At 39.7% G+C, this 226,142-nt stretch overlaps 2 protein-coding genes across 8 annotated transcripts; both read right to left on the bottom strand.

The window, feature by feature from the left end:
- Positions 1-3,639: 3,639 nt before the first annotated feature.
- On the bottom strand, positions 3,640-160,941 carry JAKMIP2 (janus kinase and microtubule interacting protein 2). 7 transcript variants are annotated; one of them, XR_004908870.2, is made up of 23 exons: positions 160,639-160,941; positions 67,748-68,021; positions 55,868-56,365; positions 51,780-51,989; positions 49,883-49,981; positions 46,010-46,156; positions 45,233-45,373; positions 43,117-43,173; positions 41,999-42,118; positions 40,762-40,890; positions 37,754-37,837; positions 36,999-37,061; positions 34,280-34,378; positions 32,561-32,659; positions 30,728-30,781; positions 29,750-29,815; positions 26,853-26,921; positions 24,899-24,976; positions 22,754-22,957; positions 17,197-17,262; positions 13,574-13,644; positions 12,458-12,620; positions 3,640-4,174 (listed from the first exon to the last, which is right to left on the bottom strand). XR_004908870.2 is itself a non-coding variant. In XM_078067326.1 (23 exons), exons 3-22 carry the CDS (start codon positions 67,874-67,876, stop codon positions 13,594-13,596), a joined length of 2,463 nt encoding a protein of 820 aa, XP_077923452.1. In that variant the 5' UTR covers positions 67,877-68,021; positions 148,656-148,723; positions 160,639-160,941; the 3' UTR covers positions 3,640-4,174; positions 13,574-13,593. The 7 variants fall into 7 exon arrangements, 6 of the variants coding, with proteins under 6 accessions (XP_077923452.1, XP_035921617.1, XP_077923451.1 ...); XM_078067326.1 differs by lacking the exon at positions 12,458-12,620 and adding an exon at positions 148,656-148,723; XM_036065724.2 differs by lacking the exon at positions 12,458-12,620.
- Positions 160,942-200,051: 39,110 nt separating this feature from the next.
- Positions 200,052-206,788, bottom strand: SPINK1 (serine peptidase inhibitor Kazal type 1). The gene is made up of 4 exons (XM_036065721.2): positions 206,734-206,788; positions 205,348-205,379; positions 203,760-203,866; positions 200,052-200,097 (listed from the first exon to the last, which is right to left on the bottom strand). The coding sequence occupies exons 1-4, from the start codon at positions 206,786-206,788 to the stop codon at positions 200,052-200,054; spliced, it is 240 nt and encodes a 79-aa protein (XP_035921614.1).
- Between the last annotated feature and the right edge of the window lie 19,354 nt (positions 206,789-226,142).

Here is a 226,142-nt window from a genome sequence, read left to right as displayed (position 1 = left end):
CTTTGACAGATCAAAAAAATCAATTAAGTATTTAGAAAATAAAATGTCTATGCTGTCCATCTACTTTGATGTAACATAACACACGTGATCCAATTATTTAAACATCAACACAAAACTGATAAATATCATTTTTACAGTTCCCATGAAAACCTAGGCAGTTTTTCAAACACTTCATTTTAAAACAATGAATTTATGAATTACATTGAAGACATTAAACATGTGAGTTACACAATGGGTTTACAGAAAAAGTTGACAATAAATAGGCAAAAGGAACAAGTTTATCAAAGATTTATCATAAACAAAAATTTAGTTGAAATAAAATACTGTAGCAAAAATTATTTGGCAAAACTTTATTTCTTCCATACTAGTAGAGAACAAATGTCCCCTTTCTACTCCAGTGATGACCCATGAGCCCTCTACATCATGTCTATCCTACTGAAGAACCAGGCCACCTATGTGAACAGTTATTTGTGAGTGGAAGAAAAATCAAAGCAAAATTTATTCTTCCACCCCTAAAACCTTACTACTGGCAATAATTTCATTTATATGACATGGGTTAAAAGCACATTAAAATGTGCTTATTTTCAGCACATTCTAGTGTTTCCTAAAATAAAATTTAGGTGGCATTAAAGAAAAAGAGTTAGACAGTCAATTTAGTAACAGAGGCTTTCTAGTATGATAGCCAAATATAGTTTTTGATTTTGTTCTTCCTTCCTCATGAAAATTTTCCTGTCTTGAATAAATATCCAAATTGGGGCTTTCATTTTTATGTCAAACTATTCTTTAATATCATGTTATATTTATTTTCCAAGAGATGAATACTTCAATAAGAAAAAATTAAGTAAAGGAACCCTGAAGAATGTTGTTCTGACCACTACTAACTCATTGGCCAAATGTGTCAGGATAGTTCAGATGCAGAAATTAAAGATCAGAGTGGTAAAAATTTTTTACCAAATTGAAGATCACAGTACTCTCTGTAAGAAGTGGGGCCACATTCAGCCTCTCCATTACTCATGAGACACATTTTGCTATTGCTGAACATCATATGCAAGGGAAGCATTCATTTAAAAATGATTCATTTCTGTGGATCCATGAGTGAAACATACCTTTACAATTTTGTTGATGTTTTTATAATTGTTGAAATGAATAATAGAGATGTACTTATCAAAAATACTTAGCCTTGGGGCACCTGGGTGGCTCAGTTAAGCGTCTGCCTTCGGCTCAGGTCATGATCCCAGGGTCCTGGGATAGAGCCCCGCATTGGCTCCCTGCTCAGCGGGAAGCCTGTTTCTCCCTCTCCTGCTCCCCCTGCTTGTGTTCCCTCTCTCACTGTGTCTCTGTCAAATAAATAAAATCTTAAAAAAAAAATATTTAGCCTCATCCAATGGTATGTTAATTTTGAGGATCAGGGGTAAGACTTGGTAAAAATATACCCTTTTAGCCTAATATCTAGAGAACTTTGCTCATGTCCTGAAGGTTAAACAAAAAGTACAAATCCCTCCTTTTTGCATTCGCCCTAAACACATCTAAAGCGGCGTAGATGGTCATCCTACCTGTATTGCTCGTGTGATCTTGTATGTGTGTGATACAATCAGATTTATAGCAGATAAGGTACATGATCAAGCCACACTGTTTTTACAAATGTTTCTAGTCATTTAAATCAAAGTCAGTGTTTGGATATAAAATTTAGCATACAAGTTTCTTGGTGGAAAAAGCAAGATGAAGAGAAGGAAAGCAGGTTTGTTATAGCAGATGGAGTATGAATTTGCTCAGATGGACCCTGGAATGACCAATAAAGAGCAGAAGAGAAAAGTCAGAGGGAAGAGTAATTGGTCCTCTTCCATGTACTCGGAGATTGGAAAGGATCGGGTCACAGACTGCAGTGGCGCCTTCTTTGACATTACCTGCACAATGAATGTGCTCTTCATACTGAGTAAAGAAACGACCCAGTTGAATAAAGAATCCAGCGGGATAATTATTTTGTATATTTCCAGTAGGACCCATTACTGTACATCTCCCCGAAATGAAAGGGGTGATGAGACTAATTATGTGATACTATTCGTAGACTCCACACCTTAATTTCAGAGTTGGCTCTCCTACGATAGAAGTGTTGTTTCATATCATGGCATGCATGCGCAATAAGGAGAGCTAGAAGATGCTTATCAGTGAAATGACGTTCTTCTATCTTGTTCAAAAGCATGAGATGATATATTTACTATAGGTTATTAGAGATCCTGGCTCTGGATCTCCCAACATTTATTGCTAGCAATATTCCAGGTAGTTTGATGGAAAAGCTTCAGTGCTGCGGTGCTGAGATTTAACCAAACTGAAGCACTATTTTATCACATGGGGGACTCTTTCTCAACAATAAAGAAAGTTGAATAATATAGCAGTCATCATTTTACAAAGCACTTTGTGCTACTTTAAGCACCTCTTGTTCCAGAACTGCAAAAGCAAACAAACAAAAAAACCTTTATGAAAAAGCATTTAACCTCATTTTGCAGATGAGGAGACTGAGGCACAGAGAGGTTAAGTGACTGGGCCAAAGACACCTGGGTCAGCAGTAAAGAGGACAAAACGTGAGACCCCAGCATTCCAGGCTTCCTTGCCTATTCTTCAGTTCCTTTTCTGGCTTGGAAAATGCCAGTGCTAAAAACCAAACAATAAGATACGGAACTCACGTATGGAAGGATTTGCGTAGCATTTTGTAGGAGTTTCTGGCTCCCTACACACATTCTTTATGCATGGGAAATCTAGCCCTGTAAATAAAACCTTGACAATTTGAAAAATTGAGGCTGTTTTGTTATCTACAGTAAATGAGGTGTAAAATTTGCTTTTCAGGAACATTTATTGGCTCTCAGAGCTGAATCCAAGGCTCAGTATTACATAACTTAGGAAAAGTATCTGTCTTCTACTCGTCTCTGGTAGAAAACGACCTTATTGGTAATGTATGTTACTTCTATATAAAAAAAGTAGAGCTGTCTTTTTGCTGTCAGCTCTCTGGGGAAAAAAAATGTTATCAGTCTAAACGATAAGAGGTCAGAATGCTCTGGGCATATCAGGATACTTTAAAAAATCATCATAATTGTGTTGAGTATTCACATCTCTGTGGCAAACTCAACTGTTGGTAGAAGTTTACTTTTCACCTCTATTGTGTTTTTATTCAAATCATATAACATATTTATGCAGGCAATTTTAAGCAGCCATTTGAAAACCAGTATTTTGGAAACGGATTCAGAGATGCTCTCGGGCCCATGTTCCCTAGAGATGTTAGCATTCTAAACAGAACCAAGTCAGGGAGCTTGTGATTTAGAGCATCATCTTCTTAATTTTCAGTATGACTGAGATCAGTCTGTTCGTGGAGAAAGACAGATGTGACAGAAGGCCAAGGCAGCATCACGTCTGCTTTTGTTTCTTATGTTACATTCGCCTAGGTCCTCCGCCTTGTTGCCAGTTTCGTCGGGGGTCACTGTGATCCGCTTCTCCTCTGTCATCCGCGGAATGCATCCCACAAACCCCACCTCTTGCAGGAAAACAAACAGGAGGCTGCTTTCCTTCCCATTCACATCGCAGACGTCTCTGTTCCTGAGTTTTAAACAACAATAAAGACAAAAAGCAAATCCCTGTAGTAAGAAACCAGACTTTTCAAAGGAAACATTTTATTGTAAATAGCTCCTCATAGGTATTCCTCGTGCTTCATTCCCCACCCACCCTTGTTTTTTCGTTTGTTTTGATTTTTGAAAATGTTTATTTCAGGACTCCTGTTTCCATGGGGTGTGGTGTTACGTTAAAATGATCCCCCTGCACAGCAGGGGGAGAATGTTTCTTTGTAACTTTGGTTCCATGCCCAAGACACATCTTTCCTTGATCTGCTGAAACTGTTTCCATTGCTGAACTTTTTCTTTACACAATATACGTCTATAGTTCTTTTCTTCTGGTTTGACATATACATGTTTCATTAAATGCAGCATATATTGTAGATTTTCAACAGGGTCATGTGGGAACTGTCAAGTAAGAAACCTTGAATAATGGCTTTAAAATACACAGTTGTAGTCCTGGCTACAGGGTAGTTCTTAGTTTTTGATCTCCCTCTCACTGTTGTAAACATTTCTGCCATCTTTGAAGGTCTAGAAGCATTTGCCTTTCTGGGGTCTTATCCGTGTTTTCGGTTACTCTGTAAAATAGAGGGAAAAATGTTAAATCATCATTTCTGTCATTAGCTGAAACAGGAAAAAATTCTTTTTTTAAAGAAAAAAAATTATTCTTTACCACCTCTTTGGGCTCTACGATCTAATCCAAGTTACATAAATGAAGTCTCAAAGCGTAATTAATTTTAAGTGAGAAAAGAGAATGGTCTATTTCAAGGGTTATATATGCATAAAAAGTGATGAACAGGTCTTATTTCATAATAAGCAGCCTGACGTATTAGCAATTATCACTGTGGCCTTTTCTTCTGGGGCCTTCCAAGACAATACCTTAGAAGCTCAAATGAATGATCATACCCCCAAATATAAATATAAGATTATTTTAAAAGCAGGTCTGTCTATGCCCTTCAGTGACTTACTTTTATGTCATACTTCCTCCTCAACAATTGTATCCAGTGGCAGGCGGTCTCCACCCTGAGGTCCTGACCTGGGGATTCCCTGGGAATTATGCCATACAGGTTTCTTAATTGGCTCCAGACATGTTCTTGAAAAGGTACTTCCCCGGACTATACCAGTTAGGACTCCTAGCCCTATTCCTCTTTAAGTCTCTGTGTCTGAGTTTTCACTTGGTTAGAAGTTAAGGATGTAATACTCTCTTCCCCCAAAAAGCCAGCGATGGCACAAAGGACGAGCTATCATGCGCTGCTCAAAGACATGGCCTTTAGAGCCTGAATAACATGGATGGAGAAAACTGGGATTTCCATTTTCTCACTGTATGTCCAAGGACCAATTATTTCAATTCTCTCAGCCTTCATTTCTCCATCTGTAAAACAAAAATACTAATTCTGTAGCAGGACTTTACTGGTGCCCCAGAAATAGTGATCAAGATCCAAAGTGGTGGGAGGCGATGCAATTAGTACCCCAGGGACGTTTCCAGTCCACCAACCAGAGGCAAATGAAAGATTCAAAAGAATTCCTGCCATAAGCGCCAGTCAGAAATATTTGGAATTCATATTTGCAGAGCCACTTTGCACCTAGAGACTAGATTAGACATGAATGAAAGAGTGATAGGGTCCCAGAGGAGGACCAGTGGGAAGTACAGTGGGTGAGATGTAGGAGGGAGAGACTGTTGGTACCTGCACAAATGAGACTCACATTCTAGTGCTCAAACACAGAGCAATGCTCACCTATTGCGCATCTTCCTCTGTCTATTGGGGCAGAGACCTGGAGAGGGATGGCGGGGCAGAGACAGGGGCAGGAGCTTCCTTCCCAGCAAGATGCTGTGGCTGGGAGCACCAGTGCTGAGATCCAGAGTCACAGTGGAAGAGCTCGGGTCTCAGCCAGTCAGGGAATACTGCTGTGGGCATACCCTGCACAGCTTTTGAAGAACTCACATATATGTTCCCCCAAATGGCCAGTCTTTCATCAGCTCTCATAGAAAGGACATCAAGAACTGGTAACAGCCAGAGAAACAGCATCAGCCACCAGGGAGAGAGTCACAACCACTGTCAGTGCAGTTGAGAGGCATGTACCCTTTTCCCTCTACCTCTTCCCTGCCCTCCAGGAGAACCGAGCTTTGAAGAGCGAAGAGGGAGAGATCTCTTAGAGCCAGATCATGAACCTGCCCTATACCTGGAGTAGGGAAGAAATGAGATTAGACAGAATCTGAGGTTGAATTTTAAAACTGAGCTAGACTTTCAAGAACTGAAAAACTGGGGAACCAGCTTAAGATTTATTGAAGAAGAGGAGAGGAAAATTAGAACCTGAGTGAAAGCCATGTTTTGAGAAAAACAGATTGTGTTCATATTAGCATCCCACTGAGATGAGAGCCCCAAACAACTAGTTACAACGGTAATACTCCCATATTCCCTGGTAGAGAAGAGAATTTATCGTAATCTATGTAAAAGATACTTTAAGGTGTGTGTGTATATATATACACATATAAATACATACAGTGTATGTGTGCTTGTATGGATAAAATAAATAAGTAAACACAGAAAGTCTGTTGCTTGCAAACTTTCAATTTACACATTGTCAGAGATAAATCTTAAATTCTGTTTCAAAGCACATATGCATCATTTCTGCCTGTCACAACTGAGATAAAGCCCATCATTTGAGTAAAACAACATTGGTTTAAAAAAAAACAAATGGATGTATAGGCAGTCTCCCAGAATATTAAATTTCTGTACATTGAGTATCTGTAAAGGAACTTGGGGCAGAGCCACATCTATTCAAACGGGCATTCTGAATAACTGAAGCCCCATCCAATGGGCCACCATCGATGACCAATTTTCAGTGAATCAAAGGTCAGTACACTGTAACTAAAACTGTAGAGAATATACATTCATCTTTGATTGACAAGGCCCTTGGGATAGGACAGAACCTCAGGGATTCCTATGAGTGGGTTGCTTAATGTCACTGAGTTTTAGTTTCCTCCTCTGTCAAATAGCGATTGCAGCTACCATTTCTGAGTTTACGACATGTCACCAGACCGAAAGCGAATGAGCACAGTGATGTCACTTCTGACTTGTGACTCTAGTATCCAAGTACCCGCCACATTGCCTGGTTCATGGATGACACTTAGCTAATATGAGTTGGGTTCAATGGACAGGCTACTTATGTTCACTATTCTTTAGGGTTTTCTAACTGCTAGAAGTTAGTTTAGATCCTTTATGGGCCACATATTTAGAGGCATATTGATTCACAAACTGTAGCTACCTCCTAATCCCTAGTTATCATAAATAACCCTGTAAAGGGTACCATGACCCAACCAACTGTACCATCCAGACCCCTAGGGGCCTTCCTGACACCTTTCGTTTCGTCAACCCTCATATACAATTTATCATATAGTAAAATATTCAATGAAGTGTAGCTCTTATTATTACCTCCATCTTACAGATGAGGAAACCGACCCTGTTAGGTAGTCGGCCTATGAGAATCCTAGTGGGAAAGATAGATAATAGTGAATGAAACATAACTGAAGTCAGAGGATCAGAGGAGGCTTCCCTGAGTCCCTGATTTTACACTGAAATGGGTAAGACAAATGGGTATTAACTAGTTGATGGTTGTGTGGGAAATGTGGTCAAAGTAGATAGCAGCACATCTCATAAAATGCATGATCCAAGACAGAATGCTTAGTATGTCCTAGGAACTCGGCTTTTAATGAGTCTTTCTACATGCCAGGTACTATACTGGTTGCTTTACTTATAGGATGTCACTTAATCCCTAGAAAAATAGTAGATGCTATTACTTGCTAATTTTTTTATATTAAGATATTAATATTTATAGAGGTATAACAGTATCTATTTTGTAGGATCTCTCTAACTATTAAATAAAATAATAGATAGGAAATGCACTCGTTCAACCACAAAACAGATGTCTTCTTTCTCTTCTTTACCATAAATCATAACTATCATTAAGAAGTATTTATGGATTGTCAAGTACAAGCTGGGCACTATCTGGGTATTTGGGTTACAGGATGAAGAAAACATGTATGGTCCTGGCCCTTGTGAACCTATACACAATGAGGAATACAGGCATTAATTAACAAAAACAACAACAACAACAATCAAAACAACCCAAATGCATGTAAAATTTGGCCGGGAGTGAAATCAAGGAAGACTTGCCTGCGGGAGTCATACGTGAGCTGGGATCTGAAGGATGAGTGAGTAGGTGTTTGCTAGATAAAGTAGGGCTAAAAGCACTGTGTGCACAAGGACTGCGTGGGCAAACCCCTGCGGTAGGCAGAAGGGACTAAGGCTCATCAAAGGAGCTTCTAGAGCAAGAGAAAGCCCGAGAGATTGCAGTTAGACCACACCAGGTCTGTTTGGCCACATTAAGGGAATGGGATTTCACTCTAATGATGATGCTTTCCCAGGCAGGGGGCATGGTTAGATTTGTGTTTCCTAAAACTCACTCAGCGGCTGTGTGAAGAGTCAATTATGAGCGTCTAGAGGAGAAGCACTGAGCCAGGTGAGTAGGACAATACTACCAAGGAGTTGGGGGAGAATGTATTTGTTCATGTATTCTTTCCTTTGTTCACTCATTCTTAAAGTTATTCCCCAATGACACATAAAAAACAAATGAAAATAGCCATCATGGTATTACAGTCCCATGCTATCCAGGGCTCTGATCTAACATGTCACAAATCTGCTTTCTCAGTCATTTACCCAACCATTTACTCATTTGTCTACCCTTCAGTCCATCTGTCAACTTAAAATGTATTCAAGATTTTATTTATTTATGTGACAGAGAGAGACACAGTGAGAGAGGGAACACAAGCAGGGGGAGTGGGAGAGGGAGAAGCAGGCTTCCTGCCGAGCAGGGAGCCCGATGCAGGGCTCGATCCCAGGACCCTAGGACCATGACCTGAGCCGAAGGCAGACGCTTAACGACTGAGCCACCCAGGCGCCCAACTTAAAATGTATTCAGCACCTAGTATATATAAGGCACTGTTGTAGACCTTGAAGATACAAAGTTATATAAAGCATAAGCCCTACTCTATGCTTTCTTAATAGTCTAATGTATAAGACATGGAGGGAAACAATCTCAATATGACTAGATGAAGACTAATAAATGTATCTACATAAAGAAAGACTGATTAGGGGTGCCTGGGTGGCTCAGTCGGTTAAGCGTCTGCCTTGGGCTCAGGTCATGATCCCGGGGTCCTGGGATCGAGCCCCACACTGGGCTCCCTGCTCAGTGAGAAGTCTGCTTCTCCCTCTCTCTCTGCCCTTCCCCCTGCTTGTACTCTCTCTCTCTCTCTCTCTCAAACAAATAAATAAAATCTTAAAAAAAAAAGGAAAGAAAAACTGATTAACTGACATATTATGATTCATCTTATCTATTTCTCTTACCAATATAAAAGAATAAGGAACAAAAATCTTCATTTTAAACAATAAATATAGTAGAGTCATATTACCATTTGTTTTCCACAGGCCTTGGCAGGAGGGATTGAAAAAATATAAATGTAATAAGAAATAAACATTTGCATATTTTAATGGAGATTTTGTAACTAATCAACTGTAGCTGGTTTTTTTTTTTTAAGATTTTATTTATTTATTTGAGAGAGAGAGAGAGAACGAGCAGTGTGGAGGGGCAGAGTGAGAGAGAGAAAGAAAAGCAGACTCCCTACTGAGCAGAGAGCCTGATGTGGGGCTCGATCCCAGGAACCAGAGATCACAACCCCAGCCAAAGGCAGACACTTAACTGACTGAGCCACCCAGGCACCCCTGTGGCTGTTTTTATAATACAGTATATATTTTTTAAGTTTTTCTTTTTTTTTTAATTTTATTTATTTTTTGAAGGATTTTATTCATTTGACAGAGAGACAGTGAGAGAGGGAACACAAGCAGGGGGAGCGGGAGAGGGAGAAGCAGGCTCTCCTCTGAGCAGGGAGCCCTAAGTTGTTTTTTTTAACAGAACAATACAGTATTATGTGCCTTTTAACCATGTTTTATGTTACTAGACAGGAAGTGAAAATACTGAACTCTCAAGTTCAGGGGTTCATGGTTGACACTGGGATCATTAAAAACGAACAACAGTACGTAGATGAAAAATCATGATCACCTGTTCTCTGTCTGTTCCAAACTTCTGTTCTAATGAACAGAGCTGGTTCCGATATGTTCTTCATTAACATGTCCCTCTTCAGAAGAAGAGGATTTTCAATGGGTCATTATAACCAGATGTAACAATAACCTGGTGATAGCTATTTCTGTACTCTTCTCATTTTCTTCTTTCCTTTGTCTCCCTGCATAACTGACATGGAAGAGTTTGTGGTGCACTATTTATTTAGAATAAATCTCCAGAATGCATGGGCAGATGATATCTCCTGAAACTACCTGTTGTTCCCCTGCTTAAGATAAAAGTCCCGATAGAATCTGTGGAGCTGCATTACTTAGCAACCACTTAAAACAGTAAGGGTGCCTTCTTGAGAGCCTTCCGAAGCTTCTAGATCACTGACAAAATGACTTAGGTAATTATAATTGCTAAAGGAGAAAAAAAGCACACGTGGCTCCACTTTAGGGAGGGTATCTTTACATATAATTTAAGTGAGTCTTGGGTTTAAGAGGAGAATATAAATACTTAACTTAGTAGGAAAAATATTTTTGTGGTTATGGGCAGTACGCCTTAACTACCTGCCAATAAGCCAAACATTTTCTCCCTTACTTCTTCCTATCTCTCCCTCATCTGCTTTGGACATAAAAGTGGCATTGATCAATTTCCAGTCATGTCTTATTTAAATTTAGATTACTCCCTGAAAAGAGGAGACAAAAACGCAATTACTTGTTCTGGTTTAGGTGGTAAACCACTTGGTAATGCTCGAGGTTATAATTTCTTTTTTTTTAAAGACTTCTTTGTTTTTTTTTAAAAGATTTTATTTATTTATTTATTTATTTGAGAGAGAGAGAGAGAGAGAGCGCCCGAGTAGGGAGGAGGAGTAGAGGGGGAGGGAGAAGCAGACTCCCCGCTGATCAGGGAGCCTGACGTGGGGCTCGATCTCAGGAACCCAGGATCATGACCAGAGCCAAAAGAAGATGCAGAGGGCTAGAGAGAGGCAGAGAAGCAGAGTCCCCACTGAATGTAGAGCCTGATGCAGGTCTCGATCACAGAACCATGAGATCATGACCTGAGCCAAAACCAAGAGTCACAGGCTTAACTGACTCAGCCACCCAGGTGCCCCTACAAGTTATAATTTCAAACTTATAAACTGACAGATTCAGTAAATGTGATAGCTAACTTTTTTTATAATAACAGCTAAGAGTTGCTGATTGTGAACTATGTTCCAAGCAATGTGATAAAAGCCCTTTATATGTTTAATCTCATTTAGTCTCTCAACATAATGCCATGTTGTAGTTAATATAACCATTTTACAGAATAGGAAGCCTCATCTCAGGTGGATTAAAGTTACCATGACATAGCCTGTAAATGGCAGGATCCAAACTTAACAGTTAGTATCTAACTTCAAAGCTGTAACTCTAAACCACTCAGCCATTTTCCTATACATGGAAACTCCCCAGATTCATTGTCACATTAATTCACTATATTATTATTAGTTATGATCATGACTTTTCATTCAACAGACAATTACTAAGTGTCAGTTATGTGCTACTCTGGAAGAAAAGCAAATCAAATCCTGTACAACCCTCAAAGAGTCACAAAAAGTGGAAAAAGGTATAGAGATGAGCACACTGTAATTTCAAAACCTACTAGCCAAGCAGTAGTACCCACATTGCAGAAGACACCCCTGACTGCGGATATCCATGAACACAGACGGTGCTCGCAATGAGAAGAAATGCCCCCTCTCCTCTGTGCGGCAGTGCGGTGGTTTGTAAGTGCCTAAATCCTCTAGAGTGAGGCTATCTGCATACAAATGCCAGTCCTGCCAACTGGAGCTCTACAGCCTTGGGAGAGTCCTGTGTTGGTGTGTCTCCAGCTGTGAAGAAAGGAATAAAAGCAGCACCGACTTGATCTGGCAGGCGCCAGGGTGGCTCAGTTGGTTAAGAGTCCGCCTTCGGCTCAGGTCATGATCCCAGGGTCTTGGGATCGAGCCCCCCATCGTGCTCCCTGCTCTGTGGGGAGCCTGCTTCTCCCTCTCCCTCTGCCCCTCCTCCCTGCTTGTGCTCTCTCTTAAATGAATAAATAAAATCTAAAAAAAAAAAAAAAAAAAAAAGCAGCACCGACTTTACAGGGGGTGTTGTGAGGGTTATTATATCTATTGCTTAGACTAGCCCCTGGCATGTAAGTGTTAGCCATTATTGATGTGAATGTTCAAACCTACTCCTTTTCTAACTGGTATTTATGAGTTTTAATTCTTCCCTCAACTACCACATAGTACTTGGGTCTCACTAAACTTTGTCCTGTTTATTTGTTATTCTTGGTTGGGGAGGGCTATTCATTTTCTGATGCTCTAGCCATTCCTACCCTTTCCTAGAAAATCTTACCCATTTCGCCTTATATATTCTCATTCAAATTTTTTTTTTTTAGAGAAAGAGCAAGCAAGCAGGAAGGGGGAGGGGCAGAGGGAGAGGGAGCGAGGAGAAAGAATCTTAAGCAGCTTCCATGTGAGGCTTGATCTCATGACCCTGAGATCATGACCTGAGCCAAAATCAAGAGTCGGACTCTTAACTGACTGAGCCACCCAGGCGCCCCTATTCTTATTCAATTTAAGAGTCTCAGTCCTCTTCCTTAGGTTCTACAAGCCTACCATCCTGATTGCCAAAGGATGGCCGTAGTCGGAACAGAAACTCTTTTGGAAGACAGAATAAGGCCAGAGGGTTGGTTATATGAGGACATAAACTTCCTGGGCATACTTGCTTAACTCCTTCCTTGTATCAGATCATGCTAAAACACTTTTGCTTGTCGGTTCCACAACTAGGTAACAGAGTTGATACCCGTGGAGAGAGAAAGTGTCTCTTCTCTTTTTTTCAACTTGCTATAGAAAATGTTGAAGAACATGAGGTCCAGGAAAGATCCCTGTGTAATACAATAGGAAAACCAAAGTTGTCACAGACCATGATACGTGGATTTAGAAGAGCACCTGGCCCTTCCTCATTTTTAAATACTGATAATATGAGTTGTGGTTTCTGTACCTGGGTAGACATCAGAATTACCTGGTATGCTTGCTAAAGACATAGAGTATTCCTTGCTCTCCACCTCTCCTACCCTCCTTTCTCACCTCTACTTCCAATAACCTGATCCATTAAGTCGGAGGTAAGAACTTGGAATCTGTATTTTTCATAACACTGGGAATCAGTGCCTAAGATGATTTATACATGTATTTGTGAGACATGGACTTGATAATTTAGTAATAATAAAACTCTTATTTTTCTAAGTTGACATTGAAAATGATCTTATTTGAAAAGAAGATCCAATTTCACTTAATAGCCTGCTTTCCTGAGTTCTGTTGAAGTCAGATGGGGAGAAAGGGTTAAGAGTAATCAGTCATTTTTAGCTTGTTAGACTTAAAGAATCAGAATTTTCAAGCTGGAAGAGATACTAAACATATACTCAGATTTCTTCATTTTGCAGATAGGGAAGCAACTCCTTCCACATAATGAAAGACTGGTGAGAACACTGAGCTCCACAGACATCATGACCTCCCAAAGCAATACTGTTAACTAGAACAAAATTCTCAATTTCCACAATACTTGATGGTTCCTTTATTTCTTGAATAATCACCCAAGTGGTTTGGAGCTGCTTCTCACTTTTTTTATTTTAATTTTTTTAATTGAAGCACAGTCAACACACAATGTTACCTTAGTTTCAAGTGACTTTTTCCTCATTTTATGGCATTTAAGCTAACCAAACTAAGTGGATTTGTTTTTTTAACAAACAAACAAACAAACATGGGCATAGTAACTGTATGCAGCATCCTGCTCATCACATACCTCTTAGAACCACATTTTGAGAATTAAATGAAATCTTACCTTTAAGAGGCACCTTGACATCAAGGCCATAGAATAAAGGCAAGAGAGAAGAACAAGAATAGAAACAGAAACTGCAGAAGAAAAAGAAGAAGATTATGTAAATCTGAATTTCTGTACTGTCATTCATGTCGTACAAAACCTCAAGCTTTTCCACTTTGCTCAAGTCTGACCACTTGTCACATACACACCAAGTACCTTCTGTTTAAAAAAAACTGTATATTTTACTTATCTATTGGCAAAGTAATGTGATGAAAAACCGGTGTCAACTAACATCAGCTCATACATTTTGGAATTCTGAGGGGGCCTAATAGATAATGGATTTAAGCCTGTAACTTTATAAATGAAAAAAATAAGCACCGAACAGTTAGTCAATAGTCTAATTGCCTGTAATTTTATGGCATAATAAAGCCTGGAGGTTAGCCCTCCCGAGTCCTACTTCAGCCCATATTATTGTCGCCTTTTTAATGTGTGGCAGGGCCTACCAAAAATACAAAAATATGATCAGAGCATACACTTAATCACGTAAGGCTATCACTGTTTGGTTAATGTGACAGGTTTTAGGAGTAAGGCAGAGCAGGAAGAATATTAATATGTAAGGTAAAGATACGATAAATCATCCACCGTGGGATACTTCTGAAGTAGAAATGGGGGCACTATTAGTAATTACATCAGGGTAGCAGGCATAACCTGGGTCTGCCCTGGATGAGTGAGGATCTATAGTATAAAACGTGCTTGCACATCAGAGGACACTTTGGAAAATGAATGCATGATGCTGTTCAAATCTCCATGCTTCTCAGAGAGTTCTCTCCTTTTTGACTCATAGGAAGTTAAACGGACACTGATTTGTCTCTCTTCTCTGAGAACCTTCAACAAGACGCAGATACTGGGGGGACAGACATGCTTATGTAGCAATGGTATATAACCAACTGCCTACTAATAATTAAAAGTCACAAGTCAGATCGTTTTGTTTTGTTTTTTCCCAAATATCAATTTCCTTGGTGACTGACTCTTACAGAGTCCGTCTTTAACCTTGTTATCACACTTCGGGAGCATTCTGTTGGCCACGACATCTTTGAATAAGGGTTGTCTACGGTATTCTCATGTTGAGCACATTATCTGCATGTGTCCTGTAATGCCATTGTTTCTAGGACTCTTGCTTCACTGTAGCAAAATTGCACGGTCAAGTTCTAAACATGGTGCCAGGAGCCACGTATTGGTGACTGTTCTATTAGTCTGGAAAGCAGAAACTCTGTCCTTTTTTTCCCACTCCTTGAAGATGGAGAGTGGTAAAATGACGCCCGTAGCCGGAGAAGATGGAGGGGATGGGAGGCTTCCGCTACTCCTCCGAGGAGGTCAGCTACCGGCGCTACCTCTCGGGGCATCGGGAGACGCCCATCACCTCATTGGCAATGAGATTCTTTGTCCGGGCAGTGTGGTGGGCCAAGTGTAGCACCTAGCGTCAGACGCCCTGACCTCTGGGCTGGATTTGCCACGGACTGGTTCTACGGTCCTGGGCAAGTTGTTTAATCTCTCTGGACTGTTGTTTATTATCTGCATAAAAGGGGATCCGAGTGTCTGCCGTGCCCGACTCGCAGAGTAACACTGCGTGGGAGCCCATGAAGCCAATGACCGTGGGAGTGCTCGGGATGAGGCACCACTGCACGGCTGGGCAGTGCTGTCTGCGGTTGTCGTGTGACGTGCACTGTGTGAGTGGGGGTTAGGGACACAGAAGGTATCTCAGGTCCCCTCAGTAGGTGTTCAAGTACCCCAGGAAAAGAAAGAGGAGTATTTCTGACATAGGTGATCTTTAGCATTTTTTCTAGGCTTGTGTGTGAGAATCAAGGTCAAGGGAATAGAAGGTGTGTCACAAATCTCATCTCTCATTCAAATCTCCAGTCAGAAACCAACCGGTTGTTTTGAAGTGGCTTAATTTACAATTATATGTGGAATATGCTGCTTTGATAGCTGAAGAATCCTTGTTTGCCATTACGTACATTACCCCATCATCATAAATGTTTAAGAAGTTCAGATCTGTGACATGACAAATTCAGGAAATTCTGACAGGGAACATAGTCTTAATCTCCCTCCTCCTAAAATTTCCATGAGGTTTATTAAGAAAATGCCTAGGGGAGTGACATTAATAGATAATTTTAAAAATCCACCCCCTTTTCAGTTTGTTTTTCCTTAGATGAATGGGGACTGAACCAAACTAAAGTTTCTGGTTTTAATTCTGACTTCCTCCTTTAGTCAGTACAGAAAATGACTAGAACCAAGAGTTAGCCATTCAAAAATGTGTAAAATGGAAGATATCAGGCATGTGCTTTGACAAGCAGGGAAGCTGGGAACAATCCTGGCCTCCTGTGGGTCTTCCTGCCAAACCCTGGGAAGTCAGACTCAGTCCGTGGCACTTTACCTTTGCCTCATTCAGTCCCATAGCGCTAAATAGCACACTTCGGAAATGAGAACTGTTCAAATTTAAAATTTTGAAGAGGATGTGTACTTTCTGTTTGGAAATTTTAAAAAGTACACTTTTTAATCGAACACCTCAGAGTTTTGTCATTTTCACATAAGTGACTTCATTGGCTCTTCATGGAACCCATGAGAGGAGATAAGGGCAAGCTTTATCATCCCTATTTTATCGGTAAGGCTTAGACACAAGTCTAAGTCACATACCAAGGTCAAATAGATATGGAAAGACCCAGCCTACAGAAGAATCCAGGTGCTGATGGTCTGGCTACTGGCCCCTACCGACTCCCTGTGATCTCACACTTAGGGAGAACTAAGAAGCAACCGGGATGAATAAAATCCTAACCATGTCTCAGAAACGGCAGATGGTTTGCTGTTTTCATCTTGGGTACCCACGGGAGATGCTAGAAAATAGCTATACTCTTCTGCAGCACAGGAATTCAGACTGGAACTCTAGAGAAGCCTCTTGCCATCCTTGCTGTGTTCCTAGCACTGGTGCTCCGGGCATCACGGGTGGGAGAATTCTTTGTTGTGTGAGACTGCAGCTTGTTCGGCACCCCTGTGTGAGCCCTCTCCCTTCTCCTGCCATGCACATTCCCAAACGCCCTCTTTGAGAACTACTATGCTTTACCCCCGAAAGTGTTGCTTGACTTGGAGGACTCTCTCCGGCCACTGGGGGAAGTGACATGAGGGCATAATTACCACGTGTCAACCTAAGTTTCTGGACTTACTGTTGAAGGGACATTGCAGCTCAAGGAAAAAAGGGCTTTTTGTGAAGAATAACCAGAATGATTTTTTTTTCAAAAAGGTACCAAAAAGATTTTTAAAAGAAAGAGCAAAGTAGAGTCACAAAACTCAAAAGAAACTTTTAGAAAGGAAGCGAAGGTAAGAAAGGGGAAACTGAGGAAAGAAAACACAGGTAGAAAAGAACAGAAAGCAACACAAAAGGTAAACATGTCCCGGCGAGGCTGCTGAAGGCAGAACCTTTGCTGGAACGCGGGTGCCTGCCTGGTGGTGAAGGTCATGTTGACTCTCACTACACCTGCCTGTGCACGACACAGTGTAACTGAGAAGAAATGAAACGCAGTGAGTGAAACTCCTATTATTTTCTGATCTAAAACTTAAAGACTGAAATTCATATTGAATTGAACACGTACCTTTTCTTCTAAATCCTTTATCTGTCGTTTCTGGATGTCTGTTTTATCTTCTAAGTCACGAATTCTCTGAAGAAAGAAAAAAAAAACCCAAAGAATTAGTGGGTGTTAACAAGAAGACTGTTCACCAGCCTAAAACACAGAACTTGCCATGAAAACGCTAACATTAGTACTTGCAGCTGGAAATATCACAAATACGTTTTTCCATATCCGGGAGATTGTTTGGATGTTTCAAGAATCACCCTCACTTGCGGTGCAAAAGCACTGCGCTAATTATACATATATTTTAAAATCTGCTGCCCCTGTCTATTGCGCCCATCCCCCCAGACTCTATCCCTGTGAGCGATGGGTAGGTCTCACCCCACTGCCCTTGGGCTTGGCCATGAAACCTGTTTGACCAGTGGAATGTGAGCAGGAGTGAGAAGTGGGAATGCCACTTCCTCGTAGAGACAGCAGTATGTCCCAGAACTAGTGAGCAAGAAACCAACTTCGTCATAGCCATTTGGATTAGGATTTTTGGTTGTTTATTACCATAGTAAAAAATGGCTGAAGGTGACACAGAAATGTAAACAATCCCGTTGTTTTTTGCTACCCTTTCTTTCCAACCTTATTTCAACTCTGCTTCGGGGTGGAATTTCATCACAAAACAGGATTTGCCAGTTCTCATAAAACCAAACACTTCACCAAACATTCCAAGGAGGGAAGTGATTAAATTAGAGGAAAACTAAACATAGCAAAAATAGCACAAGTAAGCCTAAAGACAAAAATGTTAGTTCCGGAACTGTCTCTGAACTTCCCTGTCAACTATATAACAAAATTCCAGCAATTTAAATAGCACAGATTTAAAACCAACATTACATAGACAATTATTTGCAAGAGAAAAATAGTCTTCCAATTTTGATCTGGCAATCTAAAGGCCTTTTAGGTTCACGGCACATGGGTATACAATGTAGGCTGGTTATTTTAACACCTCTTTTGGGAATAATCAGAAAATGGGGAATTGGAGTCTGAGAAGAAAACAGTGGAAGCTAAACGGGGTGATAATACAGAAAGAGAGGTTTTTATAATGCAATGTAGGGAGAAAAAGGGAAAGCTAGAACAAAGAATACCTGAACTTGAAAATCCTATCTCCCTTTTCTCTGAAACATTGGTTCTCAGCTGAGGATGACTCTGCCCCTCAGGGGACATTTGGCAATGTCTGAACATCTTTTCAAGTTAGTTAATTTAATCTGAAGTATACAATTCAGTGGTTTTAAAATATTCACAAGATGGTGCAACCATCATCACTGTCTGATTGTCTGGACATTTTTGAATCACATCTGGGACAGTAATGGTCAGTAATCACATCTGGGACGGGGGTTGCAACTAGCATCTAATGGGCAGAGCCCAGGACGATACACAGGACAGCCCCCGACCACAATTATCTGACCAAATGCAGGGAGTGAAGAGACTGAGGAGTCTGCTTTAAAGGGAAGGGATAGATGTGTGTGCAGGAGAGGATGAGGAGTTTTGGTCAGAGAGATGATCGAGGCTGACCTTGAAATTAGAGGACAATGAATGCTGGGTAAGAGAATGGGCCTGGAAGCTAATGGTGTGGGTACATGGGAGTGATGTGTGTGCTTGTGTATATTTCCAGGTGCCAAAGCTACACAATGAAAGAATAAATTTGCTAGACATTTCCACCTTGAGTGTGCACATAATTCCTTGATATGTCTACTGAATGTGGAGGCAAGTATTATATCAATAAAATCATGGACCTGTAAGATTACTGCAGGGTCTCTTCAGCCATCAAGTGTCTGTTTGTTGGGCAACTTCCTACAGAGGACAGGACTTTGCTGAATGTAATGGAGGGTCCAGACACCAGTGAGTTCTTGATCTCAAAGAACCATTCCGATCAGATGGGGAGACAAAGTTTGAAACACAGGGAAACCCAGCTCAAGTAGAAAAGGTAAACGATGGCAAAACCATGTTTAACTTCATCACCAATCTCTAGTAACTAGGGCAGTGTTGAGTACAAAGAAGCTGCCTCTACGTGTTGATTATGAGTTACTTCAGCTAATGTGTGCCGCATGTTCTATTTCTTTTTCCTTCCCATCTGCTTGCCATCCAATCCAAGGGGGATCCCTGTCAGATCCAAATCAGATCCCTTTTCTGCCTGGCTTATCTGTACTGCTAGTAACTCCACCAAGTCACTGTTGTTGGCATCAGTACTGGTGTGACGGCTTACAGCCAGCCCTCCCTGTTTCTAATTTAGTACATCCGTCTACAGCAGCTGTGTGCACTCCCAACACATGAAATCACCAGGGCAGTCCCTGAGTTTAAGGGGGAGAGGAGGAGGGGTAAGAATAAGGAAGATGCAGCTAAGCCGCACTCAGAATATAAGCCCAACTCCTTCAAGGTCCAACATGATTTAGGCCTTGTCTTACTGCTCCAACTTCACCTCATGTCCACTTCCTCTTGGCTCTCTCTGCTCCATTTTTATGGCCTTCTCTCTTGTTTCTTGAATATTCCAAATGTTCCCACAGTAGAGACTTAGACTCTGTTGTCCCTATCTTCGGGGACACTTTGCCAGGATCTTTGTGTGGCTGGTCCCTGGGATTTTAGACATCTTCGGAGAGGCCTGGTCTGACTAGCCAGTCTAAAGAGGTGAATCCTCTATTCCCAGATTCACACACACATTGTATACTTTTCTTCATAGTACTCATGGACACTCTCTACATTGCCTTGGTCATTGTTTTTTGTGTTGTTGCTTTGACCCCTTTCATCTGTAGTATAGATGAGAACAGTGACCTTTACGTCTTTGTCCACCATCACATTCCTAGTCTCTGGCACAAGCAGGCCCTCAATATGGGTGTGAAAGAGTGTGTAACAGGGTATGCAGTATAGATTTTTTTTTTCAATAGTCTGTACTCCATTATTATCAGGGAGAACATCCTAAGGGAAACAGATCTTAAACTGGGACTGGAAAAAATGAGAACATTTGGATAAATGAAGCAGACACGGAAGGGCATTTTAGGGTGAGTGATCAGGCAAACAAAGGCTTAGAGGTGGGAGTCATGGCCCAAGTGGTACCAGGAAGAGGTCTGCATGAGTAGTGAGGAAGGTATGCTCTGCAGACTGTCTCAGGTCAGCTTTCCAGGGAAGGGGTAAGCCAGCTAATGAAGGACCTGGAGAGACCTGCATAGGACCAGACTCAATTGGAAATTGGGATCATGGAGGCTTCTGAGGAAGAATGTACCATCGGAAAAGGTGAAAGACTCTGCAGTGATTTGCACGATGAACAAAGGAGAGGAGAGCTGGAAGTCTTCCCCACAAGTGGGTCCCCAAGGCACACTGCTTATGATTTTTTATACCCCTTGTCAAAAGATATCAGTTAGAGTTATTTTTCTTTGAATTAGTCTCCTGTGACTCCATCAGTAGGTCCTAAGCTTTGTAAAGGCAGGGTCTATGTGAATTCTCTATGGCATGGTGTTCAAAGTCTAGGAGGTGCATTTAAACATCTGACAGAACAAATGCATAGAGGATGGAGCCGGGTTACATCAGAGGACATTTGGCAGAAGCTGGGCCTGCTGCAGTATTGAGAGGTCCTGTGTATGCCTGAGGTTACAAGTGTGGAAAAAATGCAACAGTTTCAAAAACATTTCAGGGGAAATGCTCAGATGGATGTAGTGCTATATTAACTCCTGGAGATAAAAGACCAAGAAGACTCCAGGGTTTCCAGCCTGAGTGCTTTGGGATATGGTAATTCTACTGACCAAGGCAGGCAGCCGGGGAAAGACAGGAGAAGTAAGGATAAGAATGAATATTTAGATCTGTTTCGTATGTGAAACATTCAAACAGAAATGTCCCATGAATAGTTAGTGATATGCTGCTCTACGATTTACCTGGATCATATACTGATATATGACAAATTCTGGCCAAGACCTTCTGGAATAATTCTCTCAAATCAGAACTACTGATTACAATGGCAGGCAAAGAGTAAGAAATAATAACTAGAAAAGGCATTTTCTAGTGAACATTTGTTTGAGAGATAGAGAATTTCAGTGGGAATCTCTGAGGCTTAGAAATATAACATAACCATCCGTTCAGACTGATAACTTAAAGCAAACAAAATCATGTCTTTCGGGAGTGAATCACCTTAGCTGGTTAAAGACTCAAAAGAGATGACAGCTTTTAATCTAAATAAATTCAGATAATTATTTGTACATCTTAGAAATAAACACTGCTGTGGTTCCATGGTACAACTCCTGATTTGTTGAAATTAATTAAATGCTACTGTAGCATAAGAAATTTATGCAGAGGACACTTTCATTCCCCAACTAATGATGCCAGGGAGTCTATTATTAAAGGATTTAAAAACCCTTTCCAGGGTCAAAACCCTGAACTTTATGATGGAATCTGAAGGGCCACTGAAACAAACATGCATGCGTTCACCATCTCCAGGACAAATGGCTTCAGAGTTCCCCTGCTGACTTGAATAATCTGTCCGACTATAAAGATTCACAGAACTCCTGGCTACATAGAGGGTATGCTAAGTGTCATATTCCCCATAAACCGTTCTTATTGGTGTCATAAAATAACCTGTTCCTTTTCCACTCACCTTGAACTCTGAAGACCACATGATTCTTACTTCTTCTATAGTCAGCTTCTATACTCAGCTTCTGAGTACCAACACGACAGCCTGGCACTACCAATTTTGGAATTCTTTTGGAATCTGCTTTTTGACCAGGGCCCTAGTCCTCACCTGTCAAGCTAAGACATGAACTAAGAGTTGGAATTAAGAATTTGGGCTATAAATTGAGTGTCTCTTGAGCCTTGCTGGTCTAGATGAGTCCCGTCAATCATAGTTAACTCAAGCTGTGTATGACAGCGTAGTGCCATGGTTAGATGCACCGGCCTTGAGTCATGCCCACCTGAGTGGTAATCTGGCTCTGGAGCTCGCTATCTGGGTCATCTTGGGCAAACTGAAGCACTCTTGTCATCAGTATCATTATCTCCTCAATTGGGATCATAAGAATACTTACCTCAGTGGGCTATTGTGAAGATTAAATGCAATGATGTAAATTTAGTTCCTGACATAGCAAATGCCAGTAAGTAAGCGGCAGCTTCCAGGCTTTGTTGGTGTTGCTGTTTGTTCTGGGAATAAAGAAAAAGGCCCTTGTTCTCCTTTACCCTATTCAGATTATTGGATCAGGTTAGGTATTGGACTGGGGTGAGTAACAGGATGGAGGCATTATTTCTGTTCTGGGGAGAGTCTTGCTTCCCTGCATAAGGGAGCTAATCAGGATCCAGGAGATTCAAAGGGTATTTCATGACAAAATAGTTCCCAAAATGGCAGCAGTATGCAATGCTTCCGAAATGCCAATTTTCTTAAGACTGAATCATTTCAAAACTGTCCTCCTGTCTCTGAGTCTAGGTGGAAAACAATAGTTATTTTGCTCTCTGAAAATAGTTTATAGCTCCTGGGCTTCTCCACACCCATACTCAGTACAATGTACTTAGTACTAAGTCCCATTTGCTTAGTACCAACCCTACACAGATGCAGTGACTCAGTCCTCACCTGATGGGCTTGCTGTAAGAGCTCCATTCTCTCCTGAAGAATCTGACAGTCATACTCTCTGCTCTTCCTCAGCATCTGCCGCCGTAACTTTTCTACTGCTGTCCTCAGCTCCTCTTGCTGTTTTTCACTTAACAATTCACCAAACTTGATAACAGTTTCTTGCTGCAGAGCATTGTACAAAGTAGCTTCTAGTTCCTGGATTCTCTGGCAAACAGAATTAGAAAAGTCTAACTTTGGAACTTAGCATTGATGTGTGGAATGTGAACAGAGACACTTGCGTGTATGGGGGGGGTCACGCACCACTGTAATCTTACAGGATCATAGCAATATGATAAACTTCAAAGCTTGTCCAGTCTAACTACCATTTTGTTAATCCCCTTTGTAAGATTCCCTAAATGTCATCGAGCTAACAATATGTGAACTTCTCTGGTGATGGGGAATTTATTCTTTTTCTTGGGATCCTGTCCATTTCATTTTGAGGAAGTCCTTACTTTGTTATAAGAACTGTATATCCTTCTATTCCCAAATGTAGCTGAGAATAAATTTGGACTCTCTTTCATTTGACAGCCCTTCAGACATTTAGACATCTATCATGGTGGCTGTACTTTTAGAAATAAGCATTGAAAAGTGGCCTGAGTTGGAATACTTGAAACTAGAGATATATTTCATGTACAAAAGGCCACCTCTTCCACAGGACACACCTATGAACTTGAAGATGGCTGTGCAGTCTCCACATCTTAAAATACAGATTGGGAGATATGATCTAAAAATGGCCTAGAGTCCTCAGAATTGGATTGTTTTTTAATACTCTGAGATTTACAGCTGCTTTAGCTATAAAATGCCTCCTTGGTCTTCTCTGTTTTAGATGAAGAGTCTACTGCTCCTTATATCCCAGTTATTTTTTTTTTAACATGCTTCAGAGATAGCAGCCCAAACCTACAGTCTTACCCCCTGTGACTCTGACAGAGGTGGATGGTCATGCCTGGGTAAGGGGTGTTTTCCTAGCTCTTGCGCTGGACTAAGCAGATCTCTTCTTTTTAACATTAAATGTGGTTGTCTGAACAAGTACGCAGTCATGGTTCACACGAACACACAGATGAACCCTATCATGTGTAGGTGGAGGAGGCAAGGATAAAAGGGTAGGAAGGGGGGGGAGAGTGCTTCCTTCTTGATTCTCCAGGGACCAACTCTCATTTTCTCCTTTCCCCATCAAGTGGTGCTCAGAATCTCTTACTCATTTTGGAAGGGAAGACTAATTCATCTTTGTTACAAGCAGGGGCTAAGTGCTTCACTCTTATCCCCAAAGTGACTCAGGCTGCTTCCAGGAAAGCATTATAAAAACCTCTACTAACAACTCAAAATATTCCTCTTTTAAGTTTGGTCTTTTTCTCTTAAGTTATTACTGTGAATTAATGGGGCGGGGAGGGTGCAGCATATGGAAAGAAGACAGGCAAGCCATAGTCCAATATTAGGAATTATGTATTATGAGTTTGGTGTGGGGAATGAATCAAATGTGCTCCTCAGTCAGCACAATGTTCTGTGGGAGAGAAAAAGGCACAGCCCATTTACCGAAGAGCCTTCCTTACTGTGGCTGGATTACGGCAGTGAAGGCCACAGGGTTTGGAGTCAGACCTGAGCACTACCTGCTTGCTTTGTCAGGCAGAGTTCTTTCTCTCCAAGCCTTCATTCTCTCCTATACAATATAGGAATAGTCAGATTACCTATACCTCTCAGGGTTGTTGGGAGAAATACGTGAAGTAAAAATGTACATAACAGACATTTTAAAGGCTCTATCATTCTACCACTACATTAGGCTCCCAAACCATTGGATTTTATTTAATAAAATTTCTCTTTAATCCACAGTACCATCCAATCTGTCCTTCATTAAAGCATTTTATAATAACATACACTTAATTTTTTTAAATGAAGCATAATTAAATAGTTATTAAGTATTGTAAGATTATTATAACAGGAAAGAGGTAGGGATGCATTTGTTCTAAAACCGGAACTAGAAACCACTGAACAAATGAGCTTTATGTCGTGGTCTATTCAAGCACTTGGCATGACAAACGAACCAGGATGCTTTACTCTGCAGTATAGAGAATTGTGAACTCTCTGGGTGTCTTTAGTGCTTGCTGTACCTACCATATATGCTTGGTCGAGAGCTTGTTTTCTGTAGTCTAGTTCTTCCTCTAGATAGCCTTTTATTTTGCAGAATTGTTCCTATAAGAAGGGGGCCATAATGATAAATAGAAAGAGTCAATTGAGTTTACTAGGAAGTGATATATAAATTGTACTGATTAATGTTTTCTCGAATTCCACTGCAAGATGAGTCACTAGCATTTGTAGGGTCATAGATTTTGTCTGTTAGGGAAATAGTTCAACTTTAATAGCCTCACACAGGGAATGTGAAAATCAATGGAAAGAAGTATAAAAGATATAATGACCAATCCACATGGAATGCTTTAAAGGATTTTTATGCCAATCCAAAAGTACATGGTTAAGGACAGATTCGATTTTGACAAGGTAAGTTAGTAACTAGTAAGTATATCTGTGCCAATATATTGGGAGAGTCTATTTTTGTAAGAATGTTTAGGAATGCACAGTGGTATAATAAAACAATTATTCAAAATTATCTGTGTACAACTAGCAAACACAAAGATGGATAATGATTTAGAGAATGGGGGTGTCACTTAATGAGAGCGCTTTGCTCCTGCCACAAAACCCGGACGAGCTGGGACTTCAACCTAAAGTTCCCACGCTTTTTTCAAGTTTTGTTTTTGTTTTTGTTTTCTTTTAAGGTAAACAGTTCTTGTCACATGCTTTGACTTTAGAGTCTAACCTTTTGGCAAAATAGAAACTCCGTGTAAAATATAAGCAAATGATGTGTGAGCTGTCACATACTATGTAAATACAAGTTATTCTTATTATAGGATTCCCTAACCTGATAGGAATCACTACCTGGTTTTTAGTAGTAATAATACTAATGACAGTACAGTTATAAAATTCTACATATTCCCGTAAATTATAATCAACAATTCCTATGCTTGGGGATTTAAAAAAATTTTTAATTGCGGTAAAACACATACAACATAAATTTTACGCTCTTAACCGTTTTTAAGTGTACAGTTCAGTAGTGTTAAGGATATTTACATGGTTAAGCAGCTAATCTCCGAAATGCTTTTCATTTCGCAAAGCTGAAACTATACCCCTTAAACAACAACACCCCAATTTCTCTTCCTTTTAGACCCTGACAGCCGTCGTCCCTACTTTCTAGGAGCTTGACTACTCTGGATCCTTACGTAAGTGGAATCATCCAGTATTTGTCTTTTTGTGACTGGCTTATTTCACTTAGCATTGTGCCCATGTTATATATGTTACAATTTCCTTCCTTTTAAAAACTTGGATAATATTCATTGTATGTATAGACCACATTTTGCTATCCATTCATCCACTGACAGACATCTGGGTTGCTTCCACATTTAAGCTATGTGAATAATGCTGCTTTGAACATGGGTGTACAAATATCTTTTTGAGACCCTACCTTCAGTTATTTTGGGCATATACCCAAACGTGGTATTCCTGGATTGGATGGTAATTCTATTTTGAATTTTTTCAGCAACCACCATAGTATTTTCCTTAGCAGCCACACACCATTTCACATTCCTACCAGCAGTGCACAGGTTCCAATTTCTCCACATCCCCACCAACATCTAACTTCTGTTTTTTTGATAGTGGCCATCCTAATGAGCATGAGGTGGTTTGGAGATTTTTAAAATCAGAGTTTCATTCATCATTTCTGTACTTTTTACTATGACTATATATGGTGGAAAAATTGTTTAGCCTAAGGAAAAAAACACCTAATTGAATTCTCTTCAGCATTAGTTTTAGAAATATTATAAAAAATACAACATATTTTTGAAGAATATAACTTGAACTTGTGGGATACTTCCAGGAATTTTGTTCCATAGTCTGTACACAAAATAATGGGAAGCTGCAAACTTCCATCAGTGCCAGATAAAAGTGGTAGAAAATGGTTGTTTTCCATTTGCCTTGTCAAGTTTTCTTCATTTTTATGATACCTCTTCTTTGTACTCACCATGTCACTTTCCAGTTCCATCATTTTCTGGTGTAGGGCAGCCTCAGCTCCTTCAATTTGCTGGATCCACTAAGGAGTAAACAAGACAAAACAGTCTACATGATTGCTTGAGATGGCGTACACCGTGCAGTCTACTGAGTTGTTTTGTCTCTTCCTCTTCTATCTTAGGAAGCAGATGAGGACTGAAGTGAAAACTTGGTGCATTTTATCTCTTAGCTCAGGAAATATCATTTTTCATTCACTCATTCATTCATTCATTCATTCATTCAGCAAATGCATTTCTTGACGTCAACCACGTGTCAGGCCCTGCACTAGATACTAGAGCTTTGATGGTTGAGTAAGACCCACATGTTTTTTTGCCCTCATTACACAACACCAGAGGAGGCTTTCCTGGAAGTGACAACTGCAACTGAGTCTGATGAATTCGAGTCAGAGATGATTAGGCAAAAATGACGGGAAGATTCCAAGCAGAAGAGACATCCAGTTCTCCATGGTTGGGGGAAACATGATGAAAGAAAGAAGGCCAGGTGAGACCGGAGAAATGGCAGTTTTTCAGTGTTTGAAACTGCCCACAGCTAAGTGTTGAAGAATCATTTTTGTTGAGTGGAGACATTTTAATCACATTAAAAAAACCTACCTTTCCTAACACTTAGAATATATCATCCTGTTACATGGCACTGAGGTTAACATTGATCAGCACCCTGAGTAAAATTAGATTTTGAATAATATGGCATGAGCTTACCACATATTTGGTTTAATAGAACAAATTATTATAATGGGTCTCTCCCAAGTTAAACATAAGCTTATCCCTTAGGGAGGCAGACACTCTGGCTTTTGCTGCCAAATGACTGTAGCAGACCTGGGAATACAGACTGTGTTTTCTTCATCCAACTGGATGTCACTGGAACACTGTCCTGTGGACATTCACGGTCACTTGTTCACTCCTTCAGTAAACATTTGTTGACCACCTGTTAGATGTGCTGGGCTATTGTGAAAAGCTAGGCAAACAAAGTGGAGTAAACAGATACCATATTTGCCCTCATGGAGCTTAAATCTAGCGGTAGGTGGTTGGGGGCGTATAACAACAGCAAAAAATGAGCAGCCTGTTATAGTTGTTAAAAGCCATAGTAGCAGATGCATAAGTCACTGTGGAAACACAGAGAAAAAACCACCTAACTGGCCTTGGGTGAATAAGAAGGCTTCCCCACACAGGGGCATGTCTAATGGTTCAGATTTAGCCAGACCAAGGTAGAAAAGGAAAAAGGGAATATCTTCTAAGCAAAGAGAACAGTGTAAAGGACCAAGGGATGAAAACAGTGATAGAGATGGAGAGAGAGACAGAGACAGAAGATCGGGGCCCCAGAAGGATTTGTGTATGGCTGGACCTTTGCTATGGACCAAAGAAACAAGTGGGATCCTGGAGAAGCAGGTAAGGGCCAGATCCTCAGGGCCCTCATGGCAAGTTCTGGATTCTGGACGTTATGTTAGAGATAATGTGGTGCTATTAATTTGTTGTGGAGAGGGAGAGTGATACATCTGTAATTAAAGCATAAAGTAAGTTTTTTATTTTATTTTTTATTTTTTTTAATTTTAATTTTAATTTATTTTTTAAAGATTTTATTTATTTGACAGAGAGAGACACAGCGAAAGAGGGAACACAAGCAGGGGGAGTGGGAGAGGGAGAAGCAGGCTTCCTGCCAAGCAGGAGCCCGATGCGGGGCTAGATCCCAGGACCCTGGGATCATGACCTGAGCCGAAGGCAGACGCTTAACGACTGAGCCACCCAGGCGCCCTGTAAGTAAGTTTTTTACAAAGCAAATCCCAGATATCATTTCACATGTAAATACCTCAGTATATATCCCTAACAGAAAAGGCCTTTAAAAAAAAAATCCTTAACTCAAAGACCATTTTTATACCTTGCAAAATGAACATGAACTCCTTTTGTTATATCATTCCTGATCCATATTAAAATCTCCCCAGCTGTCAGCAAAGTGTCCTTTCTTCCACACTTGGTGTCCTTGAATCCGATCCAAAAAAGGATCATTTTACTATTTCTTAAGTAACTTTTTATTTTATAGCAGCCCTTGCCTCTCCCTACATTGTTTTCCCTTTATGTCATGGTATTGTTCGAGTAACTCAATAAATCATTTGACCTGGAGGATTCCCTTACTTCAGACTGGAGAAAGCAGATCACTTGCTTGTTTATGGTTTCATTTAATTTATAACAAACTCTTTATGCATTTAGGAATTAAGAAAGCATTTCAAGGAATTTATACAGTTGTCATTTTATCCAACCATGTACACGAGCCTCTCAAGTAAGTGCTGATTCTCGCGACACCCTGAACATAGCCAGTCATCAAGCTTCTCCACTTGGCTCTTTCCTTTGTCTCTCTCCCTACCATTTACCAGGTTTCGACACAAGGGGGCCAGAACACACTCAGTGTTGCTCTTCTGCCAGTCCCCAGGTTGGGCTTTCTGAATGTGACTGCAGTGAGCCACCACTGAATTACACAATCAGTTCGGGACAACTGGTGTGTACGCAGCCAGGGAAGAGCGCATAAAAAGAGCCAGGCGCCATTTTACCACCTCTCAACGAAACCCTTCTTTACAGCTGTCCCAGCTTGGGCGGGATTGTTTGGATAATGTAATCCAGAAAGTGTTCCATTTTTTAACAGACTACAAAGCAAGAATTATCCACCCACCCCAGATCAGTGTGTAGACTTTTCTTTTGTGTGTTCTCATTCTGTAGGGGTTGTAGCACCCTGAAAAAAAAAGATACTTACTAGGTATTCAGTAACACAAAGTCATGTGCAAAGAGAATGTCCTTCAACCCTACCCGGGTCTTTAGGTGTGAAGTCAGACATTGAGATGGTTTGAATGTTAGTTTGATATATTACCTTTTCTGCCAGGGACAGCACAGTGCTGGCCTGAATTATGGCCACTTGTTCTTCATTTCTTAAGTTCTGCCAAAAGAGAGGGAGGGAGAGAGAGAGAGAGAAAGAAAATAAGCTGAAGACAGTTACGATATTTGCACTATCTGCCTAACAGCCTGCCATAGATATTACCGCAGGTGCATGTATGTAACGTAACAGATGTTCTATTCTACTTAGTTCAGATGTTCTATTCTACAATTCTGAACAAAAAGTTCATTCGAAACATGTAAAAGGACATTAAATGTGATTTTTTTTTTATATCTCTAATACTGACTTGCTTTTGTGTTTCACTGTGAGCATACTTAGCTAATAGTCAGGTTACGAGAAAAGCAGAAACCAAAATGAAATAACAAGTAATCTTTTCATAGTGGTTTGATGTGATTTAATTGATTCTCTTCTCTCCTTTGATGATTTTTCAAGGCAAAAAATGGGTGACTCCTCCAACTTATATGCATCATTCCCATAGTATCTCAATGAATGTTCCTCCCACTGAATTAGTATGCCTTGACCCTGCCTGGAAGGTGTTTTTAGAAAGAAAAGAGATTATAGTTTCCTGGTCCATTTTTATGGGGCTGCCACCAACCCTACTATTTAGCAGCAGTTGCAACTGCATGACTGATTAATTTCATGCTAGATGGCTCCAGGCAACAGAGAGAAGGTAATTAGCTTTAATCACTGCAGATGTGGTCGGCATTCAAACGTGAAACCAGCCCATGAAAAGCACTTCACCAGTTCCCGTTTCTGCCACTGCCTTCTAGAGATCCTTACAACCCCTCAACCAACTTGTTTGACAAATGATTGATTCTCTTCAACGAGCTACATCCTTAAGTGAACGTGGCTTCTCACTTGCTATTATTTTACACATGATGCCCTGGCAAGTATTTCTTGCCCCTCTTTGGGCAAGTTCATATATTTACTGCCCTTAATCAGTTCATTACTTACCCCATTATCACCCAGGATATCAAGCTGCTTTATGAGATCAGGGATGTTCACATCCTGCAACATCAAGGAGACACATTCAAATCAAAGACACAAAGGCGGCTTACTATTCTATCACTGCTTGACCCGTAACTTTGAGAAGACATTTTAAGACCCATACTTCCTTGGGTTGTTTTCAATCAGGCACACGTGGTTTTATGTTTTCACCCTGCTTCTTCCAAGTCGCGTGAACCTGGGCAAACTACTTAACAGTTCATTCTCAATTTCACCAGTTGCAAAATACCTCCTTCATAGGCTGCTCTTAAGGATAAAGGGATGGTATGTGAAAGAGTCTAGGATATAGTAAGGACTTGGAATTCTTTCATTAAAGTTTTTTCTTACTAATTGCCAATTTTTTTGAATTATGATAAATTGTAGGTATAAAGAAAAGTAACAAGTAATAAATATAATCAACTAATTTCATTCTAATTAATGGAATTCTGACCTGGCTGAGATTTTGATTGCCACATAGAAAACTAGAGTACCTTCCATTTTTTAGCATTAATTTCATGCTATGGAAAATAGCTCATTTTAACTATATTTCTTGAGTCAGTTTGAAGCAGCTGAACTCCATTTGAAAAAGTTCCCCTGCATATAAATTTCATCCACCAGAGTAGGTTGTTTGTGATTTATCTAAGAAAAGTATCTAAGGAAAAGACAAAGTAGAAGTCCTTTTCATTTAATTAGAGCTGAATTAAAAAAAAACCCAACAAACTGCTCTGGTTTACAAATTTTTGGGCAGCCCAGGAAGGACAGAAGTTTAAACCTGAAAGAGGTTTAGGATGGAAAACAAGGAAGCGCAATTTTACTACCTAATTTTCCTCCCACTTTTTACTTCATTAGTACACCTCTCTCCTCTTACTCACAACCAGACCCCTACCACCGGGAAGGGGGAGGTCTAGCTCAGTTTCACAGGTAGAGAGAAGGCAACGAAAGCAGGTATTATCTGGCAGCTCAGAGTGGGAGCAGGGAGGGCCATGCACAAGGTCAAGGAGAGACCAGGAACAGCAGGAGGCTTCCCAGCTTTCCCTTCGGGATAGAGACCCACCATGTGATTGCATTACGTTGAAGGACAATATATTTTCCAGGAGATGGGGCCACCTCCATTCAACCTTAACGTTTAAAATGGATCCCAATATCCCTAAAGACAGAATTACATTTTATCTAAATGAACAACATGTTAGAAATCATAAGTCCTTCCAAAAGAGAAATCTTCCCTAAATTAAACGTAATCAAAAGAGATGGTGGGCTAGATGATTTTAAGGTCTCTTCCACCGCCAAAATTCCAAGATTATGAATCCCACAGCACTTAAGACAGCATAACAAAGGGACTCGACAAATATTTTTTTATCTGCTATACTTGAAATGTGCTTCTCAAAGTACTGATATTTTATTATTTAATATTTCCCCTAGATAATTAAGGGTAATTATCTTAATATTTTGAATCTGTATCTTCTTTACCCTACTCTATTCTAAATAATCATGATTTCCTGTGTTCTCTGCTGTTACCATTCATACATCTGTCACACATCTTTTTTTTAATTTTTAAAAAAAAATTATGTTAAGTAGGCTCCAACGCCCAACATGGGGCTCAAACTCACGACCCTGAGATCAAGAATGGCATGCCCTACTAACTGAGCCAGCCTGGCACCTAGATGCGACTCTTTTCAGTTGCTACATAGTTGGTATCAAAATAACATCCAGTGACTGAAAAACAAAAGTGATCAATAACCTCCCCTTTTCCAATTCCCAGTTTCTCTACTTTTTACAAACATAAAAAATTGAGTATCTGCCTACCTTGACACCTTCTTTCATACAGTAGATCTGTAGAGCACTCACACCATCAGAGAATGGGTGAATTTGTAGATTAAATGGAGGGGATCGTCTCTCTCTTTCCTTGAAATACAGTGAAGAATATATGGGAATTAAAAAAAAGAAAAGCAACAACTGATTAAACACTAAACCAGTTGTCTGTGCTCTCTCTTTATGCTATTGCAGTAGTTTATCAATGTCATGTGGCCAAAAAAAAAAACACAAGATGTTCATGCTTAAATTTAATGGAAAAGAACTGACTGATCAACTAAGAGGTATGGTAGAAGAATTTATAGATGGTGTCATTCAGTCTTGCAAATTTTTTGGTCAGAGAAATGTTGGAAGTGAAGTTCCCATTTAAACTATATGAATATTTAGAGCTTTCAGGTGTCACAGAGAATGGTCTTTTGACCATGAAGTCTTATGGCTGCTAACGGCCTTTTGCATATTCAATCCACTCAAGTTTTACGATGAAGATATGTGAGCTACTAAAGAGGACTTCGCTCTTCCTCACTGAGGAACACCAACTGCTAACTCTATCCAGATCTAATTTGAAAAAACCTCAAAAAGAAACCCCTGGCAAAATAACAGAGCTATCAAATGGGAAATTTTCATATCTTTCATATCCATATACATTCAGTCAGATTCTAAGCCAGATTCTTTTTTAAAAAAATATTTATTAGAGTAATCTCTACCCCCAATGTGGGGCTAGAACTCATGATCCACCGATCAAGAGTTGCACACTCTTCTGACTGAGCCACCCAGGCGCCCCAAAGAAGTCAGGCTTTTTCATTTTTATTTTTCTTAGAGAAGGAAAGGGAGTGGGGAGAGTCAGAGAGACAGAGAATCTTAAGCAGGCTCCACCCCCAGTGTGAAGCCCAACATGGGGCTCGATGTCAAACCTGAGATCATGACCTGAGCCGAAATCAAGAGTAGGACTCTTAACTGACTGAGCCATCAGGCACCCCTGTTTTTTTTTTAATTATTTTTTTAAGTAATCTCTACACCCAACATGGGGTTTGGACTCATGACCCTGAGATCAAGAGTCACATGCTCTACTGACCGAGCCAGCCAGGTGCCCCACCCCCCGCCAGATTCCGTGTGATACAATTAAAATCTGATTTGACTGATATGTTTTACTTAAAAAAAAAAAAAAAAAAGACTGAAATTTGGTCAGGTTAACCAAGGTATTTCCTAAAACAAGTTACCTTGCTTCTTAGCCTTTTGCGTAAGTGCACTATAGATTAAAAAAGTTTACTCATGAATTCAAGTGTATAACAAAATATTTTTGTATATAGCACAATTTGAAATATAATTCTTGAGGTAACATTTTTATGAGTCAGAATTCAATGAAGGATGGAAATGATTATTTTAAAGCTATGAAATATTGATGAAGTTTGAAATCTATTATGTAAATTATTTAAAAATTATTCATTCTTGTTCTTAAAGGCAATGGTGTCGAAAAGTACAGTATCTGAGCAGACAATTCTGACTTGCATCAGTGCTTTATCACTTACGGTCCCAGGTATTGGGCAAGTTATTCAAGCTCAGTTGCCTCATCTCTAAAATCTCGATTATGGTTGTGAGGGTGAATGAGAGTAGGCATCTGAAATGCTTAATTTAGCACCTCACACATAGGATGTGTTCAGTGCATGTTAATTGTTACAATTATTTTTATTATCATTAGTATCATCATTTCCTTACTTCTAGCTCTAGGTTTCGAAACTCCAGCAGCTCATTCTGGTCTCGGGCATCCTGTAGTTCCTGTTGTAACCGGTGATTTTCTGCCTCCTGTTTTTCTATCTAATAAAGTAAATCCTCAAGTTAGGTGAACATTGCAAAAACCGTCTACAATTTAGCAAAGCAAGCATGGAGAGCACTCATTTAGTTGGTGAATAAATCATCCAGGCCGTGAAAAAAAAAATCCCAAGTAGATGTGAATAAAATAAGTCTTAGGCTTTCTTTCTAGTTATCCTTTGGTTGACTTTTTCGTGTCATAGAGGAAAATGCTATAAGACGCCTGCATTCATTGCGATAACACCTGGGGAGCCTCTGCGTAGTGAATCTGAGAGTACTGTGGGTCAGGGACGGTGTCCTGGCACTGCCTTCATGGTGCTCATAGTGGAGACCGACACCTCTTGTTTCTGGAGTTACAAATGGTCAGAAAAATTTTATACAGATAGCTCTGATCATATACGAAACTTTACTGCGTTCCAGTTACCCACAGAATAAAGCCCAACTCGTCAATATGGAATTCAAAAACCTTCATACTCTGGTCAGCACCTAGCTTTCTGGCCTTGAATATTCTCACGGTCGTCTCTGCACACGCACACACTCACGTGTGATCACACGCACACAAGAATCTAGAACGCCCCATCTACCCTGTGGACTGACTGCCAGGAGCTGTGTCTTTGTTCATCTTTCTGCCTAAAAGGGGTTCCCTCCATTTCCTTTTCTATATGAGGAACTGCTACTCTTCCTTGAACACAGAACTCTAACATTCCCTACCAAAACAGGCTTCCTTTGTCTACCCGTTTAGAAGTGACACCTTTTCCCTGTATTTTCCTGTAAGATTTCTCCTATAACCTGATAAAGCGTGGAATTAAGTTAGTTGTGTAAAACATGCCTCACCCTATAAGACAGGCCCATGTCTACAAGGGATCAAAACATTTTCATGATCTGTAATAGGTTTGGGGCCGCCTTGGGATTTTAGCTGTGTGGGTGGGCCTCACACACAGGAACTATTTAAAATCTTGAATTTAGAAACAAAAACCCAGGGGCTTTTTATCATAGGATGACTCTTACTTTCCCAAGTATACCCACTTGAAGTAGGATGTTTAGCTTTATTGTCACTGTGGTTTTCTTTTAATCATAGAAGCTTGAGCCCCTTAATTCCCCATTTATTCCAAAGAAATCAAGACTGAAAGAAAGCAGACAGAAGATGTAACGGGAATTAGTTTTTAGGTGTAAAGAAATGTAATAACACTTAATACTGGGCATCTCTAAGACTACTAAAAACCTCTTTTTCTCATAGCCTCAGGATATAGAAAAATTATAGGAAAATAAAGATGGGGAAATAGTGAAATATTAGTGACATTAATCAATGCAGTCAAATTTTTTTACACATAGATTTAGATTTACATTCAGATATTTGTGGTCACGTGAACTTTCAAAAGTTTTAAGAAATTGACTTAGATCCCAAAGAGATTCTACCTAGAATCTTGAATCTGGATCCAAGATGGGATATTTGGGGAGATTTCTGGTTTTGGCAGTTAACACTGGCCATTAGGTCAGTGGCTCACAGGTTGCAATTCACAGACCAGGACCAATGTGTGATGAAGTTTCTTTATAGGGACCCCCCACCTCTCTGAGAGTACCAGGTCTCAATCCTGGAATACCCACCCGCCCTCTATACATATGCACTGTCTCTTGTCATTCAGAAAGCGAGGTAGGCTAAGGACTTTGCTAGACCAGAGGGGAGGGAGGATAAAGCATCTTCTTTCCCCTCTCATGCTTCCAAAAGTGTTGTGGTTAATTTTTGACTTGCCAAGGCTACTGAATATTGGTAGAAATAATCCTAAAATAATTTCTACATAACAACTGGATGAACCTACAGAATTATTTCCCTTATTCAAATGGGCTTTCAAAGTCTGTTTTTTTCCCAAGCATGATTTATTTTGTAATCTTTTCACTAGATTTATGGAAGGTAAACACTAAAGACAAAACCACCTTAAACTTAAAATGATCTCTGTTGTATTTCATTGCCCCAATCAAAAGCCTATGTTCAGATAACCAAATTAATTATATCTATTGAGCCTACACCATGCTTTTGCATTCTTGATTTGTTGAGCAACCTCCGGGACATGCTGTTTTGTGCCTTGGATGCATCTTTTAAAATGTTCTCCCCTTAAAAAAAAAGTATACATATATATATATATCTGTATATAAATAGCCAAGATTAGCAAAACGATTAAAAGTGAGAACAGTCTATGCTAGGTTGCGGCGTGGTCTTGGAGTCGTAGTCTGTCACTGCCTTGCACAAAATAACAAGTCCTATTCGTAGTGTGCTTTTAGTAGATGGCCAACCACATAGGATGTGTGCACGTGTGGGTGTGTGTGTGTATATATATATGTACAGCACACAGACAGTATATATATATATGCGGTAAACAAATCAGTAGGCGTCAGGGATCACAACCTCTCAAGTCCGCACAACACCAGCACAGAGCCATGCACACGGGCCACTAACTGATGGTGATGGCGGTGACAGGGATGCAGTTGAGCACGCAGCAGGGGAGAGCGCAGCGCCGGAAAAGCCTCCCCTTCCCCGAGCCCCTGTGCCACTCCTGAGGGGACCCCCTGCTGCTCCTGGATCTCTCATCATTTTCTCCTCTGCCCCACTAGGGTGTTGCGCCCAACATACCTTTTCTAAAAGCTCCTGGTTTCTCTTAATGAAAAGTTGTTTATCTTCTACCCAGTGTGAGTCCTGTTTGACAAAGAATATTGCGCAGTCAGCATTTCGGAGTGGCACGGGAGAGCCTGTGTCGACAAACCACTTGGCCAGAGCTGTCTCCTCTCACCCAGGTTGTTGGCCGGCCGATGGCTGGTAAATGACACCCACCCCTTGTTATCCGCTCCTTCTTCAAAAGACATCGGGGCCAAAGTTGCCAGGAAAATTTCACCCCCTTCTCATTGACACTCACTAAGCTCTAACTTTTTCAGTCTGAATAATCCAGGACCAGCCTTCCGGGGACTCAGAAGTGACCACACAGGCAAAAAGTGAAAAGGGTCAGAATGCACACAGGCTAGATACATATGGATGGAAAACATTAAAATGCAGAACCATAAATGTAGCATAGAGGCAAAGAATGCAGCTTGAGGGGCGGGTCTTTGTCTCAGCAGCTTGTGACCACTCTAGGCTATTTGTACAGGGCTCCTCTTCATCTGCCATTCTCTCTCTTGCCCAACCTCATTCGTGTTGTAGCGGGGGGTTCACGCTCTGGCCAGAAAAACACCAGGGACAGAAACATCGAGTTGAACATTCTGACAGAGTTTGAGAAAGGTCACTGTGGAGAGCCAAGCTGTGTCCCGGGTGCGGCCCATGCACAGGGGCTGGAGGACAATCCGACCGGACGGGATTGTGTGCATCTGCAGAAGAGCCAGCAACCCGATGCCTACCTGCCCTTTCTGAGCCAGAGTCGCTTCCAGATCTTCAATTTTGGCTTTATACCTTAGCACCTCTGCTTGGAGCTGTTCTTGAGCCTAGTGAAATCAAAATTCCAGAACTCAGTAAGTAAAATGGTAACTCGGTATTTTTCCTTCCCTTATGTTCCTTGATCAGAACTCAACAAGGGAGAAAAAAAATTTTTTTTTCTATGATCAAAGGACCTTTTAAAACTCTTTTTAGGATCGAAATTCTTGCCTAAAACTTTCCATGGTTCCCTTTACCATCAGGTTAAAATTCAAAGTCTTTAGGTGAGATGTGAGAACTCCCATTATATTTGCAATCTTTTCCGCACTACTCATCAACAAAGTTCACCCCTGATCTGCTGGTGATCTCCTTATTTCCTAAATATGCCTTGTAACCCTCCACTTCTCTCTTATTTGAATAAATTCCTCTTCTGGAAAGCCTTCTCCCATTTTGTCTCTCCAAAACTTGCCATTCTTTCAGAGCCAACTTTGCCCTAAATCTAAATCTAGATCCAGATGTATGTATGTATGTATGTATGTATGTATGTATGAATGATGTGTATGCGTGTCGGGGGGTGAGTGTGTGTATCAGCATTTTTGGACGCTGATCTTCTATGGAGCAACCTTACTTCATTTGTTTTCAGATTCTCTTGTATTCTCCCTACATAGGACCTTATTTTCTGTGAAAAATTAGTGGGTTTTTTGCTTTTTGCCCATACACATATTTTTTACTTATCTTAAGATCTCGATAGGTTCTTTAGTGTAATGTGGAATAAAGTCAGCAATGGCAGCTATCCTTTTTTTTTCTTCTTTCCTTCCTTCCTTCCTTTTTCTTTTTTTAGAGGGAGACAGGGTGGGGAGGGGCAAAGGGAGAGGGAGAGAGAGAACCTCAAACAGACTCCCTACTGAGAAGCCCAATGCGGGGCTCAATTTTACAACCCTGACAACATGACCTGAGCCGAAATCAAGAGTTGGATGCTTAACTGACTGAGCCACCCAGGCACCCCCCCGACCCCAGTTCTTCCTTTCTTAAAAGTAATCTCTACACCCAACGTGGGGCTCAAACTCACAACCCTGAGATCAAGAATTGCATGCTCTGACTGAGCCAGCCAGGTGCTCCTCCTTTTCTTATTCTTCATTGGGAGGAGAATATGTCTTTGGACTGTGGAAGATTATATTTACCTTTATTAGATTAAAAAAAAAAAACCCAAGCTTAATTTCACTGAGAATTATTTTAACTTTAAATGAGCATTGAGTACAATCTATTTTTTTCTTGTATCAAAATGATTACATCTTTTGTTTTCATGATACTCATTCATCTATATTATCTATTTTTGCATTTCTTTTTTTAAAAAATATTTTACTTATTTATTTAGAGAGATAGTGAGCATGCAAGCGAGAGTGGGTGAGGGCAGAGGAAGAGAGAGAATCTCAAGCAGACTCAGTGCTGAGCGCAGAGCCCGATGCAGGGCTTGATCTCATGACCCTGAGATCATGACCTGAGCCGAAATGAGAGTTGGATGCTTAACCAACTGAACCACCCAGGCGCCCCTATTTTTGCATTTCTACTTTCTCTCAATTTACTCTATTGCCCTTTTTCTAACATCTTGATTTGTTTCAGACTATTTTGCTGAGAATGGTTAAGGTTTTTTGACTTTCATAGCCAGAGATAACGCTAAACCTTTATTTAGAGGTGAGGGTGAAATGAGAGAAAGAACTGGTTTCTACATCATCACCTCTTCAAAAAACAAGATGTATGCCATTATCTTAATTAACCAATCCTATGTTTCATGAGAATGCTTAGTACATGCTAATCATGAAAACCACAACTATGACGTATTAAGGCATAAACACAAAGGGACACACATACATCCCTTTCTAATGACTGCCTGCCTATCTATTCCAAATCACAGTGGTTTTTTTTTTTAATGTTTATTCATTTATGTATAAACATGTGCATGTATGTATGTTACAATTTAAAAATACACAACTATAATATCTATCCTGTCCCACTGAACAACTAAAAGTAGTTCTTACGACACTGCTCAGCATACTACAGACCCTCTAAACTGGAAGTAGGATAAAATCACTGGGTCGGCACACTCCTTCTTGCCCCATGTAAATTTTAAATCTATGAAGCAAACTCAGAAACACTAGGTTCATATCCTAGCTTTCATCTAACTGAGCTGTATATCCTGGTTTCAACCTAGCCAATCTACATTTAACTCCTACAAAGCTATTATCTCCTCTCCTATAAAAAGGACATAGCTAAGAATAGCATCTAACTCATAAGGTTGTTTTAGGATTGCATGAGATGATATATGTAAAGCGCTTACAATGATGTCTGCAACACAGCAAGGACTCACTAAATTTTAAGTATTAGTATTGTATGTGTGTAGCTTTTTTTTTTTTTAATGAGCTTATGACAGGCAATTGTGACGTAATGGAAAGAACATGTGACCCAGTAAGATTTTAGGTGGAATCCAAGTTTTCCATGAATTAGCTATGTGATCTTGGGCAATTCAATTAACCTCTCAGAGCCTTGAACTCTTTTATAAAATACCTGCCTTAGGGTGCTGTCATAAAAATTAAATGAGATATTGTCAGTGAAAATTCTTTGGAAGCTGTCAATGTAATGTTGTGCACTTATAACTAAGAAAAGAAAGTGGCTAACCACAAAAGTATTTTTTCCAAGCAAGAAGCTAAAAAAACAATGGATTATCAAGATTCAATATTGTCTAGCTTTGAAAAACATAAGTTTTCAAATAGCCAGAATAAGAACTACTACCTTTAAAGGAACAAAAGCATCGATCTAAGTTGGTTCTAATGTCTCTAGATCCAAGGTTTGTTGACATAAAAGATAAAACAGTTCAAAAGCCACAGTGGAGAGAAGGATACAGGGGAAGCTATCCTACTGATATTTTTATGTCCGTGGTACTTTTATGTTGTGACTGCTGCAGGCCAATTCAGAGCACTCTCCCCAGATGTGTACCGACCTTGGCTTCCCTTTCAGCATCGATGATACCTCCAGTCTGCTCCTGCAGGAGGGCATATGCTCTTTGGAGGGCCTGATATTCTTTTGTTAATTGTCGAAATCGTAGCTCAGATTCTTCAGCTGCTAAACTCTTGAGGTTACAAAAAAGGCCAAAAAATAATTAGGTTATGTTCGGATCCTGTGTTCAACATGAAATACTAACATTTGTCCACTTTATAAAGAGAAGTAAATATTTGTTTGATACTGGATTGGGAGTGATTTTATTCTTTTTGTGGGGAGAGGGGTAGAGGGAGACGGAGAGAGAGAATCCCAAGCAGGCTCCATGCCCAGTGCAGAGCCTGAGATGGGGCTTGATCTCACGACCCTGAGATCATGACCTGAGCCGAAATCAAGAGGCAGACACTTAACCAACTGAGCCACCCAGGCACCCCGTGATTTTATTCTTAATTTTAAAGTATGTACATAGACACAAATACTGTAGTACTTTCAAGATCGACATTGCAGAAATACTTAATGTTTATTAATAAGAGGCATTTGCTTATTTATACATTTCTGATGATGGCTCTTTTGGCTTAGATTACAGTCAATTTTGGGTCCAGATGAGAACTTACAGCTAGCTTTTGGATTCAAATGGGAGGAAATGATAGTTTTATTCTCAATTCTTTTCAACACATTCATATGCAACAATTTCTTCCAGAGATAAACTATAAAAATATAGTTTTACAGCTTTAGGTCTCAAACTTCAGAGCATAATATAATCACCAGGGAGCTTTGTGAAAAATGCAGATTTGGGGGTTCTACCCACAGGATCCTGACTCAGGAATTGTGTAGTAGAGTCCAGGAATTTTCACTGTGATTGAACCCCCCTAGATGATTCTGACAATGGTAGTCTACAGAGCACACTTTGCTAAACCCTGTCCTCAACTGTATCTAGAAGCTTGTTCTTCTAAGCTTGTTTCTTGGTTCCCACCTTCCCTAGATGAAGAATTGGGGAGAGTGACTTTTAGTTTGAAAAAAGTCTTCAAGTTACAGAACAGGATTTTAGACAAGTTGTTAAAAGGGTTACATGACACTGGCGAAGCTGTTTTCCAAGAGGTAACAAAGTCAAAATGGATCACTATTATGTGATCATTTTGGGCAGTTCAGAAAGGATATAAGAAGTACAACGCTTTCTCTCCACTTTAAAGCAAAGGTTTGGTGACAATATCACAAAAGACTAGAGAAGTGGAAAAGCTTACTTCGTCCAAGTCATCATCAGGAGTAGCTGGTGTTCGGTCTGTTCTAAATGAGGCCATGGATGATGTCTCTGAATCCATGGAGTCCTCATCATAGCCAATAAATGGGTCCAAAACAGGCCTCTAGGGGTGGGAAAGTACATATTTACTGACACAACTAAGAGTGGGGAAAGTCAACATATTACCAAGGTACCATCAACTGGCATATGTGCAAATGGACACAGAAGACAGGGGTCCTTTAGTGCTTCTTGGAGGAAATAAAAACTTCGGGCATGAACACAATAATTCCAATAAAAGTGTGTCCCACTTTTCACTTCTGATGTTGCTGAGGAATCACTAACTAATTAACTAATCAAAATCACTAACATTTGGCTCTCTTCATAGAAACACTGGAGCCTCTTAATATATTACATTTTATACCATGACGAGTTTATGTGACTTACTCTTTCCAGTATTTAAAATACAATCAAGACAGACTTAAAGTCCATGCACCTATCTGGGATTATCAAATTGTAAGTCTTATCCTCCAATCCCACATCCAAATCAAATAATGTACTTGATAAAAGCAAAATCAAACAAATAGACAAATTAACAAAACTTCATGGATTATAAGAGGCTATACTGATATGGGTGGACTGAGAGTACCATTATTAATAATCATTATCAGTAATAGTATCCAAGTATATAATGGAATAATAAAATCAAACTACTACCAATAATACTGTCCAGGAGAATAATAAAAATACACGGATAATTATAGGGTGGGTATGAGACACTAATACTATTCACTGGGAGGCATTAAATCATGTGTATCTCTTGCATGTTCTTAGAGTTTGACTCTCCAGCTTGTCAGATAATGCTCTCCACCTCAAACCTAGTGCCTATTCACGCAGATAAAGTCATATTAAAGCAAACCTTAAAGGTTAAAATCCATAACGCAATCATTTTTGGACTTCTAAGAACTACCAAGAGAAGAGATTTTCTTCTAGCAAATAAAGCCCATGGTTTGCTGCAGTTTAGGAACATCTGATTTATCACATCTTTGCAGGAAGATTCCTTGGCAGCCTCATTTCTCTCACAGGGTTTGTGGCAAAAGCCTGATAACCTAGTTTTCCCATTACCTTAATTGGCTTGGAACTTCTTCTGTGTTTTCTCCTACGGATGAGCTTTTCTCGGTCCTGGAAAACAGACGAAGAACCTTTCAGATGTTGAGTTGGTACATGTTTTCCTCTAGGTTTTGTGTTGTGTTTTTTTTTTTTCTCAATGACAGAGTTGGTTTTCACCTGAGGCATTACGTATTTCTATTTAAAATAAGATTGTGTTTTGTAATTTTGGTAATTTTTAGGTTTGCTACTTACATATCTTTTTAAAGATTTTATTTATTTATTTGAGAGAGAGAGAGAGCATGAGCAGGGGGAGGAGCAGAAGGGGAGGAAGACGGAGTGGAAAGAATCTCAAACAGACTTCACACTGGGTGTGCGGGGCTTGATCTCATGACGCTGAGATCATGAACTGAGTGGAAACCAAGAGTTGGATGCTTAACCAATTGAGCCACCCAGGTGCCATTACATATTTTTAAAGTAAAAATACACTACAACTTTTCCTGATAATCTATGTGGATCTGAGAGCCTCCCAATCAGGAAGTACACCGTCTTCCTCATCAGAATCCTTTATTATACTTGAAGATCAAGTAGCTCTGAAAATACTCATATTTTCCCAAAGCACAATTTTTCAGTTTTCTCAAACCCAAAATTACTTTATATTTAAGTATTGAAAAAATACTACTTCGCATAAGCCTTATTCTTTTCATTTAATCACTTGAAAGTCATAGCAAGCTGTCTTCTGACTATTCTTAGACCCTTGTTCTCACCTGCAGCCTCTGAAGATGGGAACAGAGTGTCTACTGGGTTGGAATCATCTATTGGGCTTTTTTGGGGGGGAGGGGAATCAATTTCTTGATTCTTTTTTTTTGTGGATGGAGATATCCTGGGAATTTGGTGTTCATCAACTAAGTATTCCACGTATTTACTGTACAAATTCAAAGGTAGATTAAATAAGTGGCACTTAGTTTCCCTGAAAGTCTGGATGATATGTCTCAACATGTCAAATTCTTATAAGAAACTTTTATCTTAAGTTCAGATACTCAAAGTCAAGAAAAGTCTTGGCCGAGTGAATCTGGGATTTACTAGTAATTAAGGTTGTGGACGTGAAGTAAGAGGCACACTGCACCAGAAGGCCATGTTTAATACGTTGTCTGGTTTATGCCAGTGATGTTAACCTTTAGGATTTCTCACCTTGTAAAAATATTTTGATCATATAACCTCAATATATCTGAAACTTTGAAAATTTATACTTAGATTACCCTCCTAATACAGTATATGCATTATAACATATACTCAACGTAGACAATTTTAAAAGGATAAACCACAAATAGTTATAACCAGACGTTATCATCTTTTCTCCCCTCAATAGCACTAAATCATCTTGCTCACCCTTCCCTGGAGACACTTGCCTAACCCCCCACCCCCACCCCTCCCATTGCTAGTTCCTCAACTCTCCAGCCCTTGGCTTGCTCCTCAAGTGAGAGTGACCAGAGATAACAATCATGGAATAAAGACAGTGAGGCAAAGAGGAAACCCAAAGGCATGTGAAGGTCTTAGGCCACTGCTGTTGGTAAAACAAGCCTTGACCAGATGCAAATGGAAGTAATAACTGCTCTAAGGCACTGAGGTCATGGTCAGAAGATCGGGACTGAAATTTCCACTCTGTCATGTAATTACGATGTCACTGTTCATTCAACAAATATTTATTAAACTGCACTATGTGCTAGATACTGAATTAAATGTTGGGAAATAAGAGGCATATGGTCTTGTTATTGTTGGCCAAATATTTAATCTCTGAGCCTCAGAATCTTGATACCGGAAGGCAATTATAAGGTACACCCAGACTACATACCTACTCACATAATGATGCATTTGGAGGTTCTTTTAGGGTGTTTTGCAGCCACTATTTGTGTTATCAAATTAGTTAAGAGGATTCTAATTGAAAATGTATAAAACAGTTTAATAATATGAAGTATTTTTGGAATAGAGTCTCTTCAACTTACTTATATATTGAATATATAAACTCGGGCTTTGGGGGCTAATCTGAAATTATTAAGTGCTTCCAGTGCATGTTGATTTCTCAGTGACTTGCCCTTGGGAACAGCTCAGAGTTTATAGATTGATCAAGACCTACCCTTGTGAGCTCATCAATAATGTTCTGCTGCTCAATGACTTGAAGTTTTAAAAACTCTGTCTCTTGTTCTTCATTAGCTTGATCGAGGTCATTCAGAGATTTTAATTTCTTTAAGGGTGGGTGGGATGTTATTTTTTCTCTCTGGATTGGAAAAGAAGAAAGTATAGGTAGAGATTTTAAAAATCCTAAACTTTAGCAGTTCACATAGAAACTTTATGAGGCTCCAACTAAATTTGAAAATTGCTCAGCTTCATAGATGCACCAACCAAAACCCTCAAGTTTATTTTATCTTCTACAAGTCAAAATCACTGGGGATGTCTGAAGATCTCGACAGCTGTGTTGTAAGTCTGTTAAGGAGTGCAAGAGCTTATCACTGTCCATACATAATACAAGTGGTGGCATCTATTTCTCAACTATTATGCAATGTCTCAGAAGATAAGAGGTACCCATTGTACAGTTCTATGAAGAGCGTGTTAGTGAAATTCTTGGAAGGAAGTTTCTGTGACTGAGTTTGCTTCTCTACTGGGGAGATTTTGGAAAGTGTGCAGATTCCTGGAAGCAGTCCTACCGTTCTGCAAATTTAGAAACCCCTTAAAATTCAGAGCCATCAATTTTCTCTTGCTTTCTTCCTTTAAGGTTCCTTGCTTCCACAGGGAAAAAACCCCAATTTTCATGAATAGCATTGTATTTTAAAAATGAACTGAGAAAGAGTAGTAAGTCAGGTTAGTGGAGTTGGAAGGACGGAAGCTGCAGCTTTGCAGAGTCTGTGATACACACCATTTCTGAATTTTCCTTGGTAACGGCTTTTAGCTTCTCTTCCATGCGCTGCAAAGACACCATCAGCTCATCGTTCCTCTTGGTGAGGCACTTGTTCCTTTCCAGAAGAGGTTTACATTGTTTCTCGGTTTCCCGCACCCGTTTTAACTGGGAAGACAGAAGTTACAATTTGTCTCTTGTGCTGGAGTGGATGTGGGAGCAGAGGGAGTGAATGGGCAGGGGTGAAACCCATCCGGGGCCGCCTTGGTTGGCCTCACTGTGTGTCCCGGAACTGACCATGTCCATCCTTCATTTAATAGCCCGACTGCTTTGTTTTCAGTTTCCTCGAACGGTTTGCCATCATCATAGTATTCACAACTCTGTATCAAGTGTTACCTTCAAGGAGGTGCTGCCAAGGTTCTGATTTTGGAAATGCTCGGCAAGAGCAATTGCACGCCTTGCTTGCCCCTTGATTTCCTCCAGCCCGGGTACCCTGCTACACTGAGCCCCAACCTCATGCTGCTCATACCTCTCCCTGGGCCTGCAATGACCCCTCACTGGCTCAGAGAGATAAAGCCGCTCATATGAATCACCAGTCACTAAGGAGTGCAACCAGGACCCAAACCCAAGCCTGATTGTCGGCAAAGCCTGTTCTTCTGTAAGAGATGTTGCTAAGATTCCTGAAACCACACTAAGACTGTTATTTTTATTTATTCATTTTTTTTTTACATTTATTTTTTGGTAATCTCCACACCCAATGTGGGGCTCAAACTCACAACCCTGAGATCAAGAGTCTCATGCTCTTCTGACTAAGCCAGCCAGGTGCCCCAAGGATGTTTATTTTTAAGAAAATGTTATTGAGAAAAAAAACATACTCTCAAAACTCTATTGATATTTGTGTTTAAGAACATTTAATTCTCACCGAGCTTAGGAAAAGTATGATTATATTCTTACCTGCCCATAATTAAGAGTGATCATATTCTGGTTTGCTAGTTAGTCTAAGGCAAGGTTTCTCAACCCCAGCACTCTAGACATTTTGGGCTAGATACTTTTTGTCATGAGGAGATGTCCTGCATTGTAGAATGTTTAACAGCATCCCTGGCCTCTGCCCAATAGATGCTGGTAACATCCTCCCAGTTGTGACAATCAAAAACATCTCCAGATACTGCCAAAATTGCTTCTAGCTGAGAAACACTGGTCTAATTTTATGAATGCTATCTTGGGGTAATTGTTAATAATCCCCCCTTTTGCTCTCAAAACTCCCATTTGGATGACATATTTTATGGTCCCTCTAAACATAACGGATTTCCATGTTAAAGTTCCCATGCTTAGTTCAGTGACTTTATACTAATGTTTCTGAATGAGTATGTATTGGGGGAGGGGTATTGAAGCAAGGAAAGTGGTGGAGTCTATCAGAACCATCTGACAAGATAAAGTACTCACTCCTATTTTTGAGAATCTAACGCTTTAGGAAGTGCTGGGGTAGGAGACTTAGCCACCTATAAATATTTGAAACAGCTGCTTGTGGGATTCTAAAACAGTACTCCCCAACTGTATCCTAACTGCCATTTGAAAACTCATTTTATATCAAAGGCCAAAATTTTTCATAACCTTATTTAATCCTCAGATTTGAGTTTCAGTGTCTGAAGAAATCATATTAAATATGAAGCACATACAAGGACAAATAAGTTATTCCACTAGGTTCACTATTTTAAACTTCGTCTCTTTTCTGAAGGTCAATGACAAGGGTTTTAAACAGTTAAATTTACCTAGTAGATGCTATTTATGGAAGATGCAGAAAAACACAAGTAAAAGGAGATATCAGTAATTCTACCATACCATACATTAGTAACCTTAGATGTAAAGTACCTAAAAAAAACTGTTCCTTTTAAAAGATATAGCTTAAGTATTATAAAGGAAGTGTGAAAGTCAATATAGATATTCATGAAACCACCGAAAGAAAAAATCTGACATAGTGTAACTAACATCAGACCAAGACTTTAAATCAAGAAGTATTACTAAAGATAAAAAAATTCATGATGCAAACATTTAACAAATCTTAATTTATATGTACCTAGTAACATAACTTCAAATATATATAAAGCAAACTTGATAAAACTAAGAATAGATATGGACAAATCTGTTGGGAGATTATACAAAACAGTATAAAGATATAGGAGATTTTAAACAAGACTATTAATGAACTTGATTCAAAACACATGCAATGATTGCACAACATACCTTCTTTTTATGAGAACATGGAATGTTTCTAAAATTGACAGTATGCTACCATCATAAAGTAAATTTCAACAAATTTTAAAGAATGAAATGATACAAAGTATTCCTGACTAACGTAACACTGTGTGTCAACTGTACTTCAACTTAAAAAAAAAAAAGAATACGAAGTATATTCTCTGACTATAATGGAATTAAGGTAGAAATCAATAGCAGAGAGATAACTCAAAAATCCCCAAATGTTTAGAAGTTAAGCCTTATGGTGCTAAGTAACCCATTGGTCAAAGAAGAAATCATATATTAGAAAAGATTTTGAAATAACAATACATTATGACGTAAAAGAATGTATGGGATGAAGCTAGTCATGCTTAGAGATATTTATGACCTAAAATGTATATATTTGGAAAAAAACAAAATGCTGAAAATAACTTCTTTGTACCAAGAGCCACCATTAAGAATGTAAAATGTAAGGCACAGAGCAAGATTTTTTTTTTAAGATTTATTTATTTGAGAGAGAGCATGTGCGAAAAAGCGTGGGGGAAGGGCAGAGGGAGAAGGAGAGAGAAAATCCCAGACAGACTCCATGCTGAGCATGGAGCCTGATACAGGGCTCAATCTCATGACCCTGAGATCACGACCTGAGCCGAGACAAAGAGTCAGTCACTTAACCAACTGTGCCACCCAGGTGACCCCAGAGCAGGATATTTTAAATACAAATATCCAAAAATGATGCAAAGAATTCCTAATATTAATAAGAAAATAAAGGCAGCACAAAAGAAAATTTTACAAAAGACCTATGTCTTTCGTAGGTCAGATCCCACAAGGACACCCAAAAGGCCAAAAGATTTTTGAAAATTCATTCAATCTCATTATTAAGGAAAGTAAAAATCAAAATCCTACAATCAGAATATCGCTCACACCCACCATACTGACTAATATGATCAACGATCTGTGCATGTTGGCAAAGCTGTGGAGAAACTGCAAGTCTCCCATGTTGGCGGTGGGAATGCAATTGTTCTAACAACTGTGGAAACCCAGCAACCAGTACTGAGGCTGATCACACACACACGCCCTACGACCCAGTCATTCTGCTCCTTGGTATGTTCTCAGCAGAAATGAACACATTTTCTCACCAAAGACATGTAGCAGCACCACTAACATTAAAACTGTTAAGAAACACTATAAATGCCCATTAACAATTGAAGAAGAAATATACTGTGGTGTATTAATTGAATAAAATAGAGTAAGAAAATGAAAGAATGATACATGTTATACAGTGAGTAACTTCCACAAATGTAATGCTGGGCAAAAAAGCCAGACACAGAAGAGTGATTACTATAGGATGCCATTTACAAAACATTTAAAAAATGGTGACACACATCTACGGTGACAGAATTCAGTAGAGTGATTAACTTTAGAAGGATGTGACTGGCAGAGGTCCCAAGAGAGGGAGGCTCGGAGGTGCTGGTAATCTTCCAGGTACTCATCTGGGTGGTGGTTATATGGTTCTATCACTTTGGGCGTATTTATTAAACTGGACCTTTATTATCTGTGCACTTATCTTTATTATGTTATACTTCTACAACATCATATATACTTTCTTAAACAAAATGCTTAACAAAATCACCAGATAAATAAATAATTCTGGGCAGAACTCACCAGTTCGTTTCGTTCATCTCCAAGCAGGGTGTTCCTGTCTTCTAATTTTCTTATAGTGGCATTCAATTCCGCTATTCTCTTCTGATTTCTTCTCAAATCCTAGGCAGGAAAATTAAAATGGGTATTTCTTCAAGAACACTTTTCACAAAGTTTGGGAATTCTACTCATAAAAGTAAGAGGCTTGGTTCCTTTCATCTGGCTTATGAGGTGAGAGTAAAATGTTCTGTAATCAGAGAAGAGTAAATATTTACCCTCTTCTAACCCTTGATATTCACTGCTTGGGTTGAAGACCAGGCCTGGTTGAAACTGCAAATGAATTCCATGTGGCAGATACCCTCTGGAGCCCTGACTCCTGGCAGGGGGAGTGGTAGATGGTTGGATGAGCCTATCAGATCTGTGAGTTCTGAGACCAAGGTCATGTCGTGATTACATGAGGTTCAAGAAGCGTCTCTTAAGTCATGGCTGCACATTGCTTTCCACAGCTAAGACAGATGTCCTATCACACTTAGCCAAAGAATAGAAGATAGGGCTGGGCTTTGAAAATTCCTGCATACTCCTGGAGAAAAAGGTCAGTGTGAGAAGGCTGGTGCATTACCTTCACGTATAAAACGCAGTAGATTATAAGATAGCCTTTGCTGGTACATTTTGCCCAGAGCTCTTGGCTTCCCCACTGTCATAATTGCCATGGATCACTTTACACATGGCTCTCATGGATTAATTCCATGCTCTAGTGTCCATAGGACCATTACAGACTTGCAATTCCATTATCATCTTACATTTTTGATAGTGCTGCACTGTTGACAAAGCAGTTTCCCACACATTTTATCTCCAGATTCATAAAATCCTAGAGGATTTCTTCCTGAAGATTCAGGAAGGTCATAACTCGTTCAAGGTCTTGTGGCTACTATCAATAGATCAATAATTAATATTTATTGAATGCTAATTATGAACCGGACACTGTGCTCAACATTTTACAGACCATTTCTTCTAGACCTCCGACCAGCCTTACGGAGTCCCATTATTGCCTCTCTTTTACAGATGAGGAAACTCTGAGCAGGAAAATGATTTGCCTGAGGTCATGCAGTAAGTGGCAGATCCAGAATTTGAACTAAAGAGTCTGACCCTAGAGCCCATTCTCTTGACAGTTTTGCTGCACTGCAGGTAAATGTCAGGGACAGAACTGAAACTTGCATCTGCTAAATCCTGATTCCGCCACCTACTGGGATATATATATCCTGAATACCAATTCATAAATTATTCATTACTTGGTTCTAAGTACTACTTTGGAACCTATCTCTGTTCCTAAATAATACATTTTCATCTTTTTAGCAGCTAAGTTATGAAAGCCAACGATACACAAGCTGATTTCTATGCCTGCAGTTCTGAAAATAATTTCTCCTATAAAATGATGAAAATCCAGGGTAATGAGTAGCAAGTTCGATCGGACTAGAAACTTTTAGATGATGATTTAAGCGGTTCAGTTTTTTATATAGTCATACATTTTGACCCCTCTAGATGACAACCGTCTTCACCAATTTCCAACCCAACGGTTCACACAAGGGAAAATTACCAGTCTTGGCAAGAGGCAAAGTAGTTTCATCTACTTTATGACTCTTATAATAGGCTAAAGTTTGGATAGGTATTGCGTGGGTAGAAAAATTCTATGAAAGATTTAAAAAGACCTGTAATTCTCTTGTGATCTGCTAATGCAGGGCAGACCACTTTGGTGCCTGTGAGTTTAGAAAACCCTGTTCCCAAGATACTAGCTGGTTTTATAGGAGGAGGTAGAATTGATTTCTTTGCAGTAAACAGGAAAAGAGCTTAAGTGAAAAGTACAACTTGGAAGCTAAATAAAAGATGACTCCTGAGTTCTTCGCTTCAGCTCGGACAGACTTACAGGACTGCCGCAGTGCTCGGAGCCGTCTCCCGCTCTTCCTGGAATCTCTCGTTTCGGACTGCTCATGTTACACTCGGCCTCCTTGACCAGAAAGAGCTGTTCGTCCAACGCCTCTTTCTGCAGCTGCAGTTTCTGGACGTAGCCAGTTTGGGTCTCCAGTTCCTTTTCCAGGGAGAAGATGATCCTGTCCTTGGCTTTAATCTCATCCATCTGAATTAAATGACACCCAGGACATTTTATTTAACAATGCTGTAAAAAAAAAATGCATTTTTACAATGGTAGGAGTTTAACTTCTTTCCGCTGATTGTTATGGGGAAAAATTATGACTGTGACAGGTATACCGAATTTAGGAACAAGACAAGGCAACACTGTGTAATGAAAGGCTATCCTTGGATAATTAGGTATCAAGGAAAGTAACTTTTTCTCTCTGGTATATCCTGGGTAGATGCTTTAGTTCAGTATATTGTTTATTTATTTTTTTTTTTTTAAAGATTTTATTTATTTATTTGACAGAGAGAGAGACAGCGAGAGAGGGAACACAAGCAGGGGGAGTGGGAGAGGGAGAAGCAGGCTTCCCGCCGAGCAGGGAGCCCGATGCGGGGCTCGATCCCAGCACCCTGGGATCATGACCTGAGCCGAAGGCAGACGCTTAACGACTGAGCCACCCAGGTGCCCCCAGTATATTGTTTAAAATAGTCTAGGCTGGTTGGATTTAGAGAGGTTAACTTTAAAATGGGTCATTGGTAAAAAAAATAATAATAAAATAAAATGGGTCATTTGTGTTAATAAAGACGGATATTCAGTATTCCATTACAGTGTTTCCCAGGACAATTTCTGATCTTCCCTCCTGTTTGGAGGAAGAGACTTTAGGTTCACTTTAACTAGGAGGAGGCACTATGAATTGGTCATTTTTTGCTGACGAAGCTGCGGACTTTCCAGGAGCCTAGTCAGTTCCTAAGGCCAGTATGTTTGCATTCAGGTGGCGAATGTGGAGTGAATTCAGGTGTGAGTTTGGAGCATGGTTCACGTTATGTGGATCTTTCCATTCCTTTCCACATTTCAGAGCAAACAGCTAAGGCAACTATTTTACCATTACTGTCAGAAAACCAGAGTCGGGACAAGAAGAGGATTGGGAAACACCTGGTAATATCAGCCACTGTTTCCCCTCCTACAACTGTGGGACATATTTATGGATCCCAGCACTCACTTCTATTAAGTCTCAGCATGGTCTCAGAATTATTTGTCAACTAAAGGCCATAAGCATTTGATATCAACTGATCAAGAGTTTCATTGGACTGAAAAATTTGTGCCATTCCTGGTGAGGGCTAGGGACGTTAACGCCTGTAAACAATTTCTGAAGAGAGCATAACCATCAGGCAAAATCTTTCTTCTCATTTCATTATATTTCATAAGAATATTCAAAATGGAGATAGGATAGAGACATTTAATATAAATGATATTATACTGTTCTCTTTATAAAAATATCTCCTTATTTATAACAAATCACTTTGTGTAGATCATTCTTTGCTGTGTTCCTCATATAAATCTGCCTATGTATATATTTGGAACAAAAAGTGATGCATGGTCCCATTTTTCCACATTTAAGTTTCTGCGAGCCAATGCCTCCCAGTCACAGGATTACATTTTAGATCAATTTTGGAAGGCCATGGGGGCTAAATTCTGCATGGTTCTGTGATATTATCTGATAAGTTGGTGAGTAGTCAAACATTGTCCTGTTAATTCTGGAATGAAAGCACTGTCTTTAGTTTCTACCTTCTTCTAGAAGATTTGAATCCAGTGTTATTCTTAACTAGGTAGTATATTTATTTGTTAGACCTGTCATCTCCGATGTCATTTACAGTTTACCGTGGCTCCACACCTCTGTGCTCCTAGTTGGTTCTGATGTACCCTACCTAAATGAACTTGCTGGAAATTACTCCATTACTGCCCATATAGTCATCCTCATCATCGCCATCATCATAACTAAAATTTATTAATTTTTTACTACATGCAAGACACTATCTTCAGAGCTTTACATATCTTACCTCCTTTTATAACAATCCTACTACACAAGTTCTGTTATCACCATTTTATAGATGATAACCAAGGACTTCTGACTCCAGAGCCCATTTTAATAGGCTATGCAGTAATGATCCCCACATTATCCTTATACTTCCAGCACTTTCCAAGGTAGTTTTCTGTAGAATATCCAGTAATCAGTATTGATGAGTCTCTATTGCATAGTGGTTGTAAGCATAGACCCTGGCTTCAGAATACTGAAAATCTTCCGAAGTTCTAGTTCTTAGATGGGAAGGGGTGCCTACCAGAATTCCCTGGAGAAATTTTCTAAACAGAATGGCTCTCATTTCTCTCCCTTCCAGTTCCAAAAATGGAGCTGGGTGTGGGGGTAGTGACAGAACAAGATAAAACTGAAGACAAGGGCATCTGTACTACTGAAAAACTTCTCATGTTATTCTGTTTGCATCCAGTTTTTTAACCACTCTTGAGGTACCTTAGATTTTACATTGTTACTAAGAAAGACTGCATTGTCTTCTTGATCATTATGCTGGTAAAAGCAATTTCACAGAAAGAAACTACAGATCAACAAGCGGATATACTTGCAGACTTTATATCGAAAACCATCAACAAACACAAATATTTGATGTACAACATCTTTTTCATTTACCCACCTGCTGACTCCAGAGTTCATAGTCCTGGTTCTTTCTTCATCAGCTGTTGTCTTTTCAAAAACCAAAGACAGGGCAGAGACCAATATTTCTGCACTGTGTTTGGTCTTTATTGTCAACCAGGGCAATAGAATGAATTGCAGACAAAGAATTTGGAAAGTGTGGCAAAGGCAACATTTTACGGTCACACTATATTGCAGTACAAAGAAAATTACACATTTAGTTTTTTAAAATGTTCTACGGTAACCACTTTTACTTAAAATCGAAATCCTAGAGATATGGTCCAAGGAACATAATTGGAGTTCTTACAAAATAATTGCTTAGAATTGGCAGACACAAAAGGAAAGTGTAGTTTTCTTAAGAAAATATTATTATTATTTTTAAGGATTTTATTTTTAAGTACTCTCTACCCCCAGCATGGGGCTCGAACTCACAACCCTGAGATCAAGAGTCGCATGCTCCACTGACTGAGCCAGCCAGGTGGCCAGAAAATATTACTGTTAGAGAAGCATAAAGTGCATTCTAACAGGTGAGGGGTAATTTGACAAGACAGAACTAAGATATAACTAATGCTAAACATTCTGAATATAGATGCATGTAAATGTTTCTTCTAAAATAATTAGACGTGGTCAACTTAGGACTATGGCTTTCATGCAATAATTATATTTGTTTTGTTTTTAGGTATAGTGAGAGATCAATGTGGTTTTTGGTCATACGTATTAAAAAGAAAGATCCAACCCTATAGCTTGAAGTAAGTCTTGGAAATTGACAATAGCAAATAAACTACTTAGGAATAGTTTAAAAATTATAATGGCCACTGTTTTGAATGGCCCTTGTTTATTTTGAGAAAGAAAATCTATTTTAAAAATGACTAGGGTTCTTATAGTTCTATTCCTTGCTTTCAGACACAGTTCCTGGAAAGAAGACAGGTGAATCATTCAGGATGCTCTCAGTGGCTGCCATTTCAGATACCTTGAAAGCCACAGAAACTTTCCCCATCCCTGTAAAAACCCAGTGACATTTTATAAATAGAAAGCCCATAAAACATGTTGATTTTAGAAGAGTTCATAATTTAGAATATTTTTATAGACATTCAAGAAAACAGGAGTCATTGAATAGATACTCTCCATATATGTGAGGCTGGAAGAATCCAGTTTTTATGAGAAAGGTGATTCCAATATCTTCTACACTTTACAATTCCAATTTTGGCTTGGGCGTATCTATCTATTTATCTACCTACCTACCTATGGACCTATCTTGCATTTTGGACAGAGTGCTAGACAGGAGGTGAGCACTGTTTATAATCCACTCATGAGAAACACCAGTAGAAGCATACCCATGGCACTCTAAAACCTGGAAAGAGAATGATCGTACACTGACGTACTGCCCTGGGTTACTAACCAGCCTCCGAATATCCCGTTCTGACTCCCACTTGATCTTCGAGATGGCTTCCTGGTGGGACTGATGCTCACTCCTAAGGTCCCCAGCCTTGATTTTATCCGCTTGGATCATATTGCTGAGAGCCTCGTCCACCTGCTTCTTGGCAGTTTTCAGGTCCGCGATTTCCTGTAAGAGCTTAAGGCGCTCTGCATCAAACAGTTTCCGGGCCTCCTCCCGGGCCTCAATGGTGAGCGCTGTCCTTACTTTGTCACTGCTGCCGTCCCGGAGAGCGCACAGAGCCGACTTGAGCCTCTGGATCTCTCCATCCCGCAGCTTCACCGTCCTTGACATTTCTTGCTCGTGCTGTTTGATGAGATTCTCCCTCACGGCCTGCAGCTCCTTCATCTTCTCCTCATGGAGCTTGGCTTTGAGTTCTGTCACCAGGACCGTGTGCTTGCGCTGCTCCAGCTCACGAATCCTCTTTGCTTCTTGAGTCTTCTCTCTTTCAAGCTTAGACACCTACAGGCAGAGAGGCGAAAGGACGAAACGAGGTGAGCCTCAAAGGAAAGGTGCTCCCAAGCAGGGTCTGTAGCTCAGATCCCTGGGCTCTCCCAATTCCTCACCTCTCTGTGCTCTGAGGGGACGGACCCACAGGCCCCAAAGCTGGGAATATAGTGTGGGAAAGGCGGAGATACCTGGGGATGCTTGTATTATTTGGTGCAGACAATATCTGATGTTTGGGGGCCTTACTATTCCATCGGTGGTCTGCAGACAACCAACACAGGAATCGCCCAGAAGCTTGTCAGAAATGCAGAATCCAAGGCTCCTTTCCAGACCTATAATCAGGACGTGCATTTTAACAAGTCCCCAGGTGATTGTATGCACATTAAAATTAGGACATAGTGCTATAACGGTTTTCACCTCGGTGGGGAGAAGTCCAAAACAGATCACCTGCAGAGCTTTTTAGACCACATATCCCTGGCTAGGTGCAAGCTGATAAACGTGGGTGTCTTAGGACTGTTCAGAGTTGAATATTATGATCAGACTAATAAAATGGTGCCCAAAGTGATATTATAAAATATTTCTCCTGTTTCCCCCTTCTTTTTTGGCTGCTGTAATGGGGGAAATGAAGCCAGCTGATATATCCTCAACCTCACCTTTTTTTCCTATGGCAACTTAGTTCTACCTCCAAACATTATGCAGACACACACACACCAGCCCCAAACACTGCAGTTCATTGGGCCATCTCTCTGTTCAAGGGGTCTGGTGGCTGTTACTTCTGCGTGCTCCACGGACGTCCCTTTGTGTCCTTCCCTGCCCCACTCAGCAACCTCTCCCGCTACCCCCACCAACTAACCCTCCAAGCAGTTTAATAAAGTATTCCTTCTAACCCTTAGACCTTTCTGGTATTTTGGTTAAACAAAATCTCCTGTGTTTTGCTTTATTTCTGATGATAATATGGGTCTCCTTAGAGATTAGCCATGGCACTACCTTAATCTGGTTGTGAGTCTGGCTCTGAGTCAGTAGATCAGGGTGGGGCCCTGGCATGTGTAGCTTGGAGAAGCCTCTTAGCAAATGGTCTTTACTACTGTCCTCCTCCCCGCTCCTCGTCTCAGCTGCCTGTCTTTGTTTCTCTGCCTCTGTCATGTACCGTAGAATCACACACTCACTCTCTCTCTCTCTCTCTCTCTCTCACACACACACACACACACACACACAGTCACCTGGAAAAAGGGAAGAATTAGGCAACCCCGGGAGTAATATTCGGTTCAGTGAAACTGGGTCTCTGCCATTTGTAAAATCGGAAAGCTTCATGAAATAATTGTGAAGAGCCTCTCTGGCTGAAAAATGTTAAGAGGCTCTTGTAATTATCATGTAAAGCGTGTGAGATTCTACTTACCTTAACGGTACCTACCTTTGGCTAGAACAGGATTTTCTAAGTCCACATGGCAATTTAATGAATATTTTATTTTAAAGGCACAGCAATTATTACCGCGTTGGTTATTCTAAAAGAACTTAGGGCACAAGGAGACTTGGGAGAATAAATGGGCATCCTTAAATGACTGTCTTTGATCTTGCCTCCAGCGTCGGCCAGGGTCCCTTCCTGGATGCTTATTATTACATATGCTCTAGAGCTGTGCTGTCTAATACGGTGGCCACTTGCTACAATGAGCATTTGGAATATCCCAAGTCTGAACTGAGACTTGCTCTAAATGAAAATACACACCAGATTTTGAGGTCTTAGTGTAAGGTAAAGAATGTAAAAACCTCAGCAATAATTTTTATACTGATCCTGAGATCACTACCTGAGCCGAAACCAAGAGTCAGATGCTTAACCAACAGTACCACCCAGGTGCTCCAGTAAAGCCCAGTTCTGATCCAATTTATGTACTTGCTCAAAAATCACCCAGGGCTCCTTTATGTTGTGGAATAAAACCCCAACACCTGAGCTTCGCCTTTCCGGCTCCCAGAAGATTTGGTTGGACTCCCAGCTCCCATTTCTGTCTCTCCCTGTACCTCTCCTCACCTGTCCCGCACTGCAGGCCCCGGGGCTTGTGCTTTTCCCCGCACACGCCCTGAGTCTCTGTACCTATATGCCTACGGTTTCCTCTTCCTGGCCTGCCCTTCCCTCAGCTTCCTTTGAGATCCTCTCATCCCTCACGGCCAGCTAGATGTCGCCCTCTCCACTCATGCCACCCCTGACCACCAAATGAGAACAAACCTCATTTCTCCTGCCTATGCCTTTTCAGGGCACTTTGCTAAAACCTCCTTACTGCTCCTTTCCACATCTTTCTTTATGCCATGCTTATGGTTTTTTGTATGCTTGTCTGTCCTCACCACCTCTTCTCCTGCTCCTACTCCACACTGCAAACTGCTAGAGAGCTGCCGATGATCCTTGTTCATCTTTGTCCACCCAGTGGTTGCCAGCACAGCACATGATAAGGAGCCCGAGAGTGTGTGTGCAATTAAAGAAGGTATGCCAGTATGTTTCCCTAGCTAGCCCTCTAACCAGAGGCAAGACTAATATATCCTGTCATATAGCTTAGAGAACACAGATCTGTAGGGTTTTCTAGAGCAACCCCTTTTCCTAGAGCATCCATCCCTTCCCAGGGTACACCACGCACATATAAGAATGCCTGTCCTCTACTCGATATTTCTCTCAGTGCTTCCGTAAGGACAACATAAATCTTACTCCCCATTTTTCTAGATTAAACTCAAGTGAGTATCTTCTACCATGGGTGGGCAAACCATAACCCATGGAACAAATACTTTCCCGCCTCCATTTTTGTGAATAAAGTTTTATTGGAACACAGCCATGCTCTTCTATTTACATATTGCCTACAGCTGCTTTTATGCAACAATGGAGTTAAGCAGTCTCGGAGAGCCTGGCCCACAAAGTCAAAAATATGCACTATTTTGCCCTCTACAGAAGAAGTTTGCTGATTTCTCTTCTAATAATACAGTTTTTTGTGAAAAAAGAGGCCTTATTTTTCACTGATTTAGGAACTCTGATAATTTACTTTGCATCCACACCTTGGGAAAGTTAACTCTAACTCAAGTAATAGGAAATTAGCCATCATCAATTTCAGCAGCATGTATTTACATTAGGCATTTGCAACAGTATCATGACTACAGGGCTGTCAGGTAGCAAATTACTAAGGGAAATTTTATCAGTTCTTCTGGGAACGATAAAAAACTGGTAAAAACGGACAACGGATAAGGAATTCTGGGTTTGCATTTTGATTTCACAGTCTGCTATATCTAAGAAAGTTGCTTTATCCTTCTGAGGCTCTTTGATTACACTTAAAAACTACCCATAATGGGATTATTCTTAGGGTTAAATTAGCTAATGCATGGAAAAGAACCTTGAGCTGTAAAGTACTATGAAATGCAAGGTAATATTATTACTGGATATAAGAGGAGATATTCATGACCCAAAATTATTTATGTCCAATTCTTGACAGGCACGTTAGACTGTTTCACTCTGTGATCCTGTCATTTCTCTCAAATTATAAACACTGATCTTTTGCGTGTACACTGGAGATGAATGAAAAAGAAAAAAAATGAAAATACAGGTGTATGGAAAATATATCCCAGCCTGAAGATAAAAACAAATACAAACAAACACTGGCCTTCTTGTCCATCACTTAAAGGAATCCACAGAACCCAAAGAAAATTCAAAGGCACTGATTGATTACATTTGGCATTTTTCATGTCTGCTTTTTTTGGTTGCCATGGAAACTGGCATTTTTGCAGGATTTCTAGGTATGACTTCTTTTTTAAGCTTGGGAGAAGTGTTTCACTACGAAGGAGACACAAAGGATGTGACTGACATTTGGGAAGGAAAAAAGCCAATTAAAATTTTTGTAGTAAAACTGTTTTCTGAAAATTATTTGCAGCTCAGATTATACCAGTAAGAAAATAGAATTTACTATCTTAATGTAAATCGTACACAAAAATAGAAAGAACTGCTCCTGACTAACAATGAAAAATATAAAGATAATACCTGAAGTGGAAAAAAATACTTAGTAGAAGAAAGAATCAATTTTGATAAGTGGAAATGTTTCTCTGAAACATTTCCGCTGGATCACATAGTAGCGTTTATTGAGGGCTTACTGTGAGTTACACAGCTTCCTAAAGGCTTCACAAACATCACCGCATTTACCCTTGGCAGCTCTGTGATGTAGGTAGTATCTGTGCATCCGAATCTCAGATGAGAAAGGTGAGGACAAGTCTCTGCCCAAGCACAGCGTGAAGAAGGCTGCTTAGCGCCCAGCATGGGCCAGGAGCCAAGTTTGGGTCAGGTCCCAGACCTCCCTGTGCACTTTTTTAAAAAATTTATTAATTATTTTATTTTATTTTATTTTATTTATTTATTTATTGGGAGAGAGAGAGCGCGCAAGCATGCACACTAGCTGGGGGAGGGGCAGAGGGAAAGGGAGAAGCAGACTCCCTGATGAGTGCGGAGCCCGACTCGGAGCTCTTGAGGTGTTCGATCTCACACCCTGAGATCATGACCTGAGCCAAAACCAAGAGTCGGGCTCAACCAGCTGAGCCACCCAGGTGCCCCCTCCCTGTTCATTCTGAAACCTCTGGCAAGCTGTTCACGTCCCCCAGCCTCCATTTTCTTATGTGTAAACTGGGATTGGGGGTCTCATTCTCATATGGTCATGGTGAGGGCTGACTTAGATAATGTATCCAAAGTCCTTCGGAAAGGCTGGAACACCTAGGAGATTAATAATTATTAATACATGGTTAAATAGTACAGTATCAATTTTGATGAATATTGACGACATATTGATATTTTTATATCATGCAATGCTATATTAATGCCAAGGACGTAAGTGTAAGAACCCATATTATCAGGATAAGACTAACATGACTATTACTATATTATTAAGACCATAATAACTATTTTCCTAACAAAAACCTTGAAAACAAAGGTAAAATTGGGTCTCCTGGGGATATCTTGAGTTCCCTGGCATTGGTGGCATCTAATCTTAACTTGGAAGAAACTCAGATTATGTGTGTGCAGGAGTGGGGAGGGACAGGGTAAGGGGATGAACCCTAAACAGGGCTTCGAAAGATACAGATCCCAAATCCCTTCTCCCCTGTAGGTTTCACAGAAGAAAAAAATCACTAGGAAAATTTAATCCTACTGGGGAGGGCTTACACTGTGTCAGGAGGAACATTCATGACTATTACCCCACGAGGGCCTCACGTGATATTTTCCTTTCTAGTCTGGCCTTTGAAAGCCAGTGTAAATTCTGCCAAGATAAAGATGGTGATGTTTGAGCTTTAATGTGACCTTAGAAATCTAGGATGACAAATTGGATGGCCTTGTCCAAGGTGAGGAAGTTGAGAGGTTATCTAGGCAAGACAAGCTAACATATAAGCTTTGGTGTGGATTATGTGCACCGGACGTTCCGGGAGATCTAAACTCATAGTAGGCACGCAGGGAGTCTCATGGGCACTAAGTAACTCGCAATCAGGAGATATGAAGCTGCCACCATATGAAGGTTGTGTATAGGGGAAATTTTATACAATCTGCAGAGGTACCAAGGCTTCTATTTTCTCATTTCTTACTTTTAGACACAACGCTTCCTGAAAACAAAACCAAAGGTGCATAAAGCAAGAAATACTGCATCCTAAATTGGGGCGCTGAAAATGGAGGCTCTGGAGCAGTCACTTGAGGACAAGGGTTGGCTGATTTTCTGGGAGTTCTAGAGGCAACAAGATACTCAGCATTACCCAGGTCATTTGGGAATTCCCATTTTGGCTCCTCTACTCGCTGTGTCACTGGGAGCATATCAGTTAAACGGTTAGAACTCATTTTCTTTCTCAGTGAAATTGGAATATAATTTGGAATACACAGTAGGCTCGCTGGGAGGAGTAAAAGTGCTCTGCAGTCTGAGGGCTGTTCTAGGAGCGCAAACTCCTGTCTGGAGCTGACTCCTCCAGACCCTGCCACTCAGGCCTGCTGCTTTGCTGCCCCCAGCCTGGAGCCCTGTTGTCTGCTCCTCGGCCTCCAAGCCCTCTGCACTGTGCCTGTGGGGTTCACCAAGACTGCAGGCTGCCTCTGCGGGAAAGTAGGAAGCCCTAGGGAATCAGTGGGTGGATTCCACATCTCACAGCAATCCCTAGTGAGTTCACACACCCCTGGGCAGCAGATCATGGCCTCACGCTGTCCATAGGAGAGACAAACAGAGGAAAATACCAAAGCCTAATGGCTACAGCGCCGGTCCAAAAAAAAAGACAGACCTGGGTGGAAATCCTTTCTTTGCCCAAGCCCGGGGTTTTCCATCAAAATAAATACTGTAACAGTATTTATGCCATGGGGTTGTTGGGAAAGTTTTTAAACGGGAACATGAAAATGTATTCCACAAGTATTACTGAGTGTCTCCGGCATGCCAGGCAGCATTCAAAGCACGGAGGACGCCTTCCTTAGGGGATCCCTTAGGAAGACATGGTCTCTTACGCATAAGAAGCTTATATTTTACTGGGGACAGGGAGGGGGCAGTTAGGCAGTGGGCAATGCACAAGCAAATGAACAAAATCACTTCAGGCAGTACAGAGTTCTATGCCGAAGATAAGAGCAGGGTGATGTGATAGAGTAAATGGATGTCAGAGCGTTACCTGGACCAGGTGGTCAGAATGGAGCTGACACCTGCGGGTCCTGAGAGCTGTCTCAGTGCCAGAAGAGCTAGAGCACACGGTTGCCTTCCCTGACCGATCCCTACCATTTTGGAAGGACCATAGCACCTCCTTACTGCCCACAATCTATTCATTTTATAGATGGGAAAATGCAGGCTCAGAAATGACGAGTACACACGGCACTGAGGCCCCACTGTGTGTTCTCTCCTCTCCGCACCCTGGTTCCACCTTCTTGGGCGTTAAGCTTGGAGTTCAGTTAGAATGACCTACTTACCTGCTTATTCCTATCACTGCTTGGCAAATCTTTTAGACAAATTTCTATTCATTAGATGTTGATTATGTCTAGTCTTTTTGTTTCATTTCCCTGCAGTGGAAATGCAGACATTTAGGAGAGAAGGATTCAGGTATGTTCGTACCCCCACTCCCAACACTTTGTTTCTTCATTTGAAATTTGCTTAATAGTGGAGAGTAAACTTCTGATATGCTCTCTTCCTTTGCCTAAGGCTTCCAGTTTTTTCAAGACCTGCACATTTTTTTTTTAAGATTTTATTTATTTATTTGACAGAGAGAGACATAGTGAGAGAGGGAACACAAGCAGGGGGAGTGGGGGAGGGAGAAGCAGGCTTCCCACGGAGCAGGGAGCCCGATGTGGGGCTCGATCCCAGGACCCTGAGATCATGACCTGAGCCGAAGGCAAGCGCTTAACGACTGAGCCACCCAGGTGCCCCGACCTTCACATTTTTTAAGACCATAGGTAGTGTAAGACCTAGAAACAACCTAAGTCCATCAGTGGATGAATGGATAAAGAAAAAGTGTACATATTACATACATATACATGTTATATAATATGTATATACTATGTACACACACACACACACACAATGGAATATCATTAAGCCATTAGAAAGAAGGAAATCCTGCCACTAGCAACAACACAGATGGACCTTGAGAGTATTTTGCTAGGTGAAGTAAGTCAGAGACAGAAAAACAAATACCATGTGATCTCACTTATATGTGGAATCTAAAAAACTTGAACCCACAGATAGAGAGAAGAGATGGGTGGTCGTCAGAGGCAGAGGCAGGGGGCTAGGGGTAGGAGAAATGGGTGAAGGGGTCGAAAGGGACAAACTTCCGGTTATAAGATGAATAAGTTCTGGGTATGTAATGTACAGCATGGTGACTAGAGTTAACAACACTGTATTGTATATTTGGAAGTTGTGAGGAGAGATCTAACAAGCTCTCATCAAAAGAAAAAAATTTATTAACTGTGAGAAATGGGTGTTGAGTCAACTTACTGTTGTAACCATTTTACAATATATACATGTGTCAAATCATTACATTGTACACCTAAAATGAATACAATATTATATATCAATTGTATCTCAATAAGACTAGGGAAAATATATCAAAAAAGAAAACAAGAACATAGACTCTGAAGGAGAGGCAAAGGGATTTGAAGAACTAGCTCTGCTACCTCCTAACATGTGACTCTGGGTGAATTACTTTACTTCACTGAATCTTAGTTTCCTCATCTGTAAAATGGGGATAACAATGCCCACCTATAATTAAATCATATTTTTTAAAAATAGATTTTATTTATTTCTTTGAGAGAGAGAGAAAGAGCTTGAGTGGCGGAAGGGGCAAAGGGGGAAGGATAGGGACAAGCAGTCTCCACAGTGAGCACAGATCCTGCCATGGGGCTCGATCCCAGGACCCTGAGATCAGGACCTGAGCCGAAACCAAGAATTGGATGTTTAACCAACTGAGCCATCCAGGTGCCCCTTGAATCATAATACTTAACATGCCTGACACAAACTAACCGCTCAAGACCAACACACACACATACATCCATATGAAGTAGACACTGCTATTCTCCCATTTGACGGATGAGGAAAGGAAAACACCGAGGGATTTTTGTAACCTGCTCAGGGTCACTCAGGTGGTATGTGAAAGAGGTGAGATTATGTCAGGATGAAATGTGCTTATGATAGCATGTGACAGATAGTAAACATTCAATAAAGTGTAGCTATTTATATAATCAGTTTAAAGCATTTATGCCTCTGCTCTGTCGGCAGTGTGTTCTGTAAATGTCAAGGGGTGATGTGTCTTTCTGGAAAAATGAGTAATGCTCCATGGCTTCAAAGGTCTCCACTCTTTAACTAGCCCATTTCCCAATAGCTGAATTGTCATTTTATCATCATAGCCTAGGAGCCAAACTGAGAATATGAATTAACATCTTGGCATTGTTTATATTCTCTCTCTGAAAGCCTGGGCCTTTGGAAACACAATCATATTTATTTTAATAAAACTGCTTTATGACTTGCTTGCCCTCTAAATTCCCTTTGCTCTTTGGGGAAGGCTGCTGACAGGCAATGGGGCTTTGTTTTAGTCCCTGTGCAGGGATCATAATTAACTGCCACAGAGAGGGAGACCGGGGATAGTCAGCAGAGAGAAGGTTAAGGACAGTGCTTTTATGCATGAGACTGACTTTCAGGCTCTTGTCTGAGGAAGGGGAGATTATGCTTGACCTGCCACCTTAGAGACCAGGCCCTGGATAAACAGGCAGCCCAGTCCAGGCTCAAGAGTTACTTACCCCTTTTAAAAGGCTTGAATGTGTGGAAAATTGGCAGTGGTAGGGTCTGCAGGACCTCTGCCCTTCTGAAACCTCATGAGTCTGCTCTCTGTAAATCAGTGTCAGTTTATAGTTACCAGTCTCTAGACTGACAGGCTTCTCCCTATGAATGTAGTTTGTCATCCTGTCGTTACTACAGTTAAAGGAGTCTGCCTCCCTGGAAATGTGACGTTGCCCCAGGGAAAGTTAAAACCAATGAAATGTTCTTAGACCGTCAGACCTGGAAGGAATCTTAAGAGTGCTGTGTTTGCCAACACAGAACTACGTCCGTGGGGACTGCCTGGACCGTCTGCTAGAATTCCAAGTCCTGGTCCTCACTACGCCTGCCTTATCAAAATCCGCGGACTGTGGGCCCAAAGGTCTCAATTTTAATAAGTTCCCCCAGGTTGTTCTAATGCACAGTGAGGCTTGAGAGCTACAGATATGGAGAAACAGATTCAGTCATCTGAATTACAGATCAAGATACTGAGACACTTCAATTTGTCCCCGAGGAGGGATAAACACAATGCCCTGGTCTTCGGACTCTCAAACAAATGTTTTTGTTTTGTTTTGTTTGTTTGCTTTTATGATATCATATTCCTTTTAGCTTCATGGAAAAAGACTTCCTCCACAAATTTTACACTGGGGTCTGGTTATCCAAGGTTTATAAGGCTTAGCTGAGATAGGAGGCAAGGGGCACTGGGCGATCCAAGCTTTATTATTGCTGAAACCAGGAGGAATAGATTTTTGGGAAAATAAATGATTAAAATTTAATAGTAATGTCAAGGAAGAAGAGATAGATTAAAAAAAGAATAAGGATATTGGTTTTTGATTGACAGCTTCATCAGGAACATTTATTTTTGTTACTATACAAAGAGTTATCTAAATAGGGCAACTTGGTGCTGACACGGCTGTCTCTGATTTGCAGGGAGCAAAAATGTCTTATGTGTGTCGGGTATTTGAAAATGCTTTCCTATCCATGACCCTATTTGATCCACATCACTCTGGAGAGGTAAGTGTTAGCATATCCAACTATGAGATGAGATTCAGAGAAGAAAAGAGACTGCCCTAAGTCTAGTTAGTAACGACTAACATGCATATTAGGAAGCGTATTAGGAAGACTATTACTATGACTGTTTAGGAGTGTACCATGTGCCAGGAATCTCTCTGAGCACTTGATAGGAATTTTCTCATTTAATCATCACGACTGCTTTATATACTTGTCTAATTTGACCCTCATCACAGCTCTATGAGATAGTAACATGTTACTGATGAAGAAGCTAAGGTATAAGGGAATGAATCACCTTTCATTCGTTCCTCTACTCATTCAACAAACCCATGCTAAGCTTCTCAGTTCTAGACATTTATTTAAGCTCTAGGGATACTCTGCTTTCGTGGAGTTGACACTGGAGGGTAGAAAAAAGCACTAAACAAGGAAATGGATAAATACATAAATCGCTATGAAATGAATCAAAATAGACTGTGGGAGTAACTGGACATGGCAGGTGTTGTGTCTTGGACACTGTGGCAGATGAAAGGTACTGGAGCTGACACCTGAAACAGGTATACAGCTGCCTGGGGGAAGAGGGGCAAAGGCCCTAAATGTGATCAGCGTATCTCTTGATCCAGCAAAGAGGATGGAACGGAGTCATGGGGGGGCTGGGGAAGCAGTGGGAGAGGAGTCAAAGACAGGAGGAAGAAACATCCTGTAGTGGTAGGGAAAATCCTTTGACTTTGAGAAAGGTAGGAAGCCACGGAGGGTTTGAGCAGGGCAGTGACCTGATGTGATGTACTTTAGAAAGCTTGCTCTGTACCAAAGCGGGGAGATCCCATAGAGGGCAGAGTGGAACTTGCCCAGGGTCATACAAGTGATGGGAGGTAGTGGGGGTGCAGGTCGTCTCAATGTTTAGCTCTGGCTTCCTGAGGAGGCACGCATCAGTCTCACCAGCATGTTATCCTCACCTTCCGCGAATCCTGTGCTCGAGTCCCTCCTGCCACACACAAGAGACTCTCCCTAAGGACAGGGGTTGTTGCTCTCCACGGCAACTGGCAGAGAGGAGCCACTGGGGCAGGCCAGCAGGCAGAGCTGGGCCAGAGCCGTTCTCAAGGCTGTGGCCCCAGGTGGCCTCACTCACCTTGGACTTCTCTTGATGCAGCTCTATCTGGATGTCTGTGAGCTTGGTCCTGAGGTCTTCATTGGCAGCTTGAAGGGCGACGATGAGCGCTTCGGGCTTCTCGCCCTTATTTCGCCCTTTCTTGGACATTGTTCCTTTCTAAAGGGAGTCTTGTTTTTGAATGCCTTTCAAACAGGTGCTGCCATGTTACTGCTTCTTATCGTGGGTGCAATATCTCAGCATCTACTGTGTGGTGCTCCTTGGTAAGGTCTCCTCAGCCGCTGCCCTGGAAGCCCTGGGGAGAGGCAGAGACGGCGATTACGGCTGTGGCAGGGACCTGGGCCAAGGGCCAGGCAGGGTCTCTCAGCCTGAGCTACCTGTATGAGCCTGCTCCCGAGGGCTCCTGCCCCCAGATCCTCCCATCCACTTGGCACATGAATTTAGAGCCATCTTTCGAAAGACGTGGTCTGGTCCTCCAATGCCCTGCTCAAAATCCTCCAAAGACCTATGAGTATTTGAGTGTATTTTTCACATCTCAGAGTGCTTTTTATGTCTGAAACTGCCCATTCCCCTATCTTATCTCCTCCATTTCACTCACTCTCCAGCCCTAAGAAATCCCCTTTTTGGGGTGCCTGGGGTGGCTCAGTCAGTTAAGCGTGTGACTCTTGATTTCCACTCAGGTTATGATCTCAGAGTTGTGAGATTGAGCCCCGCCGCTGCATCGGGCTCCACGCTGGGCATGGAGCCTGCTTAGGATTCTATTTCTCCCTCTCCCTCTGCTCCCTTCCCCCCCTTTAGCTCTCTCTAAAAACAAACAAAAAAAATGCTTTTTATTTTTTTTTAAGCAGGCTCCATGCCCAGTGTGGGGCTTGAACTCACAGCCCTGAGATCAAGACCAGAGCTGAGATCAAGGGTCAGTGGCTTAACTGACTGAGCCACCCAGGCACTCCAGAAATGCCCTTTAATTTTCTGATTCTTGCTCTCTTCCCATAAAGACTTTCCCTACCCCGTTCATTTCTCTCCATGCTCTGCCCAGCCTCCTCACGAGTCCTCCCTTGTGTTCTCATCCTCACAGCCTCACACACATACAGCTTAGTTTGGCTAACTTTTATGCTTCCTTCAGGTCTCAGCTTCCATATCAGTTCTTCCTGGAAGCACCTCTAGATTATTACGTGCCCTCATTATTTAATGGTGGTCACACCTCCATGAATCTGTAAACTTTGTGAGGGCAGGAATGCATTAATCCTATTTAAAACTTGCTTCTCAGAATCCATCATAAGACCTGCCACATACCAGGTAGTCAATTGGTATTTGTGAAAGGAAGTCAACTATGTAATGACTTCATGTCGCCCCATAGAGAGCCCCCAGTTTAAGAAAATTCTATATACAAAGACCTAGAATCATACAATGGATAAACTAATAGAGGGGGGGATTAATTATACTGGGTTAATTGAGTGACTCATTTATTCATTCAGTCAATATTGTTAGAGTTCCTTCTTTATGCTGTGGTAGGTACACCATGTTGAAATTGAAAGTAAGAGTTCCAAGACAAACAATAAAACTTTTATATCTATCTATCTATCTATCTATCTATCATCTATCTTCATCATTATCATAATCATCACCATCACCTATCTGATAACTGCCTTTAAAAAAATAAACACTAGTTGTTTCAGAAGTATAGACAAGGACTCCTCCCTCCAATAAGGTGACTAAGGAATCTCCTTGAGGAAGGCGGCATTGCCTGGAACTTAAGGAGGAGGATGTTAACAGATGTAGAAACAGATGAGACATCCTAAGTGAATGAAATGGCAGGTGCTGAGATACAGAAAAAAAAGAAAATCACAGCAAGTATTTTGTGGGGAAAAGGAGGGCCTGATCAATTAACCCAGAGTATGGTTGATGGGCAGTATGCTGGAGAGGTTGCCTGGAAATGATAGACTGTGGAGGACCTGGAACACCAACCTTAAGATTTTGGAATCTTTTTTTTTTTTTTTTTTTCAGTAAGCAATGGGTAAACTGCTGAAGTTCTTGGCAGGTGGATACCCTAATGGGAAATGCTTTGGTGTGGTTATTCTGGTGGCAGAGTGGGGAGAAACTGGGAGTGGGGAGACTGGATAGAAGGCTACTGAATTTGCCAAGGTGAAAGATGATGCAGCCCTAAACAGAACAGTATCAACGAGAGAGGGGAAAAAAAGGGATGTGTCTTGATTTACAAATTCTTAAATGCGTCACAGGAATGAGGAGATCAGAAAAATATGGATACTAAATTGTGAAAGTCAATGGGAAAAACATAACAAGATACTAGAGAAAGTTTCTCACACAACCTTTCAGAAAATTGGGTATTGTGTACATGGAGGTGCTTCGGTCCAAAACTAAGGGGAATTCCTACTGGTCACCCATATGTTCCCGCAGCTGCTGTTCTCTCAAGCCCCCTGGTATTCAGCCTGGAGGACCATGCTGGGATCCTGGGCTTTCTGCCATCCCCACATGAGCACTGGGGCCATGCCCTTTGCAGTGTGACCCTAGGGAAAGGGATAGGAAGAGGTTAGGAGGTAGCGAGGACCAGTCTGTCTCTAGAAGTCATGGAACTGTCCACCATATTCTACCCTAAGCTGGATGTTGGAGTCCTTCTTCATGCTTATTTTGCAAATGTCGCCAAATCATTGAAGTGTATAGCTGGGAGATGTTAAAGGGGCTACCATTCTTTGCTTTTAGAATTGAAATGAATTAACAAGCATTTATTGGATTTTTATGACGAATACTACTAGGCACAAAGATAAATAAGACAGTATTTAATTTCAAGCAGGTGTTAGGGGAGTGAACTCACATGTTTTTGTTTAACAGGTTTCTCTTCCTCTAGCTGAGCTCTAAACATTGCTGGTCCCCTGGGTTCCCCAAAGTTATCACCAATGACCCCAACAATAGGGTTATGACTCCCCATTTTATATCCATAGCCCTGACCACTCCCCAAACCCCGACTCACATATTCAACATCTTACTTACCAAATCTACTTGGATATCTGACTGGTGGATCAAACCTAACCTAACTAACATGGATGTCTTTATTACTAGCCCCTCAGAGCTTCATTCTCTCCAGGTTTTCCCATATCAATAAATGCACCACCATGGGCCCAGTTGTTCCAGATCTAAGCTTAGAAGCCCTCTTTTCTTCTTGTATCCATCATTCCTCTTCTCTAGTCCACCAGGGGTCCTGTTTGTTTTTCCTATAAAATATAATTCCCTTTGGTCAACTTCTCTGAACCCCCTACAGTGTTCTCAGAACATGGAGAAAGGAGGAATTTGAGAAAAACTTCAGTCACTTCATAGCCTTATGGTCTTCCTTTCTGACTAGAGATACAGGAATGACAGAGAAAGAGCTTGAGAAGTACTGGGAGTCATAAATTTGCCGGACGCATTTAGAGAAGGTTGTGAACAGGGAGAAGACAAACTGGGTTAGATTGCACAGGTTCCTGCATGACTGATGGTTAGATTTCATTGATAATGATTCCATTTCATTATGTAGAAACAAAGCATTTGAATATAAGTGTAATAATAAGAGCTCAGAGTGACTGACTGCTTTGAGCTAGACATTGGACTAAGCACTTGACATACTGCTCTCATTTCGTCCTCCCTAAAAATAGGGGGAAACGATTCACAGAAAGATGAATTAACTTATCTAAAATGACTGAGTCATAGGGAATGAGGCCTTCATGCAAGACTGGGACCCAGGCTGCGATGCCCTGGGTTGCACTGCCTCATGTCTGCATTTTAGAGAGGTAGCTCAGGCAGTGTGATAGATGGTGAGTTCCCAGGGAAGGTCACACAGGAAGCAGGAAATCAGGCTGCTCACTGGTCCAGGTGAGTGGAAGACAGCCCTGAATCTACCCATGGCCATGGGGATGAAAAAGGACATAGTAACTCTGACACATGGAGACTCTGATGGAATCATGTCTTCCTTTTAAACATTATTACTGGCTTGAACATTCTTCTCCGCCATGGTAAATAATGAGTACCAGCTTTCTGGTAATGCTTGCAGCAGAAATGTGCACTGCCATAGTCATATTTTACATTTTAATCTATAATCCTTTCCCAAAAAATATAATACTATGTGTCTGACTTCATGCATTTTTTTTGTCCGGGAATTATTTTTAACTTAGTCCCATAAGGGCTAGGGAAAAGAAGAGGGCTAAAAAACTAGAAACAGGGGCGCCTGGGTGGCTCAGTCGTTGAGCATCTGCCTTCAGATCAGGTCACGATCCCAGGGTCCTGGGATCAAGCCCCATATCGAGCTGCCTGCTCAGCAGGGAGCCTGCTTCTCCCTCTCCCGCTCCCCCTGCTTGTGTTCCTTCTCTCTCTGTGTCTCTGTCAAATAAATAAATAAATAAATAAATAAAATCTTAAAAAAAAAAAAAAAAAAAAAAAACTAGAAACATGTCCAAGACAGAAAAAAGCATCACAGAAAGTTACTGATAGAGTCAGCTTATGGATACGGTAAGGTGAGCATCAGTTCATAAGGATGATCCTGTACATCCTCCTGGTGAAGGGGAACTTTGTGAAGCCTTTTCCGGTCGTGATGGGTATCTGGCAATCTCATGATTCTCGTGTATAATTTTACTACAGTGCTTCTGTCGCCCTGTGCTGCCTCCCCCCAACCCCACTTTTTGGATAGCTTTACTGAGATATAATTCACATATAAAATCTACCCTTTAAAAGTGTATTAATTCAGTGGCGCTAGCATATTCTCAATAGTGACCAATCATCACCACAATGAATTTCAGAACTTTTTATCACCCCAAAAAGAAACCCTATACCTGTTAGCAGTCATTCCCTATTCCTCACCAAACTCTCTCAGCCCTAGGCAACCACTAATCTATGGATTTGCTTATCCTGAACATTTTCTATCAAATGGAATCATACAATATATAACTGGCTTCTTCCACTATAGCATAACATTGTCAAGGTTCATTCATATTATAGCATATACAGATACTTCATTTCTTTTCACTGCTGCATAATATTCCACTGTATGGCTAAAACTGCATTTCATTTATCCAGCCATCAGCTGAAGGACAAGTGCTGCCTCTGCTTAAGTAGCCTGAGGCGAGCCTTTCAAAGAAGCTGCCAGCCAGACCAAAGACCTCTATGCAGGCAAAAGGTCTCACTGTGCATTCGTGAACCTGACACAGCAAAAAAAAAAAAAAAAAAAAAAAAGCCTTTTTTTGAGAGACAGAGAAAGCACAGAGGAGGGCATGAAGATATAACTGCAAGCAGGGGGAATGTCTCTGGACCGCCTTAGGAGCCTGTGTCAGTGATAACGTCTGACCCAGTACATGATCTGGATCCAGGAGGAATAGAAGCCTTGTTCAACTAAGGGCCAATCCTTGAGGTTAAGAGATAACCTCTTGGGAATCCTTGCCTTTTAAAACATGGATCATTGTTTGAGAGTAAACCTTAATGCAGAAGTGGATTATCAAAGGGAGAATTACAGTCATCATTCATTCATTCACTCACTCATTCAAATAGACATTTAGAAGAAATATAATGTGGTATTTGGGAGTAGAGCTTACCAAATCTTTGGTCTGGTTGTGCTAAAATCTCCTGGAAAGTTTTAGTGATTCTAGAGCTCCATCTCTTTAGATTTTGATGTAGTAGTTGCCAGGTGATTTTGATGCCAGACCATTTTTGAGAATTTCTGGTTAAGAGTATGGGCTATGGGTCAGAGAGACTTGAGTTTAAGTCCCACCTCTGTAGTAGATCATGTGGATCATGGATAAATTGCTTAATTCTCTAGGCCTCAATATTCCTCATCTCTGAAATGGGGAAGAGGGGAGGGGAGACATATAGGACTATGGCATTGGACTATTTGACAATTAAATGAAAATGTGTAAGTGATAGTCTCATATAGTTCATGACAAACAGTTACCTCTTATTAAGAGCTCTCTATTTCTACTATTGGCTAAGGTGGTGGAAACAAAATAGCCTCTAAGTGCTGTCCTCAAGATGCTTAAATTGAGTAAGAATGATGGCAGATATGCAAAAAATAATAATTCAAGAGTCACACTATGGAAGTCCTCAAATATGAACAAAGCGATTCTTATTCTTGGTTCTCTATAGACTCATTTACACATTGACACAAAACCCGAGAGAGGGAAACCACACAATTCTTTGCCAGAAGTATGGCCATATATTTGGCTAAGAATGTGGCCACTATTTATTGAGCTCTGTTCTTGGCTTTTCATAGACGTAAAAAAAATCTAAGCATCATTCCTACCCTCCAGTGGCTTCCAGCCTATAAAAGGAGACAGGTGTGTATAAAGAGAAAACAAATTCTAGAAAGCTGTGAATGATACAGTCAGTAAATGCTGGGGTAGTGCCTTAGTTTGGACTAAGGAAGACAAAGACTTGTTAGAGAAGGTGTCATGTGAGCTGAGCCTGAATGAGGCTGGGTACCTTACTGGGTTCTTACTCTGTGCCAGGCACTGTGCTAAGGTACACTAACGTTAGGTCCATTAACTCACTGAACTGTTTCAATTCACCCTTTCAGATATTTACTCTTACTATTTCTTAGGGAACTGAGGATCAGAAAGGTTAATTAACTTGACAAAAATTACACAGCTAAGAAATGGCAGAGCTGCAACTCAAATACACATCTGTCAGTCTCTAAAGTTGCTTCTTCTTCTTCTTCTTCTTTTTGAGAGAGAGAGAGCATGCACATGCATGGGCGTGGGGGAGGGGTTGAGGGAGAGGGAGAAAGAGAACCCAAGCAGGCTCCACACCCAGCATGAGCCAACGTGGGGGCTGGATCTCACAACCCTGAGATCATGACCCAAGCGGAAATCAAATAGGACGCCCCTTTCCAAAGCTTCTTAACACTTACATTAACACTTTCTTGAAAGACAGGCAGGTTCAGCTCTGGTTGTAAGTAGGCTAAAGAGATGGCAAATGTGTTGTGCAAATGTCAGCTGGGGGCTTACAAAATAGAATGGTAGAATGCAGTGGTTAAAAGATTGGACTCTGAAATCAGAGAAACTGGCTTTGAATCAACCTTCCTAGCTGTAGATTCTTAAGAAATTAAACTCTCTAAGGTTCTGTTTCTTTACTATAATATAGAGAAAGGAATATATTTATTGCAGTGAACTCTTCCAAGGAATAAATGAGCTAAAGTGTGTCAAATGATTAGTAAGTTATTATTATCATCATCATTACCATGGTTATTATTTTTCTATTTTTCTACCTATCCACAAAAAGCCAGCTTTGATTTTAAGAGAAGAAGAAACGCATTTATCACCTATTTATGTTAAAAAGACAGGCCAGGAAAAGCCCAGAGATCCCTCGGAAGACTAATGTAATTCATGTTTATGCTTTTGGGACAATGGGACTTGTGTTGACAGGATCAGTATGCCCAGGAGTCTTGGCTTTGTCGTTGGTTCTGCCCTAAGCTATAAACTGAATAAAATCATTATTAATCTTGGAGGTTCCAATAAGGCTATTGCTTGGAGTCATGATTTGCAAAGCAACTGTAATACAAAAGGGCTAAAGTTCATATGTGTGAAGCTAAAAGCTTCACCACTTCTCTGTGATTAATATTTGGGTATGTCCACTCTACCAAAGCCTTGGGAGTTTGTTTTGGCCATTTCCCCCTTTTTTTTCTAAAGACAATGCTTTGAGTCAAACGTTGTTAGTCTGTAAAATGAACGAATTAAACTGCTTGCTTGATTCCCGGTGATCACTTCTTAAACCTTTCTCTATGCAGGCAGAAAGTCTCACTGTGCACCCATCAACCGGACACAGCAATCCGATATAAAGCATGGGGGCTGATGTTTAAGCCACTCCAACCCAGGAGTCCTAGTTTCCCTAGATAAAGGGAATGTGGTGCTGTGGCTACAGGGCGGGTCAGAAGACTTTTTACCCATTACACATCTCTTAGAAGAAAATGGATCTGAAAGGCTGACATTCTGCATGGTACCGATTATGCATCTTCAGGATTGTAGGGTGCCAGGCGTATATGTCTTCCTATGTTTGTTTTTCTCTCTCTCCCTCGTCTTCCACTGAAATGCCCTTTTTATCACCTAATAATAGTAGCAATTATTACTATTATTATTATTATTATTATAAATTATTTAAAGTTTTGTTAAGTTTTTCATATGAAAGAATGCTAAATAAAACCCTAAACCTGGGCCTCCTGGATGGCTCAGTCGGTTAAGCGTCTGCCTTCGGCTTCGATCATGATCCTAGAGTCCTGAGATCGAGCCCCAAGCTGGGCTCCCTGCTCGGCGGAGAGTCTGCTTCTCCCTCTCCCTCTGCTCTTCCCTCCACCACCGTCCCTGCTCGTACTCTCTCTCTCAAAAAAACAAAACCAAAAAACCCCAAACTTATTACTCCCAATGAATGTGTTTTTTTGATCTCAGGTTTAAAATTTCACATCAGAAATATACTTCATAACGTGTAGAATAAGAGACTGCTCTCAACACACATACAAGAGACATCTAACCTCTTTAAGGGGGCTTCTTAGGAAGGCTTGGTAGAAGTGATGTCAAATTTGGGATCCAATGCAAGTAGGATTCATGCAGAGCCGCTCTATTCTGCAAACCCTTGGCTTTGCTCATGCATGCCTTTCCCTCTGTCAACATCCTGGTGAACTCCCTCCCATGCATCCTTTTTTTTCTTTTTCTTTTTTAAAGATTTATTTATCTGTGGCGGGGAGGGAGAGAGAGTCTCAAGCAGACTCTGCTGAGCACAGAGCCTGACACGGGGCTACATCTCATGACCCAGAGAACACAACCTGAGCAGAAACCAAGAGTAGGTGGCTTGACTGCGCCCCCCAGAGGCCCCCCCCCCAACGCATCCTTCAGGGCCCAGGTCCAGTGGAATCAGTTATTCCCTCATCTGGATTTCCATTTTTACTCTGAAGGTACTTCTTAAAGTATTCATCACTCATTCCTCAATTCATTTACTCATCAATTCACATATATTGATGAAGCATCTTGAGCGGGGGATGTCGGTGCTAAACTTAAGAGGCAGGGCCCTTGTCCTTCCCAAAGGAGGAATCAGCAGTTTTGTACAGTGTGGTAGTTGCATACATGATAGGAGATAGGAATCACAGGAGTCTTGGTGGGCCGGGAAGGACTGCTCAGGGAAAGTGCTTTAAAGAAAAAAAAAAAAAAAAAGACGTGTAACATGAAGAGGAATCAGCCAGCAAAGGGTTGGAGGGGGAAAGAAGAACATTCCTCGCGGACAGAGCACTGAATATGAAGGTCTACAGGTAAAAGAGAATACGAATGATGCTGTGGAGAAACAGACAGGCAAGAGCTTGGAGGGGAAAAGGTCAGAGAGGAGCTCAGAGAGGCAGGCAGACAGCGGCTGGTGGAGAGCGTTTTGGGAAGATGGACTTCAAGCCCCTAGCATGTGTAGTCACCAAGAGGTTCATACAGGGAAGTGGCTTGATCACATTTTGAATTTGGTAACAATCCCCTGGCAACTGAGGATGGAACAGAAATGCAGAAAGAAAGTGTGGAGGCTGTGGCCATAATTCATTTACACTGTAGTTAATTTTTAGGCGAGTGAGTCCCACTTAAGGGTAAAACTGTGTTTTATTCATCTTTGTGCTTATAGTACCTGTCACAGTGGCCACTACGAAGTTCAACTGAATTAATATTGATCCGAATCCAAGGAAAATACTGAGATGGAGGGATGTATTTCACAATTTCTACAAAGATCATTTATAATAAGGTCTACTATGGGAAATTTCTTTTACTTTGCAGGACCCCTTGAATGACTGTTTTGATTTCAGGCAAAAGTTAAAGCTTGGTGTAAGAGTTAAATAAACAAAAAAATTAAATGAATTTTTATTTAAGCCATGTGTTGAGATTTCATAATCCTTGCTGCTATCCATCATACTCCTGAGCCTAATCTCACTCCTCAGTACCGAGTAAGTCATCTTGTACCACGCTCTCTTGTCTGGGTTTAGAAGGCTTTCATAAGGACTAGTTAAGCGAAGTAACTCTCTCAGTGCTATATTGTCTTATTTGCATTGTCTTTTCTTTCTGCATTCAAAGTATTTCACAGCTGTTAGAATGAGAAGTACCAACTTCATTGGACATGGGGGAGAAATCTCAAACACAGAAGGAAACTATTATGAATTCAAGGTCAGACAGCAAGAAACATGCCTCAAAGCCCCTTCCCAAGGCAGGCATTCACTCTGTATGTACACTTTTATTAAAAACAAACTGTACATTAAGTTAAAGAAAAATACCCAAATCACTGAAGGAAGTGGTCTTCAGATAATTATATTTATAAGTGATAGCAAGCTTTCCTATTTTAGGTGTAACTGAAACAAGTATAACCTATTCTGTTGTTTTCAAAGACCTTGAATTAAAAAAAAAACAAACCTATCATAAAGGCACTTGCAAAGTGTCACACATGAGCAGAAATTTCTATATATAGGAGGTGAATCAGGGGTGTATCTGCTATTAAAAGAGGGGGAGCAGAACAATATCTGTATTAAGATTTACAGTGGAGTGCCTGGGTGGCTCAGTCGGTTAAGTGTCTGCCTTGGGCTCAGGTCATGATCTGGGGTTCTGGGATTCAGCCCCTGTTAGACTCCCTGCTGAGCTATTCTCCCTCTGCCCACCACCACCCCCCCATGTGCTCTCTCACTCTTGAGCTGTCTCTCTCTCAAATAAATAAAATCTTAAAAAAAAAATTTACGTTGATTAATATGACTTAAGTAGAAGCACATCAAGTTTGAGTAAAATAACTTCTGGATATACTGTGTGGTTCGATTAGAACTGCATTTAATTTTCCACATTCTACTGAAGAGAATCTGGCTATCACTATTTCCCCTATGTTATAATATGGTATGATATAGTATAATATTACAGAGCAATATAGATTATTCCTTTTTTAACATTTAGGATTCTGTTTTGGATTTTGTCCCAGAGGCCAATGTATAACTACATTTTTTTTTTTCATTTGATGGGATCTTGGAAGCAAGACCGTACCTAAGGAGGACTAAAGGAAGGTTGTCAACCTACCCCCAATGTAAGTTACATGCTATAGGAAAATAATTTTAAAAAACAGATCAACAGGGGTGCCTGGGTGGCTCAGTCGTTAAGCGTCTGCCTTCGGCTCAGGTCATGATCCCAGGGTCCTGGGATTGAACCCCGCATGGGGCTCCCTGCTCAGCGGAAGCCTGCTTCTCCCTCTCCCACCCCCCCGCTTGTGTTCCCTCTCTCGCTGTGTCTCTCTCTCAAATAAATAAATAAAATTTTTAAAAAATAAAAATAAAAAAATAGAAAACAGATCAACAACTCTCTCTTGAACCAGTTACTATGTTAGAGTTGAAGATGATGCACGATGTAGGTACCAAACAAAGCTGTGTATCCTTTGTGCCAAAGGAGTGGGGATAACACACACACACACACACACACACACACACACACACACACACACATACACACACACACGTACGCATACACACCAACAGGAGGAAGTGCAGCAGGAAGGCAAGGGCCATCTCTGTCTGGCTCCTTGTGAATTTCAGTGCCTAGCACAGTGCCAGGCACAAAGTAGATGCTGAATAAAAATTTCTGAATAATTAAATGACTTCACCAAAAGAGAAGCCTTTACGGTTAAGGCTGGAACATGAAGGATGAACAGGAGGAATCAAGGAAAGACAGGAAGGTAGGACAAGTGGAAGGTAAGTGTGAGGAATAAGTTATAGAACACAATGTTTGATGTGCGAAGTTCATCGTGGGGAACTGGTGAATGGACAATTGGAAAAATAAAGAGAGAGTAAATTATGCATGTGTTGACGGCCTAGATACTGAATTTATGTTTTGTTTAATAATTACTGAGAATCTGATAAACATTTTTAAGAGGAGAGACATGATCCAATTTTATTTATTTATTTATTTATTTTAAAGATTTTATTTATTTATTTGACAGAGAGAAAGACAGCAGGGGGAGTGGGAGAGGGAGAAACAGGCTTCCCGCGAGCAGGGAGCCTGATGCAGGACTCAATCCTAGGACTCTGGGATCATGACCTGAGCCGAAGGCAGACGCCCAACCGGCTGAGCACCCAGGCGCCCCGATCCAATTTTTTTAAAGGAAGATTAATCTTGAAGTTGAGTGCAGGCAGAATGGAACAGAAAGGAACCAGAGGTTAGAGGTCTGGAAAGGAGTCCACTGTCAGTGTTCAGAGAGAGAGAGGACGTTTGGATTAGGGTAGGAGGGTAGAAGGGCTTTCTCTTCCTTAAGCTAAAAGAACTCTTACTCATCTCACCACCATCATGTTCTTCATCCTCACTCAACACCTTTTCTCTTTATTGAGCACTCCGTATGTGCTGAGCACTGCACAATGCAGGGCCTGTGTGTATCCGCCCGTTTCAGACTTACAGCAAGGCTATGAGATGCATGAGGTCACTATTCTCCATTTATTAATGAGAGAACTGAGTTGATAGGAGACCCATTCCCTCACTTAAGAGTCACAGAGTAAGGTAAATGGTGTAGTAAAGGTGTGTGTAAGCCTGAAGCTTCTTACAGACGTGAGTCCCTATACTCCTCTCCATCTGGTGTGTGGTGTTTGAAGACTCCACATAATGTGCTGATTTGGGGAAGTAATGCCAGAAAGAAGGAAAGATCAAAGATGACAACCAATGCTTGCACATGGGACATTAGAAGAATGTGGATACCATCACAAATTTGCAAAGATGAAAGGAGTCACACACGTGCTTAGAAATAACAAGACCTACGGGTGCCTGGGTGGCTCAGTGGTTAAGCATCTGCCTTCAGCTCAGGTTATGATCCCAGGGTCCTGGGATCGAGGCCCGAATAGGGCTCCCTGCTCTGCGGGAAGCCTGCTTCTCCCTCTCCTACTCCCCCTGCTCGTGTTCCCTCTCTTGCTGTGTCTCTGTCAAATAAATAAATAAAATCTTAAAAAAAAGAAATAACAAGACCTAAATAGTAGTATACTAAATAACATATATTCATTTTCTCATTTAATCCACATTATAAATATTACAGATAAGGGGGGGAAAGCCCAAAAAAGAAATATGGATTGTGCAAACGTGTGTTGCTGGTCAATAGCAAAGTCAAGACATAACATGGACAGCCTCACTCCAGAGCCTGTTTGCCCAGGGACTACGCTGTACCAGAAACACTCCAGTTTGTTTTGAGAAAAATCATGTTTCAGGGTACGCAATAGTGTCTTTTAATTATTTATTATTTATCTACTTTTCAAATTTTTCTCCACACCTATTTGAAAACAATTCCCAAGGCCTCAATCAGATAAATGTACTTCAACATAATGAGATTTAAGACATTTATGAAGTAGACAGTACATGTGTACACACATCTAGAGATAGGTGTTTAAATTGCAATAGTTTTCTTTAGTAGTAGATGACGGGAGATCTTAATTTAAAACTTCTTAAGGCTTTTCTTCTCCCTCTCCAAGATTTCTATAATAATTGTTATATAACTTCTATAATCTGAATGAAATAATGTTTCTGGGAGGAAAATGAAGAAGAATTCAGTGAGGAAAGAGGAGCAAACAGAAAGTAAGCGTAGACAACCAGCTGGAGCTGGGAGTGAGGCTGGAATAAACAGGCAGGCTTTCAACATCACATTATGAAGAGCTGGAATTAACGCAAGCATAGAGATTTTTGTTCCTAAATCTGAAATGCTTTGGACTCTAAAATGCCCCTTCTCTCTGCTGAAGAGTGAACCAGCCATTAGGCAAAGCAAGTCAGAGCACACTTGTTCACTCCGTAAAATTGACCGCTGAAATCAACAAGATCAGAACAGTCTCCTTCTCAATGGATGCCGGGCCCCTTCTCAGGAAGGGACTATACAGTCAGTTAGATTGCACCTTGAATAAATCATTTATTGGAAATCACTGGGAACACTGTTTTTTTTTATCAAACCTACCTTTCTCTTTCTTCACTGCCCACCAGCCTCTCCCATGTATATCTCACAGACTCAGGAATACAGATCACTCAGGGCAATAAACTGTTTTGCCTATGAAATTAACTTTCCTTCCTTCAATGTCTCTATCCTTTTTTGCGTCATAGAGGCAGAGATTTTCCTGGGCCTGTTCACCACTTTTAACCCCACTGCTTAGCATAGAGCCTGACAGTAGGTACTCAGATATGAAAACATTTATTGAGTTCGGTAAATGAAGCTAAAATGGAATTTTCAATGGCAAGAGTAAAGAACTCTTTCAACCCACAAAATATTAATGTTGTCCTCCCAAATAAGGACTATTACAGAAGGAAGTGTTATTCACAATTGACTTAATGATAATGTTATTTCACCCCATGTTAAACTCTGGAGTATATTAATAGTGCTAACTACTTAGAAATGTAAGCAATACACTTACAAATGTGTAAGCAATTTACTTCTACGAAACACATTTTTTCCCCTAGTACTTTTTTTTTTTTTTTTTTTTTTTTTAGTTTTTATTTGCTAGCATTTATTGCTAGGTTAATTTAATCCCCTAGTACTTTTTTGACTTATTACTTCCTGACACAGAAAGTAGGAATTACAATTTCTCCTTTATGATTTGAAACCACTTCTATAGACAGTCTTACTAGGAAAAGCAGTTTTTTTCCACATGGACCTTACAGGAAGATTCTGAGAGCCAAATTTCCTCTTTGTACAGTAAGCAATCTTTGATATTTCCAAAACTCTGGGGCCTTGGCCTCTGGCATTCTAGATCATAATAGCATTTGTATAGATAATTATTAAACTTCATCTGCTTACTCACCTCATACTGTGACAGATGAATGCTACTGCTACTGCTAATCATCATCATCATCATTATTATTGGCTATTTACTACTGCTGGCCACTGTGCTAAGCTATTTAAAAGCATTATCTTTTCAGTGCTCTGAGGTGGGTGTTAAAAGTCATCTAGTCCAGCATTAACTGTATGATTTATGAATCCTCTGTACAACTCCCCACTGGGAGACACCGACATTCAAATAATGAACTGCAGGACTGAAGATGTGATGAGTTTTGAAACAGAGAAGCAAAGCAGACCAAAGCACAGAGGAGATGCAATTCCCTGGGGAGGACTCAGGCTGCTTCTAACAGAAGGCACGGTTAGCTGAGTCTTGAAAGATGAGAGAGTACTTGTCATATGGTTGAAGGAATAAAGAAGAATTGAATAAATATAAGATTTGGTAAGAATCACAGATGTACCGCGACTATTAATTAACCAGAGTTGTGAGGATGGGGAAGGAGAAGGAATTTGGAAAGGGCTTCTTTTTATATCTGATGCTAAGATCATCTGAATTCTTACTTTTCAAGTAAAACTTTCAATTTTGGGTGAAGGGTTCCACATTCTGATCTGTACAGTGAAAAATTGTTTAATAATAACTACTAAACTCTTTCTGTATGTCAAGCACAGTACTTACCATTGCACATTTATTATTTCATAAAAACAAATTCATGAGATAGATATCATTTTCCCACTATACAAGAGAAGAAATTAAAATTTAAAATTTGCCCAGCATTACACAGCTTGTATGTCTATGAGGCACTCATTCATTCAACTGTTCCTCGAGAGTCTGTGATGTGTCTGTCAAAATCTGAAAGCGGGTCAGCCTGATTTGAAAACATTTGTTTTAACCACTACACAGCACCTGTCCCTCCCTTAGCATCAGAAAGAGATTCTATATTTTTTCTTTTTCACATTTATTATTTTTTTAAAGATTTTTTTAAAAATTTGAGCGGGGGGCGCCCGGGTGGCTCAGTCGGTTACCTTCAGCTCAGATCATGATCCCGGGGTCCTGGGATTGAGCCCCATGTCGGGCTCTCTGCTCAGCGGGGAAGCCTGCTTCTCCCTCTCCCACTCCCCCTGCTTGTGTTCCCTCTCTTGCTGTCTCTCTCTGTCAAATAAATAAATAAAATCTTTAAAAATTAAAAATAAAATTTGAGAGGGGGTAGAGAGAGAGAACAAGCGGGGAGAGGGGTGGAGGGAGAGGGAAAAGCAGACTCCCTGCTGATCAGGGAGCCTGATGCGGGACTCGATCCCAGGACCCTGAAATCATGACCTGAGCCAAAGGCAGATGTTAACCGACTGGGCCACCTAGGCGCCCCTCACATTTATTATTATCTTTAAAATTCTCAGATGACTCAAGAACGAGTCGTATTCTATAGAAGTCAAAGTGTGAGGCTACTAAACACATTTCTCATCTGGAGCATGACAGAGATTTAACACAAAGCTGTGCATCATTATTTTAGCAATGCTCTGAATGCTGAGTTCATGGCTTAGGCCATTTCACTGATAAATCCCATTTTTCAGGGCACTTATAATCTAGCAGTTAATATTTTTCCTGTGTGAAATAGGCTAAGACAAGGGAGTATTTTACTCTGGCAAAACAGTACACACAAAATAGCTATTAAGTTTTAAATGATCACATGAGAGAGATAACTAGGTAAGACAGGATTTGAAGCCTAAATCTAGGGCTGTGGTGGAAAAATCTAGGGCTTCGTACAGAGACTGACAAAATACAACCGATTGGGATAAATAGGAATCATTAATATTTCCTTTGTATTCATTCAGATGGGGTAACGAAGACTTAGTGAAGACACGCAATTGGCTTGCGGCCCAGAGCTGGTAAGCAATGGGGTGAGGCTGTCCTCCAAGCTGTTTGCCTGGAGAGCCCATTGTCTTCGCTCTATCTCTATCGTACCTCCCCCATAGGGAGCGGGTGAAAATGACATGCAATAATGCAGGTGAAGGGTTTAGCAGAGCATGCGTCAAATAAGCACTCTCTTTAAAATCAGTTTGACAAATACGTATGAACATTTAAGTGCTGCCAATCACTGTTCTTGGCCCTGAATAAATACAATAAAATATATAACATACATGTCTGGCTCATGGAGCTAATGTGTTAGGTGGGAGAGACCCACAATAAACATGATAAATAAAGACAGAAGTACTACGCCGGATGACAACAAAGTGCTATAGGAAAAAATAATAGTAATAAAGCGCAGAAGTGATAGGAAGCGTCCAGGTGGGATTTTTTTAACTTTAGATATGGAAAAGTCTAACCAAATAGGTTCTATTTGGCTGAAGGCTGGAAGGGAGGGAGTCATGCGGTGGCGTGGCGTGGCGGGACGGGGGACGGGGGGGGTGCGGGGGAGGAGCATTCCAGGCGGGGTGCGGGGCAAGTGCGGGAGCTCCGCAGCGGGCACGGACATCCCAGTTCCAGGAACCGCAGGCAGCTAGCGAGCCTGAGGGCAATGAGCGAGCGAGGACAGCAGTCTGAGGGCAGACGCGAACGGGAGGGCAGTGTGTCCTGACCATGCTATGCTTTTTAGGCTACTTGACATCAGCTTAGGCTTTTACTGGGCGTGAGGCCCCACTGCAGGGTTTGACAGGAGGAGGCCCTGACCTGACTCGGGTTTTAGCGTTTCACTGACTGCAACAGGAAGAGAAGAATTGGCATGCGTGCAAGTACAGAGATAGGTTTGGAGGCCGCGGCAAAAATCCAGCTTCGAGATGGTGGTGGTTGCTTAGGCTGTGGAGGCAGAGAGAAGGATCAGATATAAGCTAGGGTGGAGCCTTCTTAAATTGGCATCTGGCCAAAATTACGATCCGTTGGTTGTTGAGCTGAGATGCAAAGCCACATAGGCCTGACTGAAGTTTTACACAATGTGCTAGGGGCGCCTGGGTGGCTTACTCGTTAAGCGTCTGCCTTCAGCTCAGGTCATGATCCCAGGGTCCTGGGATCGAGCCCTACATCAGGCTCCTTGCTCCACGGGAAACCTGCTTCACCCTCTCCCACTCCCCCTGCTTCTGTTCCTGCTCTCGCTCTCTCTCTCTGTCAAATAAATAAATAAAATCTTAAAAAAAAAAACAGAACAATGTGCTATACTCTTTGTCTCTGAAATGTATTAAAAGCTCCCAGTCTAAGAAAGGCATTAGGCCAAGCACTGCAGATGAAAGAGATGAGGGTGACTATCCCTGCCCCTTTAAAAACTTAACTCTATCAAGAGGACAGTATACGTGACTATAAGCAGCGGCACACTGTGGCCATATGCGTTCCTCCAATAAATATATTGGGTGCAGTTTTAGGTGCTGGAGATAGATCGATAGAATAGACAAAAATCCCTGCTCTCATGGGGCTTATATTCTAGTAGAGTGAGACAAAAAATTAGCAAGTAATATAAATTATACAGCATTCTAAAAGGTAATAATGAGGGACTTCAACAAGATCAAGCCCATACCTGTGCAACACTCTTAGTACTGAAAAATTATGACCGATGTAATGTCCATGTAAAAGAAATTGGCTTAATAAGGTGGTATGTCCAGTCTACAAATTAGTATGCAACAGTTTAAAAATACAGAAGTAAATCTAATGAATCAATGAGATTTTTACTTTAAGACAGATAATAAAGAGCAAGATAATGAGTGAAGGGAAAAGCCTGATGTTATACACACACACACCTCTATGTACACATGTATGTATATAATGCCACAGTATATTCTGGAATGACAGATGATAGGGTGAAAGGTACCACCTTGTTTAGGAATCAAGGCTTCCTAGATTTGAATCCTGTGGGGAATATAGTTCCAACCCTTGCTTTCCCAACCACGGGCCAGTCCACAGGCAGCCGTCCACAGCTCTGTGGCTTTATGGCCGGGGCACGATACACTGGTAGTCCTCTGCCCCACCTTGGCAACAGCTCTGACAATTACATACTTTGATCTACTCTGGAAAAGCTGAGACCCTTAAAGAGGACAGGGTTGGTCCTGGGTGAGGACAGGAGTTCTTCAGTTTTTCTCCTGTCTCCCAAGGCCTTCTTGGAGGCTTGGGGGTGACCAGGGCCCCTCCTGGCCTCCTTTCTCCGGCTCTGCCACCATCTCCTCGAGCAGTGCTTTGCTCCGTTCTGTCTCCCCCGGATCACTACGTGTGATAAACCACTTCTGCCAATGTGCTAGCAGATAAGGCTTGTGTTCACAAACTCTCCCATCCCCCCAGTGCATGAGCTTTATTTTAAAAAGGGATTTAGGAGGCACAAGCATTGCATGAGATTGTGTATGAGGAAACTAGCTGTTACCCATAAACCACTGTACTTAAACTGAGTTATTAAAATGATTATTAACTCTCCCACCCTCGCTACGGTACACACATTAAATGTTATGATTATTAATAACCTTCTCACCTCCTCCGCAGTATACACATTGGGAAATGCTATTACTAAACTCCCTCTCCCAGCCCTGCTCCTTCTGTCACTGGGAAGGCATTCACAGAAACTGTGCTAGGCTTAAAGGCCAAGGATTTTAGTCTTCCCTATTCCTAGCGCTGCCTAATAATCTTTTTCCTTATTTATTTATTTATTTTATTTAAATTCAATTAGCCAACATATGGTACATCATTAGTTTTTGATGTAGTGTTCAATGATTCATCAGTTGCGTGTAACACCCAGTGCTCATCACATCACATGCCCTCCTTATGGCCCATCACTGAGTTACCCCATCCCCCCACCCACCTCCCTTTCCACAACCCTCAGTTTGTTTCCTGGAGTCAAGAGTCTCATATGGTGTGTCTCTCTGACTTCTTCCCCTTCAGTTTTCTCTCCTTTCCCCTATTGTCCTCTGCACTATTCCTTATGTTCCACATATGAGTGAAACCACTCTGGAAAACAGTAGGGAGGTTCCTCAAGACGTTAAAAATAGAGCTTTCTCCTTATTTATAAGCTTACAAGGTATTTGAACATGCTTTATCTCATCAATATTCACAATGAGACTGAGGTAGACTCCAGTGTTCCCATGTTATAGATGAGGAAACAGGCTCAGAGCATGCAGTCACTCACCAGCGTTGTTACAAGGCTGGGAATTAACCTAACTTGTCTTCTTCCAAACACATGTTCATGTACCACAACCCAAGCTTGGTCCCTGAAGGAGCCTTGCCCAGAACAGGGGAGTGTTTCCCCTCCTTCTACTCAAGAACACATGAGGGTGCTGGTGGATTAGGAGGATGCAGAAGAAGGAGCCCAGGAACCAGAGTGAAGACTACATGGTTTGCAACTGTCCACACCTTGTGTGAGGACATCTGTATGGGAGCCCACAGGCCACACCTGCAGGTGCACACTCTTGAGTCTCTTGGCTCCTGTGTTTCCCTGCACAGGTATCTGTTTCTGGATCCTCTTTCAAGTCATCAAATAGAATGCTCCCTAACACACTGCACTTCCCTTGCAGGGTCCTCTCTCCTTTAAATTCTAATGATCTCAACTTAAATGTAATTGACTCAAGGAGACTGTTGTAGGTTGAGCTGTGCTCCCTAAAAAATTATGGCCAAGTCCAAAGTCCTGATACCTTTGCATGTGACCTTATTTGAAAATAAGGTCTTTGCAAATGTAATCAATTAAGAGGAGGTCTTATGGATTAGGGTAGGCCTTAATCCAGTGAATAGTGTGCTTTTAAGGAAAGGAAAATTTGCACAGAAACACACACAGAGACACATACAGGGAAAAACGCCTGGATGAAGGAGGCAGAGACTGGAGTCATGCGTGGACAAGCCAAGGAACACCAGGGATTGGCAGCAACTACCAGAAGCTTGGAGAAAGGCCCAGAAGAGATCCCTGAGCCTCCAGAAAGAACCAACTCTGCTGACACCTGGGTTTCAGATTTCTGGCCTCCAGAACTGAGAGAGAATACATCTCTGTTGTTTTCATCACCCAGTTTTTGGTAATTTGTTACAGCAGCCCCAGGAAGTCTTCCTGTTTTTTCCAGATCAGGCCAGGTTCTTCTCCTGTACATTTTCACAGCATTGGCTATTTTTTTCTAAATAGTGTTGTGTCGCAGCATGTGGTTATATATTTGTTTGATTTTTTTATCAATATTTATTGCCCCACTAAAAAGGAAGCCCCGTGAAAACAGATGATGTGGGGTTTTGCTCACTATAGTGACTACCATAAAAACAGTACAGTCTGCAATAAACTATTTTTTAAATAAAAGAAAGAGTGAATGAATGATTAGATTGATGAACGCAAGAAGAGAGCAGAGCGCTTGCAACTATGGCCTGAGGGTGTGGGAGAAGCGTTCACCTGAAAGCAAAACAAAGATCTCTCTCTCCATCTCTCTCTGTCACAGACCTCTGTCTCTCTTCCCTCTCTCAATCTCTCTCTGTCTCTCTCTCTCTTGCTTGTGCCAAGTTAGATTCAGAAGATTTGTCTTTTTAAAAATCTGTGGCGAATGATAAGATTGACAAGACAGTTAAGAATATCAGGGAAAACTGTCAACTCTAACAGTGATGATAAACACTGTAAAAGTGTAAAAAATGAAAACAAACGATTTCTTTCTACAAGTTAGAGAAAGTGGATACTCTTTATCATTTTGTCTTATCAAATGGCGCAACAGTAATTATTTGTACCATTAATTTTGTATACATTCTAAAACGGCAGACTATTTTTATTTGATGAAAACAGTAAAAATCATACATATTTTTTCTATCTTTAGAGTTAGCTATTTAAAATTTAGTCACATACCCATATATCTTAAAAATTACAGAAAAATGATGTTGCACAATGGTTAAGGGTCAGAGCTCTGGAGTCAGACCCCAGGGCGAAAAGACCAGCTTTAACCAACTACAGTGGTTACATTGGACTTGGACACATTATTTAACTTGTCTCTGCCCAGCTTTTAATTTCTGCCTCATAGGGTCATGATTTGGATGAAAAAAGCTAATATATGCAAATACATACAAGAGTAATTGGCACACAGTAAAACTCAATACATTTTAGCATTATTATTACTATTAGACATCTGACGTTTGATGAGACCTTGGTGAAGAGTCATTGAGATAATCTCATCCATTTATGTCATAACTATAAATTACAAATCATTTTCTTTTTTCATCTTTCAGAATTAAAAAGTGATGAACGAAATAGACTGGTGAGCGACGCGTGGGGTTACGGATGGCAAAGAGATTTTGCAAAGACTTTTCTTTGTAATAAAAAATGCTGAAAGCTTAATTAATCTTTTGGGGGGGTGACAGAGAGTGGGGGGCATAAAATAAAATGTCCCAAAATATGGAATTATAATACCTTATTTCCATTCTAGTTAAGGCATTAACTTATTTTTATGGTAATTTTTTAAGTTCAAGTTTTTGTCCTTTAGTGTCAGTCTTGCCAAGTCCCAATTTCAAAGGATTTTTAAAAACTCAGGTTTAATGGCTTAAGTGGTTTAAAGATTCAGAATTCCAATTAATTTTGGGGTTGAACTTCTGATTAGACATGTCAGATTTCAGTATAAAGTCAAATCTATTTAGTATATCTGTGGTGTTTCCTCCTTCCCAAAGAAATACTTTTTTCTACTGACATTTTCAGTAACTTGCTTAACGAGTTTTAGGGACAATTATTTAATATATTTAAACTTAGCTCTTGGTGTCAAATAGGATCATTTTCATCCAATCTGAGATTTAATGTTGACCAGTCAGCTGGCAGGTGCTACTGCCTACACTGGAAAACTGCTGAGGTTTAAAAAATTCCTTTAAGGTTCTATTTTGGCTAGAGAAGATAAAGTTCATTTTCCAGAGGGATGCCGGCAGCTCCTTATCTTTTTGGGTGTTTCCAATCTTGTCTCTGTGGCTAATTTGGGGATCACAATCATATGATGGGCAGCGAAAATAGAAACAGGACTCCTCAGTGGGCTGTCTACACCACAAGCAGTCATTACCCCAGGCCAGAACTTCCTGATAGATGGAGAGGCCATGCAGGAAAATGAGCCACCCCAATGATCCCTACAGGTCCTATAATTGTCTAGTGAAATTGATAGGCTATGCTTGTCAAAGCTGCTATTTGTCATTCTCCCGGACTCCCTCCATCTTTGTGGCTGGCAATTTCCATCTGCAGCTTTCACAGTCTGATGTATAATTTGGCCACTCGTGCCTCTCTGAATTTTGCCTCCATGTTACTTCTCCTTTTGAGACTGCATATTTCTCAAACTTTTCTTATCTCTTAGTATTGTTTGGATTCATTCTTTGCTGTTGGAAGAATCAGAGTTCATCTTTGCAAAAAATACAGTAAAGATGGAAACCACTGTCAAATGAAGAAAATAAAACACAGAAAACAAAAGTTGTTTTTAAAGACATAGGAATCCAATTTTAGGTCTCTTGTCCTTTTTTAAAAATTTATTTATTTGAGAGAGACCAAGTGGGGGTGTGGGAGGGGCAGTCGGAGAAAGAGAGAAAGTCTTAAGCAGACTCGCACTCGGACCCCAACATGGGGCTCAATCCCACAAACCTTGAGATCATGACCTGGGCCAAAATCAAGAGTCGGATGCTTAACCGATTGCGCCACCAAGGCGCCCCTTATGCCTCGTCCTTTTGACCAAAGTAATAAATATATGTGGCTCAAAGCTTATAAAATTGTGACAAATTTTGTGTTAGAGGTTCTAAATTAGAGGCTGAATAAACTGAAGGCACAGAATAATAGAAGCACAGGCAAGCAAGTCAATCTGTTTTGTATGTGACCATTTTTGGACATAGGACCAGAAGGATTTTCTCCCCTCATTCTCAAAGTTAAGACTATAGATGAGTATTCACAATCAAGTTAGAGTCAAACCAAATTGAAGACATGATAAGTATTAACACTCAGGACTCTTATGGAGTGATTTTTGTACCAAATTTGGCAGTTTATAGGTAGTTACCAATTGAACTAAATTAAGGGCTCTTTAGCACAAGCTTAAACAAAGAAAAGCCTATTCATTGGTTGACAGGATAAAAAGGAAAAGAAAATGGCACGAATTGCTGGGTTTCCTTCCACACCCATTTTAGAAGGCAGAAGACCCTCAGGATCCAGGCTTTCTTTCCTTAAGACTCAACATAGGTAAAATTTATGATGGCTTCTCTTAGTCTGCAGCTTGGCTATACCAGTTCCCATATTTCCTCTCTAGGGAGAGCCAGAATTCCTTCTTATGGCATTACTAACAGGGATAGCAGTGCTCCAACTGAAGCAGGCCTCACTTGTGCCCTTGGCCCAGACATTTCTATTCTTCCTTAGCTTCTGACCAGCAAAGCAGGGCTTGCTTTTCTCTTTTCTTCTCCTACTGTTATGGAAGCGAAGGTGTATCTGTGTGTGTGTGTGTGTGTGTGTGTGAAAGAGACAGAGAGAGAGAATGTCAGAGAGCTAGCTAGTTCAGGGATTTTTCTCCCTCATTTATACTCATTTATTATATAATGATTTATAGGAGTTGAGAACTAATGTTTGGCATACCTGCTTGACTTAGATATAAGTTAAATAAATCAAAATATTTTTTTTCTGGTAAGGTTATGCAGAATAATACATATTTCTATTATGCATTTGAAAGCCACAGCACATCCAGTATCTAAAATCTGTGAATATAATATTAGAATATTGCTTCCGTTTCAAAGAAGAGACAAAAACAAAACAATATTCTGTGGAGATCTTCTCAATATTACAGATCATTACCTGTCTTAACTCTCCTCAATCCAACAAGGTTAGGTAAATACAAAAATAATGTTAAGACATATCCCAGTGGAGACTGGACAAAATTTAGTAAGCAGGAACCAAACGCTAGTCATGCTTAAGATTTTTTTTTATTTGGTATAAGCTTTACTGAGACTAACCCACTGCACAATTTTGGGAGATGTCATTCATGTATGCTCCCTAGAATTGTGCAAAGTGGTGATACAAAAACAAATACAATATGGTCTTTCATTCATGCCCTCTGGTGCACAGAATAAAGACAACCTCTCTGGCATTGAAAGCTCTACAATCTGACCCAAATCTCATTTATCACAATCTATGTAGCCTAACATTTGGCTATAAAGAATCTATTTGCTACCCACCTTTTCCTATAATTGGCCTATACTGTTCCACCCCTTCTTGTTTTGCTCATGTTGTGACCCCAATCATATAAAGCAGATTATAGATGTAGATAGATAGATAGATAGATAGATATTGGTGTGCAGATAATACATATATGTGTGTGTGTGTGTGTGTGTGTGCGTGTTTTATTATTATATGCTGTAGGTAAAGGAAACTGAGAGAAAATAGAGCTGGAAAGGTAATTTAGGCCAGCTAAAAGACTTATTCAGTAGGCCAAATGGATTGCTGATGGTTTGAATAGGTGTGTGACATGAACAAAGTTGTGCATTAGTAAGTCAAAATGGGTTACAGTAAGAAAATTACTGCAATTGTTAAACAAGATAGAATTAGGCTTTAACCTTGGTGGGTATAGAGAAGATAGATGTAGAAAGATTTCCAGGGTAAGAGAAGGTAATTGACAAACAGATCCTGAAAGTTATCTACATTGGTAAGAAAATTAGAGAAGGAGTGTTTTATACGAGTAAGACCATGAAGAAAGAAGGTAGGAAGACAGGCAAGTGAGGTGGGAATAGGGCTGAGTGGCTTGGGAAATCGAGATGAATTAAAAAGAATTTCTTTTCCAGCAATATACTGATCTAGTTTTCTTGAACATTTTGCCCACTTACACACCTAAATTTACAGTTAACAACAATAGCAACAACCAATAATGGACCAAAAATAGGATTCCAGGAATGTAAACAAACACCACAGATGATTCAATCCTAGGGGTATCATCAAAATGTGATGATTCTTGGACACTAGGGACAGGAAATAAACCCTAGTGTCTATCAAGAATATGGCCTTTTATTTTAGGAAGGAGCCTGCACATAATTGGGTTACCAAAAAGAACTAAGTATCAGCCAACTCTACCAGAAGAATACCAAGGCAAATTGCCACAAGTCATCCATCCTTTATGATGGTGTGTGACCTGAAAATATACTACCTATGTTAGTTGAAAACATGTTGGATGAAAAACCAGTGATCTAAGTGAACAGACAGAAGCAAACTGAAAACTTATTTGGAGAAGCATACCATCAAAATAGATCTCAAAAAATTCTCCCAGATAAAGTTCCAAGGTAGAAAATTTTACTGGGAAAGAGGAGCAGACAATAAAATCAGAGTTACAAAGGTCCAAATATTGAAATCATCAGGCACAGAATATAAGTTATATATGCTAAAAATACTAAAAAATAAAGTAAGATTTTAAATACAAGCACTAATTATAAAATATACAATTTTTATAAAAATGATGAAAATAATCACACAAATAGAATTTCTAAAATAACCAAAATTGAATCTATATAAGTGTAACAATAATTGAACATTTAGGAAGGAAAAAAATAAGTATAGTTGAAAATTAAATGGATGGTGACTATCACGTTAGATACAGATGGGAGTTTCACAAGGCATAAAAAAAGCCAATCTTAGAATTTCAAAACAAAAGAACTTCAGAGATAAAGAGTATGTTTTGACTTGCTTCAAGTCCCAGAGCTAGTTAATGGTAGATCTAGTGATAACATCCAGATCTCTCATACTTTCTGCTCTCAAGAAGAGATGGTGTTGTGCTCTCCCTTTGTCTCCTTGCCTTCCCCTACTGGGGCCTCTAGTGCTAAAGAGAATGAGAGGAGGGATCTCCAACATTGGAGGTGGGGCAACGTAAGAAGAGAGCGAACAGGGGAGTCGGGGGGGATGATGCACTCTCCTGTAGGACTAAATTATCTACTAAATTTCAATCAGCTTCTCCATGGAAAATCAATGGATCCTCTTTGATAATCAATCAGCACGACCATTACTCAACAGTGAAGTCTGACAGGTTTTGCTTCCTTAACTTGTACAGATCTTCAGCTGTCAGTAATTTTTGTAGTTGATAAGGCTGATTATTCTGACTTTGAAGAAAGGATCTGAGGTGGAGTTAGGAAGCTTCTCAGAAGCAGAAATGCTGCAGCGTGGCTGTGTGTAAGGGCAGCCTGAGGCCCAATGGAGCTGTGTTTGTTCACTTTTCTGATGGATGCAGCATTTACTGGATGAAGCCAGAGAGAGAAAAATAGCACTCACAGCATAGCAGAGTGTGAATAACAAGGTACAGGCAAACATCTGCACACAAATCAGCCGGGATAATTTTATCTCATCATCTGCTATAGCCAGGATGCGTGAGAGAAATCTCTTTTTGGAATCTGCTCATTGGTGCTTCAAGACAGACTATTCCTTGCTCTTAAGGATAATTATCCTCTGATTACTCGATTCCTTGGAATGCCTTTTGAATCAGACAAGCCCATCGTGAATGTGTGGAAAAACTTGTCTTGCTCAAGCTGGGTTTGAACCCCAGAGTTCTAATACAGTCACTTATCTTTTCTGCACCTTAAGCAGTAGATTATCGGAGCCAGAAGGGAATTCGAAGAGCATTTAACTCAGAGACAGTAAATGGTCACTTGTTAAGTAAAAGATATGTTTGAGATACTATGCGACTCTTGGCAAAACTCTCTCCACTTTGGGCTTCAACTTTCAGACCAGCAAAGTGAGAGTTGGGCTAAGTGAAATCTAAGGTCAATTTCAGGGCAGAAATGCTCTGACCATCTATTTTCAGGATAAAGTGGCTGGAAGGTTGGTCATTTAGTTTAACACAAAGCATTGAAAGAGAGCAGTTCAATCTTCTGCATAACTAAGGACTTGCAATTTAAAGCTATAATTCTGTTTTTTATGTATCAGAAAAAAAAATTTTTTTAAGTGCCGTTTTGGCATGGATGTGGGGAAATTCTCCTATACTGTAGTGGAAGAGTAAACTAGCACAATCTTCCTGTACAGCTATGTGGCAACATATTTGACAATTGAAAATGCATGCACCCTTGACTTACACATTCTACTTCTAGGAATTTCTACTATAGGTAGAGTTGCACATGTGTGAAAGACTTTTGTGTAAGGCTAGTCACTATAGCATTGTTTGTAGTAGCAAGAGACTGGGAACAATTTAAATATCCGTATCTACAATGGAATACCTGTGCAGTGGAATATCATGCAGCTGTGATAAAGAGTAGAACGGAGAGAAAAGTCTTAAAATGTGTTAATAAGAAAACACTTTTGCAGAAATGAATCACCTTAGCTACCTGATTAAAGAAAGGCTTAAAAGGGATGCCTGCTCTTTTCGTCTTCCCCAAGTCTTGAGTATCAGGAATGGGTTCAAGGCCAGTAAGTACATTCTAACAAAGAACTGACCAGTAACTCTTTGCAGTCAGCACTTGTAAGGATGGGGATGGGGACTCTGGCTGAGGTATTCTATTCATGATCTCTTCCTCTGTCTTGTCCCTCTTCCCAATGATGCCTATGTGTTAACATCTTCTGTCATAAATACTCACAATTCTCTTTCTTAACACCTTTAATGGCCACCTGATATAATGGACATCTCTTTAAAAAAAAAGAATAACAGTTATAGTATTGAATACCCACAATGTGCCATGCAGTATGACTAGAAATTTATGTAAATTCGGCCATTTATCCTAAAAACTACGATCTACCTAAATATTACCTCCATCTGTCAGATGGGAAAACACAGATGCTGAGAAGCTTAATAATCTACTCAGAGAATGACAGTCAGTGAAGGGTTCTTTCTGCTGTCAAAGCTTATGTGTGTTTATCTTTGTGTTGTCCTCCTAGGACATGTGACCATTTTTTCTTTGAGGACATGTGAACATTTTTTTATACAGGAAGTTGAACAGTTTCAACAGACATTGTGACTTAATACATAGTTATTAATCCTACGCGCCAGGCATTGTGCTGAGTGCCTGGCAAGTGCAGCCAAGCTGTAAAGTCCCAGAAAGGACAGAAATGAACACGTGCTCCTAGGGATGCTGGATGCCCATGATGGATGTACAGCCAATATTGATAAATACACTGCTTCCCAAATGTCAGACATTTTCATACGACCCTCACAATTTTCACTATAGTTACATGCTACCTATAATATTATTTAATTAATTTTTCTTTAAATCAACTCATTTTTTCCTTAAAGTCCATCTATTTTAGCCTTCATCTAAGCAGGCATACCTGTAAACCCGAAGTTCTGGTGTGTTAGTAATATTTTTCTACTAAATGCTATAATAAATATATAATTATAGGGAGAAAAAATCCATCCATGTCCCATTTAACATCACACTTTAGGAAATACTGGATTACTGCCAAATTGTGGTAGAGTGATAGGGTCCCCTTTCACGATCCATGACATTCTCTCATTCAACTTTTAACAATGCTATTCCTCACAGAAATGCAATGTGTAGCCACCAGTTTTGCTAACATTGGTACATCCTCCCTGGTGACATATCCCACTCCAAATTTGACAGACATATACATTTTCTGTCATGCATTCTCCTTCCAAATGTTTGACTAAGACTGTTGATGTGATATGTAACAGCGGGTTTGTGACACTGAATTCGGTGAGTCAATGTTTGCTACATAAATCAGGTTCAAAATAGCAAGAGTCTTCCTAGCAAAAAGGAATTGAAACAAGAGGTGGGAAAGAAGCCATGATCTGAATTGATGTTTCCATAGAACTTGGGCTGTTTTGATGTAGGCGAAACATTGACTAGTCTGAGAAAAATCAGTTACAAAAAAGCTTAAGCTGGGGATGATTTTTTTTAAAGATTTTATTTATTTATTTGACAGAGAGAGAGAGAGGGAGAGTGCACAAGCAGAGGGAGAGGGGGAGTGGCAGACAGAGGGAGAGGGAGAAGCAGGCTCTCTGTTGAGTAGGGAGCCTGATGCAGGGCTCGATCCAAGGACCCCGGGATCATGACCTAAGCCAAAGGCTGACGCTTAACCGACTGAGCCACCCAGGTGCCCCAGCTGAGGATGATTTCTGAGTACTTTCTTCTAAGAGTACAAGTCAGAAAGAAGGGGGATTTAAATTTATATTATATACTACCAACAAATACTTACTTTCTAAAAGATTTTCTTAAGAGATATTCTTGGAAGTGTTAAATTATTGAGTATGAAAATATTCTACACATTTAGATACATATGATGAAATTCTAACGAACTAAGGTTCAAGTGACAATGGAAGCATAGTATCAATTTCAAAAAAAAAAAAGACAAATGAAAATCAAAATAAAATTTAAAAAAGGAAAGTGGGCCAAAGAAAGATCCACACTTCTCTCAGCAATGGGTTTCAGACATTGACTCTCAAACTTTGAAGAGATTTAGTGTCACCTGAGGAGTCAGTTAAAACTATCGAAGTTAGGCTCCGTCTCTACACATTCTGAATCAGCTCTGAGGTGAGGACTTGGAATCTCCATTTTTAGCAAGCTCCCAGGTGATTCTGACGTTCTGCACACTTCAAGACTTAACTGGCAGCTGGTCAGGTGGGAGGAGGAGCAAGTTGGAATTATGATTACCAACACATAGTTTAATTATGATTAATCATCAATCTACAGACTAAACATCCTTTAAACTTGTTCTTTTTCATCCACAATTTTAACTTCTGTTGCTTCCATTCTAATATGACCCCCATACACTTCAATATTCTGGAAACTGAGACACTGCTTACAATCGAAGTATTTTCTTTTCCTGAAAAGATGTTAGTAAATCAGTGTTACAAAATACAGTGAACTGTATCTTAATCAAAGAAATACAACATTTGTGAGTGACCTCCAAGGTCCATGGCATGAGGCCATGGTGTAATAGTGTGGATTCCTAGGTTTGAACTGTGGGCACTCTGAAACCAGCGTGTAGCCTGGGTTACTGCTGGTGAGTGAGCATAGGCAACTGCCCACATCCCAAAGCAGCCTTACTCTTTAGAAATGCAGTGATTTTCCTAAAGTATATGTGCTGCTGAAGCCAGCCGTGACTTTCCTTAAAGTGAAGCAACCATCACCACCTCACCAACAGCACATTTTGTTTCTTGGTGAAAATCATGACCCAGATTTAGCCAGTGGTTGGCTCTCGTGTGGGTATGGAAAGACCTAAGAGTGATCTTTGTATCTAAAAAGAGGTCTTTTGAAAAAAATCAAGAAGTTGAGCTGTGGCAGCAAGTAAGGTGTTTTAAATGAATCATACACGTAGTTTAGATTTGTGGAGCTGTCTTACGTTTAAATGATATTTTATAACCGTGTTAGGAAAACTTCATTACATTAGGGGAATTGCGAAGATCTCAGACATCTGCTGAGAATGTTAAGGGTCTACATTATGCAACTATTATATAAACTTGCATGTATTTGTGTATGAAGAGATACACACACAAGTAAAAGAAGTCAGAGAAACACAAATACTGTATGATCTCACTTACATGTGGAATATAAAAAAACCAAACTCATAGAAACAGATCAGATTTGTGGTTGGCAGAGGTGCGGATTTAGAGGATAAGGGAAATGGGCGAAGGTGGTCAAAAGGTACAAATTTCCAGGTATAAGATAATTTTTAGGGCTGTAAATGACTACAGTTAACAATACTGTATTGCATATTTGATAGTTGCTAAGAGAGTAGATCTTAAAAGTTTTCATCAAAATAAAAAAAATTGGGCGCCTGGGTGGCTCAGTTGGTTAAGCGACTGCCTTCGGCTCAGGTCATGATCCTGGAGTCCCGGGATCGAGTCCCGCATCAGGCTCCCTGCTCAGCGGGGAGTCTGCTTCTCCCTCTGACCCTCCCCCCTCTCATGCTCTCTGTCTCCCATTCTCTCTCTCAAATAAATAAATAAATAAATCTTTAAAAAAAAAAAAATAAATAAATAAAAAAATAAAAAAAATTGTCACTATGTATGGTGACAAATGTTAACTAAACTTATTGTGGTAATCATTTTGCTATATATATATATATATATCAAATCATTATGTTGTACATGTAAAACTAATACAATGTCATATGTCAATTATATTTCAATAAAACTGGAAAAAATTTAATTATATAGAAAAAAAGGAAATATACATGCACACATTCCCTTAAAATGTTTATGTAAACATCTATAATTATTTATGTATGCACCCATGCCTAAAATTACATATTTGTAATTATTTCTATGCATTTGCACATGGATCTATAAGCATCTTTATTTAAATAAGTACATATATACTAATGTACCCAGTATGCCCTTTAAATTATGTAAAAAATGCAATTAAATAGTTTCTGTGGTCTATCCTACTAACAGCAAGTCACATATTAATTATTCTGAAATCAATATGAAGTAAATGAGAGGGGAAAAAATTAATCTTTCTTTTCTTGCTTTGCTTGTATTTTTTTAAAAGATTTATTTATTTTGAGAGAGAGTGAGAGCATGAGTGGAGGGAGGGGAAAAGGGAGAAGCAGACTCCCCACTGAGCAGGGAGCCCCATGCATGGCTCCATCCCACGACCCTAACATCATGACCTGGGCCAAAATCAAGAGTTAAATGCTTAACCAACTGAGCCACCCAGGTGCCCCCCTAAAAATTTTTCAAAAAATATTGCCACTGCTTTATAATATTACAGAGATACATACATTCTGCGGTGACACACAATTTTATCATCTCTTCCATCAAATATATTAGCTATCAAAAAAGAAAAGTCAAATAAAATATCTGAAACCAACAGGTATGCATTGCATGTACAGCAAAGTGTCAAGAAGTGAAAAACACAACATACAATTTTTTGCAACGGGCTTATTTCACTTAGAAGTCAAAAATCGTAGAATCTAGTCTGAGCTTCGCCACCTACTAGCCGGGTGACCTTCAGAAACAAGTCATTTACCTTTTGAGACCCCATTTCCTGGTCTGTAAAATAAAGATTATAATACTTGCTTTATCTCCTTTCAGAGTTGTTGTGAGGTCCACTATGATAATATATGTGAAAGCAGTTTATATAGTGCTGTACAAATGATGGTTGTAGTTCTATCCTTCAATACCAATGTTTTAATGGTATTCAACTCTATATTATTATGGCACAATGAATTCAAAACGCACCAAGGTTTTGCTGAAGAGAAATGTAAAATAAAATGATAGATGTGATGGGGTACAGCTCTGAAAACTTAATTACATTATGCAAATGCAAGGTACTACTATTCTTTTATATCTTGATGCAGATTTCTGAATCAGTTATAGGGACACATTCCAAGGAGTGAAATGTCTAGGTAACAAATGACTGTTTCTGAACAGAGAGGAATAAAAACATTTACATTATTTTGTAAAGCCAAAATCTCAGGCTCTTACATTTTTCTGAAAATTACTCACTTTGTTGAAAAGGTAACACGTTAAATGACAGCATTTTACAACGATAGAGACATGAACGGATCCACCTTAAAAAAAAAAAAAACTGTCCTTATTTTCATGTTCATAGGGATTTTGAGAACATGGGCTTGAAGGAAAAGACAATAGGACCATGACTGCCAAGAAATAGATGCTTGTGCCTAATAGCAGGGGAAACATGCCATCAAACTCAGAGCCTGTGGTTTTCTAGAATCATGATGAGGTGGTTGCTGGTCCACAGGAGTGATGACAAAATGGTATATTCTATTCATTTATTCCTTTATTAGTTTATTCAACAGGTATTTCTTTTGCATTGGGTACTATGCTTGGAGGTGGAGACTCAGTAGTGAGTAAAAGGGATGGTTTCTTTCCTTCCCGGACTTTTCAATCAGGCAGCGGAAACGAATGTTAAGGAACATGGAAACAGGGTGACATACTGGTGACAATGCAGACAGCTTAGAGACAGATGCTGTAGGAATTGGGGACAACCTGATTTTATTAAGCCCAGTTTCCTCTTGGATAAAAGTGGAATAGTACTATCACTGACCTCGCAAGTATTTTAGAAAATTAAATGAAACAATGAATGTAAATTATAGTGTGTAACACACAGTAAATTCTTATGAGATGGTAGACTTTAAGGTGTTGATAAAGAGATCTTTACCAGCTATACAACTTAAAACTAGTTGTGCAGACTTTACGCCATTTAGAACATTCTACAAGGAACCTTGATTTTTCCATAATTTAGATTTCAAAAATGTATGCCATGTTTTCACTTTGAACTTTGTCTTCTGATTCAAATCCTCTCTGTTCTGATCTTTGGCTTTGTCTCAGTTCTTCAACTGCACACCTACTATCAGCCCCATGTCTGAAACTCTCCTCCTGTTCTGGGCTGACCTTTTTGGCTACACTCCACACTCATCTGCAGAAGTCATGCTTTGCAGCTACTCCAGGAAATAACTAGAAGGCCCATAGGACCAAGATTCCCACTGGGTTTCCCCCAGCCCAGGGAAGGGATTTGGTCAAGTTTATTTGTGATAAAGCAATTTATGTTCCCTAGGTCTCAGTTTCTGCATCTGTTAAATGACAAGATTTGATTAAATAGTGCCTTTTTATCCATCATTTTATAAAGTCCTGTTTCTCTTTCATTTTAATTTTGGTATGAAAAAGATCATGTTTTGCATATAGTCCCTTGTGAAATCATATGACTGTTGAAGCAATAGGAACATGCAGGATGGGAAACAAATTTTAAAGTCTTTCCACTAATAATACCTACACAAGGCTTCACGCACATTTCTTTGTGTGGCTTTCTCGCATCAAAAAACTGCTTTGCCAATATCAGTTAGTGGAGGGGGGAGGAGACATTTTAAAACTAGGAATTGGATGTTTCACTCGGTTGCTCCCTCATCCATCTTAATCTAGACACCATAACCACACAGCACCTAGCACCCACCCCTCCCACTTGATGGAAATAATGGCCATGTCTATGAATGTTTAAAAGCAAAAACGGAAGGGCACACATTTCAGCTTCAAATGTAGACACTTTCCATTTTCTTTCTCAAGTAAAAAGTTAAGCAGTAACTCTTTTGAGAATTCTGAATGTTGAAATAAATACTCTTTGTTATGCTGAGATCACAAACCCAAGTAGTGCTAGGTAGACAGGGCTTCTCTGAGTAATATGGTTAACAATTCAGAAATATGTGTAAAAGGAGGGCAGGAAAGTGAGAGTATAGGGAACTATCAAAACTGGTCATCTCCAAAAATAAACCACACCATCCCGAATATTGATAATATGTTGTATAAATTTGTGACATTTTATATTTAAAATATTTCTAGCCAAGAGTGATATAATGCAGCTGGTTCAGCTCTGTTTTCATTTTAAGGATGGTAGAATTAGCATATCTTTATTATACTAATACCAAATTGCTTAACATTTGTTTAACTTTTTTGATAGTTCACAAACTAAGCCTTTTTGCAAGTGTGAACCTTCATTAACATCAAGGTTCCATTTTTTAGGAGGTATTTTTTTTCACCATTTTAAAGATTTATTTATTTGAGAGGGAGAGAGAGCACACAAGTGGGGGAGGGGCAGAGGGAGAGGGAGAGAGAGAATCTCAAGCAGACTCCCCGCAGGGCGGAGCCCAAAGAGTGGGGGTGGGGGGCTCGATCTCAGGACCTTGAGATCATGACCTAAGCTGAAATCAAGAGTTGGACGCTTAACCGATTAAGGCACCAAGGAACCCCATTTTTTAGGAGGTATTTTTAACAAACAGCAATAATGTTAGGAAAAACAGTATTTATATTTATATTGAACATTCAGTAAGTACCAGATACTATTCTCCGGGCTCTGCATGCATCAATTTGCTTAAAACAGTCTGAAGAAGTAGGTAATCCCATTTTAGTTATAAAGAAATTAATAGTAGGAAAAACAGTAAATGTTTAAGTACACTGAGGATTCTCATTAATTAATGGGAGACCAGATAATTCTGACTAACCCTCAATCAATAAAGACAACTTAAAAGTCTGGGAAAAAAATCCGACTTTTAAAAAGCACTAAAGAACAAACAAGATTTGTAAAGAATTCCTAGGCTGAGATTTGGGGAGAAATAGGAACCCAGAGTCAAGAACACAGAGCAGTCAGGGGCTTTTGGTTTGATGGTATTTGCTAATCCAGAAGCAATGGCCAAGAGGCTGAAATGAGTTTTTGATAGACTAATGAGACTAGAGAGGAAAAAGCTGGGATCCAGGTAAACTGTCCTTGCTTTGGGCTGTGACCTCAGATGCTGCATACTTAAAGAAAAGATGAAGTAAAAGTAAAAGAATATTCATAAAGACTCCAGCCTGGCTGTGAGTCATCTACACGACCCAGAAAATCTCAAACTCCAAACTTAGATTAAGGTAATCCCAGATTGCTATTACTCACAGAAGACTGGGAAAAGCAAAAGAAAATTGCCATGGACCGCTCAAATGATTTCTACTAACGATTATTGAAATACCATGCTCAGCACACATTCAAAGGTGACATGAGGAGACAAGATAGCATTTGTGAGAAACCAGCAGAATCAAGAGACAACAGAAACATAAAGTCTTTAAGTATTGTAATCACCAGAAAGGTCCCATAAAACAGCTATGGTTACCTTAATTCAAGGAGATAAAAATTTAGCTTGAAAGTTTTGAAAGGCAACCTTAAAATATAAAGAGTGACATAGAAGAGAAATTATAGAACTGAGAAGGAATAGCAACCAAAATTAAGAAATCAATAGATGAGCTCACTGGCAGTCTAGGTGCAATAGAAGAATCAGTGAATGAAAGACAGGTCAACCATGGAGAGATCAAGAGATGGAAAATGAGGCAAGATGCAGGAGAAGACATCAAGGATTCTGCATTAAAGTCTGGTCTATATTCAGTGGAGCCACAGAAGGATCCAAGAGACAGAATGGGGCAGAGGCAGTGTTTAAAGAGATAATTGCTAAATTTTTCCCGGAATTGACAAAGCATACCAATCCATAGACTCAAGAAGTCCAGTAAGTACCAGCAAGAATCAAAGATAAAGAGAAAAATCTTAAGAGCTGTCAGCAGAATAGATGGGCAGCCTACAGAAGAACAGCAGTTATACTGATGGCAGACTTCTCAACAGAGACATGAGGAGCAGAAGACAGTGGAATGATACTTTCAGTCTGTCAAAAGAAAGTAACTGTCAAATAAGAATCCTGTATCTACTGAAAATATCCTTTAAGAATGAAGGTAAAATAAAGACATTTCAGATGGATATTAAAGACAATTCTGAAGAGTATTTTTCAAGCAGAAGGAAAATGATACAAGGGAGAAATAAGAACAGGAAAGTGATAAAAATCTGGGCAAATCTAAATGAACACAGACTACTTTAAAATTTGAATATTTCTTGGGAATATTTATGTAGTCTGTGTGAGCCATCATTACACATTACAGGAAAAAACAACACATGGCTTAAAAAGTCCCTATTCTGTTGTATCTATTAGCTGTCACTACATAGTTTGTCTTTTCATAGTAGTCTAGGGATAATAATCCCCAACACAGTAACTCTTTAAAAAAAAAAATACAATGAATGGACCAAAATTTTTTCATATAATTATTCACAAAAATAATAGCACATAGGTCTAGAATTCCAAAGGGGTAAATATGGTTTTAAGGAGTAGGAGGAAGATAGATGGATTAAAGTCAGGTTTTGATAACCCAAGACTATGTTACAATGACTAGGTTAGCACTAAAAGAATAGTTTGTAACTGCTAAATTAACAGAGAGAAGAAATTAAATGATTTTAAAAATTTCGTATTGGGGTGCCTGGGTAGCTCAGTCAGTTGAATCCAACTCTTGAGTTTGGGTGAGGTCATGATCTCAGGGTCCTGGGATGGAGCCCCACGTCAGGGTCCCCCTGACTCGGTGGGGAGTCTGCTGGTCTACCTCTCATCCTGCCCCTCCCCCCTCTCCCCACTCGTGCTCTTTCTCTCTCTAAAATAAATAAATAAATCTATTTTTAAAATTTTTTAAAGATTTTATTTATTTATTTGAGAGAATGTGAGAGAGCATGAGTGGGGGGGTGGGGAGAAGCAGACTCCCTGCTGAGCAGGGAGCCCGATGTGGGACTTGATCCCAGGACCTAAGATCATGACCTGAGCTGTAGGCAGATGCTTAACCTACTGAGCCACCCAGGTGCCCAATAAATAAATCTTTAAAAATAATAATAATAAAAATTCCCATTAATCCAAAAGAAATTAAGGAAGGAGAAGAAAATAAACTAATACAGAACTCTTGGGGCAAACAGAAAATATATAATGAAGTAGTAGATATAAATTCAAATATCAGTAATTACATTATATTTCATCAAATTACATTAACTTAAATTAAATACATCAGTTAAAAGATAAAATTGGCACACTGGGAAAAAACAAGCAAAAAATCCAAAATTACATGTTCTTTAAAGAGCTCTATCTATAGTACAAAGACATAAAATAGTTAAAAATATATAAATGCATATTTATGTTATATATTGTATAAACATAAAAACATAACTGAAAAAAGTGTTGGCTGCACTAATAACAAAAATAAATTTTACAGGAATAAATAGATTAAATTCATAATGATAAAATTCAATTTCCCCAGAAAGATATAAAAATTCTAAACGTGTATGTATCTACTAACATAGCCTCAAAGAACACAAAGCAAGTTGACCAAATTATAAATTAAAGTGGAAAAATCCATAATCATAGTGGGAGTTTTTTGTTTTTTTAAACTCTCCTCTCTGAGTAAAAGATGGCCATTTCAAGGGGTGCCTGACTGGCTCAGTCGGTGGAGATTGCAACTCTTGATCTCGGGGCCATGAGTTCAAGCCCCATGCTGGGTATAGAAATTACTTAAAAAAATAAAATCCTTTAAAAAAAAAAAAAGATGGCCCCTTCAAGCCATCTAATGACATTATTGTTTTTCAATCCTATTTCTTCCATACTTGGGTGTAGGAGAGAATGGGTGTTACCTTCCTTATTTTTCCCAAGGCTAGGACCTCTTAGGAAGGTTTAACCTTAGAAACAAGCGTTTAAGATCACCATGAGAGACTATGGACTCTGAGAAACAAACTGAGGGTTCTAGAGGGGAGGGGGGTGGGGGGATGGGTTAGCCTGGTGATGGGTATTAAAGAGGGCACGTTCTGCATGGAGCACTGGGTATTATACACAAACAATGAATCATGGAACACTACATCAAAAACTAATGATGTAATGTATGGTGATTAACATAACAATAAAATAAAAATAAAAATAAAAAGATCAATTATGGAACACTATACTACCTGTCAACAGGTATTAGTCCTCGTTATCCTGGGTATTCATAAATAGTTTACAATACAGAAAGTACTTGAAGGTACAACATTTTAAAACCAGTGAACTGAATGATTTCTAAAGGGTCCTCCACATCCGTAACATTTTAAAGATCAACTCATTGCTCTTTGCACTCTCTACCCAACTTTGCTGCAAATGACTAATCTAAGTATTTTGCTTCTGGTTGCAATTCTCACCCTTGCGGTTTTATAAATACCTGTGCACTTTTTCAGGGATGCTGTTATAAGTTGCTATCACAGATTTCAGGTCTGTGTCCTTGCTCTTTTTAGTTATTCCCTTCTTCCTTTCCCTACCCTTCCTTACTCTTCACTTCACTTCTCTCTCCCAGCTCTATCCCTTTAATTTTTTCTTTGTTTTTGATTATGCATTTTGCACATGGGAGGTTCCTTGTGTAAGGAGTGGCTGTTTCCTGAAAATTCCTCTTCATGATTTCCCCAAATTCCTAAATCTTTGAGAATTCGCACCAGCAGCCTCCAGAATATCATAAACTGAAATTTCTTATTTCTTTTTTTCCTATAGAATAAAGGGTATTTGACCTGAGACTTTTAAAGTACAAGACCAGCCCCAGAGAAGTACAGCCAACAAAAGGATAACGTGGGGCAATGTTACTCATGGAAGGATGGTGACAATATTTGGTTTACATCAGAAGTGTAACTGAAACCTCTTAAAAGCATAAAGTTGAACAAGAATCAAAATGACCTGCACTAATGCTTCAGCCAAGCTTGATTTTATTTATTTCTTATTGTTTTTTTAAAGATTATTTATTTATTTATTTGACAGAGAGAGAGACAGCGAGAGAGGGAACACAAGCAGGGGAGTGGGAGAGGGAGAAGCAGGCTCCCACCCCCCAGCAGGGAGCCCGATGCGGGTCTCCATCCCAGGACCCTGGGATCATGACCTGAGCTGAAGGCAGACGCTTAGCGACTGAGCCACACAGGCGCCCCCAAGCTCAATTTTAAACTAAGTATCCTTTCTCCTCTCTTCTGCAAACCTCCCCTCCCCCCTTCTTAGCCTTTTGTTCCAGGAACCCGTACCACCCCAAACACAGGACAGCCCAGGCTGACAGCACATACACAATTCCTGTCAAAACCGGCTGGATCCTGTACTTCCCTCCAAAGCCCTCCAGCCCCTTCCAGGGGGAGCGGGGAGACTTGCAGGTTTTGAAAGCCTGAGCCTGCTGCAGCTTCCTTGGCCCCACCAAGCAATAAAGCTATTGTTCCTCTTTATTCCCAAACTCTTCTTTGCATTACATATTTCAGCTCCGGGGCCCAGAGGTCAGTTTTTGACAGCAAAATGAAGAAACTAACTCATCTGATGTTAAAGATGTCAAGCGTGGTGTTCTGACAGATAAAAGAAAACTAATTTGCTGTTCTCCTGATACCGCAATACCTAATGTTCTCAAAGAATCGTCTGCTTTTAACAAATTAAAGGTAGAAGATCGCTACGGTTCCTCTCACTCCCATCCTCTTTCTGTCCGCCTGCAGCCCCTTTCACGTTGTACTGCAGGAGAGACGCTCGACTTTCATGATGCTTACAGTTACCCAGCAGGAGCAAAGCACTTCTGGGACAGGAAGAACAGTGTGTCAGTAATTACATTTTGCAGTTTGAAAAATGCAGCCACAAATTATTAGTATGGTATTGAATATAAAGGAAATAGTGGGAATTCCATTTTATTTAAGAGCGGAAATTTTGCAATTTAATCCATAACTTTTGCATTTCAGTAAGGTTGGACTTTCTAAGCTACTTGGCCTTTTAGGCCTTGTTACTCTCAATTTAATACTAAACCTAGAGAAAAGCACTATCATATGTCCCATGTAATCAGACACAACAAAACCCAGATATATGTGTATTTTGTAAACACGTTGATTTACATGGTATTTAGTATGCTAGCTAAACATTTTATAAACTAGCATAAGATACAGTGATTTAATACCCACTCTCTGGCTTACATAAATCTTTTAGAAAACAAAAGAGTTCTATTTCGGCACTATGCGAGACGATTTCATCTTTAGAGAATGAAATTAATTAAAGTCAACAAATTCACAAGCCTCCCACATATGTTAACTAAAATATGGAGACCGTGTAGAATAAAAAAAATAAGAAACGTTTGTGCGATTAAATTTATTATTATTCAAACGGGGTAGGGGAAGAGTTGAATACAACGACTTTGTACATTCTAGGTGGGACATTCTATTATAGTGCCCCGTTTGGGTTATTAACATTAATTGTGGGCAATGCCATGGGATGAGGTGTGGCCACTGTTTTCAAAAAAAGAACACTTCTCTTACTGCTGGGTGTTTGGTCACAGACAATTTTTTTTTTTTTAAAGATTTTATTTATTTATTTGAGAGAGAGAATGAGAGAGAGAGAGCACATGAGAGGGGGGAGAGTAGAGGGAGAAGCAGACTCCCTGCCGAGCAGGGAGCCCGATGCGGGACTCGATCCCGGGACTCCAGGATCATGACCTGAGCCGAAGGCAGTCGCCCAACCAACTGAGCCACCCAGGCGCCCGGGTCACAGACAATTTTTAAAAACAGGTAATCACTGATCCAAATATAGTAAAAAGTTAATATCCCTCCTTAATATTCACAAGATGATTCTCTCTTACTCTTCTATGCCTTTTGACAGTTATTTTTAGTAATTATAGCTCTGCCTATGTCTCATTCATTATGCAGTCTGTATAAGCCATCATTACATCATTACACATTACAGGAAAGAACAGCACCTGCCTTAAAAAGTACTCATTCTGTTGTATCTATTAGCTGTCACTACATGGTTGTCTCTTCATAGTAGCCTGGGGATAATAATCCCAAACACAGTAACTCTTTAAAAAAAATACAACGAATGGACCAAAACCTGAAAAAAGAGATACATAACGTATCTGGGAGATACTGTGGTAAAATGATCTTATAATTTCCCACTACCTGTGGGAAGGCCTTTTCACACCTCCAAAGGAGTTTTAATCAAATGCAATTCAATGTCTAGAAAATGCTATTTGTTATAAAGAAGAACAATTCACTTCACCAGATACCTAATTGAGGACTTATTTTGTGGCAGGCACACTGCAAGATAATAGGGTTACAAAAACAAATGAGAAGTTAATTAAATAAACTATTCCTTTATGCATAATTCTACCCTTTTTTTGAACCCTCACTATTACCAAGCACTGAAATATGTCCTGAGGATACATGACACCTGACCTTAACTCAGTTTTTTATTCTAGAGAACTTACAACACAAGGCAGTTTTCTTTTACCAGCTAATGTGGCACATGCTTATAAATGAAGGCTCAGGTAAACACGCCAAACATACATTTTCTAACACCATTATTTATGTCACCTTCCTCTTACTTGTTATCACACCTGCAGCTTCATGTAATGAGACAAAGTGTTCTACAGCAATATGTTTTTATTTCTTGCTCTTCAATAACAATAACAAAAAAAAAAAGAAAGAAAGAAAAACAAAAACATCAATGTATCATGCACTTATTGTGTGCCAAGCATTGGACTAAGTGCTTTATAGGCTTTGAATTTAAAAACTCTATCAGGTAAGAACTATTATCATTTTAATGTAATGAGAAGAAATTGAGGTTCAGAGTGATTTACTAAATCCCTTGAGCTAACCAGGATAGTAAGGGGCTCAGCCCAAACTCAAACTCAGGTCCATTATATGGGATGGTGATACAAGGGGAAGATCTTCCCATACTCACCCTTCTGTAATAAGTCTTCCCAAGTTGGGGCACTTTGAACTGATTTTTAAAAGAGTTGGATCAGTAGTTTTCTTTTCCTTTTTAATCACTGTCCAGATGGATGGATGGATAGATGACAGATAGATAGATAGATAGATAGATAATAGATAGATAGACAGATAGATAGATATTGCACTCCCACATAATAAGTCAGGATGTCCCTGAATTAAGAATTGGCCAACATCAATTTTAGGCACAGATGCAGGACCCTGTCCAACACATTTAACCCCTCCATGTTGGTTTTCCCATCTATAAAGTCTTAATTCCATCCTTGCCTAATTCACCTACTCACTTTCAAGAGAATAAAATGAAGCCACTTGAGCCAGCACTCTGGTAACTGGATGAAGATGCTCCAGCATCATCAATAAAAACTAGGTAGAGTGGGGAAAATGAAGGACAGAAAAATTGCCAAGCCTGATATCTCTAAAGTGTTATAATTTCAAAAGCCTAAGGCAAGGTTAGATGATGTCAAATAAAAAGTTTTGTTCTGTGAAATATTTATTCCCTGAAAACCTTTCCCAGCAGAGCAAATGCAAGATTTTGTCTTTAAAGAGGAAGCAATGGAGTATGGTGGTTAGGGAAGCAGACTTCAAGGTCAGCTGTGCCTGGCTTGAAATGGGCTTGGCCATTTCATTACCTGCAAGACTGCAGAAGTTGTATATGTTCTCTAAGCCTCACTATCCCATCTGTGAAACAGGAATAATAATAACCTGAAAATACAGTTGCAAAAACTAAATAAAAATAATGCTTGGTATTGTGTTTGGCACTGTGTCTGGCACATAGAAAATGCTCAATAAATGGTCTCGGCAGAACCATACACTGGATGATTTCCTACCCATACACTCATATTGTTTTTGTTTTTTTTTAACTGAGTGATTTCAGGCCATTTTAGGTTCATCAAGAATGCAAGTGGACAGAGGGGCTAAAAGAATTGTGGCAAGTTTGTTAGACTGGAATAAAGTCAGTGACCAGGGAATGAGGGTAATGTCCCAGGCCAGATGTACAGAGGCCACGTGACAGAGAAACAAGAATCATTTAGTTCCACTTTGAATGGACTAGGCGGGAGAGGTCAATGAGGACAACGAAGACCTAGTATGACAATAAAAGACCCTGCTTAGAATTTTTAGGAAAAGAAATCATTAAGCTGAAAGAGATCCTTGGGGGGTGTAAGGCAACCTAGGCTTCTGAGCAGAGCAATGGTAAGATTCCATTTTGCTCAGGACAGACCTGATTAAACCTGCTCTCCTAGGGTCACTAGTCCCAGTGCTCTCCAAGTGTCCAGGGCTGGACAATTACACATAGTCTCCTACTTCTGAAACCTGACAACAAAGGGGGCCTCGTTGGAGGGATTCTGGATGAGGTTTCCACGGGAGTGAAAGCAACAGCTCCTCCAGTCATGGGCTGAATGCTGCAAAGGTTCTGCACTGCCTCTTAAATTCATGGCTATGTTTACCAGGAAAAAGCCTCGGTTCAGAGTCCCACAGAACATAGCAATGCTCACCTCTTCCTTTTATCTAGATTAGTTTCCTCCAAGATAATCGCAACAATAGTTTGGAAAAATAGGTCACCTAGATTTCAAAACTATTTTGTTTCAAGCCATCTGGGGCTGAGGATGATTTTGAAATGAGCTGTTCTCGGCAGCGCGGCAGAAATGCGACAGAGCACATTTATTTGCACATCTGCCAGGGCGGCAGCATTGTTCTGGGTATTTGATATGCAGAAGATGTATCAAGAATTGGAACCTTGGAGAAACAAACTACTCAGCATTTCAATTAGGATCAGTGCGTTGTGCATACAAAGCATCACTACAGAAAATCTCGTAACATGTAACACATAGGCTTTTAAAACTAAATATTGCCGAGCTTTGCAAGTGAAATTTTATTCTGCAAGGGTGGTGATCTCTTCCTCTGTCCCTGAATAGCTGTTCTAAGAAAGATGGTTAATATAGACTCCTCATTTACATCTCCGAATTCCTACCATCACAGGTTTCCAGCCCGTGTTTAGTGAATTATTCTCAGCCCATAATTGACTCTATATAAAGATTTGATTAAATGGCATCTAAGAAAGCAGGTCATGTGACTCCATGTATTTCCAATAACACCCAACATAACTATAAAAAAGATTAGTAGCTTCATTTGGAATTGCTGCTGTTGGGGGGGCCTTCCCCCCACCTTGCTGAAATATTTCTTAATGTTCTTCTCTTTTGCCATGTGTTTGGGGGGCCTCCAGTGTTCTATTCACAGCTGCTATTATCAAAACAGAAAAAAGAGATGGCTCCATCTCTTGTAAGAAGTGGAGTGTGCTGGAATTTAAACATGGCAATTTCTCCCCATCTGCCTTGATAGTGGATACTGGAAAAAACAGAGGGCTTATTGTGATCCTTCAGATAATAATGAGGGATACTACTACAATAATAACAAATGTATAGGGAACACTTTTTAGGTGCTGCAGTTCTTACCTGCATCATGTCACTAATTCTTACAAACCTGATGCAGTTAAGTACTGTAAGGTCTATTGTTTGATTCAGGAAATAGGCTTACAGAGATTTAACAGCTTTCCCAGTGTCATATAATTGGTACTTTTTCAGGAGATCAGGATTTTAGCCCAGATCTGTCTGACCTTTGAATTTGCTCTTAATCTCATGCTATGATACTTCTTTTTCACAGTAGGACATTCTGAATGCCCACCACCATCCTGCCATATGATCCTACAGTGTTATATTAAAATTCTTCTGTCTTCCCAGCACCCACAAGGAAATACCTAAAATTAAAATCTTTATGATGCTTATAGAATCTAAAATTGACAGAGATTACCTGTACAAAACCATTACTCATAATTAAATCATGGTCTAGGTGAGGATATTTTTAATCCATTAAACTCTGAGGTTCTTAAGGGGAGATAGTATCAATCATTTTATCCCCATTGATGAGCACGATGGTCGACAGGTAGTTGTCACCAAGAGATGTTTAGTGAATGCATGTGTATAAAAAGGAAAAAAAAAAAAACTTCATTCATGATAACATCATTCACTTTAGTTGTGAGAGCAGTTCAGACATAGAAAACCTGAAATGGGCAGTGTCAGCCCAAGCCAGGCTCTATGTTTGCAAAGTTCAGTAAAGGAGGAAGGAACAAAGGAGAAGGTGTGTTTTTATAGTTGTGCTGTTACTGCACTACCTCATTTTTGGCTTTTCTAATTATTACATTTTTGTGCTGGTATTTTTCATGTTGCCCCCGACGTCCTTTGTTTTCCTGCTTATTCGTGATAGAACTTTCCATCCTTGCATTTGCCGCTGCTGTTTCAGCATCTTTGTAAGGTAAGGTTATTGACAAAACAGATTGCTTTCCAAGAAGAACAACAGAAATTGATTTGGGGGCAAGATTTACAAACTACATGCAGATCATAACAAACTGCTAATAAACTGCTTTCTGTATATAATGAGTGTGAACACAGAGCATGATTTATTCTCTGTGTAAAGAGAGGAGGTGTAAGGGGGCACCCTGAGGGCCCTTGCAGACGTCTCATATGAGAAGGAAATGTTCTGCTATGAGAGAGAGCTGACTCCCTCCTTCCAGGCAGATTTTCTACCAGTTTTGCAAGGTTCTATGCAGAGGGTAAGAGTGGAAATCCCCTGAAAATAGATTCTTGTGGATCTGCATATGCCAGGGTCAGCACCCAGAAAGATCCTTGCTATTCAGGTGTCCCTGTTTCAATGTGTTTCTCTCCTGCCAGACCTCAGTTTGAGTCCTGCCTCTGTCAACCATGTCACCTCGACCAAATTACTTTAACTGTCTTAGTTCCCTTGTCTGAAAAAAAGTGCCTAGTGCAAAACTCAAATCAACAACTTTCAGAATATGAAAGTGATTTTCAAATTATAAAGCCCACTTCAAATGTTGCATGTTATTATTATAGGCATCATCTTCCAAATGTTTCCACCAACTGAATTCTCATATTTCCTAATGATTAGCCTTAGTCAATCTTTGGCCATCTCGAAACTGTTTATTAGTCATGGTACTAAATGTTTTTAGCTGTTGTACTTTCTAGCAAACGTTGCTATTAGTAAATCACTTAAGTACCACTTCCATGAAATAATGAAATCAGCACAGTGGGTTAGAATGAGCACTGGTTTAGAAGTCGGGAGTTGATAGTTCTGGTCTCAGTTTGGAGTCCAATTTACTACACTCTGGGTAAGTCATTCTCCTCTCTGAGCCTCCGGGCAGATTAAACAAGGCAATTCCTATAAACAAAGGTCCTTTCCCATCACTCATTCTATAACTTGGCTTAAGAAAGGAATATAGTAAACTGTTTCTCACCTACAATTCTCAAGACATACAGATCAATGGATCAGAACAGAGACCCCAGAAAAATTGGACAGCCACATGCAGAAGAATGAAACTGGACCATTTCCTTACACCACACACAAAAATAGACTCCAAATGGTTGAAAGACCTCAATGTGAGACAGGAGTCCATCAAAATCCTAAAGGAGAACACAGGCAGCAACCTCTTCGACCTCAGCCACAGCAACTTCTTCCTAGAAACATCGCCAAAGGCAAGGGAAGCAAGGGCAAAAATGAACTATTGGGACTTCATCAAGATAAAAAGCTTTTGCAAAGCAAAGGAAACAGTCAGCAAAACCAAAAGACAACTGACAGAATGGGAGAAGATATTTGCAAATGACATATCAGATAAAGGGCTAGTATCCAAAAATCTATAAAGAACTCATCAAACTCAACACCAAAAGAACAAAGAATCCAATCAAGAAATGGGCAGAAGACATGAACAGACATTTTTCCAAAGAAGACATCCAAACGGCCAACAGACACATGAAAAAGTGTTCAATATCACTCGGCATCAGGGAAATCCAAATCAAAACCTCAATGAGATACCACCTCACACCAGTCAGAATGGCTAAAATTAACAAGTCAGGAAATGACAGATGTTGGTGGGGATGCGGAGAAAGGGGAACCCTCCTACACTGTTGGTGGGAATGCAAGCTGGTACAGCCACTCTGGAAAACAGTATGGAGGTTCCTCAAAAAGTTGAAAATAGAGCTACCATATGATCCAGCAATTGCACTCCTGGGTATTTACCCCAAAGATACAAAAGTAGGGACCCGAAAGGCTACGTGCACCCCGATGTTTATAGCAGCAATGTCCACAATAGCCAAACTGTGGAAAGAGCCAAGATGTCCATCAACAGATGAATGGATAAAGAAGATGTGGTATATATATACAATGGAATATTATGCAGCCATCAAAAGGAATGAGATCTTGCCATTTGCAACGACGTGGATGGAACTGGAGGGTATTATGCTGAGCGAAATAAGTCAAACAGAGAAAGACATGTATCATATGACCTCACTGATATGAGGAATTCTTAATCTCAGGAAACAAACTGAGGGTTGCTGGAGTGGGGGGTGGGGTGGGAGGTGTGGGGTGACTGGGTGATGGACACTGGGGAGGGTATGTGTTCTGGTAAGCGCTGTGAATTGTGCAAGACTGTTGAATCTCAGATCTGTACCTCTGAAACAAATAATGCAATATATGTTAAGAAAGAAAAAAAGAAGAAGAAGAATGTAGCAGGAGGGGAAGAATGAAGGGGGGGAAATCAGAGGGGGAGAAGAACCATGAGAGACGATGGACTCTGAAAAACAAACTGAGGGTTCTAGAGGGGAGGGGGGTGGGAGGATGGGTTAGCCTGGTGATGGGTATTGAGGAGGGCACGTTCTGCATGGAGCACTGGGTGTTATGCACAAACAATGAATCATGGAACACTATATCTAAAACTAATGATGTAATGTATGGGGATTAACATAACAATAAAAAAATTAAAAAAAAAAAAAAAAGAACAGAGACCCCAGAAATAAACCCACATTTATATGGTCAATTAATTCGTGACAAAAGAGGGAAGAATATAAAATAGGGAAAAGACAGTGTTTTTAATAAATGGTGCAGGGAAAACTGGACAGCTACATGTAAAAGAATGAAACTCGACTGCTTTCTAACACCAGACACAAAAATCAACTCAAAATGGATAAAAGACCTGAAATGTGAGACCTGAAAGCATAAAAATCCTAGAAAAGAACACAGGCAGTAATTTCTCTGACATCAGCCATAGCAACATTTTTCTCGTTATGTCTTCTAAGGCAAGAGAAACAAAAGCAAAAATGAACTATTCAGAATACATCAAAATAAAAAGCTTTTGCTCAGTGAAGAAAACCAAACCAAAAAAACACAAAAGGTAACCCACTGAATGGGAGAAAATATCTGTAAATGATATATCTGATAATGGGTTAATATCCAAAATACATAAAGAAATTATACAACTCAACACCAAAAAAAACCCAAACAATCCAATTAAAAAATGGGCAGAAGACCTGAATAGACATTTTTCCAAAGAAGACATACAGATTATCAACAGACACATGAAGATGCTTAACATCACTAATCATCAGGGAAATGCAAATCAAAACCACAATGAGGTATCACCTCATACCTGTCAGATTGGCTAAAATCAAGAAGACAGGAAACAACAAATATTGGTGAGGATGTGGAAAAAAAGGAACCCTTGTGCACTGTTAATGAGAATGTGGAAAACACCTCCACTGTGGAAAACAGTATGGCGGTTTCCCAAAAAATTAAAAATAGAAATACCATATCATCCAATAATTCCACTATTGGGTATATACCCAGGGAAAATGAAAACACTAACTCGAAAAGATATATGGGCCCCCCATGTTTACTGCAGCATTATTTACAATAGCCAAGACATGCAAGCAACCTAATTATCCATCAATAGACAAATGGATAAGGAAGATGTGGCATATATCTGTATCTCCACTCATAAATGGGATCTAAAAAAGAAAATAAACAAAAAGCAGAATCAGAACTATAAATACAGAGAACAAACTGGTGGTTGCCAGAGGGGAGGCCATGGAGTTTGGGCAAAATGGGAGAAGGGGAAGGGAAATACAGCGCTCCAGTTATACAATGAGTAAGTCATGGGAATAAAAAGCTGAACATAAGGAAAAGAGTCAATGATAATGTAATATAGATGTAATGGGATAGATAGCAGCTATACTTCTGGTGAACATAGAATAATGTACAAACTTGTCAAATCACTAAGTTGAAACTAATGTAACATTGTGTGTCAACTATACTCAAAAATAATAATAAAAAAAATAAAATAATCTGAGAAGAAAAAGAGTTGGGTTTTCTAGTTCATTTAATTTCCTGATTAATTAAAAGTAAATTTTATTTCAGTCATTGCCAAGAACATTCTAGGAAGATTAATCTACTTCTTTTATAAAATATTAGCTACAAAGGGGTATTTTAGAGTTCATTTATCAAAACCCTGGATTTTAAAGATTTCTGATGTTGAGTATTTATCGGTATCTTTCACATATATTTTATGTGAATCTTATATTGTTTCAATGTTAAAATACTGGAAATACTCAGGTAATTGGTAGCAATTTAGGAAATTTAAGGTCAATACTTCACACATACTCAATATTGAGTATTACTATTTCCCAAGTGAGTTCCCAAGGGAAGAGAAAGTTTACTAGGAGACACTGCACCTGATAGGGAGAGATTTGTGGTGTTCCTAGTCACTATTATTGCATGAGAGAACTGATTTTTAAGACTGTCTAAGGGTTCATTTATCTCTCTTACTACAGGGATGAGCCTTTGTCTTTTTAGGTAAGGTATTAGCTGACTATCTATCTGATATCAGGCCCAGTAATCTGCACTAAAGGACATAAATTTAGAGAAAAAAAGCCAGAATATTTCTAGAAATATTTATTGTAATGGAAACTTTGGATGCTGTATTTAATTTTAATTTCTTATGTTTAAGTATTGCCTGATCTTTCAGAATGAAAATACTTCCCACTTTACTGTCAAAACATCTCCTAATGAAATTAATTATGGAGCTGAAGCATATGATTATCACTAAGTTTTTTTGTGTGCCCTGTTCTAGCCTTGCTGTAACTCTGCTCTTGCAGTGTTATAAATCAGAACTATAAATAAAGAAGGATGTAACTTTTTGTTTTGTCATTTTTAGACCAAGACATTCAAGTTCTTTTTTCTAGAGACAGGGAGAAATTAAGAAGAAAGAATTCACTAACAAATAGCACTGAGAATTTAATTTCCCTTAACTGAGATGGTAATGATACAAATTTAGAATTGAGGTCCTCAAAGGTGGGAAATGTTACACTGAGGAGGATATTCCCACAATTCTCTTACTTTTGTAAGGGGTGTGTGTTGTGACCAAGAATGCATTCAAGCTGTGACAGACTTTCAGATTTTGCTATTTAAAATATTATACAGGAATTGTTTCCAACAGCTGCTGATTGATTTTAAGATTCTGCTCATAAAACATGTTCATTCTTCTATTGGAAAATAACATTCTCATTAAAGGGAGCCAGAATTCTTGATTAATTAATGTAAGTGACTTACATGTCTCAGTTAATACAAGTGTCTTATTGAGCACATACATATAAGCATACTTTTTCCTCCCAAAAACGTTAATATAATGGGTTTAAGCAGCAATGCCTTGAAGACAAGTTAAATTTAAGCTGTGCATTTTATAAGAAAATTCAAGGTATGGAAATTCAATGTATAGTTCAGGCAATTCCTTAGTACTGAGGGCTAGTTTTGAATTTCCTTTATAGAAGTGTTAGAACTGTTAGGTTAATAACGGTAAGTGTGTTAGTAAATATGAAGTTGATGACTAAGAGCTTGGGTATTGGAGTAAGAAAGACTTTGGATCAGATCCTGGCTCTGCCACTTACCAGATGTGTGACCTTGAGCTAGTTACTTTTCTAAGTTTTAATCTTCACATCAGAAAAAGAATGTTAGCTACCTTCCATGACTGTTACTAGGATTGAATGAGATCATGAGATGATCGTAAGTAGAAGAATGTTAATGTTAATCTTTTCACTAAGGCCAAAGATAGAATAGATGCTACAAACCAAAGAGAAATTCCAGATCAAAATATAAGTGCTCAGTGTGTGTCCTGAGAACCAGTTTTATGACCCTTAGGTCTTCACCCAAGGATGTTAAAACAAGAGGTAGGATATAAAATGTCTGAAGGTGGAGAAAAGGGGGCTTTTGTTTAGCTGATTTTGGAAAACAGGCTTCAGAGGATGGTATGTCACACCTGTTCCTTAACCCTCCCCAAGGAGAAGGCATGAAGGAGTGCCTTTCCTCTCCATTGAAGCTCATCAGGGGCTTTAACATAACCATGGGAAAGCTTAATATCAGTCTCCCAGAACTCTTGAGGCAATGGACTTGAGTCTGACTCCCACCAAGGAAATTTGGAGGGAAGCAAAGCCTGGTGAGCTGCTTTTCTGGAACAGGGGAGAGAGTTCCTTCTGTAACAGCTTTCCCTCTAACAGCAGATCAAAGAACATGTGAGTTTACATTCAAGTTTAAGTCACATGGGAGGAAAAGTTGGCCACAGGTTGTTTTTACTTATACCCAGGAGCACCATCTGGAAGGAGCAATGGGATTCCAACTCTGAGGGTCCATATGGAGGGTCTTCCCAGACAACCAGTAGTGGAGTGACTGGGTGGTTCATGAGAGTACAGTTCCAGGGGCCACAGAAGAGCCTCTGAAGAAAACTCAAAAATGTCTACAAGGCAAGCGTCAGCTTTGAACTCTCTTCTCTTGTGGAAAAAAGAGAAACAGTCCGTAAGAGAACAGAGCATGAAACCATTTTGAAACAGTATCAGTTCAAGTGAAATCAATTTCTATATCCTCCTTTGCCCTTCCATTTTCCAAAGCTCCAACCACAGAGGAGGTGGTGGGTGAGAAAAAGACAGGAACACCCCTACACACACACACACACACACACTCTCTCTCTCTCTCTCTCTCTCTGCAAATGCTAGGATTCACTGTGGGTGGGAGAAAAGCCAACATTAAATCAACTTCAGAGTCTTAATCATCCTCTGGGACTAGACAGCCTAATTCCTAAAATGAGATTATCTGTGATTTTAAAAGATTATTGGACTTTCTATCAACTGAAACTGACCAGAAAAACCATTTGCTGTCCAGGGTCATAGAAAGACTATGTCTACTAGGCAAATTTTAAAGAAATAAAAAATTAAAGTGTTTTGATTATGTTCTACGAGCTATCCTTGTTCAAAGTACAATTGATTATAGGTATAAATTTTTTTAATTTTTTAAATCTTTTAATACACTGGGAAACCTTATTTATTGCACACTAGACTCTTAGCCATACAATTACATGGTTGTTTTTCATGAGCCTCACTCAAGATGCCACCACGGAGAAGGTGTGCTTATACACACAGTCAGCGCAATGTTATGTAAGGTAAATAATATGTAGAGTGTGAATGTACGTAGCACTAAGACCTGATGCTTAATTATAGATTCAGAATGCAAGAAACACATTAATCTCTCAGATATAAAGAAAAAAATTAAGGACTGATTGGCATTACACACATAAAAAATACACTTTTATTGTCAGTGCACCCTGAAGCCTGACTGGACATTGCTGGGGGCAGATAGGGGTTAGGGAGCTAGCAACCATGGCAGATAATAAGCAGGTCTCATCACACACTTGTTTCTAAGGAATAAGCCAGTTTCATGAGATTTCTTTTTTCTGCCGGTTGACTTTGAGCTTTTCCCATGCTGGAACCTAGTAGTTGTCTCAATAAACCTTCTCTGCAATGCCAAGTCTTTCTCCACTGATGCTCGGCATGCCTGCATTTGCGAAAACATCTGGACATCTTAGAAGCAATATGGGATGCTCATAAAAATCCTGAAATTGTTGTCTTGCAGGTTCTTCTCTCATCTTCCAGGAACCCCTAGCATAAGAAACAGGCTAAAGCTAAAGCTCCAGTATCAGGTTCTGCCTCTACTACCAGAACTTAGAACAGTGATTGGCACTATGTATGTGCTCTATAATAAATGATGGCTTGGAAGGAGGGGAGTGTGTCATTATCATTACTGCAATCCCTCTCAAAGAGCAAACCTCACCTATAGGGTTGGTGAAGAACACTGTCTCTAAAATGAGCTGTGGGTTCCTTTTATGTGGGAAGCAGTGTAATATAATCATAAATCACTAGAGCTGGAAGGCCCAAGGAGGTGCTTTGTTGCAACACCTTACTATATCCTACACAGCTAACTCTTCATATGGGCCGCACTTCTTAGGATGGTGTTGATCAGTACACAGTGCCCTGTCCATTCAGGCCTGGAAGTACATTACAGATAAATCCTGCTGCAAAAACAAAACAAAAAACAAAACCCAATTAACTAAAATACAAACATGTTGAGCTAAATTAGATGTAGGGATATCACTACATGAAAATTTTTTTACCTTACCTAAATACTAAAATGATTTCAGTACTTCTCCAAATGTAAATTAAAAACATTTGCACAGAGTATATTTTAAATAATTCTGATGATAACTACAGGGCAAAAAACTTAGAGACATAATTTTCAAAAAATACACTTTTTCAAGCTTTTGAATGTGAATGTCAAAAATGTTGTCTTAGACAACAGAATTGTGGGTGGCATTTATTACGTATCTCTTCCTTGGAATTTTATTACCTTACTTTCTACGTTTTCTAAAATGAACCCATATAACTTGTTTAATATATAAGAAGGTCAAAGGCATAAATATAAGTATACACTTTTTCCTAGAAGCAAGGAAGTTTGCACACCTCCTTAATTAATCCACCAGAAAATTAAGAAATCTTTGCTTTATTTTGTAATTATGCATAAAATTTGGTAACATATTTGTTATTTGGTGAAAGAAAATACTTATAAAGAAAACTGATAGAGATGAGCAAATTCATTTAAGATTTTAACATAAAGAAAAATAATTTTTCTTCCACAATACACAAGAAAGTGTTTTCTTTCTAGCTTCCGGGAAAGCTTGTGAGCTATAATTAAGTACTGAACTAACACTACTAGATTAGAATTAATAGTACAATCAATACCTGAGCTTGAATGAAATGTGAGTATGGGCATCAGCAAAACTGCTGAAAAGTTATAGCACTCAAGATAAATTCCATTTGCTGTTCCATATCACCTAACCTTAACAATCAAGGTGACAACAGTATTAATGTTGACCAAGAAAAGGTTCAGCTCAAGATTTCATTTGAACACACATGTGCATACACACACACACACACACACACACAACATTAAAAGACAACAGCTTTGCCATTATCAAACCATACTGCCAAACAGTATATTGTTACTTTAATATAGCATTATCTGTAACCTTGTCTCTTCCCCACAAGCCATGTGGATCATATATATGTACATTACTGTATTGTATTTTTTGGTAATTTTTTTGTAGACCTTTGGTGGGATTACAGCATGTTTATTAAGATAAATAAAGACATCCTGAGCTGTCACAAAAAGAGGGCTAGCATATACTGACCTACTGGCTTAAATGTGTGTATTATACCCTGATGCTTGTTTATTTGATGCAACCAAGATGCAGAGCAGCTCCCTCTCAACCCTGGCCTCCCAGGATCATGCCCTCTGAGATCCTGCCCTCTTCTTAAGTCAATTCATTCTTGAGCTCTTCTGTGGCAAGGAGCAAGCTTATTTTCATTCATTCATTCCTTCACTTATTCAAGGAATATTTATTAAAACGCCAAAACTTATATGGCATCACAAAAGACCCCACATAACCAAAGCAATTTGGAGAAAAAAAGAACAAAGCTGGAGGTATCACACTCTTTGATTTCAAATACACCACAAAGCTGTAGTAATCAAAACAGTATGGTACTGGCACAAAAACAGCACAGATCAATGGAACAGAACAGAGAGCCCAGAAATAAACCCACACATCTATGGTCAATTAATCTATAACAAATGAGGCATGAATATACAAAGGGAAAACGACAGTCTCCTCAATAAATGGTGTTGGGAAAAATTGGACAGCCACATGGCAAAAGAATGAAACTGGACCACTATCTTATACCATGCACACAAACTCAAAATGGATTAAAGGCTTAAATGTGAAATGGAAACCATAAAACTCCTAGAAGAAAACAAAGGCAGTAAAATCTTTGACATCAGTCTCAGCAAATATATATATATTTTTTTGGATCTGCCTCTTCAGACAAGGACAACAAAAGCAAAAATAAACAAATAGGACTACAGCAAACTACAGAGCTTTTGCAGTGAAGGAAACCATCAAAGACATGAAAAGGCAACAGACCAAATGGGAGAAAATATTTGCAAATGATATATCTGATAAGGGGTTAATATCCAAAATACATAAAGAACTCATACAACTCAATTAAAAAAAAAAACACCACAAACAATCCAATTAAAAAAATGGGCAGAGGACTTGAATAGACATTTCTCCAAAGATATACAGATGGCCCGACAGACATGCAAAAAGGCTCCTCAATACTAATCACCAGGGAAATGCAAATCAAAACTACAATGAGCTATCTCACCTCACATGTGTCAAAATGAGTATTATCAAAAAAATAAGAAATAGCAAGTATTGGAAAGGAAGTAGAGAAAGGGGAATCTGCAATTACTGTTGGTGGGAATGAAAACTGGTGCAACCACTATGGGAAACAGTGTGGAGTTTCATCAAAAAATTAAAAATAGAACTACCGTACAGTCCACCAATTCCACTGCTGGGTGTTTATTCAAAGAAAATGAAAACACTAATTTGAAAAGATATAATGTAGCCCTGTGTTCACTGCAGCATTATGCACAATAGCCAAGATATGTTAGAAACCTAAGTGTCCCATCAATAGATGAATGGATAAAAAAGATATGGTATATATATATACAATGGAATATTACTCAGTCATAAAAAAGAATGAGATCGTACCATTTGCCACCAAATGGGATGGAAGTAAAATAAGTAAAGCTAAATAAAATGCTAAGTAAAATAAGTCAGACGGAGAAAGACAAACACCATATGATTTCACTTACATGTGGAATCTGAAAAACAAAACAGATGAACAAACAAAATAAAACAGAAACAGACTCATAGATACAGAGAACAATCTAGTGACTGCCAGAGCGGAGAGAGGCAGGAGGATGGGTGAAATAGATGAGAGGGATTAAAAGGTACAAACTTCCAGTTATAAAATAAATAAATAATGGGGATATAATGTACAGCATAGGGAATGCTGTCAATAACATTCTAACAACTGTGTATGGAGATAGATGGTAGCTAGACTTATTGTGGTGATCACCCAGTAATGTACATAAATGTTGAATCATTATGTTGTAGACCAGAAACTAATATACTATTATATGTCAGCTACACTCCAATAAGAAAAAAAAAAAAAGAAGTATTTATTGCATATTTACTATGTGCCAGGAAACAACAAGTGAAGCAGGGCTTGCATGGAATTTTCAGTCTTGTGAGGGCAGACACATAGTTACAACACAAAACTATGTATGCAGTGGTGATAAGTGCTAAGTAGAAAAAGTAAAGCAGGGTGAGGGAGGGAGAGATGGGGGTTTATTTATGCAGCATGGGGAAGAACGTGTGTTGCTGGTGCTCAATAAATGCCTATTGCATAAGTGAATGAGTGCAACTATACACAGTCTCACATTTGTTCAGTTCGTCAGTCCTTCAAGAAATGATGTCCTGTGCTTAACTCTGTTATCCTCTCTCCCAGGTGTTCACATCTTAACTTTTTGAATTATCATCCCTACACTATTTTTATGTTAGGAGCAAATTAACTGTGGAAACATAAATATTAATGGCTTAGAAAAATGTCTAGCACAATGCTTGGCATATAGTAGGTATATTACAAGGCTGGTTGACTTACAGCACTGAAAACCTGAAATGGAACTGAATTTTCACTCTCCCTCTAGAATTCCATACACTATCCCAATCCTCTCTCTGAGAAACTTTCCAGATAATAACTGTAAGCATAATCGACCTTATTGAGTTCTTACTGTGATAAATAAATGAGTTGCTATGTTAACTCTTTAGATTATCATCATATGAATCCTCATACCAATACTATGAAGGAAGCACTCATCGATCCTCTTTTTCTATGGATAAGGAAACATTCTCAGAGAGGTTAGGTGACTGCTCTGTATCACACAGCTTGTATGAGGTCTGAAAGGTTAGGAGACAAGGCTATCTGATTTGACCCGAGCTAGCATTCTTCATCACTCACTTGCATTGTCTAAATAAACTTTATGTTATCCATTCAGTTTTTTTTTTAAAGATTTTATTTATTTGACAGAGAGAGACACAGCGAGAGAGGGAACACAAGCAGGGGGAGTGGGAGAGGGAGAAGCAGGCTTCCCGCGGAGCAGGAGAGCCCGACGCGGGGCTCGATCCCAGAACCCCGGGACCACGACCCAAGCCGAAGGCAGACACCCAACGACTGAGCCACCCAGGCGCCCCTATCCATTCAATTTGAAATAGCTTTTATGTAGAAGGCTGTTTAACCTGTTAAAGGCACAAAAATTACTCATGGTACTTGAATAACAGTACTTGAGCGGGTGTGTATATGGAGGAGAAATGCTCTCTTCTACTTGGAATCTGTGTATTCCTCATGATAAAATGCAAACATTAGACTTTGATCTCAAAGGAAACTAACAGCCCAGATATTTTAAAAATCTCTGTCTGTTCACTAATAAGATGAAGTTGAAGTTGGGCAAGACAGAAACCCAGATTAGTACATTATTCTTATTGTCTCTCCATTATCCTAGAAAATAACCCATGCATGAACTACCTGATTGGAGAGTCTAGTGCTATTCAGTTTTTATTTGAGAATATTCCATAGAACCTAATGGATGCAGGGAATCTGTCTAGGGGATTGGTCTACCTTCTCTTGTTTTTGGTCTAGGATATTACATTCTAGTTGGCTCTCGTTTCCTTGTGAACTCTCTAGAGCTACCAGAAGACCCCTGAAGTGCTTAACCACGTAGTAATGTTCTTCTCCAAAAGGCTCAGTGTTGAAAAACAGAACTGAAAGTCATGCTCCTCTGATGAGGCTTTTTCCAAGGTTAATCAAAGCCTGAATTCAATATCCCTTCCCTGCAGCACCCAGCTGTTTCCCTCTTTCTCTATCTCTCTCTTTTTCCCTTCCTACCTAGCTGCCTCACTTGTTTCTCAAAGAAAAAAGACAAACAAATGAGCCAACACAGAGAGTTGTCCTATCTCCAAAGGGTAGCTGGAGATATCAAGAAGACTCAGGATGGCTAATGAAATTTTTTTCCCATTACTCTTGGCAAAGCAAACCAAGTCATCCCCAGCCTGTCATGCCATATTTTGTGATGACAGGGGACGCTATGCCTATGATAAGGAGCCACCAGTTTCCAACTTGACCCTTGGTGTGACATTATTAAGAACATGCTCAGATTCTTAAACACTCACTGAAGAAACATTCTATGACATTTATAAATAAACTCTTAAAGGCCAGTTGTATTAAAAAATGAATAAAAGTCCAAAACAGTTGTCCAAAATTTATTATATACTTTAAACCTATTAAACCATAAATACCGTTTCAAAGCAAAAGATGCAAAGCAAACTAACTGTGCTGCTTACAAAAATAATTACAGTATTTATTTTATAAAATGAATCATTGTTCACTAAAGATCTTAAGGTTTTGCAATGGGACAAAACTTTTAGATTTTATGATGGATGTATTTCCATCCTGTCAAGGTATTATTCTGACTGTACATAGATCCTCACTTGGACATCTCAAAGTTTAAATGGGAGACTCTCATTGGAAACGAGATCTGCCTTCAGCACCTATTAGAGGCCTATTGGGCACTCCCCAAACAACAGGTCTGTTGGGAAAACACAGACAAACCTTGAGGGGTGAAACTTGGATGTATACTAATAAACACCAATGACCTGAGAATAGCACATTAGCAAAAATATTTGCCAGTGCAGGAAAATGAAGACTAAAACTGTCTTGAAATGACTTGGACCACTCAAGATCTCTTCTTTTAGACCCCCAGACTTTTGCGTTTGTTACATTCTGCCTGATTGACTATTCTTTGCTTTATTAAGCAGAAATTACCAAGAGTAGCAGTTTTGGCTTGCGGTCTCTGCATCATCTCTGTAATGACTAGTGATTGACTGTCTTTGCTGTGGCCTTAGAGTCCACCCAAGAGGATAAGAATGTCCATCCTTCCTTCATCACTACAGACTGACATAGAGGTTTCAGCTCTCATGTCTGATTTTTATGGCCTTTTGTACTCTCCCCTTTACTGTTAACAATTATATTTCTCACATCTGCTATTGAACCTGCAAATAATAGACTCTCCTCTGACCTGTCCCTTTGTTTTTCTCCTGAGAGCTTAAAGACTAAAGAGCCAACTTTGATGGCTGAGTTTAAAAACAAAAATAAAAAACACAGTTCTGGAGTAATGTTATTATGAATTCCAAATACAGGACATTAACTTTAGTTCCTGAACTTTTGTGAATTTATTTTTGTTCTTTTGCCTATGCAGAAGCTCTCTGAGCTTCAGATTCATCATCCGTAAAACTGTGCACACAATTTAGGTAAGTATTAATATGTCATATAGTATAATAGAGATAGATGATATGTCCTTATAGTAATACAGATAGGCATTTATAGTTATTAATGTTTCTGATTATTAGTTGTGTTAAAGATAGATGAGGTTTCCAGAGAGCTGAATTCTGGGGAAGTGATATCAGATTTTGAACTTCTGAGGGTATACAATCCAAGTTGAGAAAATCCAAAATAAATATATGGTTAGAAAGAAGTGGACGTTTGCATTTATCAGACTCAGCCACAGGAAATAGATACACTTTCTCAGGATTCTTTGGAGCATCCAAGCTATCCTAACATAGCAGGGCTTCAACAAACTTCAAACACTGCTTAATGGCCTTTCATTCAGATGTGTCTGATAGAGGTATTTTCTCATCTAATTCTCCCTAGAAAACCCTGATGACCTAAGTTGTACCTATGGATTAAAAATAGCAACAGAATTAATCAGAAATAGACCTCGAATCTGTCAGAAGAATCATTTTATGAAGCCAATTGCTCATCCGAGACTTTAGATATTCTTATGCTTTAAGAACTATTTATTTACATATAAATATATGTAAATATAATATATAGAAAACAATAAATGTATGAAATGAAAATATATAATTTATAAATGTATATGCAAAGCATTTGTCATGGAGCCTGAAACATGTAAAGTATTCATGAAAAATTAGCTAGTCCCATTACTGCAGAATTATCTGCCAAAATATCAACCAATTATACAACTGTATTTTTGTACATGCATCTTTATTCACTCATTCACTAGTATAAAGATATACACTTTTTGTTTTTGTAAAAATGATATTACTCAGAAATTCTCACTTACATACATTTGAGGCATTACTGCTGTTCACATATTTGACTTTATAACGGGTAACTCAGTAGTCCGTTGGTTTGCTTCAGCATAGCTTATTTTGTGATTTCTATGTCTTTAAACATTTATAAGCCAATTATTCTAATAAAAAAATAAAGTCACTGAATGGGCCAGGGCCCATAAATTAGTGCTTTAAGGCAGAAGATTGAATTTTTCTCGTAATAGCTTTTCCCAGGACCAACCCTCCATGCAGAAAAAGCTGTCTTACGTGTTCAATGTTCATTAACAATGAGGCAGCGTTAGGATTCCAAGGACGTGAAAAAGACTCCAGGTAAGTACAAATGCCCTTCTCCTTGCCCACATGCCATAGAGCTGGCATTTCTGTACCCAGCAGAGTCATTCCGAGTTCTTTTAAAAAACAAGGTCCTTATCAATTTCAGTGGTGCCATGGCGCAACCAGAGAAGGCTGTGTAACCAAGCGCAGGAAAATGAAATCCTCCCCATTTCCCGGCTGGGGATAAAGGCCGAGAATCACGACATATATAAACATCACTGTCAGAGAAATTACTTCAAATATCACTTCTATCTAGCCACCAACAGGTTCTGTTATACGGGCAAATTAAACAAGTTGAAAAACAAAAATTGCAACAATGAACACAGCTGGCCTGAAAACATGAGGATGCTAGCAATAAAAACTAGTCATTACCAATGATGTAAATAAACAGAGGCTGACTTTTGTTCTGATGCGGTCTCATGGCCACTTGGTCTACCGTATCATATGTCCCGTGGACTAATTCGGGAGACTTCCCCTTGTCTTCTCTCTTCCTGCCTCTGCTTCCTGCAACCCATCTTCAAAGGGCCATGGAGTTATTGCCTGACTTTGTCTCTTTCTACTCAAAATCAGAAGTGACTTCCCCTTATCAGATCACTTGGTTTTATTTAAACTGCTCCAAAGTTCAACTCCAGATGATCTTTTTCAGGCTTATTGTCCCAGACTCTTCCCTCATCCTTTGTTCCAACCAAATTGAGCTCTCGTTATTCTCCATATACGCCCTGCCTTTATATCTTTGCACGAGCTATTCACCCTGTCTAGAATGTCTAAATGCAAAAATCTCCTCAAAGCCTGGGTTTGTTTAACTGTTTACTTGCTGACATATATTCTTCAAAGTGTATCTTATATATGCTACCTCCTGGGAGGAGCCATTTTCCCATACATTATTATTTATAACAAAAACTGGAAACATTTACTGATTGTTTTCACTGTGCTAGGCACTCTACTAAACGTTTCATAGACTTAAGTAACAAATGAGAAAAGTGTAACAGTGTGAAAGAGTGCAGAATGCCAGGGTTCAAATCTTGGCTCTACAGATTGTTTGCTGATGAACTTGGGAATTTCTTTACTTTCTGTGTATACAGCGTTGCCATGTATAAAAAGGAGAGAGTTATAATAGAGCTAATACTAATAAAGTTATTATAGAGATTATGTGAAATGACACATAGAAAGCCCTTGGAACAATTCCTAGCACACTGTAATTACAGTATAAATATCTGAGCCTGCTATTATTATACCTCACAATATGCTATGAGGTAGATGTTGTCATTATTCCCATTTAAGAGATAAAGAAACTGAGGTTCACTCATGCTGAAAACATGTCCCGAGTAACATAGATAACAGGTGACAGATCCAGAACGTACACACACAAATCTGTCAACGGTAAACCTTGATCTTTTCTGCGAGGCAGGCAGACTAGCTGTCTTTGGTTTCAATCTAGTGGTTTTCCTGAGTGGAAGTTAAACAATAACAACAACCACGTTTGCTGACATTTACTGAATTCTCACTATGGAGTATGTGTCAGGCGCCGGTACTCAACGCGTCATGCATTAGCTCATTAACTTTCACAGCTGACTTCACTGGAAACCATCTCTATCCAAGTTTTACAGAGGAGGAAACTGCTTTAGAGAAACTTATTCAGTCACACAGCTTATAAGTGACAGAGCTAGGACTCAAACTTAGACTCTTATTGAAATGATACTCTGCCTTACTTTTAGCTGCATTATTCCTTTCCTTCTCTGTCCTTCCAGTTCTCTTAGCAGAAACTATTTTCTCTGTCACTGGGCACTTGGTTAGTTGTGCTCACACCTGACACCACTGCCAACCTGTCAATCACCTGAAAAGCTAGACCCTGTCCCATTCACATTACCTGCAGAACAAGATCTTCCAAGCAGTAGAAGCCTAAGAAATCTTGGACTGAATTGACCTTCATGTTGGAACTTGGATCATAAAGAATCAAATGTTGCATAGAAAATATTTTGCATATATGCTGACACTTTAAATTATAATGACAAAGGGTTTGAATCCAGTTCCTCTAAGAATGACTAATGAATGACGGACAACTTTCACATTAGTTGAAAGGCTCCGCCTTGAAATTGGATTGAGCTGGAATCAAGACCCAAGCTTATGATATTTTTGCTTGTTTTACTTATCCATTCCAAACCTCAGTTTCCTTATCTTTGAACAGAAGAATAATACGTCCTTCTTAGGGTTTTTGATATGATTAAATGAAAATATTCATGAAAGCTACTTAGCATGGTGACTCATACACGGTAAGCACTCAGCAAGGTTCGTATGATAACTAAAAATTGTTTTAAAAGTCAAATAATTAAAGAATAGCTCCTTGATCACTCAAGCAAATTGCTCTTGCTCAGATCTAAAATCTTCCTGAAGGAAGATCACAAATATTATGAAATAAACTTGAGTGAAGGTGTGAGAAGAGAAAATAAATAACTCTCCAAGAAAAGGTGCCCTGAAAGGGCCAAGCATGTGAGAAATGGCAGGAAAGCAGGCCATTTGGTGGTAAACAGCTTCATTCTTAACCCAAGGGACACAGTCTCCAGAGGATACCTTGTGTTGTTAAGATGTGTCATGAAGGCCCCACGGTGAGGGTTTCCCTTTGTTCTCTAGTCTCACTGAAAGAGTGAATTTCACTGTAGTACCCATTTATTTGTAAATTCCGATCTCTAATTTACTAAGAGTTGCAAGACTGAGACTGGCTGAAAAGTGTTAGAGCCAATAAGAAAAAAAGAGTAAGCACAGATTTCCCAAGGAAGATATCACTCATATTGCCAGCAAATACAAATATAGATACAGATATATTCCTTTAAGCAACAAGGAAGTCTGTATTACATGAAATTACAGTTTTAAAGATTCCTGACTGTTATGGACTGAACTGTGTTTTCCCAAAAGTCATATGTTAAAGTCCTAACCCGCAATGTGACTGTATTTGGAGATAGGGCCTTTAAAGAGGTAATGAAGGTTAAAATGAAGTCAAAAGGATGGGACCTTAATCTGATAGGACTGGTGTCCTTACATGAAAAGGAAGACACCAGAGGTCTTTCTCCATATAACAGGGGAAAGAACATGTGGGACAAAGTGAGAGACAGCCTTTTATAAATCGGGAAGAAAGGTCTCACCAGGGACCAACTTTGCTGGCACCTTGATCTTAGGGCCTCCAGAATTGGGAGAAAGTGAATTTTCTGTTGAAGCTACCCAGTCTGTAGTATTCCATTATGATAGCACAAGCAGACTCATATACTAATATTTGTATTAAACGATTTCCTGTCGTCCTATAAAAATAATGGTTATATTTTTCCAATGATGAGGCAAGATGGCTTACTGGATAAAGGACTTTTGTGTCTCTTTCAAGTCAAGGAGTCCATTTGGGAGATGTAGTTTGGATCTTCTAGCTTTCACACTTCAGACAAAAAGAAAAAAATATTAACACCCCACACATAACACTTGTTTTATAAAGTATCTCTTTATTAGGAATCTCTTCCCTAAGTACCTCCCTCCAGACATGAAGCACAGGCAAAGTTCCACAGGGAAACAAAGACCAGTCACACAGCAGAAATCAGCATAAACTTAGCTGATACAGGCTCTTTGTTACATAGATTTTACCCTTTGTCCTTCTGAAATTTAAATTCTTTCTGGTTGGAAGAAATTTTACAATTCTGTCTTTTTAGGCTAGCCACACTTGGTAATTTTTGGTCAAAGAGGGCAGAATAAAGCCAGGGCCTGCAGAGACTGATGAGGCTTTGCTGACCTTCTAGAACTGCAGGCTTAAAGAGGTGCTGTGGTTTATACTGATTTGAGAGCAGTCATTCATTCATTCATTCATTCTTCCAAAAAATACCTTTTGAGGCCTTCTCTGTGTCTGGTACTGGACAAGGCTCTGGGGATACATACAGCCCTAGTCTGCCACCAGCTTACAAACTAGTATGTAAATACAGACTACCATATGAAATTAACCAAATGAATAAATAAGGCATTTACCGATGACAGAAAGTGCTTAAAAGATCATAAAAAAGAGTAATGAATGACTTTAAGTTGTCATATGGAGTGAGTCTGAACTGCAATCCACTAAGATGGGGGGAGGAAAATCCAGGACAACCGGTACCAAGGCTCTGGGGAAAGAAGCAGCTCTGTGTGTCTGAAAATCAAAAACAAGGATGGCATGGCTGGGGTCAAAAGGGGCACTAGATCCAAAGAGCCAGGCAGAACTTGATCAGGAGCATTGAGGAGGTATTCTTCTGCTTTGAGAAAACACAGCAGGAGTTTAAGGTAAGTGAGTCTAACTACAAACAATGGCCCATAGGCCAAATGGAGCCTCCAGCCTGTTTTGGTGAATCAAGTTTGTCTGGGGCAGAGCCAGGCCCAGTGGCTTAAGTATTGTCTATGCTTGCTTTTGTGTACAAGTGCAGAACTCAGTGGTTGTAACAAAGACTGTATGGCCCACAACACCTAAAATCAATTTACTATCTAGCCCTTTACAGAAAAAGTTTGGTCTAGTGGAAGCAGGGAGAGCTCTCGAGAGCCTGTGCATCATCCACTGGAGAGTTGATGACAGCTCGGACCAGACTGATTGGTAGCAGTACAGAGGTAGGGAGGTAAACAGATCTAGGGCATGCTTTGCAAGAAGAGCTGACTGAATCTGTTAAAGGATGAAACATGGTGGGGTAGAGAGGAGAGGATAGAGAGGAATCAAAATATTCTTAGCTTTTTGGCATGAGCAACGGAGTGGATAAGAAGGTCATATGCTGCGTTAGGGGGTTTTGGATGGGGGGAGGGGGGGTAGCTTTGTGGGGCAGGTGAGAATAAAGAGCTACTGGAGAATGTTTAGTTCAAAAAGGGAAATGCCTTTTTATAAGGCCTGAGTGTTGCTTTTGCTTTTTCAACCCAGTGCAGGGATTCTCAAAATAACCCAATGACTTCTTCTCCTTCTGTGTTCTATAACACAAACAAAAGCCACATGGCCAGGAGAATAATAACTGACATTTCCTCGATGCTAAGCTATAAACATTCTGCAGGCAGGGACCATGCCTGTATTCCTCACCACTGTATCTCCATGCCTAGCCCAGGAGCTGCCACATAGTAGGAGCTCAATAAATACAAGTTTTGAAAGTGAACTGAAGAAATAATCAGCAACCATTTACTATAACATCAGGAACTTGATGGAAGTACTTCACAAAAATTACATTATGTAATCTTTACAAAAATCCCTCAAGCTAGGGGCGCTTGGGTGGCTCCATCGGTTAAGCATCTGACTTCGGCTCAGGTCATGATCTCAGGGTCCTGGGATAGAGCCTCACGTCACACTCCCTACTCAGCAGGCAGTCTGCTTCTCCTTCTCCCTCTGCCTCTCCCCACTGCTCGTGTTCTCTCTCTAATAAATAAAATCTTTTAAAAAATCCCACCAGCTAGTTGCTGATACACCAATTCTACCGAATTAGGAACTGAGACTTAAGCAAGGGATCACAAATATGAATGCCTGCCCTACAGAGTTGAGTTAGGAGGCAAAAATGGGTGAAAGGAACCATATATTGATTAATGGGAACTGGTACAATGACATCTTTCCTTATGCCATCCATCCAACTGCTTCTTAGCTTCCACCAAGAATTGTTCTTTGAAAAAACAGCCACCCAATATTGCCAGGTCTGATCTTCCAAGAGAAGCTGGAAATCCAGTTTACTTCATAAATGTAAACTCTCTCAGTTAAAGGAAAAAAAAAAAGACAATGTCCTGGAGCAAGCATGAAAAAGTCCAGTCCTACCAGGCATCCCTTACACTTTCCTTTATGCACCGTCTCTCTGGTGGGGAGAAATAAAAGCTCACCTACTCCTTAGTAAATATTATTGGTAAATCTGGTATAACACACTGTCCCTGTGTGCTCAGCCAAATGTATTTTTTGTTGAAGATGTTTCTTATACTAGCTAAGGGTTGCACTAGGCACTTGCTTTTTGTGTCTGGAACACTGTAGCCATTCTCTGGTGTTTGAACATCTGCCTGATGACTAGAGTGAAAGCCCAAATCATACTGTGCAAGTGGCTAATGAATTCACGTAGTCTTCCTGACACAATGTTGCAACAATGCTGACCTCGCTGTGCCAACAAGCCCTGCAATCTTAGAACTAAAGACACCAAATGCTTCCTTTTTTTTTAAGATTCCTTTCTTGTTACTAAGTCTGGTTTTTGGACACCGGGTATCATGTTGATGGTTCCAACTTAATTAAATTTCATAAAATAAGAGATTAAAAAATGCCATCACTGGCTTCTCCTTTCAATTTTAGCACAACCACCTCCACATAGTGTTAACAAGGAGGGAAATAAGGCATTTAAAATATCTAACAAATTCTGTTTGGTGAACAATTACTGACTGCCAAATATATGCCAGGATCTGTGCTAGGTCCCAGGATATGAAATGACCAAGCCATTGCCCCTGCCCACGAGTACTCATGTTCCAGTGGGGGAAACAGACTCATAAATAATAGATTGAGACACATGCTATCATAGAAGGATTACAAAATGCTCTGGGAACTTAAATAAAAGGATGATTAATAATGACTTCATGGGGGCAGAACTGGGAGAAGTCTAGGTCAAGGGAAGCTACATAGGAAAGGTTACAACTTAGCTCTAACTTTAAGGATGGCTGGCAGTTCATAGGTGCATTCTGGGTAATACAAGCAAGAGCTATCAAAGATTTACCATGAGTAAGGTACTGTGCTGAGCACTTACACCTCATTCTTCACAGCTATCCAATAAATTAAACTTGTTTTACATTCCCATTTTTCAGGTTAAGAAACTGAGTCCCAGAAAGGTAAAATCACGTAGCCAGGCCTCACAGCTAGTTATTGACAAAACTTGCAGACTATTTCATGTCCGTATGACTTGAAAGCCTGGGCTTTTAGACATTATATTCTATCACCAAGCAGGATAAGCAGCATGTAGACAAAAAATAGAATTGTGTGAGGATTAGCAATTAGCCCATTGTAAGTAGAAGATAGCTTGCATTCGTGTGTGTTGGGGTGGGAGGTACAGGTAAGGAGCAGCTGGGAAAATTTCAATATAAGACTTATAAACTGGGTCCAGACTTTAAGACTACAGAGTTGGAGCTTTACTCCACAGGCAAGCAAGGACTCTGGATGCTTGAAAGGACCAGAATAATGTGATCAAGAATGAGCTCATCAGATAAACCCAGGAGCTCTGGAGCAGCTTTGGAGAAGCCAAATGCTAGAAGTTATTTAAAGTTTATTGAAATAGTCCAGACAAAAGATGATGATGGTCTAAACTCAGGTACTGGCAGTGATGACAAAGAAAAAGACAAGGATGTATAAAGATGCTGTGGAGGGAGAATCAACATGATTTCAGAATGACTGATTGGAGGGATGAAGGAGAGGTACCATGGATGACACTAGGGAATCTGGCTTGAATAACTGGTTAGGTATTGACGTGAAATTTGGGATATAAGGGGCAGGTCCATGGACGTTCAAGTTGATAAGTCAAAGAAATAATTGGTAATATAAAATCTTTTCTTGAAAACATAGATTTAGGAGCCATAAAAAGGGAGAGATCCCCTGCACCCAGGCAAAGTGTGACAATGAGAGGAAAAGGAGGACGTTAAGACACAGTAGCAATGCCAGCCGTTATACTCATACATGGATGTTCCCGGTAAGGTTTAACCTGACAATAAACATGATTCTTCCCAGTGCCTCTGTAATCTGTTTTTGCTAATTGTTTGAAATTAACCAAGCCTGAGTAACTTTTCTTTTTACGACTAGTCCATGTACAAGCGTTTAATGGCTGGCGGATCTGAGCATGACTGATACCCCAGTATCAGTGTATTGAACCTATTCCAATTCTAATCTACAATGAGAACTTAGCTCATTTAATGAATCTACATATGTGTATATACTATATACTACTTTAACAAAGAAGAACACAGGTTACCTACAAACGTCCATATGAAAGTATCATAAACAGGTAAGTGTATCACTGCAAAGGGAAGGGTCCATTATGAATATTTAAATGTTTTTTAAAAAGGAACAGTCACTGTGATCACTAATATTTCAACTAGAGTGAATTAAATGGAAGTACAATGCTTTGAAAGAATTACTTTTTAAAGCATGTTATAGAAGAATTTTATCAAAGACAATTTGCATTTGTGTTGTCTTTACAGGAAAAATCATTTGTCAGTAAAGGTCAATAAAAAACAACAGGGAGGCTCTTGCCCTCACCCCTTACCCTGGTACGTGCAGAGATTAGAACATTCTAACCACTTAGCTTTAGAATTACTGCACACTTTACTTTCTGAGCTATTCAGAAAGGCTCTGTTCATGAAAAGTTCCCATGGTTATAAAACATGAAACAAAAAAACTTGTCCAACATGTTATGTTGTATTTATTTTTCTTTTTGTTTGAGGATTTGAAAAAGCTTTGCAAACAAGACCTAATAAATCTCTTTAAGGTAGTTGCTTCTGGGAACTCTTCGCCCCTGAATGGAGGCTGGGGACAGGTAAAGGGAGAACAGAGACGGAGAGGAGACAAGGAGGGTGGAAAGGCACCTGCTGTCATCTAAAGTCTCCAAAGAAGCCCAGGGCTGCACACATTTGTCCTGCAATAGGACTTGTCAACATAAACAATGAGTGCTCTACCCTTCTCCTGTGACGGCTGCTACTTCTAGATTTTGCCATCTGTTAACACAGGTGAGCAACAGTGAACAAAACACCAGAAATGCACAGGGTAGGGAAGCAGAACAAGGAAGACAAGAAAGAATAATGACAGTGCTTCATGTGTTCAGCAAACTGTGCTAGAGACTGTCCATTTATAGTAGGTACTCAGTAAATACTTAGTCTCATCCCTAATTTATGCTATGTTCAATGAACATGAGGAAGAGACTAGCAGAATTTGACATAAATGCTCTAATTTATTCTTTTTGATTAAGGAAACTGGTTTTTATAGAGAAAAAGAAGAGAGTTTCTGTGAATTACAACTGCTGATCATGACAAAGCTAATTTATTTATCGGTACTTGGAGGCATGAAGGAAAGAGGGGGCACAGTGCTGGGTCAAGGTTGGCTTATATGCTGTGTAAAGTGATTACACCCAGGTAAGACACATTCCATTCATAGAAAATATTACTACCAAAAATGAAGAACCTAAGGGATAAGGGACAGAAGTAGCCACTGGGACGAAGAATACCAATTATATACAAATCTCTTCTGGGGCACCTGGGTGGCTCAGTTGGTTAAGCGACTGCCTTCGGCTCAGGTCATGATCCTGGAGTCCCGGGATCGAGTCCCGCATCGGGCTCCCTGCTCGGCAGGGAGTCTGCTTCTCCCTCTGACCCTTCCCCCCTCTCATATGCTCTCTCTCTCTCATAAATAAATAAAATTAAAAAAAAAAAAGTTTCTATATACAAATCTCTTCTCTAGTGGAGTGGACTATTCAGGGTAGGGAAAGTCTTCAGAAATGAAGTCATTGCCTTAGTTCCTGATTTTGAAAGCAGAGCAGAGACTGTGATGTGGCATTAGGGAGACATCTTACTCTCTCTACCTACAAGATTAAACTTGTTCTTAGATCTTCATAAAAATCTGAAGACGACCTTTGAAAAATTATAGCTTTCACAAGACAAGAGAACTACTGAAATCAGCCAAGTCAGGTATAGTACCCCAGTGGCTCTGCTGTCAGATAGGACAACATACCCATGGGATGAATCCAGCCCTTGCCACTTAACCTGGGCCTAGTTCTGTAATCTAGTTATGTACTCTCTACGCCCAGTTTCCTTTTTTATGACATGAGTAATAATAATAATAATATCTATAATATCTACCTCCCAGGGCAACATAATGAAATGAAATAAGGCATGTGGACACTTAGCAAAGCGTCTACCAAGTAGTAAGAATTCAACATATATTAGTTTATGCTGGTAGCAATTTTTAAAAATCCTGGGATAATAATGCACTTACTGCGAGGCTTAGTATCCATCCATACCATTCTGAAAAGCATTCTCATGATTTTTGATAAAATAGATGTGATTTTGACATAAATATATTTGATTTATATATATATATCAATTAATGCAAAAGTTTATATATACTTATCAACCCATAACCCGCAGGATCTGCTTTTACTTTTTCTTTTCTGGAATGTATCAAATACTAATAGTGATTAACTTGTTTTTCTTTTCAAAATATAAGCCATGTTTTTTTTTTTTTTTTTTTTAAACTCATGCATAAGCTATATCATGTGTTACTTAACTTCTAAGGACAAATTTACCTATTAAAATGTTATTCGGGGCCGCCTGGGTGAGATGGTATATCAATGAAATTAATGATTAAAGATAGACCATACAGGGCGCCTGGGTGGCTCAGTTGGTTAAGCAACTGCCTTCGGCTCAGGTCATGATCCTGGAGTCCCTGGATCGAGTCCCGCATCGGGCTCCCTGCTCAGCAGGGAGCCTGCTTCACCCTCTGACCCTCCCCCCTCTCATGTGCTCTCTCTCTCTCTCATTCTCTCTGTCTTAAATAAATAAATAAAATCTTTGAAAAAAAAAAAAAAAAAAAAAAAAAAAAAAGATAGACCATACAGTCACATGGGGAAATGCTTCTGTGAACCCTAGTCTAGGGCATTCATCCAGCATATATTTTTAACCCCTCTTTAAATTAAGAGAGAAGAGCATTCCAAGAGCGTGTTTAAGAAACAGAAAGGGGAGCACATGAGTAAAAGACTAGTAGAATTTGACAATTAAGAGGTGTGTGAGGTCAATTTGTAGGACTATATAAACTTTGACAAGGAGGCTGTCTTTATTCGATGGCTCTAAAGTGAAAATTGTGATCTGGTTTATGTTTAAAAAGATTGCTCTGCTTTCTGTGAGGAGGGGAGAGAGGCAGGCAATCCCACCAGTGGGTTAGCAAGGTGGTTCCAGTAGGAAGCTGGTGGCTTCAACTAGGAAGAAATAGAGATGGAAAAGTAAGCCAATTTAGGGAATGTTTGGAGGTAAAATTATACAAATGTTAATAGATTGGATGCGTGGTATCAGAGAAAGAAAGAAACCAAAAGCAGCTCCATAAACTGGCTTTAGAAATTTAGAGCATATTAATGCCATTTACTACAACAGAGACTGGGGAAGGATGAGCTTGTCCTCAGTGTGACAGGCACATAAGTCAAGAGTTCTACTTTGTCCCTGTTAAATACGAAAAACTAGTAAACACATTAGTGGAGATGTTAAATAGGTGACTGAATCTGGACTTCCAGGAAGTAGGACCGGAAATGGTGTTGTCATCCTCGAGATGAGAATTTGTGAAACGACCCCGGGGGAATGTAGCTAGACAGCTGGAGGAGATCTGGGATGGAGCCTGAACTCCAATATTTAGAGGTGAGAAGTAGAAAAGGGACCAGCCACAAGAACAGAGGGAGCCAGGGAAACAGGAGAAATAATCAGTGAGTGTGTAGTAATAGAAACCACAAAGGGAAAACCCATAAGGGACTGGAGAATCTAATCGGAGAGGTCAAAAGCCTTACCTGAGACATCAAGATATAAAAAGGTCAGGATAAGAAAAGGACTAAATGACTAGAATTTGGCATCTCAGTGGTCACTGGAATTTAAATGCAGTCCCAGGGCAGTGACGGGATTGGAAGCCCCTCTAGAGCTGGTTAAGGAGAAGGTGTGTAATGAGTAGGTGTAGGCAGCACTGAGAAACAGCTCAACAGGTATTGCTGGGAAGGGCAGAATATAAATGAGGCAGTGATTAAGGGAGATGTTGAAGTCAAAAGAGATGTAAGAGAGTATCGTATGCTGATGTGAGTAGTATAGTTGAGAGGAAGAAATGGATGATTCAGGAAAAAGAGAACACGACTGCAGGGGCCAAGACCTTGAGAAGGGGAGAGGAGCTCCACTCTGGCCTCCACAGGCACAGGCACCCTTCGACTGTGAAAGGTAGGAGGCCCATACATATGGTAGAACTATGACCTCGTGTAAGTATTAGGCAGGCGGGAAGGAAATAGGAGTAATTAAAGAGTTAAATAAGGGCACTGGGGAGAATCTTCTTCTTTTAGTGTCCCTTAGTATCTGTATTTATAGTAAACAGAATTTTATAAAGTAAGAGGTTCTCAGAGCACCTGGGTGTGTCAGTCAGTTAAGCATCTGCCTTCAGCTCAGGTCATGATCCCAGGGTCCTGGGATTGAGCCCCACATCAGGCTCCCTGCTCAGGGGGGAGCCTGCTTCTCCCTCTCCCTGTGCCCCTCCCCCTGCTCCTGCTCTCTCTCTCTCATGCACGCTCTCTCTCAACTAAATAAATAAAATCTTAAAAAAAATTCATGTAAGAGGTTCTCAAAAAAGCTCCTAAATCAAGGCGTTCTTACTAGTTACACAGCAAGAAAAGAGTTGACAAATATACAGTTGTTTCCAATATATACAAAATACCTGGACTACTATATGTTGACAGTGTGGTGCTCTTGATGAAAAACACTATACACCAGCCACTGTATTAATTCTTCTTAGAGTTAATAAATGCCTATACGGTCTTGTTATGTACCAGTACTGTTCTAAGAATTTTATAAATATTAACACATTTAACTCCCAAAATAAGATTGATTATGCAGGCAGCATCATTCCCATTTCACATATGAGGACTCTGAGGCACAGAGAGGTTAAGTAACTTATCTAGAGCCACACAGCTAATTCAGAGAGCTAAGACTCAAACCAAGGCACTTTGATGCCAGAATCCTCGCCTTCTGACTGTGTCCTCACATCGCCTTTCCTCTTTGTCCCTTTTTCTAATAAGACACCACTCATATTGGATTAGGGTCCCACTCTAATGACTTTAATTCTAATTAATCCTAATGGGCTTAACTCCAAATATGTCACGTTATATGTCACATTAGGGGTTAAGGCTTCAACATATGGATATGAGGCAAACACAATCCAGTCCATACCAGGTTGTTTCCAATTTTTTGGTAGTATAAGTCATGCTGATGACAAATGATAAAGTGATCTTAATAGCATAATTGCTAGGTCAAAGGGTATGTCATTTAAGGCTTTTGATATTAATTGCCAAGTTGTCTTCTAGAAATGTGTTCCCCTGGAAACTCTTGCCAGTAGAGTATCAGGATGAAAACACAACCATTTTAAAGAGTAATATATGTGTGTAAAAATCTCTAGCCCTGAACTAAATCTTAGCTCTACCATGTCTTGACTATCTGTGACAAGAGGCAAGTGACCGCAGACTATTACTGGCAGCCATTTGTTTGCTCCTGCTATTCCATCTGAATTCTGGGAAGCGAAGGAGAACTTTGTGAAAACAAAGAGACAGAATAGCCTGGATTGATGCATTCAGACAGCTTCCTTTAGGATCTTTGTTGCTTGCTTTAAATTACTCCCTTTCAGTTCTTCACATTGCATTAATGGGAAGAGGAAACCCAATTTATCTCGCTGAAAAAGAGGAACACAGCAGGGCAGAAGAGGTGTGGGAATGTGCTGGTTAATTTGGGATGGGCTCTGAGGCTGTCTTGTCTAGCTTCCTGCTAAGCTAACACAGTTGAAGGGGAGCCTTTTCCTACTCAGCATTCTCTCCATAAATACTCTGTTCTGCTGTCTCCTGCTGGGGTCAGGTTACCACAGGCTTCTGAAGATCCGAGAGGCACTGCAGGGAAGTAAGTTTGGAATCACTGCTTCCTCTTCAGTGCCTTTTGTCTCTGAAGCCTGATGCCTCCACAGCTGGGAGAATATTTTTAATTTAGAGGCAGAAAGGAATCTCAAAATGAACTAGAGAGAAGGTCATTCTTACACGCAGGGAATAGAGAGAGCTTATCCATGTATCCATGTCTTTAACATGGTTCCTGGGCTACAGGAACAGTTAATGAATTGGGCACTTTTAGGTTGAATGTAGTTTTGGTGAGTCAAAAAATATCATGGAAGAGGGAAAGAAAAATTTGGTAGGAAGAGGGAACGCTATTTAAAAGCAAATAACTGAAAGTTGACTATATTTAATGTTTCTATCATTACATTTTCCCTCACTTATGTCAAACAAATCAAGAGTATGGAAAAGTAGAAAATTAAATAAAATTATAAGTGACCTATCACATAAAGTGACTTGTTATCCGTCAGACAATATGGTGGTATGCAAAATGTTTAGAGATGCAGAGGCAGACAGCTGTAACCAGCTGTGTGGCCTCAGCAAAGTAAACCTCTCTCAGGTTCACTCTCATCCCATGACATAGGAGGATATTTATACCCACTTAACAGAGTAGTTATCAGGCATTAATGATAAAACATGCAAAACACCCAGGATGCCATGGTATATGCCATACAGGATTCACTCATAAAACAGAGGTTTCCCTCCACTTCTGACAGAAGGAGGAGGACTGTAAATTCTTCAACAGCCTTTCAATTTAGACGTGGAGACAAAATGAGAACATCTGAAACAAGGAGAACAATTATGTGCTAAACAGTGTGGTAGTGATCGCAAATAGGATAGGAATTGAGACTAGGGGAGATCTGAGTGCTCCAGATTACTCTGCTGGTGAAAGATTGGCCTAATTATTGGATCTTACATACTGGGTGTCTAGGATAAGTCACAGAAACAAAGTGAGGAAAGAAGACATTGAAAGGGGGTGGGAGGGATGGGGAATGCGGAAGCAAAGACACAAATAAATGGTAGAGAAGTTGAATAAAATTAAGCAAAAATGACAAATGAAACTAAGCAACTGATCTATAATTTATGGAAAGAGCAATGCTCATAGGGGATACATTTAAAAAAGAAGCAGAATGACTAAGAAGAATCACAGTATGAGTATGTACTGAATAAATACTAATAGATGACAATAATGGTTTATCAGAATTCATTTTTTAAATTAAGGAAACGATCTGTGAATATAAACCAATTGGTCATATTTTCAAAAAAAGAAATGACCCCAATATTAATTTGCATAACTACTAGTACAAAGAACATTAAGAAAACTCTTTTTAATTGTTGATGATGACATAATCACTTTGCTTTGCTTGACATGATCTTGGGGCTGTTCCTTCAGTATCACTCCACTTTAATACTGACAGGACCCTGCTGTTGGTCTTCATTTGGTTCGTCTAATTCCTAGGGTTTTCATTCCCTGCATTTACTTATGGTTGACAGTTATTTTTTTTAAGATTTTATTTATTTATCCTAGAGAGAGCGCGCGCTCGCGCAAGAGCAGGCATGGGAGGGAGGGGCAGAGAATCTCAAGCAGACTCAGAGCTAAGCACACCACAGCCCTACTTGGGGCTCAATCTCACAATCCTAACATCATGACCTCAGCAGAAACCTAGAGTCGGTCACTTAATCGACTGAGCCACCCAGGCACCCCAGTTGATAATTATTTTAATTCACATTTTAAAAAAAGTAACAATGAAATCATTTGCCCTAATATGAAAGAATATGAGCTCTGCCTTTTCACCTACCTAATATCCATCAGGAACTTACCAAAAGTGTTCAGGTAAAGGCAACTTCAAAAAGTCTTTTTGGTTTGCTTCCTTTCTTTTTAACCAAGTAATAAATGTTCATTGGGAAAAACTTAGGAAGCCTTGATCAATAGAAAATTAAAATTAAAAATTAAATTCACCTATATTTCTATCACTTAACACTTTTTATATTTTATTTCCTGCAGGACTTTTTTCTCCATGCACATATGAACACATTTTTAACAGACACAGTGCTGTTAGGTCTATGTTTTTACTAAATGTACTCTAGACATCTTTCCATGTCATTAAAAAAATTGTTTAATCTGTAATGTTTAAAACGTTGATAACACATGCCATCTGCAATGTTCATTCACCAGACTTTCACTATATTCCAACCAGTGAAGGCAATTTTACATTTTGTAGTCAGATATTACAAACTCAAAGGTTAAGCTGTGTTTTCGTGCCATCTGCAATTCCGTCACCCCTTCCTGAATTCTGATTTACTCCTTAGGATTCTGTGTCCCCCTTCTTTTCTCACTCTCTCTCCTCCCCTACTGCCCTCATCAAGGCGATTGTTGGCTAGTGGGGGAAATAAGTCAGGTCCATAAATACTCACTACTAGAGGCAAATAAAAGGGCAAATAGAAGGACTTCCAAATTCAGAAGAAGATTCCTTCAGTCAGTCTGCAAATACACTGACACACCTGAATGCAAAGGAATTAAGAAAACCCTTCTATTCCTTACTTATTTTTTCTCCTTTCAAGGGTAGCAACAGGGAAAAAAAAAAAAGGAGGTGATATCCTTTCTCTCTCTTTTTACAATTGGAAAAACCAAAAACGCTAATGGACAGGATACGTGTTCACGTCACCCAGCTAGTTGTTAGCTAAGCAGAGATTAGACTTGTGATTTCTGAATCCCAGGTTTGTGCTTTCACAGCGGCACAATGGTTCATCCTAAAAAAATACCTAAACAATACTCCCATACAAAACTGTGGGAAAAGAATCCTTGTCAAGTCAAGGGATTCTCTAATTTTTTTACAACAGCAAAACATGTCCTGAAAAATGGAAGGGAATAAAAAAGATAATCCTGTATCCTTTCATTTGATTTTTTCTTTCAAGTACAGCTATATTTATACCTTGATTAAAATATCACACAAATGTTGGGCAACCCTCTTGGGTCCCCTCCCTCCTCAGGAGCTTTGTATTATCACTTTGCTATCGTACAATAAACCTTGCTTTGCTGCCCACAAAAAACAAACAAACAAATAAATAAAGATAAAAAATAAATACCACACAAATGCAAACTGGGCTTCCAACATGATCTCTAAAAAGAAAAATCTAGAAAGTGACTTTCCGAATGTGTGAGAGCAAATATTTTATGTGCCAGAGAATGTTCCTGCCTGAGGGGTCTATTTACCACACATTCATAATGTCAAATGGAAAGAGACTTTAAATATAATCAAATATAACCCTTTAAATAACCTAGAAACCCTCTTAATAACATCTCTGTCAATCAATCATTTACCTTGTGCTTGAACATTGGCAATTATTAGATGAAGCATCTGGGTTGAAATCAAGAAAAAGTAAACACAGTATCTTTATGCACTGGACTGACTAATTAGTCCAGCAGCATACCAAATTATATGTCTTTTAAGCTGTATGGCTTGGATTTAATGAGTTGTTTCCTGAGTTGAATGTCAACATCTCTCTCTCTCTCTCTCTCTCTTTCACACACACACACACACATGTACACAGTGAAGGAGGAAAATGATCAAAAGCCAATACTGCTATATTATCTTGGGAAGTATTTATTATGACACAAGACCGACAGAAAACATGATGGGCAGTCACAGACTCCTAAACCTCTAGGTTTCCGGCTGACTTTCCTTTTACTTACAGGGAAATAAGGAGTTTAAGAGATTTGCCAGGGTTTTATAGGTTTCTGCCTGAGTGGCATTTGACTACGCACAGAAAGGGAGAAAATTTACAGATTATTTAATACAGAGGTTGGAGTAGTAATAATCACAGCTCAAAAAAGGGAAAACAATGTGAAGGCAGGCGAATCAGAATCAATACTCTCATCAAATACTCAATGACCTTTCCCCTCTGGATTTATATTTTTCCTCATTTTCTGGGATGCTTTTTATGCATTAAATACAGAAAAAAATAATAATGAAAAGAGTCCCTTGACTGTGTAACTGGAATCAATGTATCTAACATGTTTCCCAGTACTTACTGTGCACATCGCCTCATTAGATTGACTGCCACGAAGGGTTCAAACAGGAAAAAAAAACTTTAGAAAGCCATTCATGATTTTCTCTTCGGGATTTAACGGTCATTCCATACTTGTCTTATGGTCTCTTTCCTAATACATCCCAAGTGAAAAAGTTTCAGGTATGCTGGAATTCTGAGTCCAGCAAGAAAATATTTGCTGCAAAGTGCTTGGTTTATGTGGTTTTGTTTTGCTTCATTTTGAAAATCCATATTCTGCATTATTCTCTGATAAAGGCCAGTAGTGGCTTGATTCCCTGTCGCTGTAACATTCTTTTTTAACTTCAAGGAAAAGGCAGAGTACAATGCCCCTCCCACACTTCCAGGTCCATAAACTCAATCTTCGTGAATTTGCTGTCTTTCTTCATTTGTGCTCCTTGATTGATGTTCTTAACCAAGTTTTCTTGGTTAGATGTTCACGTTTGATACCCAATTTGCAAATGTTCTTACGTTCTGATAAAGTCGCTGTGTCTCTTGGCATGATTTTAGTGTCTAAGTGCTTACTGCTTTACTATATACTTTTAAGAATGAGTCTTACTCATCTTTGTAGATTTCCCACTCTCTACTCCTCCACATATACACCTGAGAGAATACATCATAGGTGTTAGAATTATTTTTAAATTTAAGTATTTCTTTGTATTAAAAGCCTGACCACAAATCTAAAGAACACTCATTTGCATTCAGTTTGAAGAAAATATTCAAGTTCCATTTTAATTCAAAATATTCAAATATATCCCTAGTTTTTAATTGAACAGGTTTACCAGGTGATGTCATGAAGAAAAATAGGTAACCATTACTTAGTAATTCACATAAGAAACAAGATATTTGAGTTACCTTAAGATTCATCACTGAGATAGGTTTGCTCACATAATATTAAAATACACAATCTAGGGGCACCTAGGTGGCTCAGTCGGTTGACTGTCCCACTCTTGATTTCAGCTCAGATCATGATCTCAGGGTCCTCGGATGGAGCCCAGCGTTGGGCTCCGCACTCAGGGGGTAGTCTGTTTGAGGATTCTCTCTCTCCTTCTGCCCCTCACCCAGCTCACATTCTCACTCACTCTCTCTCTCTCTCTCTCTCTCTCCCTAAAATAAATAAATAAATCTTAAAAAAAAAGAATGCTATAATAATCCTTGTTTAAGGTTTCCAATAAAAATGAATTATGACTGAATCACATGGAGTTAAGCTTGGAGTTCTGTCCTATTAATACTGAGTCTAATAAACTACTGTGAACTAAAACCACTCAAGACTATGACAATAAGATGAATATCCAAGTGAAAATTGAAAAATTTAGCTTTTAAAGAAATTAGGTATTTGGCACATAGAATATCAACTTTATCAATTATATCATTGAGTTTTCAAACTATTTTGTGACACGATTTTGTTCTCAAAACTTTAGGAGGAGGACATCCAGTGGGTATTCTGTGTAGAGAGCCTGTATCCTGTTCTCTTAGCCATTCCCTTCTCTCTGCGGCTCACCAGAACACTGTTGTTGTATGTAGACACCAGTTTGGAACCTCTGATCCAGAGAGAGCAAATCTTCCATGTTCCAGAAGCCCTGCAGAGTCACTTCAGATAGTTAAATATTTGGGTTTATGGATGTTTTACCGATTTTGATGACAAAATCTGTCATTTAAAAAATTTACATTTTGCTAATTAAATAAGTAAAATACATTTTAGTAAATTTGGAAATCATAAAAAACTCAATGAAGAAATTTTTCATAAAGTCACCACCCAGAATTAATTCTTGTTAATATTTTGATGTACACTATTTTAGTCTTTTAAAAAACATATATGTGTTCGCATATTTTTTTCTCTTTTCATAAAATTGGGATCAAATTCCCTCTTTTGATTTTTGAGCTTTTAACTTAAAAGACATATCTTACATATTGTTCTATGTTACTAAACCTTTTTCTACAACATACTGTTTGAAGGGCCTCTTTGTATTCCACAGCTGGGGTAGGTCACAGTTCCTTTGTCATATATATTGGATCTATACAGAGACAGATAAATCAAGGTTTCAGTGTTTTGTCACCCAAACCTATTCTTGTCAAAACTCCTGCTATTCACTATAAGCAAAAATTGAAAAAAAAAAGTCTTATGTTGCATGAATTTTAGCACCATGAACTATAAGAGCACAGAAACTGTATTGTTCATAGCATTAAGTTCTGGGATTTGTGCTGCTCAGTCTATTTTGCACTTGGGGATTTTTTTTTCCAGAGATAAATTCCTGTAAAACTGCTCTCTGAATCTCTTTAGAGGAAAAGAAAATGTTCATAGTTTACAGAACTGTGGAAACACAGCACAAAATGTTTTCTTGCTCCTTTGTTACTTGAAAAAAGTAGGAAGGAAAACTAGGTAATTTTCTTTTATTAAAATACATTTAATGCCTATTTAAAATTTTGCTTTAAAAAGAGAATCCCAGACTATATTGTACAAATACACACAACTCATGCATGATCAAATAGTTACTTAAACACAAAATCTCTACATGGTTTATAATAGGACTGGGATTCATTCCATCCCTCCCTTGTTTTCTTTCTTCACTGAGGAAATTGGTTATATGGACTTTGTTCTTGAATATATTTTTGCAGAGTGTTGCTATCCTTTACTTAGCAAGAATTGGGTCTTGATTAATATTTAACAACAACAATAACATTAAAATATATTTGCCTTTCTCTTCGCTTTAATTTTCAGGAGCAGAATCAAATTTTCATTACAAAAGGGAACTAATTAGCATATCAGTTAAGAGCGACCTGGGATAGGAATCTGACATACTTGGGTTCAGAGTCCGCTTCCAGCAGTCACTAGTTAGATAATCTTGAGAAAGTATTACGTTGCTTTATCTCAATAAACCTTAGTTTCATTTTGTATAAAATAGGAATACTATTACTTTCCTGAAAGCATGTTGGTGCGGGGTATGGGATGACTTTAGTGCAATGCTTGGCATCTAGGCAAAGTAGTAAAACAAAAAACAACACAGTAACCACTGACATTAATGTCAAAATATGTTTTGAAAGTAATTTTTTTAGACATTTTTAAATCCAAATTCAGTCTAAAAAGTAGATCAATATGCCTCAATAATTTTTATTTGTTAATGGGAACATTATTGCATTTGGCTCATCAAATGAAAGATATACCTTGGGAGAGAAAGGTAGGATTAAATATTGATTCAAAACCATCCTCATCAGCATGTGCATCCAGAGTTCAGGCTTATTAGCTAGAAGCTATAGTGGTCACTTCACAAAAACAGAGCAGACTTCTGCTGGCAACGGTGGGGCTAGTTACACATTCTGTGTGTTAACAGGTGCTAACGTTCTATTAAATTTGACCCTTTTTCCTTATAAAAATATAAGTTCCTTTTGGACAGGGACCGGAGTCTCTGAATGCTATTTTGAGGAACTTCACTTAAGCTCTTGTAGTGTTAGTGATGATGATGATGATGATGATGATGATGATGATGATACACACGTGGGAACTATTTATTCATACCCCCGCCCAAAGCTCTTGATTTATCTAGTTGTTTCCAGATACAGACACACACACCTAGATTATATGTGAAAAGAAGAACCTGGGAGGAAGAACCAAAGACCTTAAGTTACTTAGCACCTGAATTAGGGCTTAGAGGCCAAGTCAGATCATGTCATAATTCTTTGGCCCTGATTCATGTGACTGATATATCATTTGGTTGTTTGGGGCTGGATCTTAACAGAAAAAAATTTCTGAAGTAAAGAAATCTGGATTTGAGTTCCATACTTTTCAATTAGTCATTAGGTGATGCTAACTAAGCACAAGTAGACACTTTGAACTTTACTCTTAGGATGATTATAAATAATATAATGTAATATCAAATAATGTAACATAATATACAACATCTTCTCTACTTGTATGTCTGTGAGAATTTGAAGTATCAAAAGTTCTTTGTAACTTATAAAATAAAGTTTTAAACACATATTGTGAAAAAATGTCTTAGCTTACTAATTATAAAAAAGTTGAATAATTGTTGGAGCATAAAAGGAAACACTTGAAGTTGCAAATTATCATTGTGTCATTGTGATTGCCCAAAAACCAGATCAACAGCATTAAAGTTCACAGAGATAGTTTATTTTTATCAAATGCTTATCTGCTGGGTCATTTTTTACATTTTCAGCTTCTATATTCATGAAATCTGGATATTTCCCTGAAGAACAAAAACCATGTTTTACTGGAAATAACATGGTGTAGTGAAATGAAAATGGGCTAAATAAGAGTTAAGACCCCAATTGCCTCAAGTGCCAAAGAGTTAAAGTGAATCAAATGAAGGGGCAGGAGGCTTGGGGGTCAATGAAGCACACACTGTAGAGCACAAGACTCACCAGGAAGAACACCCATTACCCAACTCCAGATGTGTTTGTCATGAAGAGATGTGGGCCTAGTGATGCCACATTTTCTTTCTTTCTTTTTTTTTTTTTTAAAGATTTATTTACTCATTTGAGAGATAGAGAGGCAGAGAGAGAGGGAGAGAAATCCTCAAGCAGACTCCCCACTGAGTGTGGAGCCCCATATAGGGCTCAGTCCCAACACCCCGAGATCATGACCTGAGCCAAAATCAAGAAGAGTCAGCTACCTGGCCGACTGAGCCACCCAGGTGCCCCAGATTTTCTTACTTTCTAAGAGGAGGCAGATACTCAGGTGTTTTTTTAAAATGTTAAAATAATATAATCTGGGGATAAAAGTGTGTTTTTAAAAATACTGGGCTGGAAGCATAGATTGTTGTTTACAAGCACTTTACACATGTTTACAAACACTTCCCTGAGCTGGGTCCAGACCACAGGCTCCAGCTTTGAACTACTGTGCTATAAAATCAGATAGATCTTACTTCAATCTCAACTCTAAACTCACTAACTGAATGACTCTGGCTAAGAAATTTAACCTATCCAAGCTTCATTTTCCTCTTGCAAAGTGGGAAGAACAATGCCTCTGTTGTGAGGATTGCAAAAATGGACATGGATGAAAACAGTCTAATAGACACAGAATAGGTACTCAATACAGCTCTTTTTCTCTTTTTGTGGATGACTTAGAAAAAGTAAGTTGTTCTGTTTTCTCCTTTTCATTCTTGTTATACTCGGAGCACGTCAGATATGCGTGTTATTAAGAGGGTCAGGGTTATCTCATTCATTGTTGGAATAAACTGTTTTACTTGAATTATAAAGAAAATTTTAAATGATGGATGTCCCCAATTCTAAAGAATAGAGACGAGTCAGCATCAAGTCTGAAATTTTTTTCAGATTGACTCAGGCTTCTTTGCAAAACGACAGTCTCCTGAACAAAATGCTTTTCCACAATTTTATCTGCTCCTTCTCTGTCATAAAGATCCTTTTGTTAGTCAAACAGCATTTAAGGACATCAAGAATGTGGTAAGTGATGGCACCATATGAACTAAGAATGAATCAATTCTGCTTAGATTACAGTTAACTATACAGCCAAAGATCGATGTTTCAAAGCAAGACGATTACATAAAATAAATTTAGACAGTTAATGTGTTCCAACTATACAAATGTTAGTGAAAGTTCAGTAAGCAAATGACCAGTGACTGACTAGCAATATTAATCTTGCCTCTTTCCTACCTTCCAGAGCCATTTAGGTCTGATTTCAAAAAATGTAAATAAAGTGAAAGGAGAAAAATATAAAATCATATATTATAGTTAAAAGAGATTAGACAGTATGTGCAGTCAAACTTGTCCAAACAAAAGCACTGGTATGAATCAGGCATGTTTAAGCATGCATTTAGAGACTGGGCTCATTTAAATCTATAGGGATAAAAACCTAATGGTCACAAAATGGTGGAAGAATCAATTTCCCTTATACCAGGCTATTTTCCTGGTGTCAGAGTGTAGCACTGCACCTGTGGATCCCCAAATGTGCACAGTCTAGCTAAGAAGAGAGCAAGGTGACTAAAATGTTCCTTCTATGTAAAACTAACTAGGGTGAGGGGTTCCTTGTTCCATCATTTTTTAAAAGCTAGGGTTTATTTTTAATGATTGCTGATGTTTTAGGCATCTGGCTCAAAACACTACAAATTCTACACTTTGTAGCTGCTTTTATTCAATGAAGTGTTTTAAAAATAAAAGTAAATCATAATTTAAATGTTTTCCTTAAGAAATCAAAATCATATATTTTCTAAAATGTAAAATTCATTTTATGGTTAACTAATTGCCACTTAAATTCCTCCTTAACAGATGTAGGAGACAGAGACTGAACCAGGGGAGTGGGAGTAATTCTAGGTCTAGGTAACCAGAGAGCAGAGCAGATGATGGAGAAACCCCAGTAATTCCAGAGTCTACATCTTCATAATCTGAATTAGCTAGGAAATTCATAAGAAAGCAAATATGGGATCTATAATATCTTCAAAACACTTAGATCCTTCTCTCTGTCTTATCAGTACCAATTAGCAGAATTTCGAGAATTCTCATGAGAATTCAGAGTGTTGATTTTTTGTACACCTCCAGGTTGGGAACTGTCATATAAAAAATTATTGTCAATTGTCTTGCTATTCTTTTAATGGCTCCTTCGTAGAATGGTACCCATGAGTACAGAATGGTACTCATTTAATAAGTATTCTGACTAGTTGTTTTCATCAGCATCCTTGCATTAAAAAAAGTGGCTTTTGTTCTGGAAAATATGTTTAAAGTACGTATATCTGACCTAAGAATAGTTTATGGGACACAATATGGATCAGTAATGACCACAGAGTATGAACTCAGCTTATTTTTGGAAGGTACCTCTCTCCATGAAATGCTGCACAAGAAAGGACCAGATAAGGAATGTGGGTAAGAAACATTTGCTTGGTTTACATTTTCCATTGTTGTGATACTGGTAGCATTTTCCAGGGGCATATTTCCAGTTTGGAACAGAAGCCATGAGGGAAAATATCACCCTTTTTTCTTGAGCACATGCTCACAAAGCTTTTTTAGAGTCCCAATGATCTCAGCAAATTTCCTTCTTGAAAATAACCAGCGAATTGTTTTCTGACCAAATAGTGTCAACTAAACTTAGTCAGACTTGGTTTTCTATGTATATTTTTGCTGCAGTTAGACTCCAGAATTTCAAGCATTGCAGTAAATGATCTTGATTTAGATTTAAACAAAGAAAGGGAACAAAGACTTCTACCTCATACTTAAGTTTCTGAACTTCCATGAAAGCAAAATGCTGTCTTAATTTATCTTTTGAGTAAGATTATTACTTCCATTTCTGTTTAGTCTTAATTTCTGGATACAGATATGAAGGGATGATTTATTTACAATTAGTGAATTTACTAGAGTGGATTTCCAGAATAGCAAAAGAACTGTGAGTGTGGATCATGTAATTTGATGTTAATAATAATTAAATTACTAATTTACTTTAAGAAATTCAGTGAATCCAAAGGTATTTCCTTACTGGTGGTGTCATTATTTCTGACTTGCAATTTAGTTTTGAAAGGGAATAAAAGGAGCCACAGAAATGTTCCCAGCTTTTCTTATTTATGTCATAGCACGTAGTGAACAAGTTTTAATTAGGGATTTTTAAAGTGTTGTGATTTATTGCCTTTAAGAATTTGATTTCCCTTTATCAGAATCTTAGAATCCTGAGAATGTCACAGATATGAATACAATCCACTTTGTTTTTACAGCCAAAATAAAAAGATGAATAATCACTGTCCAAAGAACTACCAGTGGAAAGCCATAGGGCAGAGGTCCTTCAGGAGACCATCCATCCATCCATCCATCCAGTCAGTCAACCAACGTTAATTAAGCACATATGTTGTGCTATGAGATTTGTCATTAGTGGTTTCATTTTCTGCCCACTTAGAGCTTACAATCTACTGAAGGGTAAGGAAAATCAAGTAAGCAAATAAATAGCTCTATAATTACGACTTTGATAAATGCTATGAAGGAAACCCACAGGGTGCAGAGGATAATAATGGAGATACACTTAAGGAAACCTCTCCAAAGAGTTATATTTAAAGCTCAAACTTAAAGTATAAGGAGATTCCAACCATTCATATATTAAAAGGGGAAGAGTCAGATGACTGGCCTTTTATTTTATTTTCTTTTTTCGAGAGAGATTGCCAAGATGTGTGAGCTGGGGAGGGGTTGTGAGACAGAGCCCCACCTTGGGCTTCCACTCAGTGTGGAATCTGCTTGGGATTCTCTATCTCTCCTTTTCCCTCTGCCCCTCCACTTGTGCGCTCATTCTATCTCTAAAAAAAAATAAAAAATAAAATAAATAAAATAAATAAATATGCTTTCATAGAGAATTTGACTTGGACACAGAGATTAAGACTGTAGGATGCCACTACCATACTGAGGAAAAATGACAAAATTCTGGAAGAAATTTATTTTTGTTTTTTTGCTTGTTTGTGTGCTTATGCATGCATCTGATGACATTTTCTGTGATTCAGACAAAGATTTCATTGACTTGGGCTTAAAACTCACTCATTATGAGCACACAAGAGATAACCAAGGTTAATTTAATACCCATTGTGAGATGTAGTGGCAGGTCAGGGTAACAGATGCCAGATTTCCTGAAAATAATGCTTGACTCACAGCTGCTGTAAACCAAGCAGGATCTACCTGTGTCATGACAAGTATTTAAAACAAAGTATAAAGACCCCCAAGTGGGGAAAAAACATCTTGAATCATCATGGAAAAATGCATATAGAGATTAAAAATTTAGTAGAGACATATTTCGTTGACATGGAATGACAGTCACCTTATAAAAAGTAAAAGAACTACAAAACAATGCTTAGAGTATGCTCCCATTAATGAAATTGTATGTCTGAGTGTGCTTATATTCACATGTAAAAAAAATCTAGAAGGAAAATTTCCAAAATGCTAACAGTAATTATTTCTTGATGGTAGGCTCATGCGTGATTTCCTTTTTAATTTTTTTCTTTTCTTTTTATACATTTCTGTATAACCTTTTTTTTTGTTTATCACAATGATGTATTTTTTAAATGTGGAAAAAAAAAAACCTTTAAAAGATAAAATTTAATTGTATTGGTGAATATTGATTTAAAGCAGACTGTCTTTAGTGTGACAGATCTCACTTGTACTGCAAGCTAATTAATTTTAAAGGACACTTCCCAAATGTGGAATGATAGTTCAGATGGCATAATTTGCTCTTTGGCCAGTGTTGAATGCCAAATAGTCAGACACAGAGTATGTGCCTAGCGCATTAGCAAAAAAAGAAAGACACACACACAAAAAATATATTTTTAGAGAAAAGTATTAAACTTTTGAAATTTCAGAAAAGTGTAAAAGCATTTGCCTAGGGAAAATATTAGAAAGTTGATGAACTGATGTACAACTTTTTTATTTTTATAGATTTATTTATTTATTTGAGAGAGAGAGAGTGAGTATGGGCCGTGCAAGCGGGGGGAGGGGCAAAAGGAGAGGGAGAGAAGCAGACTCCCCAGTAAGCATAGAACCTGAGGAGGGGCTCGATTTCAGAACCCTGAGATCATGACCTGAGTGGAAACCAAGAGGTTTCCGGCACCCCATGATGTACACTATTTAATGATTTAATATCATTTTTAATTTTAAGAATATGTAGGTGAAAAGATGCTTAGGACATATAGGTGGGAGGTATGGCTGAGTTTTTTTCAAGATCCAGGATCTATAGGAATCTTAATTTGGTCCTAAGCACAGAAAAAAATTATGTTACCTCCTAACCTGGATGTCACTAAAAATAAAGACAATACTTAGCCGTAAAATAAGGGCACCTCAATCCAATGAAGTTCTGATTCTTCCCAGACAAATGCTTCTATGCTTTTCTAAAATATCAAGAATCCCAGCTTTTCTCCAAAATTTTTGTGTGCACCATTTTTGGGTGGGGGGGCGGAGGTTGATACCCTAAGCATACATTTAGTCACTAGCAATTCAATATGATCAAAAAGCAAATCATGACACCTGACATATTCAAATAAAAATTCAAATAAAATGAGTCACATTTAATGCAGATTTACCATGTTTGATATTTTTAAATTCTAATTAGCAAGATAATATGTTAAATGTTCTAACATGGCAGATTTGGGCTCATGGGATTTGGAATCCAGGTCCAATTAGACCATTTACCAAACCCAAACCTGGACAAGTCTAACTTCTCTGAGCCTGTTTCCACTTATTTAAAATAGTTATGATGACACAGTTTTACTGGCACGATAGAATTTGGGGGAATATTAGATGAGAAATAAAGAATGTAAAATGACTTTGAGAACTACAAAAGATTATATTAATAATATAAGGTATAATGGTGGTACTTATTACAACTGTATTGTTTTCACCTCTGTATATCTTATATACCCCAAGGAATCCTATGTCGCTAGGATATGCAAATTGTTCTAGTCATATAAGAGCTCTACAAATAGTTTGATTATATGATTGATTGCTCTTGTGTAAAAACACATTTTTAACTGATAGAGTAATACTTGGGATATAAAACAGGAGGAATTGTAACTGACCTCTCATAGTAACACTCAAGTATAAATCTGGTTTATTTATTTCAGAAAAAACAGAATGTTGAGTTATGTTGAAACTTCCATGATAAATTCGGTTTTCTTTTAGGTTACAATCATGGAAAACAAAGAATTAATCCTTTTATGAACCTATGAGAAATGTAAAAAATGGTTTTGTCTCTTCTAAGTCATCCTGATGGAGAGTAGAGCATGTACATAAAATTGAAATATGTTCTGAGGTCACTTGAAGAAATAAGGAACATCCTATCACAAAGTGAGGAATTAGATAATGTATGTTTTACTCCAATTAAAACAAGTTTTACTAAAGTTTAAATGCCAGTCAAAATATTTAATATTCCAATAAGAATGGCATTTCCAAAACAGTGTTTGAGAAATCGGGAATTAATTAAATTAGAATATTGCTAAACAATACATTTAAACAATAACTCACAGGTATCCTTCATATACTTTGTTCTTTCCAACATCACCTTATGGCTCTTGAATTATTTTGGATCTAGACCCCACTCAACCCCATTTTAGTTTTCAAAATTAGCAATACAAAAGGGAATAATTTTAATATGGCTGTTAAATATCACATTCCAAAAGTTGCTGAAAAAGGACTCTTATGAAGAGGCCAGTGTTCAGTTCCCTGCATCGTGACAAGATAACATATATTTTCCAAGCAGATGGTCAATCAACTTCTTTAAAAATATCCAAATTCTGTAACTTAGAAGCCCATTGCAAAATAGAGCCTTACTGTTATAGATCTAGAAGTACCAGATATTAAACAACCAAAGCACTCTAAAATGGGAAATTTACACTAGAAAAAGCCAGAGAAGTTTTTGAGAAAGAATCTAGCCTACTCCATCCCAAATAAATGCATGTCTAGGTCATACTCTCAGAGGTTTTGGTGAAAGAAGAATGCACTGCTTTATCTGGTTGCTCAGTTGACAACTCAACTTTGCTATCAGGAAGTTCCACATCCTCTATTTCTAATCCTCATTTTTCCTAATGAAGTTGAAGCTCACTGACTATATTTTAGGTTCCAAACAACCCCCAGCTCTTCTGAAACAAATGATTGTCATCTCTTAATTTTCTCTTCTCCTAATGAAATAATCCTAGTCTCCTTATCCTTTGTTAGAGAATACAACTTGTAGTCCTTTAAACACACTTCACTTTTGTGTGGCCCCTTAGTAAAGGCCATAAAATTGTCTTAAGCTGTGGGATCAAACACTAGGTCTAAGATTCCCATCAGGGTCTGACCACATAGGTAAAACATGCTACTACTGATAGTTCTGTGCTGACAGCCTACAGTCATTGGCCTCTGCCTAAACTGTACCAACTTCACCTATAAAACCACAACCCAATGAAAACTCAACACAAAGGAAATAAAACAAAGCCCCAAGATAGCTGTTTTCATTGCATGAAACAGGGTCAACTAAATGTGTCTTTATTTTTTAAAGCTTATTATAGATATATCTGAAATTTTAATTTTTGGAAGTCAAAAGTTATCATTAAAAGATTTAGGATGCAGTGTGTCATAAAAATTTTATGTGACATATAAGCCCAGTACTTCTTTCCTTGCTCTACTTTATTTAGTTATAATTAGGCACACGATAGCATGACTTTACAGAGTTGTGAATCTATATAATATACAAGATGCCGTGAGCATATTAAATCCATTCTTCCCATTAAGTCTTCCTATATATAAACCAAATAGAACATTTATTCTCTGAGAAATTAAAACTATAAACTTCATTCAAATACATGTAAAAATTTAAAATGAAGAAGGGGCAGCAGTGTGTAAAATAAAATGCAAGATTAAGATAAAAAATGTTACTTAACATTATAAAAAATGTTTGCACTGACAATGATGTTTGAGAAGAGATCGATGGATAAAACTAGTCCATATGATGAATGTAATAAATACACTTTTACCTGCAAGGATTTTTCTGGCTTTAATTTAATTAAATCCATTCTCCTGGGTAGTAATGGAGTCCTGTACGCTACTCATCTCAGGCATCTTCAGTCTCCTAAGCTGCCTTAAAGCCTTGACATAATAAAAGGTCAAGCAGATCCTAGTAAGCATTTGTAAACTACAACAGCCCCCCATTTCGGGCTCACTCTCTTGTTTCATTTCATTGTATAAGTAGGCTAATTTGGGAATAGCTAGGGTACTTGGGAACACCTAGATTTTCAAAAAAATCCCACTTTCCTACTTAACCACCTAAAGAAGTGACCCATAATACAACATTTGAGAGAACTGTAAAATGGTGCCTGGATACTGAAGGAATGAAGACCAAATAGCAAGCAGCACTATCACATAAAATGAATGCATTTCACCTTCCAGCTCATGTGTGCTTCCTGGGACACAAGGCACAAACATGAAAGGGATGGAGCAGAATTTCGAGAAAACTGATTTGTTTCAACATTGACTTGGCAAGATGCTGAACACAAAATAACACCTCAAGGCACCTCCCTTTCCCATCATTGTAAATTCAGGGCTCTCAAGTCACCCCCCCCCACACCCCAGCAAAACCAATTAAAAATAAAGAAAAGAGGGAGGCTATGAATTTACATCTGGTACTAAGATACAGATTAAATGATAGGCATCTGTCCTAATTGGTCACAATGAAACTAAGGGACAATAACAAGAATAAATCTCACATTAATCCAAATGAAGCCAATGAATAATACAAACCAGAAGCACAGTTTCAAAAATATGCAATTACCTCCAAGCATGCAAGGGCATTTATAACCCATAAATATGATTGCAGAGCACAGTATGCATATAAATATATTTCATAAATGCACTACTTATGCTAAGAAACGTGTATATATGATATGCAAATCCATAGGATATACATTTGTATGTTTACAATCACATCTACCTACTAAAAATCAAACTCCATCCAGCAAATGGTTTCTCAACAAGAGTACATTAGAATATGAAATAGAATGCTAAATTCTGAGGCCACCTTTTCTTAGTGATAAAGGAAATAAGCAAAATCACCTCATAATTAGGCCGGGAAGCTTAAGAGGCACCAAATGGGTTTCTGAGGAAGGCCCAACCCTGTATGTGAGAGCTGCAAATTAAACGAGTCCTTTCAATAACACCCATTTCTTGTTAGCTCTTTTTCCACCCCCTAATTCTGCTGCTAAGCTTGGAAGGAAAGGAACCAAGTGGCTCAGTCTGCATTCTGAGCCAGTTCAAGATAAAATCAGAACACCATTTTTTCTTTTTTAAACACCGCGGATGTTTTCTTACTTCTCTCTTCCTGGCAACCTTCCTCTCTCTCCATCCCCATCTCTGTCTCCACATCTTCCTCTCCTACTCCGAGGGAGTCATTGTTCAAGTGCTGGCCACAAATGTACACTCAGGTCCTTTAACCGGCAGCTAAACCAAGAAGATAGCCCCACAGTCTCCTACTCACCATGCTGAGACCCGGAGAAGCTGCTGAAAGGAGGGAAAGATGCAAACTGAATCCATTTTCCTTGTGACCGAGTCGGATGCAGCCTCCGAACCCAACATCGGCAGCTGCTGCTGGGATTTTGTTCCCTCGCTCTCTGGTTGGCGATGGTGCGAACAGGAACCACCCTTCCAGCCTCACTAGAGCATCAGCAGTCGAGGCGGCGGGAGCAGCGGCATCACCACCTGCCTCCTCCCTCTTGGAGGATGGGGTGAGCTCAGAAGCAGCCAGGAACTTGCAGCAGACACCTCCTCTGGCTCCTCCTCTCCTGCCCCCTCCCCCAAAGCCCCACCCCTGCTGCGGTAGAGGCTGCCGGTCCCGGCCGCTGCTGGTTGTCATGGCAACGACCAATGGTGAGCCACCAGACTAAGGGGGAGGGGAGATGGGTGAAATGAGCTGCAGGGGCTGGAGGGGAGTGAATTTTGTGCTGCTGCCCTCTGGGATGCTTTTGGTCTCTCCTACCGGGACTCTGGGTCTTTAAAAATGGGGCAAAGGTGTATAGGCACAGGAAGAGAATCATTTAAATGTAGTCCAAATCAAGACTGAAACATACAAAATAACTTAGCTATTTGTTGCACTTACTATGGTTTTCCAACAAAACCTATTAAAATTTGCCATCAGAAAAAAATAATAACAAATGGGGAAAATCATATCGTGTACTGGGAGATTATAATTACTCCAAACATGTTTGTCCTTGATGGTATCTTTTATTCAATGTCACTCAAGACTTAAAAAGCAAAGTAAGTGGCTGGACTTTACAATAAAGTAAGAGTCTGATTCCTTAGCATTACCCTCTGCTTGTTCTTCTCAAGTGAGTCACTTGGTCTCACTGTTTCTCCAGTTCTATCCCTGAACAGGACTTGGAGGTATATGGCACTCCCCTGTGGAAAAGGAAGTTGGAACAGAGGGAACAGAAATTTCTTGAGCAACCACATGGTTCTCAGGAACACCAACCAGTTGGTGGATAGTTCCAAACCTTTGGAATGTCAAACTCCTGGAGTGTTGTTTCCTGCAGAAAATTCTAAGCCATTTTCATGGATGCCATTTTCATGGATGCCTTGGAGTTCCCAAGCCAGCTGGTAGTCAGGATGGTAGGTAGAAAAAAGAAAGTGAAATCAGCAGTGTTCTGAGTTCTTTGTGAGTTCTGTTTAGTTCTGTTTCTAACTATAAATTATAGATGACACTAGTATTTATCTCATGCAGTAGTTGTAAAGAGTAAATGAAATAATGCATTAATAGCCCTTGGCATGTAGTAAGTGTGTAAATAAATGTTTACTAGTAGTAGTAGTAGTATACTGTAACTGCCTCTTAATTCAAGGGCTCGAGGGAATAGCATGGCAAATTCAGACAAGGCGAGAAAACAATACACGATAGATGTGTTGGTGATGATGATGGCAAAGACAGAGAGATCCTGAAAGAAGAAAAATTCTCTAAAATGTGACAGTCGAGGATATTCTAAGTCTTAAAGGACTTAGATAAATTTCCCAAATTGACACAGCTAATTAATGATACGGCCACAATGAAAACTCTGACCCTTCTAATACTAACATTTGCTCCCCCCCTAATGATCACAATTTTCTGCCACTACTCCATGGAATGGAGATACCCTTTGTTCTTAACCTATAGGGTTATTTATAAGTTCAAATAGGATTAAGGTAATTTTCAGAGTCAGACAGCCTGGGATCCATTTCTGGTGCCAGTATTTACTATAGATATGACTTGACACACAATAATTAACTTCCCTGAACCGATGTTTTTGGAAATAATCATAGAACCTCATGGAGTCATCATGAGAACTGAACAGAATGATGTATGTAGAGCATTAACACAGTGTCTAGCACATAGTAACTGTTCAATAAATGGTAGCTATGATTATTTGTTACTCGTTCTTAAGTAACTAATATTAAAATGTAAGATTTTTTTTTCCTAGATGGGGTCACTCTTGATGCCAGGGCCTTATTCTAACAAAACTAACTTGAAGATAATTAGGTGGTCAAGGAAAGGGCTGCAGTCATCCTCATTACCATCCTTGGCCTTACCTCTTGGTCCTCTCCCAAGGGAAGCCTGCATCCTACTCTGTGCAGTGGTGGCTCCTGCCTCCCCTCAGAGACTGAGCCACTACGCAGTCTGCACATACTTCCACACGAGCATCACGTAAGTGTAGTCATGCAACAGAAAGGAATGGGTTGTTTTGCTTTTTTGTGTGTGTTCTTCTCTGTATTTCACCTTCTGTTGTCTCCACAGAGATGGTCCTGTAAGTAAGCAGAAAGGAAGGCTGCAGGTTATAGAAGCTCAGGCATGTCTGAGAGACACAACCCTCCCACCAGCCTTGTGAGGGAGCATTTCATCTTTCACGCCAAGAGCTGACTTGGTTGGGGTGAGCCATTCCAGTTTTCTCTCCTCCCATTAACAAAGGCAGAATCAACTGGGGGAGAAAACAGTGTTTGGTGTTCAAACAATTTAGTCATTCAAATGCTCTCCCACCTTTTACCATATCCATGAAGCACTGTATTTATTATTTTATAATAGTTTTTAAAAAATACTTAATTATTTACTATTTTATCTACTTTATTTGTTATTTTAAAATGAAATTTATCTCTGCCTTCAGTAGAATATAAATAAAAATAAGCATGGTAAAGAGAGTGTCCTCAGAGAAAGGAACTTAAAGCGAAATCATACATTTTGGGGGGCTGAAACAGACACTAACTTTTTTTGTAATATTTTTTTATAATTTTAAAATCTCATTCCTTCTCTCCATTGCCATCTCCTCTCTAATCATGCTCTATTTTTCCATGGTATTTGTCATCTTCTATTATACTATATTATTTATTTGTGCTTCTACATATTTTGTTATCTGTTTCTCTCCACTAGAATGTAAGCTACGAAAGGGCAGGGATTTTTGATTGCTTATGTTTTTGAACAGTCCCTGACCTTTATTAGGTGCTCTGTAAATATTTGTTGAATGAATAAAGCAGTAAATAAATAAAATACCAACAACTTCTGCATTGAATCATGGCTATATAAGCTATTGTTAGAATATTATTTGTCCAGTTACATATTTTTGATATTTCTCAAAATTAAAACTAAGATAATTACACAAATTATCTTATTAGCATAATGCATATTAGCATAATGTCTATCTGATACATATTTTAAATATACATAGTTATGAAAATGGAAACGTTTGCTCATGCATATTCAAAGTCATCTAGCATATCGCCGGTAGTATGCATGGTGTTGAGAAATACTGATTTTGTTCTAAGAATGTCTTCTCCAGTAGTACTAACAATGAGCAGACTGTCTACCTCTCCTGGGACCTTTCCAATTTTGACTTCTGGATTCTATGAGATGTCTGAAAAAGTACAGGGTGTGGGTCTTGGCTCCAAAGTGGCATTAAATTTTCAGGAGAAACCACAGCATAATGGGAGGAAGCTGCAAAGTGTAGGCTCTGAAGACAGACTTTTTGGAATGAGTTCATGCTTCACCATTTGTTTTCTGAATGACCTTGGGCAAGCTGCTTAATTTCTGTATGCCTCAGTTCCTTCGTTATATGACATGCTAGGAGTACCTACTTCATTGGGTTGTTCTGAAGATCCAAGTTATTGTTGCAAAAAGCTAACAAGTACCTGGCATATAATAAACAATAGATAATATGTAGCTCACACCATTATAAATATCATTTTAAATAACTATGGTTATGCAAAGCATATTATTCTGGATGTTTCCAAAACACTCAGATCACTCAAGGTTATTCTAAGAACTTGTTATGACTGCAGACCTGCTTTCAGCAGACCATGAGGATTTCTACAGATGTTTATCTCAGAGATAGGCCAATGTCTTGATTTCCCCAAAAAGGGGACAAAAAGGGAGAAGTCACAGTCAGAAGTGAATGTTTATTCTTTGTCTACTCTGTAAGAGGTTATTAACATATTATGTATTTATAGAGAACATTAAATATAAGCTGTCAGGATCTTTCTGAGTTCGTTAAGAAAAAAACACATCATTTGGACCTCACTGCATATCCTTTATCAATACTACCAGTAATGGGGCACCTGGCTAGCTCAGTCGGTAGAGCATATGACTCTTGATCTCGGGGTTGTAAGTCTGGGTGTAGAGATTACTTAAAAGAAAATAAAATCTTAAAAAAAAATGCTACCAGTAAGCAAAAATATTAGAACTCTCCCATGAACTCCATACTCCCAAAGCCAACCATCTTATGAATGACTGCCTGCATAGTAGGTGGACACATCGGCCTTTGCTCACCCTGTTCCCTGCCCCAATTCTTCAATCTTAATGATTTCTCCATCACCTCCTTTGGGTAGTCTTCAACAACGATACCAGGATTAGGATTAGAAGTGACGTTCCCATTGTCCCCTGTCACATCTTTATTGCTGCCCTCATGATGTTGAATGGCAAATAGTTTTTTCTTTGTCTTTCTTTCCTATTTGACTGTAAGCACTTTGAGGTCAGGAGTATACTGTTCATTCATTCATTTATTGCTGTGCCAACCTAACAAATATTTATTGCCAGCTGCTACTGTGTGCGGTCCTAGGTGCTACAGATACAGCTGTGACTAAGACAGCATGAACACGCTCTCCATGGAGCTAATAATCTAAAAGGAATGTCAGACTACGTAATTAAACGTAATTAAATTACGTTGAGGGTTAAACAGAGAACCATCAGAAGTTCTGATAGCATATAAAGGGAAGATATAACTGAGTTTAGGAGCCCAAGGAAGATATTACCGGAGGGATAATAGGGTAGGGTAGGGGCAGTTGGTTTTGGAAGAAGGGAAGGAGATGTACACAGGCGCTGAAATGTGCAAGAACTTGCAAGTTCCTCACGTTTTATTTAATGTTGGTACCTAGCACAGTATCTGTGCATAGTATGGGCACTTAGGTGTTTGTTGAAAGAATTTGCCTCCTTCCCCCCCAACCACTCACACACATAAGCACACAACTTCTTTCCATCATGTTTTTTTTCTGTTAATTTATTTGAAGAGTTAGAGTTTGTCAATAGCTAAGGAGCCGACAGGCTGTGTGGGATGAGAAGGAATGATGGGAGGCCGAAGGATTAACTGTTTCTACTGTAGAAAAAGAGGTGTAATGCTAATAGTGACCACTGTTCCAGTACAGATTTATTAAGTAAGATTTACATGATAATACAAACCTTTGCTCTGATATTGAAACGTGAGATAGTTTTTCCCTTTCAGGTCCAGGGCAGTTGTATATTACCCAGTGGCAGACAACACATGGACTTAGGTTACCAGCAAATCAGGGACACCAAAGAAATGAGAAAAGTTCCATTTCAGTGGCCTTTTCCAAGATTTTGCAATCAGAAAATTTACAAATAAGCTGGTTTGATTTCAGAATATATGCAAGTTTCATTTTAATTTTAGCATAGTTTTTACTTTTAGTTGTCTATGGGAGGCACCATAATTTCTGTAATTCTTACAGTGCCTAGTAACTCAAAACATCTTATTACACACAGCACTAAGAGTGGAGAACATGAGCTACGTAACACAAAAAGCACATGCATCCCAGAGTGAACTGTCATGATGGAGCTTACAGTCTAGTGGGTGGGGCAGCCAAAGAACAAGAAAACAAACCACTAAAATAATAGGAAATTTTCATGGGGTTCCTGGGTGGCTCAGGCGATTAAGCATCCAGCTTTTGATTTTGCTCAGGTCATGATCTCAGGGTCCTGGTTTCAACTCCCACCTCAGGCTCTGCACTCAGTGTGGAGTCTACTTGAGATTCTCTCTCTCCCTCTGCCCCTCCCCCCACTCATGGGCACACACTCTCTCTCTCTCAAAATAAATAAATAAAATCTTTTTAAAAAATAGCAAATTTTCACAAGTGCTATGAAGCAATGAACCAGAGAAGAAGATAAGGAATGGGGGTGGGGAGAATGGGCATGACTCACTATGGAGGCGGCATTTAAACTGAGAAATGAAGTATGGATTATGGCAGTTATGTAGGAGCTGAGAAAAGAGAGGTTCACATGGAAGGATGAGCTCTGAGGAGAGAGAAAGTCAGGAATAAGAAATACTTTTGAAGGTCAGTATAGCTGGAAATGGTGAGCGTGATAGAAAGTGGCAAGAAGGGAAGTTGGGAAGGTGGACAGGAACCAAATTATGCAGCACCTTGTAGCCCACTGTCAGGTAATTGGAGTTTTTTTGTAAATGTAGTGAAGAGCCATTGAAGATTTTAAATTCGGTTTAAAGTATTGTGGGGAAGGAATTGGTAGTGGGTAAAAGTGGATGCCATTAGGGTGCTGTGGACATCTAGGCTGGAGGTGATATTGGTTATATGAGGTAGTATCAGTGGATATAGAAAAAATTAAACTATTTTGAATGAATACATTTGAGAGGTGGCACTGTGAGGACTTGCTGGTGGACTGGATGCTGGAGCTGAAGGAGAGGGAGATAGCAAGATCGTTTCTAAGTAGACAGCCAACTCTTCCATTTCAGAGGTCACGCTGGTCCCTTCTATAGGGAGGAAAGGCCTCAGCATTCTCACTCTGGGAAACTGTGGGGAAACATGAAGGGTTCTAAGTGCCCCACTTTCAGGGGCCTTTCCTCCCTTCCTCCCCAGGCCTAGCGCTCTGGAGAATTAGGCATTAACCACCAGTCCATGCGCTGGACAAGTCACTAATGAGCTCATGGCAATGGAAGCAACTTGGCTGAGAAGGGTAGATGAGGCCTGGAAGAATACCATAATTTTGATTCAGAAAATCCCCAGATCTGGAGAAGTGGATTGCCATCAAGAAATGGCCTTCCTCGGGCGCCTGGGTGGCTCAGTCATTAAGTGCCTGCCTTCGGCTCAGGTCATGATCCCAGGGTCCTGGGATCGAGCCCCGCATCGGGCTCCCTGCTCTGCCAGAAGCCTGCTTCTCCCTCTCCCACTCCCCCTGCTTGTGTTCTCGCTGTGTCTCTCTCTGTCAAATAAATAAATAAAATCTTTAAAAAATAATAAAAAAAAAAGAAAAAGAAAAAGAAACAGCCTTCCTGGGGAACCCTCCTACACTGTTGATGGGAATGCAAGCTGGTGCAGCCACTCTGGAACAGTATGGAGGTTCCTCAAAAAGCTGAAAACAGAGCTACCCTACAACCCAGCAATTGCACTACTGGGTATTTACCCCAAAGATACAAATGTAGGGATCCGAAGGGGCATCTGCACCCCAGTGTTTATAGCAGCAATGTCCACCACAATGGCCAAACTCTGGAAAGAGCCTGGATGTCCATCAACAGATGAATGGATAAAGAAGATGTGGTATATATATACAATGGAATACTACTCAGCCATCAAAAAATTTGAAATCTTGCCATTTGCAACAATGTGGATGGAACTAGAGGGTATTATGCTAAGCAAAATAAGTCAATCAGAGAAAGACAATTATCATATGATCTCACTGATATGAGGAATTTGAAAAACAAGACAGAGGATCATAGGGGAAGGGAGGAGAAAATGAAACAAGACAAAACCAGAGAGGGAAACAAACCATAAGAGACTCTTAATCTCAGGAAACAAACTAAGGGTTGCTGGAGGGGAGGAGGGGTGGGAAGGATGGGGTGGCTGGGTGATGGACACTGGGGAGGGTATGTGCTATGGTGAGCACTGTGAATTGTGTAAGAGTGATGAATCACAAACCTGTACCCCTGATACAAATAATACATTATATGTTAATTAAAAAAAAAGAAATCTGAATTAAAAAAAAAAAAAGAAAGAAAGAAAGAAATGGCCTTCCTCTGATGCCTGGGTGGCTCAGTCGGTTAAACGTTTAAACATCTGCCTTTGGCTCAGGGATCAAGTCCTGCATCTGGCTCCCTGCTGAGCAGGGAGCCCGCTTCTCCCTCTACCTGCCACTCCCCCTGCTTGTGCATGCCCACATTCTCTCTCTCTCTGATAAAAAAATAAATAAAAACTTAAAAAAAAAAAGAAAAGAAATGGCCTTCCTCTACTCTGAGCCTCCTGAACATCTAAACCATATTCTCTACCACAACTAGTTTGGCTTCTTCCTGGGTTACAGTCCCAAGCCTGCCACCTTCTAACCGTGAGACCCTGTAACCATATCCTCCCTCAGCCTCAATGTCCTCCTCTACGAAGCCAGGGTAGAAATCGCCTTTGCCTACTAAATGAAGATCTAAATGAATTATGTTTATAAAAACCTTAGCACATGACTGGCATGTAGACAGGTCTCTGTGAGTTCTAGCTGTTCTGTTATACCCAACCCCATATCTGAACCTTTCTTATGAAAGCCTTCATAGCCCCAAACATTTGCCTACAGATCTCAAATTTTAGAAAATGTTTCCTCCCACCTCCAACCCCCCCAAATTATCTTTTAGATACCTCAAACAGAACTTACTTTCATCTGGCAGGTATGCTAGGGGCAGAGGCACTGAAAAGAGAAAAGGGTTGTCTATAAGTGGAGTTTACAGACTGCCTGGTCTGTCTCATATTTATGAGCCAACTTTCTTTAAATATTTACATTTTATTACTATTCGATTTGTTTCTTACAGTTGATCTGAAGTGTGAAATTGGGAGCCTGGAGCTTGCTAACACTTCCATGTTAGAAAAATGCACAGGGAAGGAATTTGAGTTCTGTGGGTTTCCCGCACTCCCACACCGAGGACAACAAAACCTTGTGAGGAAATCTTCGAGATGTCTGTGTCTGCCCACTGCTTCCTCCTGAGGCACTCTTGCTTAACAGGCCCCTAGTTCTAGCCCATGGTACAAGCTAAGGGGCTTCAAAGCTGAAGAGCCAAAGACTCCCATTATGGACCAAGTGGGCTTGATTCTAGAATAGGGATGTTGGACGGGAGGCTAGGTCAAACCCAGAGAGGGGGAGCTCAATTTTGGGAAAGCCACTTTCCTACTTTTAACTCTTTTAAGCCTCTTTTCTTTTATCTTAATTCCAAATTCCTTCACTTTTCTCAGCATCTGTTTCTCCTTATAATAAACTTTTGTCTTTAACAAAACCCAAACCATCTCTCAAATAAATCTGTAAATCGCTTAACTCTTGTTGATGTCTAGTTTTAAAATGATAAAATTGGGACCCTCAGGCAAATGTAAAATGTACACATCAATGATTTTATTTTAATTAGCTAATTAATCAGAGGGCCTATAAGATGCTAAAACTGGCCCAAAGAGCATTTGAAAAGCTAGATATTTATAGGTAAAACAGAAATGAGAGGACAAGAGTGGTTTTACTTATGCAGTCTCATGTGAACTTTAAGCCTTGAGATACAAATTTATCCACAGGATTAATCTTTATGACCCTGAATAAACTATGCTTCTGGTCAATCTTTTGTAGGTCATACTAGCCAGCCGTGTACCACCTGAATCAACAGATGAAATGAATATTAATCTCTTGTCCCGGGGAGAGACTTCACACAGGATGTTAAGGGCACAGTGGTCTGATACTAAAGTCAAAGAAATGGAATGTCATACCCTTTCCCCTAACCTTTCTAGGTCTTATCAGATGATTTTTTAACTTCATCAACTGGATCACAACATGCCAAGGACAACAAAGCCTTTTAAGGAAATCTTCGAGATGTCTTGTGTCTGCCCACTGCCTCCTCCTGGCAAAGTTAAATTTGGGGGTTCTCATTTCATGCAATGTCTTCATCTCTCACAAAATCCTCCCATTTTATAACCATATTTATGGCAGAGAGATAAATAACAGAAAGTATAGGATGAAAAAGGAGAATGGGTGAAAACAATGTTTCCAGGTGGAACATAGCCCTGGGCCTTACATCAGCCTGGACCTCACCACAATGGGGGTTAGGGGTGCGTTAGGGTTGGAGGGGGGTGGTGTCAGCTCTTCTGTATTTTGTGTGGAAACTGGAAGATCCATCCTACTCAACACTTCCGCACACTGGGGCCCAACTAGTCTTGCTTTGCTAACTCTTCTAAAGGAGGCAGAGAAAATTGTTCTAACCTCACTGAAAGAGCTTTACATGGAGAGAAAAGAGCTTTCCCCTTCCCTAAAAGAGCATAAGGCAGAGGTGCGAGTGAACCCTCCCTACTTTGAAAGGAACTGCTAAGCATGTCTGCCTGACAAGGACGGTGGGCATCAGTGGGCAGGGTGAACTGGTCCACTACCACTCCATGGAGGAGACGTGGCCTTGTGCAGAGCAGTGGGAAGCATAGCAGACCACATGCTAGAAGCATCTAGAAGCAGCAGGGTCTGTGTGTTTAGTGACACCAAGGAAGACCTAGTTGTGAGAAGGGAAGACCAGAAGCTGCTTGATTCTTAAGCTCACATACTAATCCTTTTGGTGACTTAGAGAGAAATATTGAAACAGAAGATGTGGAGGGCTTAGGGAGTGTATTTGGCAGGAATGTGACCTACCTTTCAGTGTGAGTATGTCAGGGCTCATTCATTCACCCAGGCAAGTCAGGGTTCAGGATCTCTTGGTTATACAACAAGCAGCTATTTTTAGGTTTCATTTCCAACCCCTCATATCCTCCTTGCAGTCAGGTAAACTGAGAGTGAGCTACAGACATGCAGTGCAGCATCATGCTATGTCCCCATCATTTGTCTGATTTTTCATGCTTCCTCACCTCCATAATACAGTGCGGTAGGACAAGGGTAGAAAAACACAGATTTTTACTCAGAGAAGTTGCTCATGCCCAAACCACCTATTAATTTCACTGTTTGTCTTCATAAAAAAGAATTTCTTGAAGGCACAGGAAGAAGAGAAGGATTTTTGCTTCATGAGTTTCCCTTGATTTGTCTAGTGTGGTCTGGCAGAGGCCTTCATAGCCCAGAGTCAATGTGAGAAACCAAGCCAAGAGAAAGGACATCACGCCTCTCCTGTTCCATAGAACTGTAAGTTCTGTGGCCCCTACTTCTCCAGCGCCCCTTCCAATGGAAGGTCCTCTTAGGAAGCCTGCCACAAATGCAACCCCAGTTCCCTACAGAGTTCTGATAGCCACGCTTGGGGGCATTACAGACAGTCCATGGGTTTTACACCTCAGAGAACCCCTGAGGGTCACTTACATCATCCCAATTCTAGGTAGATTTAGATTTTACATTAATATTATGGAAAATTGGGCCAGACCCTTTTCCCAAGTTTCGGGTGTTTGGCCTTCAATATGAGAGCAGAGGATCAGTGGTAGAATCAAGACTGTATTACTGTTAGACCATCCTCATATCTTGTGAAAGGGTTATGCATTAGAATGCCATGAATAGTGAATTTCAGGCTACTGTATCGTCTGAGATGAGGCTTTAAAAGTCATTATAGAAGGAGAAAATTAAAACTGAGTGAGAAAAATGTCCCTCTTTCTACATCTCCAAACAGCTCAATTTCCAAGCCTTCTTTATTTTATCCATAGTCACTGAGTAACAGTGGAGACCCGGACAGGAGGAATAGATCACACTGCTTCATGATTATTTTTGCTAGATTCCCAGCAAGCTTTAATCTGCCTTTGTAACATGGGACAATTTTTAAATACAAGAGCAAAAGGAGATGTGGCATATTGAACTTCATACAAATTCCACTGTAACTTTTTTTTTAAGATTTTATTTATTTATTTGAGAGAGAGAGGGCGCACAAGCAGGGGGCACAGCAGAGGGAGAGGGAGAAGCAGACTCCCCACTGAGCAGGGAGCCCAATGTAGGACTCGATCCCAGGACCCCAGGATCATGACCTAAGCTGAAGACAGTTGCTTAGCCAACTGAGCCACGCAGGAGTCCTCCTCTGTAATTCTTAAGATTTGTCTAGCCTTCATAATTGAGAGTAGAACTTTATACTTTCTTTTGATACAGTGGAATGACTAGTGACTATCTGGTTTTAATACTTAATTACTTCGGATTAAAACACCTACTGTGAATCAGAGGTGATGAAGCTCCTAATATTTTCTCCACTTTCCAACCACTTTTACTTTGGCCCTAAGACATAATAGCATGAAGAAGTCAAAGAGGAAGAGCAAAGTGTTTTATGTCATGTAATGCCCTAATTTCCCAGAATTTTCTGGAAAATGACCTGGGTCTGACTTATGCAGAGATCTGTACAGAGATATTGTAGAACAAGTGTAGGTTTGTTTCCTATATCTTCCCTGAAGGAGAAGTCTTCATTTCCCAGACCTCAGTATGGGATATAATGCCAGAAAGAATATTTTATGTCTAACTGTGGCCCCTGTGACCTAAATTAGACTAAGTCAAAGGCCTGGCCTTTTGTAGGTCATCATGACAATCTTTGTTATCTCTTGAGCCAAAGGTTGGAATGAGTATTAGTTTGTGAGCCTCAGTTCCTCAGATCAACCTGGGTGAGTCTCTATAATCAGGATTTTAGGAGCAAGTGATATGAGACCAAGAAAAAAGAGCTTCATACTTGGCTACAAACATCTCCTGGGCTCCCCAGATTTCTTTAATCTAAGCTTTAGCTAACAGAGCACCAAATAACTGTTTCATCCATTGTCCTCAATTCTCTTCCATCCCTTCTTCCATTCTGCTCCCTATTCTCAGGTCAGACAGATTCATGTATAAAATGGCAGATGAGAAAATGGTTGAGACTGAAAACTCCAAGTACATGATGGCAATTTTTTAGTCCAGAGCTTGGTCTGGGAGACCAAACTTGGAGAGGATTCCTGATGCTGTTTCTCTTCTTTTCTTCCAAGACATATTGGAGTGAAGAGCCACCAGCATTCCTAGTGTCCTGTAGTAGGGCATCTCCCCTCCACCTTCACTGCTCAATAGAGAAGTGACTCCATAGCTGTTATCAAGGTCCCTGCAAGACCCTTAGTCTTTCTGGCTGTGCATGGCAGCTGCAGTTGGAAACCAGAAATGTACCTTTCCTTCTCCAGTGAAAAGCCTTCTTCACTGAAACACATCTTGCTTAACTCTTCCTCCAGTCTTGGCTTGATTAGAAATTCATCAATAAAATATTGAATCTCACCCTGCCCCAGGATGATCTCCAGAACTTGTTCAGTCTAACCATAAAGACCAGGATCTTTTCAGTCATGCCTTCTGGCAGGACCTCATATGAACTATGGAGCAGTCATGGATCTATCCTGTGTCCTACGCCACTAAACAGCCTGGGATTGGTTTTCACACATACACTCTGGTGAACAAATTTGCCATGGCAGAATCAAGTGGAATATAGCTTCATGCTGTCTTTTTTAAAAGATTTTATTTTATTTTATTTTATTTATTTACTTGAGAGAGGTGGGGAAGGGATAGAGCACAAGCAGGGGGAGCAGCTGAGGGAGAAGCAGGCTCCCCACTGAGCAGGGAGCCCAATGCTGGGCTCGATCCCAAGACCATGGGATCATGACCTGAGCTGGAGGCAAATGCTTAACTGACTGAGCCACCCAGGCATCCCTCGTGCTAACTGTCTTACCCTATTTCTCCTTTCAGTCACCGTACTCTGGCCAAGAATCTTAGCATTGAGGGCAGACAAAGAGGAGTAATACAACCCTTTGCTTTATGTCAAATACTCATCTTCCCAATATTCCTTTCTACTCTCAATTGTCTTTGTTTTTATGTGCTGCCTTTAAAGCCAAAAGAGAGGATTTTTTTTTCACTGAGGTATTCCTGAGGACTCCAGAATCAGCAGAAGTCTTAATAATCCAAGTCTAATATCAGGGAAAGCCTTTCAGACAGGGCTTCATAAACCTCCTGTTATTTGTGCTCTGATTTACATTGGCCCTTCTTATGTCTCCCATATACAAGGGGATATAGGTAGACAGAGATTACTGGGAAAGAGATTACCTAGCCTGTCTTGTCCTAAAAGCTGCAAGCAGAACTTCAGTCATAGACAGCTACAACAAGGGGAGTCCTTTGGAGACATGTAGCCACCCTGTGCCTCCAGGCTGGGACAGAGCATGCACTTTTTTTTTTTTTAAGATTTTTATTTTTAAGTAATCTCTACACCCAACGTGGGGTTCGAATTCATAACCCCAAGATCAAGAGGCACATGCTCCACAAATCAGGACAGCCAGGTGTCCCCAAGGCATACACTTTTAAGTGGCATAATGACCATTTCCCCTTCTTAGATCTTTGTGAGTCTGGTCTTTATGACCAGAACACACCACTGGAAACTATCTTATGAAATCAGATTATTATAAAAACAACTTCTGTTGATGAGGTTGTGGTGAAACAGACACTCATAGATTGCTTGTGTGAATGCAAATTGATAGTGAGATGTGGGGGGGGGTGGGGGGTGGAGAGGGCCTAGCAGTAATGACACACCAGTATCCAAATCATGATTTCTAAATATCATTAAAAGAAAAAAAGCCAGGGATCCTTGGGGAAGTGGCTGATTCTGGGGCTGGGGCGGTAAAGTACAAAATGAGCTGGAATATCTTGCCATCCCAGAAAATAAAGAAGTACTCAAAGAATGATGGGACACTTCAAAAGTCAAAGGAGACAATTTGAAAGGGCTGCCATTAGCACAATATGGGAAAGTTGGAGCATAAAAGTGAATAATAGTAATAATGGAATACAATCCATACAATAAAATTAGAATCCATGACTCCATACTATTATAAACATATAAATAAAGTGGAATAATAGGGAAGTAGGGAAAGCTCTTTCTTACAGTAGAATGCCAACTGATAACTATACAGAGAATGATTGAACCATCATTTGGCAAATTGCCATTTAGCAAACATCATAACAATATGTTTAGGCATGAACCATCAATGGATCCTAAAATTAATAAGTGCAAGTTTGATGAGGAAGAGGATATTTACAGAGTCTCCAACTATCTCCCCACAAGATCCCTATTAATTACAAAAGGCAAAATAGTAACTTTACAGTGAAGAAAGCTAAGCTGGTTCACATCTCTTTAATCAAGTGATTACAGTTAAAAGTCCCACGAGGAGGACAAACAGAAATCACGTGCCTCTTTAACATGACTCACTGAAAAGAATGCAGCATCACTTTATGATGGTATTTCTGCTCAAATACATTATGTAGCAATTCTAATCCATTAAGAAACAGCAGACAAACCCAAACTGAGAGATATTCCACAAAATAACTGACTTGCACTCTTCAAAAATGTCAAGGTAATAGACAAGGTAATAGAACTGAGAAAATCTTCTAGATTAAAGAAGACCAGAGACATGATAATTATTAAATGCTGTGGAATCTTGGACTGGATCCTGGGGAACCAAAACAAAATAAAACAATTGCCATAAAAGACATTAATGGAATAATTGGCAATATCTGAATGAGGTATATAGATTAGAAAGAATTCTATTAATGTTAATTTCCTGATTTTGATAATTGAACTCTTGTTATGAAAGAAATTGTCCTTATTTTTAGAAAATATGCACAGAAGTATTTAGGGGAAAGAACATGATGTTTGGAACTTATCTCTGTAAGTTTTCTTTTTCCTCCCCCTCTTTCTCCTCTGATTCTTTCTACCCTTCTCCTCCCCCCCCCTTCCTCTTCTCTTCCTCCCAGTGTTGCTGGAGTGATGCTCACAAGAACCTCAAGTACACAGGATGCAAATGGAAAAGAACAAGTCCCTTCTCTCTCCTACAATCTCCTAGTCTCCCTCTAGCACTTTCCAGTTGGCAGAATTGGCAGAATTGGCTGATTGGTCAAGCAGCAATGGGATTTGCATAGTCCCAGCCCTAATATCACAAATCAAAAGTATTGAAGGGTGAAGACAAGGTGTGAGAGACAGTGCTTCCTTGTCTCTTAAGCTTTCAGAGCTTTGTGGGAGGTGTCTTCATGATTTATACTTCAGTATGAGAGACAGTCTTGGAGGGGGACCTTCATGTTGCTGCTTAAGTAGGCAGAACTCTCACTTATAAGCCCTCAAAATTCCTAGTGTCCTTTCTTAGAAGGGACACTTTCATCCCATAGGAAGTGAGCTATATGCTTTATTCTTGTGGTGAGAAGTTTCTATAAAATTCTCAAGTTTTTCACAGCACTAGTGTTGGGACTTTACTTGAGAATCAAGTATCATAAGCTCCTTCTCCAGGGAAGACTGTTTAGAAATCATCTACTTCTTTTCTCCAGACTGTATTAGATGTAAGATCCTTCCATTGCATATTGAGTGTCTCTCCCTCCCAATAGCATAACCAAGTCTCTCCAAATTTGACCTTCAAGGCTGAGATGTTTATTTATTATTTTTTAAATAAATGATGCCTTCTGGAAGAATATCATCAAGTTATAAATCAGCAAACTGTGTGGTGTGCTCTGTTTAATACCAAATAATTGAGGTGGGCTTTTATAGGTACAGTTTGACAGCAAATTCAGCAATGCAGAATTGAGAGGGATAAAGCTTCATATTGCATCTTCTATTGTGCTCCCTTATTTCCCAAGGATTTTCCCCATTGTCTCAAGCCCTGATGTGTAGAGAAGAGTGGCAAGAAAGAATAGGATTCTGTGCCTCAGGTAATGTCCTTATTCCTTGAGATTCTCACCTACTTTATAGCCATGCTTAATGGCAGAGAAATGCAGTCAGGAGACATCAGGGGAAGGGATTGCTTCTTGCAACCTCTGCTAAGTCTGTCAGATCTGTCTAGGAGGGGTCTTCATGCCCCAGTTATTAGCATGAGAGACCCAGTCTGTGAATACTTTAAGAAGGTATACATGTCCAGGTTTTCTGTTGCTCAATTAAAAGAAAGCAAATTATCCTGTCAGAGCCTGATACCCCATTATTGTGGTTGCCGTTGTCTGCCAGGTTTTCATTCAGGTTTCGTCACTGCACCATGGGTAGCCATGACAAGTCGGAGTCCCCAAAGTTAGACAGGGACACTTAGAGATTGTCTAATTCTACCCCTTCCTCCTGGGATGGGCTAAATTTAACGCCTTAGAATGAACACAAAGTCTTTTACGATGAAACCTTGGAAATGCTTTAACAGTCAGAATGATGGGAAGGGATTAACTGAATGTCGGAGAAATGAAGATTCATACTCTATATCCTAAACTATTCTGCATTCTCCCAGACTACTTCACTCTGGCTATAGTGCTGCATCTTAGTGAACAAGAAGGGGCAAGGGAAGGATCATTTTCATTTCCCAGAATTTCCTGTACTTTGGCTTCATGGACTGAGAGGATGTCAAACAAGGATGGTTTCATGCAGCTTTTTCTTATTCCTCAATGGCTGTCTAAGAAGGGTCTTTATAGGCCAGTAAAAAAAAAAAAAATTATTCTGGAAAGGGACTTTATCTTCTGTCACCCACAAATAAGTGAACTCTCCAGGGTCTCTGCTCTATTGTCCCTTCGAAGGGCCTCAACTCCTGGAGGTTCCTGTAGGTCATAGCCTTGTGTGGGCAACAAATCAACTCAAGTGAAAGTAGCAGGAATGAAGTTTTCTGTGTACTCCCAGTGTATACTCTCCATTCTCCCTCGGCTCTTAGTTTCAGCATGGATGGAATCAGAGAAGTATAATAGAAGGCTGGGTTTTATGTCAGACCCCTTTACTCTGTTATTTCTGTCCTTCCTTTGTGGTGGGGATCTGGTATAGGTAGGCCTAGGAGAACAAGGAAAGGAGAAGCCTCATAAAGCCACTTAGGAGCTCTCCAGCACTGTTGGGTGTTGTCTGTGGGGCCCAGAGCATATCTGAGAAACCAGGATGGAGGGTGAGACTTGAGTCCAGTGGGACACTCATTTCTATGCCCCTCTCACTTATGTCCCTGGTATTCCTTCAAGAAATGAGTCTTCTAGTCCTTCCTCTCTCCCTCTCTCCCTCCCTCCCTCTCTCCTTCCTTCTTTCCTTCCTTCCCTCCTTTCTTTCTTTTTTTTTTTTTAAAGATTTTATTTATTTATTTGACAGAGAGAGACACAGCGAGAGAAGGAACACAAGCAGGGGGAGTGGGAGAGGGAGAAGCAGGCTTCCCACGGAGCAGGGAGCCCGATGTGGGGCTCGATCCCAGGACCCTGGGGTTATGACCTGAGCCGAAGGCAGACGCTTAACGACTGAGCCACCCAGGCGCCCCCCCTCCTTTCTTTCTTAAGAAAGCTCTACACCCACTGTGGGGCTTGAACTCATGACCCTGACATCAAGAGTCTCATGCTTCACCGATTGAGCCAGCCAGGTGCCCCCTTCTAGTTATTTCTTCATTAATTTAGGGAGGGCTACTATTTGTCAGGAAAGTGAGATGTAAAACAAATCAATCAATATACACCGAAAATTCAAGCTGAATCCCTAAAATCAGTTGCTGTTATTGGTTATCTTTTTTCCTCTCAGTCTTCACAGCTAAACCACTTGAAGCATCACTTGCACTAGAGGCTGGAGTTCAGGGTTCTCCGGGGAGGTAATCTATAACAGTGCCCTGGGCCCCTCCTCCCAGCAGTCCTTCTGGGCCAATCAAATGTCCCCTTTATAGACCCGCCCTGAATAGCCTCCCTGCATCAAGGAGAAATCCTGAGAAGCTGACACTGAAAACATGTTTACGCTTCATTTCCTTCTGTTCTTCCTCTCTTAGAAAACTAACATTTCACAATATGTCTCTGAATCCAGACATTTATAATTCATTTAATTTCTATCATGACATGACAATGTATTCCTTGTCCTTTCTCTCCTCTTCTCTGGACCCTTGTAGTCTAGCTCATGTTTTCTTAAGCTTTGAAATGCATTGTAAACCCTATTCCCATGTCAATGCCTAGTGGAATATTTAGATTTAATGCTGTGCCCCGAGTTGAGTTCCTATTTCCCCAAGAATTTCTACCAGACCTCTTGGTTGCACTCAGGGATATACTCTAACTACACTGAAATCACAAAATGTTTAATCAGGAGGTGCCTTTATAGGCATTTATTATCCCCTCCTCTGCCCAAAGACTGGACTAATATTAAATATGGGGACGCCTGAAAGCTTTATGTGTAACTATTTATCTTGCTTAAATCAGCCCAGGGTTTGGTATCATCAGGAGAAATTTCTTTAATTCGCTTTCTAAGGCTCTGGAATAAACAGGGCCCTAAATATTATGGAAAAGCCCCTTCTCCTTCAGAGTTTCTTTCCTCTTATGTGTTGACTCTCCCGAAATGATAAAGCCAGCCAGTAAAAGACTGAATAAAGAAAATGCACATTTAGTTTACAGGAAATGAGTAAAGCAGGAGCTAGAAGAGGTAGGAAATGAAATACTGTCTCCTCCGCTGGACTCCTGAGGTCCTGCTCCATGGCTCTCGCATGACACAAGGGCTCAGTTGAGCTGAATGGCTGGGGGATTTTCTTAGCCCTGTACCCAGTCCAGTACCAATTTTCATTGTTGATAAATTTTATGATGTAGTTATTCTTCAAGGAAGTACATTTCAAATGCCCTATAGAGATTGCTTACGTAGGGGAGTTTAGAAACAGACCAGACCCTGCCTTTTCCATCCCCGCCTCTCACAAATCTGACTGCTTGGGCACTGATGTGATTCTCTGCCCATCCTTGCTAAAAGGAAATACCTCAAGTATGGTACACTAAAGAGCATCAGGAATACGTTCTCTGGAATGGGAGAGAGTTCCCTGAAATTAGTCATTTAGGAAAGTAGCCTCCATAAAAAGGACAGTGAGAAGACTAATCGGATAGTCAAGGTAAGCAAACGTGGCAAAAACAAGTTTACCACTAGGGCAGGTTTACTGCAGGATCCAGATAATCGTATAGAACATGCTACACTAATCTGTAGAAAGAAGTCTTTTAGTCGGAAACTCCTATTCATTTTTATAATAGTCTTTTAGGCCTGAGAGTCAGTATTTCTGATTTTTAAAATTCTCATATGCTTCAATATATGGATCATCCTTGCTGTAAGTGCTGAAAGTTAGTGATTTTGTATTTACCTAATGACTTTTAAAAATATCAGTTTTCATATTGAAAATTGATTCATTTGTGGTCTAGTATTAATACTAAAAGAGGCCACTTAAATAGCTCTTTTTTATTTCAACCAAATATATTTTCCAAAAGAAAAAGCTGGAAAAAAATATTTTCCATTGACTACATACTGAAAGACACAGTACACACTGAGTATAGACTCCTTTGGTTACATATGGTGAAATGCAAACCTTGGCTCATCAATTATTCTTTCCCAGGGGCTTTGAGTAAAGAAATGCAGCACTCTATCTTAGGGGAAGTGACTCCATTCCAGTTTTCCTGAAACATCAATAAAAAAACCCTCTTGTTCACAGCAAGAGGATGTACCCACTTAAATTAAGTTGATCTGGGGAGACAGATGGACATGTCTAAAACCTGGCCTGCCTGGGGCAAAAGATACATGCAGCCAGAAATGTTGAGAAAACAGCAGGTTAAACGGTAAGATAAGATTTACAAGCTGGGTCAGGTGAGTGCCTAGGTTAACCAAAGACTTGGCAAAGAGAATTGGAGAGTTAGTTGGGATGGAGGGAGGGGAACACTGAAAGTGGTCCATCATGTGGGTATAATATTGGTATGATCTGAGCCCTGGGAAATCCTACCCTAGCCAGTCTCGTCCTCAACACCCCTTACACCTGTGGTTTTCCTTTTCTCACACTTAAAGTGTTCTTTCCCAGTTCAGGGGAACCAACTCATCCTAGCAAAACTTGCCCACTTGAAGCTAATTTCAAATGATTATCTTGAAGTATGCTTAACTGGTTTCTGGGATGTAGAGGCAATCAGGGGGAGAAACTAAAGTATACACACCTCTCTACTCCTTCATTTCCAAGGGGGAATTAGACAGGTGGTAATTTTGTGACTGTCAAAGGGGAGAAATCAGAAGTCCAGGAAGATACAGGCAGATATTTCTTTCTTCCTTTTTTTTTTTAAAAAGATTTTATTTATTTATTTGACAGAGAGAGACACAGCGAGAGAGGGAAACAAGCAGGGGGAGTGGGGGAGGGAGAAGCAGGCTTCCCGCCGAGCAGGAGCCCGATGCAGGGGCCCGATGCGGGGCGATCCCAGGACACTGGGATCATGACCTGAGCCAAAAGGAAGATGCTTACCGACTGAGCCACCCAGGTGCCCCACAGGCAGATATTTCTATCTGTCGCCCAACTCTTGGTTTTCCTTTCCAGGGAATGAAAAATAAGTGAGCTCTGAAATTTACTTTATCCTGAAAGGATGGGTGGATAATTACACGTAACCTCAGTGGCTGGTGTCAGGGCTGTGCCAGGCATCATAAAGAGCATCAAGTCTTCCCACGTGGCTTTTCTGGGTTCTAAGAGAAACTTCATGTCAGACAATATAGGACTCTCAAGGGTGCATAGGTCAGATTGGAAAGGTCTACTCCTGCTTTCTCTTTCCATCCATTCTAGGGAAGTTCACAATTTCTTCTCCTAGGACCAAAGCACAGACCTTCTCATTGCTGAAAGGATACTGTTATAGTGCCGAAATTTTCCTTACTTCCTTGCCTAGCACCTGAAAATGACCTCCAGACAGTGTTGTCATGAAAAAGCAGATGCTGAGTGTTAGGGAGCCTTGTTCTCTGTCCCAGCCTTGGTCTCTGCCTGCTCCAGTGACAGAGTATTTCACACAAATTCCTTAAAATAGGCCAAATTTTACCTCTTCTCTCTTTTAAAACTTACATCATTGATACCAGCCTCTCTGTTATGCTTGGTTGAAAGTATTTTGTAGCAGGTAAGTAACCTCTGGCCATTAACTATTTGAATGTCTGAAAGGAAAACTCTGTCTAGCTTTCTGAAATCATAATTATTAACAAGCCTCCTTCCTTGTTAGGTGGGCAAAATACCCCTTTTGGTTCTCAAAGATACAATTGGTAGAGATGATATGCTTCACTGTCTTGCAAGAGAACTCTAGCTACACATGATAAAAACAAAGGCAAGATCAGAGGAAGGTAGAAATGAGAGAAGTAAGGGCATCCGTTACACTGGGGTAGGATTTGGTAGTAGGGGCATGAAGCAGGTGAGAAATCTATCACAGGGATATCTGAGAACAGTGATAATCTTTTCCTTGCAGACAACTTGCCCTGATGCCTAGGTATGTTTCCCCAGGCCGTACATGTTTCTCTCCTCTGACCTCTAAGAAGCCTTGTTCTCACTGCTGTCTACACAGAAGGCAGGGGGCTAATTGGCATCAATCCTCCATCCCTAGACCTTGTCTCCTTTGATGGCTGTGCTTTCTTTTTCCACGGACAGTGACCTTTTCTCCTATCCTAGGGTGTTGAGAATTTTATCTATCGGACATAAGGAGTAGCTCATCCAGGAATCCTCCAGACTCAGGACATTTTGCTTGATTACGCCTGTGATCAGCAGCAGTCCATGGAGGAGCCTTGGGAGGTTGAGTGTCTGGGCACTTTCACCTTTGGACTCACAAGAGGCTTCCCATTAGCAGTAGCTGTCAGGGGAACAGGTAGGGGTAGGAGTAGGGGTAGGGGCTCTTTGGATGAGGAGAAGGGAGCATCTCCTGCATACTTCTTCCTTCTCCAGATTGATATCTCCTCTTTGTATTGGCTCACAGACCCAGCATATTTTTTGACTTTTTACCCCTTTGCTGTTTCCTTCTTTCCATTAGCAGAGAAAAGAAGGAGAGCAAGTGGTAGTTCTATTCTAGGATCCAACAACATAGCAGCTTCATCTCTGGATAGGATCCTGATCCTTCACCCTCAGCATGGACCAATATCTTGCTTAGCCATCCTCTTCAGCCATGCCATGCTTTTCCCCTGGCTGAGACGATCAGCCGAATTTCCCAAACGATATTCCAACTTAGGGTAGGAAATAGTGGCTAGAAAGAGCAGACACCTTTGGAAAATAGTTTTCTCACAAATTTTACAAACTGGAGGTTCATATCTGTATCAGTCAGTGTCATGCCCAGACGCCAGAGACTACTCTAAATATTTAAGAGAGGTATTTAATGCAGGGAATTGGTTGCAATGCTCTCAAAAGGGTTGAAGGAACAGAAGAGAGAAGAGGGTTACCTAGAAACTAGAAGTTGCTATTGAACCTGGCCTGGAGCCTAGCTTGCTCTTGCAGCACGAGCCAGAGGTGCTGCCCCCGATGCTGAAACTGGCCCCCGCAGTTGAGCAGTAATGCAAAAGCTTATAATCCTCCTGCTGCTGTTGCTGAATGCACGGCTCCTGCTTCCATTTGCCTACACACCTCCGAGCTAAGCAGGAACTCAGATTACACTCCTACTGATGTTGCAGACACTTCTTGATGTGCCATCAGTAACAGAAAATAAAATGGCTTTCCTCTTACCTCCTTTTGTGTCAAGGGAACCTGGGAAATATAGTTTGGGGGCTGCCATTTTTTCCAGTTTTATAGAAAAGAGCACTGAAGAGTGGGGATAGAGCTGACAATTAGTAGACAAAGAATCACCATGGGCTACCCCTACCCCTTGGTTATTCAGTGTTCATTCACTTCTCTTCCACCCTCACACTTCACTCAACAACAATCACAACAATATGGTACTCTTACCTAACACAGTTAGCTACTTTGTATACAAACAGGAATGTTCTCACCCTGGATATCCTGTAATCTAAATACTAAACTATGTAGAAAGAAAGAATGTAAGAAAGAAACAGTATGTAACTGCCACAAGTCATCATTTCTATAAATGGTTGTCAGCTGGTCTTGAGTCTATGGTAATAATTGTAATTCACTCTTCTCCTCACTCCAGGTTCCCTTTGACCTCAAGCAGCACTTCAGCTGGTTAAGATTCTCTACCTGGTGGGGTAATTCAAACTTCCGTACTTCAAGTTCTTAGTCATCCTTTTTGTTGGGTTGCTTTAGTTTTCCATTAGCTGTGTTACTGAACTTAGAAGAAATAAGAGGTACCCTGGAGAATCCACTGGGGTCTAGACATAATCCACCCTGTCCCCAGTGTGGAGTAGCATCCTGCTTTCCCTTAATAATAGAAATCAAGGCCCCTGCTTTGCTTGTTGTCTCAGTGGCATGAGGATCCTCAAATGGCCAAGTGACAGTGTAATCTTCCAGTTCAATGAAACCATTATGTCATGTGATGGAAACAATGTCCCTTGGGAATTAAAACCTTTTTAAAAAATCACAGTTTAAATTTATAGGGACAGAAAAACCAAAAAAATTTTTTGAAGATTTTATTTATTTATCTGAGAGAGAGAGACAGAGAGAGAGAGTGCACAAGAGTGGGGGGAAGGGCAAAGGGCAAGGGAAAAGCAGACTCCCTGATGAACAGGGAGCCCAAAGCAGGACTAGATCCTAGGGCCCTGAGATCATGACCTGAGCCAAAGGCAGACACTTAACCAACTGAGCCACCCAGGCGCCCCCAGAAAAACCAAAATTAGTTAAGTTGGTCATTAACATACTTTTGTCCCTTGCTTTCCAAAGGTGTCTATTCTTGTTATGATTGAAGCAACATATTTTGACTGCTGGTTCAAAGTATATGTCACATCCTTAATATTATCTGCTAGGAAGTACTGTAACTAAGTCTTCAGAAGGTCATCTAATGATCTATAGGACTGTTTCTAGGTGATGAAGTGTATCAGAATATCAATGAATTCCATCAGTGTGGCCCCAATGACTTTGTTTCCTGTGGCATAAATTCACTAGTAGTTGTAGTAGGCTGAATAATGGCACCCCAAGATGTGTACCTACTAATCCCTGGAATTTATTAATGTGTTATGTTATATGGCTAAAGGAATTTTACTCATGTGACTAAGTTACAGATCTTGCGGTAGGGTGCTTATCTTAGATTTTCTGGGTGGTCCCAATGATGTGACCACAAGTGTCCTTATAAGGGGGACATACTGGTATAGGAGAGAAGAGGTAATGTAATGATGGAAGAAAAGATTGGAGTGGTATACTTCAAAGATGGAAAAAGAAGCCATAAGGCAAACAATGCAGACAGGCCATTAAATGTTGGCTCCTAAGGCAAAGTTAACAGAGATTCCAGAAGGGACCAGTCCAGCTGACACCTCCAGAATAGTAAGAGAATAAATTTGTGTTGCTTTAAGCCTTTAGTGGGTGGTAATGTGTTATAGCAATAAAAGGAAACAAATACAGCAGCAATGTTATGTGGAATATTAAGATGTCAAATAAAGCATTCACAACGATACCTATAGAAGCACTACATACAGGAGTGAGAAATCCACTCTCAAAATACCTATCTCTTCTAATGAGGACGAATCACTTACCCTTCTATATTAGGGAAAGAGTCCAATGAAACCAACCTGCCACCAAGTAGCAGTCTGGTTCCCCCTGGAATAATGTTATTACAGGGACTCAGCATCAACTTCTACAGTAAAGTGGATTCTCAGCAGAGGAATTAGCCAGATCATGCCCTGTGGAATCTATGATGTTGAGCCAAAGTGTAATTTTCACTCCTACAGCCAGAGGCAGCTTTAACCTGACCACATTGAGTTACTGTCAACTAAAAATAACTTCACATCATTTTAAGAAGGAACCGAGAAAATATACAAAAATTATTTTCAATTAATAAATTTTATTTTCAATTAATAAATTTTATTATTTATTAATTGAAAATAAATTTTATTTTATGTACATATTTTATCACCATAATATATCTGGAATAACAGAATCCATCTATCCCTTGCATTTAACTGGAATTTGTTTTCAGTCTGAAAAAGTAAGATTTCATTTAATTTATGGATGTGTAGTTTTGGGGAGACTCTAATAGTAAGAGTTATTTGGGAAAGTTCAGGTTAATAAGCATTTACTGAGCCTCCTGAAGACAAAGATATGGATAAGACATGTCCTCTGCTCTTACGGAACTTTAATGAGAAATACAAATCACACAAACGGGTAACTAGAACATTGTGCATGCAGTGCATGCTGAGTGGTATGCACACAGGGCCACCAGAGCGCAAAAGAAGGGTACTGACCCACTTCCTCCACCCATACAAGAATAAAGTAGTGGCAGAGGGGTAGTGAATGAACCGAAGAAAAATGTTTTCCAAGTAAATAGAAGTAGATTTAATGTGTGAGGGAGAAAGGGCAAGGTAACTGCAGTTTAAGCTAGCACCTAGGCAAAGGCTGAATCCCAGCAGGTATATGAGGAAGTAAAAGCTCTTCTTCTATCCTGAAGGCCACAGGTTCCTATCATCTTTGCATTTAAGGGAATTCTTTTTAATGTCAAAAACTGGAATGCTTATTATCTGTTAACTGAGAAAACACTCAGACAAAAACTTTGTTTTTAAAGTTAAAAAATATAATAGTGCTTTTAAGTTATTTTTTAAGAATCAAAACCTCAGATAAATACATACGAACACTTTTGCTACTACTTTGTGGGAGCTGTTTCCTTTGTCTACCAAATGCATGGTACATGTAGAGATTAACTGATCTCTTTTATTGTCATTCACATTGAGAGACAATATTTAATGTATGGAGGAAGCAGCATGGTGTCACGGGAGTCAAATAGTTAGGCATTCTCATCCTGCTCTTCTTTGGCAGTAGGCAATTATTGAACTTCTTGAAGTTCAATATCCTCACCTGGAAAATGGACTAAAAGGTCTTACCTAGATTGATTTTTAAAGGAGTAGATATAAATGACCTTGTGATATAAGGGGAAGGGAGAGATTAGGAAGAAAGAGTGTCCTTATAAGAGAGACAGGAGAAGGCAGTGTGAATCCCAGGTTACAGGATGATGACTAAGGGGATGGTTGAGTCACTGGGAGAGAATGAAAGAAAGGTCTAGTCCCTGAGGGGTCAGAAGGATTGGGTTGCTTATTTGATGATAGTGAATACCCACTCCCTATCAAAAGCGAACTTCACTTACTTAGCAAGTTAGAGCATAATAGGAGTAGAGATAGGAGTACGGGAGCCTATTTTCTAAGTTCCAGAAGAGGAAGGATGAAGGAAGACAGACAATGTAAAAATAGTGCCTGAGCATTACTGTCATGTTTATCATATACTTTATCAACAACAACAAAAAAACCCTGACAAATTAGAGCATTTTGACAATATATTAAAATATTGGTAGTTTTATTGGCATTACAGGTCACGTGTCATAATAGGAGGCAAATAAATGGGCTCCATTTTAAGTTCCAGTTTCTCATCAACAACTACCAGGTGTTATGGAGGTTAAGAAAGGTCCTTCTACAAAATACTCCAATCTCTTCAGCTACTAACTACCCTTTGCCTTTTTCCTCTCCTTTCTTCCACTGAGAACAGAGGCAAAAACACATACATTATTCACCTAAGGCTAATGAAGGTAAGAGGTGTTGGAAGGACAGTACCAGAGTCCCATTCAGTTTAAGGAAGTAGACTGGAGAAAATTTTACATTTTCCCCTAATCATAATATTATAGTGATTAATATCCTTTATTCCACATGTAACAATTCAGAAAAAATTTCTAATTGGTCTTCATTCCTGGAAATACCTAAGAAATAACTCCATGAACAGATAATTCCTGGCAAACTCAGCCCAACTCCTTCCTTCCCCCAACCCCTGACAACCATCAGTCTGTTCTCTGTATCTATAAGCTTGTGTTTTGTTTTGTTTTTTAGATTCCACATATAAGTGAGATCATATAGTATTTGTCCTTCTCTGTCTGACTTATTTCACTTAGCATAATGCCCTCAAGGTCCATACATGTTGTCACAAATGGCAAAATTTCATTTTTTATGGCTACATAATATTTGTGTGTGTGTGTGTTCCACATTTTCTTTATCCATTCATCCATCAGTGGACAGAAGTTATTTCCATATCATGACTATTGTAGATAATACTGCATTGGACATGATGGTGTGGAGAGGGGTGCTAGGGGTTTTTTTTAGGGTCCTTTGGATTATGGCAAGGAAAGATTCTGATGCCCTGATAGCGGGAGTATCTTTCAATGAAAGCAAAACAAATAGTTCATTAATTATTGTAGCACAGTAAAACTGTAGTTGTAACTGCAGAATCAATGTTGGATATTATATATGTAATTTAAAACAAAACCTAAATTGGGTTTTGAAGGTCACAAAAATATAAATATACAATATTCAATCAAGTAGAAAATAAAAAGTTAACCACCTAATTAATGAAGGCATTATTTTTCCTATAAGGATGTCTTATTTCTTTTTAGGTTTTTGCTTTGATCTCCAACCAGCCTTATTTGCTTGTTGTTCAGAACTTTTCAGTGGATACTGATTTGCTGAAAAGCAGATTTATGTTATTCCTTTTTCCTGAACATTATTTTATTATCTATATATTCCATAGTTTTAGCTCAAAGTTAGCTACCACTTAAACAATGAAAAAAAAAGCAAAGGAAATTGTTGGCAGTGCTAAGGCTTTGAAAGGTAAGAGCTTTGTATCTTTTTATGTAATTACTTCCTGTATTATGCAAATCAATTGCATTTTTACTTAGTTGGATTAAACTAGGGCCTATAGGGCATAAATTGGGTCAAAGAAAGGGAAATAAAATTACAGTATCAGTCATGTCCCTATTTCTCAGGAGGTCTGTACAGTTTTTTTTAAAATGTTTCATTTGAAACACATGTACTTCTCCAATGAGACAAAAATCTTTTTTATATACTATTCCCCTCTGATAGCTTCACATTTCAAATACTCTGAAACTAGTAAAGGAAACTACAAAAATCTATTGGCCCTGTGACCATGTCTTCTTGGAGTTTAGCTGTAATTGTGTTTTTGCATTTAAAGAGGGCTACAGTTCTTAGGTTTACCCCAAGATGGAGACCTAACAAAGGGACCACAAAACCCAGAAATAAAACTCCATCCATAATACTTGTTGTCAGTCACGTTCGTATTTGGAGGGGTGTGGTTTATAATTCTAAAATTTTTTTAGAGTTAAAAGCAGAGAGATTTTAGTGTGATCTTGTACCCAGCTGAGGAATCTCTTCCACAAAACCACTAATAATTCAATAATGCAATGAATTAGTACCTGAAGAAGCAAAATTCCTCCTATCAGGGAAATGTTAATGCACCAGGAGACCTTTTTAGTGGGTTCAAATTGTTACAAGATGAAAAATAATAGTAGTAACAATAATAAACAGCTGATAATTCTGAGCACTTACTGTATGGCAGACATGGTGCTAATTGTTGGGAAACTGTTATTATTCATCCCATATTAGAGATGAGGGAAAAAAAAAAAGAGATGAGGAAATTCTCTGGGTTCTCCAAGGTCATGTGGTTAGATGGTAGGAAAGCTGGATTCCGGCCCAAGTGCTAGAAACCAGAGTCTCTGATCTTAACCATCCTAGTGCATGCTTTCCTACTGAGCCCAAATCAGCCTTCTTAAATCCCCAGCCAATTAGTCTAAATTCTCCCTTTGTGGCCAACCAGAACATGTTCACACCTTTTCCCCATTCATTGAGGTAACAAAAAGAATATTAATCGAGAACCTCCTAGATGTTACTGTCCTCCAGTTTATAATACAGCAATCAAAAAAGGAAGGAAGTCTCTGCTTTCATGGTGTTAACACTCTCTTAAATGGTTTGAAAAGACCTACCAGATACCTAAGGGTTTTCCTTTCTTCAGACCAAATTTTCCTACTTTCTTCAACCATTTATCATAGGACAAAGTTTCAAATTCTTATTAATCCCAGCAGTCTCTCTCTTCTAAACACATTTCCGCTTGCAAACATGTCTTTTAAAATGTAACCATCAGACGTAAACACAGTAATCCACATGCTTTCTGATAGGTCTGTTAAAAGCAAGGCAACGGGGGGGGGGGGGGGGGGGGGGCGGAGCAAGATGGCGGAGGAGTAGGAGACCTGGATTTCGTCTCCTCTCAGGAATTCAGCTGGATAGGGATCAAACCATTCTGAACACCTACAAACTCAACAGGAGATCGAAGAAAAGAATAGCAACAACTCTCTGAACAGAAAAGTGACCACTTTCTGGAAGGTAGGACGTGCAGAGAAGTGAATCCGAGGCGATATTCGGGAGGATAGACGGCGGGGGAGGGGCCTCCGTCAGCCGCTTCTGGCAAGTGATAGAGCCACGGAGCACAAAATCGGAACTTTTAGAAGTCAGCTCCGCTGAGGGACGTCACTCTGGTGGCGAAGTGGGGGGTGGAACCCTCGCAGGACAGTGTGGTCTCAGGACCCTCGGGGTCACAGAAAGACCGGGGGTGCCGGAGTGCGGCAGAGCTCCCAGGTATCGGAGCAGGGAAGCCGGCTGCAGAGACGGAGCCCAGGCGCGGGCTCTCACCCTGGGGTTGCCATAAACCGTGATCCGCGGCACAGTCGGGCCACTGCTCCTCCAGCAGGGACCCAACAAGCGGCAGATCCGGGGAGACTCACCTTCTTCCCCCGGGAGGAGAGGTGCGGGAGCGCACCGCGGGGATCTGCTGGGTTTGGAGACTCCACACGGGGTCGGGTGCCAGATAGAAAGGCGCGGTCACAGGCCGGGTGAGCACGGAGTGTGGCCAGAGACCGGGGAGACGGGAGTGACTGCTTTTCTCTGGGGGCTCACTGAGGAGCGGGACCCCGGGTTCTCGGCTCCGCCGGGGCGGAGACTGGGAGGCTGCCATTTTCACTCTCCGCCTCCAAAGCTGTACGGAAAGCTTGCAGGGAACAAAAGCTCCGGAGAGCAAACCGAGCAGATTACTTAGCCCGGACCGGCAAGGGCGGGGCAATTTTGCCTCCGGCAAAGACATTTGGGAACCACGGCAACAGGCCCCTCCCCCAGAAGATCAGCGAGAACAGCCAGCCAAGACCAAGTTTACCGATCAATGAAACGGCAGAACTGCAGCGCTAGGGGAATACTGCACATAGAATTCATGGCTTTTTTACCATGATTCTTTAGTCTTTCAAAGTTAATTATTTTTTTTAACTGTCTTTTTTTCTTTTTTCTTTTTTTCTTTTTTTTTGAATTTTTCTTTTTCCCTTTTTCAACCAACATCTTATCAATCCCTTTTTTAAAAAAAAACATTTTTATTTTTCATTTTTAAAGTCATATTCTATCCCTTCATAGTAGTTACCCGTATTTTTGGCATATATATATAAGTTGTTCTCTCTTTAAAATCTTGAGATAGTTTCTTCTAACAGATCAAAATATACTCTAAATCTCTAGTGTATGGTTTTTTTCTACTCCCCTGCCTGATCACATTCTCTCCCTTTTTTCTTTCTTTCTTTCTTTTTTTTTAATCCTATTCTTTCTTTTTTCAAACAACTTATCAAATCCTTTTTTAAAATTTTTTATAATTTCCATCTTTACAGTCATATTCCATCCCTTCATCATATCAACCCTTATTTTTGTACATATATAAGTTTTTCTTTCTTTAAAATTTTGGGAGGGACTTTCTTTTAACAGACCAAAATACACCCAAAATCTAGTGTGTGGCACTGATCTATAATCCAGCCTGATCATATTTGATCACATTCTGTTTTTGTTTTGTTTTGTTTTGTCCTGCTTTTGTTTGTTTTTATCTTTATCTTTTTCTTTTTTCTTTTTTTCTTTCTTTTTCTTTTTTCTCTCTTTCCCTTTCTTTTCCCACTGCTTCAGGTCTTTTCTGATTTGTTTAGAGTATATTTTCTGGGGACGTTGTTACCCTGCTAGCATTTTGTTCTCTCATTAATCTATTCTCCTCTGCACAAAATGACAAGACGGAAAAAATCACCTCAACAAAAAGAACAAGAGGTAGTACCGACTGCCAGGGACCTACTCAATACGGACATTAGTACGATGTCAGATCTAGAGTTCAGAATCATCACTTTAAAGATACTAGCTGGGCTTGAAAAAAACATGGAAGTTATTAGAGAAACCCTTTCTGGAGAAGTAAAAGAACTAAAATCTAACCAAGTAGAAATCAAAAAGGCTATCAATGAGGTGCAATCAAATATGGGGGCGCTAACTGCTAGGATAAATGAGGCAGAAGAAAGAATCAGTGAGATAGAAGACCAAATGATGGAAAATAAAGAAGCTGAGAAAAAGAGAGATAAACAACTACTGGATCACGAGGGCAGAATTCGAGAGATAAACGATACCATAAGACGAAACAACATTAGAATAATTGGGATCCCAGAAGAAGAAGAAAGAGAGAGAGGGGCAGAAGGTATAATGGAGCAAATTATAGCAGAGAACTTCCCTAATTTGGGGAAGGAAACAGGCATCAAAATCCAGGAAGCACAGAGAACCCCTCTCAAAATCAATAAAAATAGGTCAACACCCCGACATCTAATAGTAAAACTTACGAGTCTCAGAGACAAAGAGAAAATCCTGAAAGCAGCTCGGGAGAAGAGATATGTAACCTACAATGGTAGAAACATTAGATTGGCAACAGACTTATCCACAGAGACCTGGCAGGCCAGAAAGGACTGGCAGGACATATTCAGAGCACTAAATGAGAAAAATATGCAGCCAAGAATACTATATCCAGCTAGGCTGTCATTGAAAATTGAAGGAGAGATAAAAAGCTTCCAGGACAAACAAAAACTAAAGGAATTTGCAAACACGAAACCAGCCCTACAACAAATATTAAAAGGGGTCCTCTAAGCAAAGAGAGAGCCTAAAAGCAACATAGACCAGAAAGGAACACAAACAATATACAGTAACAGTCACTTTACAAGCAATACAATGGCACTAAATTCATATCTTTCAATAGTTACCCTGAATGTAAATGGGCTAAATGCCCCAATCAAAAGACACAGGCTATCAGATTGGATTAAAAAACAAGACCCATCGATATGCTGTCTGCAAGAGACTCATTTTAGACCCAAAGACACCCCCAGATTGAAAGTGAGGGGGTGGAAAACCATTTACCATGCTAATGGACACCAAAAGAAAGCTGGGGTGGCAATCCTTATATCAGACAAATTAGATTTTAAACCAAAGACTGTAATAAGAGATGAGGAAGGACACTATATCATACTTAAAGGGTCTATCCAACAAGAAGATCTAACAATTGTAAATATCTATGCCCCTAACATGGGAGCAGCCAATTATATAAGCCAATTAATAACAAAAGCAAAGAAACACATCGACAACAATACAATAATAGTGGGGGACTTTAACACCCCTCTCACTGAAATGGACAGATCGTCTAAGCAAAAGATCAACAAGGAAATAAAGACTTTAAATGACACACTGGACCAAATGGACTTCACAGACATATTCAGAACATTCCATCCCAAAGCAACGGAATACACATTCTTCTCTAGTGCCCATGGAACATTCTCCAGAATAGATCACATCCTAGGTCATAAATCAGGTCTCAACTGGTACCAGAAGATTGGGATCATCCCCTGCATATTTTCAGACCACAATGCTTTGAAACTAGAACTCAATCACAAGAGGAAAGTCGGAAAGAACTCAAATACATGGAGGCTAAAGAGCATCCTACTGAAGAATGAATGGGTCAACCAGGAAATTAAAGAAGAATTAAAAAAATTCATGGAAACCAATGAAAATGAAAACACAACTATTCAAAATCTTTGGGATACAGCAAAGGCAGTCCTAAGAGGAAAGTATATAGCAATACAAGCCTTTCTCAAGAAACAAGAAAGGTCTCAAGTACACAACCTAACCCTACACCTAAAGGAGCTGGAGAAAGAACAGCAAATAAAGCCTAAACCCAGCAGGAGAAGAGAAATAATAAAGATCAGAGCAGAAATCAATGAAATAGAAACCAAAAGAACAGTAGAACAGATCAACAAAACTAGGAGCTGGTTCTTTGAAAGAATTAACAAGATTGATAAGCCCCTGGCCAGACTTATCAAAAAGAAAAGAGAAATGACCCAAATCAACAAAATCATGAATGAAAGAGGAGAAATCACAACCAACACCAAAGAAATACAAACAATTATAAGAACATATTATGAGCAACTCTATGCCAGCAAATTAGATAACCTGGAAGTAATGGATGCATTCCTAGAGATGTATCAACTACCAAAACTGAACCAGGAAGAAGTAGAACACCTGAACAGACCTATAACCACTAAGGAAATAGAAGCAGTCATCAAAAATCTCCCAAAACACAAAAGCCCAGGGCCAGATGGCTTCCCAGGGGAATTCTACCAAACATTTCAAGAAGAATTAATACCTATCCTTCTGAAACTGTTCCAAAAAATAGAAATGGAAGGAAAACTTCCAAACTCATTTTATGAGGCCAGCATTACCTTGATCCCAAAACCAGACAAAGACCCCATCAAAAAGGAGAATTACAGACCAATATCCCTGATGAACATGGATGCAAAAATTCTCACCAAAATACTAGCCAATAGGATCCAACAGTACATTCAAAGGATTATTCACCACGACCAAGTGGGATTTATCCCTGGGCTGCAAGGTTGGTTCAACATCCGCAAATCAATCAACGTGATACAATACATTAACAAAAGAAAGAACAAGAATCATATGATCCTCTCAATAGATGCAGAAAAAGCATTTGACAAAGTACAGCATCCTTTCTTGATCAAAACTCTTCAGAGTATAGGCATAGAGGGTACATACCTCAATATCATAAAAGCCATCTATGAAAAACCTACAGCGAATATCATTCTCAATGGGGAAAAACTGAGAGCTTTCCCCCTAAGGTCAGGAACGCGGCAGGGATGTCCACTATCGCCACTGCTATTCAACATAGTATTGGAAGTCCTAGCCACAGCAATCAGACAACAAAAAGAAATCAAAGGCATCCAAATTGGCAAAGAAGAAGTCAAACTCTCACTCTTTGCAGATGATATGATACTTTATGTGGAAAATCCCAAAGACTCCACCCCAAAACTGCTAGAACTCATACAGGAATTCAGTCAAGTGGCAGGATATAAAATCAATGCACAGAAGTCAGTGGCATTCCTATACACCAACAACAAGTCAGAAGAAAGAGAAATTAAGGAGTCAATCCCATTTACAATTGCACCCAAAACCATAAGATACCTAGGAATAAATCTAACCAAAGAGGCAAAGGATCTGTACTCAGAAAACTATAGAATACTCATGAAAGAAATTGAGGAAGACACAAAGAAATGGAAAAACGTTCCATGCTCATGGATTGGAAGAACAAATATTGTGAAGATGTCAATCCTACCTAGAGCAATCTACACATTCAATGCAATCCCCATCAAAATACCATCCACTTTCTTCAAAGAAATGGAACAAATAATCCTCAAATTTGTATGGAACCAGAAAAGACCCCGCATAGCCAGAGGAATGTTGAAAAAGAAAAGCAAAGCTGGCGGCATCACAATTCCGGACTTCCAGCTCTACTACAAAGCTGTCATCATCAAGACAGTATGGTACTGGCACAAAAACAGACACATAGATCAATGGAACAGAATAGAGAGCCCAGAAATGGACCCTCAACTCTAGGGTCAACTAATCTTTGACAAAGCAGGAAAGAATGTCCAATGGAAAAAAGACAGTCTCTTCAACAAATGGTGTTGGGAAAATTGGACAGCCACATGCAGAAGAATGAAACTGGACCATTTCCTTACACCACACACAAAAATAGACTCCAAATGGTTGAAAGACCTCAATGTGAGACAGGAGTCCATCAAAATCCTAAAGGAGAACACAGGCAGCAACCTCTTCGACCTCAGCCGCAGCAACTTCTTCCTAGAAACATCGCCAAAGGCAAGGGAAGCAAGGGCAAAAATGAACTATTGGGACTTCATCAAGATAAAAAGCTTTTGCAAAGCAAAGGAAACAGTCAGCAAAACCAAAAGACAACTGACAGAATGGGAGAAGATATTTGCAAATGACATATCAGATAAAGGGCTAGTATCCAAAATCTATAAAGAACTCATCAAACTCAACACCAAAAGAACAAAGAATCCAATCAAGAAATGGGCAGAAGACATGAACAGACATTTTTCCAAAGAAGACATCCAAACGGCCAACAGACACATGAAAAAGTGTTCAATATCGCTCGGCATCAGGGAAATCCAAATCAAAACCTCAATGAGATACCACCTCACACCAGTCAGAATGGCTACAATTAACAAGTCAGGAAATGACAGATGTTGGCGGGGATGCGGAGAAAGGGGAACCCTCCTACACTGTTGGTGGGAATGCAAGCTGGTGCAGCCACTCTGGAAAACAGTGTGGAGGTTCCTCAAAAAGTTGAAAATAGAGCTACCATATGATCCAGCAATTGCACTACTGGGTATTTACCCCAAAGATACAAAAGTAGGGACCCGAAAGGCTATGTGCACCGCGATGTTTATAGCAGCAATGTCCACAATAGCCAAACTGTGGAAAGAGCCAAGATGTCCATCAACAGATGAATGGATAAAGAAGAGGTGGTATATATATACAATGGAATATTATGCAGCCATCAAAAGGAATGAGATCTTGCCATTTGCAACGACGTGGATGGAACTGGAGGGTATTATGCTGAGCGAAATAAGTCAAACAGAGAAAGACATGTATCATATGACCTCACTGATATGAGGAATTCTTAATCTCAGGAAACAAACTGAGGGTTGCTGGAGTGGGGGGTGGGGTGGGAGGGATGGGGTGACTGGGTGATGGACACTGGGGAGGGTATGTGTTCTGGTAAGCGCTGTGAATTGTGCAAGACTGTTGAATCTCAGATCTGTACCTCTGAAACAAATAATGCAATATATGTTAAGAAAGAAAAAAAGAAGAAGAAGAATGTAGTAGGAGGGGAAGAATGAAGGGGGGGAAATCGGAGGGGGAGAAGAACCATGAGAGACAATGGACTCTGAAAAACAAACTGAGGGTTCTAGAGGGGAGGGGGGTGAGGGGATGGGTTAGCCTGGTGATGGGTATTGAGGAGGGCACGTTCTGCATGGAGCACTGGGTGTTATGCACAAACAATGAATCATGGAACACTATATCTAAAACTAATGATGCAATGTATGGGGATTAACATAACAATAAAAAAATTAAAAAAAAAAAAAGATAAAAGCAAGGCAACAGGCCCAGAATGGAGTCTGTTAGGCTAAGCCCCACACCACCAAACCAAGACTTAAGTGCAGTTTCTGCTCTCCCAGAAATGGAATCTTAAATCAGTCAGTCAGGAATCCCCTGATCAGCACTAGTTACGTCATCTGCCTGACAGACCTCTGCTGTGCCCTAAAGGAAAGCGACCTTGAAATAACCAACCAGCTTTTTTGCTTGTAAAGTAACGTCTTTGTGCCCCTCGGAGCTCCTTTCTGTCTGCTAGATTGGAGGTTGCTCCATTCGATTCAATTTTTGTCCACATAAACTCTTGAAACTGTAATATGCCTCAAGTTTATCTTTTCATGGTTATGGAGACAGAAGAGGGAACCCAAGGAGCCCAGGAGCGACGAGCAACCAGACGCAGGTACCTGTGGAGGCCCTCCAGCTCGCGGCTTCTCGCGGCTTCTCGCGGCCTCTGGAGGTCGGGGTACATCCCTGTGGGATCCCAGCCCTGCAGCTTTTACCTTAAAGCTCTCAGCTTTACCCGCGCACTTCTTTCTCCCAACTCAATCTGGAAACTGGCCGCAGTCCGACTGGGTACGACTTCAAAACCGGACGAAGTTCGGGGTCACACTGGTTCCTATTTGGAAACCTGACTGGGTCCCACGTCAGACCCGGTCCGACTTGGAAACTGAGCTGGGTCCAGGGAAGGACTGGGTCCAGCTTGGAAAGGGGACGCAGTTCGGCGTGGGACTGGGTCCGACTTGGAGACCGGACTGAATTCAGGGTGGGACTGTGTCAGCTTTCAAAACCCTCTGGTTCCAGGGCCGGAATGGGTCCCGTGTGAGGCCTCCGGTGAGAATTTTTGTTTGAAGGCTGAACGAGCAGGTGAACCTCACCAAAGATAATCTTGAGTTACAGTGGCCACAGTAAACTTTCATCGTAGATAAGCCTATCCATTTATGAGGTGCCCTACAGAAAAAGGCGTCTCAGCCACGCACTCACCGTTGAGGGTGGAGGGAAAATTATTTTTTCCTCCTCTAAAGTACCTGGTGACCAGGACGAGAACGCTGGGGCGTCGCGCTCACTCCGGAGCCTGCAGAAGGGATCCCGGGGAAACTGGCCAAAGCGGACAAAGGGTAAGAATTCTTACCAAAGAAGCTCTTCCATCTCTGTCTGTGGCGCCTGGTCCATAGAGCAAGGTAAAATTTCTCTTTGTCCCTTCCTTTCCAAGTACAGATTGGCAGGCAAACAAACAACTCCCCCCCCCAAACAAAAAAACCAACATTAGATCTTCGAATTGTGACTCGTGAATTTGCTTTTAAATACCATTAGTTGTTGATCCTTTCCCTTCTTGTTTGTCTTGTTTTGTGTCTTGAGAACTTGGCCTGGCATCTGTCAGGTTGGCAGCTCCAAAAAATATGGCCAGGTGGAGATGTGGGTTGCCTCTGTTTACCTTTTAACAGGTCAGAGAGAGGGAGCAGAACCATTGAAGGTAAACAATCTGGGTTTATGTATTCCTTCTACCTATAACTTTCAAACCTCTTCTCTCCAGACCTGTAAAATGGTCCAATTAGACGTGACAATTTCTAACATTCAATTATTTAAATTCCGTTTACTGTGGCAAAGTTGTTTACTATTAAGGGTGCCCTTCAAGTGTCCTCTAGCATCACAGACGAGATGCAGGAAGCCATCTTGCATCCATAACTTCTGTTAGCATGGTATCTGGCGAGCTTTAGGCTCTGGTTTGGCTGTCACGCGGGAGACCACAGCATCCTCTAGTGGTCAGATTTAAGCTTCAAGACGTGAATATTCTGAACATGACAAGAAATTATCCTAAACCTTAAGAGTGTCAGGCAACTGTGTTGGGAAAGATTTTGATGCACCTGATACATCTCAGGTTTTTTTAGGCCTCCATCCGCTTCTCCCTTCTCGGCTAGTTCTTCATAAGGGCTCAAGAATTCAAGCTACTTTTCCATCTCTTTTTTAGTGATTATAGATACTTTTTCTTTTGAGGTACTTCTTATTTCTACCTTATTTGCTGTCCCTACGCACATAGGTCTTTTAATATGAGGAAGCTACCTAAAGTTCCTATAGAAGAAATAGGCAAGGAATAATCCACCTGGGGTGATTGTGGTTTAGACGAAGCATTCGATTTTTGAGTCCACCCTGGATTAAAAACCTAACTCTGCTACCTTATTTGCCGGTGCTATTAGTCAGGTTACTTAACTTTTCTACATTGACTCACAAGATAAGGATAACCTTACAGGGTTATTGTGGCTCACATATAAAGCCAAGTCAGCTACACAGAGTCCTCGTACAATAGATGCTCTATTAAATCCCAAGGAAACCTAAAGAAATTATTTCAGTCACGAAAGCTAACAGATAACATGTTTCTGGACTGAAAGTTTTCCAAGTGTTCCTTCTGAAGCTAGTTTAATTCTCTGTGGGATTATTGTCCTCAGGATCAACTGGGTCCTGTCAGTTAATAACTGTAATCACATTTTCCTGAGACAGTAGTCAGTATGTGAGGAAGGGAATGGAGAAGGAAAAAGCATCATGATGGAAACCTTGTCCAAGATTTCAGAATTGCTGTATTTTGTAAAATCTGGTCTATTCTGAGTTTGTCTCAGTCCCCTGACCCCAGTGTAATCAAACATGCCTTTGAGGAAAAAGCATGCAGGAACAACAGGAAGTATTTAGATGCATTTTATTCAACAGTCAGGTCCGCTAGGCATTGTGGGGACCACAGGAGATTTTAGAACCTTGGTTCTCAGCAAGGTCCAGATTTTTGAATGAGGACAGGGATCTGGCGCTTCCTGTAGAAGAGAATGAAAAAAAAAATCAGCTTGAACTTTGCTGACAAAAAAGTGACTATGGGAGAAAAACAATGAAAAAACATCAGCTTTATTTAAAATAGAAAGGTTTCAAATTTTTATTCCCATTTCCCTGCCTTTCATTCATGTATTCATTCACTTATTCATTAATCCATCAAATATTGACACTCTTTCTTATATCCACTAGGGATACAACAGAAAGGAAAAATGTCCTTACACAGTTTACAGATCTACTGTGGCATTACAGTAAACCTCTGAAATCAATCTCTAATTCATCGTTGCTTCTTTTTCTCCTAATATCATTGTTCTAGCCACAAGGTATCCAGCTTAGCTGGTGCCTGGGCTACTACAGGATGTTCTAATTGACTGATCTTTTGCCTTAGAACTCTGGGGTTTAATACCTGTGAGATCTCACAGAAGGAAATCATATCTATATCCTATCTGATACCTGCCAGGTCTGAGCATCCTCCCCTCCAGATAAAAACCTCTCTGCTCCCCAGGACACTACCTTTCCCAAACCAGTTTTCTTTTCTGTCAGCTAAATATTCCTAAATCCTGTAATTGTGCCTCATGAGGTTGTTTTCAGAGCTCTCTCTCTCTCTCTTTTTTAACCATTCTTTCTTTGAATATACTACTGGTTTATAAAAATTCTTCTATTTCTCTGTTACTTGAGGACATCTGACTTCCATATATCTATGCATGTATTTATCTGGACCTTGATGATTCTTCATTTTAAGAGTTTTTATTGTTTTCTTGTTCCATGAATATTATCCATGCATAATACTTGTCTGAGTTGTTTAGCATACATAGCACAAACATCTAAACACAGTACACAGGTTGACTTCCCTTCTATAGCTGTGTTGTCCAATATAGAAGACACCATCCCTATTTAGCTATTTAAATTCACATCAGTTAAAGTTATGTAATATTAAAAATTCAGTTTCTCAGTTGTACGAGCCACATTTTAAGTACTGGTGGCAAGGCTAGTGGCTTCCATACTGGACAACACAGTTACAGAACATTTCCGTCTTTGCAGACAGTTCTACTAGAGAGTGCTGGTCTCTAGAACAGAATTTGCCAGTACAAATTCCCTGAGAAGACAGAGAAAAAAGTCCTTACCGATTATATCTGACAAGCACGTAATGATCAAGGAGATGCAAGCCTTTGTCTACCCATCTCAAAACCCAACAACTAGGGTCAGAGCCTGGTTCTAGTTAACTCAACAAAGTATTTTTGGGGGGCTTTTAACGGGCAGTAGAGAGAAAGGTGGTATGGTACATTGTAAGTATTTTACACTAGGAAAAGCCACATTTTCTCTCTAGACCTGTTTTCTTTTTCTTTTTTAAATCAATTAATTTATTTGAGAGAGAGTGAGAAGAGGCAGAGGGAGAGGATCTTCAAGCAGACCGACTTGGGCTCAGTCCCATGACTCACGAGATCATGACCTGAGCCAAAACCAAGAGCTGGACACTCAACTCACTGAGGCACCCAAGCACCCCTAGACCTGTTTTCTTATCTGAGAAATACAGGAAGAGAAGTTACATTTTCTGGCATTCAAATGTTCTTCCCATATTTAAATATTTTTGAGAAAATAGAATGAGTAAGCAGTACAGGTAAGTTTTAAAGGCTAAGGGAGTGGGGTGTCTCAGCTGTATGCTCATATTTTTGCAATATTTCATTCTAAACATTGGGCATTTTGGTCTTGGCACTTGGGAGTTTTCTAAATCTCAAGGCTGTTATGTTGCTTTCTCCTCCCCTTGGATGGAAATATGATGTTTGACCTTTATGTCAACAGCCTAGGTCATGAGAAAATTAACAAGTGTTTTCCAGTCCTTTTACAAATCTTTAGTGTGGAAATAAATTCACCACAAAGCAGAACACCTAATATTTTGGTTCTAAAACTTGAGGATATTAGATCTCTCTCCCTGGGGCCCTATTTCAACAATCCTTGCTAACACTGAGGATTTTCTGAAGTGATTTAAAGCAGACCAAGAAGAGAGGTCATGTTATTGGGAATTTATACTACGGAATAATGGAAATGCATGCAGTCATTTGAGTCTAAGTCAAAGTTGTTAATGCTAAATCAGTTCTAAGAATAACAGTTTTCTGGGCTACTTGTGGAATCTCTTTTATTTGTTTTGCTCATTCTACACCTTTATTTAACCTGGAATGCCTTTGCGGTGCTGCCAAAATTCAGAGCCCTGTTTAAATGACATCCTTTTCATGAATCCTTTCTTGACCCTTTTGGTACTAAGGAATCTGTGTCTCTCCTTCACTCCTGTGGTACTTTCCTCACACCTCATTTGATGGCACTTGTCCCAAGTTACCAGAAGCTTTCTTATTTGCACTTAAGACCTATTTTCTTTCACTCATAAGCACAAGGAAAGTAGAGGAAACCGGCACAATGCTGGGCACATGTTAGGTGTTCAGGAGCTGAGTAAAATAGAAAATTTGTGGCAGATCTGCTTCTCTCAGGGCCAGGTTTGATTCCCAGCACCTACCTATGATCACTTCAGAAAATGAGATTCACTGAGGCTGGCTCTCATCTCCATAAAAGAATGTTACAAAAGTATGTTTTTGGTCACCTGATCCATATAATTCATATTTGCATTTTTGAGGGCTTTCATAAACACAATCATTACCATCACCAAGTATGATTTTTTTTCAAGATTTTATTTTTAAGTAGTCTCTACACCTGACATGGGGCTCAAACTCACAACCGCAAGATCAAGAGTCACATGTTCTAGAAACTGAGCCAGCCAGACGCCCCTGTGATCTTTTAAACTTAAAGGTATTTTGGGTGTATTAGCTTTTTAAAAATCTAGACTATCTGTTGATTTGCTGTAAAGCATGGGTTTTTGTTATACAAGTGATTTTTGAAAAATTAATTCAGAGAACCATTCAAACACTTTCCTCTATTCCACTATCCTTTCCTTAACACATTTATCTTGTACCATGTTATTAATACCTTCCTCCCTTTTGTTCAGATTTTTCTTCTTATTGGAGTGCCTCTCTCTCCTTTATGGCCTAAACAAAGCCTCCAAACTTTTCCGAATTGTAGCAGGCATAATTAGTTGTTTTTAATATTGTGCTCTCAGAGTACTTTGCTCTTATTTCCACTGACTACACTGTATTAGCATTGAGTGTAACCAAACTGAGACTTGAAACATGTTGGACTTCCTTCTGTATCTCACAAATACTTAGTCTGGTACCTGACTTTAAAGCATAGTTGAAAGAGCAAGGATTTGGACCCACGTCTGTCACTTACTGCTGGTTGATCTTGAGCAAGTTACTTAAGCTCAGTCTCAATTTCTTCATGTGTATAATGGGTTTAGTATTCTCTGCCTCATAGATTTGTGAGTATTCAGTGCCTTGCCCAATGCCTGACACAATAAGTATTGTTTTGTATAACAACACACACACACACATAAACACATGCACATCTCTGTAGATAATCATACCAGATATGTAATGAGAAAAAGGGATTGGGAATTATTTTTGGAAAGTCAAGATGTTTTGTTTCTCTCATGGTAAGATTAATGTTATTGGTATATTGATTGGAACTTAGAGGGATAAGATATATGAAAATTTGAAGACAACTAGCTTAAAAATATGTTTTAAAAGACATTCAAGTTTGTACTCACTTATTTTGAACACATAACACACATTCATTAGAATAAGTTTCTCCATCAGTCCCACAGACAGGATTATAGATCTTGGTACATGCAGTCGTTTCAGTGTTACATTTAGCCTAAAAATGGAATTAAACAGAATTATTTTCCATCATTTAGCGTTCTTTGAGTTTATAGCAAAATCTCTAAAAGGGTTTTCACTTCCTTAAGTCGGTTAGCTTAAAGATGGAAGCCCGGCGGTGATGGGGGGAGTGATACTGAGTGTCTGAGAGGAAGAATCCAAGGTTTCGAATCAGAATACCTGATTGCATGTAATACCTCTGCTGTTTACAAGCTATACTATGTGGCAAATCTTCTGGTGGCTCCGAGCCTCAGTCACTTCATCTGCACGATGGGAAGGATATTATCGCTTCCACACCTATCTCATGGTGGCGTTGTGAGGTTTGAATAAGGTGAGTGAGATCATGTTCCAGTTTGCAATGATGGCTGGTGCTGGTTCCTGTCAGGTCAGCCACACCGTGGGCATGTCTTCCTTGCCCACTGTGATCCAGTCACACTGCCCTTCTCTTAGTCATGTGACGACTTCAGGTGCTTTCTGCCCTGGGAGCCCTTGCACAGTCTGTTTCCTGGACATCAGTAAGAATGCGTAGTTATGGGATGGCTGTCATAGGCATGTGCTTTCATGTATTACTCTATTTAAATCTTACAACTATCCTATGACTTTTTTATTACACTCTTCTTCCAGTGAAGACAGTGAAGCACAAAGAGATTAAATCACCCAAGGCTACGCAGCTGGTAATTCCAGATCCAGGATTCAAACCCAGTTGGTCTAGGTCCTGAGCTTTGGCTCTTCACCACTTCAGTCTACTACTTTTACCCATCAGTTATATTTTGCTAACATTCTCTTATCCTTCATGGCTCAAAATATATCTCACTTAGGGGCACATTCTGTGATCTAACCAGGCTAGGTTCCAGATGGTACCTGAATTTCTTTAAACCCTTATCATTAGTGTAATAATTTATTTACTCATGCCCTTTTGGTTTGCCGTCTATCTCCTCACTAGATATAAATGAAAAGGGACACTTCTCTTCCCTGGTCTTCAAATTTACTGCAGTTAATAAATTTATAAACTCAGAACAAAAAAAGAAAAGTTAGGTGTAGAATATTTTTCTAGAGGAAGAACCTAGTTTATTATTTTCTTTTGCTCATTATAAATTAGAGCTTCACCTTGGGGATTGGGAGAACTTTATGCCAACATGGTCAAACTGGCTGTAAGGAGGAAGGCTGCTTGGGGGGAAGTTAAGAAGAATGCCCCCCCCCAAATCCTTGCCGTACCAGATAACCTCAAAACGTTCAGAATGCCTTCACAGCAAGCATTACATGACAACATGGAAACTGCCTGTGTGTCGGTGCATTTGTCCTTCAGCATAAGACCCTGTGGGGCACTGCTGTCACGATCCACACTTAGCAGGTGAAGCCTCACTAGTACCACACACCCATCCTGACTTCAGGGGAACTGAAATGTCACAGCTTGGCAGTGAGTTGAGTGGAGTAAATAGTTCTAGCCTGAGAGATAAAAAAGTACAAAATTGTCTTTACCTCTCTTCCCATCAAGCCAGCTCTAGTGGTACCTAGAAAACATAAATGAGACATGTGAGGTCAGGTACTAAATGGGAGAAGCCAGATCTGCTCTTATTTGCAATCTTCCACTTCCATTGAAGACTTCTCTGCTCGCCTCTTCTGCTCCCCACCTTTCTTCTTCTCCTTCTTCTTCTTCTTCTTCTCCTTCTTCTTCTTCTTCCTCTTCTTCTTCTTCTTCTTCTTCTTCTTCTTCTTCTTCTTCTTCTTCTTCTTCTTCTTCTTCTTCTTCTTCTTTTTTTAAGATTTATTTATTTGAGAGAGAAGGAGAGAGCGCATGAACGCATGAACAGGGGGAAGGACAAAGGGAGATGGAGAGAATCCTCAAGTACACTCCCTGCTGAGCACTGAGCCTGATGCAGGGCAAGATTATGACCTGAGCCAAAATCAAGAGTCGGATGTTCAACCGACTGAGCCACCCAGGTGCCCCACCCAACCCTTTCTTATTTCTGCCTTCTCTCAAGGACATCTGACTGGTGCCCCATCACTCCCTGCCTAATGAAGCTTTAAGAAAATGAAGCAGAAGTTTGATTATGACCAAAGTATCTCAATTGGGCATTTCATGAAAGTTGACCCATGTCTTTTGAAAATAGAAGTGATTTACTTACTGCTTGAAATGTGTCAGGTGCAGAGCAAATATCTTCTGAATCTTCACTGCCTTCTCACAACTGGTTACTAGACCTTTGATCTTATAATTAGTGATGTAAGAAGTGTCAGTGTATAAACGAAGATGTGGAGAGTTTATATGAAAATTTGTGAAACAGTTACCACTAGCACCAGCCAGATCTTGTGACACAAAACTAACTTGCAATTACATGTAAGTCTTCTTTAGTAAGTAATGTTAAAAATAGAACTCTTTTGACATCTCACCATCAGTCCCCAAAGAGCTCTTTCCCTCTATTACATTACACTGTTTATTAGTCTAATTCACATTTCTTGAATTTACAGATAGGTACTTAAAATTGCCATGCTGCATTCCCTAGAAAATAACAGGTTTGTTGACATTATGTAGGGGTTGGTGATCTTGAATGAGCTTATTGAAGGGAAGAGGAAGTAGCTTGATAGTATCCAAAGGAAGAAATGTTGGTGAGATTTGATTTTGATATTGACAATTTCTGAGGTGATCTAGGTAAGGAGGTAGCTCCTCCTAGCTAAATTTTATGAGAAGCAGCAAGGCATCTCTGGGTTTGAAGAAGCCCCCTGGAATAGGTCCCTGACCTTATTTCATTTCATTGGGACCAAAAGATCTGTCCAAGACTAGACTCTAAGTCTAGAACGTAATGAGCTCAGTAATGCAACACGTCAAAAAGGTTTTACTCAATCAGAAAAATATGCAAAGGCACCTACCAGATAAGCTCAACAGGGCCAAGGCACTAAGAAGAAAGATGCTCGTTACCTTCATGGCTGAAAGTTCGGTATCCAGACCTCAGTGGAAAACTGCACTGAACTTACCACTTCTCTTCAGAACCCTGGGACTGGAAGGGTTATATAGTTAGGTTGGCCGTCCAGGCGCCACCTCCTGCCCTGTCACAGATCTTTGGTTATTGATTGACTCTGTAACATAGCCTGGCCCCAAGTTTTGGGAATGTCACTTGCGTAAGAAAGATGAAAGAAACAGCACAGGCCTGCCATATGCAAGGCCAAGACTGTCAGAAAAGTTCTGGTGGTCGGTTAGTTGGTTCTCCCCCTAACTTCCTCTGTGACTATGGGGAGCCCCTGTGGCCTCATCCATAAGGTGAACTCAAAGGTCCCCTGTACTCTAGCTCTGGATATATAAATGGGTATGGATATCCAAAAATTGCTCTCTATTCTTTCTTCTTTTCCTCCAGCTTTTCCCTTTTTTTATTCTTTCTCTTTTCTTTTGTTCTGTCACTCATCCACAAAGCCCAAGGTAGCTGACAGAGAGACAGGTTAGAGTTAGAGAGGGGTCAGGTCCCTAAGGTGTGTATGTGTGCTCCAGGGCTAGATTGTGCTCACCAGACACTTACTAGCTCTGTGTTCTTATACAGGTAGTTCATTCATGCTGTGCCTCACTTTATTCATCTGAGATCTGAAATAATAATAGCATTTAACTCAGAGTGTTTATCTTTCATTCAAGCATAAGTATTGTTCTACCACGTGTTATTGGGAGACAGTTCTCGATTCTGTCTTGTGTTTCTGCCTGTCTTCTGAGGAGAGGCACTGACTGCCTGCCTGTGCCTCAGTTGCTGTTTTCAAGAGTTTGTACAACAAATGGACGTGGAAAGTGGAATAGTGTTTCTCTCTGGAGCAAAGGCGAGGTTTGTTTCCTGTTCATTATAATAAAGATAGTATCTCTCACCTGTGCAAAGATTAGGTGGGCGTGGTGCCCCTTAAAAAAGATTAGGGATTTTTAAAAAGCATGGCATCCTTCTTATGGAGCACAATGCACTTTCTCTGTAGGTACCACTTGGTCCTTGTCATGTCACCCTGTAGAAACTGCAGCTTGGGAAACCGGATGACACTGGCACTCTGGTTATTGCTATTGAATAATTAAGTCCCTTGTCTCTGACTCAGCAGCCTGTGTCTTCTGCCAGCATCCCCTTAACCGTGGCAAGCTAACTTGTTAGCTTCCAATAGGGTAAAATCTCAGATCCTCCCTGGTCTTGAACTGTGCTCATGTCTGTGGATACATCAGTGAGTAAAAATGACAGTCCCTGCCCTCAAGGAGCCTCCATTGCATTTTAGCTGGGGGAGACAGGCAGTAAGAAAGTCATCTGATAATTATAAAGCATATCAGATTATGATAAATATTATGGAGAAAAAGGATAAAAAGGATAATAAGGGTGCTGGAGGATCGGGAGATAGTTGTTATAGATTGGTCATTAAGTGACGTCTGAACAGAAACGTGAAGGAAGTGAAGAACTGAACCATGCAGATATCCAAGAACAGGCACTCCAGACAGAGAGAACAGCGAGGGCCCAGGCTCTTAGGCAAAAACTTGCCTGACCCGTTTGACAAACATCCAGGGTGATGGATAATCTGGCTGGAGCACAGTGATGGAAGGACACCTAGGCAGTGCGGTAAAGGAAGCAGGGAGGCCTGGACGGTGAAGGGCTGGGTAGGCTGGAGTAAGGACTTTGGTTTGGAACCTGAGGGAAAGCCCTTAGAGCTGTGGCACAGGAATGACATGATATGGTGGTCATCCTAAAAGGTTATTTTACCTGCTTAAGATTTAAACTTGAAGACAAGGGCAGCAGCAGGAAAACCAGCTGCTGGGCTCCTGTACTAGTCCAACCAAGAGCTGATGGTGGAAGAGGAAGGAAGAGGTTGACTCTATAGTTCAGGTGAACTTCATACATGTAAAGCGTTTGCAACAGTTTCTGGCACATGGTAAACACTTAGAAACATTGCCCATCACTATAATTTCATTGTCATTATTTTTTCAGGATTTATAATGCCGTTCCATCTAACCAGAATGTTCTTCTTTACCCGTATGCATCGATGAATTCTTCCTCTGTCTTTAGGGTTCACTTCAAATGTTGTTTCTTATTGGAAAACTTCTGCTCTTTCTGGGCTGCCATGGTGGTTGAATGCAACACATAACACACTGTTGAAACTGTGTATAATGGTTCCCCCATCTTCCATTTATGTCAACCTTCACCATCCTAGCTTCCTCCTGCCTCTCTACTGCCACTGAACTTGCTCTTGTTTTGGTCACTAATTCAAATCAATTAATTCCATGGACAATTTTTCAGAACACATGGTCTCTAATTCTTCACACTTGATCACACTCAATATCATTTCTTTTCTTTTTTTCTTTTTTCTTTTTTTAGATTTTTTTTACTTATTTGTGAGAGAGAGAGAGGGAGGGAGAGAGAAGGAGGTTGTGAGGGGGGGAGAGGGAGAGGGACAAACAGACTCCCCGCTAAGTGCAGAGCCCAATGTGGGGCTTGATCCAGGCTGCCGAGATCATGACCTGAGCGGAAGTCAAGAGTCAGATGCTTAACCTACTGCTCCACCCAGGCGCCCCAAGATATAATTTCTTTTCTTGTGTTTCATGACTGCACAGTCCTCTGCATTTCTTCATTCCTTCTCCATTCTCATATCATCTTCGTCCTCCTTATTGACTCCTCTTCTAATGAGTGAAGACTTGGAGTTTCTCAAGTATTGGTCCTGTGCCCTATTCATGTCTCACTTTTCATTTTCCTTAGGTAAACTCATTGATTCACATCATTTAAATTATATCTTTATAAAATCCCCAGATATGTATCTCTTTCCTAGACCTGCCTTTGGATCTTCAGACCAGATATTAAGAGCCTTCTTGACTGTTTGGACATCCTATGGGCACTTCAAATGTGACATGTCCCATAATACTACTTTGATCACTCACCACGAATACTTTTCTCTTCAGTCTCCCCTTTGCTTCTCTGCCTTCCAACAGGTTGGTTAAGCCAAAACCTAAGCGTTCCCCTTACTGCCTCTTTTTGCCCTTACCTTGTACCACCTCCCAAGCTTAATTTGTTACCATGTTCTCTTCTTGAATCTGTATCCAAAATAACCTCAATGCTGAATGTTTCTCATAATTTTATACCAACATAGCAAAGATAATGGCATCATTGTCTGTGTCCCTCCCCGAGGGTAAATCTGGCCTTGAGAGGTGTTGATTAACTTTTGAAGTCCCCTTTGGCTTTCTGAAATTTCCTTCAAGACAGTATCTACTGTTATTTCTTCCTCAAAGCTACTCTCCACAGGAAAAAAAAAAAAAGATTTTAGGTTTTAACCTTCAAGACTCAGGCAAATATAATTTTCTCATGGAGCTGCTTTTCCAATTAGCTCCTTACTCTGTTCTGCATGTATGCTAGGGCTTGTTGTTATATTATTTCCTGATACCCTGCATCACTTAAATTTTTTCTATGGCTGTTTATATGATTATTATGTGATATCCCTTTCCCTTTAGGGAGCAAATATGGTTGTTTTGTAACTGCAGTACCTCACCAAGTGCCTGGTTAAATAGAAAGTTCTGAATAAATATTTGCTGAAAACATGAATAAAGTAATACATGCGTATGCTTCTTTTCTGGATGACCCAGATCTATGCCTTGTTCATTTCTGTGTCTCTTGCCTGCCACAGATAGTCACTTATTGGCTCACTCAGTCTTTTATTTATTCAGCCGTCATTATAATTCAGATGCCCACTGAGTTCCTCATATTTAAAAGCCCTGGCCTGACTGCTAGGGAAATAGATTTTGATTTCTGTGTTTATGGAGTTTAGGCTAAGCATTGATAGATACAGGTTGGGTGAGTAAGTTTTTTTTCTTTTCATAATTTATTTTATTTTATTTTTTAAAGATTTTTTATTTATTTATTTGACAGAGAGAGAGACAGCAAGAGAGGGAACACAAGCAGAGGGAGTGGGAGAGGGAGAAGCAGGCTTCCCGCCGAGCAGGGAGCCCGATGCGGGGCTCGATCCCAGGTCCCTGGGACCATGACCCGAGCCGAAGGCAGACGCCCAACGACTGAGCCATCCAGGCGCCCCTCTTTTCATAATTTAAATAGCAGTTTGGTTGACAATAAGAAGGTTCTAAGAGCCACTGTAATGGGAGTTAATACTTGAGAGAAGGTATTTTTCTTTGGTTTCATAAGCAGTCTGAGGAGAAGGGAATTGGCTGGGATCTCATTGCAGGAATTCTTTAGGTAATGATACCAGCAGTAATACCTGTCTCATGCCAAACACTGGGCTCTTTGCACCGAACCATGATTTTTAAACATTTTGACTGTGTATCCAAAGCAAGAAATAAATTTTGTGTTACAGCCTACATATGTGTAGACAAATTAAATTGTTAAGAAACAAAACATAGCCTTATTATATGGGATGACTCTTGGTGCCTTTTATTCTATTCTATCTCATAATTCACCAGTTCTGACTTGCATTTTGAAAAACACTTACATACAGTAATATCCTGTGCCCTCATACAATCTTATTTTCTTAATTGCTATAAAAATAGGATAAAATTCTAGTTAGAGACTAGTCCTAAAACTGTGGTGGGAAGTGGCTCTTTGGAGGCGGCAAGTTGAAGAGCACATGAAGAAGCACACCGGGCGGCAATTACAGGTCTGCCCTTGCAACTGCGATGTGACTCTGGGTAAATCCTCAGCTACCAAAGTGTGTGTCATGATATATACATTTGATATGAAAAATAAACATAGAAAAGCAAATAAATACTGTGCAAAAATACTATCCTCCATTTCCCCTGGAATGATCATTACTAGCGGGTAATAACATGAGCCTTCCACTGATTGGAAATAAATGGGTTATATATTAAGGCTTTATATGATCACTATCTTGATAGAATAAATATTGTTTGCCTTAAGGGATGAGATGGGATAGGCATTGGCTGGAACAACTCTGCTACCCTGCTAGGCTGTTAGTCATAATTAGTGTGTCTACATGGCCTAGCCTTGTGTAAATCTCTCTGTCTGTCTTCTTTTCTTCTGTGTGTACATATTTATGTGTGCATGTCTTCAGGAACTCAGCAAACATTCTATGACCTACTCCCCTCTGTTTCAAGGACTAATTATTCACCTGAATAAAGAGTGATGACAAAACTTAAGAGAACTGTTCTAACGGTTGCTGATAATACTTGCTGGAATGGGATGTTGCTTGAGCACCTGTTGATTTTCACATCCTGTGCCCAAGGTTTGACTGGTAAGAAAAATGACAGGAACTAGTGACATGGAGCCTAATACATTTAGCCTGATATGTGAAGACCTCTGACTTAGCTGTATCTTAACTCTTCCATCTTATTTTTCATTATTCGTGGAACGTCATGACTTATTTTTTTTGGAGAGATAGAGAGCACATGGGCAGGGTGGGGGGAGGGAAGAGGGGGAGGGAGAGAGTGAATATTAAGCATGCTCCAAGCCCCCAGCACAGAGCCCAACTTCTGGCTCCATCTCAAGATGCTGAGATCATGACCTGAGCCAGAATCAAGAGATGGATGCTTAACCAGCTGAGCCATCCAGGCGCCCCTATGTGCTGTTGAGTTCTGTCAACTCTCTAGTGGTCTCTTGTTTGTTTGTTTGTTTGTTTTTAAAGACTTTATTCATTCATTTGAGAGAGAGAGCATGAGCAGGGGAGGGGCAGAGGGAGAGAGAGAAGCAGACTCCCTGCTGAGCAAGGAGCCCAACGCAGGGCTCCATCCCAGGATCCTGAGATCACTACCTGAGCTGAAGGCAGACGCCCAACTGACTAAGCCACCCAGATGCCCCTGGTGGTCTCTTCTTAATCAGGTTCCCTTGCTTTGCTGATAGACCACTTGATCTGAATCCTAGTCCAGTTATTTTGAAGAAGGTCAGGTGGTGACACATGACTTTTACCAACTGTTTTTAAATTTTTTCCAGAGATTTTATTTATTTGGGGGAGGGGGAGAGGGAGAAGCAGACTCCCCGCTGAGCAGGGAGCCCTATGCAGGGCTCCATCCCAAGACCCTGGGATCAGGACCTGAGCCGAAGGCAGATGTTTAACCGACTGAGCTACCCAGGCGCCCACCACTGAAAATCTGTCTGAAGTTTTTGCAAGGTCTCTTTACTCTACCAGCTTCAGTTTCCTTAGATATATATGTTATAATTAACTTATATTGAGTAGCTTACATTTTCACCCTCTTAATAATATCTTTTGATGGAAAAGTGTCCTTAATTTTAATTGAGTCCAATTTAGCAATCTTTTCCTTTACTGTTAGTCTTTCTTGTATCATTATTTAAGAAAATTTTTCCCACCCCAAGATTGTGAGGATATTTTATGTAATCCTGGAAGCTCTACAATCCATTGTAATTAATTTTTGTGGCTGATGTAAGTAGGTTGCAAAATTCAATTTTTTTAACATGGATTTGTGGATGGTCAACCCAATTTTATTTATTGAAACTACCATTTTTCTTTTCTTTTTTTTTTTAAGATTTTATTTATTTGTGAGAGAGAGAATGAGAGACAGAGAGCATGAGAGGGAGGAGGGTCAGAGGGAGAAGCAGACTTCCTGCTGAGCAGGGAGCCCGATGTGGGACTCGATCCCGGGACTCCAGGATCATGACCGGAGCCGAAGGCAGTCGCTTAACCAACTGAGCCACCCAGGCGCCCGAAACTACCATTTTTCTTTATCACTCTGCAATCTTATTCTTGTCAGAAACCAGTAGGTCACATAATTGTGGGTAAGTTTCTGTATGCTTGTTCATATACCTTATGGGATATTTTTCCCATTTTTTTTTAAAGATTTCATTTATTTATTTGAGAGAGAGAGAGCAAGCTCATGAGCAGGGGGCAGGCGGTGCGGGTGCAGAGGGAGAGGGAGCCCAAAGTGGGGCTCAATCCCAAGAGCCCTGGGATCAGGGCCTGAGCCAGCCGAAGGCAGACGCTTAATTGACTGAGCCACCCAGGCACCCTGTTTTTTCCCCAGTTTTATTGAGAAATAATTGACATATGTCACTGTATAAGTTTAAGGCACACGGCATGATGGTTTGATTTACATATATTGTGAAATAATTACCACAGTAGATTCAGTTAGCAACCATTTCCTCATATAGATACAAGAAAAAGAAAAGAAAGAAGAAAAGAATAAAGGGAAAAAAATGTTCTCCTTGTGATGAGAACTCTCAGGATTTATTCTAACACCTTCCCTCTATAACTGGAAGTTTGTACCTTTTGACCATCTTTCTCCAGTTCCCCCTACCCGCGTCCCCTGCCTGTGGTAACCACAAGTCTGACCTCTTTCTCTGTGAGTTTTTCTTGTTTTTCAGTTTGTTTGTTTGGTTCCACATGTGAGTGACATCATATGGTATTTGTCCTGTGTCTGACTGATTTCACTTAGCATAAAGCCTTCAAGGTCCATTTGTTTTGTTGCAAATGGTAGGATTTCCTTATTTTCTATGGCTGAGTACTATTCCATGGTGTGTGTGTATATATACACATATATATACCACATGTATATACCACTTCTTTATCCGTTCATCCTTCAGTGGACACTTAGGTTGTTTCTGTGTCTTGGCTATTGTAAATAATACTGCTGTGAACATGAAGGTGCAGATATCTTTTCAAGTTAGTGTTTCATAAGTCTTTGGAAGAAGTGGAATTGCTGGATCATATGGGAGCTCTATTTTTAATTTTTTGAAGATCCTCCATACTATTTTCCACGGTGGCTGCACCAATTTACCATCCCACCAACAGTGCCCAAAGGTTCCCTTTTCTCCACATCCCTGCCAGCATTCAATATCTCTTGTTTTTGTGTGGATGGCTGTTATACTAGGCATGAGGTAATATTGCATTGTGGTTTTCATTTGCATTTCCCTAATGACAAGTGATGTTGAGCATCTTTTCATGGACATTTCCAGAAATGTCTATTCACCAAGAAATGTCTTTGTGCATTTTTTAACTGGGTTATCTGGGTTTTTTGCTATTGGGTTGCATGAATTTTTTGTACATTTTGAGTATTAATCCTTTATTAGATACATGGTTTGTAAAGATTTGTAATATTGTAAGTATTTGTAAAAAGAAAAATTGTCTTTTCACTCTGCAGAAGCTTTTTAGTTTGATGTGGTTCCATTTATTTATTTTTTTTTATTTTGTTGCTTGTGCCTTAGGTGTCACATCCAAAAACTCATTACCAAGAGCCATGTCAAGAAACTATGTTCCTATGTTTTGTTCTAGGAGTTTCATGGCTTCAATCTTAGATTTAAGTCTTTAATCTATTTTGAGTTAATTTTTGTGAGTGATCTAAGATCCAGTGGGCCCAGTTTTTCTTTGACATGTGAATATCCAATTATTGCAGCACCATTTTTTGAAAAGACTGCATACTGAACTTCTCATCTAATGGGTTTTTCTATATATATGCAGTCAAATGCTCTACTCCTGAGCTATATCCCCTGTTTTTCTCTATATATAAAACACCTATTTGGACCTCACAGATGCACTAAGTTTGTGTACTGTTACGCACAGTATATGCAGCCTTCCCCTGTATGATTCTTGTCTTGCTATTGGAGGATGTTTCTTGACTTTGTAGAGGCCCACCCTGTGGCTTTGGAAAATCCACCCTGACCTGTCTCTCGGACCACGTTGGTCTCATTGAAGTAGGTCTTTATAATACTGCTAAGAATCTAACTGGAGTTGAAATATTCTTCTCTTTCTTGGGCTTGCTTTTTTGGTAGTCAATGTTGAAAATAGTGGATGTGAGCACTTGTAGTTTAGGTGTCAGTGAGGTACTGAGATCAGAGGTTCCTCATGCTTCCGATAACATCATCATCACAAACACCTCATAGTTAACCTTAGGGAATGTAAATACTATTTTATTACCAACACAGCTTTAAGGCAAAATAAATGTCAGGTGGTAACATGCCTTTCCAAGATTAGCAATTGTTCTCTAGAATAACTATATTCCTCACAGGACTAGGAAGAACATTCATCTGTTCCAACTTCAACTCTTGTGTTTAAATCTCACCTGTTAGTGGGCATCTAGTCAATGCTTAAATTCTTCATGTGACAGATTAGGATCAGCAGTTGCTTATATGGTGCTGAAACCTCTCTTGGAATTTTGATTTATTTATCCTAATTCTTGACTTCAGAAAAATTCTACTTTATTGTCTCCATGATCCTCCTTAACAGATGTTTGTTAATAACAACTATAGTCCACTTTAAATTTTCTTTCTGTGAAATAATCCAGTCCATCAACTACTTCTCATTTGATAGTGCTTCAAGTTGTCCCCCCTCAGCATGTTTCCATTTTGTCTTTGTGCTTTTGAAAGGGAACTACCTTGAAGGCTGCTCTAGGACAGTATGATGACCACAGTGGTCTAAGGTCTGCTACCCTCCCCCACACCTTCCCACCCCCACTCACTCAATGCACAAAACTCTAATAATTATGTCTAAGATCTCGTTAATTATCTTCTGACTCAAAGCTGTACTTGCACTTCATCACACAAAATGTTAAGTACTTCTTTCCGTGCCTCATATGATGCTGCTAAGTTTCTTTTCTTGCATCTGTCCTTTTGTTGACACTCAGCCTATTACTTCATCAGGATAAGCCAGATGGGAAAGCACCTCGACCTCACTGCTTTCAGAGCACATTGAAATTTTATAACTGATGAACTTTTTCATTCAACAAATACGTGAATAGACTTATTATGTGTTAGGTGTTGGCAGAAGGGATGCGTAGGTTAGAAATGAACAGAATGTGAAGAGATGGAAACAAAGAACATCTATTTCAAGAAGTTTTTCTCTGAAGAGAGTGAGAAATAAGAGTCATTGCTGGAAGTGGACATGGAGTTAAAAGGAGTTTTAAGGTGGGAAGTGACGTACTTCAAACAAAGGTTTATGAAGACAAACTGTCAGGCCCATTCTAAATACTTTTTTTTTCCCTGCAGGCTCAAAATTCTGAGTTCCTTTAATCATTCGTCAGAGTGGCAAGGAAATAATGTCATAGAGCTTTCTAGTATTCAACACAGAAAAAACAGGTGGTGAGTGTCCACTGTTGGGGTAATTAAGGAAGAAAATAGCTTAAGAAAATGTATTTTTGAATACAGGACTGCTAAGAAATATCAAAAGCAACTGTGGAGCTCAAGAGGGAAATTTCTTCCAGCATTAGGGATCCTAGTAGTGAATTTCCAAATAACAGTTACTAAAGAAGCACTTGTCAGTATCATGTGAAGATGGTCTTCCCTGCCTTGGCTGTACTTGTGGAACCACAGGGAGAATAATGCAACTCTGCTGGGCAGATGGCGGTGCTCCTTTATCTCTGCAAACCCTGCACTTATGCATGCTTCTATTACAGAATGTTAAACTGGGAATTCTAATTTTTTCACTTTTTTATCTCTCTCTTCTACTAAACTACTAGAGGTCATGACCTTTTGTTTTTCATCTCCAGAGTCAAGCACACTGTTCAATCTAAAGGTACCTGATAACCACTAAATTCTATTCCTGAGCCAATATTACACTATATGTTAACTAACTAGAATTTAAATAAAAACTTGAAACAAAAAAAAAGGTACCTGATAAAATGGGAAAAATCCATTCACCTCAAGCATTTGAGGGCAGAGTAGACTTTAATAAATTTACAAAGAAATGGTGTAAGAGATAACATCACATACCAGACGACAAAATACTCTAACACCGCACCTCAGAATCTTCAGCAACCTTAGTCTTTAGAGCCACTCTTACAGAGTCTTCCTTAGGCAGTTTTCCCCCAAGCTGAAGACAAGCCAGCAAATATTTGGCTGCTCCTTTTCCTTCTTCCTCTTTTCTACCCCCTCCACTCAAGAATAAAACAATCAGTTTCTTTCCTTAACTAGAGCAGAGCCAAATGACACGTAGGTCCTCAATACCACACCCAGAACCTTTTTTTCAGGGTCTTTGCCCAACAAAGACAAAACTTTCCCCAAGATAAATTCTGGTGCCACTTGTTAAGTTATTAGTATTTCCAGCACATTACATAATAATTGAAAGCCTAGTCTTTTGGAGAACAACACACCTAATCTCAAATCTACCTGTGTGACTTTGAGTGAAACTTCACATTCATGACCTGCAGTTTTTAACTTTAGAAAGGTCATGTGATGGTCATACTGTTTGTTACAGAAAGCTCTGTGGTGTCTCGGGTAGCATCGTCTAGTCAAACACACTAGTAATTCTGCAGCAAAATAAATAATATAAAGAAAATAAATAACCTTCTGTCGATAATTAATAAAATCTTTAAAAAAATCCATTTAAAAAAAGGGGGGGCGCCTGGGTGGCTCAGTCGTTAAGCGTCTGCCTTCGGCTCAGGTCATGATCCCAGGGTCCTGGGATCGAGTCCTGAATCGGGCTTCCTGCTCGGCAGAGAGCCTCCTTCTCCTTCTGCCCCTGCTTGCGTTCCCTCTCTTGCTGTCTCTCTCACTGTCAAATAAATTAATAAAATCTTTAAAAAAATCCATTAAAAAAAGAAAAGAAATAGCCTTAAGTCGACTCCTGATAGGTTTAGCTGTCAAATGGATTACAAAATAAACAAACAAAAACCTCTGGTTTTCAGAACTCTGTGGGATTTGGAATGATGAATTAGGGACTGTGGATCTGTATCTACTTCATGGGCTTGTCACGAGGCATAAAGAGGATAATGCATATCAAGCTCATAGCTCAGACCACGACACTAAAGGCTTACTTAATACATGGTTATTATTACTACTGCTGCCCTACTTCAGCACGTGTTAAACCTAGGATCAAGTTCCTGTCCTTTCTCTTTCCTCTTATTGGTAAAATCTTTCCATATTGTGTATTTAATTTATAGGAAACTTCCAAACTGCTGTTAATACTAAGTTGTTTTTTTTTTAAACGAGTAAGCCTTCAGTGTTGCAGACAACCTCTGTTAGACCCAGCACGGTTGTGAACACCTACCATTCTCTCTTCCTTGTTGACAGAGCCCTGAATCTCCCCTTCCAGCAGCTTTACCTTCTCCCAGACTGGCACTGGTTTCTTTCCAGGAATGATTAACTAAGTTCAAACAGGGAAGAAGAAAGCATTCCAGTTGACAAATATAAATGTTTACTGAAAGAAGAAAAAATATTTTTATGACATATGGGAACAAAGAAAAAATTTTTATAGCCAAAGGTAGAAGCCTGTATTTGGGCACAAAAGGTCAATATGCAACTAACCACATTTCAAATACGGAAATATAGGATGGGTATGGAACAAACATAGCAAGAGGAAGAGGATGTCAAGAAAGTTAAAATAAATGGAACAGATTTTGATTTCTGGCCCTACTGCCCTTCTTTAAATTTTTTTTTAAAGATTTTATTTATTTGAGAGGGACCCTGGGTGGCTCAGTCGTTAAGCATCTGCCTTCGGCTCAGGTCATAATCCCAGGATGCTAGGATTGAGCCCCGCATTGGGCTCCCTGCTCGCCGGGGAGCCTGCTTCTCCCTCTCCCACTCCCCTTGCTTCTGTTCCCTTTCTCACTGTCTCTCTCTCTGTAAAATAAATAAATAAAATCTTTAAAAAAAAAAAAGATTTTATTTATTTGAGAGAAAGAGAGATAGTGAGAGAGAGAGCAAGAGCGGGGGGGCGGTGTGGGGAGAGGGAGAAGCAGGCTTCCCACTGAGCAGGGAGCCCGATGCAGGACTCGATCCCAGGACTCGGGGATCATGACCCTCACTGAAGGCAGACGCTTAATTTACAGCTGAGCCACCCAGGCGCCCCTCGCCCTATTGCTCTTAAACTCACATTTTATTAATGAATTCATTCCTGCTGATTCTAATGATCCTTTGTTAGTCTTTCTCACATCTCTAGATACACAATATATGTCACCAGACTCTACCTGCTTTCATTCTACTATGGGGCATTTCCACTGAGGCCTTGAAATCTTTTCAAACATACTTTATAAAACAAATCTGATTATCTCTCCTGTCAATCCTTCTTTTCCAGACTTCTCCTGTTTTCTTGAGAGCATCATCATCATTTCGGATCTTAGGCTTAAAGGCATCTTTGGTGGCTACTTTTCTGTGGCCCTAGATCTAACCAGCCACCAGTTTTCTTAGTTCATCTTGTAATCCACATCCTGTTTCTATCTCTCTTCCACCACTCTGCCCCGTGCCTGGATTATTTCCCTGTGTTCTTTCAGATGGGCTCTCCTATGTGCTACAGTGTGCATCGAATTGTCATAAAGAGGCAGAGGACCTGGATTTATGAGTTGGCTTGACCACTCACCAACAATGTATTCTCTGTCCCTTCTCTATACCTCATCAGTTACCTTTGACCCCGACACAGTCACCAAGTCATGTTGAGCCACTTTCAACATATTGACTCTGTTCTCTTTCTGATACAGTGTCTCTCTACTTCCCTAATTCAGACCATTATTTACTCCTTGAAACAGTTTCCTAACTGCTCTCACTACATCTTGCTATCTTTTAAGCCAACTTTGGATTTTTGGATAGTTTTAGATTATAGAAACGTTAAAAAGATAATACAGAGAGTCCATGTATACCCCTCATCCAGTTTACCCTATTGTTAACATTTTACATTACCTGGTACATTTATCATGGCTAAGGAAGCAACACTGACACGTTACTATTAACTAAACTTCAGACTTGATTCCAATTTCACTATTTTTTCCACCAATGTCCTTTTCCTGTCCCAGTCTCTAATCCAGGATACTATATTAAACTTACTAGTCATGCTTCCTTAGTCTCCTCTGGTCACACTTTCTCATTTATTCCTTATTAATATATCCTGCTTATTCCTGGACACACTTTACGGAGCTCTAGCCATTTTTAGAATATCCCTCAATTTGGGTTTGTTCAGTATTTTTCTCATGGTTAGACTGAAGCTGAGGATTTGGGCAGGGATAGCATAACAAAAATGAGGCACCCTTCTTGCCATAGACCATGGGTGTGTGCTGTCCATACGACTTGCCATGATAGGGTTAAACTCGGTTACTTGGTGGAGATAGCACTTGCCAGTTTCCTTAACTGCAGAGTTAGCTTCTGTCCCTTTTCATAGTCTGTTATTTAGCACAAAGTCAGTAAATGTGGCCCACACAGGGGAGGAGGGAAGTTAAGCTCCATCTCCTCAAGAGTGGAGAATCTATATAAATTATTTCGAAGTCCTCTCTAAGGAAGAATGGTCTCTTCTCCTGTACTTATTTATTCATGTATCCAATAATTTATTTATATCAATATAGAAGGACAAAGTTTCATGGATATTTATTTATTTTGGTTATTTATTTTTTTAGTCACATTGTTCCAGCTTTTGCCAGGGGGGAGTGCTTTCCACTTCTGTAGCCATGTGGCAAGCCCTAATTCTTTTGTTTTCTGCTCAGTTCCTTAGTTTCAGGCACTGTAAGATGCTTGCGAGCCATCTTGTATTTTGCCTGCCTCAGCCCTAGAATCAGCCATTTCTCTCTGGTCAGCTTTTTAATCCTCTAATCTGTTCTTCACTTGGAAGCAGAATGGTCATGTAACTCTTTTTTTTTTTTTTTTTTTTTTACTTTTTTTTGTTAACATATAATGTATTATTTGTTTGAGGGGTACAGGTCTGTGATTCATCAGTCTTACACAATTCACAGCGCTCACCATAGTACATACCCTTCCCAATGTCTGTCACCCAGCCACCCCATCCCTCCCACCCCCCTCACTCCAGCAACCCTCAGTTTGTTTCCTGAGATTAGGAGTCTCTTATGGTTTGTCTCCCTCTCTGGTTTCATCTTGTTTCATTTTTTCCTCTCTTCGCCTATGATCCTCTGTCTTTTTTCTCAAATTCCACATATCAGTGAGATCATATGATACTTGTCTTTCTCTGATTGACTTATTTCACTTAGCATAATACTCTCTAGTTCCATCTACATCATTGCAAATGGCAAGATTTCATTTTTTGATGGCTGCATAATATTCCATTGTATGTATATACCACATCTTCTTTATCCATTCATCTGTCGATGGACATCTAGGCTCTTTCCATAGTTTGGCTATTGTGGACATTGCTGCTATAAACATTGGGGTGCAGGTGCCCCTTCGGATCACTACATTTGTATCTTTGGGGTAAATACCCAGTAGTGCAATTGCTGAGTCGTACGGTAGCTCTATTTTCAACTTTTTGTGGAACCTCTGTACTGTTTTCCAGAGTGGCTGCAGGTCATGTAACTCTCTTAATTAAACATTTTCATTGACCCCTTTTTGTAGTTATAATAAAATGCATAATTGCTCATTTGTGATTTGTCCCTTGCCTAGGAACCAGTTCACTTTCATCTTAGCTTAGATTTCACTTCTTCCAGGAAGCCATCTTCCACTCACCCCCCAACTCTCCAGACATAGGTTTAGAATCCTTTCTATGCATTTTCTTAGTGCTCTGACCACCTGGTAGTAGACTCTGAATAAACTACACTGAATGAATAATATTCTGATCTTTACAATGGCAACTAACCATAGCGTCCTCATTTGAAAAATGGGCATCTGTAATCCTTACAGATTAATAGTTTGAATGCAGTGAAGTAGGTTTGTGAAAATTCTATGTGAATTTTAATCAACTTCCAGATATAAGTTATGCTAGCAGATAGAGGTGAGGAAGGAAATAAGTTTCATTACTTTTAAGGCAGTGTTCTTAAAGCATTGACCCCTTTATCATTATGTAATACTCTTCTTTATTTCTTATAACTTTCCTTTGAAGTCCGTTCTTTCTGAAATTAATATAGCTACTTTGATTACTGTTAACATGGTATATTTTTCTCCATCCATTTACGTTTAATCTGTGTCTTTGTATTTAAAGAGGGTTTTTGGTTTTTTGTTTGTTTTGTAGAAAACATACAGCTGGGTCATGTTTTTTAATCCATTATGACAATCTCTTATCTTTTTGTTTATCTGTGTGCATATATGTAATGTATTTTTGAGAGAGAGAGAGAGCAAGTACGAGCAGGGGGAAGGGTAGAGGGGGAGGACAAGTGGACTCCACGCTGAGCGTGGAACCCAACTCGGGGCTTGTTGCAGGGCTAGATCCCATGACCCTGAGATTATGACCTGAGCCAAAATCAAGAGTCATATGCTTAACGAATTGAGACACTCAGGCACCCTGACAATCCTTTATCTTTTAATTGGTGCATTTAGACCACTGACATTCAAAGTAATTATTGATATAGTTGGATTAACATATACCACGTTCATTGCTGTTTTCTGTTTTTTGGCCGTGTTCTTTGTTCTTATTTTTGTCTTCTACTCTTTCCTGCTTTTTGGGATTTTAACTGAACATTTTGTATGATTCTGTTTTCTCTCATTTCTTAGCATATCAGTTACACTTTTAAAACTTTTTTTAGTGGTTGTCTTAAGAGTTTGCAATATACATTTAAGATTAAGTCCACTTTCAAATAACACTACACCACTTCATGACTTCATGGGTAGTGTGAATACCTTATAATAACAAAATAATCCCAACTCCTCCCTCCCGTTCCTTGTGTCATTGCTGTCATTCATTCCACTCGTATATAAGCATAAATAAATACATGTATAATATATACATGTACATAAATATGCATAATCAAATACATGGTTGCTATTATTATTTTGAACTGTTACTTGTTAGATAATTAAGAATAAAAATAATACAAGTTTTTATTTTGCCTTCACCTATCCCTTGATACTCCTCCTTACTTTATGTAAGGAAGGCCAAGTTCCTGACCTATATTATTTTCCTTCTCTCCAAAGTACTATTTGAAAACACTTTTTACAAGGCAGGTCTACTGGCAACAAATTTCCTCAATTTTTGTTTATCTAAAGAAGTCTTTTCCTTTCACTCATGAAGGATATTTCACAAAGTACAGAATTTTAGGTTGGTGGGATTTTTCTCCCAACACTTTAATTATTGCATTCCACTCTCTTCTTGCTTGCATGGTTTCTGAGAAGTCGGATGTAATTTTTATCTTTGTTTCTCTATAGGGAAGGTGGTATTTTTCCTCTGGCTTCTTTCAGGATTTTTTCTTTATCTTTGATTTTCTTTCTTTCTTTAAAATGTTATGCATAGATGTAGGGGTTTTTTGGCATTCATCCTACATGGTGTCCTCTGAGCATTCTGGATCCATGGTTTGGTGTCTGACATTAATTTGGGGACATTCTTAGTCATTGTTTCAAATATTTCTTCTGTTCCTTCCTCTTTCTTCTCCTTCTGGTATTCCCATTACATGCATGTTATACCTGGGATATTCTGTGTTGTTTTTCAGTCTTCATTCTCTTTCTTTTCAGTTTTCAGGGATTGTATTACTATATCCATTAGTTCAGAGTGTCTATCCTAAGCCATGGGCAGTCTACTCATAAGCCTATCAAAAGCATTCTTCATTTTTGTTATAGTGGTTTTTTTTTTTTTTATCTCTCGTATTTCTTTTTGGTTCTTTCTTAGGAGTTCCACCTCTCTGCTTATATTGCCCTTCTTGCATGCTGTCTGCCTTATCTATTAGAGCTCTGAGCATATTAATCATACTTGTTTTAAATTCCTGGTCTAATAATTCCAACATCACTTCCATGTCTGGTTCTGATGCTTGCTCCATCTCTTCCCATTGTGTTTTTTGCCTTTGGCTGCCTTATAATTTTTCTTTTTTTTTTTTTTTGATACCCAGATATGATGTACTAGGTAAAAGGGACTGTTGTAAATTGGCCTTCAGTAATGTGGGTGGTGAGGAGTCAGGGAGGGAAAGTGTTCTCTGCCCTGTGATTAGGTCTCAGTCCTTCTGAGCCTATGCCTCTGGACTGTGAACTTCACAAATGTTTCTTGGTTTTTGTTCTCCCCACTTAGATGGGATGGGATGGCTAAATGGCCTGTAGCTGGGTATTTCTCTTCCCCACATCAGTTAGGCTCTGATAATACCCCAGTTGGTTAGGCTCTGGTTAAATAGTTTCCCCGAAGGGCATGCCTTGTTAAGAACAGATTGCTCTGGCATATTTTAAAATGGTCCTTTTTCAGGCACCTGGGTGGCTTAGTTGGTTAAGCGACTGCCTTCGGCTAAGGTCATGATCCCAGGGTCCTGGGATCAAGTCCGCATTGGGTTTCCCTTGCTCTGTGGGGAGCCTGCTTCTCCCTCTCCCTCTGCCTGCCACTCCCCCTGCTTGTTCTGTCAAATAAATAAATAAAATCTTAAAATAAATAAATAAAGTAGTGCCAGAAAGCAAGGCAGTGCACAAGGAATGTTGGGGACACACCCAAAGGCAAAGAAGCCAGCTCGAAGAGGCTCAAAATTTGGGGCTCGGGTAAAACTTTAGAGTAATGGATCATAATCCATTTAACAAAGTAGGAAACCATGATTCCATTTTGATATTTAAATGATAAATTGAAAATTTGATTAGGAATGGGGTATTTACATAGTTTCAGAGTAACTTCCCACAAAATACTTGTTAATTACAACAGGAAGAAAGTATCCTGGAGAAGTCTGGCAGACTTCACCTTAATCAGGTGATCGAGATGAACAACATAAATCAGTAAGGGGACAAGCCATGTGCCAACTTAAATAGGATCCACTGGGAACACAGTCTGGCTTCTTCCATAACCTGAACCTAGCCACGAGGAAATATCAGATAAACCCAGCTGAGCAACATTCTACAAAAAAGCTGACCTGTAATCTTCAAAAATGTCAAGGTCATGAAAATCAAGGAGAGACTGAGAGGTCTTCCAGACTGAAGATGACTGAAAGACCTGACAGCTGAGTGTAACGCGTGATTCTGAACCAGATCCTTCACTGTAAGGGACATTACTCAGACAACTGATGAAATTCGAATTGGATCTAACTCTTAGATGGTGGCAAGGTATAAATGTTAAATTCCTGATTATGGTCATGTTGGAGAATGTCTTTGCTTGTATGCACTAATATTTGTAAGTGAGAGAGCATCAGGTCAACAGTTTACTCTCAAATGGTTCTGAAAAAAAATTTTTACTGTACTCAGATCTTTTCTGCAAGTCTGAAATTGTCTCAAATTCAAAACCATATACCAAAAAAACCTCCCTCATTTGTTTACAAGATACAGTGATTATCTATTCTCCTCCGCCCTTCTATTCTTTGTAGCAAGCTAAAGAAATATGGAATTCCTTAAAGAAGATTGTAAATCTTCTAAACATCACTCAAAATTAAATACATGAGTATTGTTCATGAAGTTGTTGGTCATGGTGGCTGCTGTGTTTGAGGTTATGGTTAAGAGGCTGGAAAACTAAAAGACATGGAGAGGTGGTGAGGATGATGGTGGTGGGGGTGGTGGTGATGTTAATAGTAATATCTAACATATATTGAGTGCCCATTCTGAAGTACTAATTTTTATAAGCATTTTGTA

Source organism: Halichoerus grypus, chromosome 2 (genome assembly GCF_964656455.1).
Source record: "Halichoerus grypus chromosome 2, mHalGry1.hap1.1, whole genome shotgun sequence".
Lineage (NCBI taxonomy): Eukaryota > Metazoa > Chordata > Mammalia > Carnivora > Phocidae > Halichoerus > Halichoerus grypus.
The sequence above is the reverse complement of the archived record's forward strand: the minus strand, read 5'-3'. Positions and strand labels throughout refer to the sequence as shown.

Excerpts from the sequence above, each read along its gene's own strand:
- SPINK1 (XM_036065721.2), bottom strand. The coding sequence starts at position 206,788 with ATGAAGGTAACGAGCATCTTTCTTCTTAGTGCCTTGGCCCTGTTGAGC. Across the intron at positions 205,380-206,733 it reads GGCCCTGTTGAGCTTATCTG|GTACCACTAGAGCTGGCTTG; the intron begins GTAGGTGCCTTT and ends TATGTTTTCTAG. Across the intron at positions 200,098-203,759 it reads GTGTTATGTGTTCAAAATAA|GAAGCGCCAGATCCCTGTCC; the intron begins GTGAGTACAAAC and ends TCTCTTCTACAG.
- JAKMIP2 (XM_078067326.1), bottom strand. The coding sequence starts at position 67,876 with ATGTCCAAGAAAGGGCGAAATAAGGGCGAGAAGCCCGAAGCGCTCATC. Across the intron at positions 56,366-67,747 it reads TGCATCAAGAGAAGTCCAAG|GTGTCTAAGCTTGAAAGAGA; the intron begins GTGAGTGAGGCC and ends CTCTGCCTGTAG. Across the intron at positions 29,816-30,727 it reads ATATCCTGGGTGATAATGGG|AACTTAAGAAATGAAGAACA; the intron begins GTAAGTAATGAA and ends CTCTTTTGGCAG.